The following is a 288,358-nucleotide window of genomic DNA, read 5'->3' as shown; positions in this document are numbered from 1 at the left end:
AATTCTGTTGCATAGTAAGTCGAACCAGTCCCTTCCTCCACAAGGGCCTTGGAAATCATCAACATCTTGTTACTTACATGTTCCACACATAAAGAAATGAATGCTTTAACTTTTACACACACTTTTGCACACTTTTTCATTCCTCTCTCTATTACAGACCTTTTTGCTATTCTTTTCTTTTCTTTCTCAAAGTTCTAAGAAAAGCATGATGAAAAAACTCCCACACTGAGGCAACCCCAAATTTTATGCTATTTTTGGCAAAGAAAAAAACTGTGTGGCAGCAGAGCCATATTTCTGATATACAACCCTTTTTCTGATGGCTATTATTAGTACATATTATTAGGACCCATAGGGATCCTGCCACAATTATATATAATTTATCCATATATCAGATTATATAATGTATAAAAAATTCTTTCTTTCTTTTTTTTCTTCTGCCTGAAATGACAACAGTACACTTGCTCACACGCACTCACACACCTAATCTGTGCTTCGCAGAACACTGAAAGAGGAACTTCATAAACAAGTAATGGCATCAGCCTCTACACAGCCAGTTTGCATCACAAATTTTCTCAAGACAAGCAACAAGCACTTAATTCTGTACCATTTAACCTACTCTCTCGGTGTCAATACAAATAAGCCTATGTGAAACCTATCAACCATGACAATCTCTTACACACATACAGAGAACTCGAGCAAGCAAGCAAGGAGGACGGGGTACACACACACACACACACACACACACACACACACACACACACACACACACACACACGCACACACACACAGCTCAACTCAAACAACACAGGTAGGGCGAAAAAATGGGGGGAGGGAGATTCCCTCCAAAATCAGAGAGCTAGAGAAAAAAATCAATAATTCAGAAACCATTTACTCATAAACCAAGCACTCCTAGACATTAACGAGGACTCACCCCCCCTTTTATTCCCCCTCTTTGCAGTTTTCGGGCTGGACTTTAATTTATTTCTCTAAGCTTAGTCTCAATACCTTGGTGGGAAAACAAAACGTTTGTTCTGATCCACCAATCTTGTTCTAGGACTTTCTCTATTTGTTCATGAACTTTTCTCTGTTCTCTTGCACTGTAGAACTCCATATTTTCAGCTACTCAATTCTGTGTCTTGCTTCAAAGTCACATATTCCAGGCCTCTATATTTTCAGTTTCTCTACTTCTGATGTTGATTGTAACTTGTACTGAAAAAGTCTGTTTTACACACTAAAAATACACACTTTGCAGTTACTCAACTTTTTGATGTCTACAGTACCTTGTGCTGAAAATGTTATCAGGCCTCTACATGCGCTTCTAAGCTTAGAACAACACAAACAAGAAAAGCTTCAACCACAATCAATGTGTGCTTTAAAACTACACCCTACCACTTTTGGAATTTGAAAAGAGAAACCAAATGCAATTTACACTCTATTAAAACAGCCAAAAAACATTATTTTACCCTCTAATCATATTACAACTCAAAGATCACTTGCTGCTGTCAGACTTCTTAAAGCCAAGCACAGGACTTCTCTGAGCTTTCAATTGCGTTTTCTCAGCTGTCTGGGACTGCTTGATCAGAGACGATTGTTTTCCAGAGGTCAGCAATCAGGTTCGCAAGACCTCAATGGGACCTCCAAATTATGTGGCGGAAATTGCTATAAAACACTCAGCACTCCGGAAAAAACACACAGAACATTGATGGGTTGAAGAATAACATACAATAAATGTAGGACACAATACCTTACGCCGGTCAGATGTCAAAAAGATATGCCTCTCCAAAGGTCAACAGATTTCAGTATTTATAGTAATCCAGCAAAGACAAAATTACATTGGCTCTCTGTTGCTTATATAACATAGTTACACGATGGCAACCTGCCAGACCTTAGAAAGAGTTGAGGATGACATCAACAACGCCCTTTATGGCATCCTCAAAAGACCATAAGCATTAGGTCACTAGGACAAGATATTTCTGTGAGCCCCTTTCCAAGAATGGGCTAAGAATGTTTGCACAGCCAACATTTTGCTGTTTTAACACAGTTACAGAGGCATACAGAGGGGCAAAAACACACACAAAATGAATAAATGATAAACCTTCATACTTATCACCTGTCAAACTTCTTTTTAGAGATGTTGCCATGTTGCCAGAACCCAGTAGTTATCTTGGTGAAGACAATGATATTATGAGCAACAGGAAGGATGGTCAAAATAATAAGATTAGGACCCACGTTGAATAAAGCGAGAATTTTCTTTGAACAGATATAGGTAGGGAGATGCTTCTGAATTAGTATTCATTTTATGGCCAGGAAGGCAACCATTAGGAAGAGGAAATACAATATGGTGACTGTTTTTTTTTCTTCTTTTTTTACATATGCCCACTCCACTATATAGTGTCTTTTATTCAAAGATTGGAATATTTTTTCTCCTTTTCTGCAGATTACAAATTTCAGTATTGCTGCAGATCATGTTTGTCATTTTACACCAGGTGTTTATTTGTAACTCCTTGTTGGTATTATTCTTATTGTTGACTCACAAGAAACTAATTTACTAGTGCAAGTCAAGAGGTTCCTGCAAAATACCTGCTTGAGCTTTGACATCATTCTCGCAGTCGTCTTTGCAGTGCGACCTCTATTTGGAGAGGAGAGGCACTGCCAAATTTCATCCCTCTGTTCCATTTATCTGGCAGACTGTTGACTGATTGAGGTCTCTGTCTTTAGAAAACACTCTGCAGCCTTTTCCACTCTTTTCTATACTTTGATATTTATCATTTCAACTTCTACAAGAAGACATTGACATAATCAGACAATGAGGATTTTATTTAATAGGAGAGAATGTCAGTTATCTCAATAAATGTGATGACGCTCCAATTGTATTGGTATATTATACGATCACATTTGTTGACATAACTGTTTCCTACCAGAGTATCCCATTTCACTGAAGTCATCTTCGAGTTCACACTTTCTCTGGCCTTGAATGTGAACATATTTTCAATAAAACATTACAATGTACAACTGCAAGTGTTATTTGGTCAGACCAAGTTGATTTATTGTTATAACTGACTAAAGATCAGAAGTTCACAGTTACAACTACCAATTACTGGCTAGTACGGCCATGCTAGATATAAGATATATAAGGAGTATTGGTTACCTTATGGACAGCGTGTTTACAATAAAACACAACAAAGTGGAATTTAGCCTTAATAGCAAAGGCTCATCTTTTGAACTGACACAGTCATAACCGAAACAAAACTAAGTCAAAACTAGTATATGGCTGGACCACCCTTTATCTGTTATCTCTCCTACTGTCTGTGCTGACATATACAGTAATTTAATACAGCCAACTTACCAATAAAGCTTTTCTTATTACATGTTTTTCTGTTTCTGTTGTCAGACAATGGAACAAGTATGAAATAGTGACTGAAACGCAGCTCATTAAGACTACATGTTAACCAAAAGTCACCTCCAAGCCATTTCCAAGCTGCTGCTCTGCACTGCTAAAATTCTGATTTTTATAACCGCGACATCATCTGACAAAATCACCATACACATAAGATAAAGACAACAGCTGTGCTGTGATTTCAGCTATATTTACTTGTAAAATGATGACTCTCAGAGAAGGTTAGAGAATAATTCACGTCTGTGTCAGCTGCTGTGCGGTCAGTTGAGAGCATAGAGAGGTGTGCTGCGGAAGGAAAGCCAGACCTTGTGCTTGTGGGGCAATGCTGATGACTCTTTTATGGAATGTTGCTAAGGTTTGTCCTAAAAGTTGCTAGAATTGTCGCTAGGTTTCTTGTGAGAATAGTCACTAAAGGGGTGTGAAAAGTCTGAAAAGAGCAACGGCCAATGGGTAAACTCCAACCCTCGGCCAGCCAACCAACCAGTGACGTCATGTCAGTTACTTGGTATTTGGCTGACCAATTGTGTAACTTTATCACCAGTCAGTCAATCAGTCAGTCACGGACATTCCCGTTTATAAGGCTGGCCCCGCTGTTGTGGTCCAGCCAAACAAAAGGCAGCATCAGTTGTTTGTTCAAAAACTTAAAATTACATGTGTTGCAGTCATGGAAATAATGTCTGTCCTCTCTCAAATGCAAAGGTGAAAGCAGGGTGATGTTATAATTAGAGATGCAGTGAATATTCGATTAATTGATAAGCTGATCAACAGAAATTAATCACCAACTATTAAAATCAATTTATTGTTTTAGTGATTTTCTAAACAAAAATGGTCTCCATAGTGTCCATGACAAAAGAACACATTTGCTGACAGTATTAGTAGTTTGTCATCAAGTACGTTGACAGATCACATCTGTACATTTACTCTATATGGAGTACCTGTGGTGTAAATATGAAGTTTCCACCATGTATTGTTGAGGTATCATGTTCACAAGTAAAATCTACTTCCTCCTAATTAAGCCAGTTAGCTCATTAATTAGCAAAGATTTTGGATACCAACATATTTTTCTTTGCTTACTACATACCTGGTATCAATTTGATCTCATTAGCTTAAAATGTTAAGGAGTACCATTGGATTCGGGGAAATCAGTGATCCCTCATTAATGGTCAAATTTATGCGGCAAAGTGCTCCGAAATTTAATCAGACTATCTAATCCATATGATGTAAAAAAAGAATTTCTGCTCTGTATTGTTCTTAAGTTATTGTGTTCACAAGAATGTGTGTACAGAGTATCAGAGTCACAGATGCCAGCATAATGTTCCCTATACTATGGTGGCAGAACAAAAAAATTCTCGGCGGAATAATCAAAATAGAAGATAGTCTTCAATTGCAGCTGTGGTTACAATGCAGACCCTTTTAAGATCTCACATGTGAAATCGTCTGTGTATGCAGAAAGTCATCGTAGTACAAACAGAGGAATGTGTAGTCCACCTCCTCTGCTTTTTTTAAGTACTAAGTACTTAAGCCTTGATCATACTCCAGCATGGACAGCTGAGGGCTTGCACACGAGCAGCAAATGCACATGTGCATCTATACATACTACAGTCAAGGATCGTTCCATACATGCCCACTAGAAAACGTGAGGCTGACCTCCTGACAATTTACTGTAGTTGGCTGAACAACATGAAAATGTTAAAAAAAAGAATATGACATGCGTGAATGCTTGACAAAGAAAGGACCAAGAATGATGAATACACTGCATACATACAGTACATGACACAAGCTTCCACTTTACTTTTGTAGCACATGCACAGTCAGTGTGCTTGCACTGTGGACAATCCACAAATTTTTGAATGCACTTGTACAAATGACGAAACTTAAAACATGTGGACCCTCGCGGCCTAAAGGAAACCAAATCAGCGTTAGTTTCTTTTAACCATGACTACACTCTTCCTTAACATTACCAAGGTGTTTTAGTTGCTTAAGCTTAAGGCCCCTGAAATAAAACATCCATAGTTATAATTTGTTAAGTGTTTAACATTCAAAAATCTGCTTCAACAGGACTATGTGGGTGTGGTTTGATTAGATTTAATTGACAGCAACATAAGCACACAGCCCAACAACTTGTTGAATAGCAGGTGCTACTAACCACTGTATAAATATACATCATTCAGCCACAACTTGAAAACCAACTGGTTTAAATGCTGTTCATGGCTGTATTCTATACACAGGAAGCTCATTGCACGACACAGTAAACGAAAAGGCCTTGGCCTACTTTAGTGTGATGGGAAGGATCTTTTTCACAAATAGTAGCACCTCAGCATTTTGTCACATCTTGCTTTCACTGGACAGACACATTAGCACACAGAATGCAGGCTGCAAGTTTAGAATCGTCTTGAGTGACCTCGAAGACTGGCCGTGTATTTGTCCTCCATCCCAAGATGACTTTGCCAAAGTGCACGTTATTAAAATGTATCGGGACAGCTTCATTTTCAGACTTGAGCGGAGCTACTCGGGAGCTGGAGCAGTGCCAAACCCCGGATTTTGCAGAACCTCGAATTAACCTCCTTCAGCCGTACCTTTGGCTACCTGCAAAATTAAACACACAAGACTGAGGTGAAAGCACCTGGTTGTTTGGCCTCTGAGGGGACGATTTTCCTCTTTGCCTTGACAATGCCTCCCTGTGAGTTCAGCCGCTTCGACTCAGTGACACAACAGCACAGAAGCAGGCAGAGGTGGGGGCTGCAGCTAGAAACTGGCTCTTACCCCCATGGTTAGACTACATTTAACTACTGTAATAACCACACAGGAACTATAATGGATGTGATATGGAGGGCAAAATAAGTGGTCAGGGCATATAAACTAGTTCTTTATTACAGTAATTTTAACAGGCAAGGGAAAGGCAGTGAAAATATATGGTATGAGTCTCTTTATAAAGCACTGAAATGTGGCTAATGTATGTACCGTAATGCTAGGGTGTTGCCTGGGAATGAGATGAAAGGTCATCCCAAGTGACAGTAATCAGCTCAGCAATAACTAATGATGTTTGTTACATAGCTAAGCACGGCAGCTAAAATAAAAATCGCCTCGTGCCTTACTATCACCCTCCCTGAGGATGATGAAAGATCTCTGCTACAAAGCAAACTAGCCAGTACTTATCACCTAATGAATCCAGAGTGTATGAAGCCACAGCGTGTGTTTTTTCCAACCAGTTAATAATTCATTGCTCGAAAGCCTGGAGAAATAGTCTTCACTAGTGTATCTGCTTTTTTCCTCTCCTAGAAGTCTTATCTTCAAAGGCTCGTGGGAAATGTATGTTTGTCGATTAATATTAAGCAAAAGGCACTATCCAAATAAACAGGGTTAATCCCCGAGCTCAGTGTTGTGCATGGGTAAATGTGCTGACTGGACACCGACATCATTTTGCTGATTACATCATGCAGCCGTCTGGGTATGTCTAATGGCAGGGAGAAGGAGGACAAGGACACGATCTAATTTGGGTCAGTCAAGGCATATAGGAACATCCAACTTCCCTTTGAAGAAATATCAACAATCGAGGAAACGAGAGTATGTTTACTCCTTGCGGTTTTCTTGTCCTCATACTTTCCCCTTCACCAAAGCGATGAAAAACTGCAGAGGTTTATGTTTATGTGATACAAAAACACACTGAAGAGATTCAAACCAATTTCTGTGTGAAATTCATGTGTGCGTGTGTGTGTATGTCTGTGAGAGAGAGAGAGAGAGAGAGAGAGAGAGAGACCCACCCCTCGCCCGCTCGCTAACAAGATATGTTCGGCAATGACATACCTACATGTAGCTACTTTGACTTGGACAAAATCCCCACACGGTCATGTTCTAAGGGGCTGTATTTGACTTAGAAAAACATGAGGTAATATTGATGTTTCTCTCAACAATGTTACACTTAATTCTTGAAGAAGTAAAAATCGAATCCAATCAAATCTGAGCCGCATCAGCATTGAATCACAGGTAAATCAAACCAGAGAGAAATTGTATTGTAACAAATGTATCTGTGTCTCTTTTGTCTCAGATTTTTGACCATGTTCTATATCTAGTTACATATTGAAACTCCTGAGAAGGGTATATGCACATCCCATAATAATTAGATTAAATACTATCTCATTATCTTGATTTACTTATTTAGTTTCCTTTATTTGCTTTTTTATTAATTGTTTACATTATATTATTAATAATTTTATCACTGTTATTTTTTCATTAGTTCATTTTCTTAATGAAGTGGGCTTCCACACCCAACAGCATCATTCCAGTCTTTCACTCCCTGTGTGGCTTATTTCATACGATGTCAGTCCATTGCCACATGGCTGTCTGAAGGGCACTTTGTTCCCTCACCTACTTCAACTAGAACAGGAGGACACTGTTCTAGCCGGAGATATTAGATGTCCTCCCCCCAGAACGAGGTAATAAAACTGAGTGAACCAGTGGGTTTGTGTGTGGACATACAGTACGCACCAAATCTGTTTGCATGCATGACAAATGTGTTAAAGGGACTGAATGTGAAAAAAAAAAAACACACTGTGCTCCAATTTGCCTGTCATTCACCTCTAATATGACGGCTTTGGTGGAGTACTGATGATTTGGTGTAATGCACTTTTTCTTTGAGAAAGAATACATTACTCTGGTTGTCTATTGAAATATTTCAAGCTGCAATGTTTTAATATGAGTGAAGGGTTAAATGACATGTGTAATGTGATCTTGTAGTGACGACCCTACAGAGTGTTATCTGACGACTCTGCAGAGCATTGTAGCATCCTGTGGCTCGTTGTTTTGGTTCTGTAGCTTGCAAATGAGTTGTTGTGGTTCACTCCAAACCACCACTCTCATCGACAGCAGCTAGCTGTTTTGGGCTCACTGCACGCTACCTGCCCGGCAGCAAACAAAGTTAGCGACAAGCTGGTAAGCACAATGGAGCATGCAGCAGCTAAATACCCAGTCATGTTTCTCAGGAGTTGTGAGGACAAAAACGGAGTTAGCGCTGAGACAGACTTAATATTGGACTTACGTTTGTCAGGTCCCCAGACACACAACTCCACAAAAATCCCAATGCTTGCTCTGTCTGCTGAATGTGTAAATAGGAAACTGTTTTCTCACATTAACGCGTTAGCCATGACAACTTTAGAGTGTGCGTGATGTTCAGGTTGCTGTAGGGTTCTTATCCTGATTGACCAAAAAAACCTGATTAATATTTATATTTAAAGGATAAATCAGGTTTATTACAACCTAGGTTTTATTTTCATAAGCCATCAATAATAGTAACATTGTACTCATCAAGTTAATTGCTGAGATCTGGCAACATTGCTTAAGAGAATCCCAAAAGAGCCAAAACAACAGCATTCGGACGATCATACGTTTTAAAGAACCCTCCAGATTAGCAACACTTTGACCTACTGTACAATATTGGCCATAATTTTGCGCAGAGCTTACCTGTGCAGTTAGGAGATCACCGGCTCGCGTATAACCTGACCAGTCGTCTGACTGCTTGTTTCTTGCTCCATTGGATGTTGTTGTAGTGATGTTGCCACGCTTCCAGATCTCTGCAATTACTTGGTGAGCACAGTGTTGTTATAACTGATAGCAATGATGTCCAAAACTATGAAAATAATGCCAAGAGTTTTTTTTCCAAGATTTTTCTACTAAGACTTTTCACACCTTAACTGACTTTAATATCATAAAGAATAAAGCAGCTTCCGGCATTAATGTGTGAAACAGTAAAATATGAGCGAGACGATGTTGAAAAGAAGCACTGCTGACTGGTTCGTGGTTTAAAAGGATTTCACACCCTCCCATCATTTTTAAGATGAAGAAGAATGATGCTTGAAGTCTGAAAATGTAAGTATTGCCATTGGTCTCAAATCTCCCATATCAGATAACCCATTAAAGCATGCAATGCTTGTTTTTGTCACCTACTACAAGGAGATAATGTTTGAGATGGAGCTGGCTGTGGGTTCCTCTTCCTGAAGGATCTGTATAATCAGTGTAAGAGCCCAACTCTTCTATAGATAAGTTTGGAGGACAGACACCCCTCCAGAATGACAATGAGGTAGCAACAGACAGCCACAGCTGGATGTGACAGAGAGTGATGAATGAGGCCAGAGAGGGAGAGATCAAACCCCGCCAGCACACCTGCTCACACCTGTTCACCACTTTCACTGATCCTCCTCCAGAAGCCGAGCACAAAGAGGGAGACAGGCGAGCAGCGGACGTGCAAGTGTGGAATTGTCTTTATAGACACATATTAGGAGTGTATCTATACCAGGGCTATAATTGATTAAAGCAGCTTACAAAAAGTCTATGCTCCTGTTCCAGTTTAATCAATCATGCCAATCAATTTTGTTTAGCAACATCACTCGATTCTATTAAATATTCCTGTAACCTGGGATTTAAATCGCTGTCAAATTTGTGGTTGCACTTGCATAATTTCTGGTTTTAGCGCGCATCCGTCTCTTGCTTATTCATTTTTGATGTTGTTTGTTCTTAGCTTGGTAGGTGGTGCCCATAAATGATGAAACAAAGAAAAAAATAGAAGGAGCTGTGGCTTCCTAGGAGAACCATCTTTAAAAACACTCTGACCAGCTGCACATGATCTCTTTTTAAGGCTGTCAATTAGCTCTCTTCTGGAAAAAACCTTAGTCTTGGTTTATCACTCACTATATTATCATTTCATTCCTATTAAGTATTTACTGCTTTTTGGTTTGTAACCCTGTAAAATCAAGTAATGTTTACTTCATTCAGCCAACTGATGTTTGAACTGCATTGATGGGCATCTAGGCTCTGACCTTATCACTCCCCACAAGGAAACACCTCAGAACAGCAGGAAGGGAGTGGGGAGTGACAACAAAGGTTGGATTTCTCAAATGCTCTATAAACAGCAGCAGGAGTAGTAGCAGGTGACAATTTAGCTTTCGCATGAGCCGTATCCCATGTGAGTGTAGTGGCGGACTGGAGTATAGGAGTCTAACTTGAACTAGCTTGCAGGCTTCATTTATAACACAGGTTTTGTTATCCCTGCTGCCATGGGTTGTGAGCACTTCAACCAAAGAGTTATTTTGCCCTCTTAGAGGCGAAAGTGCCCAGTATTTTTGCAAGAAAAATAAACAAAATAAATATAATTTTCATTACATAATAATTTGTTTCTTCCTTTCCTCTTTAATCATCTTGTGACCCCCTCAGATTTGGGACTGCTCAGAGGGAGCCAACCTCCAGGCGGGGAACAACCGCCCAACACATGTATAATCTTTGCTCTTTGCAAGTTTTGCAACGCTTTCCAAATGACTTTGCTGAAACAACTTTTTTTAAAATTCAAATCAAAACTCTCTATGCATGACCATTAGCCATGCAAGTACGCAATGGGAAAATGAGGGCTGCCAGTCTCTCCCAATTATCAGAACTCCACATACAGACAGTCAGAAAAAAACTTGTAAGAAAAGAAATGTAGTCGGCTTCTTTGGACCACTGTTGCCAAGTGCTACAGCATGGACATCCCGTATGTCTGCCAAAGAAACAAAGTCCTCACACCTAAATTATAAAACAGGTCATTTGTCAGTGTCTTCCAAAAAGACCTATATGAGCTGTATGCAAATGACTTTCTAATCTGATATCTCCATGATTACAGTTTCTTTAAATTTATGCAACTAAAACTACATGGTTATGGTTAGAAAAATACTTCCAGAAGATACGTGAACTGTGGTCACTGATGTCAAAGTCCATGCACTTGGCAACAGTGGCTCCACTTTTTCATTTGTTACACAACTCTTTGTATAAACACTTTCCAATGCGGTTGGACAACGTGTGGCACGAGCTAACTCTTAACTGAGCATAATTTGAATCTTAAAGAGGTCATGACTACAACAGGTCACTTGTCAGAAGGCCTAACATACAGTAGGTTGTTTTAAATGTTTGAACAAATGCTGTTGTTCTTCAGGGGAGCACAGCCTTGCCAGATGATGTATACTGTTGCATGTCTTCCCCTGTCTCCTTGTTTCACCTCCATAACTTCCTGCCTCTTCCCCTCCGTCTAGTCAAACACACAACAGTACACTCAAATAAAACTCGTTTTCTTTATTGTTCTCTGTCTGGCATTGAATGGGATTAACTGAATTGATTGTGGCAAGCTCATAGGAAGGGAGCTAATACGAAGAAAAGAGTGGCTCTAGGGGGCAGAAGCAATCATCTTGACCTACTTCCAGCTCACATAAATACTTGTTGCTTGTTTTTCAGCTTGTATGGTTGATCAAAAACAAAAAGAGCGAGAATGAAGGGATGCGCAAAATACTGAAGTGATCCATTTCAGATACCCTGGAGTAACAGGGGTATTGACAGCAATACTAAAAAACACCAAATATAACCTGCATCCAAGAAATTACACATTTTTAAAGTAGGTATATAAAGGCAAATCAATTCTTTTGTTTGGCAGAGCTATAGTTAAATGCACATAACACAACAGAGAGTTTTTCCCATGACAACTTTGCCTTCCTTCTCATAGCTTTTAATCTTTGGACTTTTCCCCACTCCTTTGCTTCTTTTTTTCCATCCCTCAGCCCATTCTCTATTCTGATTAATTTCAACAGTATCAGTCTGCAGTTAAAACCGCATTTCTAATTAAGGCATTGTGCCTGTGGAATCTTCGTTTCAGTAATTGCCCCAGTGCTCCCAAGCTTAAGTAGTGTATCTAGCTCAGAGCAGCAGTTAACACTGGGGTACAGTCTGCTGTATGGTTTCAGAGTTTATGAGTGTGTTTCTGATCTCTCTATCTCTGCTTTTCTATACCATGGTTGATAGGAGCATGTTCTGGTGTGCTCTGGTGTTAAATACCATGCAGGGCAATCAGTTGAAAAGCACCGTGCTGGGCAGGAGATGTGTAAAACAAAACTTGTGGCTCACTCCACTCCTCTGGGACATGCGGCAGGCTCCACATAATATGTGTTTGCTAATATCTTAAGAGCTGTAATGAGCTTTATTACATGTACAGTATATAAGCCATTAAAGCTGTATGCAATCCCCCGTTACACAGCTTCATATGGGTATTATGAGTTTCTGCTTATCTCCCCTTTCCCCCATGGGACCAGGTGTGAAGAGTGGTAAATTGAAAGGTCCCAGGCAATCATCCAGGGGCCCTACTCAGCTCACTCAACTGGGGAATTCAGTGTGGGCTAGGATGAAGGACCAGCCAGCATAACTAATATAGCCAAGTCTGCCAAGCCTATACTGTAGCCATAATACCCCCTGCTGCTCCCATACATAGCAAAATGTGATTGACTGCACTCGCCGCAGCACCAGCCAAGCTGCTGCCTACCCTGTGCTGCGCTGTATGTGTCCGCGATACCATCATGTCTGAGAGGCGAACAATGGAGGCTGATGCTGTGTGGAATGGGACTTTGATCAACCTTGTTTCCCTCTGCTTTGTTTTTCACATCCAAAATGGGAGAAATTTGAGTTAAAAGTAGTGTCATCTAGCAACAAGTCAGTAATTAAAATTTCTCCACAAACTATGCTTAATCCTCCGCTGCAATGGATGAGGTCCAGACTGAGCAGCATCACTACCTGAAACTGAGCTACGCATCTTTGATATAAGATTAAAGCATAATAAGGAGACAATAGGTACAGTATTATCAGATGAAGGCCTCCCAGTTACTGTTGCTTCACTTTTAAGTTTTTCATTCACATGGCTAATAGGCAGTTTACACCAATAATGGGGGCAGATGTACTCCTCAGAATTCTCCTTTATTATAAACAAGGGGTCCTTGATTTCAGACGGAGGTAGACAGAAGATGGTTTCTCACTTCGATTTTTATTAGCTGTGGCTATCCAGCTAATTAAGATAACGCTAGCTCCAAGGGTTGGTTGACAAAAGCTGTTTCAACTGACTTTTTACGTTTATGCGATCGGGTCTTAAATCTAGCCCTTGATGACTACTTACTGTATATGCTATTGTGCTAAAAGATTGAGTCTAAAGCGAAAAATCCGACAAAAAGTTAGCATCCTGACCAGTTGATGGAAATAAACAGTGTTGTTCTTGTATTGCAGCTGAGAGCCAGTTAATTCTAGTATAAGTATGACATGAGAACAAATGTAAGATCAGACTTTTGTGTTGTTCTAACATAACTCCTTTTAGCTGATTAGCTTACATACTTCAAGCAGTACTTCTCACTTAAAAGAAGAGAAAAGGCTTTTAGGGTGACTAACTAGCGTTAGCACCAGTGGTTGTGGTATTCGTGAATAGGGCTTTTTTTAATGTAAGCTGTAATCCATTCCTTATGCTTTTTCTCTTTTGTCTTTGGTTTTGTATCAGCTAAAAAAAGACACCACCCTGCAAACTCTTTAAATGTTGAGTATGCCTCAAAATGTAATGAAATCCAAAGCTTGGTTATGGTTGCTAAGCTTTGATTGGACACTCACTGCTCAGGGGAGGGGTCAGTTCCCAGTTTAATATATTATGAGGCTGTGGTCTCAGTTTACAGAGGTAAATGACTCAGGGATTGACATGGGACCCTTATCCTACAGGATCAGCATGCCCACTGTGTCCACACACCATTCTTGTCCCAACACAGTGACTGAGCTCTCACCTTGCTGTCAACAGAGCCTGATTGCTCTCTTGCCGTTGTCTAGACCAGATGATCTTAGCTCAGCCGTCCCCTGCCCCTCCCACCAGGCTGAGGGAAAATCTGGCCATGCAGGGTTCTTTACTTTTACATTTGACATATGTTTATCATTTTCTTTTCATTTTGTGAAGCTGAAGTTTACCATAGTTTTTGAATTGTAGTGGCACAAGCAGAAGGAAAGACTACAACTGGTTTATCATTGTCACCTTATGTACCATAAATATTACTAAATCTGATCTTTTTCAAGCAGATGGATGAGGATTTTATGTAGTACAGCTTTCTTACCGTAGAATATTGCAAATGTTTGGAAGTAAAACAAAGTTAGCAGCGAAAATCACTGCTCATTGTAGTTGTTATAGGCTGATCTCTCAGGAACTGAATATGGTATTAAAAAAAGTCTCAAGGCAGAAATTTTGGACAAAATGCTTAAAGGAAGATTACAGATTATCACAATTTGGGCCTTATTTTTCTAGTTTTGCCCATCATTCCTATTGATATTAATTACATTATTATCAAAATGCTGGAATTTTTCAATCTGGGTCTTATTCTCTTAATTTGCGGCTATTCTAACTGTGGGTCATGCTAACTTTGCAATTGCCACCTCACTGTAGAAAGCCATCCAGGAGGCTGGTTGTACCAAACATTCAGCTCTCTAAATGGCAAGCAACCCCTACAAAGCAATGAAAGCCTTTCAGGACATTTTTAAAATATATTTTTACCTCTCTTGAAATTCAGTCCTGGTTGAAATTATTGGCACCCCTGGATTTTAAGTACAGAATTTAGAATATCTTCAGAAATGAATGCAGATTAACCAATTTTGTATGATCAGAATATTTTAATAAAATGTCCAAGGTTACTGAACAAAAGAAAATTTAAAAAAAACAAAACTTGCATAATAGCAAAAATAATGCAAACACAAAATGTACCCGTGACACAATTATTGGCACCCTCACTAATATTTGGCTGCAGGACCTTTGGCAATAATGGCAGCTTCTAAACGTTTCTTGTAGCCATCTAGAATCTTCTTGCACCTGTCTGCTGGTAGTTTCTGCTACTCTTCCATTGCTGTGTGTTAAAGCTCTTTTAAGTTTGCAGGAGTACTTCTTGCAATGGCAGATTTCAGCTCTCTCCAAAGGTTTTCAATGGGATTTAGGTCTGGCCAGTTTAAAACAGTCCATCTTTTCCTTTTCAACCATTCTTTTGTGCTGCTGGATGTTTGCTTTGAGTCCTTGTCCTGATGAAAGACTCAAGACCTTTGTCTCAAACTTAGTTTTCTGACACTGGGCAACACATTTCTGATTTCCTCATTCCTATGATACATGCAATGTTTCAAGTACCAGAGGCAACAAAGCAGCTCAACAGCATGATAGAACCTCCACCATGTTTTACTATAGGTAGGGTTTTCTTTTCCTTATGGGCTTCATTTAATCACCTGTAAACAAACTGATGCTCTGCGTGCCCAAAGAGCTCTACTTTGGTTTCATCTGTCCATAGAACATTATCCCAGAAAGACTGTAGCTTATCTATGAGAGTTTTTGCAAACATTAGTCTTGTCTTTTTGTGCCTCTCTTTCAACAGTGGTGTCCTCTTTGGCCTTCGCCCATCGAGCCCTACTTGGTTTAGTGTGCGGTGTATGGTACAGTCTGAAACCACCACTCCAGATTGCTCCAGGTCAGCCTGAAGCGCTTTAGATGTCTTGCATGTTTTCTTTTCCACAATCCACATCAACCTTTGCAGACTTCTCTCACAGTTTCTTCTTAGCAGCACGTCGGCACAACAGTGAAACTTCATGATAACATTATGAACTGTTGAACGGGGATTTCAAGATCTTTGTTGATTGCCTTGTAGCCTTTCGAATTGTTAAGTTTTTTGATAATACCATTTCTGATGCTCTCAGACAGCTCTCTTGTCTTGGCCATTGTGAAAAAAAAGCTGGAAACAATCAGCCCCTTCTTATGCAGTAAAACCATCATTCATTGGTAAATTCAGGTCAAGTGAACACTGAAAATTAAGCACAGGTGAGTTTTATTTGTTTTATTATTATTTTTTATTTTTTTTGAGGAACTAATTGAAATTCAACAAAAGGGTGCCAATAATTGTGTCGACATTTTATGTCTGTATTTTTTTATTTCACTAAAGGAAAGCATTTTTTTAGTCTTGTTAAGGAACTTTGGACATTTTACTAAATATTCTGATAATACAAAATTGGTCAATTTGCATTTATGTCTGAAGATATTCTAAATTCTGTACTTAAAACTCAGGGGTGCCAATAATTCCAACCAAGACTGTAGAATCATGCTGTCTATGACACAATAAGTAATAAGTAATGTTTGTTATTTTATATAATGGTTTATATAAAATCAAAGTTTATTTTTGAAAGCTTTAGCAGGCTTATGTTGCTTGCCCTGACACCCTATATGTATTTTTGCTTGATCTTTACATTGGAGGTGTCTGACTGTCTGACTGCATAGTTCCTGCGATGTTGCTGTGTTCCCAGAAATTACTTTGTTGACTACAGTTTTATCATAACTGATGGAAACAATTCTCAAAAACTATGATCAAGAACCCAAAATTGTTATAAACCAGAGTTATCCTTTTAAGGTCGAAAAATTTACCTACTCATAGCCATTTTGTTTCCTTGTAAAATGTAGACCAATTCATCTGATTTAAGGCAACACTTTTTAAGGCAATTCTATATTACTGTATTGGATTTTATAAAATATAACTTTACTTGTACAAATACTTATAATACAACACCAATTTTTGGTTTTATAGCCCTCTACATTCATATTTTGTGTGTTTTACATGAATCAGCTCTGTCCTGTTGAGATGTTAAGACTTGAATGTAAGTTGAAGGATGAGAAGAGTGTAGCTGCACCTAGCTTTGACCCGCTTCATCACTCGTCATGTCCGGACAGAGGAAGTCATCTGTCAGTGACCCTTGCCTTCTTACATAACTGCTGCCAATCACAGCTGTGTGTCCCAGACTGACACATGAACTTGATCTGCTTCTCTCTTTTAACTGAAACATTCTTATCAGGAACCTGTCCTGCCGGGATGGATCCCAGGCCATTTCTGCACCACGACACACGTCTGATATGCAGTAGCACTTCATTAACCAAAGAGATCTCAGACCTGATATTAACTTTTAGCCCCTCTGACAGATGAGACACAGAGCCAGGGCTGGACACAATGTCAGGCTATTTATGTAGAGTCAAAATTAAGATCGACTGATGTGGGTTTTTTGAGGTCAGAGAAGACTCTTCACATTTCATCATTTTCAGGCTGAGAAGTCTTCAGAGTTTCCACAGGCGTGTTTTATTCTTGTTAGGACTGAAAATAGCTTCACAAACCAGATGGATTTGTGAGATTGTCGCACTGTGAGAAACATTCCACTCAGCATTATTAACTGCTCAAAATGATCACAACATATACATTATTGCTTCTTTTGCTGTTAAACAATATTACATAGCTTAGAACAAGTAAGCAGTTATTTGTTATATGATTAACATCTAAGTCCTTAAAAAGCCGGGGGTGGGGAGTGGAATACTGAGGATTGCAACACCTCTTTGGCTGGTAAACAGTCAAATTGCAATTGTCCTTATATCAGGCCACACCGAGGCTTTTTCGCAGGTAAAAAGGAGTAAAAACAGCACCAGAGAGTTGTACATTTTGATCAACCAACACAAGCAATGAAGACAGTTCTTCTGTCTGTCCTTTCTATTCTGTACGTCATCTGTAGCCATTTCAGAGATGCATTTTCATGATATTATGGTAACAGAGCAAGTGTTGTATTTGTGTAAAAATATATAGCAATGTAGTGATATTTGTGTTTTTTGTAGTCAGTATTCTTGGTCAGGTTTCTGCAGACTGTTCCTGGAACAGATTCAATCAAGAAAAAACAAGACAAGAAGAGTCTACAGCCTTGCTAGCTGCTCTATAAGGCTACACCTGGACACAGCAGTGCTGTTAGCTAAATGCTAATGTCAGCATGCTAATATGCTCACAATGACAATGTGAATATGCCTATGTTTAGCAGGTATAATGTTTTAATGTTTATCATATTCGCTGTCTTAGTTTAGCCTGTTTGCATGCTAACATTTGCTAATTAGCATATATATATATATATATATATATATATATATGTATATGTATATAATTTTTCTTTTTTTTTTGTTTAGCTGAATGCAACAGGGACATCGTCTTCTTTATTTATATTTTAGGCTATCTTTACCTCTCTTGGATATAGTTTTAAAATCTGTGATCTGGCTACACAAATAATTAACAACATATTAAAATCACTTTAAGAAAGGATTTAAAATAACAGCAGAAAAAGAAATATTGGAGTTATTTGCCGCATCCCCTTTAATAAAGTGGACCACATAAGGATGTCTGCTTGCCTGGCTGACAGAGCTGTCTTATTCCATAGTGAGGTCCCTTTAGTTAGCGTGGCTACCAGACCTTGCATCTTGCCTAAAGGTACAGTGTCTTATCAGTGTCAGAAACAAATTTTCATACCGTCAGAATTCACTTCATATTTCTCCTGAGCCCTAGTTAAAATCTTTCACCCTTTGTGCATGTTTCTGATTGCGCCACATTCATATCAGCCTGTCCTCTGAGACAAATCAGTGCCATCTTCATTATGGTGATATTTTTCAAAGCTTAAAAGGAGATTAGCTGCTGATGAGTTGCCCTGTCACATTTCAAAAAGGTGTCCTCTTTTGTCACAGCCTGCTGTTACTCTTCACTTATCTTTTCCAGCAGTCTTGAGATCTATCACTTCATCACTCAAGTGTCTCTTTCAGTCCCCATCAGTTCTCCTACTTAAATGTCTAGACTACCAACCAGTCCTTTACTTACAGTCCACGTCTTTGCATCTGTTTACACAGCTCTGTCTTGTTTTCTCCTCCTAGTCCAGTCATTTCCTTTTTCTCTACCTTACAATATCAGACCATCCTATCAAGTCACTCCTCCTTTGTCCTCTGCGACACAATATCTCACCCACGTTTGTAACTCAGGGTGACTTACGACACAGTGTATTCTCTGTCCTGAAAGCTGTCGGCAGCCACTTTGTTTATTTCCAGGTGAGACACAGCGTCTTTGTGAGAGATGTCACGGAGGACTGAGACACATTTCTTCAGTGTCCTTGTTTTACACGGTGCAGACAGTGTCCGGAAATCGGGGGAAGAGACAATGAAAGATACATTCAGACACACGCAAGTATGCAGGAGAGTTATGGAGCGTTAGTCTGGAGGTGAAGAGAGACAGCCAACAACAAATACCGCCTTCATGAAATATGTGTCTGATGGATGTAATTAAATACTATCAAAAGATGTGAAAGAATGGGATGAAGTCTTTGTGAAGCATTCATGTGTTCAATGCATTACAACACTCTCATTTAAAAGGTAATTACACCCTCAAATCATCCCTCCCAGCATATTTTAAAAATGCAACAGAGGAGTAGGAGATCACACTTCTAGCAGGCGTGGCCTCATGGATACATAGTGTGTGACGAGGAGGGTCAGGGGGGCGACAGTTTGTTCCACTATTTGGAGAAACAACTGACTGATCAAGCCTTGTAGCAGGATTCACAGCAAGCTTGCTACTCAGAAATAGCAAGGGGGTATCCTGGTGGCCAAGAGGTGACCACAGGTCCCTGTTTCACATCCACCAGGAGACCATTGTTGCATGCCATTTCCCATATCTATCTCATGTAATTTCCTGTTTTCTCTCAACTATAGGTTAACATATAAAGGTATGAAACAGCAAAAGAAAAAGTAATAGAAAAAGTAATTAAAGAAAAAACAAGGTAAAAGCCCAGAGATAGTGACAGAATATGTGCTGAAAAATGGTGACAAACATGGATGAGATGAATTACGTACAATTTTTTAAATTGACTTACATGAATGACAACTCTTCATTGGAGTATATCGTTGATCAACATGAAAAATTGTTAAGCTAGCTGCTCCTAGCAGCCACCACCGAATCATCCTTGTTGACAAAAAATGCCATCAGTGGGTTAGATATTTCACTCGCAACTGATTGGTTAGGGCAAAAAACCAAAAGTACCCCCCACACGCCCAACGACAAAATAAATACAATGGTCAGGCTAAATGAATGAAGTGAAAGGGATTAGTTATCATGGCACCAGTTCCCCAAATTAAAAACACATATTTTCTCATACTCATACCCGGCAATTTTGGTTTTAGTTGCCTTGGGAGCCGCTTCAACAAATTTGCAGCATGCAAGCTACGACTTGCAACATGACATCATTTCCTTTTGCATCAATTCTGACATGTTTAACTGATCAAAAGAAACACTCCATTTTAGGGCCATGCTTTGTAAATTAATCTGAGATTTACTAGTGACAGTTATTTGTGAAATGCACAAGGCTCACAAATTGTTTTTGTGAAATGGGCCCCACTTGACGAGTTGTAGTTGCCCAAATGTCTAGGTACAGAAGATTCTCGATGCCAACCCAATTCAATGGAGATGAAAGAAATTTCATTTAAGGTGTTCACGGCACTGAAAATTTATATTTAAAGTAAATGATCCTTGACTGACCTCAGTTCCTGAAATGAAAACAGCTCACAGTATGGTCCGTGGATATGAAATTCCATTTGCCTCCATTTTAATCATTTTGGCAGTGGAAATGTCAGAAAGGAATATATAACAACCTCAGCAGATTAAACCAAAACTGCATGATCAAAAACCATTAAAGGGAAGTGAGAAAACTTTTTTATCTAGCTGGGATTAACTGACCAGGAGCACACATCATTCAGTTTTATGAGTCAGACTCATAATCTTTGACTGATATAGGGGAAGTCACTCCATGTTGACACGTTGTGACCTTGACCTGAACAGGATCTCATCTCCTGTTTCAAAATGTACTTTAAACACACTCCAACGCGGCATGTCTCTAATCTGCACACAGTAAGTTTTCTATATTTGTTGTGGTGCTGGCAACACACAAACAGACAGTAATGACCGAAATGATGTGAGTTTAAAGGATTTAATTTAAATGCTTTCAACATTTTAGGGCAGTTAAGCATCCAAAGTGCGCTCAACCTTAACTGTCCTTGGTGGCACAGTAAAATACGGGAACAGTTGACTACACCGCGAGAGTAGACATGCTGAAACGACCACCTCGGCAGCATTTATGCGGATTTGCTGCCATAGGAGCTGCAGTATTAAAGTGGGAGCTCCTAATACTATAGGGCCTCCGTGACAGAATGTGCTGACGGCTTCTTTTTACTGCCGGGAGAACAGCAAAGTGTTGACTGCCATGCAGCTACTGCTGTTTCTAGCATGGAGAGATAGTGATATGTCTGTCACATGAATAGTTAAAACACCTAAACATGAAAGCAGTCTTTTCCCACCCACTCCTGTGGGATATAGCAACATAAAAAGCAGAGGAGGATGCCAAAGCAGAAAACTGATGACCTGTGTTATAAAATACCAGCTCTTTGTAAAGACAGAGTAGAGGCGCAGACAGCAGTCTGGTTATCTCTGCCAAACAGTGAACTGATGGCCAGATAGGCATGAACTTTTCTCTGCGCATTTACGTTCCCAAAGGAGGAAACCTATTGATCTTAACCCTGTGGCCTTTACGTTAGTGCCATCATTTCAGTTTCATAGCACACTCTTCGTTCCCAGATGAGCAAGGTTTTCTTTTATTTATCTCTAATTGTTAAAGAAATAACATTTTACACATCGCATAAACACCCCAAATACTCGGCAAAACGTTAGTTGATGCCCTCACTGTATAGAGACAGATATTCATCAGCCCTGCTCTAATGTCCTTTGGGGCTGATTGAATCTCACTGAATTTCCACCCAAAACAATCACCTAATGAAGCCAAGTGCTCTGCTTTCAAACAGAAATACCACTATTTGCAATTCCAAGTGAGCTAAAGCATTCATTATTTTCATCAACTTATTGTTACTCCCCAAAGGGAAATGCAGCAGGCTTGGTTTAATTGAATTAGCCAAGCACCAACCAGGAATAAGATTGATACAGCAGTTCCCATGTTACTGGGTCATACATCTCAGGCCGGTGCCAGAGTCTAAGTGAACCATAACTAAAAGCTTATTGACCCTCCACAGCTGACATATTGGCTAATACGGTATCTCATCTGCCGCATGGAGGTTACTAAATGGAGCTTGTGGACAATGCAGCCGGGAAGTATGGTGCAAGAATCACGTGATCCATACATGAAGGGAGCTGTATAATACAGAGAAATACTACCGAAAATATACAGTACTATTAGCTCTGTGTGTGTGTGTGTGTGTGTGTGTATCTCAGCTGCTTTTACATTCCCTCTTCACAGTCCTATAAAGGATTCTTGAGTTCAAATAAAACAGTTCCTTGTTTAGTGTGTTTTAATACACTGCGTTTATAATTTGCAATAATATCAGCTCACAACAAATAAAGGGTTAGTTCACTCATATTACAAAAAGACATATTTCCTCACTTACCAGTAGTAGTATCAATCCAATAGGGTTGGCATTTTATTGAATCTGAATGCAGCATCAAAGCCGCTTATTGAATTTAATCCTCTGAATCCCTTATCAAATTTAATGATATCTAAGCGACTACATTTATTAATAACTAAAACTAAATTATCGGATTTAAATCTTTTATCACCTTCAATCACTACATATTTGAGTGGCAGCCTAATTCATTAATTAATTTTATAACTAAAAGATGGCATGAGCAGCATACAAAATGTTGACTGATCATATCTGACACGTTGAAATAATGGCTGCCTAACTTACCTCTATACTATAGGCTCTGATTTTGAACTATCAAAATTATGACCATGTGTAATGTGAAAGGGATTACTGGTAGTCATGAACCTATATACATATATATATATATATCTCAAAAGGCATCTGTCTCAACAGGCATACATTGCTCACAAATACATTAAAATATGTGCACGTGATTTTGAACCCTGAAACTGTCACTGATTATTTAATTTATGTATTTGTCGGTTTTGTTGGACAGCAAAAAAAAACAAAAAAAGCCCATTTGCAGCTATACAGTGATGTGAAAGAGTGAGGATTCTTTTCCCTCCCAAACATTCTTCACTCATACAGAGAGGACCCCTACAACAAAACAGCCAAAGGTTTTATTAGTTAATTAGCTAATTAATTAGCTACAGTTGATATCATCTGCCGCTGGTGATGTTTGTCATGCTCCTGTGGAAAGCGAGGGTAGACGCTGCCTAAAAATGAGAAGCCTGCAAACATTAACTGAAAAAGAGAATTTAGAGACTAAAATTGTTTGTAAAGACATTTGTTAGTGACAGAGCTTAGTGAAACTGGGTATTTTGCCAGCATGGAGTCAGATCCATGGAACTGGCTATAAGAACCCAAGCCATGCAAACAGTTTTGTTTTTATCTGGCTGCGTTTTGAGTTTTCCCTCTCTGGCATTTAGATACCACTAGAGAAAAGATACCTGATGCCCTTGACCTATATATTTTTTTCATCTATTAGCCTGTCATGTCAAAATGTTAGAGGACCCTTGCTTTAAATGAACGACCATAGCTCGGCTGCTCTAATAGCCTTTGACACAATCATTTTTTACATTGTCTGACATTTGACTTTAATACTTCGGCTGCCATTTTCATTAAGCAGCCAGCCAGGTGTTCTAATCTCATAAGAAATCCGTCTGCTGAGACTGCGGCTCACCATTTACATCCCGTCTTTATCCTCTGCAGTTGCAACCTCACCCTCTGCGGCTATTTTGCAGATGTACATTGCTGGTAAATATAACGGGGTCTCAGAGGCATAATCCCACTCTGTTCCATCTGGCTTTGGCCACGCCACCTTGTAAAAGCCTGGCTTTGATTTTTCCTCCCAGTCCTATAAGTGTCTTTGCTTTCCTGTTACACTCCTATCTGCTGTGTAATTGGCGAGTGTGCCCTACCACCTGAGACTCCCTTTCTTTAGCCTCCCAAAAAAACAAAACAAAAGAGGAGTTGAAAGGGGGGGGGTGAAATTCTTTCTCCACAAAATCCGCTTGTTGAAAAGCCACTGGGCCTGTGATGGTGGCTGGAATCCAATAGAACATTGTCATACATTACCTTTTGTGTATTGCACTTTTTCAATGAAGAGAATTTATAATAGAAAAAAACAAATAGACTTGTGTTTTCTTGTCATGTACAGTCTTGGTGGACTAATATTTTGGGCTAGTAATGGAAAAATTCAAACATGTAGAATTCAAATATGTTGAATATAATTTCTTATTTTATTGCATATTCATTGTCAATGCTACACCAGAAGATCTGAACCCAGCACTGTCTTATAATTATGTTGTACACTTCTAATTTACCGAAGTAAATCTGTTTGAAGAGAAACATAATGCCACCCATTATCAACATAATGACAAAATGTCTTTGATGAACAACCAAGTCACAAAATGTTCATACCTAAAGTATCTGCTGCATGTTTACTGACAGTTTATTTGATTTGTTATCCTACAGTGTCCACTTGTAGCAAATAAAGCATGGTTAACAATTTCATGATTGTGTTTAGGCGCTCAGCACTTGGTCAAGGTTAGGGAAAGATCCTGGTCTTGGTTAAATATTGAAAAACATAACTGACTTAAAGCACAAGACATGACATTTTTACAATATCAGCATTTAATTAAAACCACAATCTTTCGCTGACCTTAACCAAAATGCTTCTGTTGCCTAAATCTCAAGTTCAAACTAAGTGTTGTCAGTGCATTGGTTTCCAAACTTTTCTGCTTTGTGACCCAAAGCAAAACCAACTTGGACACAGTGGCTCTCTGTGAATTTGGGGGTTTTAATGACCACAGGAGAGGTTTATATTGTACAATTACACCCAAATTGCTTTTACATATTACAGGCTCTAAGATTTATTGCGCCTAATGTCTTATGTATGTGTGCATATGTGTGCATGTGTGTGCGTGTGTGTGTGTGTGTGTGTGTGTGTGTGTGTGTGTGTGTGTGTGTGTGTGTGTGTGTGTGTGTGTGTGTGTGTGTGTGTGTGTGTAATTCAAAATGTAATTTTCTTAGGTGACAGAGGGGGAGGAGAGACATCAGTCATGACATCAGTATTTAGAAAATGGCTATGGCAAAGAGTGATTTTCTCTTCTCAGGCTGTTTGATCTGAATCATTTTTAAAGGTATGAAAAGGAAAAACTATACAGTACAGAGAGAAGTCAAAAAGTACTGATAATTTTCTTTAGTAGGATTGCATGTAGTTCTTATTACTTGTCCTGGTGATCGTTTCACCACTATTTAGATTAATTGATACAAAAGGTTCAATTCAATCACTCAATGTTCTTTTAGTTGTTGCAGCCTGTGGCTTTAGTATAAATATGTTGTTTTTAATATTGTGAATTTGATGCCTGATGTGCGAGAAGTTAACTTTTCTCTTTACGTTGCCTAAATCTAACCACATGTAGGACTTTCTGTCCGCATCCCCGTCTCCCCTGTCAGAGTCCTGTACATCCTTCTGTGCTGTAGCGCCTCCTTTAGCTCCAAAAAATGTTGCCACCGAACTTTTTTGAAACAATGGGTCCTTGATCTCAGAGTTAGGTGAACAAAAGCAGTTTCTCATTTCTAGCCAGCGACTGTTGATCTTGTGGGCTGAAATAACAACTGTCGCTGGCAGATTTTATCACATGTAGCTATCTAGCTAATGAAGCTAATGTTCTCCAGCTGACTTTTCATTGTTTCCACCAGAAACTTGTAAAAGCATCTTAAATACCAACTTGATGGCTACATACATGATACTGTGCTAGAACACTGAGGCTAAAGCTGCATGTCCCAGGCATGCTTGTTTTGCAGCGTAGAGCTAGTTAGTCCTGGTATGACAAGGAAAATGTAATGTAACATAACCTTATATGGTGGCTTAGCTTACATTCCCGTTTGTATTTTCAAACAATATCACACAAAGGTTTTGAAGATGAGGAATAAGCCAGTGTTTGACAAACATAACACATTCTCAGGTAATGCTGGCTACGGCTACTGGAGTGTAAACCTCCCCAAATACAACCCCAATACACACAAACTACTGTAGTTAGTTCATGTGCTGCTTGGTCTTGGAAGTAAAGCTCAGCTGCTACGTTGGGTTGTCGACTCATTAGCCGTACTTGCTAACGATCTTAGCTTGCATTAAAGCAGGTAAACAAGCTATTTAATCCATTCCTTACACTTCTATCGTTGTGTTTTTCGAAAATACCTCTCCAATCTTTTTAAATGCAGAGTATCTCTCTTACTGCACCCCCGTATACACCCATTCAACATGTGGAGAAACCCAAAACCTGACAGGCTGGATGACCCTAGTTATGGTTACTAAGCAATATTTGGATAATCACTGTTAAGGGGTGAGTTTGGTCTGTCTCTTTTTCCCATTATTCCTGTATATGTGTATAAATTGTGTATAAGATCTCTATAGCCAATAAACTCATCAAATGAGTGCTGATTTCTTCACCCATTCTCCGGTTCTGTGACAGCCCGCAGGAGCAGTGAATACAGTATGTTTAGGATTGATTAATGATATTTGCTGAACCAGAGCTCTAAAAGCCTGAGCTGGGGCAAAAGGAGTAATGACTCCCCACAAAATGGCTCAGAGGAAGACAGCAGCAAGCGTCTCTATTAGTCGGGGAGGTAACATGTCAGAGATGCACTGTGGACATTATTGTCAGCCGTAAATCACATTTAAGGGAGGATGAGTTTCTACCTGAGGTGGGATTAGTTTATTAGGAAGAGAAGTTGTGACATTCAGCGGTGACAGAGTGACAGACTGACACGCAGCCAGGGATGTTACAAACCCTGTTACTACTTGTGCACTTGTGTTGACATTTATGGAGCTTAGACGTGCACACACACACACACACACACACACACACACACACACACACACACACACACACACACACACACACACACACACTCACTCACTCACACCCCAGACACTTACAAACAAGCCTTCTCTGGAAATGCACTTTCTCAACCTTGAAAATGATTATCCATTTCTCCTAATGAGACGCATTAGGGCTGTGAGTCATTACAGGTGCTCATAATCAGCCAAAGTGGGAAGACATCATCAGCGGTGGGAAACATGGAGGAGATGAGATACCGAGGGTCTGTAAGGAAGCGATGATAAGAGGACGACCTCAGAGGCAACCAACGTGTCGCATGGCACGGAGCTGAAGGTGGAGTGGATGATGAGCTGTGTCCACTTCGGTGAGCTAGATAGTGGATACAGAGTCCTCTGTGTGTGTTTGTGTGTGTGTGAAGGGAAGGGAGCAGTATGTGCATGGTATGTCCACAAACCAGATAATTGAGGAAGCGGGTTGATGGAACATGCAGGTCAAAGTGGGAAGCAGAGAAAAGCCAAAAATCAAATGGGCGCTGGTTTCTCCACCCTTCCCCACTCCTCTGACAGCCTGCAGGTGGGAGGCACAGGAAAGTGAGCCCCCTCCACAGAGAGAGACATCATCACATGCCAATAAATATATGTTTTATGGGACCAAATGCAAAATTTGCATGACATACACAGGGCCAGCAAATGTAACATTTTGCATTACAGATGCATTTCTGTTTCCACAAAAATGAATTCACAAATGCCCCAAAATTAAGACCATTGAATAATGGAATAAATTAAATAGAATATAAATATCACTGGCAGATTTTTGTAGCAGGTAGGACAAAATGCAAATTCGTGACACTTCATTAACCATTATATGCACTTTAGTTACTCTTAACTAGCAGGCCTTGGCATATACAGTGGGGTCCGAAAATCTGAGACCACTTCAAGCAAAGCATGCGGTTCACTATTGAAAATGGATTTCATGGAGCAAATGCCATTTCGAGGCCCATACTTTCACAGTGAAAGATCATCTGGAACAAAGGAAGGTATTGAATCGTATGTGTACAATTTCTCTGTGACCAGAGCATCTTTCGAGCTAATCTGACTACATATGTCTTTGTTTTTAGCAAAATGAACCTTTCCCAGCGAAAGCTGCTGCAGTCCATGTGTTGCTTTCAGCCTGTTCATTCTCATTCGCTGTGTCTACACGGAGGCGTCGCGTGAGCACGTTAGCAGAGCAGCAGCTGCAGCAGCAGCAGCTTCGGAGCTCCGTCTGTGTCTAGACAGGATACGTTTGGGCAGTACTGAGTGTAGGTCATCGGCATTTCGGCAGCGCTCAGAGACCATAGCGCAGTCACTGTAGTTACACACATGAAAAGGAAGAAAAGAAACTTGAAGTGTAAAAATATGCTTTGGGTTATGATTATGAGTGCAGATTGCAAGTAAAACGCGAGCCATTACGCGAGTCCCCTGCTCAGCACAAAGAAGAGATATTGATGCTCAAGAGTGGTGTAGAAGAGCAATTTTTCACTGAGACAATGAATGATAAGCGTCGTCCCTGAAGTCTTTTTGTTACTGACCTTCCGTCTATTTTTTAACCTAAATAAACTCAACCCGAAGGTGAGCCCAGTGCACAGTTGTCAACACTAGAGCAGGACCAGAGCGGACGTGAGCGAGTTGGCCCAGCCATGAAGCTGAGCGAGCAACATCGCTGTGAACGAGTGAAGTGACGGCAGCAAATTGAGTCGAGTTCACTGTGCTGGCAATAAATGCGTTCAGGATATGCTGTGGCCTGTCGGTGGCTGGTAGAGTCATAAGGCTTAGCGGTAATAAAATCCACTAGACCTAAAAACCAATCATTTTGCCTTTACTACCGGTGCCGTGACACTATCAAGCAGGAGAGTTTGGTTTGTATCCCATCACAGACCTGCAATCAATGTTGTTATTCAGACAGATATGTTTAACCCTTTTTGACCTTGACCAAGTGTTCCTTTGCCCAACCATAACCATACTTCAACCATATTGAATTTGTCATAATCACAATTTTTCCCTAATCTTAAACATGCCATAGTGGCCTTATGCCATGTGCCACACCATTGCCAATGTCCACTGGCAATGGTGTGGCAAAAAAATCGGTTGTCATTGAGCGTAATTAACCATAAGGCTTTGCAAAATTATCCCAAATCAGCGTTCTTGTCGGGCACAGGGTTAGATCTGCCAGGCACAGAGAACAAGGTGAGAGAAGAGGGATTGCCCAGGAGACATAAATCAGGGCAGCCACCTGGTTCAACAGGTAAGTACTTAAGTGTGTGCCACCCACTGAAACTCCAACCTTATCACCTGGAAACCCATCACACACTGTCTGACATGTGTTCCGTCAGAAATCTAAAACCACCACAGCTACAATGGGCACTCTCAAGCGTGACGACGTCTGTGACTGTGCAGCTTTAATACAAACCATTTGAAAGCACCGCCATTCTTTCTTTTACATGGTGTGTGTGTTTGTGTGTAAACTGTGTATAAGCGAGGTGTGGCCGCGTGCGTGTATGTACTTTACATGCGTGTATATGGCCGCTGTCCGTGACGAGGGAGTAGTTATGTAAATGAATGCATTTTAGGAGTGAACGGGTCGGCTGCCAGCATCTGTCGCAGTCATGCCGGTTAGTTACAGCTCAGACAAATTCAAAGACTTGTATCAACAAAGAAAGAGAGGGACCAGCTGAAGGGAATGGGAAAGGAGAAGGAGAAGGAGAGAGGATGCGAGGAAGGAAAAGGAAGGGACTAACCTGCCTCGACCGTTAAATTTCTCCACTTGAGTACACACTCCGATGCATATTTCCCTGCCTGTGAGGCCTGTCACGCAATTTTAATCAAACAGAAACAACACAACGGACTTCTTTATGTTTAAAATGGAAACCTATTTTGCAAATGCCACCCCAGCAGATGAGTAACGAAAGTAAAATTCAATCAGCTAAATGAACCTAAAGGTGTTTCACAGCCACATAAACGGTGCGTCTTTATTCCAATGAGCCTGTTAGGTAGTTGAAGAAAAATGTGTCCAGAATAGCGCAATACCCCAAACTATAAAACATGATTACTTTCACTGTCATCATCTTCATTACTTAAATCTGTCTGCCTCAATTATGACGTGTTGGAATTAACCAGCCAGACAGTGCAATAAAAGCAGTCTGTAATTAATCATCAATAAAATGTTATTGTTTTCATCGTATAATTATCTCCATTATTTCCCTTACTCTTTGATTCCCCTACATCAACAAGTGGGAACCTCCTGGAGGTTAGACCGCAACGGTTGCTGGTTTCAATCCCAGGGCCAGCTCTAAAACGTGGGTTGAGAAAGCAGTTGTGGTAGCAGTAGCCGCTGTTGCCGGATCCCATTTCAGGCGCACGAGCCCTCAAGCGACACAGGTGGGTCCTTGAGAGGATTTTCTGGTAAAATAGTCAAACATATTTATATAACTTGTATTTATCTGATATGATCTCCAGGCTGCAGCAGTTTATACCTGGCTTGCATTATTTCCAGGGTGTACTTTCATTACTTTCACCTGGTCTACGCTGTAGTTCAAGCCTATAGTAATGTAGTATATGCACCAGTGCCTGATATGCTCATGCTATTTTCTTATGTGAGTGCTATAAAGGATAAACTGGTTGTGTTCTCCAAATTCAGGGCAAAAACGATGTATTTCTCCTTCATGGATGACCTTTTGAAATAAAACAGAGCTCAGAGCTTGTCATCTATAATTTATTCAGTCTAGAAATGTGGACTTCAGAGGATCCTGACCTTGAATTTGGACACGGCGCATGACCGCACTGTGCAGCTTCGTGTGTAAATGTGTTCAGTGTAAAGCAGGGTGCTGCTGGGAAATAGCGCAGTGCTTTGTCAACGTCCCATTGGTAAACAAAAATGTAAACGTAAACGAGCAGATCACGTATGAAAATGATGACTTTCTCATTGCCCATCTCTCCATTTGAACTCACTCAGGAGCGGCGCCCTCACTCTGACAGTCCATCACCTGAACTGACTATGCAAACCAACCCTCCTGCGAGGATGAGACATCTCCAGTATTTATCTCTCTGCTGCTCACCCTCACATTTTCATAAACACATGAGACACCTGAGGTTTTTTTGGTCGGGGACACGGCAAGGTCATCACACGTGACCAGTATCTATCGCACTGCTCGTCCTTGGAATTTTTCTCCATCGGCTCGGGCAGGGACTGAGTCAAGCGGCAGAGCTGGCCATCACTCCCTCCTCCCCCCACAGTAGCACTATAGATCAAGCTGAAGGTGACAGGGTGCCTCGGATCAGGAGAACAGGCCTGAGGATGCAGGATCAAACAGTGCTTGTGTCACATCCATGCACTGTGGACAATGCAACCCACTATTGATTATATGTGGTGCCCCGTGGGAGTGACACACACACACACACACACACACACACACACACACACACACACACACACACACACACACACACACACACACACACACACACACAGTGAAGATATATTGGATGGAATGGGAAGCAGAGGCAGTGTATACATGATGTTAATTATGATGATTATAGTTTGACGAATGTGAAGGGGGCTGAAATCGAACAACCACATTGTATCACTTCTTTGGGTACAGGAGCGCGAAACTGCTGCACTGATGCAGTGTCTGTGTGTGTGTGTGTGTGTGTGTGTGTGTGTGTGTGTGCGCGCGTGTGTGTTTGTCTGTGTGTGTGTCAGAAGAAGGGGGAGGGCGAGGAGGAAAGAATGATGACTTTTAATCTCACAGGACAAACATTTGCAGTTCGACAGCTTCCTTGTAACACTCCATCCATGTCAGTCCATCACACACGCCCACACACGTAAACACCATTTCTCACAGTATCACTCCTACCTACAGCATGTAGTTAGAGGAAATTACTGATGGACATCACAGTGTGCTTATTGTCCTCAGACAAGCGTGTCCACGCACTCATATAAGCAGAATTTTGTCAAAAATATAAAGCCAGACCGAAATATGAGTGACTTGGGATAGTCTGGATATTTTCACACCTCCAACAGTTTAACCGCCCTCACGGATTCCTCTGTGTCCCTGTCCCTGATTGAAAGCTGTCCTGCCCACCCTGACCCGACACCAGCAGAGTAATTCCCCTGGTAGCAGCTGCTATCTGCTATCTGTCTGTTTTTTGGAGTGATAAACTTTGCTGTCAACTAAGCTGTCAGCAGTTATTTTTCTCTCCTTTCATGGGGGATCTTCTCTAGAGGTCCCAGATGCTGTGGCCCAAAAAATAAATCATGTATTTTTGCATGATTTTTTAAAAATTTTGGAACGGCTCCAATGTTTGGGTTTTGGGGTTTCATTTTAAAGTAAAAAAAAAAAACTTTGGGGAGGGAGCGTTTTTTAAAAACATACAGGATAGAGCCTCTTTTCATGGTTTTCACTATACATTGAGTTCTTTGGAATTACTCCAGGTTCCCGAAATCTGTGACATTATGGACTCCCAGTGGAGCTTCATTCAAGCTGACTCGGTCCTATCTCAGATGGTTTTTATTGTATGATTCACAGCAAAAATGATAAGGTAAGAAATTCACGTTAGAGCAGCCCAAGAGACCGGCTAAGAGGTAAGCATTCGCTTTCAATTTATAATGTTAACGTCCACTTTTATAGACAACATACATTTTGGAGAGGGAAATCTTCAATTTAATTTAATTTTTTTCAATCAAATTCACAGATTCAACAAGCACGTGGAGGCAAGGTGCTTGATCAGTTTCATGTGCTGTCCAGTTAGTCCAGGGAGTCTCACAGGTGCTCTCAGAATCAAAAAACTGGTCACAGAAAAGGAACGAGTTCTTCAGGCTCTCAGACAGAGCAAGAAGAAAAGCTATATTCAAAACCTCTCTTTCCGCAATCATAAACAATGTTTTGCTATCACACCAGAAGTATTAAATGACACAATTAAATTACCAACAAATACAATGAAAAGGATGATAAGGATGCCGTTTATAAAAGAGAGTTCATAATGTGCTTCTTTATTGAGACCCGGATTTACAGCACTAAGGCCTCAAATTTGAAATTCCAATAGGTTTCCGGCTGCAGCAGCTTTTTCAAAGGGTTTTCACAGATTCACTCAGACTCGACAAGACAGCATCCCTTCTTCATCTTCCCACTGGTCAAATTTTCAGTAACATGTAGGGATCCTGACTTCCTCTCTTTCTTTTTCCGATTTAGCTAGCATGTATCTCCCTCAACGTACAGAATCTGTTAAAAGGGATTTTTTTTCTATGTTGTATAATTCTGTTTGTTTTTTATGTCATAACTTATGTATATTCTTCACGTTGTGAATAATGTTATTTGAGCTAATGAATTACCCCAGTGACCTTTTTACTTTCCATTACTTTCCATTGATTTTATTTATATTTAAATGACTGCAAATAAGGAAATTCTAAATATACAGTGCCTGTAAACATAATGCAATATATTTGTAGAGATCTGTTGTTTTTTTCTAATGATCTGTGAAGAATAGCTCAATAAATCAGCTGTGATTCTAAATTGCAAAATAATAAGACTTTAAAAGGACACTGCTGACTCTGATTTTACATTCAGGTTGATTTGACAGTGAAGAGGAACACTCACTGGTTTCCTGTGGAGGATGTTTGTCAAGTCTAAGAAGGCAACCCCGATGACGTCACAGTGATGTCATCGGGGTGTCAGCTTGGGCTAATGCTAATTTTTGACAGAAAGTCTTTGTTGCAAGCTGTGGGCACAGAGTTTGAAAAGGCGGGGCAGCGAGAGTCTGTAATAAAAGCTGCAACTGGTTGCATTCTAGGAAGTGTAGTAGGACCCAGTGTCTTTGGAGCTTGAACCATTTCATACCGTCTCCTGTGAGTGGAGTCCTCCAACTTTATGGGAGTGCAAGACTAAATGGAAGGAATGGCCCTTTAAAAAGTCCATAGGTGTTGAGTACTTTTTATGGGCACTTGTACATTTAATATCCACTGGGACAAATCATTTGTATTGACTGTTGCACGTATCTGTCTGATTAAAATTCTTCCAGTGGGAAGCCATCCGTCCTCAGTGCAGCCTGGTTCTGTTTTTTTTGGTTTGTTTGGGTCTTCGTTTTGTTTTGGTTTTTTCAAAATAAGAGTCATTACTAGCCTCGGCGTCACCACGCTTTGTTTCAAGTTCTGGGGCAAAAACAATCCTGAAATAAGTGGAAGCAACTGCACTGGAAACAACGGGAATTACCCAGCAGTCCCACTGGCAAAAGTCGACCAAAGAGAAGCAACATCTCCTCCTGAGGTGACCGGTTTCTCTTGAGAGAGAAATGCCATCAAGGACCCGCGGAGGAGCGCACGAGCTCCGCCGCTCATCTCCTCAGCGACACGAGGCCGAGAAGAGGGGCGTGTGTGTGTGAGGGGGTGTATCAGGTGGGTATGAGTGAGTGTGTGTGTGTGTGTGTGTGTGGGGGGCAGCCTACAAAATGAAAGAGTCAGCTGCACTGGAGGAGCAGATGTGAGAGAAGTAGGGGCCAGACTCGCCGCGATAATTAGCCGCGGATATATTAACGGACATAACCGGATTATGAGGATTTGAGGGGGAGACCTCGCCAGAATCCGGTGTCATACAAGGCGGAGGATTAAGTTAGGCGTCTTCACTCCTCCGCTCGCCGTTATGGGGATAGACCGGCGGCGGAGAGCGTCGCTGGCTCTCACCTTGAACTTCGTCGCCTTGTTCCTGGCCGTGTCCGCCCTCACCACCAGCTACTGGTGCGAGGGGACGCGGAAAGTGGTGAAGCCGTTCTGCACCGGCCCGGTCACCGCCAAGCAGCCCTTCTGCATCAGGTTCAACAGCTCCAACCTCAACGACACGCGGCTGGTGCAGTACATCTGGGAGACCGGCGAGGACAAGTACGTGATGAGGAAGTTTCACACGGGCATCTGGTTCTCCTGCGAGCAGAACATCAACATGACCGGTAAGTTGTGGAAGAGAGGCGCCGGGCCGCGCGTCCACGGAGGCACGTCGATCCGGTGACCCAACAAAAATAAGGCAAAGTCCGTCAAAAACCTTTTGAATCCTGCTTTTAACGCAGACTGGGTCCGGTGAAGAGTCTCAGAAATGGATGTGAAAGTTACATTTATTACGTGAACGTAAGAATCATCTCCAATCTCAACACCTGCTCCTCGGTATTGAAAAGAAACAGGTTGTTGGGCTCGTTTAGAGGATTTCAGGTGAGGATGTTTGGTCCATAACAGAGACTAATAACACAATGTCCACGCTGACGTGCTCAGATCGCTTGTTTTGTCTCACCGAAACCCAAAGATATTTAGTTTGATATCCTTCAAGACTAGAAAAAGCAGAAAATGTTCACACTTGAGAAGCTGAAACCAGAGATTGTTTGGCACGATAGAGTGTTTTTCGTTTGATAAATGTCTCAAATGATTAATAATGATAATAATAATGAATTATAATTAACTTTCTGTCTCCGGATAAATCAGCTGGTCATTGCGGCTTAATTTTAAGGTCTCAGAAAAAAAAAAAAAAAACAGGAAAAAGCAAGATTAGATGTGTATCATATCCACTTCAGAGCTGCTGTTTCATTCTCTTAGCCACAGCATTTACAACTGTGTGTGAAAGCTGTTCATCTGATTTATTGGTCACTTCCAGATGAACCGGCTAAGAGGTGCACGTCCCCCAGCTGCGGATCCGGGAACACGTAGCTCCAGAATCCGTGTCTGTCTCCGGAGCGCTGCAGAAAGCGTTTGTTTTGTTGACAGCAGAATTTCTGGCCAACACGCCGCTACAAGCTTATTTGAGGCAGGAGGTTTTGACATGCAGGGGGGGAGGTGGCAGAGCTTGTTATTGCACAAACACAGAAAAGAAATCCCTCCACAGATTGGATCAAATGGGGATTTTTTTCCTCCTTTTTTTCCTTCTATATATCACAGCTTTATCTTTGTCGGACAAAGTGAAATGGGCTACCTGTGACTCTCTGTTCCAATCTGGAAAAAGGGTGGATGACAGATAGCCCACTGATCAGCGTGTTGGAGGGGTGGCCATCCTGTCACGAAAGTGTCAGTGAAATGTCTCATGTATATTCTTTTACAGGTGAAACATGCAGAAATTTCCTTTATGTTGCACCTTCAAATGAAAGAGGTAAGCATATATTTATAAAATATTGTTGCATATACACATGTTGTCGGTGACATGGAAACATTCATACTGCCAGCTAGTTACTTATTTATGAGCATGTGGCAATGCATTGCAAGCTGACTGCTGCAAAAGGAACATAAAATCGTGGATCGTTTTTTGCAGCGATTCAGTGTAAAAAAAAAATCTAAAAAGCAAGAAAAAAAAGCAACAAGGCGTCATCCAGCTGTGTTTTATAAAATTAAGAAGTTGATTGTGCTGATCACATGGGTTTAAGTGTCATGAGAGGCTGACAAGTTGTCCATAAAAGGAAATTAGAAAAAGACATTTTTTTTTTCAGGTTTTCAGGTTTTCATCTTGAGGCCTCAAATCTTTAGCTCTTTGGTTATAAAGGCTGTTTTCTGATTGCTCTAAGTAAGCTGCTTAGCACTGTGGTGACCATTTTGACTGAAGTGGACATTTTGGAAAAGGCATTTAAGACCCTTTGTCACTGTGATTAAATCCTGGCCAACACTTTCTGCCAACGGGTTTCCCTGTATCAATCAAACAGCTGTTACAACATTTATGGGCCTGCAAAAGCTGCACCCATTCCTCCTTTAATCTTTAAGCCTTCACTGATTTCAAAGTCACATCAGTAGGCTTACTGCAATGAAAATATGTCCATCATGCTGGGGTGAGTCAATAGAAGGCTTCCAGTGGGCCTATCCCTCCCTCAAACAAAGGCGTCTTCCCCCTTCTTCGTCTAAAGTAATAAGGTTAACGAGCGAGGGCTAAATCTTCCCCATTACAGTGTTGTTGGCAAAATCAATAGTTCTTGGTTGAGTGACACAACAGTGCTGGGGAGTAACTGATCACTTGCACTGTTAGGTAATAAGTCAAGTGTTGTCTCAAAAATTCAATCACTTCCACACAGTCTCGTGCCTCCTAATCAGTTCCCTCGGCCCTCCTCCCGTGCACAAACTGGCTCGTCAGTGCATTACTCAATGTTTAGCCTGTTACTCGTCATTTTTCTTTCCACCTCACTAGTCAGTCTCACGTCTTGCTCGTGATGGCTGTTTTTCGTTTGGGAGCGGTTGTTAGTTCGTCATGTCCATCAGAGTAGCGAAATGATCCAAGGGAATAGTTTGGAAACATTTCTTGGAAATATGATTGTTTGCTTGCTTTGACAAGAGTGACACGAGAAGAACGATACCACTTTCGCGTGCCGGGAGGCCGTCGGTATAAAGAGTGGAAGCAGGCGGAAGCGGCTAGCCTGGCTCTGTCCAAAGGTGACAAAATCAACACATTATCTCACGTTATGTAAAAACCAATGTGTAAAAACAACAAGATGTGTTTCTGCGGGGGTCTAATTCTCTTCAAGAAAGCAAATAAGATTATTTCCTAAAATGTCGAGCTATTCTTTTGTGAATTTTTATCTCTCACCGTCAAGTCACAGCAACCTGTATGTCTACTTTCACCCACGGTCGACGCTATTTTTCCAGCAATGTTTCTGTCGATATTTTTGTAGTCAAGCACAGGAAGATGATGTCCCCATCCATAGAACGTATCAGATTTTGAATCCAATGGGCTTGGGGCCAAGAGCCACAGACAGGGTAGGGAAGTCAGACAGTATTGAGAGACAGACTAACACTTTGTTGGTTTTGGACTTTTCATGGGATTTGTGGACAAAAACTGAAGGTACAGAAAAACAAAATCTTTATCCTTTAATCCTGCCGACAAACCTCTGATTGGCTTGGTTCTTTTTCCAACTATGGAAACAATCGTCACTCTGCACAACACCAGACCTATGTGGCTCGCCGAGAAAAATACAAAAAGTGGGCAGCAATTTAGAGGTCTGGAACCGGACAACTCCATGTTTTGGAGGTTTTACTCAAATACAACCATACACCGACCCTGAAATCACAGAGCTCCTCGGACACTGAAATCACAGCGTGGATGCCAGCGCTCTCAGACGGGAGGGTTTTCTGGCATCAAGCGACGCCACCTGCTTTACATCCAGTTGAGACCTTCACTCTCTTTTGCAGCAATTTCAACTGCATGCTGCTCTACCACATGCTGATATTATATGATTAACATATTAGGTATCACAGCAAAATAAGGGCAAAACTCCAGTTTCAACACCTGATATGTCCTTGAACGTTTTTCCTAATCCTTTCCACCCTCTCACTCTAAATTTAATTGAAGACATATTTAACTGAAGTGTGGAATTCAATTAAGAGAAGGTAAAAAAGACTTTTTTAGCTGAAGGAAGTAACTCTATCCATAATTCATACAGGGATATTTTAGGTAACAGGCATATTACTTTAGTCCGCCTTGTGATTAATTAACCACACAATAACTACCTGCCATTGGGTGATGTATGCAATTACACAGCTTACATGCACAGGCTTTTAAATCCACTGATATTTCGTCCTACCACGCACACCGCCGTGAGCCCAGGATGTTGTGCGCCTCTTGGTAGATCATATATCCTTTCTCTGACTGTGAAGGTTAATGATATGGGTAACGGGGTCACTGGTCCACCTTTCCCGACTCATAGTCCTCCCCTACCTCCTCCTCTTGCTTTGCCTTTCCTTACCTATATTTTTTCTCAATTCCCCACCCCCGTCACTCTTCTCTCTCACTTCCTGTCGCTACACCCCCCCCATCATTCGCTCAACCGTGTTCATCCCCACTCCCACAACATGAGTATGTCTTTTTTTTGTTTTCCTGTCTTTTTCTTTCTCTTCCTCTTTGCTCTTCCTTTGCCATAATTAATTCTCCCCCCAGGAGTGCTGTGGCTCTGCATTGTTGCGGAGTGCCTGTACATCCTCCTGCTGGCCACCGGAGGCATCCTCATGTCGATAGAGGTGTGTCACTTTGGCAATGTCATCGACGGCCTCAAGCTCAACGCCTTCGCCGCCATATTCACTGTGCTCTCAGGTGAGTAGCGTCGTGATATTTGCATCAAGATATCACATGGAGTATATTTAAATGAATCAAACCAAAATGTTGTGCCTGGATGGTTGCACACAGCAATACCTGCCCTGTGTTGTTTTTCTTAAAGTTGAACTGGAATTTGAATTTTCCTCACTTTTTGCGTAAGGAAACATAAACTTTGATGATACTGCAGATATTGTGTGCATTTTTACGCTTTTTAAAAGAAGATAAAATGTTGTTTGGACATATTTGTGGAAATAGTGTTTTAATTTTGGGTGGCCATTTTCTTTGGCCCCGGTTGACTAACGTTTGAGACCTGGAGAATGTCATGGCCTTTGAATGTTGATAATATGCATTTTCTCACCTTTCTCAACAAGCCCACATAAGGCTGGCTAGTGATTTAAGCTGTCTGCGCCTTTACAATGTTCACCATTTGGGAGGACCCATTGCACTGCGGTAGCTAGTTAACCAAGCTTGACAACGTTAGTGCTGATTAATGTTATTTCAACTCCTGCTGAGTCAATGGCAGCTCCTGTACACTCAGTGGAGTGTTTGTCCCACATTATAGAAAGGAGGGGTTGTAGCTGGCACCAGCCATCTCTCTTTCATAGGTCCAGGTGTGTTGACAAGAAGACAGTAGTATTATCTAGTCCTGTAATCTCAGCACTTGGTATCCTGTCATTCAAATTGTGACAGGGAGTAATGTACAGAGTCACGGGCTGTTTCCATCACTTACTTATTTCAGTCCGAGAGACTTATGTCAAGGAAATGGCCATTTGTAGCAGATGCTTACACGGTTAGATTTGGCAGAAAAGGCTCTGATCTTTGAGAAAGCTGTTAAAGTGGAGGAGGTGGTGGTGGTGGAAGGAGCTGCGGCAGCAAGCGTTGGCATGAGCCTAATCAGCAGAGTTAGGTGTTGAGTGGCAGGTTATAATGTCCGCACTGTACACCTGCATGGATATTATTGGACGCTCCTAGCGAATGACTTTGGAGCAAACTGGAAATGGCTGATGCCCATCAGTCAATACGAGCGCGACTTCAGTGTCCGGCCTGAACTAACGTTACACTTCATATAGTGTATTATATGTACTGGAATTATATGTACCATGTACAAGGGCGGCAAGGTGGTGCAGTGTTTAGCACTGTCGCCTTACAGCAGGAAGGTTCTGGGTTCGAACCCCGGTTTCTGTGTGCATGTTCTTCTGTGGGCCTGTTCTCTTTGCATATTCTCCCTGTGCCTGTGGGGGTGACCTCCGACAGGCCGATAAATTGGCGACTCTAAATTGCCCGTGGGTGTGAATGTGAGCGTGACTGGTTGTTTGTCTCTAAGAGTGTCGGCCCCTCTGATAGACTGGTGACCTACCCAGGGTGTACCCTGCCTCTCGCCCAATGTCAGCTAGGACTGGCTTCACCCCCCCCGCAACCCTCAAAGGATAAGCGGTATAGCTAATGGATGAACGGATGGATGTGTGCATTTTCCAACATATGGTGCCCTGAAAAATGACACAATGGAACTACAACACTACTGTCCATGGCATAACAAGTACCATATGCTGATTAGTAAACACCGCTGCGCTGGGTTGCGGAAAGAATGCAGTATCCTCCGACCCTGCTCCAGCCTCATAAAATCCTAGCTCCTGTCCTCTTTTTCTGCCACAAAGTGTCGCAAAGTCGTTCCCTCATCACTGCTCTAGGTGCATTCAGAGAGGAGCCCCAAAGCAGCTTGTGAATTGACTCACTGTATTTCATATCATACAGAGCCTGCGCCAGATACATAGCCGTAATCTGTTAGAGAGGCTTTCAGACATTTAGTCAAACATCTATTAAACATGATTAACACAGTACCACAAGACACAGAAATATTAAACACAATGTGTGCTAGAGCGAGGAAGTCAACTTCTCTGAGAAGACTCATTTTCAGTGTGATATATCATACAGCTGCTGCCATAAATCTGCCTTTGTGTTAAATTTCTCAGACCATGTCACGGTCATAAAATGGCCTATAAATTTCATCAGCAACAACAATAGGATGCTGAGACAAAATTTTAATTTCTATCCATTTCTATCTGCGACACTTATTAGAATATCGGGCAGTCTCTCTGCCTTCTCCAGACTTTTTTTTGGAAGAATCGGCAGGGAGTTACTGGGTTCACGGGGGCTCATTAATACCGTGCGTCATGACCTCCTCTCCAACAGTCTTTGCAGTTTTTTTAGCGTTTAATGTTTTATTCTTGAAATGCACTATCCTGGAAACACTGCTGTATGACATTTTGCAATGAGATGCAATGAGATTTTTACAACATGAGATACAGTAGCATTAAGACTTAAAAGCGTTGGACTGATGGGATCGTATAAACAGCTTCACCAAACTATCTTTCCTTATTTATTCCCATTACCATTGTACTAATTCAATGTGAAAATAACAACACGTCTGCTCCTTTGTGTTCGCATCGTGCTGCTCTGCAACATCCAGACAACAAGATGGTTTTCTGGAGAAGCCGATTCTTCATTTGTGGAGCCACTGCTGTCAGTCCTGACTGTGATGGGCACAGCTGCTCAACCACACCCGGGCTGTAGAGGCGGCAATAGCTGGAGTCTCTCTCTTTCCCTCAATTCAGTTCAATTCAGTTCGCTTTATTGGCATGAATGTCAGGTGAACAATATTGCCAAAGTGTCGAGGATAATACAGTTCAATAATAAGAAGAGGAAAAAAAAAATACAGTTCATTAAGTGAAAAAAAATTAAATAAATAAATAAAAAGTGCAAGAAAATGGCGAACAACAATGAACACGTGTATATGTACTACAGGCTGTGTCAAGTTAATTATTTGTCACATTCCCTCGGTTTGTGACATGCAGTCACCTACTGTGCAGCTAAGATGCTGCCTGTCCCTCTCCGAAAGGAACCTGTTGCGTTTCACTGTCAACAGCTCTGCTAAGTTTGGGATTAACAATTCAGATTTCTTCAAGTATTCCACTCTGATGATATCATATTGGTCACATTTTAAGAGGAAGTGCATCTCTGTCTCCACCTCACCTGTCAGTGACAACAGACTCTTTTCTCTGTTGCTATCCAGGACGTATTGTATCATCCTCCCTCTGTGGTTAGACTGTGGTCACTAGGTCTGTATTTGGTCTGGATCTGCCTCTGACTGTAAAGAGGTACTCTGCTAGTTTATATTCATGGTTTAGGGCCAGATAGCAATTAAGTTTGTTCTGAGTTGTGGTTTGATTCGTCCAGCGTTCCAGATAGGCATCTTCTGCGAATTTAATAATTGGGTTTGCTCTGATTCGTGGTTTGAGAGCAGTGCTGGTCCGAGTTTGACCGGTACTGGGTGTTATTTGATCAGCGCTGCCTCAGGACTGGCTGACAGAAGGGACTCTTTTGCGTTTTAGGGGCTCTATTTGAGATGTAAGCAAAATTTAAATGTTCTTTTTTTAATGTTAATAATCAGTGGGCAATGGCCTAATTCTGTCTCACATGCATCCTTTGGTGTTTTTCTTTGGATGTTTATCACGGTCCTCATGACTGAGTGGATCCCACACTTCACTACAATAAAGGGCAATTGGTTGGATTACACTGTAAAATATTTTAGTCCAGATTCTTACTGGCGTGTCTATTTTGTAAAATTTAATTCAAAATGTATAAAATTCTCTACATTCTTTTTGTTGAAAAGAATTCACATCCAGATCATAGTTACCTGAGGCACGGATTGTGAACCCCAGGTGATCATAATATAGGGTGTGATCTGTTTCCTAATTTGAATTTGAAACGATATTTGGTTTCTTTTGGAAGATGGTGATTTCAGATTTGATAAAGTTGACTGTCAGGGCGCGGGTTTGACAGTACTGCTTCAGGAGGTCCAGGTTCTGTCGTAGTCTTTCTTGTGTGGGTGACAGCAGTCACTAGGTCGTCAGCACAGAGCAGGAATTTAACTTCCGTATTGGTAAGGGGTTAAGCCAGGGGTTCTGGATTGGTCCAGCAGTACAACTAGGTCACTAATGTAGATGTTAAATAGAGTTGGAGATAAACTGTTGAAGAGACCTGTAGTTTTGTTGCCAATTTTGACTCCAAATTTATTACTGATGTTCTTTGACTTAATTATGTCCTACAGTTTATCCCCTACACCAATTTGGAGTGTTTTATAATTAAATCCCTCTTGCCAAATAGAATCAAAAGCCTTTTTAAAATCATTAAAAACCTGAAATTGTTACCCTTGTTTTTTTGGTGCTCGTGATGATTAATTAGAGTGTGTAGTGTTAGTGTGGTCAGTGGTGCAGTGATTGGGTAAAAAGCCAGTTTGCCCTTTACTCGGGGCAGATCCTCCTCTGCATGTTTTAAAAAAACCTTTCCAATAGATAAATCTCATAAATAAAACAAGACCAGCTGCAAAAAAAAGCAGTTCTCATTCAGTCATTCAACAGTCGTCTATCTGTGATCAGTGATTTTAAATGTCAACATAGCCAATCGCACAGCTCTTGCCATAAATGCTTTACGCCGATTTTTGCAGAAAACCTCACATATAGGAACCGGCAGCACTTGGTTGAGGTTGAACTCCTGCACTTTGTGCGCACATCAACCACCCCAGACAGTCTGCTGCCGTAATCGTCACTCAGCCCCCGACGTTTGTCATCACAACGCAACTGGTAAAACAATTCAGTACTGTATGAATCTGAATATGGTCTGTTATTCAGGGAGTAGTGAATGAGTAAGCAAGGGCGTGATCTCGAACAGAGCCACGGAGTAAACAAAGGGCATTGTCAAACAGATGGGACTAAATGGGTAACAACAGTGGCTCCCAGCAGGTTAACTGGCTGTGTGGCGCTAGGAATTGAAGTGATATGATTAACTACTTTTAGTGCCCACCCACACAAATATTGCACAAGTCAAATTGCCTGTACCAACATTTTCTATGCCCCTTGGAGAACGCTAATGTAGAAGGGTTTTGTCGCTGCTGGAAAATACACCAATCAGGTACGTTAAAACCAGTTATGGGTTTTAATGTTGTGGCTGATCAGTGTATATCAGTTTTATGTCGGTTTTTAAGCTTACAAGTCAAAGAACCAAACCTGAGGATACAAATTTCCTGGGAAAAAAAGAATTTTGAGATTAGTTCAGCTTTAAAACAATTGGCCAATCACATATTCAGGCCAGTTGCAGCCTCTCAGCCACTGAGAGATTTCCAGCCAGTTTGCAGTCCGCCTCCCTCTCTTGGCGAAGGAATTAACAATGACTTTCTTTCTAATCCACTCTGTGAAAATAATCTCGACCACCACACTCTGGGCAGCGAATCAGCAGCAAAAGATACTCTGCTCAACAGCAATGACTCGCAGCATTTTAAGGACTTGACAGGTCAGAGTCAGAGTCCGAAAATGTCTCAAAGAGCTGCGACCTGGGTCCACACTTTGAACATATTCTTTGATGTTTAAAATGTGTAACATATGCACTGGGTCCTTTTTTACTAGCAACAGCCAGGCAGTGCCAGTAAGGCTGCCTTTTGACTCTAGAATAGCCTGAATTCTGGAGTACATGGAGTCAGTATCACGCTTTTCGCATTTGTCAGTCTTGCACCTTAAAATTGATGCTTCGACAGACACAACCAGAGTGAGTAGAGCAACCATGTGTGGAGCCAGTAACATTTTATCAGGTGCACAAACAAAGGCTTTATTAGGCAGAGTGTTTCCTTAAGATGACAGCACCCTTCAAGTTTAAATGTTAACAAACCTTCATCATGTGCTCCGCGACTCATCTATTCATCCGAGTTCGCTGCTGATCTCATCCTTACTAGCTTTTTCTCTGAGAGTTAGATGAGAAGATCGATACCGATCTCATGTCTGTACATTCACTACAGAGCTGGAGCCCAGAGGCAATTAGCCTAACTTAGCATAAAGACTGGAAGATGGAGGAAATTACCAGACTAGCTATCTCCAGATGTCAAAAATACACTTACCAACACCTGTAGAGCTCTCTAATTAACATGCTCTTAACATGTACCTCATTTGTCTAATCTATTCACAAGTAGAAATGTATGTCTTTAGGAGTAGCCAGATACGCTCCGTTCTGGTATAGGTTTTTGTACAGGCATGATTGTACCAATCCCGTCAACCTCACTGTGACTTCCCCGTGCTGGTAGCTGTATTGTTGAACTTTAGACGGAACCACACTAGCTGTTTCCCCCCGCTTCCATTCTTTATGCTAAGCTAGGCGATTAGCTGAGCTTAACCCACAGACAGGCGAGTGACATCAATCACCTCATCTCACTCTCAGAAAAAACAAGAATAACTGTATTTAACTATTCTTTTTAAGTGGGAATTTGTCCATTATTAATAAGGGTCAAGATACCATTTTACTTACCAGCTCTGTTGTAGTGATTTGGGAAACACGACTCTGGCAAGTACCGCTTTGATTGGGGCAAGGAGCACAAGCCTCTTACAGCTTTCCAAAAAACTCCAATTTACCATAAAGCATCTCAAACACTTGTTTTTAAGCATGCACATAAGCTAAATCGAAAGTAAGCTGCAAACTCAAACTGATGAATACCCCCAGTAAATTAGCTGGCTACTCGACCAAGGAGTTGATCTGCTGTGCTATGCACAGGGGTCTACTTTGAGTGTTTGCATTTGGTCAGGCTCGAAGACAAGTGTTTGAGGTCATTTCTGTTGAACTGAAGTTGAAAAACAACAGATTTCCCCTTTATGTCTCTATTGGGTTTAGATAAGGAGTGAAGTCCAAATTTTAAAGACTTAAGTCACTGTCATATTCCAGGACCTATCTTGAGATCTGCAAGTATTATCTTCTATAAAGCATTCAGCACGACGTCTATAAAGGAATGTCCCTAATGAGCAAAGTTTAGATAATCTTGTGTGCTACGCTTTTTACTCCACTGACGGAGGTCTGGAGAAACTCTTTTCAGAAACATGGCATACTTAGACTTTGCTGAGCCTGAGAATGCATATTGATCAGTTTAGAGTTTTTCTTACTATGACGAATGATTTGAATTTGAAGTACAGAGTCAGCTAAATCCCCCTTGATCTTGTTGGCATGTGAAGCAATGAACACGCTGTGCGCTTACTGGTTAGATATCCTCCAGGCTATGCATGACTTGTTTGGTGTCTCATGATTGTCATGGGACATTTATCTGTCACTGTTGTACAGTAAACTGGTAATGATATTTCTATTTCTTTAATATCAGGAAACTCCATGGTAACACTTTGCAATAAGGTACATAAAATCCAGATTACTTACCAAGAAACCATTAAGCAACAAATCAGGGATTGTAAATCAATCCCAGAAACACTATCTTGCTGTAGTTAATACTCACACATGTACTAAATGTGTATTCATCCACAGCAGAAAATAGTCGCCAACAAATGCACCACTCGTGCCTTTTTTGGTAATGTTTGCTAAATACTGCCATGCCTGGCTGTTTTAGGAAATTACTACTCAACTTTTTTTTTCTGATGAAATAATATACAGTGGGGAGACCACTGGGAGACCACTTTCCAAGACCCCAGACTTTCGGACCCCACTGTATTTGTGATTACTTTTTAATGACTTACATCACCAAAAGGAAACCTTGGGCTGAGGGCTGAGAGCCTCAGATTGGTTTTGGTCTTTCACAGAATTTATCCTTTAAGGCTCTTCAAGAAAATGGTGCAGCATCATGTGCTTAAACTTAACGTTTACCTTACAATGAATTACCCTTCTTCTCTCATCCCACCATACACTTACGTATAGAGAAGAATTTAAAAAAACAAAAACATTTTAATCATGAAATTCAGAGAACATACACATTGATATTTACATCCATATACTCCATTATTAACCCCTAACCCTAACAGCCACACTAAACGCTACCCAGCTAATTATTAAACATACAGTATGTTAAGTTATTGTAATACATGCATCTTATTCTTTATTATCAGTTCAGAACAAGTTTATTTTCTATCAATAACAACACATTCATTTGTTGTCTGATGTCAACATGTCCTTTGCCAAGGACAGATGTGCAGGCTAAAGCCTTCTCTGGCATCTCAACCATCATACCATGCTGTATGTGTGTGTTTGTGGATGAGTGTGTGGCACTATAAAGTATTCTGCACAAATGCGCTAAATAGAAGTGCAGTCCTTTTACTAAATGTCATTTAACAGCTGATTCAGAGCTAATCAGGAACAAGTCGTCCGGAAATTGTTCAGTATGCATATTCCAAGATAGCTGCATATAATCATTAGACTAAAGCTCATTAACCATCTGTTTTCAAGTAAGTTATCATCATTTATAGTCCTTTATTTAGAGTTATTCTGCACACTTGTTACTTGTCCATCATTTGTCCTATGATGTTTTGGCTTCTTGGGGGCAGCAGAACAAGCTGTAAATACAAAATACATATTATCACCTTATTTAGTGGATATGGGAAACATGTTAGCAAACAGTTGCCTATTTGCACATCCAGCACACCAGAGCAACATTAGCGTAAATTAGGAGTTTTTCTTCTGGTCACCTGGTGTAATTAAGTCGAATATTCAATATTGTTTTAGCTCTGTTTTGGTCTCAAACAACCCCAGAGGGAAATATCTGGATCTATAGCTAATAAAAAGACCACTGTGTTCACCAGTAGCAGGTATCAGTCTGCTTTTTTGGCGCTGGGCAGGTAGTGTATAGTGGGGTTTATCGGAGCTGTCCAGCAGAAAAAAACAGTCTGCCGTCTGCGGAAAATGAGGTTGATGAGAGTGGTGGGAGTCAACAAGAACAGTAAAGTTATGTGTCAGAAATAAGAAACAATTGGCTGAAAGACATTAAAACGCTCCATAGATTTAATGCCATCTGACCATTTCACATTGCATGTATTAATTTGATCTATTATGAATATAAAAATTTGATTAGTGCATCTTTAATTTTAAGGTTTTCAAGAAGGCTAATGCAGCTCCACGTTAGAATGAGAGCCCAACCAGGCTTCTGTACTGAAGCCCAAATATTTCTGGCACCCAAACAGGAACAGACAACAAGGTGAACTGTATCTTAACTAGATCCTACATGCCTTTTCTGCCCTGGCAAACACTGTCTGGGAATCTTAGAAGGTCCCTAATAACCATGTACAAATTCCCTCAACAAAACAACAGCTATACCTCGTCATCCCGACAGGATAGGATATGAAAAAAGAAAATATTTGGGTTTAGGTGCCTTTTACATCTGGCAGGGGCAGTCCATAGGTTCAAAGAATGGACACAGTCTTCGGTATCAGTGTATCACAACAGAGAGGAATTGTTGTCCAATATTTCAGTCCTCCAGTTGTGGTACCCTCAACTTTTCATTTCTAGCTGACAGGGGTCAAACCCAGCATGTTCTCCTGCTGCCGAAGCCTCTAAAGCTCAGGCTCCAGTGAGTTATGTTTTCATGGCCGTGCCCTGGCATTCTGCCTGTCCTAACTTTCAGTCGAACAGTAACTGAACCTCTCAGCCCCCCTCTGCATTGTCTTATGTTTAATTTATATGTGACTTGCTCTCTGGAGAAGTAAGCTGTTTGCATAAATGTGGAGGTGAAGCCTGACGTTCATACTGAATGTAGTTCTTATCCTTGAAAAAAAGAAAAGTTCATTTTGACATTTTTTGGGGTATTTGTCCCAGCCTGTTGGCTTTTTAACGGCTTCCCAGGCTTATCTTAGGGTTTAGTTTCCTTGTAAAATGTCTGAATGAAGGAAGGCTTTTAGACGTTTTTTTCTGCTTTTAATGGGGTGAATAGATTGAGAGTGGTTATGGTAATGAGGTCCACAGTAACAACAGAAGGGACCAGATTAACCTTTATTACACATGTCAGTCATCTGGGGAATGATGAGAGTGTATGAAGAGGTAGAGTGAGAGAATGATGGAAAAAAAAAAAGTGTGCGGAAGAAAGACAGAGACACAACTTTTTTTTTTTTTGTTGAGGATAATTTTTGATGTGGGTGTTTAATTTTACAGTTCCTGTAAAAACAGCACTTTCCTCAGTTTTTAAGTGATTGTGCTGCAAGTCCACAAAAAACACTCAGTGCTGCTTTTATAGCCAACCAAAACATGTGACCTGATGAAGCAGTGGGGTTTTTTTTTTTTCAAACTTAGCTTTAATTGTTGCTTATTTCGTCATGAATATTTAATGTTAGAAAGAAATATTTATGATTTCCAACCAAAGTTTTTAGGGGCTCTAATAGGTCCATGTCTGCGGCCAAACCTTGTTTTTTTTGTTTTTGTTTTGTTTTGTCGCATTTTCAACAGAGAAACACAGATGGTGGGTGTGAAATGCCGACTTGCTTCAACTTGCATTTTTGTTACTGTTGTTTACCTTGTAGCACTATAATTCACCAGCCAGTTTTTTGAAATGCCTAAACACTTCCGCCCACGTGGAATCAAGATTTTGTTGGACCCATCTCGCGCAGTGTGGTAATCAATGAGCCTGCTGGTTCACCATTATACAACAGTGTATAGGCGTCTTTAAAATGAAGCAGTGTCTACATGCAACCCCTCATCACAGCCATTTTTTTTCCTTGTTTTTTTCTTCCCTGTTCTGTTAATCATCTTGTGACTTCTTGCTGGTTGGGAGGCAATGGACAATAGGATCGACTGCCTCTTGTAACCGAGAACAAAATGAAATAGAATCACAGGGTTTTCCAGACATCCCTATAATGAGGAGAGGCGTCACTGAGGCCTGTGCGTGACATACCTTGCTCAAACAGAGAAAAGAAAAACAGAACAAGATAAGGAGGGAATATTGTGTGGTGTGTATAATTTGATAGATCAAAATTCCATTAAAAACCTTTTATTCATTGATGAATTCATTTTTTCATCTGTGGTCAACCTCGCTGCCCCTTCTGACCGTGGAGGTCATGACAACGTGTACAGATGGCACTAAACCACTTTCTCTCTCTAATTCGGCTGAACTGTGTAAGGAGCGTCGTGTGTCCTTGTTGAGTGCTTTTGCACTAAAAATAAACAACCTTCATCGACATTTTTTGTCTTCATATAGGGTGAACTGACCTTGCGTGAGCCGAAGACGCTCATTTTCCACATGACAGAAGGTGGCAAGATCTCAGATTTCTTTCAGTCGTCCCGACACAAAGCTGCCTCTGATCTGGGATAACTGGCACTGGGATATCTTGAGGAATAAACATGAGCATTGATAGGGATGAGATGAGAATTTAGGTGTTTGGTGCTGAATCTGGTGCGCTCTTGTTCAGTCCAGGGATTTGGGAGGCTTATGTGGTAATCGGATTGGTAGGCTACGCAAGCTGGTTTTTATTCCTGCTCTATTTTATGGGTGACGGTGGAGTCCAGTGTGATGAGAGCCAGAGCCCGTGCTTTAGCTAACAAAATCTGGAGCATAACTGGGGGAAAAAAAAAAAAAAAAAGCAGACACAAATGGAAAAATAAATGAATGGGAGTACAGAAAACGAGACAAGCGCTGGAAGACAAGGAGAGACGGGAAGACGTGTTCTTGAGAAAAGGACACGTGGCACTGATTAAAGGAGTGGAAGATGAAAAAGTACAGACAGAACTAGATGTAGGTCTCTTAAATTAGCTCGTCTGTACCATCACTTCTGTACCCGTTGCTGACGGCAGGTCTGTCACACTTTGGATTTCTCCACATGCAAAAACAGTGTGTATGTGTGTGGGGCCACAGTAAGAGAGATAGTCAGCATATAAAGCCTTTCGGAGACCAAAAAACGCAAATGCAAAACTGTAAGGAGTGGATTAGACAGTGTGTTTGTCCGCTCGATCGTACAGCGGAGCCCGTAAGTCTGAGACCACTTTGGTGTCAGACTTTTGGACCCCACTGTGGGACGGGACTTAGCAAACAGTCACTTGTCTCTGTTCCTTCTTTGACTCCTTTTCTCTTTATCTCACAAACGAAAACACTCGGATGTGATTACCATAGTTATCTCTCAAAATCTGCCGTTGCATCAGTTAATCCTATTTCTAAATCCCAGGCAGAGGCCTATGATTCATGCATAAGTAATTAACGTATCTACATTGTTGAGGACTGACTGAAATTTACTAAGATTTACTCATCCCAATTTTAAAAGAACGTCTTAACCAGAGAAACACAAATCTCTGTGGCTGGTCGCACACTGTTAGACTGTGCCAGTGATATCCTTTCTGCAGTCGTAGCTCCGGGCTGGAGACCCACTGGCCTGCCTCTCCCCCTCATAAAGCAGGACCGGCTCTCTTGTCTGTGCAGCCGTTGATAAGGACGTGCGATCATGGTCGGCCGCTGAATCACACCCAAACAGGAAACCATAAAATACCTGTGACGCACTTACAAACCTCAGAACCACCTGCATAATAAACATGACTCACCATAACAAAGTTCTACGACACAGAATTCTTTTTTTTTTCTTTTTCATGAGATATTGGACCATTTACTTGAACAATCATTTGGATTAAACCACGTGGGAAGTTTAGAGGGGAAATGTCTCTTTGGTGGAACCGCTAACCACTTGTAGACGCATGAAACTTGACAAGGGGCCCCAACAGAATACTACTTTGTGTGAGGGGTCACGAGGCAAAAAGGTTAGAAACTTCTGGTGTAATCTTTAACAATATGTTGCGTTTCATAAGGTTATCACATGTTTTTTATGTAAAATATGAATCTGTGAAGTAACCATAGCTGTGAAATAAATGTAGCCGAGTAATAGTGCAACTGAAATATAGTGAGGTCGAAGCATAAAAAAGAATTAAGTGGAAATACTCAAGTAAAGTACAAGAACCTCAAACTTGCTTAAGTACTGTATACACAGATCAGCTGATCTGTGTGTACTTGAGTAAATGTTCTCGGTTACGTTCTAGCACTGGTGGTGAGTGAGCTCAGATTTGGTGCTCTAGGTTGGAACTTGGGTCTGATGTGTGCTATGTGACAGACTTCATTTGGTTGATTAGTTTGCTGATTTGGGTGAGCTGGGAGATCTTCCACGCCATGTCCCAGAAAGTGGGCTCACGTCGTGTTCCGGTGGCTCCTCGGGCTCGCGTTATGTAACACTGCCACCGAGTGGTGGCTGCGGGGAAGTGAGTCGTCTCTCCGAGGGAGGGTGCCAGGGTGAGTGTGGGCTCAATCCTTCCTCCTTCCAGTGTCACGACGCAGCGTCCCCTCTCTGTGTGTGGCAGGTCTGTTGGGTATGGTGGCCCACATGATGTTCACCACGGCTTTCCAGCTGACTGTCAGCCTGGGCCCGGAGGACTGGAAACCGCAGACATGGGACTACAGCTGGTCATACATGTGAGTTGACATATAGTATTTGACAGTCTGCAGATAGGTACAGGAGGGAGGATAGATTCTTTCTTTTTTCTTTTCAACTAAAAACATTGCTTTGAAACAAAATTACTTTCATTTCCTTAGTTCATTTAGTCTTGGAGGAGATTATTAGGAATATTGAGATTTTTTTTTTTTAAGAGTGAGTCAGGACTATCTGGAGATTTTCTTTTAATCTGCAAAGCCTAGTACGTGGGGTGTATAGCTGTATATTTTGTTTTTACCACTGTAACTCACAATCATTTCCATTATAAGTTCATCTTTCCTAAGCCAAAAGTGACATCTTCAAATAGCTTGTTTCGCCCGACCACCACTCCAAACCCCAAAGATGTCTAGTCTAATCTCATATAACCAAGAAAAAACAGCATATATTCACATTTTAGAAGATCTAACCAGTGAATTTTTCTTTTCTATTTTTGATTACTTGTTTTAAGTCATGTTTTTTAATCAGAGTTGTTGATTAATTTTTACTGATCAGCTTATAACTAAATAGAGTAATCACTTCAGGTCTAATCGAATTAGATAAGGTCTTAGTTTATTTAAGAGAAGTTTGTTATGCATGCAAACCATAATGTATAATGATGCATAGTAGTGTATTGTAAGGCACTGAGATAAGAATGTATTTATTCATCAATACCCTGTTAAACACCGTACACAGAGCACATCTTTTTTGCATCACTTCAAGTACTATAAATCTAGTATTAATACCCTGTCACAAAATATAATGTATTCAATACTAACCTACACTTACACTGCATATCCAAAAGTATGTGGACAACTCAAAAACATTATTACCACATGTCATCGTTGAATCTCATTCCAAAACCATGGGCTGCAACGTGCCATGTTGAAACAGGAAGGGGCCCAACACAAACTGTTGCCAAAAGCTGAAAGCACACTACTGTCTATAATGTCACTGAATACTGGAGCATTAAGATTTAATTGGAACTTAGTAACCCCACCCACACTGTGAAAAACAGCCTTAGAACAAAAGTGCATCTTACATGGTGAATTTAATTTTACAGCTTTAATAGGTTTAGTATGAATAGACTTCAAAACAGGCCTGGCATTGTTTCTTTACGTTTTGTTTCTCTGGGGATGGCTTATCATACCGACCTTGTTTTCCTGTCACGTAATAATTACTTGATCGTGACAAAAATGGTCTTGATAGCTTGGGGCAATTGTTATGACAAGGTGATGAAATAATAGGACAACCTAGTGACAGAAATAATTATCTGGAAATTTCAAGAAAACAAGCTTTTTATGTCAAGATGATGAAACAACTTTAGTGACAATTTAAAGTAAAAAAACCATAACTTTTTTCCTGTTTCTCTCCCTCTCTGGCCTCTCGTTCAGAAGGCAGTTTTCAATATTATCTAGGCTATATTTTCAGCCCATTTCAGCAAATAAATGCAATATCCAGGACATTATCAGCTGATAAATCTGAATGAATAATGTACTAGTTTGAATAAAGAGGTTGAAACTGTGCGCGTCTCTCTCCTTTAGTCTGGCATGGAGTTCTTTCACTGCCTGCATGGCGTCCTCGGTCACCACCATCAACCGCTACACCAAAACCATCCTGGAGTTCAAGCACAAGCGCAGAAACATTGAGAAGAACCTGAAGATCAAGCAGAAGCTGTTGGAGCTGGACTCTCCGGAGCAGGTGTGGGACATGTACATCAGCTCGGTGCCCAGCACTGCTGAGGAGCTGCTGGACCTGTCGTCCAACGGCCGCAAACTCTCCAATACCTCCATCTTCCTGGACCTCAACGACCTGCCCGACCCACAGGGAGAGGAGTACTGCTAGAGGAGCAGCGTGTAGCATTTTCAGACAACAGTGTGTCATTGTCACGTTCAGTCTGATACAATGACACATAATTACTGTAGACAAATTGAGACCACAGTTGAGAGCTCTTGTAATTTTCAAAGTGGCATTAATCCGGTTTCTGGCCTTTTGGTGACAGTACTCCAGAACAAGCGGAATATCACACAGACATTTAACATATTATGGTGTTATAAAGTGGACATAGCCAACATGTTAGCTTTTCAAAACAGCTGCCTATTTTTACATGAAACTGTTGAGCCCATCTTTACAGACATAAAAATTTGTTTTAAAGCTGTATTAAATAGATTTTTAGGTCACTGGAAAGCACATTTCTTTAAACATCCAGCAGACATGGAGCAACATTAGCATTCATTTGGAGCCACCTTACAAAAGTAAGTCCAATATTTATCCTCCTTTAAGCTTCTGTTTTGTTTCGGTCCGCACTAACCTGTGAGAAAAAATGTCTCTTACAAAAAATTGTAGGCTGCAAAACCAAAACAGTGAGCTGAAAGACACTAAAAAGCTCGGCAGAGTTGAGGGGAACCGCGTTTGGGCGATAAATCTCTCTGGGTTCATCGCTACGAGTCTCCCCTTTGACATTGCACATAGTCATTTGATATTTTGTTAATATAGAATATTGATTCGTGCATTTTGGCTTTCTATTTCTAAAAGAGTGTCTCTTCTTTGATCAATGTCAGTGCTGTAGCTACCACTGCGGACACTGAAGTAGTGTCCTCTGTATCTGGGGGGAAGTGGGCTTTTTAGCAACCTGCTGCAATGTGTAACTTTAAGTTTTGGTGAAAATAAGGTGTTGAAATAGTCTTCGGTGAAATAATCAGTGACTAGATTGAGTTACATTTTGAAATTCAGGCCTTGACTCCCTAAATCCACAGAAGAGGACAACAGAAACTTTTTTCTTCTTAATGGAGTTGAAAAAAGTGATCACAAAGAGTATGTTCGATAAATGAAATAACAATCAGTAGGTTTTTTTTAATTTTTTTTTTACTATAGTTACCTAGCTAGGTTACAACAGCAGTTGGTTGGCAACTGGCAGCATTCTAGCCAGCACAACCCACACAGATGCTAAGTAGTTGATAACACACTGAATATCTTATTATGGGCTAATAAGGAGTGATGAGGAAAAACGCAGTGAAGTTATTACCCCAGAAAATACCCAACGAAGTATAAAAATATATTTATTATTATTTTTTGTAACATTTGTCTTAAATCAGACCTTTTTATAATCACTCGTAGGTTTAACTGAAACCAAACCAGGCAAAATTAAAAGTTGGTACGCAAAAAGAACAATCTTGACCTCAGCATTTCTGAAATCCTGTTTATAACCCTGGTGAAAGTATAACTTTACAAAGAAGACATATGTAACGGACATTAGTTTCCCCATCAGCCTTTGACTTGTTCCATTATTTGCACTTAGCATCGACACTTCTGCTGTTGCACAGCAGTCCAACAAATTTCCCGCCAAATTCATTCGTTCAGTGCAAACTGCGAGACAAAGGTGTGCAGCCATTTCAGCGGTGGTCTCAAGCTGTTTACCGTAAATAGACTTAACGCCTCGGAGCTGATGTGGTGACAGTGTATCAGCGCTCAAGTGCTGCACGTAGCACCTTGGAGAACCAGTGCTGAACCACGTGTCGTTGAGCCCACCGCACCGGCTCTACGGCGGTGTCAGCAGGCATCGACTCACATTATACCTCTGCCCGAGCGATACCGCGGCGGATGGGTCATGGCTGAAATCCTGTGAGTTAAAAGGAGAGACTGAGCTGAGGATTGGGCTACCGAACCGAACAGAGCCGGCTCATGCAGGAAGATAAAACTCTGTGTAGAGGACACTGGCCCGATCAACGGTCCCCCTTCGGCCAACACTCTACCATCCACGACCAGAACAATCTGATGACTCTGAGTCTCTTGGCTCGCTGCCTGATGGATTTTATTTGATGGAGGGGGAAATGTACAAACTTGTTAAAACCGTGTGTCCATGACTTCCAGCTGTAGATACATATTACTGGGCAGCTCATGCTAATTATAATACGATACTCATACTATATATTGGAGGAAGTGTGATGACACACTTCCTCCCACGCGTGAACCAAGTAGCATTAGGTAGCTGAAAACACACGTCGTCAGGTGTTATTCCCTCTACTACATCAGAATTCAGTGTTTTTTTGTGTCTCGCTGTGGAGGACGTGCTGCGACCGAACCGAGATAAGGGATTGCAGCGGCGCAAAGGGGGGTGGGCCTGAGGGCTGCTACCTCGCCCACAGAGGAACAGAAGATGTCGTCACGGCGTAAAGGCTGGTGGTTACATGGGTGGAGGAGGCCTGCAGGCCACGCTGAGTGCCTTTACTCACAGCGGCATGCCTGGGATCGAACAGCGAGCTCTGCGCTCACGACATTTTAACGGCGGCGATGCCGTCTCGCCATCTAATAACTGCTTCAGAGGAAACATGTAGCTGCCTGTGCAAACTGCCAAAACTTGTCAATGAGAGGAGCATGCCTCTTTTGTAGCTCTCATTGTTAATATTTACTTGATAATGGATACTTTTCTTATGTACTCGCAGAATTATATTGATGGAGAGACTCAGAATAAGATCGTTGTTATATATATTACTTTTAAGTACATTGGAAATGTGTATCATATTTGTGTACCTTATTTATTTGGTCACTTCCAAATGAAATGTATTGCAGACAACTTATTAATTCCGGCTCAGTTTAAATACCATGTCATCCCCCTGGGTTGCAGTGAATACCGAAGCATGGATTGTTGTCCTTATGTGTGTGTCAGACTTCTTTACAGTGGCACTTTTTTGTGTGGTGTTCTCGAGTTACATTTTTGTGGACAATGATTTGCAACCTAATATAAAAATATGAATAAAACTTTCTATGAGAAAATTTAATTTAAAGAGAAGTGAGGAGGGTATATGATAATAAAGCAACATGTTTTTACTTTTGTCTTCTGCTGAACTTTTCTCCAAAAGTTTCATCCATTGTCCACAAGAGGGCACTGTTTCCTTACTGTTACCCACATGAGCAGAGATGATTTTTCTCCCTCAACCCAGCACCGACGCACATACAGGACTGGAAATAATACATTGTGGTCTGCTACAGATTTTATTCTTTTATATTAATTTATCTTTTTAAAAATTAAAAATTGCCTGAATAAACGGTATAACCAAACTCAGATACTGTGCGTCATTAAATTCATTTCATCATTCACATTATTAAGGGAGCCCCAGACACCTTATGAATTTATTTGCAAAGCAATTGCACTAATGTTCTGAGCTCATATTCAACATAAATCCAAACCTCACTCATTAAGGCTAATTAAGACCTTAAAATACCAGCATTTTGTAGGAAACAATGAGCAAAAAGGAAGTGTGAGATAGAAAGGTCTATGCTTAAAAATACCTTTATTTTTTTATGCTTTCAAACTAGTGCAAATACATGCAAATTGAAAACAAACCACCCTGTAAGCAGGCCCTCACAGTAACACAGTAAAGCCTGAAAGCCTCAAACATCACATCCAGAGAAATGGCCGTTGACAGGTCGACCCTCTCCTATGGATTTGACCTGCTCTCGTTTTGGTTCTCCTACAGTGGTCCCTTCACTCGAGGTACAGTGTGGCGGTTTTGCACTCGGAATGCGAACCTAAGCCTGGGCACATACTGTAAACGTGCCAGCAGACAAAGAGGCGAGTGATCCACACCAGTTCCCCGACATCCACTTATCCACATTCATTATTCAAGAATACAAAACCACTCAGTCAAATCTGAGCTCATATAAAGATTCTCGTGCTCAGCCCCCTCTGCTGCTCGCCACATAAAAGATTCATCCCCCCTTTTTCGGGGAACAATGCTTGGGGAACGACATTCAATATGTATGCATTGATTGCCCTTAAATTCTTAACCAGTGAGACTGAAGAACAAACAGGTAGAAATAGAAAGTTATGGAAATTCAGGAATGTGAAACTACATGGTCTGTTCTGGGTTCGTTGTGCCACTACAGCCTACCGACTAGAGGATTAAATTGCAGACCAGAGACACTCAAAGCTACAACTGTGTATTTCACCAATCAACTTTGAAGCCGTAACCTAAAGCAACCACAGTCTTATGACCAACGTGCACATGGATGCTTTATTTGACCCCCTGGGGCAGGAATAGGTGTCCTACCAAACCAGGAAGCTGAGAGATGACACCCGCGTTACATACCACAAACTGGTAAAACCTCTTTTACTGAACATCTATGATATACTGTATAAAATGACGCACAAACACTTGAACAAGATAAGTGACTGGTAGAGGTGAATGTATGGACACAGGGTTTTTTATTATCAAGTCTCTGAGATGCAGCCCTGCTGGTCAGAAGCCGATAATTGGCCCTGTTTTCTGGAGCTTTTGTACTCTGAGTCTTTGCATCTTTGTCAGTCAGATGGAAAATGCACAGGCTTCCACCAAGAGCAGTGTAATTCTAACAAAAAGCCTCCGGCTCCTCATAATCAAAGGGTCACTGCCATCCAAAGTCCTGTCCCGCCATCTGATAGAAGCGCTGGTTATGTGGTTTGTAGAAATCCCTCAGTGTCTGCATCACCTCCGGGTCGATGGACGCGTGCGTCCTCCCTTTTGTCTTCCCCAGGCAGTGAGGTTTACTGCTGCCCTCCGGCTTCTTCAGGCAGGGGAAGCCTTTCGTTTTGTTGAAGTAGAAGTGCTTGTCCGTGACGATCCTCTGGAGGCCAAGAAAGTCCTGGACTTTGCCCAGTTCTCCGGCCGGGTCGGAGATGAGCCTCTCCCCGCTGACCAGGTGGATCTGAGTCCTGGGGAACCAGGCCAGCCAACGCTCCAGGTGCTGGGCGTACAGGCCAATCCACAGTGGGCTCCAGAGAGAATCGATCTGACCTAGAGACAAGAAGACATATTCCAAGGCTCTTTAGTCAAAACCATCATTGCTATTGTCACTGTTGTCTCAGATCCTCATAGAACTTTTACATTTAAGCTATAATCCTTTGGCCATTGGCCTAATCCAGAGGCCTCAAAGCCTGAACACTTTTGCAAATCTATTAAAAAGGAAACACTATTCTTCTGGAAAAAATGAATTTAAATGATTTCAGCATAAAGCTGCAACATAACGAAATATGAAAAAAGTGCAGGGGTCTGAATACTTTCTGAATGCACTGCATTCTTTGTCTCCCTTTGATTTGTGGGACAATCATGTTTAAGTTTTGGAAGTACGCTTCCGACAATGTTGGGGCTGACCATGGAGTCAGTGAGTCATCTGTGGGCTACATGTAGGATTTCTATAGCCTACATTTGTTTTTTCCTGTCTGCAGTGCACCCGTGGATGTACAGACAGCTCTCGCTGGATTACTTTGATACTGAAGAAGACGCACAAGGAGAGTCATGAGCTGTGCGCCACATCCACTGCTGCCGCTGCAACTGCTGACCACGTTGTCAAGCAGGACAAATCAGTCAACTACAGCAACTGGCTTCCTGTTGCTTGCACCTGTCCCTTTCACCGTACGCAGCGTCTTTGCATCACATCGATCCCTCTGCTTCCCCGCTTCAACTCTCCCGAGCTCCCCCGGGGAGGCGCCCCACGGTTTGAAAACTAACCCAGCCCAGTCCAACCACGGCAGGGACAAAACAGGTACCAGAAAATGAAAAGAACACTGAGAGACCAGAACCTGTGATATTGACCTTTATTTATCAAACTGATAAAAGTGAAATACTGAATTTAAGAGGCAGATAAATGCAAAAATCTATCACTTTTAGTGCTTAAGAATAAAAGGTGTTCATCATTCATCTCATGTCTTAAGAATGCTCTTATGAGGTTTTTGAAGTTTAGACCAAACCCTGGTTGACTGCAATACAAAAAGAGAGGTGATTACACACCGCCTGAGACGTGTTTTGGAGTGACTGTAGAATATGTCATTGGTTATTCCCCTTAAATACATCCGTTTGATTAATCATGTGATCACTTGAGAGTTGCTCCTAAATGTACCTCTTACATGTCACTGTAAGTAGCAGTCAGCTCCTTGATAAATGTGTCCGATCGCTCCCACTCAGCAAATAATACATTTGTTAACTCCTAAACTGGCTCTTTGGAGCGTTCCTAAGCGTACTTCTTAAAAATGTGATAAATACAGGCCCAGGTAGAATATCTATAACCCTTCTAACCTCATGGTTATGATTTGTTTCATGCTGCTCGTTTGCAAATTTGCACTTGAGACTTACTGTTTGCTGTATGCTGATCTGTGTTATGTCTTTTTCTGTTTTTGCCTTTGTTTGCTTGTGCTCAGTGAAGAAAAAAAGAGACCGCCGCGTAGAAAAAAGCCCCAGGATCAGGCCAACGTTATGTATGAGCAGCCAGGAGTGCAGGTTTGTCTATTTTATGTAATGCTGTGTTGAGTACTACATCAAAAACCTTGAAGTCAAACATCAGAACCATTCCGTACCTGTGGTGCGGTTCTTGAAGGCCAGGCTCTCAAATGGAGGGATGTCGGGCGTCTTGGAGATGATCTGTGTGTAGTCAGAGATGGCTCGGGTCACGGGGTCACGGACAACCACGATCAACTTCACATCCTGCGACATAGCGTGGACGCGTTCTGGCGTTTCCACGGTAACAAAGTAGCGAGGCGTCTTCTCCATAACAATCTGGCCGTCCAGGGCTTTGGGCATCATACTTCTGGAAGTGTAGGAAAAAATATGCTCACTGCAATAAACAAATTACTGGCAAAATATCAATGGAAGAGCAGAGTCAAATATTGTCTCTCTGTCATGAGCGATATATACAGCATTTCAGTTTTTTATCAGGTTCATTTAGTGTCCGGAGCTACGTAAGAGGGTTACTGTAGGCTGCTACAGACTCACCTCAAAATTAATGAAGGTGTCAACCACTTCAGCTCGAAAAGCCTGGTTAGTTTAGCTTAGCATAAATTCAAAAACAAAGAAGTGCTTTTTCCAAAATGTTGAACTATTAGCTATTAGCTCTGCTTTAAAACTTTACAGCCGATTATGGGAGAATTGAGAGGGAAATTAATCCCGGAAATCAATGATTCAGCTATTTGCCTGAAAAGGTGGGTAAACTGTGTTTAACTGAGGTTACGCTCTGTGATGCACACAATGATCAGAAACGCACAGACACACACTCTGTCATACAACCCCCATAAGTCCCTCTGACACACTTCATACTCTGACAGGCTGATCAGTGAGTGTCCATACAGTAGATCTCCAGTGATCCTGACAAACAGGTGATCGCCATGCTACACAAACACAGGGGTCTTTGCTTGAATGTGTCTTGCTCTGTTCACCTCTAGCTCCACACCAGAAGCCCAGCAGATGGGACTCATTTAGAGATAAATGACTTCAGAGGCCCCACAGGACCAGCTGGGGACTCAGGGACATCTGCCGACACACCTGCCACACACCTGACTGACTGACTGAACACACACAGCCTCAGCAGCATGGTCATACACTGAATCAGCTTCTCGGCTTGTTTGAATAGAGCTTAATGAGCCATACCAGTGCGTTTACACATTTTATCTCTTAAACTACATACCATGTACTCTTTATTTTGCTTACCGTTTTTGATTTCATGAGGTACAGTTTTAGATTGTTAAATGTATTTTCCTCCCCATTTCAGGCATCTATTGGTTTCCATTCATTTCTATATAGTATAAATATTGCTTACACTTTAAAAAAAATTTTGACAGTGATCATGTCTGCTTCATTTTTGTCGACGTTACATTATAAAGTAGCTTTGAAATAATGCAGTTTAAGTGCAGATTCTCAAAACGTTTATGTGATGAGCAAACTCAGTTCAAATTTGGTGTTTACGATGATGGATTACACAATTTAGGCAAGTTTTAGGAGTTTCCTGATAGACAGATAGCTACTCTTCAGCCTTTGGTTTCCATTCATTTTCTTAGGGTATGAGTAGCAATCAATGGTTATCTGGTTGTCTGTAAGACACAGAAGTATGGTTTGCAAAATTGTTGCTGTAATGTAACATGTACATACAGTCCTGGTTGAAATGATTGGTACCCCTGAATGTTGAGTACAGAATTTAGAATATCATTGGAAATAAATGCAAATGAACCAAATGACTATGAAACTTCTTGATAACATTCTGAACTGGTGAACGGGGATTTCTAGATCTTTGTCGATTGCCTTGTAGCCTTTGGAATTGTTAAGTTTTTTGATAATAGCATTTTTGATACTCTCAGACAGCTGTCTTCTCCTTCGCATTGTGAAGAAGACACTGGGAACAATCAGCTCCTTATTATCCAGTAAATCCACCATTCATTGGTTAATTCAGGTCAGGTGAACACTGGAAATTGAGCACAGGTAAGTCTTATTTGTTTTTAATATTTTTGAGGAAATAATTGAAATACATCAAATGTCGTGCATATATTTTATGTCTGTATTTTCATTTTTCTATATAAAAGGATTTTGTTGCATGTTATTGTTGTTCAGTAACTTTGGACATTTTCGTTAAATATTTTGGTATACAAAATTGGTTAATCTGCATTTATTTCTAAAAACATTCTAAATCCTGTATTCAAAATTCATGGGTGCCAATAATTTCAGCCAGGACTGTAATTTGTTGTAAATGGGAAAAAACTACTGGTTTGGTCCTTTAGGGTTTAAATATCAGATTTTAACCCCCAAAATCTCTAAACAATCACAAAGATTTTTTCCAGAATTTGACTCTTTGGTCAATCAAATCATCTAAAAATTTACAGATAAAAAAATAAAACTTTATAACAGACTTTATACCGACTAGTAGTGCATTCATTTAGGCATTAAATAGACTTAATTGATATTTGTTTTTTGCTTTTTGTTTTTTTGCTTTTTGTTTTTTGGCGTGGTAGGTTTTTGTTATTGTTCTTGTTTTTTTGTGTGTGTTTGTTTGCCTTTTGCGCCACTTTCGGGCATTGGAACAAGCTGTCAACACAGCACTGACATCTTAAAGTGGCTAACATGAGCAAGCGGTTGTGTTCACATAATGAGTGTATGTCCAATATTCACTCTCCTTTTAACTCTCTTCCTTTCCCATTACCTTTCACATTAAAAAAAATTCATTTAGTCATTTTTTTAATTTTAAATTTTTCACTAACGCAGCTTTATGTTGTTCATATGGTGTTTTTATCACCATATAACATGGGGCTGTAAAAGAAGTGTAAAATTTAGTTTTGTTGTTTTATTTTTTGTTGTTGTTCTTCTCTCATAATAAGAAAACTTATGAGTGAGTGCTAAGGTGCCCTTGTTTTTTTATGTAGTCTCCTATTTTAGGGATGTATTTGAAAAGACAGTCAATGTTCTCAAGGAATTATAAATGAGAGGGTAATAAAAGGAGGACAAACAGAAAGAGACCAGAAGGGACACAGAGCTGATACAGTGAGGACAGGATGCTCCGACTGTCCTCTGGTATTGGCTCAGGTTTCAGATGCGCCTGCAACATGACCTTCTGTCAATACATCCACCTCCCAAACTGGCCCCACTTTTATGAATCTGACAAATACACACACATACACACACACACACAGTGATTTTATTTGATCTGATCGGTTTCAGGCAGCGCTTACCACCACTTAGCCTGAAGACTTCCCTTTTAACTCCAATACCCTGAGCAGGAGGAGCCGCACAGTCTGTTACACACACATGCACACACACACATGGAGGCACATGGGCACATACACACACACTGCAATACAAAAACATACTGTCATTATTCACTCATTAGTCCTGCAATTGCTATCATGCTTCTAGTCTCCCAATGGGCAATCTTTCACAGTCTAACACACACACACACACACACACACGTATAAAAAGACACATAAAACAAAAACAAAAAAAACAAATTACACATGCACACACATACACACAAACACTCTGAAGACATAAAGGGTGGGTGTGGTTGATTTTTACCAGACCCTTTAAAGACTGCGTGTGTGTTCATCCAGAGCATTTGCTAGAGTGTTTTAAATGAAAGGGGTGGGTGGCTGATGAAGGAATGATGGGAGTGGATACAAACGTGCCTCCATTAGCAATCTGTCTGTGAATAGCCTCAGAGCCAAGAGCCCCATACCATTACCTAAGCACAAAGAGCTAATTACTGCTCCTAAGAGCACCATCAAAAGAAAAGATGTTTTATAATATGAGTCCACTATGAGCTTTGCACAGATTCACTAATTGACAGACAAAATAGCCGTTAGTTTTTCTAATAACTAAATATGCCCTTATCCTACTTTTGGAATAGAACACTCTGGTATCCCAGGGATATGCCTGTTACCTCACTTCAATCTTTATCCCTGAATAAATGCAGACTGTTTTAATTATGCAACATTTTCTCAGAGTCAGAATGAATGTGATTGGTTGAGTTGAACATCATCGGGCGGAGCCAAAGAACAGGAATTTTGCTCAATAAATTTGTGGAATAATGTTGGTAGAAATCGTGCATGAAAAGTTAGACAAAATAGTATGAAAGGGTTAGATGTAGATTTTTGTTTTCTGACTCAGACTTGTGCTTGGGATTCTTCGCCGGCAGTGTAATATTTTGGTATTCATTGACTGGATGTTGAGGAGCAATTCAACATTACACTTCAACCATGTGCATCCTCAGCGTTGTGTAAAGCAGGTAAATATGAATTTCCTTTTTCATCTATACTTTATACTGTGAGGGATTGTCAGTCAGTTCAACTTTATGTATACCTTTGTTTTGACAAATATGTAATAGTTGCCTTAGTTAATTTTAGCACCACACTTTGTCAAGTGTTGAGAGTAAGTCATCGGCTTCCAATATTTTCCTTTATGATTTGGTGCATGTAGTTATTATTATGTTAGCTTCATTACCCCCAGTTTTCATGCGTGGAAAAAAACAGAGTGAATGAATACATAATTCTTTAAGGCTTGAATGTGTGATTGCTTTGTGTGAGTTTAGTTTAGCCTGCTTGGCTTTATTGCCAAGGTCATGAATGAAATGATGCATAAAGAAAAATATAAAAAGGAATACAGTTTTTATTTTTTATTTTTTTTTTTTTTTTGCTTAACAAATCAATGTAATTTTTTTAAACTTGTTTAATTCATTTTGTAACTCTAGATTTATGGATTGGAAGAGGAAAAATGAATAATTGACCTGAGCACCTGAGTAGTTTTCATTTCTGTCCAAACTCTGAGTTTACAGAGTCTGAGGAACTTACTGTACACCAGTGGTTCAACTGGCATCTGATTGGCCATTGCTGCATCACCACCAGCCTCCTGGCAATAACGGCCACTGACTTACTGTTGTCAGTAAGTTACATACGTTTTCTGCTAAATTTATCCAAACTGGGGCACGTTACACTGCACTGTACTGTAGACTTACAATATGACCGTGCAACCTTGGTTACTATACACTTGATGGGTAGAATTCTCCAAAATACGTCGAATGGTTAAAAGACAACAGTGTTGACTGTTGGTAGAAGAAAGACATGAACCACCAATGCAGAAGACCAATGTTGATGTGTTTTCTGGTGAGAACAGCCACAGGGGGGTTAAAGTTCTTGCCCACTTCTACCAGGTTGATTCCCAGCTTAGGTAATTGTTGGTCATGTTTGTTGGTGGGGAAGCCAGTGAGGGATCTTTTCCTTGTTATTACGCTAGTGACTCCCAGTGGTAGACCTGTAGTGTCGCGGGGCGGGGGTGAATATTAACATCCCAAGTGTTAGAGCTTCGTACTAGCAGGTGAATAGAACCGGCTGGCAGCACCATGTGTTAAAGAGCCAATCCCTCCAAAAAAAGATAGCTAAATTAATTGGCAGTTTAAAAACCCTGTTTTAGCAACATCCTTACACTGCTCATTTACTACTGAGTGTGAGATCAAACATCCAGTGTGATGAACACAGGGATTATCCAGAAGCTTATAATAAGCCTCTGTTTGCCTTTGAGGGACCTCTCTTTTGTCGTCCATTTCCCAATATTTCAGCAGGCCTCCCTGGTGAATTACCTCAGGCCAGCCAAGGCCACTGGCTATTGATCCTATGGGGGCTTAGGCTAAACACGCGTAGGCGGGTGTGGATGGTGTAAAACCGGGAACAGCGAGATTGTGCATAGTGGGATGAGTGCAGTATGATGGTGTGTGAAGCAAGAAGGTGTTTGTGTAAATGTAAGGGGACAGACAGAGAATGGTAATGCAGCACTGGGCCTCAGCTGGGACCAAGAGTGGCAGGTGGAGACTGGGGGAGCCAGGACTCTCTGGAGCCCCATCAGTAGCATGTTGTATCATGTGATCTGTGTGTGTGTGTGTGTGTGTGTGTGTGTGTGTGTGTGTGTGTGTGTGTGTAATTGTACTTCTATCTTTGGGAGACCAGAGAGAAGTACAAGTTATATTGAGTTAATTATCTTATGGAGTGAGGACATTTTAGGAAAGTGAGGACACTTTGGATGGTCTTCACTTTCTAACACACCTTCAAAGGGCTGTTTGAGGGTTAAGACTTGGTTTTGGGGTTCAGGTTAGAATGAGGTTTAGGTTAGGGTTAGGGTAAGGGTTGGGGTTAGGCATTTAGATGTGATGGTTAAAGGGGTTATATGTAAGTTTTTTTCTATTGCTACATAGCCAACATTAGCATTAACAGCCATTTACTTAACAGGCCTAGCAGAAACATTGCATCTGCATTAGACTTCATTCCTTTACTCCCAAAGGGCTTTCTCCAGAAGTGGAAAGAAACACCAAATCTTGTTTTGCTTCTATTTCTATCACTTCTTTTCTTCTACCGAAGTTAGCATGCTAACCAGCTAACACCCAGGTTGGCCTGAAGAAATAGCACTGCTCAGAGGGCACACACACAATGATGTCTGTAGCTCTTGGTAAGCACCATCACCACTAACCGCTTCCAGCAAGAAACAACGTTCGGTAGCAGAGAAAACTTACAAATAGAACCTTTAAGGTTAGGGAAAGGGGCTAGGGAATGCATTATGTCAATGAGTGTCCTCACAAAGATAGAAGTACAAGTCTGTGTGTGTGCTCATCACATGTACAGCAGGAAATATGCAAAGGGGTGGGGCATTTAAGGGTGTGTTGGATCAAAGATGCAAAATCTGGTCTGTTTATCTTTGATGTTTGATCCAAGGGGGAAACAACAGCCAATCAAAGAGCACAGGATTGACTGTGTTCATAATATACACCTGACTGTTTATTTATGAGTCAAATATGAGATTTGAGTGTGTCTTTGTGTGTCTATATACATGCATGAGTATGTTATTGGGGGACCGCTCATCCATTTCCTCTGTATAGGACCATTAAGAAGTCAGTCCATTGTGGCTGTGCCCTGTCCACTTCCAGGAGACATCCATCATAGAGCCCCCCCACACACACACATGCACACCCACCACCACAACACTCCCCACCACCCCCTCCACTTTCCAAACCTCAGGGGAGGGCCTTAATGAGGGCCAGATTGCCCCACCCGTCTGGGCCTTATGGTGATCACCTCCACCTCCAGTACTGTACAGGGACAGGACAGACCACACCTGAACCCCAGTTAAGCAAACAAAAACCTAGCGTGGCAGCCAAAAATCTGTTCTTAAAGCTTTAATTACGTCATAATTTAGCATGGTGTTTCACAATGCCAAAACATGCCAAAACACTAAGATTATAAAATATTTGATACCACTTACTTTCCCTCTTGCAGATCAGCAAATCTGATTCATCAGAAAATCCGCATTTCATGTTTGTTGCTAATACCCGCCCACTGAATCCTGCAGAACATCAAATGTTTTGGCAACCATTCTTCTGTGATTTGCATGGCAATTATATTCCATTGTACAATCACAAAAACACAAGTAGCACCATGTGCTGTGTCACGGCAGGACAAAGCCGCCAATGTATGGGTATGAATTTAAAAGCCTCCCTTAACGAGTTCAATATGAATTGCAAATGAATCAGTGCCATCAGAGCAGCTGACTCTGAAAAGATGGAGTCATTTCGTCCCTCCCTTCTGCCAATTGTATATCCTGAGAGGCATGCTGTCTCAAAATTAATTCAAATTCATTGAGGGCCTCAGAGATAGACTTTAATGTAGAACACTTTTTTAATTCCTTTGAAAAATCACCCAAACATATAAGCTAAGGAACTTCTGCCTACGCATCTATGAATATGGCAGCTTGGGAAAATTCCCTCCATGCAAATAGGTTAAACGACTCTCTAAACTAATAAGGCTAAATAGAAAGTGGTGCTCAGAGGAATAGAAAGAGTTTGTCCATAACAGAACACAAGCATAACAAACTCAAAACCAAAATAAACACAGAAAACTTGACTGAAACTCTTTGCGTTGGCCACAACGATTCCCAGGCTAACAACTGCCCCTTGGCTAATGCTTTTTGCCTATTTCTTTGCTAGTCAGCATAGAAAGAGACAGGAAACATGGGAAGAGAGAGGGGTATTGGAATTCAAAGGACAACAAAAAAGAACTCCAAGAAATTTCAGAAGATTTGAGTCAGCCACAGATGTGAGTCTCACATGCACGAGCAAAAACGATTTAGTTAGCATATTGGCTGTGGTAAAATGGCGCATGTGTGACTCACGTCTAGGGTTGGCTCAGTTCGTGTAGTGACCAGCCTCAGTCTTTTACCATGATGTCATGTATGCAGTCCTCGTGTATATTTAAGACCATTTTACAGTTTTCTCTTCGTAAAATGAATCATGTCCAAACAATTCGCCTGGAGACAAAATTTTCATCAAACACAGAATTTTAACGTTAACATAAGGCTACAGCTAGCTACAGCTGATGTCCATGATAAATGTCATTGAGGGCTTGATAAAATGTACAACTGTCCCCCAGCATGAGCCACCAAACATAAAGCTCTTAGCTGCTTTTTCTTAAGTGCTATGCTCTCTGATGTTTTTGAGAAATGTGACTAGCTAACGGGAACAGCAAACACTGACAATGGAGCGTCTGAGGTTAAAGCTGTGCTGGAAACTCAGAGTCAATTATGTATCGATAAATCTCGCTGTACCTCAAGAACAAAATACAACCAGCCCCGCTGTCTGGAGGACGGGGCAGTCTCCAGACTGTGACAGAACCTGAAGAAGTCAGCATTTACACATAAATACACACACACGCACACACACACACACACACAAGCCCAGCTCTGGTGAGCGTCCCCCAGGTTGAAGCAAAGGTCAGCGGAGATGTGTGAGGTTGTGGTAACACTGAGGTCACCCTTTAACCCCTAGCTCACCCGAGTCTTATCTCTTCAGCCTCTATTCCTCCCTCCCTTTCATTTTGTACCGTCCACCTGTCATGCCATCTTTCACCAAGAAACCATCAGGAGTGAGATGTGAATTTCCAGCTGAGTAATTTTAATGGATTCCTCCAGAGATACAGAGAGAGAAAAAGCTGTGTGCAACATGACCCCTGTGTGCCTATGCGGGGGGAATATGCCAATGTAGGATAAAGCTTCCTGCTAATTGTAACAGAAGCCGAGCTGACCAACACTAACCGCTCTAATGCCGGAGTCAATCCAAGGTCAGAGCGAGGAGATAGAGCTATCGATCCCAGACAACACAGTAAGGAGGAAACTTCCAGCCCATCTCTTCCAGATCCAATCTCCGCTCCAAACGCCATTAGTGGATCTTTGTCAGAGGCTCTGATCTCAGTTGCCCTGGTGAAGCTAAATGGTATTTTACTCTCAGAGAGACGAGGAGCGATTCTGAGGAAGATGCACTATATCTCATTCTGTTTGATTGTCTCTGATAGGGTTTGAAAGAAAAAAGCAGCTACACAGAAATGTATTGTCGACTCAGAGAGCGCCACAGCTGACCCCCTCCATTTGCTTTGTGATATGAAAGCAGACTATTGCCTCAAGAATAATTCTGCTTTATTACAACCTGGGCCTTATTTTGTTCCATTTGGTCATAATTCATATCCATAATATTGACATTGTACTTACTAAGCAAAACGCTGAAGTAAGTAGAATGTGCAACATCCCTAAAAAGAAAACCACAGGCAGTCAGACAGTCACACCAGGTTTAAACACCCAGGTTAGCAAAACTGTGGAAGATAAATCAAAAATGAACAATATATTTAAACTGTCAGTCGTAAACATCCATCGCAGTTTGGAAGACTCTTTTCGCACCACTACGACACAAGGCGAGGGTCGAGTGCCAGATGGTGACAGCCAAAAAGTAGTAAGCTACTTTTTGTTAGCCTTCCCAGGTTGCACTGTAAGAACAAAGTTTGTTAATCAACCAGCTGTTTCTTTGTTCTTTTACTGCTGTTTGGTTTTGAAAAAGCAGAGCCCACTCTTCATTAGCATTCAATGCCAAAATTCCCAAATGTACAGACAATGGCTCTGAGAGAAATAAACTAAAGTTAGATTTGGTTCAAGCTAAAATCCTTTACAAATATGACATTATACCCTTTATGACTTTGTAAAGTCATAACCAAATGCAAATTATTTAGATTTTAAAACACATTCTAGGATCCATTCAATTGGTATACTTTACTTCCCAATTTTTGTATCACAGAATTTTCTCTCAGACGTTCACTGGCTCTGTTCAGAATGTCTGTCCGGAGAATATCTGACAATGACGATTGCACAGCTCGATGCCACTGTAGTACAAAACACAGCAGACTTAATTTTCAATACTCAATTCCTACTGAAATGTATGCAATGTAATGTTTTTTTAAATAGAAGCTTTTACAGCTTGCACAGAAAATAGCGGTCAGTCAGCAGCAAACATGCTAGCCGATTAGCATATCACTAGCATTAGGGCTACTTCAGCGAGCAGGTTGTAGCAGTTCGTCAAGAGCCTCCCATGTCAGTTTAAAGACCAATTTCTGGTTCAACTTTGACCTTTAATTTGGTAAGTGTATGCACAGAGTTTTCCCGTGCAATGAGAGATTATTATCAATATTTCAGTAGTGCTTGCTTTTAATTTTCCCTCCATATGAAGTGGTTTAGTAATCTGGCTAAACTGTCTGACTGCTCATGTTTCTTTTGCCCCATCAAACTATGTTGTAGGCATGTCACTGTTTTCCCAGATCTCAGCTGGTACTGTGGTGAATGCTTTCATAACAAATAGAAATGATGGTCAACAAAAGAAACTAAGAGCTAAGTTGCAATAAACCAGAATTATCCTCTAAGGTAGAAGAAAATATTCTGAGAATTGACTAACGGGTACACATTTTAATTTTAAAGTCATTTTGCAACTTCTAAGTATTTTTCTGTTGAGCAACCAAAACAAAGACACATTTCCTTTGTCGGTCTGTGTAGTCTGGGTGTGTTCTGTTTGTTATGAAGTGGTGAGAACACATCATTAACTCCCAGTGTAAAGTGACCTGGAGTCAGAGGTCAATTGACAGAGCTGACAGCGATGTCAAGTGGCTCGACATGCAGCGAGCCCCATCTGGCCCGAGGGGAAGACGTGACAATCTGGTGTCACATTTGCATCACCTGGTGTAACACACAGAGAGCCGAAATGCTGCATGCGCTGGCAGACAGGACGGGCTACAGAGGCTTTCCCAGTACTTCCAGATTTTATGAATTTTCTGGCTCTCTTTTACATCCCACAGCTCTGACATGATGGTGTGTTCTTCTGTCTGTGTGTGTGTGTGTGTGTGCGTGTGTGTGCGTGTGTGTGCGTATGGTTGCGTCAACATATCGAGACCATCCAGGGAGCAGAAATTCATCCTGTCACTTTATCTCTGTCATAGGTTAAATTGTTGCTGACATGCCAAACAGGCTCCCAGAGCTGAGCCAATGCCACTATTGAGCCCCAGTAATATACTGTAAGCTGGTTAACTGCATGCCACACAGGCCAGATTTGGAGGCATTTTTAATCTGTCATATTTGGAACAGTATGTATGTCTATAGGGGCACCCACTTGCAGTATAAAAAAGCAGAATGAAGCCCAGAAATCTGGAAATCCGGCTGTGCTTAAAACGTTACCATTCCTTTATGTTCCCCCAAATTACTTTCAACTAGTTGAGTGACTTGAATCATTCAAAACTGGTTCCCCTGAATCCCATTCATGTGTGAGTGCTCTGAGCATTTCCAAGTTTTCATGGAACAGGCTGACAACAGAGCTACATGACAACAGTAACATCTGGCTCTGGCTCCAGAGATGATTACTCGGCTGCTCTGTGAGAACTCATCCTGCTAGGCCTGACTCTCTCTCCTTACTGTACACACACACACAGCGAGCACTGCAGGCACACACATGCACAGATTGGCGTAGCCAGATGGCAGAGTCTCTTTGACTGTCACCTAAACCTCTGTGGAATAGCTGTGGATATGTTTGGGTATGCAAACAACACAAAGAGATTCATTTCTTCTGGTGGAAGCGGGAGGTTCCTAATTGGCTCTCCGCTTAGTTTGCAGTGATATAAACACTTCCTATTCCACAACCATACAGAAGGCAGGACTCAAGTGAAAGTCCATTATTTAATTGACAAGGAGTGTCCATCTCCGAGTTTTTTTCTTCAAGCTCTAAATAACATTTTGTAAAACTGAAAAGACCTGCAAATGAAGTGAGAAAACGTGGCTCTCTGCCAGGAGGGAGAGATGTACATTTCAGCCAGAGTAAGACAGGTTTTCTCTTGAATAGAGATGGTGAAGATTATAAAAAGAAAGAAAAATACGGAGTAACTTTTGAACACTCAGTGGTATATTCAGTGACTTTACTGAGTTGGATTCCCTGCGTAATGTGTGCGTACCTGTACCAGTCCAGTCCCCGTGCGTAATGCCGGTCGAAGAAGTGGCATTCTTCTGTCTGTGTGTGTGTGTGTGTGTGTGTGTGTGTGTGTGTGTGTGTGTGTGTGTGTGTGTGTGTGTGTGTGTGTGTGTGTGTGTGTGTGTGTGTGTGTGTGTGTGTGTGTGTGTGTGTGTGTGTGTGTGTGTGTGTGTGTGTGTGTGTGTGTGTGTGTGTGTGTGTGTGTGTGTGTGTGTGTGTGTGTGTGTGTGTGTGTGTGTGTGTGTGTGTGTGTGTGTGTGTGTGTGTGTGTGTGTGTGTGTGTGTGTGTGTGTGTGTGTGTGTGTGTGTGTGTGTGTGTGTGTGTGTGTGTGTGTGTGTGTGTGTGTGTGTGTGTGTGTGTGTGTGTGTGTGTGTGTGTGTGTGTGTGTGTGTGTGTGTGTGTGTGTGTGTGTGTGTGTGTGTGTGTGTGTGTGTGTGTGTGTGTGTGTGTGTGTGTGTGTGTGTGTGTGTGTGTGTGTGTGTGTGTGTGTGTGTGTGTGTGTGTGTGTGTGTGTGTGTGTGTGTGTGTGTGTGTGTGTGTGTGTGTGTGTGTGTGTGTGTGTGTGTGTGTGTGTGTGTGTGTGTGTGTGTGTGTGTGTGTGTGTGTGTGTGTGTGTGTGTGTGTGTGTGTGTGTGTGTGTGTGTGTGTGTGTGTGTGTGTGTGTGTGTGTGTGTGTGTGTGTGTGTGTGTGTGTGTGTGTGTGTGTGTGTGTGTGTGTGTGTGTGTGTGTGTGTGTGTGTGTGTGTGTGTGTGTGTGTGTGTGTGTGTGTGTGTGTGTGTGTGTGTGTGTGTGTGTGTGTGTGTGTGTGTGTGTGTGTGTGTGTGTGTGTGTGTGTGTGTGTGTGTGTGTGTGTGTGTGTGTGTGTGTGTGTGTGTGTGTGTGTGTGTGTGTGTGTGTGTGTGTGTGTGTGTGTGTGTGTGTGTGTGTGTGTGTGTGTGTGTGTGTGTGTGTGTGTGTGTGTGTGTGTGTGTGTGTGTGTGTGTGTGTGTGTGTGTGTGTGTGTGTGTGTGTGTGTGTGTGTGTGTGTGTGTGTGTGTGTGTGTGTGTGTGTGTGTGTGTGTGTGTGTGTGTGTGTGTGTGTGTGTGTGTGTGTGTGTGTGTGTGTGTGTGTGTGTGTGTGTGTGTGTGTGTGTGTGTGTGTGTGTGTGTGTGTGTGTGTGTGTGTGTGTGTGTGTGTGTGTGTGTGTGTGTGTGTGTGTGTGTGTGTGTGTGTGTGTGTGTGTGTGTGTGTGTGTGTGTGTGTGTGTGTGTGTGTGTGTGTGTGTGTGTGTGTGTGTGTGTGTGTGTGTGTGTGTGTGTGTGTGTGTGTGTGTGTGTGTGTGTGTGTGTGTGTGTGTGTGTGTGTGTGTGTGTGTGTGTGTGTGTGTGTGTGTGTGTGTGTGTGTGTGTGTGTGTGTGTGTGTGTGTGTGTGTGTGTGTGTGTGTGTGTGTGTGTGTGTGTGTGTGTGTGTGTGTGTGTGTGTGTGTGTGTGTGTGTGTGTGTGTGTGTGTGTGTGTGTGTGTGTGTGTGTGTGTGTGTGTGTGTGTGTGTGTGTGTGTGTGTGTGTGTGTGTGTGTGTGTGTGTGTGTGTGTGTGTGTGTGTGTGTGTGTGTGTGTGTGTGTGTGTGTGTGTGTGTGTGTGTGTGTGTGTGTGTGTGTGTGTGTGTGTGTGTGTGTGTGTGTGTGTGTGTGTGTGTGTGTGTGTGTGTGTGTGTGTGTGTGTGTGTGTGTGTGTGTGTGTGTGTGTGTGTGTGTGTGTGTGTGTGTGTGTGTGTGTGTGTGTGTGTGTGTGTGTGTGTGTGTGTGTGTGTGTGTGTGTGTGTGTGTGTGTGTGTGTGTGTGTGTGTGTGTGTGTGTGTGTGTGTGTGTGTGTGTGTGTGTGTGTGTGTGTGTGTGTGTGTGTGTGTGTGTGTGTGTGTGTGTGTGTGTGTGTGTGTGTGTGTGTGTGTGTGTGTGTGTGTGTGTGTGTGTGTGTGTGTGTGTGTGTGTGTGTGTGTGTGTGTGTGTGTGTGTGTGTGTGTGTGTGTGTGTGTGTGTGTGTGTGTGTGTGTGTGTGTGTGTGTGTGTGTGTGTGTGTGTGTGTGTGTGTGTGTGTGTGTGTGTGTGTGTGTGTGTGTGTGTGTGTGTGTGTGTGTGTGTGTGTGTGTGTGTGTGTGTGTGTGTGTGTGTGTGTGTGTGTGTGTGTGTGTGTGTGTGTGTGTGTGTGTGTGTGTGTGTGTGTGTGTGTGTGTGTGTGTGTGTGTGTGTGTGTGTGTGTGTGTGTGTGTGTGTGTGTGTGTGTGTGTGTGTGTGTGTGTGTGTGTGTGTGTGTGTGTGTGTGTGTGTGTGTGTGTGTGTGTGTGTGTGTGTGTGTGTGTGTGTGTGTGTGTGTGTGTGTGTGTGTGTGTGTGTGTGTGTGTGTGTGTGTGTGTGTGTGTGTGTGTGTGTGTGTGTGTGTGTGTGTGTGTGTGTGTGTGTGTGTGTGTGTGTGTGTGTGTGTGTGTGTGTGTGTGTGTGTGTGTGTGGGTGTGTCTTGATCTCAGAGTTTTCTGTCAGTTCCGACTCGCAGCATCCAGTGAGGAGATAGACCAGGGAGAAGCAGAGGATGCTCAGAGAGGAAGCGATGGTGACCCGGTGGAAGAGCCGCCGCAAGTCCGCGCTGGTAAGGTGGTGATGGTGGTGGTGGTGGTGAAAAGTTGCCATCCCTCAGAGATCCATGCGGGATAAGGTGCCATTCTACCACAAGTTCAGCTCACATCCCGTCATACTTTAACGCCGTTAACACACCGTCAACCCTTGGAGAGTCTCTGTCAGTGCGCTCTGCTGCTCTCCTCCTCCTTCATGCTGTGCGCTCTGAGCGCATTGACCCCCCCACCCAAAAACCAGCCAACCAGCCAGCCTCAAATAAAACAGTGGAACTAGTTTTTGCGTGACATCCAGGGTGTGCGCCCACTTACTCACCCACCCAGGCAACGTGGGGAGAAAGAATAGCGCTCTAATACCCGAGCCGGCACGCTGCGGGGATCTTTCTCTCTTCCCTCTCCACAGGATTACTCTGCGTCTCTCCACAACGGCTCATCTCACGGGGCTTCGCATCCAGGGATCTCTCTCTCTCTCTCTCTCTCTCTCTCTCTCTCTCTCTCTATCCATCCATCTATCTGTGTATCGCGCTCCCTCTCCCTCTCCGTAGATAACTTTGATTGGAGGGTCATGGCCTGAGGCGCTTTTAATTCCAGCAGGCTATTATTTTTATTAGGGAAACTGGGGTGGGATGGATCCAGTGCGCATATCTCATATGTTAGATTATCTCACATCTGCTTTGTTGATTGATTTATATGGTGCCATATATTGTGTTGCATTTAATAATATTACTTCTATGATAAATATGTCCATAGAAATCAGAAGCATCAATCATCAAATCAGTGGATCCAGTGAGTGCTGGCTGGAATTGAACCACCAGTACATAAACAAGTAAGGGACATGGTGCGATTTGGAACTGGGTTTATCCCATACAGCTGACACTCTGCACTCAAAGACCCGATCACATAATTGGCTTAGTCGTCAGACAGTATTAGACCATATGGTGCAGTTGCCAATAGATAGCTGATCCTGACTCCAAAGGGCAGTCTGAGTAAAGCCACGTTCAGGCATCATTCAGAAATGTCTTGACATCTTAGAATCACACCACAGTGTGAGATACAGTGATTCCACTTGATTCCTCAATCAGATATTTCAGAGAAAACAGTTCAAATGGACGCAATTCTTGAACAAATGACAAATTATATTAAAGGAACAACCTGCCAGTTTTCTGTTTTTGATCCAAAGAGAAGTTTGCACATCATGAGTGGAGGCTTTATCACTTGCATTATCAGAGGAGTGTGTTGTGTTGCACTCTCCGGTTAGGGAGCTCTGCAATGTTGGCTTTTATTGTTGCAGAGTGCAGAGCTAAGGTACGGATAATAGCTCATAGGAGACTCATTAGTTCCCCCTTCCAACCACATGTGCACGGGCTGCTCACACACTCTCACACATTCACTCACACACACAAATACGCACATATTTCATGTTCCATTTGGCTTACCCCTGTCATTATCCCTTAGCAGATGTGACCCCTGCCATAAAACCACTGCATTGTCCTGCAATGAGAGACTAAAAAGACCCGCTATCCATTTTCTACAAGATAAAACTTTGTTTTATTTCACTGTCCCGTCTTCTACTTCATCCGCACACCAAATGACCAGTCACCAGATATAACTGGATTTATATGATGATATACTCTATTTACTGACAAATTGAGATTTGTTTGCCTGCCATGACCTTTTAGTTTTCATCTCAAAACTAAGTGAAAAGGGAGATGATCTCATCTAAAAATTGAGTACGATTAGACCCTCTATCAATAAGCTACAGTGTTTCCTATCTCATTAACACTTTATTGACTAGTTGCCCCAGTTGCCATCAGACTGGACAAATTAATTTGAACCAAGAGAGTTCAAATCCTGTGAATATCAAGAAGAACAAGTGCATTAGAAGAATAGTTTTGTCTTCCTTCAAGACCATCATAATGAAATATCATTTCAATTGCAATCAACCATCTCAGACATTCAATAGAGTAATGAAATCGTATTTAAAAATGAATTATTCTTAGGTCAACCTGGTTAAGCCATCTCTAGCTCTTGATTGAGGTATGTTAGGCACAAATAATCCCCAGGGGCACTGCAGGTTTAATGCAGTGAATATGGGGATAACAGGGAAACCTCTCATCATTCCAAGTTGGTTGCCGCCACTGCTAGCCTTGTAGTCACATATTTAAATAGTCTAAATTACCTATGTATTTGGAGCTGTTTAATAACAAATGAAAGCTGATACAAACAAACTGTGTATAGCGCCTTTTAAATTGGCTGATTTAATTCTATTAGTGTAAATAATGGATTTTATTTAGTTGTAACTGACAGAGATTGAGGCTTTGCAGCCATGCTGCCAACAGTTTTGTCGTTGAGTTTCTTTTGTAATTGCAAGATATGTGTCAAAAATTCCAACTTGACCTGAATGCGGCATCGGAACCAGACCTCTTCAGGTGTCCTCCTTCCGGGAAATATTTGGGGCAGAAAAAAATCGCTTTTGGCATGTGGCCTCTGTATGGTGGAGTTTTCATAAGCAATCCTACTTTTTTGCATAGTTTTATTAGAGTGATGTCAAGTCTCATAACTTCAGAGTATCTTTTCAAACTTCTCCATTAATAGATCTCCATTACACTCCCCATTAATGGTAATAGTAGTATTGGGTACATTTTTTTTTTTTTTTAACCAAAACAGAATGTTGCCATGGAATACAAAGTTTTATATAGTGTTGTCAAAACCATAAATCTAATGTCATTCTATTGTAAATATGTTGAAATTATTACAATGGTTATTTGTTATAACAGTTAGTTTTAGATATTTCTGATGAAAATACAGTCACTAATCGGGTGAATTGTGCATGACACTGCTAATACTGGTAATAATGAGTCAGAAAGGTCAAATATAAGCACTATGACGGTTGTGTACTTTGGCCAATTTTTGCCAAATTTGTTCATAAGTGCCTAAGAATTTTTTTTTTTTTTAAATAAATAAAAAGTTTTAAAAATTCAGCTGTTGCTGTTTTTCTGGGTGAGACCATCAAAAATATTCCCACACTGGTAAATGCCCAAAACCAACCAAGTCCAGTAGAAAGCTCTATGTAGTGCTCAACTGACCCTGAAATAAGAAAATCATTACGTGCCCTAATTACTCAATAACAACAGACACCCTAAAGCTTCCCTTTACTCCACCTCGACATGACAGCCTTCTATGAAGTGGGATAGAACCAAATTTATACACACACATTATAAAGTGATGAACAGCCATAAGTTGATATCTCTCTCTTCCTAATATTTCCTGTTTATTTTATTCTCCAGCCTCGCTCCATGGATCACGAGGCAAGGTCATTAGATGAGGCTGTGTGTCTTTTGTCTGCAGCCACCCAGCTGATTGTTCTGTGATGAAGTGGTCATCTATAAAAGCGTGACCCCAGGGTCAGGGCCGGAGCCCAGGCAGTGATTCATTATCCGACACAGGGCAGGAGCAAGCTGATTAATACACTCCTGCTTCACAATGTAGAAAATTAAGAGGTTTTTTCGACATGTTTATTTTTTTTAAATATGAACATGGGTCACTGTGTAATTCACTTCCATTCATTTCGGATAATGTTTTGGATGTTTGTGGCTTTAAATTTCCGCTCTATGTCATCAATTTTTGGAGGCTTTGCTGCCTTAATGCACTGGGATCTTCTCTCAAAACCAACATATTTTTCATCAGCCTTACAGCCAGTTTGTCTGCATCCCCTCATCCCTCCCCTGAGTGACAGTCTAATTAGAGTTAAAGTAATGGTGTATGTAATCAAGGCTAAATTACAGCCATAAGTCACTCAGCACAGAGCCGTATACCTACAAGCCAATCATAGTCACAAACTAATGAACCACACTCACTGACCGCTGACCTCACCATCCATTTCAAACATAAGGACCTAGTGGTAACTTCTCTCTGCACCACAGGCCATGCTGAAGGGGTTTTTGTGGAGCCCTTACAGGGTCAGTTCACCCCAATTACAAAAAAAACATACCCCCCCCATTCATCCCTAGTAGCATTGAGCCATGTAGATAGACTGAGAGAAAATGTCTTTTTTTTTTTTTTCTTTTTTGTGATTTGGATGAACTGACCCTTTAAAGCTGATCTGCCACTAACGCCACATGTCATGGTATTTTACTTTATATTAGTCCAGTTTGATATGACCTACTTTAGAATGCTCACAGTCTTTCTGGAAAACTATGAGGGCAGAAATTGTGAACATATCACCGGGGTTCCGAGCCGCATCGTCAGTGGGATGCACAGGCACATGCGTGTGGGGTTAAAAACACACTAGAATGACTGAGAGTTAATGAGGAGATCAATATTAGGACTTTTTTTTTTTCCATAAATCGCAAAAAATCATAAGTAGTGAGTGGCAAATATTCAATAAGCTAAGAAGGAAACCGCCCTGTTGGCTAAAAGGGTTTGGAATTAGCTATTTGCATCTACAGCCCTTGATTATAATAACATTGTTTTTGTACAGAGGATGGTGAGGAAGGAATGCCTGTTTTAAGACACCTCACACTGCTATTCTCTATTTATGGCTTTTTAATCAATATAACAAATGTTTGTCAGTCTCTGTGATCAAAGTTTTAGTTCAGTTTGACAGAGTTTCAGTATGTGACTTGCAGTTTTAGAAATGGAAATGCACCACAGTGTGATGCTTACATTTTTTTTCATATGAAAGAATCTCAAACAGAGCCTTTTTTCATGATTCTGTGAGGCTTATATATAATGCATATTATCTAATCAAACCCTGTGTGACAGTTTTGTATGAGCAAAGTTTTCCTTGTATCTTGTACACTGCAGTCATCAGTCAGGTGTGTTACTAATAATACACACTTGTCATATATGTAGTTTGTTTTATATTTTTATAGTAAACCACAGGATTTCTCACACTAAATGATGTTATCAACCTTCCTGCTCCTTGCATGTCCTTGGTTTTTTCGTAAAGGGAAAAGCAAATCCTCTATATAGCAGACAATTTCACTGTGTTTCATTTACCCTGGAGCTAAGACAATATGATTTCCTAGCTAAATCATAGCAGCACATTCTGAATGTGTAGTTCAGTATCATTTGAAAATATGGGTTTTTATTGGGGCGTTCTGTTTTTTTTTTATATGTAACTTCACTTAAGTTTCAGTTCAACTGGATCAGGAAGTGATATGTAATGTAGTAGTGGCCTAATTACTGTCCACAGTCCCCTCGATGTCCTGTTTGTGTCCCTGGTTTGGAGGCCTGCAGGGTCACTGACTCCTGCCAGAGCCACACCCAGATCAGAGGGATGCAACTCCTGCTCCCCCAGCACCTTCTCCACCTGTCATTGATCCACACACTGGCCAAGAAACCACATAGTGCCCTCACGAAGAGTGAGTTTGTGTGTGTGTGTGTGTGTGTGTGTGTGTGTGTGTGTGTGTGTGTGTGTGTGTGTGTGTGTGTGTGTGTGTGTGTGTGTGTGTGCGCAAGTTTGCGTTTGACCCATGGGGTGAACAGGGATGAGAGGTAGGTGCCAGATCAGATCAGAGCACTCCAAGAAGGGATAAGCCCTACTTATGCTGCTTTGGGGAGAGCTTTTTCTGTGTGTGTGTGTGTGTGTGTGTGTGTGTGTGTGTGTGTGTGTGTGTGTGTGTGTGTGTGTGTGTGTGTGTGTGTGTGTGTGTGTGTGTGTGTGTGTGTGTGTGTGTGTGTGTGTGTGTGTGTGTGTGTGTGTGAATTCGTTTGGGGTGAGCACTCAGGCCTTTTTAATGTGTATATGGTTTTGGTTTGAACGAGTAAGGTGTTTGACCCCCTCCATGTCGTAGCTGCAATGAGGTTATTGTGTAGCTGTAAAATACAGGTCATGGTCCACTGATCTATTGAGCTGTTTCAATTCATTAGCGTTGTAGGCTGTGGCCGCGTTTTATACGTGAGCTTTGCAGACCTACAGTGAATTATTATTTTAATTTCTCACCGAGAATATGGGATGCAAAGGCTTCAAGCAAAAAAGTTAGTCAAATTTCACCCTTCAGTTAAATATCAGGCATCATGTAGTTGTTGTTCTCCATCAAAGCTAAAAGCTCAAAATCAAATCAGAAAAAATGGGCTTGAAGACATCCATACTTGTAATTCATTTTTTAAGGTGTGGTCAGACTGAACACAAAGCAGATTTTTGACTCATATTATTCGCCCAAACTTGACCACTGGACAGATTTCAAAAGTTTGTGTTTAATAACTACAAACAGCCAATTTGCCAGTTGTACAGACATTAGCTGTAAGATAGCTAGCAACATACACTCCAGCCATGCCCTTATTGTGTGGTGACTGTGGAGTCTCCTAATGATCTCACAACTCGACAGAAACTTCAAGTCTTTATTTATCTAAACAATCGTGCATTGGAGTCATAAAACCTCAGGATAACTACAAATTTTCTGCTCAAGCTGAAAGATTTTCTTCTCTTCACCTCAATCCACATCACTGAGGGAGACCTCACATCGACTGCATCTTTACACTAACATTATATGCAATTGGGAAACTTGTAAAATCCCCTTTAAGCTTATTCTGACCACATCTTTAGATGAATTCAGAACAAAGATTTTTTTTGTCCAAATTCATGAATATAATACATCTTTGATTTGTGCCTCTTATTGCATTTGCTGGCTGAAGCTTAAGGTTGATGTAGTATTTAAAGCCTTTCAGCACAACTGACTGACAGAACAACAAATTTGAAACTGTTAGTCATAACATAATCCTACACCAGCATGAAATGATTCCGGGAGACCTGTGTTTCTATGGCTGAGGAGCATTAAAGGTATGGCTGGGAGAAAACGGTCAAAGGGGAATTTAGAGTGGTAAAAATACTTCCAGAACCAAGTCACAACTTCATACTGAGAGTAGGTCCAGTCAACATCCAACCTGGAAACCCTCTTCCAAAGACAGAATCGAAGAAGTTATGTCCAACAATTTTTGTGACTGTCCGAGAAAAGACAATGTGACACTTGGGCAATCACAGCATGAAGTGAGTGTGAACCTCATATTGTCGGTTAAGGAGAGTTACTGAAATTGCTGGACACGGCCCCCCACCCAATTCCGACCTTCCGAAAAGGTGTGGGGGGTGGGGGTTTCTGAATCTATTTGACCATCTGACCAGCACTTCTAAAAAAGCATTCTGGAAGCCTTAGGCAAGATTTTAACTTCTTTCTCAAGGGTTCAACCCACATCATGGGTACAATCGAGTTCAACGCCATGAACGTTTTCAAGAAGAGACTGTCTGAAAGTGTGCACTGTTATCCCAATAGGTACAGTTCATTCACACAGAGTTGTTTACAAAACAAAGCCAGCCACTCATCTTGTTCTCAAGTGTGGATATGTGGAACAGGTATTAACCCTTTTGTCCTTAGATGTGGCTGGCCAACACACTGTATGACCTAGTTTGTTTGAGGCATAGTAAGGCCTTTAAACTGACCAGTTTACCTCAGTATGTCTTGATTTTCCAGTGCCTTGCTCAGAGGTTGTGGCTTGTCGTGTCTCCTGCTAAGCTCAAGAACAGTTAGGGCGGTTAAAAAGGGCTTGCTAGGCTGACCCTAATCTGCCCTAATGCCCTTCTGCTAGTGCCAACGCCACTATAAGCATGGCTATATCTCCACAATGCAGCAGAGTCGGGCTAATCAGCTGAGCCACACCCTCTAACCCCTTTAAGTTACAAGATTAATGCAGTTTAAGGGATGAAGGCTTTTCGCATGGAAGGATGTACAACATTTACAGTTTGTTCAGAAGCAGGGATGACCCTGCAGGTGATGCATGACTCTTTATTGACAGAGTGTTTCTCCATGGATCCCTAATGGAATAATAATGAATTGCAATTCAGAGTCTCTCCTTGGGTCTTGATGCATTTTGGTATTGACCCATCTGTAGTCAGATGAAGCATGAACACCTTACATTCCATATTGATTCAGCTTTTACAAGGAGAACCAGCGGAATGATGTTTTTTTCTGCACAGTTTTCTGCCATTAAAATGTATTATTACACTCAGGCAAGAGGAATTGTACACACATGCATGAATGCTCACAAACACATACACACATAGCTGATAGCATCCAACCTCACTGAGCCTCACCACAGGACTCTAACCGCTACAGGCAACAGGTTAATGTCCTGGCACTCAGAGGCAGAGAGTGCAGAGAAAGATAAATTGTGTGAGTGCATAGGACAGAGAGGAGGGTAGATCAGGGAAAAACAGAGATTAAGACTACCTGCTGGAAAGCCTGTCCTCATTTCCACAGGCTTCCAGACACATCTGCTAGCATTGTTTAACATCCCCATTGTAAAAAGAGACGGATTATTGCTCTCCTTGCCCTCTGAGAGGAGGGGAGACCATGTAACGAGATCGACGTTATCCCAGATAAATCTGTTACCCACGGTTTGTACAGGGATATCTCTGCAAGGGGATTAAAGACAGAGAGAGAGTACAGCAATATGGGAGTAATCCCATCCAGTTTCCTGTTTCACCTTTTATAAAACCTGCTTTCATGGAAAGATTGACCTCGCCTCATGATAATATGTCTACAAGGGTGTGTTTGTGAAATTTACCAGCTCATTTTAAGGTTCGGAGACATTTTCCACACCTATTGGATGTATCAATGGAGCAATCACTGTCTAGTTTTCTCTTTCCACAGCTTACATAGAGAAAAATTAATGCTAAACAGCGCTCATATGGATTTGTTGGAAGAATTATGCGCTCTGTCTCCTGGCTTTCATTTGATTACTATAAAAAAGGACTTTGTTCTGGATATAAAGCGATTTAACATGTTGGACTGTTTGGATTTCTCATATTCGAACAATAGGACTTTTGTTGACACTCATTATCATTCATTTATTTGCTTCAAGTGACCCATTATCTTTCCATCTGACAGTGTTTTTCTGGCTAAAGCATAGAGCGCAAAGCAAAACATGCTGAATATTAGCCTATATTTATGTGTCAGATCATGTAAATGGGGTATGTTTAATCAAAATTTATCATGCATGGCTAAACTACAGTAGGGATTAAGTATTCCCTCTGCAACATCACCTAAAACTATTTTTGTTTACCTACCTTTCATCAAATTTAGAAACCAGGAGTCCTCCTAAAAGTGCTGATTAGGGAAATAGTTGGAGTGATTCCCCTCACAGTAACTTTGGAATCCTCTCATGCGACGATATTAGATGATTAAATTCTTTTCAGGGCTAAGCAGGGTTTTTTTGAATGTTCCCAAATATTTCCCTCAAAGCTGGATCATTTTCTCTCCACTAGTTCTCATCAGTATTCTTAAATCAGCTTCTTGAGCTTATTGTTCTGACACTCTGTTATACATCTGTTATTACAGATCCAGGCATTATTCAGTGGTCAATAGTACCCATTCAATGTCATCCCCATGCCCAGATTTCAACCCAAATATTGTCCACAACCCATATATCACCATCCAGCCTCTCTCTCTTTCCTCTCCTCTTTTTCCCCTGTCTCTGGTCCTGACAGTAGCAAGTAGCTAGAGACTGATGACCCTCGTCATTCTTTGTTCCTGGGGCCTTCAGCTCATTGGTCCTCAATAAGACAAACACATGTGGAGACATTGAAGTACATACAAGGGAACACACACAGGGAACCCTGTATGGGTACTAACTTACTGTATGGGTACTCATTAATTAACTTAATCTATCTAATAACTAGTAGATAGCGTTCAAAGCATAATATGGCCATCTTTTCACTGTTCTGTAACTTTATCTAACTCTGCTCATGTGTTTGAGTACTTTCCTTTGTCTTAAATACTGTTTTAAGGCCTAGTCTCACAAGAAAGTGGCACAGCATCCATACATCTTGATAAAATATTTTGCCCTAGAAACTTGGTGACATAGTGCCTACTCACAGGGCTAGTTGGTGAACTACTGGTGAGCAAACTACAAACACCCTAGCCAGCTAGGACATGTTAGCGCTATGACGAGTTACAACTGCTCCATGAGCTTCTTTCTGTTTTCTCTGCACTTAGGTGGCGTTTTATTCTCGGCATTGTACATGAATGCTGCACATCAACTCATTCAATAGAGTTTAATTGACAAGAGAAGAAGGCTCTCTAAACTAACAAATTTGCTAATTGTTTGGTAGCAACCTCGCTAGCTTGGTTGGTAATGGTAAACATCTAATTCAGTTAATTCAGCCAAAATTGGATCACTGACTCCTGTTTCATCCCTTTAATTGTGGAGCAATTTATACTTCAACAGAGGAGGCTAAATAAAAATTAATGTTAACACAGCTAATAAGCTAAGATAAGCTTATTCCATTTGGGCACTCTTACACCCCATTCCCTCAAAGGTCAACACTGTCATGGCAGCTTCCTATTGGTCAGTGGCGAAAAATTTGATCTCAACACAAAAATCATGTGGATTTACTTTGTCCACACAAGTAAATCCACCAATTGAAGTGATCCCTTTGAAATTATCGTTTTTATTTTGTCTGCAAAGTATATTGAGTAGAATTAGTGTAACAAATGTACTACATATTTGATGTGACTGACGTGACCAAGATTTTTAGCCTCTCTTTCAATTCCTTTATTGGATGGCTATATGAAGCCAAAAAGAGAACAATTTATGACTATTATTCATTCAAGTGTTTTCTGCTTTGTGTTTGAGTTGTCAGTACTGTATCTGAGCAGCAGGGGACAACAAACGAATGCCCCTTTAACTATTTTTGTTGTTGCTAAATGGCCCCAAGTCCACAGACTACGTCTCCTAATTATGCAGTGAAAATAATCCTATCTTGTAAAGAGGTTAAGCATGACGGACAGATTTAAACATCTTTTCCTTGTGATTTCTCTCTGTGTGTGTGTGTGTGTGTGTGTGTGTGTGTGTGTGTGTGTGTGTGTGTGTGTGTGTGTGTGTGTGTGTGTGTGTGTGTGTGTGTGTGTGTGTGTGTGTGTGTGTGTGTGTGTTTGTTCCCATGTGAATGCCAGTTGTAGGGAGTGTATTCCCACTGCGACAGAAGCTGACTGAGCTGTGACATATGCTGCTTCTATCTAATGGACACACACGGAGGGCACTGTTCACTTGTCTGTACACAATAAACAGAATCAAAAACACACACAGCCTAATCAGTTGTGGGACTACTTGCACACTCTGTTGTCTTTATGAAGAACCATTTACAGTCAGTGACAGAAGGTTATTTAGGACACCACTGTGAGTATGTTCATCATTGAGGAATTGTGTGACAGTTAACTGCAGAACTACAAACAAGTTAAAATGGGAGAGATGATCTGTACCTAATATCATGAAACTCAACTTGTATTATTATCCAAATTTGAAAGACAGCTAAAAAATCATCGTCTTGCTACCCACAAATTGGTCTCAAGTCTTGGCAGTCACGTGCCAAAGCAAGTCCCATGTCCTACAAATTGGTGTTTTGATTCCTGAACGAAAGTAATGAGTTCTTGAGCAAATTTTCTGGAGTCAGACTTAAAGCTGCATTGATTGATTATTATTACCAAAGATAAAAATGTATACATGTACATGATTAGCCTTGGCAGAGACAACATACTTTTCTTAGAACAACATGTAGACTTGTCATGGCAGGAAGAGAACAGGTGTAGTGAATAATGTTGACAATGTCTTGCCATGTCAGTGAATCAGCATGCCAAATAGCAGGACCCTGGATGGTCCAGGATGGCAAACCTGAATGAACTCCAGCCATAATTAATGTTATTATGTCCATCTGTGTTTCACATTTAAAAATAGAGGGACAGGATGTGGGGGGAGGGGCGCTTTCCCCAAGAACAGCTTCTGGCCATTTTTTCCAGCAGTATTGAGTGGCCTGAATCAGAACCCCCTCTCCATCAACACTGGACATGTGGTTTCTTCTTTGAACTGAAGCTAAACTGAAAGGACTCTTATTTAGAGTGCAGAACTTTTATCTTGTTTTTTAAGGTTTAAAATGACCTTTTTTGGGGGTGGGACCCAAACATTGCTGTTGCGGATTAGAGTTCTTATGAGTTGGTCTACAGGCCCCAAAGCTCCTGGATGGCATCAACAAAAGCCTCATAGCATCACTGCTGAATTTGGCTGTATTCTGGGCACTTTGTAGTCACGTCCTTTGGATTTTATAAGAAACTGTGGAAAAAGAAAACTATATCTGAACACACAACTCAACCCAACCAAAAATATTCCTGTCTCCAAAGCAGCTTTGCCTCTGAGAAATGTTATGTAATGGAGCTAAAATCCCAATCTGCCAACATTTGCTTTCATCCCCGTTGAGTAAAAAAGTAAATAACATCATGGGAGTCTAATTAAAAAATTTTTATACACATAAAAGATGCATATAATTTAATTTTAAACTAAATTAAATAAATTGATGTAGTCATATGAGCTATCCATTTCAGATTTTGTAGAAAAAATTGTGTTATACATTTTTTTGTATGATTTTCTATAAGAAATAGTCTCCATGTTCTTATTTTCTCTGTTTGAGGCATATCTGGGACACTCAAAGCCTGGCTTGCCATTATCTACATACGTTAATACTCCCACAGAGACCCAAGCGGTTTGCCATTATTTCAGCTGTGCAGCGGACATCATAGCCAGCAGTTCCTCCATCGATCCCCAAGTCTCCTGAGTCAAGCTAAGCTTGTACCAATATCCCTGTGGTGACTGCTATAGCCAGGTCTCCATTAGGATTGATAACAATTCCAAATTCATCAAATGGTAATAGGCTGATACATCAGATTTTAAACACATTTATGATGCCTTACACAAACAAAAGACAGTAACTTACTTATTAGGTCAAAACTGACTTGAAAATGCCAAAGACATGTATGATTCTTGTGAAAACGGCATGTAAAGTTAGCAGTAACTACAAAACACAGTTTAAAAAACCAACCCGAATGACCACTGCACCCTGGCTTGGTAATCTGTGAACTACAGAAGCTGTTGTCGCACTTATTGCACTTGAAACAGCAAGCTACACAGCTAAAGGTTAATGGTGAAACAGGCAACTAAAGCTAAAACTAAATTTACTTACTGATTTTTCCATAGGTGTACTGGTAATTGAAAAATACCCATCTTGATAAACTATCATCTTGGTAATAAAGTTTGTTATTCAATATAATAACATGAAGCAGTAGCTACATTCAGTCATGATCGAGAATAAAAATCTCCTAACTAGCTGCAAACATTGGCATCAGCTAACGTAACTAGCATCTCAGCTTGAGACTCAAGTGGAATCCATGCAATTTCGTGGGTTAAGCCACCTTTCAATTACTTATTTAAATTTATTAAATTGTAACAAATTCTTTATATTGATTTCGATATGAATATTTATAGTAGACGCACAGACACCTAGCACAATATTTAATTCGTATGAACTATGGTGTGTAAATAATTAAAATGAAGTTTATTTTTCTTAAGCTAGTTAAAATAAGTTGAAAGAACAAATTTTGATGCATTTTCTGTGAATATTATCGAAAGGTTTAAGATGCAGCATCTAGATGTTTTAGGCAGGGGTGGGACTCCACCAATTTTACACATTAAAGTCTGTTAACAGGACCTGAGAAGGTCTACTGCTTATGTGAAAAAAAGATGTATAAAGTCTTTTGCGGCTCCCAACGGAGGCTCTGTGAAATCTGATAAATTGTTTCAAGTGATGTCCCTTGAGTCGGTGTTTGCTGGGGCTGAAGGCGGTACATATGAAAATGAAAAAAATCTAGGGGTAGCGAGTTTAAAAGAAGTGATCTTACCAGACCTCTGCAGCCTTCTCCCCATCTCTGCTTGAGGTCAAATTAGCCACCACTACCATAACCCACCCGAATCTCCATCCAAACTGTTGGCAGTCACGTTGCTTTGTGGGTAATGGAGGCTTCAGGTTTTGCCCACGAAGAAGAATGTGAGGGAAATAATAGGCAATTTCTCTGCTTCTCCTGCTCCTCCTGATTTTGATGCTTTTTTAAAAACTGTCCATTGTGAGTCCATCAATGTTATAGGAGTACAATAGTAAATTGGTGTACTCTTTTATGTAGGATTACTGTTAATGATGTTTTGGGTAAAATAATCAGCCTGAAAACACACCAAATGAAAGCATTAGATAATTTGTATCTGTCACGCAGTTTTCCAGCCAGCCTGAAAATTTGAACGATCACTAACCGATGAATGTTGTGGGAAAGTGTGGGAAACATGTTGAAATCTCCCTTTAAAATGCTTTAAACATCTTCTCATACTACGAGGAAACCTGCTGAATACCAGCTTGGTGAATGGGAGCACATGCACACAACAGAGGCCATGTTCTTTGCTCCATTTTACAGTCAGGTCCCAGTAACTCGTTACAAAGATTACCCAACAGCCCACATGGCCTCCATTCACAAATCCAAAATAACCCGTCCTGCCTGCAGCACAACCCCAGCCAGCCAATCAAAGGGCAGAGTCCCACCAGCATAAACACAACGGTTACCAGCCGCTCTTTTGTGATCCAGTGATCCGAGACCTGTTAGTGGCTGTTTAAAAGACACACACACAGACCAATACACACACACACACTGGACCTTTTAGCAAGTACATAAAGAAACATGCTGTTGGCCCTGTGCAACAGAACAAAAGTATTCTTAACAGGCAATTAGGATTCCTGCTTTTGTCCTTGTCGATATCCATGCATGCCTTCCCTCTTTCTCCCATATTCCTCCCATTCCCACTCTGATCCCCCTCTTCCATCCATGTCCCCCTCTGCACCCCCTGGAACCTCCTTCAAGCCTTTTTACACTGTCACCTCCTGCTAGGACCAAAGAGAAAGAGTCCAAAAGAGACAGGACACCAGAACAACTTAAACAAGGACCAGTGGAGGAATGTGAAGTGGTGTGACCAAGGGAAACGCTTAAGGCTTTGCAAAGGCTAAAAGTCTGTAGGTTACATGTAAACTAGAGTGTGTAAATTCTGTATGAAAGGCAGTCTGGTTGCCACAAAGCCCATTTCACCTTGTGTTTTGATGAGGTGTACCGGTGAAGACTTGTTTTTACAGATGCAGTTTTGCCTTAATGGTTCCCCCAGTGACACTAAGCTTATGTGTTTCACTCCACAAAGCACAAAGAGGCCTATTGAGGCTCTTGCAATTATGTGTATTTTGTACTTGGCAACAGTCTTTTAGTTCATTTTGTGGTGTGGGTATACAATATATTGAAGTCAAACTAAAGTTTGAATTGTCCTCACTTTTTGTGGAAGAGAATATGAACTATAGTATAGTGTTACTACAGCTATTGTGCATATGTTTCCGTCCTTGGATAGCAGTGTTGGTCTGTCAGGGCGGGCGGGCCACCACATTGATGCAGACTGAAATATCTCAACAATGAATGGATAGAGTGGCAAAATATTTGGTTTCATGGGGTCACAAAGGATGAATCATAATGACTTTGGGGATCCACAGCACCACCATGAGGTTGACAGTGGTGGTTTTGAGTGAAATATCTCAGTAACTATTAATGGATTCCCATGAAATATGATACAGATATTCATATCCCCCTCAGGATGAATTATACTGATCCTTAATCCCTCATTTTTAATCCAGCCATCATCAGGGTAAAATTTTCATTTGTCCAGTACTGTGGTTTACAACCTGATACCTGCACAACTAGTGGCATTCCCATCAGACTAAACGTTAGCATGCTAAAAAGTTAAACTAAAGTTCTGAAAATGGTAAACACCAGCATGTTAGCATTGTCATAGTGAGCATGTTAGCATGCTGACCATAGCATTTAGGTCAAAGTACCACTGTACCAAAATTCAGAGCCACTGACATGGCTGTAGAGTATTGATTCTGTTCATTAACAAGGGACATTGTGAAAGTGTCACATTTGGTGACACCTTTGACCAATAATGGCATAGTTATTTGAAAGTCAGCCCTTTTTCATTAACTGTTAATTCATTTTGTCTGTGCCCAGCCCATAATCATTGCGGTAGATGCACGATACGTGCTATTCTGGTTGATATTAAGCGCTATTGTAAAAAATAGAATGTAACATGTTGAAAAAATGAACTCATGAAAAAGACTACATTTTGAAATGATATATGTTGTCCCAAGCTGTCCCAAGTTGAGAATACACTCATGGAAGCCAAAAGACTAAAACTTGAAATAAAAAAGTGACAATGAAAAGTTTAAAATAAGTGTTAAAGAACACGGACAATCTGTAACAGACAGATTGCTAGCTAAAATTAAACACAAATAACACAAGAAAACACACTAAGACATTGATACTTTCAAATTCAATCAATACTCAAAACTAGCCAGACTATGTTTAAATTTGAATATAAGACTATCACAGTAAGTAGCAGTAGTAGTATCAGTAGTGGTAGTGGTAGTAGTAGTAGGACAGGCAGTCTAGTAGTAACACCCCATAAAAGCCTATTTCAGCTTTGGTTTTCATGAGGTGTACTGTTGAACCTATTTTGTATGAAATTTTGCCTTAATGTTTCACCTGGTGACAGTGATTTAATGTTTTACTCCACACGGCTCTAGGAGGCCTCTTTGTAATGACAGGCTTTATTATCGTTTTGTGCTCGGAGGCAAACCTCTTGGTTCATTGTTATTGTTGTATACAGCACATTTAAAAATCAACATTTAAAAAAAAAAAAAAAACTTTCAGAAACCTTTGCTGAAATTTTACCCTTGTTGGTGTTAAGTATTGTAATCAGAATTGAGAATTCAATATAATCAAGTCTGGTTATCAACAAAAAAGAGTTTTTTTTTATAATGTTGTCATGGAAACATTTTACATGTATAAAAACAGGGACTTGGGATTAAATCAGATCTACAATGTGTGACTGAATACCATATATATAAATTTAAGTGAGCATGTGTGTGCACAAGTGTGTTTTCTCTTTGAACACAGCTTATGTAAGGTTATTCCAGGCTATCCAGAGGTCACTCAGATACGACCCTCTGGAAGTTGATGACCATGCTGAAGCACACACGCTAGCTACTTCCTCATTGTCAAGCAAAGGACTGAGAGGCATGGTTCCCCATGTTGATGTTTTTTTTCTCTTTCACATGAAAATCAGATCAAGTCCTTTGAAAAGGTTCTGCTTCTCCTCAAATCCTTGCTGGGTCAGGATATGGTGGCCCAGGGGGGCCAAGAAGGTGAGGAGCTGAACCGGGGTCAAGGAAATCCCTGCTCGTCTGGTGCCCCTTCTGTTTCATTAGAAACCCCCTCCTCCTGTTATCACCCCCCTCTAATTTAGATGAGGAGCAGGGAGAGGGTCTGAGTGTGTGTGTGTGTGTGTGTGTGTGTGTGTGTGTGTGTGTGTGTGTGTGTGTGTGTGTGTGTGTGTGTGTGTGAGGGTGGGGGGTGGGTAGCTGAACACGTGTGTGTGTGTGTGTGTGTGCAAGTTTATTTGCTTGTGTGTGCTCTCCATCTCCCAGCCAGGCAGGATTCCAGTGATGCAACTCCTGCTTTTCTTCCTCTAAAATAGCAGCAGACCTAATGACCCTACTCTAATTGCACAGTGTCAATATTGTTGCATTTAGATTCCCATAGCTCTCATATAAGATGCACAGAGAGAGATGGCTCATCAGAACCCAATACGCTAGAGCTTAGCAACTTGGCCAGGGTGCATAAACACTGATATCATGTTGCAGGCTGCCACCATTTGTGTTTCATCTCTGCAATTTTGTTGAAATCTGTTCACATGCAATGTGTCAAATTTAATTCGTTCCTTGCAGCCTCTCTGCTTTTGAATTTGCTGCTCTGGAGTTTTGTCCATTACTTCTATTAGTATGCAATCATTTCAGCAACAAATGCAGCAATAAAGAATGTGAGATAAACAGCAGTTTTTTTTAAACTAAATTAAAAGATGTATATCATTCTATTTAACTGTCATTCCGTGGTGATCACAGCAAGACATTAAAGTTTAGTAAGAAAAAATAAAACAGAAAAATTGGTTATAGAGACCACACACTCAACACATAAAATGATAAAGGATCTGTTATTTAAAAGGAGCACTATGCAGACTCTTACATAACCTGTGAAAACAGTTATATAACATCTTCTCTCAATCCTGCCTCCCCGATATTTTTTTAAAGAAATGCATTTGCAATTTTTCTAGTCCACAAATTCTGTGTTCTTGTACCACATAGAAGTCATTAGCAGACAGACTGGGAGGATGGTGGGAGCACAAAGTGTAGGACCTTGAGACAAGAGACTATCTGACCAGCTGTGTGCATCCTTTGCCCCCCATGTGGTTAGGGTTGGGCTACTAAAACACTGTTGTTAAGAAAAGACCATTTTTGATTAAGCATAGACTAAGACCTGTCTTGTGTCACTCTAAAATAAAGGATGCTAGTGGTTGCAGAATGGGAAATGTAGGATCCAGAATCCTTAGAGGGAGCTTGACCAATACTAGGGACAAAAAGTCAAGGTCCCTCAACCTCTGCTGCTTCAAAATTTGACATTTCTTTTGTTAATCTGTCTCTCGTGAGTCCCCGATGTGGCAGCACATTAGCACGTAATGGTAGCACCCCTTTAACAATGACGTGAGCAACACTTTTTTCTCAGTACTTCCTCAGCGCATCAGACCATTCACTAATCAGAAATGGTGTGTAAAAGGAGCAGCAACTCCATATATATATATATATATATATATATATATATACATATATATATATATATATATATATGCATACATGATGATCTACGTGATATATATGACTTAAACATCCACTGAAACTTCCAGTGAAGACACGAAAACTTCAGACCTATGTGGAAAGTGAGGAGACTGTAACCCTCCGAAAAAGAAAACAAGAAACATACATTTCATATTTGCATCACATTTTCTGCATTGTTTTTCGACATTTGAGGTTCGACTGGCACACTTTGAAATTACATCATTTCATCGTCCCTCTTCTGTAGTTGTTTGATGACACCCGACTGGAGAATTAGCGCCACCAACTGTCCATCTCGATTAACCAAATACTTATATTTGCATAACGATAGTGGATGGAAAACTACAATAATTTGCATTTTCTTTTACTGATTTTCTCAAAATTACATTCGGATGCAAACTTAGTGCATGAAAATGTGGAAAAACCTCCAGAAAAAGTAAACCTTGATTCGAGACTTTTTGTCAAATAAAAAAAAACATTACACTAGATATTGTTATTTTTTCTAATATCAATCTACATGTAAGATTCACATGCACAAATGAACACAATTTTGGTTCCTTAATGAAAGAACATAGTAACAGGCCCAGATTACAGACTTCATTGTCAACAGATTTTTTAGAAAAAAACAAAAAAAAAGTCATTTGTGTGCATAATCGAAAATAAGACTTGGTTATTTACAGAGACAGCAATAAAAGCCAACACATCAGGCCAGCGCCTGACATTGAACATTGAGTTACCACCCAATAAACTGACTGATAATAACAGACAATCAATAAAGAGACTCAAACTTTATTAACGTCTGCAGTTATACCCAGTCTGATCAATAAGGGCTCTGACACACTGACATTCTAACAAAGAGCTGTTACTAATGGTCAAAATCAAACTCCCAAAAAGAAATTATGAAATTAATCCAAATCTATTTTCAGCACAAAAACTAGGGGATTCGTGCTTCAATTTGGTTTTTTTGTTGCATTTGCACATAAAGGATTTTGCCAGGCCAACTGTAATGCTTATTCCCTGTAGTTTGCACTGATTGAAATCTCTCTCCGACAGCCGCTGGTAACATAATTATATCTGTGGTCCCTCTTGATTTGAGGGTCATGAGAAACATTATAATGCTTTTCTGTCCAAAAGAAAGAAAATTGAAGGATTAAACATTAAAAGTCTCTAATCTGTAACTCGCAGTGCAGTCTTATTCTTGTGGAGACTGTTGTGTGTCTGTGAGAAAGAGTTTCTGGAGCGAAGGCATATGAGGAGCAGTACTCGCTGGGATTTATAAGAGATTAAGGCAAACTTTCCCTTTAAGATTAAATATGTGTAATCTTTGAACCAAACAAGACTGAGGGATTAGGAAGACTTCTATGACTAAAGAAAAAAAAAATCCCTTCTCAAGATGACGTGGTGCTAAGATTATGCCTTAAAAGAATAGTTCAATCCTGTATAGTGTGCTCGGTCTGACAGGTTGGGTCAGTGTGCAGTGCAGTTCCAAATGGCTTTTTCAGGCTGCAATATTTGAGAATAATTTAGGGGGGAAACTCAGTTTGTCTCTTTCACTCTAAAAGTACATTTGAGCTTTTGAAAGAGCAGAAATTGTCGAATTACTGCATAAACTGATAATAGATTGAACTTCAAGAGTTCACAGGAAAGCATAAACTAATCTATTTTCATCATGCGAAATATAGAATATTGCATATTTTTGAACACAAATGAAGCCAAATGCCATTAGAGATTTGAAGGCTGATGTTGGCACTGAAATTATATTATTTCCGGGATTGCAGCTCCTAAAGGCAGGGTGTCCCATCCTGCGATGCAGTATTCACACAATAGCCAAATTCACTAAGTAACAAAGGGATGCTAAATTGCTGTCATACACTTTTCATAACATGAATGAAAATCATGTAATGTTTTGAAAGAACAACAATCACTTAAAATCACTCACAGAATGGAAATAAATGACATATAATTAAGTGCAAATTTGAAAACAATGTTATTCTAATAGATAATAGTAATGAACAATGATAAAAAAAATTTACACGACAAAAAGAAAATACTTTTATATTCACTACATTTTTAATTAGCACAAGGGGTGAAATGAGTCATTAAAGAAATGTATTACACTGAAATGAAATATAAATGGAGAAATATACCTAGACACGCAACAGCAATTCCCTTTTTGGTTTTCATGCTTTTTGGGGTGACCCCTGACACTGTGAGGGCTAGCCATCACCTAGCCATTAATTTAACTTACGCCTCAGGCCAGCACTGTTTACAAGACCCAATTTATTTGCTGAAAAACACTGAATAAATTGATTAAATATAAAATGTTGAAAGAAAATAGAATTCCATCTGTTTTTCAAGATTTTTTTGGTGAAGCTGATCAGGGAGAAAACCTTCCATGGTGGTCACCATTTGATATTTGATCAACTTAATTAAAGACAAGTATGGGCCAATCATATGCTGGTTCATATATGAACACTGAGCACGCTCACTGATTCAGAGTCGTTTTTGGACACTTATTTTCACATGTCTTTCTTTACAGTTACACCACAGGGCGGAATACAAACATCCGGAGAAACAACAGATGGACAAAAAGAAACAGCCCCGTGCAGACATTACTGTTATACTCATTGGAGCAATAACGTCTGCTATCAACCAATATTTTAAAGTAGCAGTCAGCCCCTCTGGTGTTGTATGTGAAAGCTTAGGGAATCATTACCATGGCCTCCGCATAACCTCCATAAGTCAGGTTAGTGTCAATAACCCGGGCTTTAAAAATTGATAAGGGTGATCACTTCGCTCATGGAAAGACCATTTCTGAGCAGCAGACGTCCCTGTGAGGTGATTCTCATATATAAGTCATGCCGCGCATTCAGGATGCATCACTCTGAATATCGCTTCAGGACAATTATCTTCGCCGTGTTTGGGCCTATCAAAATATTGCTCACCAGAGAGCCCAGACAGATGATTGAGAGAAACTATTAGGCTTAGATCATTCAAAGATATTACTGCACACCTCAATGCGTTTCTGTTTGATTTACTTTTAAGCAGAAATAAATCTGACATTTCATGAATGATATAATACAACATGCTGATCTGGAAATCCCTGGAAAAACTTGTTAAACCATTATTCATACATTGGCTGACCTCCATCTCATGCAATGAAACATACATGATCTGGCAGTTCTGCGTGACATATGTAAATGTGTCCGATCAAAATGCCAATTTGGAGAGTCCAGCTGAGTGCTCTAAAGAAATCCTTCCTGTTTGACATGTGGAAATGTCATAGACCTGCATTTATTCATGTGGACATTAGAGGCACATTCCTGTCCGGAGGCCCTGGAGACAAAAGATGTTGAACTCCCCAGAGGAGAGTGACCTGGAGGACAGACTCACGCATACCAGCTGGACTTGACGCCAGTAGTCTCTCCCTCTCTCTCTCTCTCTCTCTCTCACACACACACAGACACACACACACACACACACACACACACTCTCACACACACACACACACACACACACACACACACACACACACACACAAATGCACGCACACTGCTTGGAGCAGCCACTCTGAATATATTTCTCATTTACATCACAGTTGTCACAAAAAGGGCTTTTGTCACAGAGCTGGACATTCTAGATGACATTTTATTTTTGATAGAATGTGACTAAATGTGTTATTTCATACACGGAGCAATCACCAAATATAATATACATCATGTTCAGAGCATTGATCCCACCGGTGTAATCCTCACAAGATAAAACCAGGCAGACGCTCCCGCCCTGCAGCCCTGAAGTAATGAGTGCAATAAATCTATGAGTGACGTGTGACTGGATGTATTGCATCTGTGTAAACGTCACAGCTGCCTGAAGAAGTTCTTTGGCAGACAGTGAATGTACAGCATTTCTTGTGGTGAAACGATTGATTTCAAGATCAAATTCCCAAGTTTTAGTTTCTTTATTGATTTATTTTTTATATTATATTGCAGTGCAGTCATGAAAATGGGTCAGAGTTCATCATTCGACATCTCTTCATCACACATTTCATAATTGACAAACTTGGAGAGTTAATTAATATTTCAACAGAGCAAATACTGGGACACTTTGCCCCACATAAACGATTCATTGTGAAAGGAGGTCTGCAAAGGTTAAACTCATCAGCATCACAAGCCATACAGTCATTAATAACTATATGTTGCTGCCACCTAGAGGATATTCAGAGAAAGACATTCACAACCGAAATCATTCATGTGCATTAAAATACAGTCCGACTCTCTCACGGTGGTGGCCCCTCTGATGATATGGAAAATAAAAATCTACCTTTATTTTCTTGTTCACATCCCCAAATGTGGAAGAAGCGATGAGATTCCTTACTTAAGTAAAAGTACTAATACCACAAAGGAAAAATACCCCATTACAAAATAGAAGCTCTGCATTCAGAATTGAACATAAGAGTACAAAATGTACTCAGTTTTTTATTACTCCTGTATTGACATGTAAACAGCATTTTAATATTGTAGCTGGCTGAGGTGGAGCTAATATAACATACATAATGAGGGGTACTTTAATTTATAACAATATATCTTATTTAATAGGCTGATTGCATGTTTTGGCGTCAGAATTTCACAAGGTCAGTCCAATTTAATAAACTTTTTTATTACCAACAGTTGAATATTGGATACTTCTATTTTGCGAGCCCTAAAAAGATAATAAAAGTTTCTGAAAACTAGAAATTACCTGCTGGAAATTTCACATAATAATAATCAACGATTTTTCATTTTCAATATTAGAAATTCAGGAGTTATTAAACTTCATAGTTAGGTATTCAGCTGCTTACAACTTCCCTTTGGTTTCTCTTTGTTTCCATAAAGTAGCATAAAATAGAATTATTTAAGTAAAGTACATCAAAACTGTAAATGAATACAGTACTTAAGTAGATGTACTTAGTTACATTCCACCACTGTGCATCCTTGCAAATAGCTTCTCACTGGGTTTGAGCTGGTTCTACTGGATCTGGATCTACTTCTGCTGAATTAGACAGTTCACATGAACACTCTATTTTTATGTCATACAGTGGTCAGGTGAAAAACTTACAATGCATACCTAACCATGCAAAATACTCATTTCATTTATTTGGTTTATTGTTTTCTTTGTAATTATTGTTTACTTTGCAGTTGCCCACTTTATAATCAGATCCTGTTCTCCTCAATCCATTTAATCACAGGCATCGTTACAGTTTCCTCTAATCTAATCAATTACAATACACAAAACTTATCATCTACGCTAAATGCAATAAAGAGTCAGAGAACAAAAGATTTGATTTTCCCTTTTACATTAAACAGTAAAGATGAGTCTTCCTATTTTATTTTATTTTTTGCTGTTTGAACAAATACTCAGTGGCCACTGAATTAAGTACACATTTGTAATCTAATACAACCCAATGCAACAGATCTGCCGTACATTCTACCTTTGTAGAAGTTTATTATGTTGAGTTTTTGATGACATTGTTGTAAATGTGTAAATTCCCTTATATGTTTTTTTTTAGTACAATACCACCTTTAACTATTAAAGGTGGTGTTGTACTGACTATACACAAGACATTACATTGAGAAGTGTTTTTCAAATTTGCCTCATTTTTGTCTTATCGGTTAAATACATGAGGGGAGCAGAATTTTAGAACCACATCTCAGTGTAATGCACTCCAGTACAACTCCATTACTGCTAAAACATATAATTTGATGAACACATCTATGAGATTCTCAATAATAATCAATATATAATTAATATTTTACTAATATCAGTATTAATAAAGGGTCACATGACTACTTGGAATTCAAAGTGGTTGCTCATAGTGACACACCCAGAGAGTTATAGTGTCTTTCAGCTCATTCTTCTGTTTTCAAGTCCACAACTTTATTATTTTGTCCTAGTGGACACATCAGCATAGTTTTTGGGCGCAGCAGGCAGCTGTCTTCAATTAAAAAAAAAAAAAAACTCTTAAAAACCTAACTGTACACAATCTGCCCAGCACCATACAGCAAACACACAAAGTTAGAGGTTAGGTGGGGAGCATCCATAGTTGGGACATTTAGCAGCTAAAGAGAGGTATTTTTGTCATGATGTGGGGGAGACCAAAATCGAGCAAAAAGGAGAGTGAATATTTGACTGTAATAATCAAGTGGACAGAAACATGACTCCAAACAAATGCTAATGTTGCACTGTGTCTACTGGACTTGTAAATAGGCAGCTGTTTGCTAACACATTACCCATGGAAACTTTAGAAGGTATGCCACTGTTGTATGTACAGCGTGTTTCTGCTGACCCCAACTTGCTACATAAGCCTTTTTATTCAAGTTTAAGGCCCTCATCATTCGGCTTACAATGCTTTAGTGGTTATTATTAACAAGTATAAACGAATAAATATTCAATTATTAATTAACTGCCTTAAACAAATTGCCTAGAGCCTTCAGGCTCCCTGAGGATCTAGGAACTTGGGGCAGCTGCCCACTTTGCTCTGTTGGTCATCTAGCTCTGTGTCAAGCACACACTATTATAGATCTACCATTTCAGTTCATCAGTTCATGCTATATTTCACGTCTCTCCGATTCTGTTTAGCCTTTCAGCCTTTCTCCTAAATATGCTCAGCCAACACTGAGTCCTTCACTCCAGCAGCCAGCACAGCGAAGAGGAAGTAGGGGAAGAGGGAGCGGAGGTAGAGGGCCACCCTGGGGATGGGGTGGGCCAGCATAACCTCTCTCCTCTTTCTGTTCACCGTTTGCATAATCTCATTGGCCAGGACTGACGGGCGCACGCCATGGGTCAACTGGCAAGTAACAACTGTGGAGGAACAGATAAATTTAGATTTGTCTAAGTAACACAAAACAGGAACATTCCAAACATTTGAAAATAGTCTGTGCTACTTTTTCCTCTACACCAGAAGCAAACAACTCATCGTCAACTAAGAAACTTTCAGACCTCCTATCTATATTCCATCACCAAAAACACAGTTGGAATTATTTTTCATATATCATTACCTGTACAGTAACTTCCATACCAGTTGTTCTACTCACATGCAGCCAGGGCGTTTGGTTTAGGGGCGGACTTCTCAACAGGTGGCGGGTCGGAGGCGTTGATGAAGGTATGACTTATGGTGCTGACAACTATCCCATACTCCTCTACTTCAGCCCGCAGGCAGTCAAAGAAGGCCTGAGCCGCATGCTTAGATGCCGCATCTGAGAGGTGCGGAAACAAACACACACACACACACAAACATTCATTCAGTTGCACAAACACAAAAGAGGTGTGACTTGTTTGTAAAGAAGTCTCATTCCATACATTGCAGAGAACATACTTTTGTCTAATTTTTTTCAGTTGTGTCACTGGAACCCTGTCTGTCTGTTCACCATACTGTGAGAAGAGAACTTCATGTCTGAAACCTCAGTAGGTTGTTAGTACTTAAATCTATGAATATATAAATGCTTAAGTGAACAGTGAGCATCATTTTCACAGAGAACAAATCTTCTGAAAATATAGTATATATCTTTTCATTTATCTATCTTAAAGGTATCCATCAGTGACATTGCTGCCTCCACCCCAGTCAAATGGAGGTGAAATTTTGTTGTTTTGAAAAGTTACATTAAAAAAATCAACAGCAATATCTCTGGACAGCCCCTAGAATATGCTTCTATAAACATAGGGGCTATTTTATGGTAGAAAGCAGTTCTAGTTTAAGATTTGATTCGTTAGGTGTACTATTTTGTTAGTAGGATTAACTGAAAAACACCCTAACACTCTTTATATTTGCTTATTTGACATAGCAGTGACATGGCCCATACTTAATTGATTTGATCAATAGTATATGAGAAGTATAACATAAAAAATATGCTTTCTTAAGGTGTGTTTAGACAGAAAGTGAAGCAAATATTCGCCACACATTATTCCCACAAATTGGACCACTGGACCATTTGTTCTTATTCTCCCCAAACAGCCAACTGTAGAGATGTTAGCTGTGAGCTAGCTAGCAACGGACGCACCAATATTTCGCCCAACTCAATTTGGACCACCCCATTCAAATTTGCGCTAATTGCATCTTCACATGTACTTTGTATGTAATCACTCTGCCACTAAAATTCACTTCACATTTTGTCTGAGCACAGTGTTGCTGTTTTGCAATAATATTGACGTAATGTTTTAATGGGTATTTTGTGATCACACATCAAATATAGCCCTTCCATACACTCAGTTGCCAGTTTATTAGGTAAACTGAGTTAAAACTAACGCAGCCTAATACAACAGTCCTTCAATAAATCCTCCCTTCATGAAGGTTTTAATGTTCAGCTCAGAGAGTTGTTTGGTATTTAGCCTAACCACATTAATATAAATGGGGTGGTCAAAATAATAGAAACGCCTGTCAGTATAACACAATACAATTCAACAGCCCCACAACTTGTGTCCTCCAAGATTATCATACAGTTGAATCAACATCCCTCAGTTTCAACAAAAACTGAACATTATAACCTGCATGAATGCGTTAGTTTTAGCTTGTGTGCCTAAGAAACCAGCAACTGAGTGTATATTTATCTAATTATGTAATATGGTGATCATGATGTGACATTCCATCACAGAGGATGTCAATGTGAGCCCTGTCCAGATAAAACAAAACCAAAAAAAAAATACATTACTCATGAAGTTTCTCAATACTCAAGTTTTTTTTTCAGTTGATGTTTTCATACTCTTACTCATGTTATCATTCTGATCACTACTTTTAATTCTGCCTTACTACTTATAAGTACTATATGGATATAAATACTAGTAACAGTACTTCTACTTGAGTACAGTTTGTAGCAACTCTACCCACCTTTAAGGGTTAAATGCCATAAGAGGAGAGTTCAAAAATATGATTTTCATGATTTGGTGAATCAACCTTTTGGTTGAGACAAGCTCCTAGAGACTTTTGGTGACAACTTACATGAACTTCTGAATGGGACAGCCAGTCTGCCCTGGATGCTGTTCACCAGCACAATGTGCCCCGATCTTCTTGAGATCATTGTTGGAAGAACACCTGCCACATTATTTGATCATGTTAGCATTTAGATTGGAAAGATCAATCATAACAGTGGAAATAGTATTGGTAGTCTGTTTGGTTTGGTGATTTTCTCAAGAATGTGCATCCCACCTTTGGCCAGACTGCTGGGGCCAAAGTAGTTGATGTCCATGATGTTTCTATCCAGTTCCAGGGAGATGCTCTGTACGGGGGCCTTCAGCTTCATACTGCTGTTACAAATCAGCACGTCCACACAGCCATAACACTCCAACACCTCAGCCACCACATCCTCCATGCTGTCCATATCACTAAAGTCCAAGATCACCAATTTTGGGGCGAATGTCTTGAAAGACACAAGACTGTATTACTTTACTATGTGTGGACAATATGTGCTGTTGATGAAGCATTGATCTGACTGGTACGGAAGTGTATTGCTGCCGATATTTGCTTAGTTTCTCAGTTTCTTGTTATAATGAGAAAATTAAAGCTTTAATTTTATATAAAGATATTTTAACATTATAATGATGTATTTTAGTTGAGAAGACTGATACCACTCTCGTGTTTGTACGCTAAATTTTAGGCTAGAGCCAGCAGGTGATTAGCTTAGTTTAGCACAAAGACTGGAAGCAGGGGGAAACAGCTATAATTTGAAAATTCCGCCTACGAGCAACGCAAAAACCTACTAAGTAACATGCTATATCTTGTTTGTTTAATCTGTACTCAAACAGGAATGTAAAAAAAAAAATTGTGGTTTTATGTGTCATGACATGAACTTATTACTTCTTGCTGCAGGAAGTCACTGGACCATGAGATAGTAACATCACCAATAGTTGTTTTTACATTTTTCTTTGTGCCAAGAAGTAGTCTAGAACATAACCACACCTTATGCGATGTAATGTTGGTAGGTAAATTTTTCTTTTTAAACTTTGGACAGATCTTGGGTAGCTGTTACCCTCTGCTTTCAAACTCTATGCTAAACTACGCCAATCCCAGGTGAAACTAGTTTCATATTTAGCGTAAAGACGTGGCAGTGGTATCAATCTCCTCATGTAACTGTAGTTTGTAACTGTGTTAAAATAAATCAGTTTGGGTTTCTTAGATCACAGTTTTGCCACACCCAATTCTACTGAATGTAACAAGTCCCCCAACCTAAATGACTATATAAGTTGTTTGTCCCTACCCTCAGATATGAGTCATAGAAGCATACCAACAGCAGGCCTACGGGACCTTCATCGTCATGGTAGCAATAATAAACACGCGGCTTTGAGGTTGTGACGTTGTGGAACAGTCACAGTTTGGTCAGGTTTCGGCACAAAAACTACTTGGTTAAGTTTAGGAAAAGATTGTGGCTTGGGTTTAAGCAAGTGCTTCATTAGGGTTAGAGCCCCTTCATCTAATCATGGTTACAATAATAAAAAAATGGTTAAGGTTGTGGAACAGTCATGGAAAAAAAAAAAAATGCTGCCTATTTTTTTCACATAGGAATCTCCTGTGTGAAAGTCCTGTATTTTGTTGACCAAGGGTCTCGTTCTGGGTGCCTTGATGACCTAAATGTTTAAGACGCCGATCATGAACCGCAATGCCTCTGGTTCATGTCTGGCCGGGGACCTTTGTTCCATTTCATTCCCCTATCTCTATCTTCTCATTTCCTGTCATCTCTCTAATAAAGGCTTTCTATTAAAAGCATAAAATGCCTGCTAAAAATATACAAAAAGAAATTTCTTGTATTAACAACAATTGTTGGTATTGTGTAATCATGTCAAAGTTTCTTGATTAAGAAGATAAAATGATATGTTGTTATAACAGGAAAGATTTGTTAGTACTGAATCATTTAGTGTGTAGTAATAACAAGAAAAATATGTCATTATAATATGATCATATATTTTAACATAAAACATATAGCCCAGAACTAAAAACACACAAGTACATGTTTTTTGTATTAATGCTTTATAATGTCTGTTTTTCAAAGTTTAAGGTTTTAATTCATTACAACTGACAGTTATCTTTAACTTCTCCAATCTGCACATGACTGGTGGCCCCTGTGCAGGCACGACAGATTAAAATTAGCTTTTAGCTATATCTGGTACAATAGATGTATTGAGCATTGTCCCTATGAAATAAACACACAAATAAACGTACTACAGATGCTACCCTGGGAACAACAAAGGTGAGCGAGCTATGACCTCCAGTCAATGATAATCCCAATTAAAACAATTTAAATGGAAAACAGAAACTAATTTAATTTGTGTCATTGTCAGCTAAACCTCAATAACCATGAGTTCATTTCTTTGCAAACTGGATGATATTGTTATCTACTGTATTTATATGTGTTTTTCACATATAGACACATTTGTTCTGGCCTGTGTGCAGAAGATTCATGGAGGACAGTGTGTTGTCAGAGAGGATATCCTACTATTGTGCTCATAAAAGGAAGTGGTGATCTGGGAGGTGGCAACAGAGGAGAGGATTATGATAAATATAAGAAAAGAACGTGCTATTCTCTTGCTTAATAAAGTGTCATCTGTTAATTCCTAACAGCTTTTTGAAGGATTTTTGTGGTATGACTTTGCTCGCTAATAAGAATTGTCACTGTACTGCTTAGTTTCCAGTATATATTAATAGACATGACATAATGTTTACTGGAGAGGCCATAGTGAAAGATCTGTTTCTCACTTGCGTGGTTTGCCAAAAAGAACACTCACCACCACTAATGGTATTAGTTTGGAAGGGTTTTCTCAGCGTCTGGCATGTTTATGATGAAAGTAATGCCTGCATGGACCATTTTAATTGATTTCATTTCCTCACCTCTCTGGGGTCAGCACCATTAGTCAGAGAGTCATACAGAGACTCCAGTTTATCCCAGCTGGTCCCACATAGGATCAGTCTGGCACCGCCCTTATGGAAGAGATGGGCAGACTCTGAACAGACAAACAGAAAGGAAAAATATTATTTGCAAAATTTTGTGACTTCATTAAAAGGGATGGTTGGAGATTTGGGGAAATGCACTTATTCTAGTTAAATGAAAAGATTAATAACACTCTCCTGTGTGTACATTAAATACAAAGCTACAGCCATTAGATGATTATTACCTTAACATAGAGACATATATTCTTCAAAGCAACATGCTCTTAGAATTTTGAATCTTCTCTCTCTCCTTTCATTTCAGTCACGGCTATCATACATTAACTATAAAATGGCACACATCTGAGATCTGAATCACCACCTACAGTAAATCAATTATTCCTTAGCCTCAAAGGCTTATAAGTCTGGTGAAATGACATGGAATCTGCTTTCAAACAACCTGCTGACAAACAGATAGAGACACTAACAAAGGCGAGTGAAAACAAAGCCGCCATGACAATAAAAGTCAGGTTAAATATTAAAGACACATGTAGGATTATTTACCAGTCCCCACCCCGGATACAGCATCCGTGATCACCACCACTTTGTTTCGCACTAAGGACTTGGACATGAACTGCATGACCTCATTGTAGATGTAGTACAACCCAGCAGCCACAACTATCAGCAACGGCAACACCATCACCGAGGGCAGGGCCATGTTCTGTAGAGGAGAGAGCACAGAATCAGTATGGGGAACAGCTACAGACCTACTGACCTGCATTAGAGGAGCCAGCAGTCTGTGCTGACAGGACTGCTCGGATCAGGTTTTGGGTCTCCCAAGGTGTGGCTCATTTATGGTGTAAACTAATACAGTGACAATAACAAAAATACATGGACTTAAAAGTAAATACAGAATTCATCTCAGTTATCTGAATGCGGAAAATCCATTCTCTATATTTGTTTCTTTATCTATAACTCCTCTTTGTGTTTGGTGCTGATTTCATCATGGAAACCAATGAGGGGGATTGGATTTTATCAGGATTCAACTTATCAGTGTATTTCAAGAAAACAGTAAAGAGTCTCTAATGTTGTGTAAATTCAATGGATATCCGCATTATCTGTTGGAGGCAATCATGTGTGTAAGATAGTACCTTCCTGAGAGGAAACCTCAGGCTATGAAACAACACAGTTCTCTGTATCATGTGTCTCTTCCTGTCTACATGAGGAGGAGTGGAATCTGAGTAACATATAGGTCAACTTTCAACCTCTGGAACTACTCATTTTGAATTTTAAAGTAATAGTTTGACATTTTGTGCAATACGCTTATTCGGTTTCTCGCCAAGAGTTAGATGAGAAGATTGATACCACTCTCACATTCGCACAGTAAATATGAAGCTAGAGCCAGCAGCCAATTAGCACAGCTTAGCACAAAGACTGGAAACAGCTAGCCCGTTATTAGTGTAATTTTTACAGTTAATTTTGTTTTTGTTTTTGTTTTGGTTATTTATTTATTTATTTTCAGTATTAAACAAACGGGTTAGGACCTTCGTTTATTCGTGAGCTTTAGAGGCCCTAGTAGGTGGATTTCGTTACCTTCGGACAGTGACAAGCTAGCTGTTTCCCCCTGCTCTCAGTTTTTGTGCTAAGCTAACTAGCTAATACTTCCTTCTTCATATTTTCTGTACAGATACAAACGCTGTACTGTTTTCCTCATCTACATCTTAGCAAGACAGTCAATAAGCATGTTTCCAAAAATTTCACACTATTGTTTTAAAGTGGGCAGCATATAACAAGGCTAATGCCAGTGAGAGTAAACTAATTTAAGATGCTGGCAGAACAACATATCAGATTTATAGATGTATTTGCGTTGACTGTGACGAATTATGGTTTTCTGCTCTAAATGTGTTAAGCTCCCTGAGGTAAGAATTCTTATTTGGTTGCCTTGCTAACACGCTTACCATGTAAAGTGAGTTTGAGGAGAACAGCTAAATATATTCTGGCCATGCTGCTGCCACAGAATGCCTTGCACTATGTCACCTCCAGAATATTGTCATAGGATACCCCACAGGGTGCATATAGGGAGCCTCACATTTATGAGCAATTGATGGCCTTACTGTTCCTGCTTTGTTTGGGAAAACACATTGAGATAACCCTTAATCCACATTAAAACCAGTATTTATAATGACACATGAGACCCACCTCCCAGCTCAGCCCCATGTTCGGGCTGACACAGGATAGGATCCCAGTGAGTTAGTCAACTTATTAGAGCAGATCTATAAAAACCACACAACAGACACACACACGCCTGTAATCTGTGATATTCTTGGTTCACTTACAGCACAGACAAGGAGCTAATCCTTCAGAAGACCTGGCTGTTGTTCTTTCCGGGTTTAGTTAGGTAACAGGGGCTCTTCTCCTCCCTCGGTGTCCTTCGTCCATTCATACAGCTCTCTTACTCTGTCTGTCTGTGTGTCTGACCCGCATTCTGTCCACTGGAGCCTGCTGCTTATAATAGCCTCTGCTTGAGTCAGCCATTAATAAACACATATGTGGTGGATAATATTATAGGCATGTTCCCTTGTTGCCAGTATGAAGGGATGGACGACAAGTGAGAGCCTCACTTCCACTTTGTGTTGGGGGAAAGGGGGGAAGTATTTAGACTTTTCTGTGGCTGATTCAGTAATTTTATTTTTATTGATTAGGTCACGCAAAAAGTAAGTCAATACGGTGCTTACGTACAATTTTGAGGCATTTGTACTTTACTTGAGTATTTCAGTGTTATGCTACTTTTTAATTATACTCCAGCACATTTTAGGGGAAAATATTGCAGTTTTTACTCTTTTATTTGACAGATGACAAGTTAGTGTGCATATATTTTTACATACAAAATATATTATCATCTTACAAAATATGATAGGTGAATAGATGAGTGTTATAGATATATAAAGTTTTCAAAATTAGTTTCACCTAAGCCGACTACAACAGCAAAAACCTGCTCACATGTTAATACATCAATAATAGTAATCCAGTTATATAATGCATAATAGCCTTTTTTTTCTATGTAATGAGTACTTTTACTTTGATACGTTAAATACATTATGCTGGCAATACTTTCCATGTGGTGGAAGGTAAATAAGTACATTTACTGATGTACCGTTGATCTGAGGCGGTTCTGAGGTATGTTCTGAGCTACTTCTACTTTGCCTTAGTAATTCCATTTTCTGCTGCTTTATACTTCTTCTCCACTAAATTTTAAAGGAACATGTTGTACTTTTTACTCCACTTTATTTGTGTGACAGCTATATTTACTTTGCTGATTAAGAATTTACATACAAAACACAAAAGATCTTATAAAATATAATACATTGTCATAGATTAAAACAGCCCTCTCTATATGAAATACTTCGACTTTACTCCTACTTGACCAGCTACAATATTAAAAGGGCATCAGCAATAATAAACAATGACACAATCTATATAACAATGTAACAGTATTGAATTCAGGCAGTTTTTCATAATGATGCTTTTAGATCTCAAGCTCATTTAGACGCTAATACTTCTATTCAATTAAAATTTTTACTGCAACGCTTTTTCTTGTATTTAATATATTGGACATTGTAGTGTTTTTACTTTAACCTCTGTGCTTTTAATGAAGGAAATGTAGGACTTTTAGTTGTAACTGATTATTTTTAGCTACATTATAGTATTGCTCATTTTACTTAAGTATAGAAATGTGAAAATTGATTTAATTTTGTTCTGATACTTTCACCATTTATTTATTGATTTTCTGAAAATTTACGGGAATCTGATATAGTGGTTTAAACTGAATTGAAATATGCGGTGAGTAATTATTAATAGGTTATCTACTTTCATAGGTGTCAAAAGTGATAATGTATTAAAACAGCTCAGTGTTCTCTCTGCGGGTGGCGGCAGTGAGCGGTTATCGCGAGATCCCATAGAATTCCAGGAGCCTGTGTGTATGTGTATGTGTATGTGTATGTGTATCTGTATGTGTGTGCGTGCGTGCGTGTGTGTGTGTATGTGTGCGCGCGCTCCGTCCGCCCCCCTCGCTCCGTTGGGAGAGAAGAAAATAAACCTATTGCTGCTAACCAGGCTAGTTATGGAACCAAACCCTAAATACTCATTTTGCCGACTGTGACTGGTCAAGAGGGGCTTTCCTTGCACGCAGCGTCTCTACCTGGGAGAAAGGCACGGGAACCGTTTGGATTTTCGGACCGTCTTACTTTTAAAAGTCAAGTTGAAGACGCCAGCCAGGAGAGGCTTTCATTAGCTAGTCTATCTGCGAGCTAGCTAACTGAGCTAACCGTAGCCTAGCAGAGAAGCACTGGATGAAATTCGCATGGACTGACTGCTGCGAATGGGAGAGTACCCTGCTGCCTGACTGCAAGCTTTCTTCTGGGTTGGGTCCTTCACATGGGAGTCTGATGTTGCTTAATGGACACTATCGCCTCAGAGCTTGAAGGCGAGAACTGTGTGCAAATGTTGTTTTTGTGGCTTGCGCCATCACGTTATTGATCTGGAAATCCACTGGCAAGCTAACAGGATATTAGCCATCTTTCTCACCACTCCGCTTTGTGGTTGCAGGCCATGGACTGAAAAGCATTCATCACTGACTGAGTGATGAGAAGGCTGGCTTGATGGCAGCTAATTATTTATTGGGAAGCAGCAATTGGATACAGCTAAACGGACAAAAGAAGGGTTTGATTTGAACGTTCTCCCCGAACAGTTCAACCCCTGCTTGGTCTTTTTTACTTGAAACTTGAAATGCATCGGAGTGCTGGAGCTTTTTCGAAGTTGGGATAGAAGAGACGCACAAGAGAAGGGCAGGATTACAACTCCACTGTCGATACCAGTCCTTCAGAGAAATCACTGCACAGAGTTTTTAAAAAGAGCTGAAATATCATGTCTACCGCGAAAGAAAACTCCTGTAGGAAATTCCAGGCGAACTTCTTCAACAAAAGTAAATGTCAGAATTGCTTCAAACCACGGGAGCTGCATCTATTGACGGACCAGGATTTGACCCAGGTAAGCAAAATGTGACGAATAGTAAAAATATTACTAAAACCAAGATCCTACGTATCTTTTGTCGCTTCGAGTCCCTTAGCCGAATGCCAACTAAGATGGTCCTTTTCATGATTTGTTGTTGCTGCCAAACATTGGAAAGTGAAAATGATTATTGGTTGGTGGCTGTGTAAGTTGCTTGTGAAGCCTATGAGAATGTGGGCTGACAGTCATATCCTTATAGAGCCTTGCCGGGTTTTTTTTTTAATCTATTCTGTCTCGCTTTTCTGTTAGTTACAGCCTCCATAATGGGATAGATACCAAAATTGATTTGAAATGATCAGTAGGATGTCCATTAGAGGGAGAGACATAGCCGTATGTGGCACAGGCGATCGTAAAGTACTGTTTCAAGAACGGCGCAATTACATCTGTGAAGGAGCAAAGTTTGGGTGTTTGTTGTTGCTGAAATACAAGACATCCATGGGTTTTTCATTTCTTCTTCTTAGTGCTTCTCTCAGTCCATGTGACTGAATGATACTGGTGAAAGTGAATTCCTGTGGATTTCTTCTAACTATAATGGTTACATTTGCTTGCCAATTTGGTCGCTGTGATAGATTGTGTAACATTCAGTTGTTGTTTATCTGCAATTGTTTGTTTTTTCCTGTGTACTCCAAGCAGAATATCAACCACTATGTGAAGGTTAATGGGAACCTGATTGAAAAACAACAAAGATGAGTGAAGCAAAGATGAAGGGAAGCCCCCTTTAGCTGTGGATATCATAATATAAGCACATTTTCTGAGTCACTCGATTTCTCTCTCAGATCATTAGTTTAGTCTTTGTTGTATCCTGTAATTGATCCCAGACGACGAGACCCAGATGGGCCCTTCAGCATGGCTTAAGAGCTAAACAGCAACGTCAGCATCCTCTTCTCCTCTAAGAGTGTGTGGGGGCACATGCTTGCTTTCTTTTTCAATAGTTTGTATTGCTTGTTGCACTGAGTTTATTGCAGGTTAACCCTTCAGATGCAAGATTCTTAAGTCTGGATAGAGGGCTTATGGTTACATCACTTCCTCTAATCTCCCCGTGACCCAGCAAAAAAACTCTACCACAGCCCGTATGACAACACCGAGAGGGGTGTATTGCCCTGCCCTCCAAGAATGATATGCCATCAGTCTTCGCTCATCACTGTTGTCCCATTTGCCCACGGGCTTTCGAAAATGACTGCAGCCTGTCAGCTATCCAAACCGTTAAAAGGAAGTTCAGTTGCACGAGCAGATTTTGTAAGGATTCTATCTGGACAGCCTTCAAACTAGTAAGCGCTACGCAACAGTCCATTACTGATCTGAAGCTGCATTATGTAACACCACATACCCAGTTTTAAACTTCCTAGCCTTGTTCAACAGTCCCAAGGTGAGGGTAAAGCATTGTAAAAGGTTCCCAGTGTTCAGAAACTGATGCAGACTGACATAGAGGAGATAAACTCCATAACCTGGTAAAAAGAAAGCTCCAGTAGAGCTGTGTAATGCTGTTAAATCACCATGAATAGGGGATTTAACTAAGTGAATTTGAGCCCTAAATTAAATGAAAGTTATTCAGAACTTTAAGGGAACTCGAGCTTGAGATTGCAACTTTGAAACAGATAGCCCACATGGAAAAGTTATGCAAAGGAAACAGAGCTGAATGTTGGAAGGACAGTATCCAATATAAACAATCTCTTTGTTCAACACTGCTAGTATAAAAGGTGGGCTGGGGGAGGGGCTGCTGCTGGAGCCTGAGTGAAATCTTTTATTTCAATCAATGTGCTCCAAAAGGAGCCTTTTTTACTTCTCGACGAGTTTCAGCCCTGTCGTCACGGTTTTCACTTGGTCACATGAGTTGTTTGTCCCCAGAGAGTTGAGATGTTCGTCAGACTTGGCGGTCCCTCCTTGCTGGAGAAAAGTGATCACACTGTCTGTTAGAGGGGGTGGGAGGCAGGACAGTGATGGAGGATGCAGGCAGGACAAGGTTTACATATACGTGGGAGGGACCGAGAAAGACAGGCAGGGATGTGATGGGACTTAAGGAGTGGGAGCAGCAGTCAGAGGAAGAGAAAGGAAGTGTGGGGTTGGGAAATTGGAGTAGAGGTTCCCAGAGGCTGCTGCTCAACATCCCACTATGGGAGGTTATGACTAACGGATGCAGAGTGGAGTCAAGCGTTACACAGCCTATAGCTTTAACATGTACCAAATGTTCCCATGCAGTTACTGACTGCAGGCTGTTCTCTAAGTTGTTCTCATCACTTTGTGCCAAATAGACTATAGCTCTGTGCCAGCCGATAGTGTTTGTGGGAGGGCCTTTTGTATTTAGGATTTGGATTTGTGATATCAGGATGATTTTCACATGGGTTCCTTGGTCTAACACCCTGGTGCATTTGTTTTTGTCACCCACAAGCCTGGTCAGTGAAAACAGCACCCCAGCTAGAATGAACCTGCTCGTCTGAGTTGCTATTAGAACAATGGCCATGTCTGCGCTAATGCAGACAAACTTCAAAATACATCTTTTTTTTTTTTTTTCAGTTTTGGCCCTGTAACGTTCAGTGGACAGAAACCCTTAATTTCTTAACAGGGGTTTTATTGTTAAACATTTGCAGGCATACCATATTCCACAACAGCTGGATGAGATTAAAGGGCGACAAAGCAAAGTGGATCATAATCAATCAATCAAACGCCAGCATTGTGTCAGTTTGAACCTTGTAATACATACCAGGTACATTTATTAGAAATATTCTCTTAAAACAACGTATATGTCAGTAGATTATAGTATTGCAAGGCCCCCTTATTATCCACCATTATCCACCCCTGCTTTTCCCCAGCCTATATTTGGGGGCCGACCTTTATTTGTTCGTGTTGACCACGCCCCCGGCCATTATTGGAGATCTGGCTTTTAATTGACTATATATTGAAAAAATTCCATTACTTGAGATTGTCTTTCTTAGCACATAAATAAAAATGCCAATTAATTAAGATGTCTAACACCATGTATACACAGAAGGTGTAGCGTAAGGAGCACATTGGCAGAGCAGCAGCAGGAGTTCCAGTGCTCCGTGTGTGTCTAACCAGGCAGCGTTCAGGCACACTATTGAGTGTAGGTGACCAGCATTTTGCGGTCACTGTAGTTAATGCGCATAAAATTCACGAAACTAGACTTAATGTGTAAAAATATGCCTTGGATCATGTGTACGGGCGTATAGTGAGAGTAAAATGTGAGCAGTTATGTGGCCTGTGTAGACAGCTGGGTGGATTTAAAATAAGAGCGTATCTGTTTAGGCTGATGTCGTGTCAGGAAGAATAAGTGGGTGCAGATAGATTAGCTAGCAGACGTTCAGTTTCTGTTCTATTTGTGTTGAAACTGGTTATTAAAGTGGATATCTGTGGACTTCTTTCCTTGACTGCATCTAGTGCTAAGTCAGGTTGTGGGTTTTTTCATTTGTGCATAAAAAATTGTAAATGGATTCAAATTGTAAATGGTTGGGTCCTCTGGTGGCCTAATGGTTAAGGCGCATACCACATAACCTTAACGTCCAGGCTTCTTTGTTGCGTGTCATACCCCTCTCTCTCCCACATTCCCATCCCCTACTACCACTATCAAATAAAGGCAAAAATGCTCACAAAAAAATAAAACAAATGTAAAATGAGAAATTTTAAATGGCTTGGGAAATTTTAAATGGCTTGAGAAATTTTAAATGGCTTGTGCCACATTGCCCTTCCCCTGGTTTATCTGCTGCGCAGTGCAACATCAGATACAGACTAATGGTACAATACCTTGTACTATCCAGTGCACATTGTGGTAATTGCACTGGCAGTGGTTCCCACAGGGGTTGAGAATTTACTTGTGGTAGGGGGAGTGCGGGGGACCGATTGTGCATTCAGATACCCATGCAGTTCAGAGGGGGAGAGTGTAACCCATTTTCTGTAGCTACAATTTACCAATGTCCCCTAAAACCTCATATGCATCGGTAAATACTAGCTAGGCAGCAGCGCACAGAGAAGCCACTGGTCCCCACTCAGTTGCTGCAGCACACACAACTCAGACAGGTGTGTGGCCAAAAATGAGTTAGTTTGAAAAGAGTGAAATAAGGCATTCTAATGTAAGATTTACCTGATCTGGGTGGTATTATCTACCTGGTCGGGTCTTAACCTACCAGGGAAGGCCATCCAAGTAAAGCCTATGTTTGCGAAACGCTGACCGGTTACATTGCAGTTGTAAAGACAGAGGATATTAGTCTCTTTCACAGCAGATGTGGTTTCAGTAAGTCATGACAGCATGACAGTGAGCCAGCATGCACAGTTCCAGAAACCTGAAACTAAAGCGGCTGAATGGAATTTGGGCATCTGCAACTTTCTTATTTACACCTCTGATTTTCCTACAGTGACGTGGCCTGAGATGACAGGCTCTCTAGGAAAAGCAGTATAGCTCCAGGTTGCAAGGGTAGTGGTGGGCTGTTCACAGCAGGATCAGTGGAGAGGAAGCTAGCTCCATTGTGAGTTATTTTAAATGCTTGAGCAAGGATGTGTTCTTGCTCCTTCTAAAAGTTTGTGAAAGAGCTTCTCCTTGTTTTCTCCCTCTCCCGTAGTGGTTGTTTCTCTGGAGTCTGTACCTTTTTCAGGCTGTCACTCATTGTCAAATTACCAGAAGGATTTGATTTATCTCGGTCAAAACATGCTGTCCCTCCAAAATAACCTTTTTAATGGTTTCAGCTCATCAAAACCAGCTTCATAAGTACATCCATGCAAGTTCTAACATGGCACGTATAGATTTATGGCAGGCATGCAGTGACATGGAGCAGTAACAGGCCCAGTATTAGAATAGCAGACTAATAATCAGATCCTTCTTCCTTCAAGCAGAGACATTTTAGGTTAGGTTTGTGGAAAAGGTGGGGGAGTGAGTGCTGGTATGAGAGCTGCTCGCTAATGGTTAACACTTAAAGCAGAGAGACTGTCAGGGTTAATGGAGAGCAAAGAGCAGCAGGTTTAAAGAGCCTACCTACTGCCCAGTGGGGGCAGAATGTCTTTATATGTTTCCATGTCTTTTGAACTGTTCTGCCTCTGTTGAAGTAGTTTGTGGTTAAACATATCCAGAAGGTGAATTGGGAGCATGTGTGTAGATATATTTTGTGTGTTTTGAGAATGTCACCAGTCAGTCAACGTTTGTCATAATAGTCTCATCTGCTGAGGGAGACCGGAAATAGAGGCACTTTAGCTTGTCATCAAACAGAGCCGATTCCACCAAAAGGCTCACTAACTGGTTTTGTGTGGCTACAAACTGCACTGTGAAAACAGAGGCAACATCTGGGCCCCAAAAGGCTTCTCCCCCCTCATATTTACACCATCTCTCTGCTCCCCATCCCCCTCAGCTCACTCTCTCCTAGTTTTAATGATTACCTAAATTGCTCTCTTTTTTCACCCCCCTCTCTCTTTTACAGGCTAAACCTATTTATGGCGGATGGCTATGCTTGGCCCCTGAGGGAACTGACTTTGACAATCCTATGCAGAGATCCCGGGTAAGACCATGTATATAGACCTGCTTGTGTGTGCAGTTAAGGGGGATCTACACTGTATTACAAGTACAGTGCATGTATATGCTTTCACTTCCCCTCAATTAATGTAAATTTACTGTACTGGAATACTTCAAAAGCTTCAGTCACTGCCCCTACAGCCTCTTCTGAAATGATGAAAAGTCAAGCTAAACTTTCAACCTTAGTGTTTCAGGGAAAACAAGTCAATAGTCTTTGACTATTTTTAGATAAAAAAAATCATTTCATTGGTTGTATGTAAAGAGCAATATGTCAGTCATGTTGTGATAAAACTGCAGTTTAGAATCAGGCTTTTCTGATTGCAAGTATTTCTTCTGACAGAAATGGCAAAGGAGATTCTTTGTGCTGTATGAACATGGCTGTCTACGCTTTGCCCTGGACGAATCGGTAAGTTGTGCATCTTGTCCACTGCTCACAGACTTCCTCCTCTTGTTCCATGGCAAAAAGGCTGTGAACTGAACTGAACCTAAAGGCTAAAGAAATGCTACATGACAAAAAGTCTTCAAAAGCACTGGAATCCGTTTCCTCAAAAAAGGTCTTAGAAGTTATTAAAAAGGCTTAAACTTAATTTACAAAAGTCTAAATAACATTTTAATATTTTCACTTGGCTGTTGTAGGCAGTAATGTCAGTTATTTTTGTATCAGTCAGTGCCATCAGATCTGTAGCAAACACTGTCACTATTGGTAGCTACAGTAGCTAGAAAGCTCATGGTCTCATAATGAACTTAAATGGATTATTCAATTTCAGTTAATCCATTCATTTTATGTCATTTATCCAGGTCCAGGTCACACTGAATTAATTAATTCTGTCAGTAGAATTTTTTTTTTTTGCTTTGGAAGTACTGAATAAAATGATAAATAATTCTAGGCCATATTGTCCCTACTGGTTTTCTATCATACTTTCATACTTTGATGGTATGACTGTGAAACAGATATCAAATAGCATTCTGTGTGATATTACAAGGTATTTAGAAGGTCTTTAGTTTAAGGTGGTGTATCTTGTAGATAAACACTTTGTTTAGATGCAGTATTTCTTGTTAAAAAGCATCATGTATGTTCTAGATGCCTAACAAGTGCATTGAATGCATTTCCTTCCTCATAAATCATTTGCAAAGCTGACTTATAAAGTATTTTGAATCCTACGTTGTTAAGATAGAATGATATGTGGTGCTGGTACTCAAACCGTAGTGGATGGTTAATGAAATACTTATGTCCTCCACAATCTGGAGCATCTCTCATATTGTTTCCAGCTTTAACCATTTTGTCGGGATTGATATGTAAACAAAATCTGATGAGTCTGTTTGCTTCTGCAGTGCAGGATGACGTTCATCAAGAGGCTCATCTGTTGTTAGAGTTTATAAAGTATTCCCAGCTCTGCCTGGGAATGTGAGGAGGATGCTGCAGGCTTATCTGGTGGAGGGTAGATGGAAAAACATAAGGCTGTGAAGTCAGCAGTGTTGAAAATGTGCTACCTCACTGAAAACTTGTTCATTAGCTCAGGGGGGTAAATGGAGCAATTGAGATAAGCATGGCTTTTCTTAAAAACTGGTCTTGTACAATTAGCTTTCCTGTAGCACCATCATTTCTCAAACATTTATTAAAATATGTTGGTAAAACACATTTTGAAACTGATAGCTAAAGCATAGCCATATTTTTTTAGAGAGAGTCCGCTATAAGCATTTTGACGTGCAGTGAAAAGAATCTGAGAACCAAAGAGTAAAAGGCTGGGAAGTCACCTCTTGGTGCCCACTGTAATCCTATGTTTGTGGTTGTAGTGTGTCGCCAGGGGAATGTGTCACGGGTGACCAAACCCTTACTGGCTGATCAGGCTGGAGATTTGACTGCTTGTGTGTAAACACAGGGGGCCACACACCACAAGCCAGCCTGCCGCAAATACACAGACACTGACTTTTACATGTTTTGAGAGGACGAAACGCAGGTTATGCTCTAGGATAGCAACAGTTTTTAACCAGTAGTTTAACTTGACCTTACAGCTTTACTTTTAAGTAAGAGACTTTTTCAGCAGGTGGGTCCCTGTAAGTTTGTAGGACAGTGAGGGGAAAGTAGAGGAGCTGACTGTCTCATAGCTGGACTATGCCTCTATGGATAAGCCAGGCGTTTGAAGTCACCTTTGGTGAATCTCTCTGTTGCCAGTGATGACAATGGGAGGAAACTTGGTTGTGTTTGCGTGAGCGCGTGGGCATGTTTCCACTGTGTAATGTGTTTCCAGTGACACCCAGGCTGGTGTGCATTTGTGTTTTCCTCTCATTGTAACAGTGATTCCAAAACTGTCTGCCTTATTGTCCTGTGGTCTTTTCATCTTCTCCACGAGGCAAGAAAAGTGGGTCAGGGAAATGGCTGCTTTGTGCTCTGGACCCTGAGGATAGGACCTCTCTCAAACATTGGAGCTGATAACAACACATTAATGGTCTTGATCTCATCAGCCTCATCATTGTTTACCCAGTGGCTCGAGCCACCACTGGAGGACAGATATGATTTGTTTGAGGTCAGGGTTGAGGCTTACATTCATATATCCCATTCCTCTCGTGGCTTTTATATAGTGGAGAGATTTACACAAGCCACACCCACCCAGTCTTTGTCTTATTGCTCTTTTGATCACATTATCTCCACCCTTATTGCTGTTCATCAACAGACCCGCTCTGCTAAGCTTCTGATAACAAGGAGATCCATGCCTTACAGTACATGCATAAAAAAGTATTTTCGGCTTTAGATTTAATAGTGGCCATATTAAGACACTTCAAGGTCATGGGAGCTTGAAGTAAAGTCTCCTCCTTCATGTTCATGTTTAGAGCTGACCAAAAGTAAAACAATTCAATTGAATTTGATTGTGTTCCACAACCGTCTAAAAATTTCAAGATGTAACAAGAAAAATGCCAGAAGTGGAGTGAAATGGCTTTTTTTCCGTCGACACTAAAAGTTAGATTGTATGCTCTTAATAATTAATGGAAATGTCATCACTTCAGCTTAATTTAATCATTGTTGTCATGGCTAGTTGTAGCAAAGGGCTCTTGACATTATCAAAGAAGCACTCCTGCAAATAAGTGTTAAGCTTTGATAAAGCTAGGAGACAAAAGACAAAAAAGAGTGGTCAAAATCGAAACAGCAGAGGCTGAGAGATGTTGACGTCCCTTGATTGGATACTCCAAAAATGCTGGCTCCCACACCATCAGAGGCTATTTTCTTAAAGAGTAATTTAACATTAAATCCCACTTTTTCTGAGTTAGTAAATTACATTTACAGTCACTTTATTACACTATTGATCCTGGTCCCATTTTGTAATGTTGGTTACAACAAAATTGATTTTCCAGAGAAAATCCAGTAACTCTGTCCAATTCACCCCCAAAACATCACTGACTTACCAAGGGATACACCGCCTCCAAATTTCAAGGCAACATCACATTCTGTTGCCATGTTAAGTTGCTCTTTAAGGTGTGTTCACACCCTGTGCAAAGCAAATTTTCACCTTGTGTTGGTTTGCACTACCATGACCACTGGTTTGTTTCTGCACTCCTTGTTTATTGGCCCAAAAAGCCGAAGTATCACCTGTATAGAAAATAGCTGTAAGTGTATTTTTGTTTGTAGCTCGGCTGTAGCTCAGCCACGGTCAGAATCTGACTGGTGTTAACTTACCAAGACTCCAGTTCTTTCTAGTGTTTTCCTTCAACCTCCTCTGCTCTTCTTGTTGTCTCCATACAGTCATGAAGTGGAAACATAAAGCTTTGGGATATGGGAAGCATTTATACTGAAGTTGAACTATCTTCATCTCTCAGTGATCCATCTTTGTCTCAAGTTGTACCAACAATTGTAGATTTTGTTTTCACTTACATCTATGCAATTACACCTTTAAATTCTCTTTTGCAAAGTCTGATGTGTGAAATCAGTGGAGTGCCCCTTTAAAGGACATCTTGAACTTCATCTTTATTATTAAGCAGTCGTATAGATTTTATTTATGAATAGATCTGTCTTTTGTGTTTTGTTAAGGTCTGCACTTTTAAATTTCACTTAGGTTGAACCATGATCGTCGACAATGTCATCTGGACTCATGGCTATTATCAGCTTGTAACTTATATGGATAAGAGATCAACCAACTTGAGTAATAAGGTTTTTATTTTTAGTTATATTTTTACTTTGGAAAGATGATACTGATGATACTTTCTTTCCCTTTCTGCGAGTTTAGCCAGTCTAGGTTCAGGGTGCGTATGTTTATACATATATGACTATGATAATGATACTGTTACAAACATCAGAGGAAAGATAAGAGCCCAGTCACTATGTTACTAAATTATAAAGCAAAAAAGTGGTTGAATGTAACAGTTTTTCCCCATATTGATGCTGCAAACGTCTGATTCCTCTTCAAGAACTAGATCCAGGCAGCAATGACATCGTCTTCTATTTTCTGCTCAGTAGACAGCAGGGTGCTATCTGAAGCAGTGGCCTCTTAAAGCTGAACTATTTTCACCACGAGCAGAGGGAAAGATGCTCTCCCGTCTAAAGCAGCATTCCTCCTCCAATGCCCTTATTTGGTGAACTGCAGTGAGCTTGCAGCCCCAGGACCACAGAGAGCAAGAGAAAGGGAGCTCTAGCCCCTAAAAACCACAGAGGAAACGTCAGATATGCCCCAGACCCAGACATTCCACACATGGCCAGCCACAGCAAGCACCCGGCCCGATAGTTGAACAGTTAGAGGAATAGTTTAGCAAGTACATCACTGTTACAGACGTGACTTTTCAAATTTAGATGAAGACTGGAAACAGTGAGACAGGCAGTCAGGAAGAAACAGATTCTAGAAAAGCAGTAATACCTCGAGACCACCCTGAAAGCTTTAGGGTCAAAAGGTCAATGACCATGAGAACATGCTGAAGGAGGCACAGGAGGGGACCACTTTACAGCAGATCTGCCTCTGTCCTACATCATCTTTTAGAAAATTAAAAACAGTTCTGTCACTCGTGTTAAGTCGGAATAACCCACTGTACAACATCTCTCTTTTGATTCCTCTGTTGTTGATATTCCAAGTTTTTTTTCATCATGGTAGACCTAGCATCAACAGTGTTTGGAGAGGCTAGACTGGCAGCTCCTGTCTGTTCAGGGTTTTGATGGTGGGTACTGTGTTGAGGAACATGTACCATATAAAACAGCGGTCTCCTCTCCATAGCCTGCTGTGGCAGACTTGCCTTTGGCTCAGCCTGTAAAAGCCTCCTGGTGGATTTATCATTTATGGAGTGGGTGTACTCCACTTAATTCTAGAGCTGGCTCTGTTGTTTTTTCATGGCGTTTTTACAGTTTTTTTTTGGAAAGTTTACTGTTGGGCCTGAGTTGCAATGAAAAGTAAAAATTTTAGCATGGGGTAGTTACCTTACATACACATCCATTTTTTAGTGTATAGCATTTCACTTGTCGGTCTCCTGTGGGTTGTATTGTCTCTTTTTGGTTCTCTCTCTCTTAGTGTGTTTTATAGCCTCTCGTGTCAGTCAGAGTGGCTGAAATCTCAAGAGTCGTCTGAGAAAGTTGTTGCTTTTAATAATATCCCATAGCAAAGCTAAAAATAGTCAGCCTCCTGGAAGACAGACACAATTGGAGGATATGGAATTGGTGCAGTTGTGTAGAAATCAAACCCGCAACAATTTGTTCGTGTTTGAATGGTAGCCTTGGCAGATACATCTCCTTTGTTTTGCTGCCAGTAGCAGTTTCTCAGCAACAAGTTGCTATTATACTCTCAGCACCAGGATCAGCTGGACTCTAGAAATCCAGGCTCCACCTAAGAGCAACAAATAACACAGAAAACTCACCCTCAGGCACTGTGAGTGTCTCCTTTACCTCTGCTTGATGTCATTCACTTACTATGTGGATGGACAGTGGGAGGCTTCCAGTGTTAAGCAGTTGTTGGATCAACCTGGACTCCATTTATTATAGCAAATAGAGCTTCAATATGTTTTCATTTCCTGAAGATCAGACACAATTGGAGGATATGGAATTGTTGCAGTTGCTGCAGATAATAAAAAGATTTATACTGTTGAGGTTTTTAGATGTTATCTGTGTTCTAATGTTAAAGTCCCTTTCCAAAGCAGGAACTTTTCCATGGGGCCAGGAACTATTTTAGGAACCTTACCTGTGTTTCAACTGGAGGAACCAACCCTGACACTAAATTTAGTTCCTTTGCCGTAGTTCCAAGTGCCAAAAGAGTTTGGAATGAGGAACTTTCATCATGATGGAAGCACTGCATTCCATAGTATTAATAATAGGACGAGGGACAAACTCTTCTCGGTTGGACTTTAAAACAAAGTTAGGGGCAGTGACTGCACAGCGGCTTCAGCTAATTATCAGTTTCATTATCAATTATCAGATTATTTTTGTTGATTTATCAATTAATTGTTTGGTGTATAAAGCATCAGAAAATAGTGACAAATGCTTGTTATAATTTTCGACTGACCACAAAGATGTATTCAAATGACTCCTTTTTTTTCAACCAACAGTTTGGAACCTAAAAATATTCAGTTTGCTTTCACATATGAAAATGGAAAGCATCAAGCACTACATCTGAGAAAGTGGAACCATCAACTGTTTGGCATTTTTGGTGAAAAAAACGACTTCAACAACTAGTCAATTATCAAAATAGCCAAAAAATTTCTGTTGATCAGCCAATTGATTAATCGACTAATCATAGCAGCATTATTTGCGGTTATGTACTAAATCAGGAATAAATAACACTCATCTAGAGAGAGACCTCTTTTCTAACTCTGCATGCCCCACATTATATACAAAGTAAAGCATGGTGAATCTGTGTTGTTGTTTCCCAGTGTGTGAAAATCGCAAAAACTATTGTCATTTTAAAATCCATTAGCAAATGGATTTCGTTTAGTTTTTCCTTGAAAAATGACTCAGACAGTTAATCGATTATCAAAATAGCTGCCTATTTGTTTTCTGCAAGTCCACCACTCTGACTACTTGTTGCGGCTCTAAATAGAACTAATCTTCATAATTGTGGTGGAAATGTAAAAAGAGTAAGTTTCTGGCTTAGTTTCTTAGTTTAGATCCTGTGGCTCCATAATTCCTGGAACTGTTTGGTCGGAAAGGGCTATCAATGGTAATAAATTACTAGGGGGCATAATGTGTTATGTAGTCTCAGTTTTTCCCCACACTTCTTAAAATACTGCATGTGTGTTGGTATTCTTATCTCAGCGGTTATCACTAAAATATCGATGTGACATAAGTTTCGACATACTACAGGGCTCCACACTTCCACACTTTTTTTTTTTCTAGTGAAAGAAAATTCTTCCACAGTGTCTAAAGTGCGACACAGTGTAATTGCCATATTTGGCAGTCCCTGGGGGTTTAGAGGCAGATCTTAATAAAGCTGGATCTGTGTTCAGTGGCCTTAAAAGGAGCTGGAAAGAGACCCAGCACCTGTTTTACATCTCTAGTAGGAATAGCCCAGCAAAGCCTGATAACAGAGCTGCAGGACATCAGAGCAGACACAGAACAGGTTGGAGAGGACGTTTATGGGATTTCTTCGCTCTGGTGTTAATGAGACAATCAGGTTCAAATGACAGTCTAGTCACACAAAACATACAGGAAACTTAGTTCGGTTTATTGTCTGTGGCCTGTTGAATATCGTTCTGGTTTTACTACCAAGATATTGAGATTTTTTTTCAGTGTTGTAAATGTTTCTGTATCGTAGCTGGTTTACAAAGCAGACAAAGCTCTACGTTCTTCACTGATCACACACACAAAGCCGCTTTAGTCTGGCATCCCATTGCTGTCATCTCGCCTTTTCACTCACTGTGTGCTACAACTGAAAGGATTTGCCTAGTTACCATGGAGAGCTGGTGATAACAGCAGAGTGTCCATACAGTACCGGGCTGATGGGCCCTGAAACCTGCCTCTAAAAAAAAAAGAGTGGCAGATGAGGAATGAGGGATTGGAAGAGACTTACTGTGAAACCTGCTGAGCCAAGTCTGTGAAACACTGTACAGCACTGAGGCATGTTTCCCCTTTAATCTTCTCTGTTTGAGTTTTGAACTATTTTAAATGTGATGCTAATGATATCAGTGTTTAGTCGGGCCGTCAGCCATCCAATATGGAAAAAAACCAGTGGATGGAAGTGAATGGAAACCATTGACTCAAGCACCCCATTTCCATTTTTTCCACATTTGTCCTTTTTATGTTTCACTCCTGCATTTGCTTGCTAGTGTTGTAATACTTAATTGATTTACGTGTAAGTTACTCTTTAGCTTTGCTATTATCACCTTTGCTGTATTCAATTATTTAATCCAAGGGTGAAATAATACAGGCCAGTATACAGGATATACAATAAGCAGGTGTTTTGTCATGTTTCTCCTCTAGCCAAGCACGTTGCCTCAGGGCACCGTAAACATGAACCTCTGTACAGACGTCATTGACGCCGAGCCTAAGACGGGCCAGAAGAACTCCCTGTGCATCATCACGCCAGACCAGGAGTACTTCATCAGAGGAGAGAATAAGGAGATCATCAATGGGTAAGTTGTCTTGCTGTGTCTGTCGACGGTATGGGTAAGGTAGGATGCTCATGCAAAAATGTCAGAAACACCCTCTGCTGTGTGTTTTCAGGTGGAGCGAGCAGCTGGTAGTTTACCCCCGAACCAACAAACAGAACCTGAAGAAGAAACGCAAGGTGGAGCCTACAACCTCCCAGGTAATCCCCCTTACGTCGTACGAAAAGAGTACATGTTATAGCTTCATAATGTATTCCGTTTTTTCCTATTCTGTTGTTTTTGACTTCTTCATGTGCTCACGTCCAGGAGCCAGGCCCAGCCAAGGTAGCAGTCACTGGCTCTGGTATCCCTGAGGCAGAGAAGGTGCCAGACTCCAGCTCCATAATCTGGCAGGAGGAGTTGAACCAGAGGGAAGCTGAGGGGGCTGCAGTTTGGGCCGCTGCTGACCTGCCCCCAGGATCACCACTGCCCTCTGCAGGTAAGGAGGAATTACAGCTTTGTGTAGGAGAACTCCATATAGTGTTTATAAAGTGCTTTGAAAATTAAATTAAAAGAAATGATGTGAATTTTTTAGAAATAATAGTTGTAAAAATTGGTTCAGGCAAAGTTAATAACAGACGTAACAGAAAGTAAAGTTTATCGTTTTTGGTTATAAGTGTTAAGACGCTTTCTGGCACCCTCTGTTCCTCTGGTCAAGGTGAATGTGCGTCTTTGGGACATGGCTCAGATGCAGGCTCAGTGAATGGTGACGAGGTGGACCGGGGGAGCCTGGCGCTGCACAGCTCTGCGCCACAGCCACCCAGCGACCTGCTCTCTCCCACAGGCTCCTGCTCGAGCCTGGGAGGAGTCCCACGCTGCCTCTCCCCAGCCCCCAGCGACCCCTTTCCCTCCGGCAGCTCCCTGCTCTCCAACGGGTCCCACATCAGCGGCTCGGTCAGCTCTCTGGACTCAGACGCCAGCGGCAGCACAGTGACCAGCACCGACAGTCACCCAACCACCCAGAGGGGCAGCCACTCCTACAGCCACCACGACACGACGCGATCCAGACGGATGGAGGCCGAAGCCAGAAAGGCAGAGAAGAGGAGCCGGTTTAGGAGCCCTGACAGGCAGGAGAGGGAGGCCGTCCTCAGCCCCGAGAGGAGGTCAGCGTCTGTTTCTTAGTCATCCATAACTGTGTCCCCAAAAGTCCCTTTTACAGTCTTACCTCGCCTGTCTTTAACTCAGTGGTTCTCAGCTCTTTGGGTTAAAAGAATTTGAAAAAAGTTTGACATTTTGGAGAAAGACATGCTGCAACCAGCAAACATAATTTTTTGAAGTCAGAAACTAGTATTTTCCGGCTGAATACTGACAGCTGACATTGAGTCATGATTTCTGTTTTCTAAATTTTACTGTTTTAACCCAGAATACTAAAGTACAGGTTTTAGCCCATCATGTGCTGTGTAGACGCATCAGTGACTGGCTGGGGGGCCAGTTCATGGAGCTGTAGTGACTTTTGTACTTGACCATGTGGTCCTTTTTTTTTTTTTTTTAAACTGCATTGCTTCTGTAAAGTACAGCATTTTGATTGGTGTGTCCATCTACTCATGTGCGTAAATGTCTTGTTTATTGTGTACCCCACATAATGGGGTACTCCAGCAATTTAGTTTGCACTTCCAAAAAATTGATTAAAAACACACTGCTCAAAATCAATGCTGCAGAGGCCAAGATATCATGACTTTTAGTCAAAGACAGCTTATCTGATATTTCTTGACCTAAGTTCCATAAAAGCTGAATCCTACAATTTCCACAATGCAACATCTTTCAAACTACACATCAATCATCCACAACATTAGAACCAGTTATCAGTTTTGGATAATCGGTGTTTGCTTCCAGTTTGTAAGACAGACTTTTTTGTCATAGGTTTGTAGTCTCGTATTTCTGACAGAAGACTTTATACAACTGTTTTCGAAGGCTGAGTAAACTGATCTCAATGTGTAACATTAGTAGAGTGTCCTTTTAAAACCAGTTCATGAATATTGACATGTTGCTTTGCTGTTGTATTCCAGCTGATGCCTGGCTCACCGAAAGTAAAGTAAATAACTGAAAACACTTGAGATGAAGCACTGCTTCAAGTGCTGGTGTTAAAGGACTTGTGGGATGGACCTACCCATGCCTGACCCTTTGCCACATTCACAGATGAAGATGTTTAGACAAAGTCCTTATGTGTAAATGTTGAACAGACCTTTGTCCAGGCACTTTGGCATCGGAATATATAAGACTAAATATGAGAACCGCCTGACTTTCACTGAACTAGAATGTAGTTTCTTTTGCTGAAAGGGGCCCGAATGAAACAAAAACACACATTCACGCGTAGGTCAGACTATAAAAGAAGCAATATTCTTAGCCTGATAACACTTCACTGTCCTCACTGTCCTCGCTGAGTCTGGGACTTAACCTGATGAACTGGCTTAGTGGACTGTTTTCTGGGAATCTCTGCTCCGTGCTACAGACACCGTGGTCTGGATATACTTGAGCCTCTGGCTTATCCTTTTAAAGGCACGTACACACATATAAAAAGACACACACACAGTCTAGTGACGCACAAAGCTTTTGATGTGCACACTTAAGCTCACACAACTGTGGTTTTAATGGAAGGGGGGTGTATTTGGTGAAATTAAGACATACTGGGATTTGTGATGCACTTTGAATATCCCGCTTGTGTGTGTCTCTTTTTTAATTATCACCCCTCCCTGTCAGTTTTCTTTTTTTATCAGCAGTCTTACTAACTGTAAGCATAGACTGTATAAACAAACAGCCTCTGTACTTTCCATTCAGTAATCTGCCTCCCGGCCCCTGTGCTGTTCATGGAGAGGTCACAGGTCTTACACACTCATACACACACCAGAGACGGCAACATTTCAAGCAAGCCAAGTGAGTGAGGTGGGGGGCATCTTTTTCCTCCCAGAACCAGCTTCCTGCTCCATTCAGTGCCTCCATCCATACCAGGAATGAAAGGAAAAGGAGGAGTGCCCACATACTGCCTCATAAACAAGTTACTTTACCGGTCCATTGGAGCCATTTTCTGGTTTGAGTAGACTCTCCCTCTTTGCAGATATGCCCACACAGCAGCCAGGGAGGCAGCCTTGGACTCTCTGACTTCAGCCCCCTTCAGACATGTACCTCGTTACATAAATGCGACAGTAAATGGGTCAGTTGTGTCTAAGTGCCTCTGTTACCTTTACGTAAAAGTCATGACAGCAGGCAATTTCACATTTTTTGGGAGATTCGACACGTCAGATCAGCTTATAAAAATTAGGGTTATAATGGTTGATTATAATCAAGGTAGTGTGTTCGTAAAAGACCGAAAGCCCAAAGCAGTGTATAGAAATAAAAACCAAATAATCTGAAATGAAATTATAGACATTTAGCAATATTCAATACTTAAAAAAAATTGCTCATAAATGACACTTTGCATGCCCCCCCTTCACAAATTAAAAAAAATGACTTCAAACTAAGTGTGTTTGGGATGGAGATGGGGGCTGAATGTGACGTTGCCTCGTAGTTTGGAGGCATGTTACCCCAGGAAATGTCATTGATTGTCTTGGGGTCTAGAAGACAGAATTAAAGGATTTTCCTTGGACAAAGGCAAATAACATCTGCTGTAATAAACAGTGCAAGTACCAGGAACAATAAATTGTGTAATAAAGTGACTGCAAATGTCATTCACTAATTCATAAAAAGTGGATTTAGTGTTAGTTACTCTTTAAGGCTTCAACAACAAAATAGGTATTGAAATCTATGACTGATGCAGCCCATGAGAGAACAGAAAACATTTCTTTATCTTCATGTCTGAGCTTGTAAACTCCCCACTGTTCTCCATTGGCGACACCGCTCCTTCTTGCATAATGCCCAAAACCGTGAAAACATTGTGGCTCTTTTCGTAAATTTCCTTTCATGTCTGAATCAAGCCATAAGGAAGATTTACATAATGGTCAGCTTTGTCTGAATCACAAAAAGCCATCACTTTGCTGGTATTATCGATCCGTATATGTTCCATGTGCCATGCCTGAAAAGGGCTTAAACGAACTGTTAGGACAAACCCTCGTCCTAAGATTTTCATCTGAGGCCATGCCCTATTTGCCAAACTTAATTTATATCTTCAACCCTAAACTGTACATACCATGGAAGACGATTCAGTGAGAAGATGCTGTTTGTTTGCACATACAGATGCATCATGTTCAGAAATCACATATGATTCCTACCTGATCTTTTTTTAAAAGCCTTTTATATACAGTAAATGCTTTCTAGATAGAAAGCTTATTTAAAAACAGTGAGAGATTGAAAGAGAAAAACTAAACAGAAACTCAAACTTAACTTTATTTGATCCTTGATAAACTAGCAGCAGTAGATAAAACTTGGCAGCACTCTGCTAGCGCGCACATATGTACTGGAGACACATTGCCGGAAGGTCATTAGCCAGGGTAACATGATTAGGAAACATCATTAATACAAACAAGACATGTGTTGCTCAGGACAGTTGAACCCGACCTTCTCACAACAGGTTGTGAGTCCCTGTCAAGTGTATACTGCAATTTTACATAAGTCGGCCTGGGGCAAGGCCTCAAACAGAAAAAGATCCTATAGTGGGCGTTTGGCCTCACATCGTCCTTGTCTTTCTCCCCTCTCTTTCATTCCCTTTTAAGGACAGCAGCTTTGGCTGAAAAGTCCCCAAATAAGGGCAGCATTTGGACAAAAGAGTAATATAATATTTCCCACTACCTCTCACCCTCTTCCTCCCTCTAATGCAGATTCCTCTGTCATTTAAGAAAGAGCCTGTGTGGGAACGTGTCAGGAGTTGGCAGCATACTGTGTCACAGTTTGAAAAAGGTTACATGCAGATGGACACCAGTGAGCATAGGCTGTTACGTTTTTCCCCTCTGTTCTTAAAATAGATCTTCCAGAAGCAGTTTTTCATAAATAACCTAATTTAGCATAGCTCTGATGCCCGTGATTTTACTGTTAACAGCTATATGAGCAGGTGGCTTCACTCTTTTGCCTTCTTAAGTCTTGTGGATCTTACCCCAATGTGTTAGGCAATTATCTTGCTCAGCTGATGAAGTCGCCAAAAAGAAACAGCATGAATTCACTAGTAGAACGATTCCGTGAGGGTTGTCCTGCCTGATATTAATTCCTGCAATACAACTGTAATTGTATTCTGTATACTATTTATACAGTAGAATTGACAAAGTCTTTTAGATTGGGTAAATTCAGGTTGTTTTCCAATGGCATGTGGGTTCTTGCACTAAGCTGGGCTGTGAGCAACCACAACCACAGCACAGCTAGAAGCTGTTTTCCTGATGACATGTTAAAGGTGTGCTAGTTTGGAGAAAACCCTGTTGTCTGGAGCTCTTCATCTAACAACTCACTGTGGCTGTTCCAGCTTCTACTGTTCCTCCTCGCAACATGTAAAACGGATCCACTGATAAAATAGCGCAGAATATGTGCTATCTGGTAGTGCAGACCTGTTTTTATTGAAGAATAGCATGTCTAATGAAGCTCTGCTAAGTCAGTGATAAACACATCGAATTTCCTATACCTGCTGAAAATAAAGTGTCCCGTTTGTTTGCCATTTGAAAGCTTTTAATGTAAAGTAAAAGCAGAAAATATTGTCTTTGCATCAGCAGTAACTTTACAAAGCTCTGTTATGGTTGAAAGCAAACATTAACCAATAAATAAGGTGGATCTGAAATTATGAATAGGCTACCAATGCAGGGCCAACTGAGTTCACAGCGCGCTGCCATTAAAGCAGACCAAGCTAGGCCTGGGGAGACACAGTGTTAGAGAAGGCAGAGTTAGAAAGACAAAAAGATTATGAAAATGCCAGGAAGTGTGTAGCTCAACCAAATGACGTGGTGGTACCAGCAGTAGCATATTTACTAGGAAAGAAAATAGCAGATTGAGGAGATTCCGACATGTCTACCATTACGTGGGAATAACCGCTTCTGAATTCGCACAAAGTGTTGAACTTTATCAAACCAGCCTAAACATGTCTTAAGGCCAAACAACCATTACAATATGCTTTGTCTGAAGCCATATCTCAGTTGCAGATCATATTGGGACCACAGAATCAGTCCAGTTAAGGACCTCAGTGGGATCCCAGAACCACCATGCAGTGACATGGTTTTATTAAGGAATGCTGAATGGATTGTTATTTTTTTAACTTAACTGTGTGTGTGTGTGTGTGTGTGTGTGTGTGTGTTTGTGTGTGTGTGTGTGTGTGTGTGTATTTGTTTTGTGTGTGTGTGTGTGTATTTGTTTGTGTGTGTGTATTTGTTTGTGTGCGCGCGTGTGTTTGCAGTCGCTCCGGTGTTATTGAGAAGTTGGAGGCCTTGGAGCTGGAGAACCCAGAAATGGGAGGAAGAGGAGGGAGGAGGAGCCAGACAGGGTCAGAGTCGTGAGCACAGAGCTTCACAGAACTGCTGCGCGTGTGTGTGTGCGTGTGCGCGTGTGCACGTGCTTGCACATTGAAGCCAACAGTGCCAACATTGTGCAGCTGTTTACAATAGATACGGTGAGCCTCATAAACAGTGTTTTTAAACAGCATCACATGGCAGAGCAGATGTGAGCTCAGTATTGGACCTACCAGTGTGGGTTCTACTTTTTTATTCCTCTGTCGAAGCACCTCCCCCCACTCCTCCTCTATCTTTTCCCTTCACCCTCGCCCTCTTCCCTCCATCTCTCCCTCTCTCTGTCCTGTCTTTGTTTTGGTTGCAGGTCAGAGGTCAGCAGCTTGAGCTATATTCATTTCCAGTTTCCATTCTGTGGTGGGATTCCCCTGGTGATTATGCTTCCTTTTCCCACCCTGGCCCTCTGCTCGGGTAGAACAGCCCAAAATCTGACTTAAGGAACAGAGAGGCCCAATACACTGACAATTTCTCTGTCACAGTCAGACACTGTTAAACACGTATGTTTTTTTGTCTTGGCCCTTGATCTTGCACAGATGAAAATATCATGTAAATATACAGATAAAGATGCCAAGACCTCTTTTGTGCCTCGTGCTCCACGCACACATAAGCTGTCTGTTATTTTTACTGTTGTTTCAAACAACACACACACACATTTTGAGCTGGCAAGTTTAGCCTCACACTATCAGTGTGTTTTTTTTTGTTTTTTTTTTCTCTTTCTCTTTCTCTTTGGTTCAGTGCAGTGCCCTGCAGAGTTTATCATCAAAAACAAAGTGTTTGACTAAAAGGGAGTGGTTGTCATGACATTTCTCCACAGCACATTAATATCAGCCCAAACAGACCAAATCAGATGATGTACTATAATTGGTCAGTGATTTTTGTGGTTCAAATGTTGATTCTTGCATTTTTAAAAAGTGTTAGTGTTTCATGCTTATCTTCCTTTTTATATATATATTATATATTATATATTATATATTATATATTATATATTATATATAAAATTTTGTGTTGACTATGAGAGTCAGTTTATCCATAATAACGGGTGTAAAAACAATGTAGAAAGACTTAAGTGTGTTTTTGTGTGTGTGTTCTGCAGGAGCAGAGGCATGGTGTTGTTCAGGGTCTGGATTTCCCCTCCACCCTGCCCCCTCTGAGGAGAGCCAAGTCCTTGGACCGAAGGACCACCGAGTCAGTCATGACAGTGAGTGTTTAATCTACTGTCATTTTGTCACACAGCCTCGTGCAATCGGCTTTAAACAGGTTATACTTGTAACACAATATGCTTTATAATGTAAAGAAAACCCAGAATCAGCTAATGTTGTTTACCCAAGCGTGTGTGTGTGTGTGTGTGTGTGTGTGTGTGTGTGTGTGTGTGTGTGTGTGTGTGTGTGTGTGTGTGTGTGTGTGTGTGTGTGGGTGTGTGTGTGGGTGGGTGGGTGGGTGGGTGGGAGAGGGATCAGGCTCTCCTACCTCACATGTAAAAACTGAATTAGGCAGTTTTTTTGACTGAACAGGTCCAGAAAATCATCAAAACAAGCTAAAATATATGCAGCCATCCTCATATCACTGGCTTAGACATTTGCTGTAGCTTAAGTGTTTGTAAACACTTAGTTGTGTCGTTATCAAATTTTGTTTCGTTGCTGCCGACAAACTGAGTTTATCACTATTATTTTCATTTAAGTCAAACACAGGACAATGATTAATTATTTGGTCAATGAAATGTCAGAATAAATTGCCTGTTAGCCTGACCAAAAGTCAAAAATCCCAAAGCATTCAGTTTACTTCTATTTAAGATGAAGAAAAACTGAAAATAATCACAATTGAGAAGCTAGCTGGAATTAGGTAACATTTAAAAAGAATTTTGCTTGAAAAATGAATTAAAATTTGTTGACAATAACAATTAACTGACTGATCGTTTCAGCTCTGGACCTGAAACCAGGGCACAATGAAAATCTATATTTAGAGTCTTAATCAGCACAGCAGGCTGCTTGTTTTATCCAAGAATGCTGCTGGAAAGCCTCCATATGAGCTACAAACAACGTACCGCACTTGTAGAGGCAGGTTGAGCTCAGGTATGGGGAATTCAATCTAGCTGATGACCAGGTTTAAGTTCAGATTTGTTCTGACTGTTTTTGACATTAACTAACAGACAAATATCGAAATTTCCTCTGAAGGCCAGTGTGTTTCAGTGTGTCTGTGGTCTAACAGACAAAGCGTCTCCTGTTCCTGCTAAGCTGTAGGATCCAGGGTCAGTATCAGTGCCAGGTCTTCAGCTGAGTGGAGAGAGGTCATCGGGTTGCTGTTGGGACTGAGAGGCTAGATTCAGTTAAATAACAGAGTTAGGAGAGTTAAACATTGAGAAAGTTCTCTGTGGATGTCCCTCAGCAGCATGCCACTAGTGTACATGGCAGCTTTTGAAAACAGTTTTTTCCCAGGGTTTGATGGGGGAAAGTGCTAAATGAAGGTGGAAGTGGAGCACTATGACACATACATAATATAGCAATATTTTGAGATAAGTTAAACAAGCCAAATGTCCTGTTTAATCAATTCCATCCCTTTCTTTCTAGCGATTTAAACCTCCATCCCTGACCTCTGACATCTCCATTGAATTGAGTAAAAGAAGAGCATTTCTCCACACTCTTAGATGGCAGGACTGTCAGTTATCCTATTTCAAATTGTCTGACAAGACCTGATGTCCATGTGTGATTTCCATTGTAGTTAAAATTGCCTTTTTCCTAACCTTTCTTTGGCCTTGGTGTGATGGTGCGAGGTGTGGATGTTGTAGGCCAAACCTCCATGCTGCAGGGGGCAGTGCAGCCCCCTCTTCCCCCTCTCTTCTGCAGGTTATACTCCTCATTCTGCTCCCTATGTGTGCAGATTTTGCCCGCTGTGTGTATTTATTGCACCCATTCTGTGCCTTGTGTGCCATTATATTTCCGTTGGAAAAGAGAGACAGGAGTGAGTGAGTGAGTGAGTGAGTGAGCGAGCGAGCGAGCGAGCATATATCACAACTTACCACTGCTTCCTGAGGTCACTGTTCACGTGTATGTGTGTTAGTGTTTCTCCCACTGTTTGGAATCACAGCAGACTACAACAGTGTTGAGCACTGGGTCCTGCATCTTCAGCTGGAGTAGCACAGAATAGCAGCAAACCTGGCAGAAGTTGCCCCTGGCCAGTGGTCCACATTTAGACAGTCTCACATCCACAGCTTTTAATTTGTCTGGTCCATTGGTAGGGTCAACTTCTACCCTCAGCTGACTGAGTGAGCATGTGTTTTTGCTTCTCTCAATTTCTGAACAATTACAATATGATTTTGTACTTATTTCGACACATTGCCACTGTCATTTAGGAATTGTTTCTGGCTACTTTTTTGGTGAATTTTTAGTCTGCTCTATTTTGTTATAATGTAAGATAAATGCTGGTAATAAAAGGTGACATGGTTTGTATGTGTATTTGACTGCTTCTGAGGTCAGTTTGCATGTTGAAGATTTTGAAACTCAGAATTTTTTCCACACATTTTCAGAAAGATGTATTCTCAGTATCTTTTCTTTTCCAGCCGGATTTGCTGAACTTCAAGAAAGGTTGGATGGTGAAACTGGATGAGCAAGGCCAGGTACTATTAACTAATATTCTATTAACTGATCACCTGCATTTGTCTGTGTGAATCAGTCAGAAAAAGTGTAAAAGAAAGTTTGATTGATAACTAATTGTTTATTTTAATGTATTTATCTGGTTAAGTCAGAACATTTCTAGTTTTAGTGAAAAATGTCATTCTAAAGGATGTATCAAACTTTGAACCATCCAGACAGACACAGAGCGGTAAATAACCACATGATGTTGGCATTTATAAAATGTCTATGAAAAGGAGTGTTGGAGTCTTCAAAAAGGGAGTCAAAAGCCAGTTCAAACAGCATCTGAACTGTCCACCTAGAGCACTTGTGAATGTCTGTAGCATTCTATGGCCTTTACAGAGGTGTGGTCAGACTTTGATGTTGTATCTTCAATGGATTTAAAAGACGAGGGTGGAGCCTGATGGCTTTAAAATACATCTTTATATGATATGATGGACATGCAAACTCCGCTGCCATGAAGAGCAGGTTTTATTGACCGACTGGATGTTCAGTATATGACTACTTCTTCATTTCTTTTACATGCTGTGTAGATGTAAGATGCTGCCATACAGAACTCTGTCCTCGAACTTTGTTTCGCTCAACTTTCTAATTTTTAATCTCCATTTTGTAGTGGAAGAAATACTGGTTTGTGTTGACAGATCACAGCCTGCGATACTATAAGGATTCAATTGCAGAGGAGGTGAGCTTATTGGTTTTATTTCAATATTATTGCTTTTTTTTTCTTTTTTTTTTCAACAGCTCTTTGTGATACAGTAGTTCATGTTTGCCATGTATCTCATGTTTGTGTTACTTCAGGCCTCTGACCTGGATGGTGAGATTGACCTGTCTACTTGCTACAGTGTAACTGAGTACCAGGCTCAACGCAACTATGGTTTTCAGATACATGTAAGAGGCTTTCCCTTCTCATGGAGGACACTTTTTTTTTTTACTGTGAATGTTTGTTTATTCAGGCATTTATATTAGCATAGGATGTAATGTTTAGTATCCACATAGCCCTGACCTTGCTTATAAAGTAAAAGCTGTAAAAAGTTAATATTTGTAATGGTTTTGACACTGTATCGTCTGTATGGTAATTTTTATGGGGCTGTAGTTTTTGTTCTTCTATCGGACTCCGGGGGGGGGGCGTGCGTACGTGCGTGCGTGCGTGTATTTATTTATTTATTTATTTATTAATTACATGACTGTTACATCACATTTGCTCATAGAGGTATTTCTCTCTGGTCGGTCAGTGTATATTTTATGGTGGTTTGAAATGTTTAGACCCAGGAGGGAGTGCACACTCTGTCCGCCATGACAGCAGGTATACGCAGGAACTGGATCCAGGCAGTCATGAAGAACGTCAGACCCTCCACTGCCCCTGATGTGGCGAGGTCAGTACAATCACGTAAACAGTATTACACACATTTATCAACCTTAATGATAAAATAAAATTCAGCCTCTGATTTAAACTGGAAACATGACATGACATTCCAGTTGCACCACAACACTGTTTTGTCATATCTTTAGGCCGTCCTTCAGGATCCACATTTCCACATTATTTACAGTTGTTTTACATTTTTTCTGTCTTACAATCATAGTGAAAAAAACATTTACGGCTCATTTATGATCAGTATGGTAACAGATGCTTTGTGTCTGTAGTTAACTTATTGTAATTTGTTTGCACAGCCTGCAGCCTTTATTTTGAATCTGTCTTTCCTGAATGTTGTATATTAGTAGAAGGAGAATAGCATCATTCCTTTGCTTGCTTCACAGACTTTGAAAAAGTAACAAAAACAATTAAAACTAGTTTGCTGTATGTATTTAAAATAAATAATTAACAAAGGCATCATTAAATATTAGATTCATGTCCATTGTGAATAAATTTAGGTGTTTATATACATTAAAAAGTGAATTTTACTCCTCAGAGTCACAAGGTGCCCAAGGTCAAAATATACACATCTCTGCTAGTTGTTATGCAGCTGTCTCCAGTGGACATTGGGGATAGGATTCTGTGATTCTTTGAAGCTCAAACTTACTTGCCTTCTCTCTGCCTTACAGCTCAACTGAGGATCATGGCTCCTTCACTCCTTTGGAAGGTCTGGTCAGGCCAGACATCACCCAAGACTCACCCTCCTCTGAGGCCTCCTCGGTAGAGAGAGAATCTGCTCCGGGCATCATAAAGAGCCGGGCACGTGAGCGTAGACGAGAAGGCCGCTCTAAGACCTTCGACTGGGCGGAGTTCAGACCCATCGCTCAGGCTTTGGCTCAGCAGCGGGCACAGGAAGCCGAGAACCTCCAGGCAGAGTTGGGAGAGCTCGAGCGGAGCCGGAGAAGGGAGGAGAGGCGGAAGAGGTATGAGTCTGTGACCAGCTCATCGGCGGAGCAAGCACCTGTAAAAGAAGGCGGGAGGACAGATTATGAGAGTGGAGAGGGAGTCGGACAATTAGATTCATTGGGTTCCACGTCTTTGGAGAGGCAGCAAAGGGTGGAGGAGGTGATTGAACAACACTGGCGACAGGTGGAGAAGACGCCTATACGGGAGGAGAGAAGGGTGCCTCTGCCCACCACAGTGCAATCCAGAGATACTGCAGAGCTGGAGCAGCTGTTGGAGAATTATAAGCAAGGGGTACGTTTACCTATTACTTGTAGTGGAAAATTTTTGAAAAATTTCTTATCTATTCTTTTCCGTCAGTTTCAAATTTAGTGAGTGCATAAAGTGGAGAACAGGCCCCGTGTTTAAACTTCAGAGTAAAAGCTAGTTTTCATTGATTGATTAATTTCTTAATCAACTAATGTTTCAGTTCTGCCCACATTTTTTGCAACATTTCCTTCGTTATGTGGTACATGCAGTTGGTCTCTTTAAATTAATTTGGGTAATTAGTCGTGATTTCCCGCCATAAAAAATTTAATCAAAAGAACTAAATTATACACAGCACATCCTTTTAAGAAATTATTAACTAATCAAATGTTGTCCCTGCTGCTCCTGCAGATAGAGGATCTGAAGGCACAGTTGGAGAACTGTCACCAGCAGCTCCTAGACTCCAACAAGCACAAGCAGGAGCTGGAGCTCCAGCTGAGAACAGCTCTGGAGAGAGAGCAGGACGTCCGGACAGGTTACATTTCTCCGGTGAGTTATTAGTCTCTGTGTATTTTTCTGGGCAACTGCATTGCACTTTTTGTTACTCTGCTATGATGGGAAGTCCTGTAGTAGATTTCATGCATATATTTTGAATTGAGCAATATCTTTTTCCCATTCATTTTGTAACATTCTTTGCATGTTGTATTTTATTGTAAGAAAACATCCAACTGACATTGAAGCAACAACGTGGCTACATATATGTACCTTTGCATGAGTTCATTGCATGTGAAAAAAACATTGAGATCTTATTACTAAATTGGCTTCTACTAGTTAATCTCTTCTCTCTTTGTCATAGGTCTGTATGATATCTGAACTCATGCGAGCAGTTACTTGAATATTACTTTGATTATGGACCAAAGAACACCAGTTTAAATGTTGCTGATGTGACTTTCAGAGGATTATTTCACTCTAAATGAAAAAGAGAAAAATTTGTAATTGAAATATTTTTTTATTTCAGTTGCTAGAAATATTAGGGGTTACAACAGAATGTTAAAAGGAAAAAGAAATTAAAATGAAAAACTGATATTATCAAATGGCCATATGAAAATGGAAAGTGAACCTGAACAATCTGAATCTGATTGTGAATCAGTTTTCAATTTCACTTTCCATTTTTGCCTTTCATGAGATGTCATGAGAGAGAGACACAATATTTGTATTTGGTATTAAAGTCCATTTGCCATTTACAAGTTAATTTTTCATTGTCTATTGAAATTTCTAGTTTAAGATATTTCATTTTCTATTTTATGTTTTTAGGTTTTGGTTTCATTTTCAAATTGTTATTTAATAATTTCCATTTTAGACATCAAATATTCTGTTTGCTAATATTTGATTATAGCCTGAATTGTCTTAGTAATACACTAAAATAGGTATTTACTATTAAATTTAATTTTTTTCATTTAGAGTGATATTATCCTTCGTAATTACTGCATAATAGCTTTACTTGTTGAAATGTGTGGCTCAACACCTATGAATAATAACCTCTCAGCCTGTTTTCTAATTATTTGCATGGACATCAGATTCTTATCTTCTATTAACTGCTATGAAGACCATCCATTTGTTATTCTGTTAACAAATATTGTACATAGGTATGTAATGGTATAAATGTTTGATGGATGAATTTCTGTGCCTGTGTGTGGATGTCAGGATGGTTTTGCCGGAGCGACGCCAAATGAATATTTTGTAGATGATTTAGTTTTTTTGATGTTGATGAGTTAAAATTAGGCATTGCTGTGATTATTAGGATACAGTGTGTTAATTTTTTGTGTTGCTTTTTGTTTTAGACATATAACATTTCGGTGACTGGCAGTGAATTGTAGAGAAAATATATTTGTACGTTAGACGTGAGTTGAATGATACGATTCGCTATCTCCACTCAGAAAATAATTGCTTTGGTGCAAGACATGAGCTTGGACCAGAAAACTTCAGAAATGTGTGTGTGTAGGACCTGGTATGCCTTCCATCCTTGAGTAAACCATCCAGCTGAAACTAATATTGCATTACTTACCACATGAAGTAACTTTTAACCATTTAATGTGCATGCTCTGATGTGATTAACTAACCCTAGCCATTAAATCTCTTTCCTTTTGCTTTTAATTTACAAAAGTAAACCTAAGGGAAATTTGAATTTGTTTTTAATCACTGTTCATTTACATAATTTGGGATTATCATGTGGGAATGCTAATTGTAATGTAACTGTTTATATAAATTAGAGGGAAATGATTGGTAGATAACTCTGAGAATTATTAGCAAGCTTTGTGTCTCCCCTGCTGTGTGTTAACCAACTGTCTGGTCCCCTTTTCCAAGCTGGAGCACCCTTTGGGTCTGGAGGCTGATGTGACGCCCCAGACGAAGAGGCCTGAACTGGTTAGTTCTCAAGCACAGAGTTTAACAAAGAAGTACCAGGAGACCAAAGAGCTCCTGAAACTGCAAGAGCTGAAAAAGCGCAATATGCAGGCACAGCTTGGCCTCTCACTTTCTCAGCTCCCCATCAAGGAACCTTACTTTTCTGAACCCCAAAAAATTCTGGATGGCCCTCCCCCTGAGCCTGTTCAAAAAACAGTTAGTTTTTTGCTACGGGACAGCTCAGAGGCAATTCAAGAGCTAGAAGACTTGATAAGTGGTAAACCCCTCACACTAATGGAGCTGGGGAAAGTGTTTAAATCCCATAGTTGTAATCAAGAAGCAACAGAGAAGTATCAACTTCACAAGCTCTTGGAGACTTGGAAGTACCGGCAGGAGATAGAAAATGAAACAATAAAAAAGTGTTTAGCCAGGGCAGGAGAAAGCATCCGCGAATACGAAGCCCGTCTTCTAACCATTGAGGATTTAGTGGGGAAGGTTCAGAAGCAAAGTTTTGAAAGTCTAACAAGCCCCTATGGTCCCTTCTCAAAAATTGAAAACCATTCAGAGACAAATGAGATGACAATTGGAATGCTCTCTCAGAGGATTGAACTTTTAACAAACGAAAATGGGGCACTGAAACAACGATGTCAGGAAATAGTGAACCAGCTTACTGAGGCTGACAGAGAAATAGACAGACTGAAAGCCGAGCTGATCAGCCAGCAGGGCGGCAAACAGCATCATCTGGTCATGGAAGAGTTGAAAAGACTGAAGGCTGAACTGGCTGAAAACCAAGCTAACGCCATAGACAGGGAGTATTATGAGAGGGAGCTGAATGAGAAATCCTTGAGGCTCCATGAAGCTCTGGTTATGTTGGAAGAACTTGGTAACACCCTTAAAGACACTGAGAAGAAGCTGCAGTTGAAAGAGGCCACACTGAAAGGTCTGGGCTTCCACGCAGATTGTGAGGACGAGGAGTTATACCCAGAGAAAGAGCAACTCAAAGGGCTACTGGAAGCCTCACAAGCAAAGTTATTTGAGATGGAGGCAAACCTTCAGTGTACCGAGCAGCGCTGTAAGGAACTGGAAGCTAGGAACAGTGATCTAATAGCACTAAACGAGGAATCTGAGAAAGTCAGTAGAAGGAAGCTAGAAGACGCAGAAAACGAAACAAGAATGCTACGAGAGAAGTTAGAAAGGAAGACAGGTAGAGCTGAAATGACAGTTAGTGAGTGTGTTGAAGCGGGAAAAAAGGAGGTTGATGACAAAGGACTTTTAAAGCAGGTAGTAGAAGAGGTTGAGATGAAGACGGAGGCGATTAATCAGGTAATAGAGATGTTAGCAAAGGTAGATGTTAATGTAGAGAGAATGCTCAGTGATTTAAAAAGCACTTTATTTGGTTCTTCGAAAGAAGAGCCACTCTGTGTGAGTCCAAAAGACATGAGGTTGGTCGTTGAGGGAGAGTTCTGGAGCCAGCTGTTGGGCACCTCCGAAATAAAACCAGAAGAAACCGTACACAGCATTGGGAGGGGGTTGGCAGAACAGATGATGGCACAGAAGCGCTTGATGATGTTGATTACTGGAATTAGTCCACAAGCAAAAGTTGAGAGTAAGGTAGTGAGAGAGCCAGATTTTGCATCTATGTACAGCTGGCTTGACAATGAAGCAAATGCTCTGATTCTTAAAGAGTTAAGAGAGACTTTGGAGGCAGTGTCAAATGGTCTGAAGCAGATTGCATCCAGGGTAGCGCTGGAAAAAGAGAATGAGCTGCTGTCTTTGGCTCTAGCAAGCTTTGAGTTTGGTAGTGAGCAGAAACAGTCCTCTGAATATCTGCTTGAAGCTCTCAAAGAAGCATACATCTCTTATGTGATCATTAGGCTGAAGGTCCAGTATGAGAAAGAGATGAAGCAAAAGCAGAGGGAAATTCAGATTGGTAGCTCAGATTGTCCAAATTGTCCTAAATTAAGAGAGGTTGCCAGTGATCTCCAGGCTAAACTAGCAGATCTCCAGTGTCCACAATCTAAAGCTTCTTTGAAAACAGGGCCACAAACTTTGATCCACATCGAAGGAGAACCCATTGACTCTTTGGATAAAACCATTGAGCTTCATGACATGATAGCAAGGCATAGGAAGGAGCTTCGAGAGGTGAAAGACCACTACGAGCAGGAAGCTGAAAAGATGAGGCAGGAAATAGCTAAGGCCAGTGAAACAGTGCGTCTCCGTTCAGAAGAAAACGTTAAAGAGATCGACTCATTGACAAACTGCATGGAGAACCTCAAGAAGAAGCATGAGATTGAAAGGACAAACCTCATGGAGAGGTTTGACCGGGAAATGGAAGAGCTGAGAAGCATGATGATTCCAGTGAACCCAGACAGGACCTTGACAAATGAGGATACACCATCACATCACGCTTTGGCCCAAACTTCAACCCTGAAGGAGCGCATTCAAGAGCTGGTGACCCAAGTCTCAGTCATGACCGAAGAGATGAGACGGCGCGAAGAGCAGGGCGACATTACAACTCAACGGCTGAAATACGAGAAAGACGTGGAAAACTTGAAGGTGGAAGCGCTCCTTGTCCTTGCCGTTCTCAATCTGTGATGCCTTGTGTTCCTTTGTGGCATTCCCAGATCCCTCTTCCTTCCCCAACCCCTACTCCTCTTCCTAACCTCGCTCACCTTACTCTTGCTCTTTGTTCTGTAAACCACTTTTCTTCTGTTTTGCATGAAAACTAACCTACCTTAGGCGTATGTGATCATTGAAGCTGCAGTAGTTGTGTATTGAGGAACCCATTTTGTTGAAGCTCTATCACCATCACTTGATGAATTTTGAGTAACTAATACATTATATTATTCATGAGAACAATTCAAAGGAAGCTGATAGATTATTTCAGGCTATCAAATCATATCAGCCTCCTCTGCTGTGAAATGAGTTCCTCTGTTTGTAGTTTAGTGTGCTTATTGATCTAACTCTTTGACTCAGCTATACCTCATTTTAGTGTTAACGGGCAAAGATTTGACCCTCTGTAGCATTTTCAAGTTTTTAAATATTCAGAATCAAAATCACCACTTATCATTTGAGAGAAATTTTGGCTGTGAGATTAATTTGTATGGGTCTATCTCTTTTCCTTTGGCTGTGTCTACTAACAATTTAAATCCATACTTTAATCCATACTGTCTCTGAATTACAGTTGATGACATAACATTTCAATTCTTTAACAAAACAATAATAACTCAAGGTCAACTTACTAGCTTTTTCTGGACCTCTCAACAGTCATCAGCAGCAAATGAAGTTTTTGGCTCAGGTGTGATGATGTGACCGAAGTATGGAACTTTGGTCACATGATAAGAAGTGGTCATACAGTATATAGGATAAGTCCTTGACATCTGAGCCAATAATGTCATTAGCTGATGAAAGCAGTAGATTGCGGTTGAGAGCTCTGGAAAAAGCTAGAAAGCAGAACTTGACTCTGATTATTTTATCAAACCACTATTCAAAGGGTCAGGAATAAACTTTCAAGTTTACACTTTTCTATTTCTTGTCATGGTAAAGGGTCAGTTCACCCAACTGCCAAAAATACATATTTTCTCACTTATCCTTAATGGTCGTTGGCTAGGTTTTTGGCCATTTTTGGTTTTATTTGCATACGTTTCCCCAATACAATGGAGATAATAGGAATTCTGCCATTGTTATCTGCTGAGACAACATTAACATTTAATAAAAACTCCACAGAAACATCGCTTCTACCCCTATTTTATTATGATAATCCAAGTATTAATGCTGTAAACTGTGGACAGTTTATAAAACATAGTTCCCAATAAAAATTGCTGGCAGCGATGTTTTCTGTGGAACAGCGTGTTGTTCTTGAAAGTTTAAACAGAAATTTTTCAGTGCTTTGTGTACCACAAATGAAATTCCATTCACCTCCATTTTATTGGGATAGTTGTAAAATGTTCAGCCGTGGTTTTTTGTTATTTGAGAGAACTGATCCTTGAAGATGTGGTGAGATTAAACCTTTAATTTAATAGTCTATTTTACTAGCGCCCTTTGTGTATTTAAAAGATGAGGCTGGTGTTATTCTATATTTTCCATCTCAACAAATCTCATGAATAGACCAAAATTAACAGTGTGTTAGCCTGTCTCTCAATACTTTCTGACTTCCCAAATCTGTCTGTTGCACTCAGCCCCAAGCCCACTGGTTCTTACTGAATACAGAAATCTTTAAATATTGGTCATAAGTATACTTTTTTTTTTTTTTTTAAGGCTAAACAATTTCTTAAAACAGCTGGGCAATGTAGTTTTTGGCAAACGTTACTCAAACAGTAGTGAGTAGTGCGTTTGTTGGGGACTGTTTTTAAGTGGCGGATTAGTACACATTTGGTGCTCTTGTGAATACTTACAGTACTAGGATGGTGTCTGTAGAATTGGGTCAGAATGAAATACAGTGTATGTGGTGATGGTAATGAAGGAACATGTCACTCAGTGCAACAGTGTGGCTCATCAATACGTTTTTAACAGTTTTTGGATAACAGTGGAGCTCTTTGGCACAGAGCAGTAGGCTATATCAGGCTTTGACACACACACAATACTTGTTAGGAGGATACATACATACGTTGGTTTGGGTCTTTTCACGGGATTTGACGGTAAGAAAAATATAGATTATTCTCATTTATATAGCCTATTTAAAGTCTTGCAGTTTGATGTCTTAAATCCAGGTTGGAAGGTATCCAGGAATTGCTGAAGCTTTGATCGCCCAAACTTTTCTAAGCCCTGCGCTGGAGTAGTCGTAGTGAATATTCACATAGAGATTCAGATGAGAATCAGACACACAGCTTGTCTTAAATTGCACAATTATAAAAGTCTTAAAAATTACAACAAATGAAAATGTAGATAGAATAATTGTTGATGGAAGTAGAGGGTAACTGTCAGCTTTCAGTTTGGTCTGATGAACCAACCTTTGTGATTTACTTTTGAAAAGGGAGATTTACTTGTGGTGGAGTGTTAATCAGTTTGTTGGATGTTGAGGTAGTCAGCGTATGCCTTAGCTAACTAACCTAGTGAGCCCATGTCCCCGCCGTGACCTGGGATATACTGTATTTAACACATAAGATACAGAGCCTGACATGCTTCTAAATAAAGCTGCTGCCTGGTCTGATGTCAGAGCAGGAAGTTTACATTTGCTCTGTGGGGGAGATCACCCTCTCACGGTGGTTTCCCTGGTCAGAGCTCTCAGGGGGTTTTATCCGTGTGAAAATACACTGGACCTCCATTTCCCCTGTTTAGCTGAGGCAGAGAGAGGGGACGGGGCACAGCCATTGACTGAGTCCTCAGATTAGTGGCAGTGAATAGAGGACGGAAGCAGGGCTAAGTTTTGGGCCGGGCTTGTGGAAAGGCCATTGAAATTCCTTCTTGTGGAAACTTGCACTGTAGTTATAATAGCAGTGTAATGGCTCTTTCCAAAATTTTGTTGAAGAGGATTTATTCTGCTCTCTCCCTTTCTCCAAATAACCCAAAGGTGATAATTCGACAAGCTGACCTCAAAAATGCCTTATCTTGAAGATAGGTTTCACTCTAGTATCTCAGAAGCCTAGCTATTCATGATTGTGTTATTCTGACAGCTTAACCCAACATTCCACCAAAGATTTGACCCATAGGCAGATTAGGATTTGCACATTAGCTGCAGACTGCAAGTGCTATTCAACAGCATGAGCTCAGTTTGGATTAAGCGTAATATTCATGTCATTACAAGTTTGGATGTTGTGCTGTGGATAAGAAATGGCAGCATATACTTTCTTAAAGCCTCCTTTCTCATTGTCTCTGCATTCCTTCAGTGTATTGTGTATCCTGTCTCTCCTCTTAACCCTTTTTGAACTCGCACAGGCTCAACTTGCTCATGGCTAACAGGCTGTAGCTTGCAAGTAATTTGCTGGAAATAAATGGATGATCTGCACTGGCTTATACTGTAGGGCCCAGGGGTGTTTCCTGTTCATTTTATATGGTCAGGAGAACCTTTTAATCTGTGTCCAGACGATCCATAAACTTACGGTTGCATCATGTTCTCCTGTGTCACAGGCCACCTGTGAGAGGGGCTTTGCCGCCATGGAGGAGTCCCATCAGAAGGTTATAGATGAACTGCAGAGGAAACACCAGAGAGAGCTGGAGAACTTGCAGGAGGAGAAAGAGAGGCTGCTGGCTGAGGAGACAGCAGCCACTATCGCTGGTATATACCATTGTAGAGGAAAAACTAGACTAAAAAGAATAGTCTTTTTTTGTTGTTGTCATACATTGTTTTGATTCTTATTCCCTAATGTAATTTATTCTCACAAAAATGCACGATCATGCTGATTTAAAAAAAAATGTTCAACTCAAAACTATAGATGTTGTGCTCTAATTATTAAAGCTTCTTGTGCCATTTATTGTAGCAATTGAAGCGATGAAAAATGCCCACCGGACAGAGCTGGAGAAAGAGCTGGACAAGGCTCGCAAGGCCAACAGCAACGCAGAGAACGCAGACATGGAGGAGATCCACAGACAGCATGAGTAAGTTTTCTTCACTGCTACAATACCGTGTTGTGGCTTTTAGGACCACTTACAATTATAAATCCTGTTGAAATATCAAGACACTGCCTTATTTTCTTGAAGTTACATTATCAGTAAGTTTCCAAGCAGGACCAGGACTCCTCAATGAGCAGTAGTGCTGACAGTTCTTCAAAAATAGCTAAAAATGTAATTTGTTTGAAGAAACCTAAATGCAACCACCATGGCCTAATACAGTGCAGATCTGAGGTTTTTCCGCTCATCTGTTGTACCTCTGCTAACTCAGTTGGGTGAAAAACTAGGAAGTGACTTATTAGATTTGTTGTCGTGGTTCTGTAAGACAGTTGCATGTTACAAAGGCAGCTAAAAGTCTTACCTTATTTTACAATAAACTAAATATAAACAATTTGTTTTTACTATGATTAAAAGAAAATGCTGATAATTGGTAAGAAGATTTAGTTATCGTTAGTCAGGAAACAACAGTAACAACAATGTGTTTGTAATCATACATAATGGCAAAAAAGAAAGAAAGAAGGACTTTACATAAAATTGGAAAGTTTGAGGATTCTGAATAGTAAAATAATAGTTGTAATGAAGCTTGTATATTGATTTTGGGAGGATAATTTATACATGCTCTTTTTCCTTGATTATTTCATTTTGTGAATATTAAATTTGCCTACTATTATCAAACAGCCTCACTGTAGAAAGCAAAAAAATATTTTCACACGTTCTCAGATACTTTGGTGTCAAGATTATCAATTCAGCAAGGCTGGCTAGGCTGTTCTCTTCGATATCATAAAATGGAGCGAACTAGTTAACTGATACTGTTGATGGCATGGAAGAGGTTATGTGAGGAGGGGGGCAGGAGGTTCCCCTCCTTGAGAACAACAACAGCTCATTTAAACAGTCCATTGGACGACACACTGAAAATTTAGAATTTGTACAGATCATCACAGATCGAATATTCAATTTTTTTAACATTTGGGCAATAGTTTTTAGTTTTTAATGTGAAGTGGCAGCCTTTATTGGCTGCCATCATTGGTAAAAGGACAGTTTCAGTGCTATACAAGTGGCAAAAACCAGGCTGAGACTTTAAATTACTAAAATTACTATGTTCAACAACAAAGATGCTATAAAACCACTTTACCAAAATGTTGAGATAAAAGGTGATTTGATATTGGTTGGGACATTTCTATGGCTATTACATGTATTGCAAAAGAGATGAGTTGTGATACAGCTGTTCTGTCAAATGAGAATTAGATTAGATTGGTATGTATTGGCTTAATGTAGATACTGTACATCTGTATCAGCGCATGTGTCGGCCCATTAGTAACAAGAAATTTGCAGAACAGAAATGCTTAAAATACATTTGAAGTCATTCAGAAACAGTGTCTCATTTACATGCTGTTGTCCACCACAAACACAGACAAGTTTATTTTTCAGATGTGAAATTCTGAGTAACTATCTCGATGACGATACTCAAAATTAAACAAAATGATATATCATTTTGCTGATATATCAGCGTCAAAAATCAAGTGTCTGTCTGGCTATACTGTCAAATTGCTCTTCTTTAAATGCTTTTTAAGACTGTTGTGACTGCTTGATTGAAGAAGATTTAATTTGATCTGAGTACTGACAAAGTGCTGAAGTAACAGATTGCGCAGATGTCACTCAGGACTTGCCGGGACATGTGCGAAGGTACTGTGTGTTCAGTGCTCACCTCCCTGTCCTCAGCGTGATGTAACACTTCACTTGTTGATGTTTGGAAGTGCAGGTGTTAACTGTCAAATACAAATCACATACAATTTCATTAAGCTGAAAATGTTCTTGTCTTCTCTTTTCAGTGACTTTGCTCTCTGATTAAAATGGAAGATATTTTCTAAATTGCAAATGTAAAGAATTAAGTGTCACTCTGAGTAAGGGAGGGCAAAGAACTCCTGCCCCACAGCTTGTCAGCCTTAACAACAGTTGTGGAAGTCTGAAGTAGCAAAGGAGACATTGTGAGACATGGAATTGCAGACACAGCTCGAGTCCTGTGTTTTTATGTCTGACACAGGATGTCTGATCCTCATTGCACCATGACAAACTTTATTCTGGCTGTAGATCTGAATGGACGGTTAAGTGTTTCACTGAATCAACTGAACATGAAGCTGTATTCGCACCCTTTTTTTATTTATTTTATTTTATTTTTTATTTTTTTGTCCTGAGCCCACACAGGTGGCATTAGGTTTTCTCTCAGTGTGGTATTGTGTTGTGCTTCAGGGAGGAGCTGTGTTCGTTCCAGCGGGAGATCGAGGTGTTGTCAGAGCAGTATTCCCAGAAGTGCCTGGAAAACGCCCACCTGGCCCAGGCGCTGGAAGCCGAGAGGCAGGCCCTCAGGCAGTGTCAGCGAGAGAACCAGGAGCTCAACGCACACAACCAGGTGCAGACGCACACTCTAGCACACAATTGTGTCACTCGCTGGTACACACAACACACCTGTGTACCAATATTTACTCAGGGACATGGTTTTGACTGTTGCGTGACCAAGCGTGCAGGAAAGCTTACTTGCCCTTCTGCTAAACTGTTCTAAGCTTCTTGTTCTTTGCGGCATTTGTAGGAGCTGAACAACCGTCTGGCAGCAGAGATCACAAAGATGCGTTCCATGACATCTGAGGATGGAGTAGGAGACACAAACAGCACAATACAGGGGAAAGAGCTCTACGAGTTAGAAGTAAGGCTCAAGCAAAAAATCAATGAAAGCAAAGCAATAAAATATAAAAAATGTGCATAAAGATTCTCTGTATAAAATGTATCATAAAAACAGGTCTGTATTAGTGATTTTTTTTTAAAAAGCAGCTGATGCTCTTCGGGCAGGTTCTTACAAAATCTTAAAGTCCAGGAAATAAAGGTCTACTTCCCCTTCAATGTCATTTTTTCATTTTCTTCTGTCAATTTCTTCATTTTTCTTAGGTGATGCTGAGGGTGAAGGAGTCTGAGGTCCAGTACCTGAAACAGGAAATCAATTCCCTGAAAGATGAACTCCAAGCTGCCCAAAGAGTACGTTTTTTTTTTTTTGTTGTTGTTTTTTTTTTTTTTAATTCTTTTCCCACTTCTCCTCGAGGCCCTATTTAGATGGGGACACCCATGAATTCCTAGCTGAGTGACAACATGAGTGCCTTTTATCTGAACTGCCAAACAATGTGTTGTCAGGACAAGAAATATGCAACAGACAAGTACAAGGACATCTACACAGAGCTGAGCATCGTCAAGGCCAAAGCAGAGCGTGATCTGGGTCGGCTCAGAGACCAGCTGCAGCTGGCACACGAGGCACTCGGTGAGCCGTCGCTGGAGGAGGTGGAGCGAGGGGGATACGGTATGGAAATATACTTAAGAACACACCGGGCTTCATGCAAGAACATTTTCGTGCTCTTGTACTAAACTTCTCTCATATTTTTTGTGTTAGTCATGTTCATAAGAGAGTTCAAAGTCAGACTCAGCCAAAACTCTGAACTGTTTCAAGATATGTTTGTGAGGAGGTGCGCGTTCATCAGAATTGATTATTAGCATTATCGAAAGCCCCCAAATTGCTATAAAAGTCTCCCTGTTCTGCTCCAATTGTTGGGGAAGTTTCAGTCACAAAAATGTCAAAGTAAAAAGAAAAACTTCACTTCACAAAGCTTCAAGTAGACTGTAATTGGCAGATGTTGACATATTTAATTTAGCAGTGTCAGTGGTGGTTTCATGGGATTCAAAGCAAAAAATGAGAGCAGCAGTTTACTGTGACAGAAATCATGAAGAAATGGTCCGACATGAAGTTAGACGCTAAAAACTCGGGGGTGTAAATCAGCAGGTGATAAGGCCGTGCTCCAGGACTGGGACCTTCATAAAGACGCTGAGGTAGCTGTTGCCATGAGAAAACTTTACCAGCAACCACTGAACTGTAAAAGTTGGCTTGCCAAAATTACTCTTGCCAGTAAAATTGAGGGGAAAAAAAGGAAAGAAAAAAATTAGTAGCCATCAGAATATTAACTTTGCATCAAGTTTATTTTAGTTATTAATGTTTATTTTATTTGATCTTGGTCTGCAACTATTTAAACTGGAAATGTATTCATATTAAGGCATTATTATGCTTTTTTACTTTTAGGCTATTTTCTGGCTTTATTATGTAATGATAGTAGAGAAATGACAGGAAATGAGGGAGAAAGCAGGCAAACAAATGTTCCCACGCAGATTCAAACTGGGAATGTTGCAGTTCATGGTTGGCGTCGACTTTAGTAAGACAAGTGTTTTTCTGCCTGTGGTGAAAGGCAGACATTCTCTACATGACTGGTATGACAGGTGCGGACCACTCGTGGATTTCATAAAGAGAATATTGGTGAACACTCACCAGCATCACTCACTAGTTAGGAATGAATCAGTTCATACCTACTGTTGTTGTACAATGCCCATCGAGTGTCAACTAAATTGGCATTCACGAACGCTGGGGACTAGACCTTTTCTCTAGCTTTTCCCTTTATTTTAATTCTGATACGTTTTCCCCCTCTAGATATCATGAAGTCCAAAAGCAACCCTGACATCCTCAAGATGGCGGCTGCCGCAGCCAAACGCTCAGAGCGCACCATGAGGTCAAAGGTGGGTTTTCCGGTTAAGTGTAAAATCAATCCTTCATCCCACTGTGGTTTTAATTCAGGACTCCCCATGCAATTGCATCACACATTGTGTCATTTTTCTTAAGCAGCAACAGATTCACAAGTGACAGAGCAGCCCTGTGTTGACATAAGAGGTTTCCCTCCAAACCAAGGCTGAGAAGCCGTTTGAAGTGACTTGCTGTCATCTACAGGTCACCTGCAAAGTTGCATGTCATGCCCACCTTTGCATCATCATTGGCAGTGTTCCTGCAGGGCTGCATTTAATTTATCCATTTTGTGCCTCCATCAAAACTGCAGTCTTGGGTTTGTGATGCAAAATTGACACCACAGTTTTCTAACACACACTTGCTGGTGTGTTTTCCCCCTTCTGTTCTCAGTCTGTGAGTCGTGACATTCCCTGGGACAGTTAGGGCTGCTGAGGACGTGTAGGCCTCCTTCCCCTTCTCCTTTAGGTAAACCAAACCACCCATGGGTGGTTTAAGCACACCCTCTTGCCCTCTGCCTCTAAAGCACTCAATAGATCTGAGTCACCACTTCACATTAGTGTGCACAAATATCCCACTCTACAGACGCATGGGGGTGAAGAAGAAATGGTGTCAGCTCTGGCACAGTGAGAGTGTGTCTGACATATCACTGGGTTTTTGATAATTACTAATCTGAGTCGTATATTCTACACACTATGGAGCCCCAAAACCATTAAAAGGCAACACAAGATCATCAGACATAGTACTATTAGTTATATAATTAAAATGGAGTGAAAATGTAAAGCTTAGACTTTTCCTTCATCTCCAATCACTTGGTAAATAAAATCTAATTAAACTCAGCCAAACTAACTTTGACTCTTTTATCTGTCTTTAACCTGGTAGTTTTAGTTTTTCAGTCCTCTTGTCAATGTTGTCATCTTAGCATAAGATAAAAAATGATGAGATGGGTGTGTTCATGTATGTCCATGGTGGCAGTGTCTTTATTAACATATGTGGTGAATACAGACTGTAGCAATGTGACTAACTTGCTTAGGAACACTGGTAGCTAACACGTAGAGCAATAGCCGTTTTAGCAAGCTACCTAGTTACAGCTAACTTTGCCATAAAACTACACCAGTGCAGGTGTTGGTTACCATTCATAGTCTGTGTACTGTTGTAGCTTCACTGTAGAACCTAGAAACTAATAGCAGCTAGAGCTGTTTAACCAATAAACTAGCACCAACAAAGCTAGCTGGCTAATGCTAGTTAGTTTTAGTTTAGTTTGACATTATGAGAAAGGAGACATTAAAGATACAGATACACTCAGCAAAGTGCCCGGGATGGGGGACCAGTCAGCTTTTCCACACACTGTTTCTTGCTTGTTGGCTAACTGAAAATGAGACAGTCCGTTAGCAGAAATGTACTCGCTTCAGTTAAGCATTGCAGAAGCTAATGATGCTTATGATGATGAAGACAGCTATCTTTGTTAGTGTTAGCTTGTTCAGTACATGTACAAATAGATATTCAACACTGAATCTTCAAAGTGAACTGACTACACTGAATCATAATTACCAATGACTGAATCAGTAGCTTAGCAGCGGTGCTCCCTAAGTACTGAGGTACATTTGAATGATGATGCGTTCACTTACCATTGCCCATACTGAAGTACATTTGAGCTGAGAACTGCAACTGCTTATCTTGTGAACAAACTAAAATCTAAATCTAAAATCTTTGAACCGAACAGAGTCAAATGTTTCAAAGCAACACAGTGAATCCTAATTTATAAACCTGCTCTTTACTGATTTTTAAACACGCACTCCTGCTGCCACCCTGGACCAAACACTGCCCTGGACATACATGGACACAGCAATGTCATTATCATATAAGCAGAGGGAAAATAGGAAATGGGGTGAAGAAAACCGTACTTGCAGGGAAAAATGGAAATAGTTAATAGATAAGACCAAAAAAAATTGGGAAAACTATGGACTTAAAAAAATAAAATGAGATAGTACAAGATATATGGAAGCATAAAATGAACTAAGATTTTATTTTTTTTATCAACTTGATTGGAGGTAAAGAAAAGCACAAAGCTTTAAATTTCTTTTTACACTCAATTTTAATGATTTAACTGAAAGGATTGGTGTGTTTATAGTTATTTGTAGTTATATTTTTGACTCATTTAATAAACTTTCCTGCCCTTAGTCAGTTTCGGGGCTCTATACTACACAGGGTGTTGGTGCTTGCAGTGAAATGTAATGCAGTATGTGGGGTCATGATTCCATTTTAGAGATTTAATCAACGGGTGACAACAGATTTACACTGACAAGGTAAACACTGCCTGCTCAGGAACAGTACATCTGTCCAGAAGAAGTTCTGTTTGTCGTGCTCAACATTAACATCTGCTTTTTCTCTCTTCATTCCTCCAGAGTCTAAAGGAAGGGCTGACGGCAGAGCAAAGACTTCACCTGTTTGAAAATAAAGACACCAAGGAGTTCTGACAGTGACACATCCTGTCTACCAACCTTGCTGCATGTTTAGAAGCCCACTATATTTTAGTTCTTTAATTACTTATCTAGAAACACTACACACTGGTCACAAACACAGATCATATATTATTAAAAAACATGGTATGAAGTTTGAATTTCATGTCTAGAGTTTGCATTCCATGCACTTCAGTTAACTGTGACATTTTTTGTATTGTTTATTTTTTGCTGCCATGTCTTACTGTAAATACTGTTTTTAATTGAGCATCTGTCTTGCATACACTAAAACTATGACTGTGTAAGCTACTGTTTTAACTCCTTAGACTGTTGCTAGCCAAAGGCATAAATGTGATGTTTAATGGCTAAACACAACTACATAATGATGAGTGAGTAATACTTGCATAACAAAAGCTTAGGAATGAAGTCTGGCGTTCAGGTCTGCGCGTTAATGCTCCATCACTCCGTTATCACTCCACAGATGGAAGTGTTGCTCAGTAAACAAGCTATGAAACAAAAGTGCTCGTCTGCATTAGAAAACAAGTACTTACCATTTTGCTTCATCGCCTGACTTTAAATTAACATCAAAGATGTTCTCTGTAATCCTCGGATCAATTTGAGATGCCCATTTAAAGGGGACAGCTGAATGCATATGGATGGGATTCACTGACTATAATTTAAATATATATATATGAAAATTTATATAGAGTTTTTTTTTTTTTTTTTTTTTTTTTTCTCTCCTCTCCTTACTGCAATCATTGGTCCAGCTGTATAGGAGTTGTTGGAGTTGGTTTATGTTTGTAGTCTTGTTCAGTGGCAGTCCCTTTGTATTTATTTAAATGGTTGGGATTTTTCTTTCACATTCCCATTCCTCTGTACTCTATTCTTGTAAATATAAAGCAAATATACACCAACTGACTACAGGTTTATTAGCAATAAATATTTTTGCACCCTTTGCAGTGTGTGACTGTTTTGAAGTTTTAATTCTGCTTGCAGATCTTTCATGTTGAAACCTTTGAAATCTTTGACAAAAAAAAAAAAAAAAAATCTCAACTCATTTCTGTGGACTTTTTTAAAGAGCTTTCAGCTGCATCGCACCGTCTTTCTCAGCAGATAGAGTTTGGAGGGGTCATGTATTTCACCTGTTGTGTGGGGGAAAAAAATGAACATTATCAATCAGAGACAGGTTGGCCTAATCAAAAAGGGGCAGGCTATTATTTTAAGAGAAAACACTTGACAGCAGCTGGGGGCAGTGCTGCCAGTAATTTAGCACAGTGGTTCCCAACCTTTTTGACCTGCGACCCCTTAAGATAAAACTGCACTGGCTTCAGGAAGTTTTCCCTTAATTTTTCCACTTAATTGTGTTGTAGAATTAATTGTAAATGGATAAAATTGCCATTTTGCCCATCAATCTACACTCATGAATCCATATTGACAAAGTGAAAACATGTTTTTTACACATTTTTCCAAATGTATTAAAAAAACTAAAATCTCTCATTTACAAAAATATTTGGACCCTTAATCAGGTACTTTGTAGAAGCCCCTTTTGCAGCAATTACAGCTCTTTTTTTTCATCCTCTGATTAACCACGTGGTTTTTTAACACTAAGTGCAGCAGTGTAGCCAGCATAGAAATTTCCAAATACAGCAATAGCTGCTGAAGAAGGTACACACAAGTTGAGAATAAATCATCATCTGGTACATAACCATTACTCACACCTGATGTGAAAGGAAAGATGATGTATTTGGTTTTGCTCTCTGTGTATCAAAGGGATTTAAAACTGTTGTTGGGAGCGTCTGTAAGATTTAAATGAATGAGGTGACATACTGTACATGAACATGTCATCTGTTTCAGAATAGGATTTCATTCTGAGTTTTAGATTGTTTAAATACATTTTTCCAGATCTGGTGCTGACTCCATTTTTCTCCTTGGAAATAGAGAGTTGAGAAAACAATCCCAACTCAAGGTCCACTTACTAGCATTTTTCTGAACCTTTAAAAATATTACGTGCTCTCCAGTCACTTAACCTGCCAGTCAACAGATCTTCTGTAAAACAACTGAGCAAACTCAATCAAGACCAAACTATTAAGTGACCCTTGAATCGGGGTTGTTATGTCAAACTACTATTTCCAAGGAGACGTGATATTGTCTTAATATTTAAATTACTCTTATTTCTATAGTATGAGAATAAAGTTACATTTGTGAAGTATATTTAGTTAGTAGTTGTCAAAAGTGAACTTACTTCATCTTACGTCATTTACACACTACATGACTTTTCAAGGTCGTCAGATTGCTGCACTGTTCACACTACACAGCTTGTTGTCTTGTAATCAGGAATTGTTTGGACACTACATGACTGATCAGCGACAGGGGGTCACAAATTACAAGATCTTTCACCAGGAGGAATCCCCAACAAGTCTGTCTGGTCACCAAGCCACATTCTGTCACGAAAACACGCAAGAGTATTAATAATTCCTTTATTGTATACACAAAGTCTGGCCAACACATTATCAAGTTGGCAACAAAGTACAAACAGCACAAATTACAGACTGAGCACAGATCAATAAAAATAAGGGGAAACAAAAAGAATAAAAGGTCTAAGCAGAAATCAATAGGTGCTCTCGAAAGTTTTCAGAAAAAGTAACCCTGGTGACGTCATCAGGGTTATCTCGGCTATGAGACAAAATGTGCCTAACAAGCAGGGAGTGTCCAACTGAATATCTTATTGAGTTGCATATCTTTTGGAGTTTGGCCCGTAAAAGAGTTTGGCCCGTAAAAGAGGGAATATCTCAGGCTCTTCTGCTTTGATTTTGACGTGGAATACTAAATGGCTAAAATATCTGGAATTGTGTTTTGTTTTTTGGTTATTTATTTATTTTATCAATCACCAACTCCTGGAAGGACCAAGACAGTAAGTGTGAAAAATAAAGGAAACTACTTGGCTTCAGAGGATTGTGCAAAATGTTAGCTAAAACCAATCCTTTTATCGCTGTTCTATAAACGCCATAAGAAAATGACATTAAATATCCTTTGAGGGTCAATCATTTGGATTGGAGCAGAGCCTGCCAATCTGCTCCCATAATGCCTTTCTGTTCCACAGCTGAGAGACAACTGTTCCACCGCTGCTTAGTTTACTTGTCAAGCCACCCGGAGTTAGACCGCACGCAGCTGAAAGCAATCCCAAATAACTGGGTAACTCCAGGACAGAGAGAGAGAGAGAGCATGTCGACGCAGGTTGGCTGCCTGGCTTCATCTCAACGTTTGACCTGTCTGGAGCGTGGCAGCTTACGTGCAACAGCTGGATAACGGGCAAACGATTCACGACTGGACTGAACAACGGGCCGCGTTTAGTAAATCCCACCTTTTTAATGTATTGATAATTCTACTTTTTATTCTCCAATAAAAGGAAAACAAAAAAAAAAAAACCCGCGTCAGTAATTGTTTTATTGTGAAGGGGCTATCCGGACGTCGGAGATTCTACACTAAACAGTTTGACACTGCTGCTATCAGAGTAGTGTGTTCCTGGAAAGTCTGTGGATTTTTATTTAATTTTAGGTGTTCTCTCCGTGTAGTGTTCCCGGGATTTGTTAGAGTAGATGGGTTGTTGAAAGAGATGCAGGCTGGGACGAATTCTTAACGGGACGTTTAAAAACGCTACGAGCTCTCTCGTCCGGGTAAGTTTTCATCCGCAGCGCAGCACCTCCGCTCGGTCTTTGTTTCATCTAGCCGGGCCTTGCCCTGATACGTAACCGTTCTCTTAAATTGAGAGAACGTGTAGCCAAACTCGATGAAAAGTAATCTGCAATTTAATAATATTTTGCTTATCGTCGATTTTTTTTTTTTTTTTTTTTTGTATCTAGTAGATAACAATGCGTGCTACTTTGGCCCGTTAAGATCCAATCTTCAATTCGGAATTCATGTAACACAGTTTAAAAAAAAACACACACAAAAAACAAACAAACAAACAAAAAAAAAAAACTACCACTGAAACAAGATTTAACATTTTAAAATTGGTTCGGCTGTTCTTGCAACAAAGTTACTAAGATCCGTAGTGGGCAGTAATCAACAGTGAAGACCACTAAGCTATAAAAGTTAGCATTTTATCGAAATAATGCGCTTCTTGGGGGTGTAGACCTTGCCGAACCAAAGTGTGGTTACTGTTGAACCGTGGAAGTTGTAAAGTCGTGTTAAGTGGTGTATGACTTTCGACCATTAAGAAGAAAAACTTAAAGTTGCCCGATATTTGATGTAGTTCGTCGCAAGGGAACGTTACCAGAGCTAAGCCGGGCCTAGCTAGCTAACGTTAGCTGTGGCTAAGCTAAGCTAACTGACGTTAGCAAACCTGACCTGTCAACTTTGGTGGTAAAGAGACAGCCGGTTGTCTGGAAAGACATCCACTGAAATTAACCACTTCATATCATTACCATTCATTAATATTTAGTTGGAAGTAAGACATAACGTAAAGTATCAGTTAATCCTCGCTCTGCTCTCCAATGTTAATGAAATTCAAGCACATGTCAGTTTCCTAGCTAGTCAACCTTATGACTTAAACTGTATGGCTTGTGTTTTACTTTTTTTTTGATGTCTTAAAAAAATAAATAAAACAGGTTGAATAACATAGCAACAAAGTGTATGAGTTATGTAGCTTAGTGGTAAAACTGTGACCTCGAGTTCCTGAAAGAACATTTGTGCTCAGTGAATCTACTTTTGTGACAAAGAGTTGGTGACTGGTGGAAAAAAGAATGACTCACTACAATTCTTTCCCTCTGCATCCATTGCAGTTGTTATGGAGCAGCCACCTGGGAGCTTAGCTGATCTACAGCCTCAAGACCTCTCCACCTCCGGTATCCCCAGTGTGATAGATCTGACCAGGAAAGGTGAGGAATGTGTCCTCAACGCCACATCTCTCGATGCCCTGCGGATGGTAAAGAGCCCGAGCTGGTACCCAAACTCCGGGACCAGCAACTCAGGATTACCCTTCTCAGAGACTGGCTCCTCGGACATGACACCGCAGTCAGGGGATCATATTCAACCAGACAATGCCTTCTCCCACACTACAGTCACCCTCTCCTACGTGAGCAGGTCTCACGTCTTCTCCACTCAAGACTCCCTGTCTCGACACTCCCCTCTGCATGGTATGCTGCCCATTAGCAAGTTCTCCCTCCACCCTTCATGTGACTCAGATAAAGGGCTTGGGGAGACTGGCTATTCACTGAACCAGCATTACTTGGAGCAGGTTGAGGGGCCAGTGGACCTCGTCACTCAGACAGAACTTTTGCAGTCATTGTCTCAGGCTCAGGTGGAACCAGAGAACTATGGGGGAGTATGTCTAACACAGGAGCCTCATGAGTTTAATGGTGAGGTGGTTTCCAGTGATGGGGACGTGGACAAGCATGTACAAGGTGAAGAGAAAGTGGAACGCAGTCTTTCTTGGGATAACAGTACTGGTTTGGAGAATGGCCGAGGTGATAGCCGGTCCAGTTCAGGAGTATGTGCTGAATCCTCACCAGAGACTCACACCCCTACCACAGTAGAGGATGAGGAGGGGGGGGGCTCTGAGGTGCTCTTTCTCATGTCAAAAAAACAGGACCCAGTGGTAGTCCTGGACAGCGTGGGTGCTAGAGACCTGTGTTCACTGAGCAGGGAGTACATCAGTCCTCTGGAGGACCCCGTCTCCCCCTCCGCTACCTCACTGGACTATGTGGAGGATGTGTTCATTCTGCCTCAGGCCTCCAGCTCGCCGAGCGGCGACAACTCTTATCTAGAGAGAGCTGAGGAGGTTGCGTGTGACGGCCTGAGTACAGAAGGGCCCATTCAGCCCGGCTCTGCCATCAGCGATAGTACCACAAGGTTGGATTCGAGCGATGAAAATAAGCAGCCTGTCCATACGCAGAAGACAGTGATAGAGCCTTTGATTGACTTCACAGATGATGTTTGTGTGTCCAATGTTGCGGAGGAAAAACCCAGGACTGTCATTCCCCACATGAATGGGAATGCAAAGGCACTACAGAGAACTTTAAAAGAAAAAAAGCTACCATTGCGTTCCAGCAGAGGGACGCGGTTAGAAGCTATAGTTATGAACATAAATTCAAGCAGGTATAAAGTATCAGGATGCATACGTACCAATAAGAAAGCCAGTGCTTCCCAGTCAGCAGCTAGTGATTCTAACAGTCACAAGATGAGCGACACCCTGTCAGTAGGAAAAAGGAAAACCAGAGCAAGAACCTCTTTCTCAGTGAAAACAATAAAACACAAAGTAATCCCAGTGAAAAGGGGTAAAACTAATAACAGTAACAATGACCTTTGCAAAGACTCTACCTCTGATTCTGAAACCCTCAGTAATTCTAAAAAGTCACATAGCAGCACACCTCCAAAAAGTCCTCAGTTTGCCGTGCACAAGAGGTCAACGAAAGAGCCAGAGGTTGCTTCACACTCTGTACCCTCACCACAGACTAACCCTGCAAAGTCCAAGAGGAAACCCTCACCACAGTCAAGTCCTCATTCTGCTGTGCACAGGAACTCAAAGAAGGAGCCAGAGCTTCTGTCACAGCCTGACCCCTCAGTGGAAATTCACGTGGCAAGACTTTCCTCACCAACGCCAGCGAGATCTCCAAAGAAAAATCAAGGAAAAGCCAAAGGCAAGGCTACAGGTAGCAAAACATCTCCCACAGCCAAGACAAAGGCAGCTCGCACTCCCAAGAGGAGGCGAAAGAAACACAAAGGCAGCCACTCTTCCTCCATGTTCTCCCCCAAGGAGCCGGAGATCAAGTTGAAGTACGTCAACTACAAGGAGGAGAAAAGGGACCTGAGGTTAGACAGTTTCTCTCCATTCATTCGCGTGGAGCGGCGGCAATCATCGCCAACACTGTGTACTGTAATCAACTACGCTGAGGAGGTGAGGACGCAACTCAAGAAGGGCCAGCAGCAGCAGGCTCACCCCAGTGGCTTTATTTCTGGAGTTGTACCCAGCACTTCTTGCCTCCAGCTGGGCCGGGCGTCCACGCACAGCCAGCACCAGCGCTCTCTTGTCTGCTGCCTGTGTGGGCAGTCAGCCAACGCTATGGACTTGGGGGACCTCCACGGCCCTTACTACCCCGAGGGGTACCAGCCAAGTACCAAAACAACAGCCAGCACATCGGGCCTCAAAGAAGACGAGGACGACTACAGCGATTCGGACTCCTCGTCCTGCAGTAATAGAGGCAGGAGGAGGAAGTGTGCCATACCGCCCACACCGTGGACCTTCAGGCAAGGAGCTCAGCTCAAGCAGAAGGGCCTCCTGGAGAGCCACCGGTGGACGGGTGACGGTACCGGCAGCCCTGCGGCAAAGCGGGCTCGCTCAGATGCCAGCTCTGCAAATGTGGAGGACTGGTACAGCCCCCCTGTGCTGCCACTGGAGCCCTGTGAGTACTGGCTCCATGAAGACTGCGGCATCTGGTCCGCAGGCGTGTTCCTTGTGAAGGGCAAAGTCTACGGACTGGAGGAAGCTGTCAAGGTGGCCCAAGAGACGGTAAAACTGCACTTTAAGCCTGTAATGTGAATATATTGTTACACAATACCACATGGAAATGAGGTCTATCATAAAGGAGCAAAAGAAGAAAACAGTAAGGGATGATAATGCATTAAAAATCTCCCTGTTTACTTCCTTGTTTTCGTTGCCTCTAGGATACTAATTGATTTCGGATGTTATCATATGAAAGCATGAGTAAGAATGAATAAATGAGAATTATGTCAGTTATAAAAAAAATGGAAATGATTGGTGCAGGAAAGCAACATTTAGATGTTGTGATTTAACAGATTTATACAATATGACACATTTTGTATTGCTCGAGGGTTTGGCTTGTTGTGTATTTCAAAGAGAGCTCTTTAAAAGCTGCGGCCTTTGCAATGATACTACCTTACGGCTGGTTTAATTTCTGCAAATATTTTCAGATCTGTGTGTACACATACACACACACACACACGCATATTAATATAATATAATAACATATGAAAATACTTGTTATCGCATGATCAAAGTTCCGTTCTTAGCCCATGCGATGCCAAGACTGAGATGCTGTTGAAAGCTCTGCTGGGGAAAAATCTAGTTAGTGGACCACGAGTTAAGACTCTTTTCTTTTTTTTCTTTTTTTTAATAGAGATTGTTCTGCTGCCACATGGTTGCATGAAGCCAAAACCAAAGAAATTAAGTTTACAATCATGGAAGACTGAGAAAACCAGTAAATGTTCAAATCTGAGATGCTGAAATCGGTCCGTTATTGGCAAAAACTGACGTACATGATTAATTGCTGATTAAAACAGTTGCAGATTAACTCTGTCGATCAGCTAATCATTTATTCGACTGTTTCACCTTTAACCCCACAAGTGTACGCAAAGGTAGGCAACACCCTTGAACTAAAATGTCAGCTTTCCGTACAAAATATCTTATGAGATAATGCCTGTGTGTGAGTAATAATGAATGCTTCAGCCTCTAGAGGCTGCTAGCAGGGCCGCGGTACACTTAGTCATGTTTTCCCTTACTTTGGTCACCACTGAGCATGCCAGAGTTTTCCCCTCAGTTTGCCGCCAGATATATGACCCAAGTTCAACTCTAGTATCTAGAGTTTCCCTATTTGATATCACAGACTCCTTCACTGATGATAATCAGATATGAGGGATATTTTCTGCAGCATCCAAAGCAGGGACGTCCCTCTGTCTTCTAGGAACTCTTGAAGACTCAACTCTTCCGAGAACACCTCCTCTGCTCACATCTCTAACACCCTATGGTGCCTAACTAATACTTACTGTGCACTCCTTTACCTGATTTTTCTGCACTCCAAGGTCTCCTACTGTACTGACGCTTGAGTGTTGTCCCTCACTCGTAAGTCACTTTGGGTAAAAGCGTTTGGTTAGTGAGGAGCGTTTCCTCGTGGAACTCACTGCATAGACGAGAGGATTTATAGACCGTGAACTGGGAGACTTGGTTAGAACAAAGGCATCGTTAATGGTATTAGCAACACATGCTTTTCCTAAAGTCAAACTGTCTGCTGTCAAATAGACATATTGCGGCAGAATACTTAAAGACAATTGTGTGCACTGTTGATAAAATACTAACATGTTTGTACCCTTCTCTACTCTTTTGTAAGGAATAACTGAGGCAATGTCTATGCAATGTTGATAAATGTGAACCTTGAAGAACTAACAAGACATGAATTCAATTTCTGTAGGGCTACAGACTCTCAAAACAGCAGGAATTTTATCATCTACCTTGAAGGCAATAGAAGTGCCTGATTGCTGCTAAATATAGCCTTTAGGTTTGAAATTTACCTACAAAGGTCTTTGAGGAGCTGGTATGCTGCTTTGATTATGAATCAGGGGTTCTACATTAGAAACCTTTTGAATGCCAACAGAATTTGTATTAAAGAGTAAATAGTAAAAACCCTAATACTATCTGATTTTTGTAGATTTTACGATATAAAATATTTCTCTCCTTCATTTGACCGTGTATGTGCTGTGTTTTCAGATGTGTTCAGCGTGCCGTGAACCCGGTGCTGCGCTAGGCTGCTTCTTCAAAGGCTGTCCCAACAAGTACCACTACAAGTGTGCTCTGGAGTCAGGTAAGCCTCGCTCTGCGCCCTTCACCTCCACACGGCCCTCAGGAAAAAAGTACAGTTACTTGTCTTGTCCAGCATGCATGGCTTTTTCCATGTTTCGAGATGTCTGTCTCCGAAATTCCACTGTGTACCACGAGAGGTATGTAAGAAAATAGTTGCTGTTGGTGAACTGACCCTTTAAACCTGATAGATTTGCATTGATATGAATAAGGCTTTTTCATTTTGGTATGCTGGAGGACCTTTATTTTTTCTTAAAGAACTCTGATGGCTGAAGTTAACATTGTATCTGTTAAAATATTAAGTTGAATGCACCCACAGCTGGTGCTTTGCGTGCGCGTATTATATGAGTTCATGTGTGTTTTTTTTGCATCGGTCTGGAAATAACTCTTTTGTGGAGAAGTGTTGGCTCTTATCACTTCTGCTAAGCCTGAACTTGCACGTGTGGGCGGTTGAACCTTTCGAAAGAGTCACCGGGGCATCTTCAACTCCTGTTCTGTTCTTGTTCCAGCAGACTGTGTACTCATTGAAGAAAATTTCTCCATGAAGTGTAAAAAGCACAAGGTGAGCAGAAATAACTGCACTAAGTTTAGAAAATGTAGAGAATTTGGAGTGTTTCTGCCGGTCTTATAGAAGACCTAGCTGCCTGTTGTTTGAAGGATATCATGGGACAATGTGTGACTGTATTATTAACTAAATATTAACCTTTTGATTCCTCCTCATTCCTCAGAACAAGACATTCAAAGCCCCTCCAGGGAACAGATGGGATGACAGGTGACAAAGTTAGCAGAAACCTCATGAGGTTAGTAAATACCTGCTCTACTTTAACGTCCTCTGTGGCTCAGGAAGAAGTTGTGTCAAGTTTGAGAAAATGATCCATCGGTCTCCAAAGTGGTCTCAAAGTAGTCTTCAAACCCAAACTGAGAGGAGACTACTTTGCAACAAATTTATGACTTGGGAAGTGTACGAGGTATTTCTCTGTCTCTCTGCTGTCCCTGGAAAGTTCCCTGACTTTGTGCTATTACGTGCTGGTCAATCCACATTTTAAAAAAAATGAATATATTTAGGTTTTGGACTGTTAATCCAGTAAAAAACCAATTTGAAGATGTTTCCATGGGCACAGGAATTTAAGATTGTCTTAATTTGCTGCTTTTTAAACAAATGCTTCTTTTTTTATTCAAAAATCAATCAATGGATTCATTCATAATGAAAATATTAGTTGCAGCCTATATAAATTATTTTACAGGCCCACAGGTCCGGGAAACTTTCCTCATAATATCCTGAAAAATAGCTGGTATTCGGCTGTAAATTACAAGGATATTTCCAAGAAAAGGCTACGCAGTTTGGTTCTAATTATAAGGGAAATGGAGAAAGTGTTACTTGATGTTACTTGGACAGTTTGAATTTGAAATTTAAAAAAAAATTGGTTAATACATTAAAGTACAAAGTCTCAGTTTTAATTTGAGTAGGCTTTACATCAATATTGACATAACTGCGTGGGAGATACAGCCCTTTAAACACAGTGCCAAAATTGTGTATGTGTATAATTATATTCAAAAAAAGAAAGCATGTCGGCAAAGGAAAACTAGAAAATGACAAACGGCCTTGTAGACCGAGGAGTACAAGGAAAATAATTAAAACCCTTTATGACTGCGCAGCAAGTCAAGAATGTTCTCCAGGATGTAGTCGTACATGGTTCCTTGTCAACAATCAAGAGAAGACTTCATGACCATAACTGCAGAGGATTCAAGATGCAAACCTCTGGTAAACCTAATAAACAGAGAGGCCTGGCTGCAGTTCACAAAAACACACAAAGAGAAACCCGTGGAGTTCCGGAACAAAGTTCTATGGACTGATGAAACAAAAATCCACCTCTGGGGGCGACGGAACAGCTCATGACCCAAAGCCACCACCTCATCTGTCAAACATGGTGGTGGTTCTGTTGCAGCTTGGGCACGAAAGGCCGGCAGTGGAACTGGCACACTGGCATTTATTGATGATTTCACTGCTGACGGAAGCAACGGGGTGAATGTAGAGGTGCGCAGGAGTGAACCTGTGCTCCGATTCAGTCAAATGCCGACGTTTCATCATTCAGCAAGACAACGAGCCAAAGCAACCGAAGAGCTTTTCAGGGTGAAGAGACGGAATATCCTCGACTGGGTGGTCAGTCACCTGATCTCAGCTTGACTGAGATTCCACCTGCTGAAGACCAGACTAAAGGCAGAGACCCCACAACAAGCTGCAGAGCTGAAGGAGGCTGCGGTGACGCTCTGGGAGAGAATCACCAGGGAAGATGCAAAGAGTCCGCTGATGTCTGAGAGTCCAAGACTTCAGGCAGTCATGACTGCAAAGGATTTTCCACTGAATATTAAACACGATGTTTTTCTTTGACTTCATAAAATTTCAACCCCTAAAATTTTGGCACGGTGTGTTTAAAGGGCTGTATTTCCCACACAGTTCTTTCTATATGGATATAAACCTACTCAAATTAAAGCTGAGACTTTAATGTAGTATCAGTCTGCAAACAAATGTGTCAGTAAGATAGTATTTTAGCCAAGGAAATGTGTTCAGATGAATCCTCACTTTGAATTACGTTTTTCTCTCCATTCACCTGCAACATCTTGCAGGGGCTCTTCTTCCCCCTTCTGCTGGTAACCGTGGCGACAGTGGACCAGGGTTCTTCTGACTGACAGCTAGCACCCGTAAACCTTAACTTCACCTTCTACTCTTCAGCTGCACTGTTAACCCCCGACACGGTGACTTGAGGAGCCCTGTCCCCGAAACCTCCCTCAGTCCAGCATGACGGTACTCATCAGCCAATAACACCTGCGGACTGAGGAAGAAACCTCCCCTCACTTCACTTAAAGTAACATGCTGAATTTATCATTTGTGTAGTTATTTATATGAATTTATTTCCTGGATTAGATATGAATAATATTTAATTTTTTAAAGATTTTCTAAGTATTTGATTATATTTGGTTTATTTATTCCTGGAGTTTCTTATTGGCTTCTTAAGCAGTTGTCAAAGAGGTTTGATTGTGTGTTTTTTTTTTTTTTTTTTTTTTTAAGTTATTGGTAAAGCAGTTCAATGTTGAAATATCAAGTCAGTCATGGAGAAGCTGGTTTTTGTTTTTTTTGTTGTTTGTTTGGGGTTTTTTTTTTTTGTTTTTTTTTTTAAAGAGATGGGACAGAAAAAGGGCTGGATGGCTGATAAACGATCCTCACAGAAGAAGGTACCTGATTGGACGCTGTCAACTCAACAGGGTTCCATGGTAAACATCACACCGTTTTGGATCTCGCATAGCATTATGTTTTGTTTCACAGAGACTGGTGCAAAAGGCAAGTCAAATTCACTCAAATGACACTTGCACCAAACAATGGGCCCGGGTGATGACCGAACGGTGTGTGTTTGAATGTGTTCTCCCCATGTGAGGGGTTTTTGCAGGAAGCACTTTGGGGCGGCACTGACCTTGTCTGTTCCTCTGCTCTGGCTGCAGTATTACCTTCTTCACCCCCCATTCGGCTTCACAATGCTGGCATTGAGGATCTTTGGTTTACATCAAAGTTATTTTCAGTGGCAATACCGATGCTAGTATTAAGATTTCTGAGTTGATCTGGTGCGATTTTGTTTCTTGACTTGGGCGTAAATGGTGCGTTTCCACCAGAACCTTTCTGAAAAAGCCTTATCTGATGTTCAAGAGGTATATACAGTTTTTCCTATTCTCACTAGCTTCTGGTGCAAAGACAAATCAGTGGATGTACATCACTTTCCTTTGGACATCCTGATGACTGAAGGCAGCTTGCATTGACTTTTTCTGCTGCAAACTTTGCTGTTATACCAGGGGCACAGTAGGCCAATTCGTAATGAACCCTCCGACCACGCAGGTACACACTGACTCCCTGGGACTTGTGTAAACCATGAACTGAAATGAGTTCCAGGTGAATTAGTACCTGTTCAATCAGATGTGGAGGTCAGGGCTTTGGCTGGTCAGCCCGCCTGTTTGTTCTAGAGAAACGTCTGTGTGATCAGTGTCGGTGTAACGTCTCTATGTACTTTTCAATACCGCCATTAGGGGCAGCCTTGTGCTGTCTGAGACCATCGTGTGAGGTCTGTTAAGCCATGGTTGGACGCTAACGGATATCCACACAGAGGCAGCTGAAGGCTTCGTCTGCTTCATATCTCACCAGCAGCAGCAGGACACAACACGCACTCCCACACAGCCAGGTCTCCTTATCCTGGAACACCACTTCTCTTTCATTTGTGCCATCATTAATGTTTTGTTCATTTTACATTTTGTTGCAGTAAAATTAACTTTTTTTAATTTTTATTTTTTTTTTAACGAGCAGGTGTGTCAGAGACCCTGAAATTTTCTCTGCGGTTTCTTTTAGTTACAAGCAGTTGTTTGTTTTGTACCAAATACAGCTTTTGGAATATGTTTTATTCTTAAAAAATGTTTTGTTTTGTTTGTTTTTTTTTTAATATTTTGTCCGTGTGTTAATCTCAGGGCTGAATCTCAGATATTCTAATGATTTTTATTTTATGAATTTTTTTTTCTTCTTCTTCTTCTTCTCTGGTTTCTCTGTTAACCCCACATTGACTGGAGCAATGATACATGTAGCAAAGTGTGGTTATCTCCTCAGATGCAAACCTTTCTGTCTTGGTACACGCCACCCATCACATTCCAATGCCTACTCCTTGTGTCTGTCAGTGCTGTGGTGTTTTTAGTTTTAACATGGGACTAGGACTGCCAACTCATGTCACTTTTTTTTTCTTTTCCTTTTTTAATTTTATGGATTTTTTTTTGTACTGTCTTGCTCACCTCTTGGAGTATAAGGGGTCATGTAATTGTCAAAAATAAATATTTTGTTCAACGTTCTCTGTAAGAGATTTGTTCGGTGACTGAAAAATTCATTTACAGAAAATATTTAGAATTTATATTGTCCTATATTATACAGTAGAACACACTCAGTAAGCCAGGACCCTGACACTGAACCAGCTAAATGGAATTCGGCCATCATTATTTTTCTTTCTTATACCTGTGCTTTTCCCACTGCGACATGTCAAATTGTCTTCCGTTAAGGCTTATCCCCAACCAACTGTGCAATCTCCCTCCGTTCTACAGATCAACGTAGCACCTTTCACCTCACGTTGGTTTTACAGCACACAACTTTACTGTCTTGATTCACTCTCACTGCTCTCGTCGGCCTCAATTCCAGCTGCAGCAAAAAAGCATTAATAAACTCAGTTTCCTACTTGCCCAGCAGCAAACGGCAAAGTCAGCCACTAGCTGATGTACATAATGGAGCATTTAACAGCTGAAGAGCCAAATCTTTGCCTCAGGAGCTGGATGGAACTAAATAGTTCAGTTTAATATTGGACTTACATTCATCGGGTGGTCAGAACCACGACTCCAAATAAATGATAATGTCGTGGGTCCATGTTGTCCATGTTGTCGTAGCAACTCCATAGATGATAATTTTGACTGTTAATAATTTTTTCCACTGCCCCCAAGTGTTAAAAAAATATGCAGCTTTAATTATAGCTTTTATTTAAAAAAGCCCTTGCTGTAACATCACTTTTTCCTTCTGGCATTTTCATTTTCCGTACTTTGTAATGACTGAGTTTGTTGTCTTCTCACAGGCTCACTAATGGCCAGTTAGCCTGCTAGCTCGGAGCCGCCACGAGGAAGACTTCCTGTCTTCCGTTACTTGAGCGATTTGTGTGTTCTCCACTGAGGAACATGAGGAAAGATTGAATTAACCAGCTATAACCACTGCCATTAACACTGGCCTTTCACTTGGCTGCTAAGTAATAATCCAAGTTCATGAACCAACTTGGCCAATTAGCCGGCTAGCATCAGTGGCCTTGGAAAGCAAAGTAAAATAATTTAGTTATGGTGTCCTCCTTGAGAGCAGCAGCTAAATTCAGTTGATTCACAATAACTGTAGCATTTCCTGATGATAACTTGAGCTATAATAACTTATTAAATATCTCACAATCAATGGGGTCATTTATAGAATTTTCTCAGTCTTATTTCAAAATATATCTTATTTCACATTCCCCATTTTAGAGTTCAATAGATTAAAATCTCGTTTTCTTTTACTTTTTTGCTGAAATAAAATTTACTGTCCAAATTCTATAAAGCTCTGATGCAAACATGCCACTACAAATTCATTATAAGCTCTATCACGTGGGATGAAACAAGTTTTCAGACTGTATTATATATTAAAAATATATTGTTAATCAACTCCACCTGCATCTCCTGCTTTTTCAAAATCCATCACAGACAACTCCTCGGAAAATATAACACAAAAAAAAGTCACAATACCAAAAATCCAACAAGAGTTCTCATTTTATTGACTAAATCTCAGTTTACAGGAAGACAGTTGTATTGCAAAGACAGAACCGGATACGAGTTCTAGTGCTGTAGTCATCTACTCACTATAACTCCACGAAAGTGATGATGCTTTGAAATATTTCACTGGACAGAGAGAGAGGGAGAGAGACACTGAAACTCCATTACAAGACGTTACGTTATGGATGAGCTGAAGAGGCAGCCGTGACTGACTCAGGCATTGGGAGGAAGAAAGGGGGAGGTGGCTTGCGGCAAAAATACTAATCTCTTAATTTGTGGATCGGTGTGACTCATCCTTCCTCCTAGCTAAGGTGTCCTCGGCTGCAGCAGATACCGGACCTGATCCTAAGGGGTACGTTGTGTTTCATCCTAATACACCAGTATAGAATCCATTCTAATCTTTTAATGACTAAAAACTGTATTATTGTTGCATTACAATTTAAAAAAAAATATGAAATTATGCCAAGATTATAGTGATTAGCAAGTTGTTTTAGTTTCAAGTATCACTTTCTTGCTTTTACTCGAACCTTTTCAGTCTTGCTAAAGGAATATTTACTGTGCTGTTATAGGCAATTTCTTGGAGATAGGAGGATGTCTGCTTATGACTAAATTTTTTTTTAATGAGCTAATAACAGCCTTGTAGGGTGAAATAATGATAAATCTTCTGTTACAAAGAAATGAGCCAGGAAATTCAATTATAAAAGAGGGAATTTCAGTACACACTAAAATACACCATGCTGATACGTGCAAAAATCTCATTTCTCCAGTTAAACTCTGAAAGACAGTTCTCAGCTAAGTTAAAGGTACTCTGTTGTACGCATGAGGACGCGCACGCAACTAGTGCAACTCACATCCCGCCGTCGGTTTTATGCCATTCGGCTGAAAACTGGTGGCTCTATCATGCCAAGAAATGTAGCAATGCACCAAGATAACCATCGTCTTTGTTTACATAAAAACTCCATGAGGGGAACTTTAAAATAACTCCTGCACAATTTGTGAAAAAGTTGGCTAGCTAACTTAGCCATTGTTAGGAAAGGTGTGCAGATGGGGTGGCCAGGCTTTAGTCTCGGTTCTGACCAATAGGGATGTCACTTTTTATTTGAAAATCAGACTACTGTTTGAACATGGTATAAAAAAAAATTTTAAAAAAATGAAATATTCAATCTGTAATGATTTGACTGAATTTCAAAATGACCCACGTAAGGCACAAAAAGCAGCGCCTTGTACCCCAGTACGGGGTGTTCATAAAATACACTGTCACCCTGATGAGTCGAATCACGTGAGGAGTATTTTGGATTTGAAACCATGGATAGAAAAACGGTAAATGAATAAAAGCTGTTTACTACCTTTGCAAAACGCCTACGTTAGCATTACCGCCATAAATGTTCAGGCAAATTTTAGCTTGATGCTCACTAGGGCAGTGGAGACAGCGAAGGAACAGAACGGCAATTCCGCCATATATTTTATAGTTAGGCTATGTGGGTTTCGTTCCAATGAATTTGAAAAAAAAAATTACATTTTACTTTTTTAATTTACGTCCTTGTGTCCACCTCTTGGCTCTGCCACTGCCAGATTTACACAATTTCTCACTTGACTATAAAAAGAGGCTAAATGGTTTGTTAGGGTGGACTGCTGAGACACTGTAGATACATCTGGGGAGTGCTGAGAAACGCAGAGAAAGAATGACATGATGAGGTAATGTACAGGCCGGTGTAATCTCTTCTTCATACGGTCATGTGAAAGGGCCCACCCGGCTGAATCTAATGAGCTGGAGCTCTCACAGTAAACGCCGCGGAGCCGGCGCTGCTCGCAGCTGGCCGATGGAAACAGCATGACTACAGTGTCCGTATCAGGACTGTCCATTGTTCTGAGTCAGAAGGCTGCTGATGAGGTCAGAGATTGTCACAAGATGTAGTAATTTGCAAACTCGCTGGCTGATGCGGGCGCAGCTTCCTAGAACGCGATCCAAACGGCTTATGGAGGAGCCGAACTGATCCTCAGTCAGGCAGATCCTCGCCGAGGCTACTGAACCTCACAAGATGAGGAGACATGGTGTTTGAAGCTATACTCCATCTACAGAGTACTACAGCCTGTGACAGGTGAAACACAGAGCAGGATTTCACAGCGGCGCTTTAGCGCATACAAATTCATGCAGATTTATGTCTGGAAAACAACACGCAAAACGTCCATTCCTATACATGTCCCAGTGCTTTTTTTCTCCAAAGGATTTAGGTTATATTACTGATGAGTCAAAGAAAGGAATTGATTACTTTTTTGCTGTTAATTTTAAGTTGGTTTAAAAAAAAAAAAAAAAATCCACGCCACACTACCTCACAAAAGGTGGCAATTTAGAAGCAAAAATCTCTTCTAAAAATACATCATTTAACCTGTGATTTTAAACTCAAGCTTCTCACTCTGTCCTCATGCTTTGCTTTTTTTATTTTTTTCTGTTCCTGAAGGTGGTGAGATGAGAGCACGACATTAATAGCAATACAAATACAACACACTGAATAGAAACTAATCATTGTTCAGATTTTTTAGCCCTAGGAGGTCTCAAGATATCATAACGGCGATATTCACCCTCGCACATAATGCAAGAAATTGTGCTACGGCAAAAGTTCCACATCACAACATTTTACAATTCTTTTTATCTTTTTTTTTTTCATCTTTTTTTTTTTTTGTAAAGCCAGTTCGTAAAGGTAAGTTTGAGCTACTTGTCATGCAGTTTATAAAAGGTGACTCTTTCACATCTTCTGTGATTTTTTTTTTTTTCTGCAGATTGAATTGAAAATGCCAAGTGATCATTTTTCTTTTCTTCTCAAACAATACTTTGCGCTAAATGTTTCAAAGAAAACAGAAGCTATACAAACAGAATTTCGAGGGTGAGTACAAAATAGTCTTTCGACAGTGAAGTAGATATGTTTGCCACGAAGAACAGAGACATCATAAACCTTCTCTCACTCCAGTCTAACACTCATGGACATATTGGTTCACGGCCAGCGGGGGGGGGGGGTATTCCGTCTGAAAACCACTGGTCAAAACTCATATATAATGTTCATCTACTGTCTGATACCAGTATGTACAGCAGCCAACCACATGTGTTGCACAGGGAAGTGGATTTGGCCAGATTACAATGTGAAGTCGAACAGAAAACAAAAAAAAAGCTACTTTACAAAAAAAAAAAAAACAATAGAAAAAATAGAGTGTGTAGTCTTCTTAGTTTCAAATAAATATTAAAATTCTCAAAGCAAAATAAACACACTTCTTTTGGATTCATACTTACAGAACGCACAGTAATACAGACACACTCACACTTTCACATTTTTGTTACACATGAAACATTTAAAACCACCGCTCACTCGTTTTAGTGTCTTTTTGTTTTGTTTAAATCTTACAAGGTATTTCCTTGTACTCTTCTCCAAAAATACAAATCCTTTGTCCCTTGGCTTCGTCAAAAACGACGTGTCGAGGAGATCACACAGCATCCTGCCACTTTCTGTCTCGGTTTTGCTTTTTTTGCTGGAAGTATTGCTTTAAGAACTACATTTTGGTGTTCTTTTCAGATGGTTTCAGTGACAGTATCTCTGATGGAAGCAAATTTTTTCCTCCGGGTTTCACGAAAACTGCATTTGCACACATCAGTGAAATCAAAGTGTAAATGGGGCTCCTCGCGAAGTCTTTTGAGGAAATTCGACCAAAACCCCTACGTCATGAGGAATGTATGCATTCTGCAAATACTTTGTGTGAAGTCTTCCATGTGTGTGCTCTTCCATTCCCAAGATTTTGAAACAGGATACGTGTTGGTGATCAGTGTCTGTTTGTTTCTATTTCCATGCATCTATGTGGTTGGATGAGAGGTATAAAAGTGTGTACTGGTGAGTGTGTGACATGATCGTTCTAACACGCTCAGACGCAGATCTCTATGGGCGTAGCCACCAGCATGCGGCCACCCGGTGAACTGTTTTCTCGCGGCATTCGATCGTAACTGTTGGTGGACGACACGGAGCTGTTGGTAGACACGGACACGAAATGGTGGCCACCACTGGGTTCCATCATCCCGCCCTTGGCCCCTCCGCCACTCCCCCTCTCCACCGCCCCCGGAGACATGGGAGAGAGGGGTGACAGTGGGGAGAGAGGAGATAGAGTCTGCTGCTTCATCCTCTCCACAAGGAGCTCCTCATCTTCCTCCCCAGACGAAGATGATGAGATAGTGCCATCCACCTCTCCTCGCACACCTCCTCCTGCTCCTCCTCCACCGCCAACCCTCTCTCCACCGCCTCCTCCTCCTGTGTTGCCGTTGCCATTGTTGTTGTTCTCTGCATCCAGCATCCAGGAGTGGCTGAAGTACCCGAACACCTCTTTGACAGAGCAGCGACGGTCCTGCTCCACGGAGAGCAGCCGGCGGAACATGCGGAGGGCCTGCTCGGTGAAGCGCCTCCACTGCGACGGCACCGTATTCGTCCTCCTCCTCTGCCAGCGGATGAATTCCTGGTAGAAAGAGTCAGACGGCAGCGCCTTCTCCCAGGGGAAGTTGCCGGTCAGCATGCAGAAGAGCAGCACGCCGAAGGCCCAGACGTCAGTGCTGTAGTCCACACAGAAACCCTCGTGGCGGGACACATCGCAGAGTTCTGGGGCCGTGTAGGGGATGGTGCCACTCACCTAGAGGGGGAAACTCAATAGGTTACCACCATAGCATCAACAAGATATTCGACGGTAAGAGGTCACAAACTACTACTTCTACTCACTCTTTTCACAGGTGAGCCAGCCCGGCGGGTCATGCCAAAGTCAGACAGTTTGACCTTGCGGCACTCTCTGTCGAAAATGAGGATGTTTTCGGGCTTGATGTCCCTGTGGACCAGCTTCTTACAGTGCAGGTAGTCCAGAGCAATAGCTACTTGGTGCACACAGCGCTTTGCCACTGCCTCGGGAAGACCAACCTTAGAGACAGGGGCCAGAGGAAGATCAGAGTGGAACACAAGTACGATCTTGCTGTCTTTTTTGGTACCACCCACCATAGTGGGAAACTCTCAATATCTAAAGTAGTGGCTATAAATGAGGTTAAACATTCCATCATTGAAGTGACATAATTCCTTTTGTTTCGAATCCAATAATGTCCAGTCAATCTTTCTCGATGGGAGGCAGATCACTCCTGGAGTGCCAACACAGTGTCAACTGATTCAAGGGAATTCATGAAACACGCTTTATTTCGGAGCGAAAACAACTCCACCGACTGACTTCCTCCCCTATCTAACTTACACTTGACTGTGTCTTAACTTTTTTAGGAACGTGTCAAGATGGGTATTTTTGCTTTATCCCAAAAGCAAGGACACAATGAAGCACCAATCAGAATAATGGGTGTGATGGAGTACCTGTGGAGGAATGATATCGAAGAGGTCTCCTGCCAGAGCGTACTCCTGTGCGAACACGTAGTATTCATCTGTTTCAAAGGCAATGCCAAACATGTTGATGATGAAGGGGCAGGGAGACAGGTAGAGGGAGATGCTGTACTCGCGCAGGAACGACTTCAGCTTCGTTGTCTTCTTCTTCAGGAACTTCAGTGCCATTTTTGTACCTTCGGGGGAAAACAAAACAGATACCTTTTTGTTCTGTTGACTGGGGGATCTTTCTTATAACAACAGCATGTTCTTACAGTTTTTAATCAAGCCATTACGTCCCCTCACCTCTGATCTTGTGGATGACCAGGTCCACCTTGCCATAGGTGCCTTTGCCCAACTCCCTGATCACCTCGTAGTACTTGTTGACTTCCAGTCTCTCCAGGTTCTGGGCTGCGATCAGCTGCAGCTCGTCCAGGATGTCCATGTTGGCTCGGGACACCAGCGGAGAGGAGCTCATGCTGGGGGCTCTTTTAGAGGACGTACCAGGGGAGAAAACTGGGGAATGGACGCTCAGGCAGAATAAGAGCAGCAACAGCTAACAGCTGGCGTCACTGTATAGAAAGAGGAGGGGAGACATATTTTTTTAAATGGTGTATTATAATTTCTGGCCTTATAATTATTTTCATTCTAAAATTTGATAGCATCCCCTGCAGATGAAATTCTATCGTAATAATGTAAATTTAAATTACTATAATATTGTTTTAATGTTGTTGTTTTTTTATTTCTATCCTGGTATAACCCTGTGACATACGCTCCTTAAACATAATTAAAAAACATATGTGGATTTATTACATGTGAAACACATTTGACATGTTTATCATGTGGAAACCCATTTCGCAAGACAAAATTTCTCATATGGTTTTCCAACATTTCACATTCAAAATGTAAGACAGTCACAGTGAAAACCATTTCCCATGTAATACCACCCAGGGGACACATTTTTATGATGAACTCAGACCGTAGTTTTCTGACATTTCACATGTAAAACATAAAAGTAAATTATAAACAAAAAAGTACAATTAAAAATAAATGATGAAAAAAAAAGAATTAAAACAAGATACGAGATTACAGGTTTGTGGGACAAGATGACAATGCCATGTTTGTTCCTGTCGGTGTCCAGAGTGTGAATGGCATGCAGGAGTATCCTCCTTTTCATCCCATGATGAAACAACTCCTGCGGGGGACCTTTGTTGTTTCCACACCTACTCTCCAATAAAGGCCAAAAAAAACTCTTCACAAAAAGTGATTTGAGAAATTATGGAAACGCGGGATGTAAGAAAGACGTGTGTTCTGTGATATTTCTGTTGATTTCAAGCTCAGTGATGGGCTGATGATGTTGAAGCTCACAGTCTACTGCTCTGATCTGCAATGAGATAGGCACTGAAAATGCTAATTATCTGCAGTGGAAGCTTAAGTAATTCTAAATGCTATTCGCCGAGGGGGGGGGTGACAGAGCTGAGCTGTGAGCTGAGTCACAAACACGCACACACACACACACAAAACCAATACCAGTCCTTTCTAGCAAATCCATTCCCCGCTGCAGTGTGATTATTCTTAGTGATTGCCGTTCCTGAGCAGCAGGACCTGCCAAGTCCTCACCCTCACACTATAGATCTAGGCACATTGGGAAGAAATATAGGACTTTGCACGTGTACACACACGCACACACACACACACACACACAAAGGCTCACACTCATTACATAACCTGAAGTACTGGAGAGCCGCCCCTCTCTATCCCTGAGCAGACGCTTACGAATCTGCCTTCCTGTCATTGCTCAGTGAAACCAGCAACACTTGGACTGCAGCCATATTTACACCAACACATAGCCCCGACTGTCTATACACAAGTGATGTTTATGTTATTCCTTCAAAGAGTTAAATGTCTTTCTCCCATCTAGTTTAGCAGCAACAAGCTAGTTTAAGTACACTGTCATCCCCTCTGTGTTCCTCTGTGGGAGTGTAATCTTTTTTAGCGGACAGGAAGAGCAGTTGACTCTGGCAAGCGAGGAGGGATGAGTCAGTTTGGGTGATGAATGGCATTGCAGAGGGGATGTACTGTAGCTCTCTCTGGCCCTTAAATAAAAGGACACGTGCAATAAACACACACACACACACATACAAAGGAGGGAAGGCAGGGAGTTGTAAACAGAGAAGGCCATTTGTTTCTGTCCGGGATCAGAAGGGCTTACTGTAGCACTGCAGGATACATGCAGCACCATGTGTGTCGCTCTGTGTGTGTGTGTGTGTGTGTGTGTGTGTGTGTGTGTGTGTGTGTGTGCTGGGACTACAGGGGAGTACGGTTAGAAGAATAATCCTGAATAACTTGTTAAACATCATGATCATGTTTGTAAGCCATTGCTATTACTTAAAGATGCCGTTTTTTTTTAGGCAGGCTAGCCTTTTGGAGTAAAATATCTTGAAATTTCCATGAAATTTGGTACAGACATTCCCTTTAGCTAAACATCGCGTGTTGACATTGTCATTTATGAGCATGTTAGCATGCTGACATTAGCATTTAGGCTCTCTAAATGCCAGCAGGAAGTCGGCCATCTTGGAACATGATATCCAGTTCTCTGAATACATCTGTGTGTTTTCCTTGTCATTTGTCCTTCCACTTGCCACTGTTGCCAGAAATTCCAATAACGTTTGCTCTGATCTTAGTGGTCGAATGTTTTTATTTGTGCGACCATCAGCTGAAATTAAAATATTAACGTATAAATCTGTTTCTAATTCTAACTGCCACATTGTCCATCTAATGAGAATTTGGTCGGACAAGAGCATATCGACCAACCAATCGATCAGTGGCCCGGGAAACTACAGCCCTAACCGCAACCAGTGCCGACAGAGCCTGCCACATAGCCATCGTAGCTGGACCACAGCCGATACGCTTCCTCTCAAAAGGAACTACACATCAGGACTACGTGTTTACAACACGGGGACCCAAGCACAATGACCCGTCAGCTTTGGCCGCTTGTGTTTTCCTCTACAATTTCACCGCTGGAAATAGCTGACAACGTTAAATCAATATCAGCCAAGAAAGACACAGTAATCTTCTCCTTTTTAAGTGAGTTAGCTTAAGGATCTAGGAGAGCCATTACTGCAGTCCCTCTCTTTGCAGCGATCATCACTTTCAATGGCAAAATGGATGAAATGCAGAAAGTACAGTTACTTTTAATGATTGCACAGCAGTAGTCTCCTACTCAGTGCTTAGATGAGAGAAACCTTCCCATTATATATATCAAAAAGTGAATTAGAGATCGCAAAAACAATAACTGTGGACTATATGATTAAAGCACAATACAATTTAATAATGAAAGACACATTCGTTTATGCTACCGTTACAAATACTCAAATATAAATCACTTTCTAATTTCTAATTTGGTGTGTTTTTATCGTCTTATTGTTTATTTTTAATACAGTATATGTAAAAAGGGACTTCCTGGGAAGCACTACTGACACTGAGTGAATTATCCTGATGAATGAAGTGAACAGAATTGAATTCCGCCTTAAGTCTGATGATCTTAACTACATTAAGATCAGAATCTGTGTAAGAATAATCAGATTAACACATCCGCACTCTGCTCAACCATTTCATTCGAGGGGGTAAACACACAGCCTGGTTTCATTTGGTGCTTTAAATGTCTTCTGCGTTCAGCTGCACTAACGCTACACTACGAAACAGGACTTGCACTGAGGTGCTCGCCGGTGTCATCGAAGAGCAACATATTTTATGATAAATGCAGGTGGGATGTTTGTGTGATTAGACACACGTGTCTTTGTCCCACGTTACATCTGCATCGGTCTAAATAAAGGACCCAGACTTTTAAATTCTGAGAAACAAACAGAGAGTTCAAGAATGAAGTCAAACAGGTTCAGGTACCAACACCTAGACTGGATTTTAGATTGGTTTGACGAATCTAATCAGATTCTGACCTGTACAGTAGTTTGTCTGGTTAATCACAGTAACCAGTGTGCAGAGTAATATTCTCATTCTCTATTATTTTCATGTCACAAGTTATTGTGAATATAATGGTAAAATGTTACAAACACCAGCTACAGCTCTTATACTTAGACCTGACGCTCTGATGGCACGTTTGCAGCTTTTCTAAACATCTCGACTCGTTTCAACTAGAGTGGGCGTTTGAAATGAAGAGGGATTTCTGATTAGTTCTGTAAACTACAATCACAATATTTAGGAGATTCTACATCATTAACTGTTGAGCACTCAGTCGTCGTGCTGTGTGTGTGTGTGTGTATGTGTGCGTGTGTGTGCGTCCTAGCAGACGCCACACACCCTCTCCCCTTACCTTAGCCTCTCTTTAACAAACACACTCTGTTCTCTGCTCTGTGTTGGCAGCTCCGATGGACATCCGTGTGTGTGTGTGAGCCTCTCTGCCTGTGTTTGTGTGTGTTTGTGTTTACCTCAAAGAGAACTGCATCTGTATTTATACAGAAGCAGCATTAGACTCATAGCTGATCGAGTCATCGGGTCAGGACAAATGTCGGCTCTTCATGCACAGAGGAAGTCTGCTATTCCACTGTGTGTGTGTGTGTGTGTGTGTGTGTGTGTGTGTGTGTGTGTGTGTGTGTGTGTGTGTGCGCACGCTGCGTCAAAAAGGCTCAGTGTTAACAACAGAAGTAGGTAGCTCCAATTCACGAGCATTTTACATCCTTGATTGAAACAATTGCGGAGCCAGTTATTGGACAGAATCATGTCAGGGCTAAAATCTGATTGGCTAGAAACAATGGAATGTCCCCAGTGTCCGAAAACTAACTATTTACCCTACTGCTCATCCTCCTTAAAGGTGCAATGTGTATTTTTTTTAAACATCAAAAAATGTGATGACTGTAAAAAAAAAAAAAATGAGAGCAAGGTGGAGAAGACTGGTAGCTTCTTGCAGGATTTAAGAGTAAAAATCACAAAAATTATATTGCACTTTTCATACAAATTAATGGAATGTAGTATGCTTTACAAGAAATGAAAAGCAAATATAAAAAGACATTTAAACAAATAAAAATAAAGGTGAATAAACAACTGTAAATATTGTACTTGAGGTGAGGAAATATACAGTAAAACATTCTAAGTAGAAGCGAGTTGGAAAAGTGTTTTAAGTTTTAAATAAAAGCCCTGGTTCACTCCTCTGAAGCAACTCCCCAGTGGCCATAGTTGGAACAACAAGTCATGTGACTCCCTGAGACCCCGAAAGATTTTCTGCCATACATGTATATTCAAAAAGTTGACAGAACTATGAAGAAATCATTGAGTTTGATATATAATTAAAATCATTGAAGGTCTGTACAAAGATAATATCCGGAGAAAGATACTAATGTTCATTTGACAGCCAGCAACAGAAGCAGGATAACCCTTGGTAAGGTGAAAGGTCTGCCATGTTAGGTTGCCTCATCCGTTGTTTAAAGCTGCGCTAATCAATATTTTTATATTAAAAATGGATAAGATGATGGCAAACTCACAAAAAAATTATCACCTGACTCTGTATTTCCCTTAAGCGCTTAAGGAACATTTTAGCATCTTTCAGCTCATTGTTCTGGTATGACTTCACTGTTTTGGTTCAGTCTCCCCTGCTCTCATCAACCCTGTTTCCAGCCAAAACATCTGTTTCAAATGCAAAAGCTCTGATAAACCCACTGTACACTATCTGGCCAGCACAGAACAGCAGGCAGAAAAAGTTAGTGACTAGTTGATGAACTCAGCGGACCATTTAGGAGCTAAGGAGCCACATATTTTTCTCGGCAGTTGATGGAGACCAAAGTAGAGCTAAAAGACAGTGAATATGAAGTTACATTCATCGGGTGGCCAGAAAACACACCTCTAAATGAATGATAATGTTGTTCTGTGTCTGCTGGATGTTTAAATAGGTTTTTGTTTTTCAATTGTTAACATGTTAGTTGTATATTATATATGTCAGTGTTGTGTCAGTCTTTATCATGTAACTTTGTAATGGTTCATTAACAAGTGAAGCTCCATACAAACACTGTATAGTTCAATGTAAACAAGTTGACTCAATTGTTTTTAATTGATAATGAATTTTACTGCTAAATAATAAAAACAAAGCTCTTCTTGGTTTTATATGTTATATGTAAATTGAGTATCTTGAGATTTTGGACTGTTGATCGGACGAAACAAGCAATCTGAAGAAATTATCTAGAACTCTGAAGACGAGCCATGGGAATTTTTTCCTCTTTTTGGACATTTTATAGTCCCACTAATTAATTTAACAATCAACTGATTCATTGATGAAAATAGTTTTATACCCTAGTAACTATACTGCCTCAAATTTAATGTAGCAGTGGATGTTAAAATGCGGCCAACTTTACACCTTTGCGTAATAATCTTAGTTTCAACTCCAACGCTTTAAACTGGACACAAAATTCACCATGTTCCTTTCAGCTGAGCTCAAACCCAACCCAAGTCCTCCTGCCTCCCCTCTCAACACTGACACTCTGTGCCACCAGGTTCGACACTCTGTGGACACAGAGCAGCGACCAGGGGCTGCAGCTGACTAAATCCCAGACTGCTTATGCAACCAGCAGGCAGAGCTGACCAGCCGAGCACATTCAGCGAGCCAAGGCGATGATCACAGCCATGTCCGCCCCCGCTGATGCAGCCATACTGCCCTCAAACAAATTGAGCCACGCCATCTTCATCCTTTTTCCATTTCAATGACCTTTCGGTTTTCCTGAAACACGAGCCACAAACACACACGTTCCTGTTTTATGTGAGAAACAACAGCGATAAAAACATTTAGCCATTACATTTTGCCAACATAGGGTTTGTCTTTCATTTACATAAAGCTTTGATGATCAGAAGTGACCGACTGCTGCACACGCACATAATCAAAGAGTCTGGAGCGTGTTGGTGTGCGTATGCGTTGACAGGGAGTGGTGTATGGGAGCGAAGATTATGAGAGAGAAAAGAGAGGGAGAGCGGTACACAATGACAGTTGCGGGACCCAGGAGACTTTTTAAAAAAAATGAACGACCATAAAGGAAGCAGCAGATATTGAGATATGCTGACAGTTTGTCTCTGGTATGGGGTAAGTTCAAAATACAATGGATCCTACCCTTGCCTTAATGCAACTCGAGTGTCTTTTCTTGGACTTTCCCTGCCTGGTAAACACCCACAGCCTTTAAACTCCACACCTCCAGTTTGTACTTTCTAAGTCCGTACCGACGTAACCATGGTGACATGGTCACATCACCTTTTTTTCGGACATACCTGACAAAGCTCCTCCGCAGACACAAAAGCTATTAAGCTATTATATGAATTTCAGAAGAATTTCTAATCATTACTGATATGTGTGGGCGAAAGCAGAGAGCTCGTGTTACAGCCTACCTGTATCTAGTAAGAACACAATGTCTCCACAGCCACTTATAAACTGTCACCAGAGTGCCAATAAACACCTTAAAAGCATAGTTCGACATTTTATTAAAAAAGCCCACTGTATTTCCTCTCTAGCGGAGGGAAGATCAATACCACCCTCGTGTCTCTGCCCTAACCATAAAGCTAGAAATAGCAGTTGGCTTAACTTAGTATAAAGACCGGAAACAGGAGGAAACCCTTAAAACCTACACTTGCGCCCACCAGCACAGTTAAATTTTGCTTTCGTGAGACTGCCAGGTAGCTAGCAGAGACTTCAGGATGTCACCGCGCCTCGCTAAGAAATAGTCTCGTCACATAAGTCCCCCGCAAAACCACAAATTCTCTTCTGGACATTTTGGTTCAAGCACGAATTGAACAATCAAGATTCATCATGGTAACTATTAAAATTCAGAGGTGCTAATATGTGATTTTTCTTTTTTTTTTTAATTTTGGAGAGAAGCAGGCTAGCTGTTTCCCCCTGCTTCCAGTCTTTACGCTAAGCTAAGCTAATCGCCTCCTGGCTCTAGCTTCATATCTGACAAACAGACACGAGAGAGCGCAAATAAAGGTATCTCCCAAAATGTCAGACTCTTTAACACTAGGCTTTGTTGAATATTACCTTTTTTTTTAAACTTAGTATCATCATAATAGAACCATATCATGTTAGCATTCTAAAAATTTGTGTCGTCCAACTTAATGACCCAGAGAAAGCTGTAATTAAAAACTGACATAATGAAGGAGTTATCGAAGGTTTTCTTTTACACAAATGGAGAGTTTGGTGTCACACACAGAACAAAAGTGGAGCAGAGTGGTCTACTTTAAACATCAGTTTGATTATCTTAACGTCATTTTGCCTACATTTGCCATTTTGTCATACACTGTATGTTTGAAAATATCGTTAATATTCTCCTAATGGCGAGAGCGGACAGTGGACTCTGAGGGGCAGCACTGAGACTGCACCTACATAAAACGTCATTGTTTGTCTGTGTACAAGTGCACAAGCAACATCAGGACATCTCCAATTTTCCTACGAAAGCTGTACTATGATGTGAGGGGGACAAGTCCAGCCAAACTCTCCGCTGCTGCCAGCGAGACACCCGTTGGTGAGGATTTGTTGAGCACCGGACCGTCTGTGTGACCTACATTGTGATCTGTGACTCATCATGCTGGAGTGTATCGTGTGTGTGTGTGTGTGTGTGTGTGTGTGTGTGTGTGTGTGTGTGTGTGTGTGAGACGTGCGTGTCTGTGTGTGTGATGTGTGATGTGTCTGCTCTTGATGTGCCATCAAGGAGCTTAAACTCACTTTGATCAGCTGTGTCTCGGGCTTTACACATACAAACACACACACACACACACACACACACACACACACACACACACACACACACACACACACACACAGACATGCCTGCAACAAGAAACCTCCCACAGTGCCTCCAAATACATAAGGCAACAGAAGATTACACTAAAAGAGGAATCAGTTACAAGGTGATTCACTCCTACCTGACTTCCGCTAAACAATGGAGAATTTCATTACTAGTAATGAAATTTCTGGACAAAAACCATACGACATCACGGGGAGAAACAGTTTGTTACAACACTTAATTCTTTTAAGGAGGCACAAAAATGGCTGCCAGCATAGAGACCCGCATGTGGACTTAGCCAGTCAGGATGTAAATATTATGTTTTTATTCATTCTGAAGACATCCTCTGCTCGGTGTCCTGTGGGGCTACGTCATGTTGGATCCCACCTGCAGTGTGTCCTCAGACTGCACTGACTCTGAGGAAATTCACTGTCACTTAGTGTAACAGAGCTCTGACAGGGAAACACACGCGCACACACACACACACACACGCACGCACACACACACACACACACACACACACACACACACACACAGTAGCTGCTGCTGCAGATACCTGGCTGCCCCCAAAATACAGGATGCATGGTTAGGGTGAGGGAGGGAAGGGGGGCGCAAGGGGCTGGGTTGGGATCGATAACACAAATTCCACTACACCCAATAGGATAACACAACAGCGGACACACCGTGAAGGCGCAATCACAGCATTGTTTTCAGTGTGTGTGCTGCTGCACAGAATGGGCCCAATCGATTCTGCACCGAATACAAGCAAACGCAGTGTACAGCATCCCAGGTATTAGACTAACTGCTGGATTCTTCGGTGAGTCAGATGCAGTCTGGTCAGGATGCAGGTGAGGACAGATGAAGCGTCACTCACCCTTCAATTGGTTCCCATACGGAGGCTGTGGAGTCCGCCCTGTCAGCCCAGGCTGTCGGTGCACAAACGGGATGCTACGAGCCCCGGTGAGCCGGGAGAAGCGCCTGACCTCGGTGTCCTGTGCGAAGCCTCGGAGCAGCCGTGTGTCAGCGGATGTGGCGCCGAGCATCCTGCAGCCTCCTCCGGCTCTGCGTCCTATTGTCTCCGCATCGCTCCGTCCTCTAGGATGGGAGGAGAGGAGAGGGGAGGCAGCGGAGGAGCGGGGCGCCAGTAGCGAGGCGCGGAAGGGGGAGAAAAGCCCTCCCCCTCCTCACCGCTCTGGCCAATCGCAGCGCCGCTCCGCCGGGGGCCGCCGCGGCCCGCTGTCTCTGTACAGACTATGCTACCTTCACGGGCTGTCGGAAATGTGTAAACGGAGGGGCGCGAGAGTGCCCGCACGTTAAAAGCAAACTGATGTAGGGCTTCCAACCACAAGTGCGTAACATCCCCTGGCTGTGGCCACATTTCTGGGGACAAAGTAAAAAAAAACAAAAACGATTGAAGTTCACCAGATAATTTAAAAGCAAGGGTTCACTTTGATATGATTTCCAAATTCATTATTTTTCTTCATTGTGACAACTGCCACTTTTTGCACCATCACCCCCCTAGAGCAAACATGATTTTTTATTATTATTATTATTATTATTATTATTAAATGACATCCTCTTTGCGGCATTTTTTTTTCAAAACAGTTCCACAACCTGTTAAATTGCCATGCCTCAAGAGTCAGTGCTTGGCCCACTTTTATTCTGTCTTCAAAAAATTTAGGTTTTAATGTACATGGAACTAAAAGTCAGTGTTATGCAGATAATACGGTTTTGTACAGCCGCAGATCTTCTCTAACCGATGCCCTTCATAATACAGTCTAGCTGTAATCTTTTAGGATGTCAGCTCATTCAACTCATCTCAACCCTGCGCTGACTGCAGAAAAGTTGATGTTGCTTTCTAAGGTTAGGAGGACGCCTGTAGATATTGTGGACATTGTCACAGCTCAGCACAGGACAATAGAAGTTGCTGCCTGTTGTAAATATCTGGCTCGAGCAACATGTTTCAAATCGTGTAAATAAACCTAGAGTGAAGTGAAGTTTTATATTTTGGAGTCCCGTTTTTCTGTTGATGCTGGAAGAAGGCTGGTTGCCGCCACCTTTTTACCAGATATTGATTATGGCAATTTGTTGTATGTGACTGCATCAGTGCAATGTCCCCACATGTTGGACACTGTTTATCATAGCACGCTGAGGTTTAGGACCAAACTAGAATTCACTCTAGCATATTGTGTTTCATGTTTCAGAGTTGTTGGGCCTTCCCTGTCCATGCGTCGACTGAGTCATTGGTATATTTTTATTTATAAGGTCAGAATACCGTCACGTCTCGGCCTACTCGTCTCACAACTATCTCAGATCACAAGACATACAATGTCCGCTGTCTGTTATAATGTCTATGATAAATGACTCCACGCTTAAATGTGTCAGCCTGATTTTAGAATCAGTATCTGTTTTTGTCTGTTCTCTGTTTTGGAATTGTTTTGTCTGCAACTTTTTATTCTGCCGTCTTGGCCCGATCTCCCTTGTAAGAGAGGCTTCTAACCTCAACGGGGCTTGAAATAAGGTTTAGATAAAGATAAATACAATTTTGTTGATAATTCAACTAAATTGCCAACGAACCCGTGTCACGTTTCATTTTGTTTCAATCCAAAATCACTTCTTTACACGTTTTATTTGTGACTTGAAAATTCGGAAGGTGAGATTTACGAGCCGGACCTGAATGCGTCCAACACAGAGGGGGCATCTATGTGGTGCAAGAGGAGTCCCACTTCATACAAATGAGGTGTTTGTGAAAAAAAAAAAACAAATATCACCAGGTAGTCGTCTCCGTGTCATGGCTACGGCTGAATATCACTATCTGTATCTCTAACAAAACATCAGTACCATATTCAGTCTGTAGTCCACAACACTGCGGTGACTTTATCTTACTGGATGATGTTTATTCACGTTCTCTATGGGGACATTATATTTCACTAGTCCTGTGAAATGTGCTGTAAGATACTGCACTGGATTTCATGAAACCGCCTGAAGCTGTTTTCCCCGAGCCCTTTGCAGAACTACGCTAAACAGCTTAAGACTGAATAGCCTCTGCTCCGATCAGAAACATGCTGCTACTGGTTCATTTAGTATACGCTGTGTCTGAGGGTTCCCCATGACCGATCCTTTGTAGAAAACAGCCCTCCGGTTACCAAGAACTTGCATCATAGGATGAAACTAGGGAGGTGCCGTCCCCAGAGGCTGTTTCGGAAATCTCTGCCAACACTCATCATATGGGTATAAAGTTGCCTGATTTGCTGTGATTACAGTCTTATGGCAACTACACAGACTTCGATTCAAGTCCAAGGACCTCCAGGGTCTCAGAAAAATAAGAATGGGACATTTCTTTTTTTTCCCCACAGAATGAAAGATGGTTTTTATTATGCTTGGTCGCTTTCTCTGTATTGCTCTTTATTGTTTGCCTCCCAAGGAATATGCATTGATTTATCTTAAAGGGTAAAAAATGTGGAGCTGGTAGGTTGCCACTGCAGGTTTCTGTGGGTCAGGCTTGAACTTGACAGTATGTCAGACTGCCTTCTCCTTGAAGAGTTTAAATTGTATTAAAAGTAGCCCTGTAAGTGGTTAAAGATGAGTGGATGAGCTGTGAGAGCACCATATAGAGGTTCTGTGTGCCTACACTAGCAAAGAACAGCCTGTTCACTGTGACAGTGAACAATTCCTAGGAATGATGGGAGCCTGTGAGGGACCTTTCCAGTCATCTCCACTTCTACTTCATTTAACTGAACCCGCAGCTGTAATCACTTCATCTGTCAGTGAGGTTAAGGTGACAGAATCCCTCATTACTACAGATGTTGTAGAACCATTTGTAAACTTATTCAAGGAATAAAAACAGGCTTTGTGTGTCTTCTATGAGTCAAACTCATTCAGAGTCATTCAGTCGACAAAAACAGATTTTATTTCAAAGGAATGCTAGAGTAAAGTTGAGGTAGGGGGAATAAAAAAGGGTTAAAAACATCCAGTTGTTCCACTGACCACTTTAAAATAGCACATAGACTAGAAAACGCACATCTGTGTGTAGTTTGTTGGCAATAAAAATAATATTTTCTACAGACAAATGAGAAAGGAATGTGCAACATTTGTCTTTTGCTCACAAGCAGGCAAAGTAAGGAGCATACAGTAGGTAGCTTCATGGGTATGTTTAAAAGAACTAAAATCAGTGCAGTTAGGATAAACTTTAAAAAGGCATATGAAACACGTAAAATACAAGTTAGAGCCTGTCATTATGGTGTGTGTAACAGTGCAAATACCTCCACAAACTTAAACTTATACAAACAGATAAAGTGCCAGGTCTTTGGTGTGAAGATGCTGCGCAAGGTTCTGAATGCGACACAGACGAACATTTTGGGCATCTCCTGCACTATATACCCTAAATATGTGGTAGTTCTCTTTCTCTTTCAGTGCCATGTCCAGCTCATTGGCAGACAGATGGATGAATGACTTCTCTTTCTTAATAGTCGACTTCACTTCCACGTACACCACCCCCGGCCCTCCTGCAGGTCCGAAAGTAAGTTTGAAGTCGTAGGGCTGGCCGCTCTCTCCGCCCTGATTGCACCACAGGACGTGTGCGGGGCGTCCAGGGTCACTGCTGTCCCTCCAGTGGCACAGGAAGGAGTTGACCAGCTGCTCTCCCCACTCACCGATTGCTGCGACGTCCATCGGGTCGTCGGATAACACCACCTGGAAAAGAAGAGCAGAGTTTAGAAAAGCTTGCTAAGACTCAACCCCTGGGAAACCATCACATGTAGTGAGTGTACTGACAGTGGTGGGTCTCTGGCAGGTGAGCTCCATGTCCTCCAGAGTGGCCTGTGGAGGCTGGACTTTGTTCCAGTGGGGGAAGTCCAGGTTCAGAGGAGGACGCTGAGTGTCCACAGTGACTGCAGCCCCCTGAAACGTGCTGGAAAGCACCACGGCTTCAGGGACGATGCTGATAGAGAAAAGGGAAGGACCGGTGTAGAGAGGAAAGGGAGAAAAAGCAGGTGGGGGGAATTGGTATTATATGTTGAGTAAAAATCAACATTAGTTTTCTACATGAATATTTCAGACAGTGTGGGATCAGGAGAAGAAGCCTACAGGCTGTTTGGAGTGGGCTGCTTGCTGACTGTCTCAGCAGGCTGTGCAGATGGAGGATTCTGTGCTGGTCTGGGAGTTGTGAGGTTCTCCTCTCCATTCTCAGCTCTGTCAGACTCAGTGATCTCACTCTGTTGACTGCACTCTGCTAGTGACAGACAAGACCAGATTAAAGAATTACGCATTTTTATGATGTGTTGTACATGTGGAATTTGTGGATAACGTCACTAACCTATAATTTGTGTGATTATAGGACCTTAAAATCATTCTGATGTGAGAAGGTTTTGCCTTTTCTAAACACTCGGAGAGGGAGAAAAGTCAGAAATGTTCAAAGTCTAATGCGTGGTAGCCTTAAATAAGCCAAAAAAAATTCTGAATACGACTTGCTCAGAAATCTAAACTCTACTATTTTTACTAAGAGCGACCTGGTTTTGGTCGGATGGATTTGCATTGTTTTCATTGTAAATGTAAGCTGTGCCTAGCTTTGAAAGCTGCCACACCAAAGATTAAATAAAACCAGTAATATCCACCAAATATTATCACTGTCAGTATTAATTTTATAGCCAGTGAAGGTTCAAAAGGGTCGCTTATTCTATTACAAACCACCAAAGCTTAACAAGCATTTGCTAGTAGTTCTGTATTATCTGCAGGGTGACAGTAATTTCCAGTTACTTCTGGGGAGCAGAAGAAGCTGAAAACACAACATGGACATAATTTCACCTAATACTATTGTTATGTCTAACATGTCCAGCAGTCACGGAGCAACGTTAGCATTCATTTGGAGCCACGTCTCTGGCAACCTGATGAATGTAAGTTTAGCCCTGGTTTGGTCTTCAACAACTCCTAAAGGAAATAACTGGCACTTCAGCTGCTAGCAGTTCATCCTTCTTCACCAGCTAGTGCCTTACTTTGTCTATCTCTGATTTGGTGCTGGGGAGGTAGTGTACAGTACATATACTACATCAGAGCTTTTTCAATGAAAACAGTTGGAAATGGGGTTGATTTGTTCACGGTCTGCAAAAACCAAACAATGAGTTTAAAGAGGCTAAAACACTCTGCAGAGCTATTTAGAATTTTGCAATTTAGTACTTAATGTTCTTTTTAGGGTTTTTGACTATGAGCTACCCCCTTCACACAAAGACATTTGATCTATAATAAATATAAAAATATTGATTGGTGCAGCTTTAAGTTCAATTTTCTGCTTGCAACAATTACATTTACAGGATCTTTCCTCGTAACCCTAAACCAGTACAAACACAATCAATGGCAGTAGGAGACAGAAGTTTCTTGAATGTGTAACCTGGAGGTCGTTGTGTGGTGCTGACGTTGGTGGACAGAGCAGCAGGGTTAGGTTGGCCTGGATGGCTGAGGACTCTCTGAAGAATGGGCTGGTCTGTAGGTATGCTGCTGCTGCTCCTGTGCAGCTGGCTTCCCTCATAGCTGCTGGGACTCTGGGGGACAACATGGCTGCCTTCTCTGTGCGCGACTTCTTTCTCTGGGTCTCTGTCTTTAGGCCCGGCAGGAGGCGGCCACATCTTCATGATGGCTTCTACTACACCTCCATCAGCCTGACCTGTTGGCATACAGAAACCGTGAGAAATGGGAAATGTGGATGACATTACGATGCTAAAACAACCATTTTTTCCTTTATACTGAACAGCTGTGTGACGTACCCGCGCGACTGCCTCCTGTATTCAGTATAGATGCTCGAGGAGGCCAGCAAACTAGCGTCTGTTCCCCATCCTCTTTTGCAGGGTGGGATGGCTCCTCTGGGGAGCTGATGGAGGAGTAACTCCTAGATAGCACTGAAGTACAACATTTTCAAGAGTTAAAACAAAAACGAGGAAAAAGAAAGGATAGGATAAAGCTGTAAAACAGCAATCACATGCAAGCCTGATTTGATGCTGTTATGCCATAAAAACAGATTTTGTGATCAAAAAGTCTGTTGATCATATTAATCCTTTTAGATGTATGAGAGACAGAGAGAGAAAGAGAGAGAGAGAGTGTGTGTGTGTATGTGTGTGTGCGCACTCTTTGCTGCAGTGAGGGATCTGCTCCTCTCGCTCTTTGAGCCCTGGCAACAGCTGCTCTTTTATGTTGCCACACACAACAGTTAACAAACCCAAATTAGCATATGTGAGAAACACACCAGTTATCTTTCTATGCGTATGTGTGTGTGTGTGTGTGTGTGTGTGTGTGTGTGTGTGTGTGTGTGTGTGTGTGTGTGTGTGTGTGTGTGTGTGTGTGTGTGTGTAGAAGGAGTGTGCTAGGCAGGGCTGAGACTGAGAAGAAAAACACTTTGAATATTATGAAATGATAATGGAAATCGGGACAAGTGTCACAGAGAGAATTGGAGAAACTGCAGATGTAAGATGTCATTTTCACAGAGACTCAGAGAAAAAGCTGCACTGTCTTGTTAGAAGTCATCTCATGCTCCAGTTATAGCACCGAGTTACATGCTGATGTTCTGCATCCAACTCTGAATCTTTCACACGTTAACACTGAGCTGCAGATTTGGATTTTTCAGGGTATTTTCCCAACATTCTGTACACTTTAACAGCGGTGTGGACATGGCCTTAGTCCATCTCTCAACAATTTCTGACTTCCCCACCTTGTCTGTGGCTCTCGGTCCCGAGCCCAATGGTTCCTACTGAAGTTTTCTTCACTGTAGTTTTCAGCAAATTTTGGGATGATTTGGTGGGGACTATTTTCAGTCGTGGATTTGGTGTGCTACTGAGTATTGAAAGTAGCAGGATGGTGTATGTGGGATCATATAGGTCATATAATAGCAGCAACCTTGTCCTTTAGAGGGAAAGTCTGTTTCCATACTACACAAAAACCAACAATAAATTGTTCTTTTAACAAATATTGTCTGTGTGCTGTAGAGCTCCATCCAGCTGTTTCAGGAAATTACAGAGCCCTTTTAAAAATGAAACAGGATTTTAGACCGGCTTTTTAAAGACCGTATCCTTAGGAGGAACAAATGTAAAGGGTAGGGTAGTCAGAAAGTATTGATAGACAGACTAACACATTATTGTTTGGGTCTTTTTATGCAATTTGTTGATCATAAGAAAAATATAGAACAACAGCAGCATTATCCTTTAGCTGGTCTTGTGGAAGGGGGCTACAAGCAAGACTATGCTGCTGTGGCCAAGTGGCAATTACAGGACAATCAGTTACACGCACGTCAGGTTTTCCATCATTTTCTTTGATTCTCTTGAGTCCGTTAATTTAAAGGGTCATCATTTGACAATCTGAGAAGGAGTGGAATTGGAGCACAATCAGAAAACAACACACCCGCCTCCTGGTAAGGTACGCTGTGTCAGCTTCTTGTTTTACATTTGTGATAAAACCAGTGAAATGTTTACCCATGACAAGCTAACATGTCAATTACACAGCAATATCTACCTCAAGTTTTCTAACACTGGTCACCATAAGCTACTGGTCAAACCAGACCATGTAAGGCTGGAGTGGCAAAACCCCTGAATGTACTGAACTGAGCGGAGATATCGTCTTTTTATTCCATGCATTTTGCCTCGTTGTCAAAACCTGGCACCTACATTACCCATAATGTAACTTGACTGCTTGGTTGGAGATTCTGGTGTGTTATGCTGGAAGTGGCTAATGTGGCGGCAAGCCTCTAGCCTGCAGCAGAGATGTGGAGCAGGCTACAGAGGTCTGATAAGCTCACTTCTTTCTAACTCTACACCTCCAGATTTTTTTCATTTTTAAACTTGTGACTCAAGTGACATCAGTTGAGGCAATTTATCAGATTTCACATAGCTCCCCCTGGAGCACTAAAAGGCTTTATACAGCGTTTTCAGTTACGCAATAGTGCTCCCAACACCTATAAAAACACGTCTGTACCTCTCTCCAGGTAAAGGTCTGGTTTGGGTGGCTCTGGGACCTCCCACTGCTCCTCTTTACTGGGAAGCTCTCTGATGTCCTCTTTATGCAACCATCTCCTCAGAGCCCCCGGGTCCTGCAGACACAAACAGAGTTAATCACTGTGGTGACAATATGTAGACCTAATCTTGCTGCAGGATATTACACTTGTTTTATATTAAAGATTTTATGAATGCTTTCCAAGAATATTTGAAGTTCATGATTCATTTTATTCTCACTGGAAGAATTATGAGATTAGTTTTTGTCCTACACTCACACCTCCCCTCTTCCACTGAATGGAAGCATTGCGGGCTTTCCCACATTTAACTACATTACAGACACTGAGGATTAACATACAGAACTGATCCATTCAAGATTTTGACTGAGGTGTTTATTTAAAAAAAGAACTAGATAATAAGACTAGAGTTGAGTAGATTTTGGGTTTCTCCTCTCAGACTCTCTGGCTAACAGCGGCACTGGCAGATGTTCTTGTTAAAATGTTGATGACCTAATTAACATGTACTGCCAGTGACTGTCTGATCAATTTTCTGGAATCATTTAAAAGTTAAAGTAATAAGCGGATATAATAAGTCAAGAGGCAGATCTGTGCGCAGTTTCCACTAAGCCTCTCATATCTGCATCTGTCTGACTTCAGTTTATTAAATGGGTGTTACGCTGCAGAATCACATCATTAAAAACGTTTAATCAAACAGTCAAATATTCCATTTTATTGACTTAAGCAAAGCCAGATACAGAACTTAAATTGAACAGTCAGCTGCATCTAATACAGATTTCAGTGTCAATTATATAATGCAGCCCAAATCTGCTGCATGTCTCGAAGCAGCTGTTGCACAAAAAAAAAAAAAACACACAAGATAGGATATTCAATAGAGAGAGATCAAGGTTGAAGCCTCTGAGTTCAGAGTCTATGGTGCCGCGCTGGTCTACAGAGATGAGAGCTAGTTGCCCTGTAATGTAAACGTGACTCCCTCCAGGGAAATGGCCTATTAATTCTAGCTATGGTCAGCTCCGTGGTGGTGGTAGTTTGTGTGTTTGAGTGTGTGATAGATAAGATAGAGAAGGACAGCATGAAAGACCATGAGCAAGCAATGACCCTTTTCACTGGATATGGATTAGTGATCAGTGCTTGAAGGGATCATATATCACTTACATCCAGTGAGGTTATCAGGCCAGTCAGGAAATGCATCAGATCTTTCCTGTGGCTGATCTCTGTGCAGAACAGTTTCACCAGCTCCCTGAAACACACAAACGTAACAGGATTACAAGGTATTGCAAGACAAACACATTCACCAAAATACATACAGGTATGGGCACCCAATGGATCTTATCACAATGATTCTTTTGATGAGGCTTTGTAATGTTTGATTTCTTGTTGATAGAGCTATAGCACTGAGTATTATTTAAAATTTGGAGTGTATGGATAAAATATTTTCTCTCCCAACAACTAATCTGCTACCTTAACTCAGGCTATCTGCCAATACCCAGTTATTATCATATTGTAGGGTAAATGTATAGACACATTTCTGTCTCTGTCTCCCAAATACCCAGCCCTAACCAGCCTTGTTATTAGTTCATTAGCTGTTATAATTCCTGCTCTGCATGATTCTCATTAATTATATATCAATATAATTATATATAAAACTATTTTAATTCTAGTCCTAAAAAGTTAACCTCACCCAACAACCCTTTATAAGAATTTAAGACTTGGTTAAAATCATGAACCTTTAAGTGGTTTCAGAGCTTGCTGTTCTGTAGTTATAATCATATTATTCATTACAAAACCCTCATATTGGCCACTTTATGTTGAAAATTCCTGTATACATCATACTTCATGTCACAAGTGTGAATGCTTAGAATACTGAGATCCCGGTTAGTTTCAAGGACACTAAAGAAAGGCTATTTTTCCACTCCGTCACAGCTTATTGATTTCATTTCTACTTTATAAGTAAACATATTCAATTGCCGTTTTTCTAATTAATCACATTTTTACATACACTTGAAACAGGAGGAGAGAATAAATTGAAGCTTGAAGAAGGTCACTGTGACTCAAGACCATGTGTTCTCAATCAACCTATTAATATGAAAATGATAACTTTGTTTTGTTGGACACATTTAGACAAACAGTAATCCGTTTCAGAGCAGAGGTTAGTGTTGCTACTCTTTCCATCACACACAAACCTGCAGATTTCCAGCTTGGCTGAGAGGTGATCTTTCTGGATGTAGAGCTCCTTCTCATCCTTCAGCAGACAGATGACATCCTGCACCTCCACCACAGCTTCATCCATGTCACCAACATCCAGCTGGTAGCGAATGTACAGCTTACCCACCTGTAAACAAACAGACAACAACATAAATCATACATACAGTTGGTTCCAGGTGACATAATGTATCAAGAGTCCAGATGTGTATACTTTATGATAATTATTGCTGTATTCTGCTGGCATTAAGGTGTGTGTTCCATAGAAAAAAAAAAAGAATATTTATCTTTAAGAGCGGTATTTATTTGTATTGGAGATTGTTGAGAGTTTGAATGAACCACAGTCAAACAAACCAATCCCCACTGCTCAGGGACAGACAGTTACAGTACAGATAAGAACACTGAGGGGATATCAGGACTATTTCATTATCATTTCTTTTTTTGATGATCTCAGAAATATCCATCAGCAATTGGACCTACTGATCTTTTCTACCCTTGCAGACTGCATGTGGACAGTAGTCCCAAGCACTTACTGGATAATAAGCTCCTGCCGAAGTAAATCAGCCTCTAATTATACACAAAGTGCACAAGGAATGACAGGCTGACTGCAAATTTGCTCTGAGCTTTCATGTTAGTAAATCTGACTTGACAGATCGACAGGGAAAGAGAGTGAAAAGGTAAGCAGCTAAGAGAAAGCTCCTGCTGCTGAAAAGGGCTAAATGATAAATATTTCCTTTGGGTGGGTGCGATCATGGTCAGAGATTCTCAACAAGGCCTTTAGTGAAACACCCAAATAGGGAACTACCTCCAGGTTCCAAACAACTGCTTTAAACCAACGAGTTGTGATCTTCTGACCTGTGCAAAGTAAAGGCGCTTGATTTTCTCTCCTATGTTGTTTTCAATCAGGTCTGAGTAGACGTCAGCCAGTTCGTCATGATGGTAGAGGAACCTCTGGATGTAGGGGATGACAGAGCGCACCATGGCCTGCATGGACGGACAGGGCCTCAGGTTCTCAGTCTGAGGCTCAGTCTTGACACACTCGGACAGTGGACGGATACCGCAGATCTTCAGAAACATTGCTCGATCCCTCTCGTTGAAGGTAGGTACGGTGTTTGCTCGTTCTCCTGGCACTGTATGACCTGGCAGGCAATTATACACCAACAGCCAGAATCAGGGTTTAACCAGGGTTATATCTGTCAAGGTTTGGCAATAATTCCCATTGGGTATAATCAAAAGTAATCAACTGTTAATCATCTAACACATACAACTAAATATATAAAAAAAACAAAGCAGCAGTATACCAAAGTTCCCAGTCTTGCTCCTGGGAGCAGCCTTCTTCTCTGCTGGTGGCATGTTGAGCAGGCAGACCTGTTTGTGAGGTTTAACGATCTTCTCCAGCTCTTTGTTGTCAGCAATCATGGGTTTGCGTGCCAAACTAACCCAGGTGTTATCCTTGGTGGGGAAGACCCTCTTATCAGACACCATACCTGAACACAAGGCAAAACGGGAAAGTAAGAATCAGTTGTAGGAATTTAGTTTCTGTCTTTATTCCTAGCTGCACCATTGTACCTGCTCCTTGATTATTACAAGTCATCATTCAGAGATGAAAGATGAAAAATGCAGTACATACATCAAACATATGTTAATTTAGATTTAGGTGAATGCAATGTCTCTCAATGTCCATCACCATCACTGGGTTACTTTGATACTGGAAAAAAAAACTTAAAAACATGATGATTCTCAGGCAAGTTCTGGAGTTTTTTGGTTCACTAAATATAAAAATAAGTGTTTCATGTCCATCTGACTGAGATATGATGCAAATTTCAGCAATCGGGCACTATGGGTTTTAAAGTACCTTAACAGTCACCATGAACCCTGTGTCACAGCCACTGCTACTGTTGCAACTGTTGCCCATGTGGAGTAACGGAGCAGATCAGCAAGCTAAACAACAATAACAAATGTCCTGTAGTTTTTAGAATATCAATATGCACCTGTCCCTTTCACCCAACGCAGTATCCTTGCCTCATGTGTCACCCTCTGCACCTCCCCTTCTGTTCATCCATTTCACTAAAAAATAGAAACTTTGCTTCTTGGGGGCAGACCTCTTGAGAACTACTAACAGTGAGAACACACACATTCAGATTGTGTTTCCTAAGGTCCCTGGTTACATTACAACTGTAGTTAACTGACTGCCTTCAGTTTCCAATGTAAGTAATTCCAGACTGTAGCAACAAATTTTCCCAAGATGCTTTCAAAACATGTGCTGCACTGAGAGGTAGTGGATGATGCCTGTTTGTGACAAATACTTTGCCGTAAATAGCCAGGCCAACAGAAAGCCTGACAGACACACAGATTGAAGAGGTAATGAAGGGTGTATTGTGTTTGTAAAATGAACGTGTACATTTTACTCACCTTTCAAAGTGGAGCAGTAACCAGTATTAAGGTTGTACTGAGGGGTGTTTTCCTGTTCTCCAGACACTTGAGTTTTACACTTTTGAGCTGTTGAAGATATAAAGATATATTATATTATATCTAAAGTCAGGGACAGAGGAATAATGTACTATAATGTTTAAATCTAGTCAGGAGGGAAATGTAACAGTTGTTGAGCTGAGAGATAATGAGCTGCAGGCAGTTGGACATGAAAAGTAAGGAAATGTGAGAGTCACGGAATGTGAGATACTCTATGAAACAAAAGACTGGCAATCTGAATGTCCTTACCAAGTCTGGCATAGAGCACCGACACATCCTGTAGCACTTCAGCAGTTGGTATGGGAGATGAGGAACAGATCAGTTCCAACAAACCCACATACTGCCTCATATTGGGGCTGGCATCCACATTCAGCAGCTATACATGAGGTGCATAATCACAGATGCATGCATAGCTTACATTAGCAATGGTGTAGTTTTGTCTAAAAATGTGCTACAAACAGTCAGGTATAAGTCTATTAAAACAGAAGACACAGTCTGTCAAGCTGGTATCCCCACATGTTGGAGCAATGTTTATGAGAGAGAGATACTCAGTATTTAAAGAGTTTGGAGGGTGTTTCTGTAGCCTTTCCAAAAACAAAAATAAAAGAAGAAAAGTAAACAGAATGAATTAAACTGTGTGTTTATCTGCCCTTACATAAGCTGCAAACATTAAAATGACCTGCTTACTAGCTTACTACCTATAGTATTAACCAAGCATTATATCCAAGGTCAAGGAAGCACATTGTTACTGCTTGTGATATAGGTTATGTTAGAAAAAAACTCCTGTTCATGCCTAGCACATCCACAGTGTGGAAACCAGTCCTGCCTGAAATCAGAGTTTAGGCTAACATTAGCAAGTCTATTCTGCTCTTTCTTGGATTTGTGGAAGTTTACACTCCAGCAACCCCAGCAAAATTTGTCATCCGAGACAGCGTTACATTTGCCAGAGACATCAGTTAGTCCTAATCCCGAAAGCCTTTTTTCTTGTAATTTTAAAAGAGAAAACAGGATGAAAACTGGGACAAGTAAAAGCTAAGCAGCCATGCAGGGTTATGTACACCAATCAGCCACAACACTGAAACCAGTTACCACTTTTAATTTTGTGGCTGTATACGTGTGTGTGTGTGTGTGTGTGTGTGAGTATGTGTTCGTGTATACACACACAGACAAACAGATACTTACACACACATATATGTAAGACCCCTTGGCCAGGGTTCCCTTTTTAAAGCGAGTCAGCTGGAAATCAATTCATAGAGCTAACCTTAGCTTAACTGGATAGCCACCTACACATGATAAAGTTGTCATTTTTGTTAGCACAATTGACGGTTGCCGGCTTGAAATTAGGTGCCTGCTTTTATCTATCTCTATCTGAACTCAAAAGATCTTTGTTTCAAAAATAACTAAGAAATTGTTTCGTAAATCTGCCATCGTAATCAGGGACAGGGCTGAGTGAAAAGTCAATTCAACGGCATAATTAGTCTAAGAATCGTGAGTCGACAAACATTTTATACATGTAGGGAAATTACTTGAGCTAACAGTAACAGAGACAAAGATTGTTTTGGGAAAAAAGCAAAAGAATAGCTTACTCTGATGAAGAAGTCTCTCATGCCTTCAAGAGGGCTGTAGAAGGGAGCCAGGACTTTCGGCTCCTGAACAGAGCTGTCTGGTCCATGAGTCAGCTGTTTGTAGCGCTGGAACATCATTGTTGTGTCACTCCAGCACACCTCCTTCAGGTGGTAGAAGCATCCTGAACACCAGTCGTCAGTACGCCTGGGGAAGCAAAGTTTTACCTATGGCTTCAAGTGTTGGAATTTAACATGAACCTGAGAAGTTATGCGCATACAGCTGACCATGTACCTGTTGTACTCTATGAATACAGCAGGGGTATGCTGGAACAGCTCCTTCAGGCTGCTCTGGGGACAGTTTGTATGAAGATAGGTGTAGACATTGTGAATGTGATGAACCGTGGAGGTGAAATTGGCCCCCTCTGACTCAACCTCAGGTAGTCTCTGCTCCTTGTTATCTGCCTCTGGTTTGACACACCACTCCTTCAGGTAGTTAATCAGAGCTTCCACTGAAATACTCTGTCTCATTCCTAAAAGATTGAACAAGACAGTGACAGGCTGCCTATTATGTAAATGACTCAAAATAACCTGCAGTAAATATGGGATCACCTATAACTAAAGCTAACAGAGATAGTAGACACATCTTTACCTAGAGCTCTGCTGAACTCGCTGGGGTCTATGTCCACATAATAGACATGAGTCCCCAACAGGCTGGTGACCTCAGGTGAGGTCAGGTAGACTGAGTTGGGACAAAGGTACTTTGTCTCGCGCTGTTCTCCTTCCCGCGGGCGATAGGCTGGCACCCATTCAAGATGACACAAGGAGTGATAGAAGGAAGACCTGGCGCCTTGATTTGCCTTGATTGTTCGTCCGTCACTGTCAACCACCTGGGCTGTGAGGTACTGAGAGTAGTGGTGTCTGAAAGAATGAGAGAGGTTGTGGTCAATAATGTTGGGAGAGTTTTTCAAACCCTCTCTACAGTGGGAGGTAACAAAGTAACAGAACAGCTGCTACCACACAATGACCACCTTTTTGACAAGATGCATTTAATACACTATCATGTAACTTTAGAGATCCTATGATTACTATTCATCTTCAGCTGTAGCTCAGTGATCTTGAAGTCACTAATGACGACTCAACAAAGTGGCAGGACGGTGTGACCTACTTTCCTTTGCAGAATATAGAGCACTCAGCAGCACTGCACATGCTTAATGATCACAGATAAATGCACTGAGAAGCTCTGATCTATGCTCAAACTGACCAGTGCACACTCCACGTGTGCCCACACAACTGTAGTTAAAGAAAACAGAAGTCATTGTAGTTTCCATTTGCCCTGTGATAGACACGCAACTCAATTTAGTGTTTTTACTGCCTTTAATCGAATGTATCGCCCCGAAAATAAGAGTAGGTATAAAAATTATGGATGTATAGATTGTGTTTGTTGTATGCAGATTATTTCTCCCCTTGAGCCCTATGAATGTCACTTTAGTTGCATGAATACCCGGAGGATCAGATATCTTCCAACTAGGTTTACGTCTCATTAGGTTAATCTACTGAGATGTTGGGGATTATTTCTGAATGATTTCCAGCCCTTTTTTTAGGCACTAAACTGTGTTCGTCCTAAAGGGACGGACTGATGTTTTGTGTCTGAAATTTAACCTCCGGGGAAAAAAGGGTGTAAAATCTGCACCACTGACTCACACTCTTTTATCTGACACACCAGAGAGGGAGACTACCTGGCACAAAACAGTGAGGGTGAGAGCAGAAGAGTGACAAAAAAGGTGATAATGTCTTAATGAGTGAGACAGGAAAATAATGACAGGAGTGAAGAATATTGCAGCAACTTAAAGGATGCTTTATAAAGTCACTATACAGAGGCTCTCTGTTCAGCACAACACCACAAGACAATTGAGAAGTTACACAATTTTACCCTTCTGTTTCCCTCAGTGGTTCCCTGCTAGAATTTGTATTGTTTTAATGTCTCACAGCATTTCCAGTCTAGTGCAATATGATTGAAACAGCCAATGATCTTTATTAAGTAGTTATTATTATTATTATTATTATACTTAGTATTATTATAGTTACAGCTATGTTATATTATTTTTATGTTTACTGAAATAATCGAATCAAAGGGGTTTTCTCTAAAATATCACACATCACCTGGTCATTTTATTCAGCTGATGACGTCATGCTATTCAACTAATATTTCATCAATTATAACCTTTCTCTTCCAGGATGAATACATTCTTTCAGTTCCAAAAAGTATATTCACGTCAATAATATTGAAATAATGTTCAATAATTATTTATATCATGTTATTATTAAGATAACATAAGTAAGACAGCCAAAACTGTTAGTTAATTTGAATTTCAGTATGATGTGTTTGAGGGCTTGTTCAGAGCCACACCCTTCAACACTTAAAAGTCTGGTGCTGATCAGCACTGTTTTTCATATACTATGTTGCTGAATATTCAGACAAAGACACATAAAAAGTAAAGGTGGACATTGTGAAAAGCATAATGTGTACAGCTTGAGTCTAAAACCTAATGTTATTCATTGGGAAATTGTTGGCAGTCATGTAAAGTATAAAATTATGAATGATCTAAAACATGCAAAGACAATGGTGTGATCCTTTAATTATTCATCCAACTGCGATATACAGAAGTGGCTGATAGGGCAGGTCACACAGGAGACAATCCAACCTTTACCCCCATACTGCACTTGCACTGGCAGTGTGCACTGTTCACCAGTGTGAGTCTGTGAGCTTGGGTGACCTCCTTACCTGAGCTGCTGTCCTCTACATGCACAAATCTATAACAGTAACTCAAGGGTTGGCGCAGCACTGAGAACAACTAAATCCAGATTATTAATCCCCAGACTCATCTCTCTGGCGATGTCAAACTCAAACAAAAGGCTAGCGTGTCACAGCTTTTCTCCCAGGGAAAAAAATAACATTTAACTGTCAAACAATGTCTCCACTTTACCCCCAGTAATCACTTAATGGCCACAGTAGAAATTATGGGAATTATTAACTGACCCTGACTAACCCCAATTCCATTAACATAGCCATTATCTCTAACAATTAAGTTTCCTAAACATAACAGACATCCAGTAAATGCACCTGTTCCTCAAATGGGAGAATATTCACTGGACAGAACACGGCACAGGAGGAGAAATACGTAAGTGAGTTTGTGACAATGAATGTGTGTGTTACCCAGTGTCCCAGTTGGTTGCCAGCAGCTCCAGCAAGGCCTCTCTCTGCTGCAGGAGGAGGGAGCCAGGCAGCTGGGCTGTGGCCAGGGCATGAAACTCCTCGCAAGTGTAGTCATCGATCACACAGCCCTCCCCATGATTTTGGTGCCACATTGCACTTTCAACTGACCAGGGGCTGGAGGCCTTGAGGAGGAGGAGGAGGGGGGGAAAGAGTAAGGATTAAACAAAACCCATACTGCTGCTGAATTGGAGTCATATCATATGGAGATAACTTGAATTACTTGACAGTTAATAGTGACAACTTGGAAATATACAGGCGCATAAATTGTCTTCCAGACTTTTCCCAAATGTGTTACAATTATATTCTGTAAGACATATATGTAAGTTTTCTATCAAAATCCTCCAATTTGTTCAAAATACTGCTGCTACAATAACCAGAACCAAAAGATGTGATCACATTACACTGTCCCTGATCTCTGTCAACTGGCTGCCCATATAAACCAGAGCCGATTTCAAAGTACACACCCTGACCTCCAAAACGCTACATATGCTAGCACCTGTCACCTTCTGTCTTAACTTATCCATCCCCTGAATTCTCACACACACACACACACACACACACACACACACACACACACACACACATACACACACATACACACAAAGACACACACACACACACACACACACACACACACACACACACACACACACACACACACACACACACACACACACACAGACACACAAAAACATCACTAAAAAAGCCCATTTCAAAATTCACTTGTTCTCTCTGTCCTACAATGTCTAACTTACTGCAAACCCCTGATTGGTTCAACACCTGTTTTGTTTAATCAGTTCTCCACACATTAATGGTTTTAATTACAGTGCTTTCATTGTTTTACCATTTAATCATTAACTTATCTAATTAATAGCTTAGTACAGAGGCCAATTTTTGTAAAAACAAACAAACAAATAAACATTAGTAAAGCCAATTTTTGAATCATTTCAAATCAAGTATTGTTTACAACCATGTTTACTAGCTTGCAGTCTCCTTCCCTGCCTTTACTGGTGCAAAGCAGCGTATCTTGGTGTGTTACCTCCACCTGTTGATCAGTGGAACAGTGTGACACCATTGGTAGGACTGTATCGGATCACTTGCATGTGCATCCATGTGGACGTGCGTGAGATAAACAAAACGAAGACCCACTCAACCTGCTCCATAGCGCTACTAGAGTCCTATAGCTCCACAGGCAACCTTTAAGCATTATAACAATAAAAATACTCATTGTGAGTTGAACGTTAGACTAAGTCGTGTTATGTAATTGTATAAAAAATGAGATTAAATTATGAAATACAAAATCTTATTTTGTATAACAAATAGAAATTTATACATATAAGAAAGCCAGCTGGAAACTAAGTCCTGCCATTGCATTAAAAGATTTGATGAAGTGATTAATGTGATAAAAATCAGTTCTGTTTGGTTATGTTCATTTGAAATAAATATGAAATTTTACAGTAATTTCCCAAGTATTTCCACCTGACATGTATTGTATTTTTAAGTAGGTAATATGAAACTACCATCTTTCCAATATTACGTGAAGGCAGCATAAGTCCCACAGTGACTCATGGTATCATGACAAATCCACATACTATCCCTTGTAGCTGTAGCCCAGGCTAAAACAGGCATCAGGAATGTCTGACCTGCGCAGCCTCAGCTCCGTCTGTGACATGTCCCATCAGCCACCTGCTTATTCCGCTCATCTTCAAAGCAGCTATTGATCTCTAGTCTTTGAGTGACTCATAATCGTTAGTATCTTCATCCTTTAATCAGTCACAGTTAGTTTTGAATGCAGAGGAAGATTCTGTTCGGCCTCGGGTTACCACGCAACCAGTAAATATTGTGTCCTTACACAACACATTCATAGCCTTGTATCATCTGTGCTCACAAGTGGGGCTGTCATTACCTCGATCTAGTCTTTTTGTGCCAATATAACTGCATAATTACAGCATGAGCTGACTGTGATTTCTAAAATGCTGAGGTAGCAGTACAGCAATGTCCTCCTCACCAGTTCTTTAGCAGTAAGCATTTGTCTCTCTTTGCGGATGATGAGACCGTCTCTGACTCCCAATCTGCTGAACAGCTCTCTCCATCCTGCTATATCGCCATCTGTCTTCACATAGCAGGGACTCAGCAAGATCCAATCACAGCCTGGTGGAGAAAAAGTAATAGTAAAAATATCAAGAAAAATACTGTCTAAGATCAAAGTCAAAAAGCAAAATAAGTAAGCAGATGGAATCAAAGACAGGACGGAATGAAGTGCAATGCAAACCTTCTGATATCAAAGGAGCATCAAACCAGGTGACGCATTAGTGTAACCAATTGAATCTCACATGGAATGTCCTGCACTGTTTTCTGGCCAAAAGGTAAACTGCTACACTGTTTATCAAATACGAGCAGAACCAAAGCTTTCAGAGTTTCTGGCAATGGTGGATGGTGAAAAGAGCCAAGGCCTGACTTGCAACATATCCTCCTCAGAAAAGCCGAATAGAAAACAAAATGGGGCAAAATAATTTGAGGTTATCTAGGCATATTTTACAGTAACTCAATAAGAGATGAAACAATTACCTGATTAATTGGTAAGCTGAGCAACTATTTTGACAAGCATAAAAGATAACTGTTAAGTAGAATTTTAAGCAAAAAATCTTGGGTTACCAGCTTCTCAAATATGAATAGTTTCCCTTTTTTGTCTTTTATGATAATAAACTGAAATTAAGTGATTAATCGAGAAGATAATTAGTAGATTATTCAATAAAAAAGAGAACTGGTAGCAGCTATATTACCCTTGGTCTGTCATACACTGAATGTCATAAACAAGATCATCGACAAGTGCCTAAAATGTTGCCAATGCCATTAGTTTACACATTAAATTGTTTTTAAGATGGAAAACAAAAGAAGACCATGTCTACAATGCCAGAGTTTTGCTGAAGGTACTTTGAACACATTAGCATGATAAAGGTTCCAATTCCTTGTGTCATAAATTGGAACATAAAGTGTGTAGGATGTTTATAGTTTTTTATTTTGTTAAAAAGAAAACTAAAAAAAACCCATTACCATAAATCTGTGAAGCTGGCTGTTTTTGTAATGCAGGGTTGTCATCAAGAACAACGCTTAAAAATGTGACGGGTCACACTTTCCTGTCTTTAATGCACTCTAACTGTGCAATTGTAACATGGCACGATTGAAAAATATAAGTACTGGATGGGAATAGTTATCGGGAGATACTCAACATTAAATGCCTCAGATCGTGATCATGGGCACAAAAACATTACGAGGATGTCCCTAGTTAACAAGCATAATTCTATTAGAGCTCAATAGCAGGGTACCCTCAATAACGTAAAAACACTTTGGCTTCAAAATGCTCTAAGTGATGTTTTTAAATGGGCAGAAGAGCAGAAACACAGTAAAGAGAACATTAGTTTGTGAATTTAGCCCCTCTGTCTCTTTCAAGTGTAGGCCAAGTGTTCTGATCCATTTTCCATAAAACGTTGTCCACTCCACTACCATTTACATAACACACACACGCGCTCCTCTGTTCAATTCTTCCTGGCATTTCATGCTTTCTTTAACCATAACAATGGAGGCAAACCCTAACGTAATGACAATTCACTGTCCTCACAGAATAAAATGCACACGCACACACACACGCACACACATACAACCATACACCTACACAAACAAACTCGCAGCTGATGTTCAACATGTCCATAGCAGAAAAGGGAAATAGCAGCTGGGGACAGAAGGAAACAAGCCTTCATCATAATTTTGGGTCTTTTTACTGGTTTTCTAGAGCCAATACAGACAATGAACAACAGCTGGAGAAGCAGAAGGTTCACTTGCATCAACTTTTTTTTTTCTTTTTTAAATTACAGACACAGTGTGTGTGTGTGTGTGTGTGTGTGTGTGTGTGTGTGTGTGTGTGTGTGTGTGTGTTAGCATCAAGAACCGTGGGTTTCTCCGTACCAGGCAGTTTCTTTGGCAGGTTGATGTTGTCGTACTCCTCAGAGAAGTGCACCCTGTCCAGTCCTGGGCACAGCAGACCCCTGCTGGTAAGGACGGGTACTGCAATGTCGGCGTACTCCTGGTTTGAGAAGGAATGCTGCTTGATGAAAACCAAGTAGCTCACCACCACTGCCTCGGGCTTCGACTGATGGTTACGATGATGATGAATCAGTGGGGAATGAAAGGGTCACAGAATGGAAAAGAAAGAAATAAAGAGGGAAAGAAAGAAAGAAAGAAAGACTTTTAAGCCAAATACAATCGGAAATACTTTTTTTTAAGCACAAGACTTGCTATGTAAAATTAGCATTAAATGATTTTTGTGACACTTTACAATTTACACTGATAGAAACCCAGTTGATCCAGTATATTCAGCACACTACCTTCCATTTGTTGTTCCGTATTGATGGGTAGATGTGCTGCTCCAACACCTCTTGAGGCTCCAGTTCATGAACTCCGAGTCTTTTAAGCAGCTCTTGAACCTGCTGACTTTCTAGGGGCTCCACACAGCTCAGCAGAGAGGGATGAACTACGTTTACATCCTTGTATAGTGCAGACAGTGGTCCTGTGAAAAGACAATGAATTAGAAGAAAGCTGATTTAGCCACTGACCTCTTATAGAAAGTTAATGAAAGTAACATACTAGTTTATTTGCCTGATCTGATCAGTCCCTAGACCTGATTTTTCTGACTTAAAGACAGTGGTGCTCATGTGAAGCACTGAAGCGAGATGATAAGCAGTGTGGAGGTAGAACAAGGTAAGAAGGTACAGCCGAACCAAATGTAAGTCCTACATAAGAAGTCTGAGTCGCTTATAAAGACACCAAACCACTTAGACTACACAATTATTAAAGCCAGCAAACTGCAGTGCCAGGAAGCTTACATCAGAGCGTGAAAATCAATTATTCATGCCTTCCATTCCAAACCTCTGCTTTAGGTACTGTTTTTGAATGTGATGAAGCACAACACGGGTGGCGTTCCTCCACTTTTGTGTGTGCATGTTCTGATGTGAGTGGCTGTATGTCTGCTTATTCTTAGAGAGAGATCAAGTTTGTCATACACTTACTTTGCCGCCCTCAGTGTCTGTGAATGTACAGACTTCTAGCAGAGCAGACAAAGCTGTTGAAGCAGGTCCTTTCACAGGGTTCAGAGACTTTGACATATACTGGTTCTATTACTACTCAGACATCAGAAAAGATAGATAGTTTGAATCTGTTCTACAGCTGGAATTAATGCATCTGCTTATTCGGAGTGTCTTGATCCAAATGTATCATGTAATTCAAAGTGCTATTTTTTATTTAACTCATGAAGTACCACAATCTTTTGCAAGTGTTTCATGGCTGAGCTTTCTGAGCACACATGGAGAGTGTTACATCTACACCTTGCACAATCACCAAGGTGATACATATTTATCTGTTTTATCTGATGTATTTTTTTACATCAGTATATCACATTTTTAGAAACTGGAAACCTGTGAAACTGTACTGCCCTAAATTCTGTCTGCTTTTCCTTCTCTATCTGCCATATTGGTTTTTTTGTTGTTGTCATTGTTGATTTAGAGGCAGGAGGCACATGCACGTGCAATTCTTTGCAAGTGCTGTGTAAAAATAATCTGCACTGAAAGACAGAAAATCTCAGCAATTTATTTGGTGAGAGAACCAATCTCCCAAGCTACAAAAATAAAACCTCAGTTGTAGTACATCATTGTTTTACTTTAAATGTGTCCACACTTACACACAAAGAAAACGTTGCACTGGCACCCTCACCTTTACGTGAGATAGATCATATGGTGAAAATGTTGTCATGTAGAATAATAAGAAGCATGTGTTTTTTTTACATCGGTTTGATTTAGCATTATTTTAATTTCAAATCATACAGTAACTAAATGAAATACTTGCAAAAAAACAGAAAATACTTGTGAGTTGTTGTGAGGCAAAATTATTCTATCCTTTCTGATGGAGACACCCAAAAAAATCATTTTGCAATCAAATCACCAAGAACATGTCACAGATCCACACTTGTCATAGGAAGGGTGGATACCAAATTAGCATCTGAAGTGTATGATATCCAAGATATCACCGCTAACTATTTCTATAATAACTATAATAATATGTTCTGGAATTTAATAAATTGAATAAATAATTGTAGTATGATATGATTGTGTTAGTGTATATGCTCAAAATAAATTACCTGTCTGAGGTTGACCTTTCTTTTTCTTGGTCTCGGTTTCTTTCATTGGAAAGAACACCCCCTCCCCACTTAGTGCCACCACACGTCCATCAGCCAGGGGAATTATGGGTAGATCCTTGAGGGTCTGCAAAATGGAGTCTGCCTCTCCGTAGCCATGCTCCAGAGCTCGAAAGTTGCAAACCAGCAGCCTGGCCAGCTGTCGCAGACTACCATCTAAAAAAAAAGACACAGGGATGGTGTCGAAAACTTAATGAAAAACACATTCTGAAGAAATTAAGTCGTGTTTTCAATATTGCTAATAACTGTGAGTGGCTGTGTCAGGGTTTATCCAAAGAACTCACACATCTGACATGGATGGTTTTTCTAAATATCAGATTTTTGCAGCTTGATAAGCCAAAATCTGACTGGATCTGAGAGTATGAATGACAATGTCTTTTCTTTTGAATATGATATTACCTCTCACTACATAATATACCCACTGAATACCCACATATTATACCCACTAATGCATCTGAACTTTTGGTAAATTATTGTAACTTTTTGTAGCTGTGTAAGTATCAGCATAAATGTAATGATAGTACATTACATATTGCACATGTTGCATTCTGTCGGCAGTTATAATCATTTGAGCTCTGTCATCATTTGTAGTGGCATGGACTGACTATCCATCAGACTTCTTCTCTTTCTCTCTTCAAACACAGTCTAAGTGCACATACCTGAATGGATGCCTTCCACCCTCATCAGCTCCTTGGCCATGGCTGTGGTTACCGTGGTAACATCTGAACCCCGCACGTATCTGACTCCCAGGTGAGTGAGCAAGGAGGTGGGTGGGGCAGGGCTCAAACCCGGATGGAGATAGGACAGAGACAGATGTCTTTCAAGCTCATCTCCTCCAATCACCTCACGGATCACCGCGTCCTGACAGACGGCCACCTGGGACGGCAGCTTGTACACAACCTTGCCATCTGGGAGAGAAAGCATTTACAGGCTTAGATACAGTTTTATCAATTTCTAGTATACCAATGCTGAGCTCGCAGTGATGGTATACTTGCACTATACTTTTAAATTTGTGAGTAATACCTGAGCTGAGTGTAGGCAGGAAGGCCTTGCCCTTAAGCAGTTGAATAATCTGCCCAGCAACAGGCCTGAAGAAGTCCAACACCTCGTCAGGCAAGGGGATAAACTGAAGGAATTGGCAGAGGCCCTTCAGCCCCCTGAACTCTGGGTGATCCTAGAAAGAGGAGCAAGCAGGACACTAATTAAAAGACAAACAATACCAAAGGACTAATGACTAACAAGTGCTATTAGTTAACATCACTGCATCATGTTTTGGACATTTAGTAAAACGTCACATTTTTCTGATCTGCTCCCTTTTTAATTTGCTTTAAATTTGATGCAAACTCCACACTACCTCCATGTTTACCTCTTGTCTTGATAAATTCAGCACAATGTACAATTTCACAGCACTAAATCCAGCAATACAACAACAGACATGTCCCACTCACAATCTGATGCTCTGACTATGAGCTGACAGAAAAACTATTTGCATTCACTAATTATTTACCGTTGCTTTGATTTTATCAAGTTTATCGCTGTTAAGCTACCGTTAATTAAACTCAACACTCCCTGCTCAGATGTTTCACATTAAAAGCCCTGAAAACATATTTTCTTAACCATCTTATTACTTTGAACAATGGGGTCTGACGTGAACATGAAATAATCTACCAAAGAACTGTTTTGGTTATTTCAAAAGACAGATTTCTGTTTGTTTTTTTTAAGTCCTTCTAACTGTTTTGGACCAATCAGTATCTACCAATAATTTATTTAAAATCTAAAGACAGTTGTGGGGTTGTTTGCTTATGTTGCTAGCCTGCTGTCAATCACATCTGATGAGTCCTGATGAAGCAGTTCATTTTTGAATGTTAAACTCTTGATAAATAATATCTAAAGGGTTTTTTCTCCACATTTTATCACTGATTGTTGCTTATTTTTATTATAAAGAAAAAAAAATTCAAACCAAGTTTTCAGGGGCTTTAAAAGCATTTCGGTGGTTCAAAAGGCATAATCCCTCCTGTTCGTGGTAAGCTTTTTAGTTTGAAACATTAGCAGGAAGTTTCATTAATGGTAATAGTAACGGTAATAGTAATAGCCACTGGAATATTTGGTGGATAAAAACAGTTTGTTAAAATAGGAATTATTGCTGAGGAAATGTGCATTATTCTGAATTTACCGTGTAACCTATTAAAGAACAGGCAATTTCACCGCTCTTCAAGGTTTTTTTTACTTTTAGGTCATATACTATACTTTGATTAATATAGTCAATTTCAGAATTTAACCCTGTCCTAGTCAGTGGTATGTTTTATACCACCTATTTTCTTCTCTTTAACTTTGGTGTAATCTATTTGTGAAATGTATTACAGTGAAGACGTCCATGGCCTGGAGGAAAAGTTGAGGTATCTCAGATCGAAGCCACTGGTTCCAGGAGCTGTCTCTGTCAACATCTTCACGAGAGGAAGGTATGTCAAAGTCACCTGGAGAACAGTCTCAAGTGAGTGTCAGATTTCTTTATCTTCTTCAAAACAAACAAAAAAACAAACTGTGTCCATGAATGGCTTGCTTTATAATTTTTAAGTCCTTTCTCACCTTGGACAATGAAACGGAAGCCGAAACTGCGAAGGGGCAGGTAGGCGAACACAGGCTGTTTCTGAGGCTGGCATATGATGTCCCTTCCTGCGTTGTCGTTGCAAAGCTGGAAAGCCAGGGCAAGCTCAGTCGACTCAACATCTTCTTTGATCTGAGGGTAAAACAGATCAGTGTCAACATTGATGCAACAGCTCACAAACAGGCTGACTTCTTACAGAATTGGATCTTGGTGCCTGTTATATAAACAGTGTGGCTGTTGGAAAACTGGAATATACAATGTCTCAACATATTTTCTCTTAGTGACCTTCATATCTTCTCTTACATAAACTAACTGCAGGTAACAGGTTAACTGCCTTTGGCAAGCTGAGGAAGAAAAATATCTGAAGAAGAGAGTAGCAGGGATTATAGCATCGTTTCAGGCAGACGGATCATTAAAATCTGCTAGGTGGCGTTTATGTTCTATTGTGTGTGTGTGTGTGTGTGTGTGTGTGTGTGTGTGTGTGTGTGTGTGTGTGTGTGTGTGTGTGTGTGTGTGTGTGTGTGTGTGTGTGCATGCCTGGATCTTTTTTGTCGTATATTCCTGCTTCACAAAGTCTGGCAAGAAGCAGAGAGGGAAAGACTTGTGGAGCAGAACATGGAACATTTATGAAGCACAAACGCAAGAGCACGTCAACAAAATAAAAAGCTACGGTGAATTTTATTTATTTGCCAGGGGGGATCAAATGTAGAAAGACATGTCAACTTGTCCTGAAATCTACATGATACCTGTGCATGAAAATGAAGCAACAGAATGAGATGTGGAGCATAGTGTGTTTACTACCTTCTTGGGCTGCAGTGTAGTTTTGACCACCAGCCAGCGCTCTATGCCATCTGTGTGCTCCACCTCTAACACATCGTGACTCAGATCTTTTCGAGTCATGGTCACAAGACGCTTCTCACTCTGCAGGAAGACGGAAGCAGCAAGTGATAGGAATGCAAAAAACAGGTGATTCCTCAAGACTTCTTTTAAGTTTGAAAGAATGACTGCAACTATGTGTGTTTGCATGTGTGAATGTGAGCAAATGTGCAAGTACAAGAGCTACCCTATTGTAGATGGTAACAGAGCGCAGGCGGTGTAGAAAGAGCAGCAGGGAGGGGTGCACATCATGAAACAGGTTCCTGGTCTGAAGGCTCTCAGAACGCAATGGAAGGCAGATCTTAGTGGTCCACCTGATGAGAGAACAAATGCAATTAGGTAATTAGAAAACTGGTGATTCAAATATCAACCATGCAGCTTTAAAAATGAATAAATTCCCCCAATTAAATTACCCACAAAATCTTCAGAAGCTGTTCAAGATCTAATAGGCCACCAACAAAGTTAATAATCTACATATTGGCGGCAAAGCACCTAAGACTGAAAAAAAAGCTGCACTTACCAATATTTTTATATTAACAATGAATCAAAAAGGTCAAATCAAATCAGCCATGTTGAACTTGATTATGTGAAAGCTTCTAGTAACAAGCCTCAGCCTTATGACGTGTTTTAGCATCTTTCAGCTCATCGTTTCGGTTTTAAGGCAACTTTACAGTTTTGGTTCACTGTCACCACTCTCAACCACAACCGGTTGCCAGCCACAGCAACAACTGCTGCCGGCCAAATAGCTCTAATATACCCTACGTTTAATATCTACCAAGCAACAAATGACAACATTAGCAACTAGCTGGGGATTGAGGCCAAAACCAGAACTGAAAGGAGAGTGAATATTGATATGTATATTCATTAGGGGCCAGAAAAATGACTCAAAATAAATCCTAATGTTTATCTTTGTATGCAGGATGTTTAAATAGATATGCTAACACATTTGCCATGGCAAATATATGGCCATAATATGTTGTGTTCAGAGATTGTTCTGCTGCCCTTAAGTGGCCAAAAAATCAATTATACTCCAGATGCTTTAATTATTCATTCCTTCAGACAGTAAGTAAATTTACAAATGTTGTTAGCCAATCAATATCTCTCTTGTCACGTACTGTACATTTTAGGTATATTTAGTAACATAATTAAAAATCTGAGTTACAGATTACATATAGAGTTGGATTATGGATTGCATTTGTAAGTATATGAATTCACTTGAATGTTAAAATATGATATTTGTGTTTACAAATTGGCCTTTTTCACTGAGGACATTTTGACATGTCACAGTAGGAAAAGCAAAGGTGTAAATAATAAAGTAAATGATGCCTGAATCCTATTTAGCTGCTTCAGTTTCAGGGTCCTGGTATTGTGCATGCTGGTTTACTGTCACAGTCATGGTTTACTGAGAAACATGAATAGAACACAGACTTTATTAATGTTATTTGTAATATCTGTGCTTTTCCTATGACAAGTCAAAATAACTGCAGTGAAAAAGGTTATTTTTTCTCAGTCATCTGACCTGATCTGATTTATGATCCTCTGCTGTGTGTCCAGAGGTCTCTCATCTTCAGTCCAGTGGGGGAGGATGTATCCCATGGAACCACAAGTCTTGTCGAAGCGCAAGTGGAAACCATTGGAGTGAATCTCAGGACAGTCAGTGACCTTAAACACTGACTTGAAGCCAATGCCCTTTTGGCCTGTGGAGAGCAGTGCAATTAGGGTCATTAAGATACTTCTTGGTATTTGTTTTTTTCAGTGCTGATTCCTATTAAGTTGCTGAAGCTAATAACAGTAGTAAGACCAATACCAATTTTTAAAATAGTTTCCAAAGTAACGGAAAAATCAAGCAAATATAAGCACTATTCCAGACATCATGTGAATACATACCAATGTATCCATATTTGTGTTTGCCCTTGGTGCTGCGACCCACATCACAGATGGCCCTGATGTTCCTCTCCTGGAAGCCAATCTCATTGTTGAGAACAGTGATGCAATTTCTCTCCACCACAAAGGCCAGCGATGGAACAACACAAGCATCTGATGGATAACTGTTGTCATCAGCATTCTGAAAAAAGGAAATAAAGATGTCAGCATAAGTCATAAATTAAATTAAACAACAATTCATGAAACTGAGGAGCCATCACCACAGTAAAATAAAATCTCAAGTGGCTTTTAGCTTTTACATAATATTAAACATGTCTGATCATAATATAAAGAACCAGAACATTTAAAATAGTTTATTCTTTAGTCAGTAGTAAGTATAATACAGTTCTTTAGCTCTCCACACTCCATAAGTACTGAGCATTCACATAATAATATCGTAATAACTACTGAGTATTCATGAGTCACAATGTCAACATGTTGATGGGCATCGCAACGGTTGTAATCCCATTGCAATATCATCTGCAGTTCCATTTTAGCTATGTTTCATAATAACAGAGTATTTGTCAGGGTGTAATTGTATTACAAACCACCTGAATGAGTTCCAGGACAAAGTGTGTGTCTTTGCTGTAGAGTTCAGTGGAGAGGCGTTCCAAGCTGCGTCCCAGCCTGTCCTGGTGAACCTGCATCAGGTTCTGGCATTCAGCGGTCAATTCCACACCAATACCAAACTCATTTTTCCTGTCAGAAAATGAGAAGAGACAGAAGAAGAAAGTATAGCTCAGCTGTAAGAGCTTAAATACATTTGGCAAAAACACCCATGATACTTAAATGGACATAGTGAATATAAATAAAGGTGGTGAATAAGAACAAACCTAATGTCCTCAATTATGACTCTTTGGAGAGCTAGTGTGGTCTCTGATTGGCAGCTGGCAGCATCCTTTTCATTAGAATCAGACATTTCTGACTGTTCCTCATCCTGGCCTCCTTCAGCTTCAATGCTGACATCTGATGTCTCCCCGTTAGGCAGTGAGGCCAACTCAAACAGCTCCTCTTCATCCTCTTCCTCCTCAACCTCTATGTCTTGCTCCCCATTCACTGGAAGAAAACATTTAGCAATTAAAATCTCAAAAAGGGAGAGTGGTACAGTCCTTTATTCACCAGAGTATCACTTGAAAATCTGCACGACTTTCAGCCACCTTGTTGTAGGCTATGGTTGAGCTGGGAGGAGGCAACGCTGTTGTCCATGATGTTATCCTCAAGATACTCATCTTCACTCATATTCAGAGCTGACAGACTACTGCTCTCAGAATCTATCAAATTAGACTGAAGTCAAGAAGGAGAAAGACAAATGAAAAAGAAAATTAAAAGGCAAGAATAGGGACACGACAGAGGAACATTACAGCTATTTAGAGCAATATAACATGGCTCCCCATATATGTACTGTATGTTATATCAGAGCTCAACACATACATTTATTTTTATTTTAAGTTAAAGTAGGCACAGCCAAAAACTAAGAGGCACAGTATTTTTTAAAATAACAGTAATATATCTATTTTACCATTAAAAACACAGTGTGCACAAGATGCAGGGGCAAGATGATTTAACTACTAAATCACAGATTACTAAAGAGTTCTGAAAAATAGGATGTACATGGGACCCAGCAAAGGACAGGAATGCTTAGCCCTGCATTAATGCAACCCTTTTCACACTATGTAGAGGCTGCTAATTCTTGTGAGGCGTTGCAGTCAAGGTTGCGGGTTTGATAGCATTTTATCCAAACTGTATCCAGAATCAAATCCTCTTACTCAGCCTGATTTCGGTATTGAGCGTGCTTCTCAGATCTGTATCCATTCAAAACCCCTACAGAATCCACTTGGGTTTGGTATTCAACTTTGGAAGAAAGTAATGTTATAAATAACTGCAACTCATAAGATTCAGCTGAAATCTGTATGGTGAGAAGACAGGAACAGTTTCAAGTGGCAGCCTAATTTATTTTCACAACCAGTAACTACAGCTTGGAAGTGAGATAAGATAGTCCAATTCATCGCAAAAGACATTTTTCTGCAAAAGATGCGCGTCATGTATAGCAAAATAAATGTTCACAGTAGCAGAAGATATGAAATGTTGATTAAATTTGTATCTGGCATATTGAAATAGCTGATATTAAACTGAGAAGACGTGTCACTCTGTTTGTGTTTTGGGAACTACAAAACACTCATTCCACTGGTAACTGTAAAGTGGTGTTAAAGAGCGGTTCTTCCCTCACAAATGATCGTAGGCTGAGTAGACAATGGCTACAAAGACCACACAAACCCAACCTCAGCCAAGTTTCCTTTTCGCCTGTCATCAAGTTGCAAACAGAAGAAACACTAATTAGTGACAAGTGAAAGCAATGGTCAGCTCTGCCTAAAAATGACAAGCTGCCACTTGAATGTTTTGTACACTGCTCTTTGCTAAAACGAGAGATGAGAGATAAAAGATAAAAGATTCAATAACAAATCTGTAACCACGGAAGCTCAATGAATCTCTGTATTTTCGCCAGTCCAGGTGTCTAAACTCAGAGCCACTTGTACCAGAATGCCCAATAGTTCATGTTCATACACTCGCCATTTTCATTTGCATATGCAGGTGAAATGCTCGTCCTGCAGAGCATAGTATATGAGTATTTTTCCCCTATATTTCCAACGTGTTTTGTACTTTACAAACATTTTCAAGTTTCACTGTGCTGTACTCCTGAGAAATAAACCTGATCCATATGACCTAATAGCTTTTGGTGGATCTAGGTATTGTATGGTCATAGCTGTAGTGTTTTGGTATTACCCTAACGAGAGACCACTTACCAGTTACACCAAGACAAATGATGTTATATGTCTTGATTCTTCTGTCGCAGTTCAACTTTTCACAGGTGGTGCTATATCATTATTGCTCTTTTTTTAGCTACAGTGGTCGGTGTTGCTCATGCATATCACAAATGTAAGTTTTCTTTGTTTATTCCACTGATGCTGTAAAAACATTTTTCCTGAGAAAGATATAGTCAACAGTGTGTGTCTGGAGCAGTATATGAGCAAGGTTCGTAGACTTCAGTACTGAGAATGCGCTGGTGTTGATATTTGTCGGTTTGAAATATGACTCATCTAATCTCCAATCTGAGTACTGTTCTTCTATTTTTATGACTTGTATTCTGACCTTGGCCTGTTCCACAGGTGCTGTGTGTGTGTTGTAGTTTTGGCTCTGTGGTGGGTCCAGTTTTCTCTGGTAGTCTTTGACCCAGTCTGTGATGCCAAGGAGGATGCCCATCCGATGCAGACAGTTCGTGTGCCTCGGGTCAGACTGAGCCACAGTGATCAGGGCCTGTTTAGACTTGGCCTGGCCCAAGACACGGGAGAAAGGCTCCAAAAACACCTGGAAGTCACATTTATGCAAGAACATACACACCACTTATTTTGTTGCTACAGAAATGCACTGTTTAACCTTTAAGCATTATGTTATGCCACCTATGTTATAATTATTGCTGAGAGTTTAAACACAAACCGTAGTAAGTCTAAAGTGACCAACAAACCCCGAGGCTGCTGGAAAAGTATGTGGTTGGCATGACAACTGTAAGACTGACAAGAACAACCTCCTCAGCAATTTAGGGGAGCAGATTAAATTCACAGGCTAAAGCTGCCCACTCTTTTGGTCAAGGAGACACTGAAATTGTTACAGTTTTTTGTTTGTTAAAAGCTGTGTTTCATCTGTCTGCTGTAGACAAATACTTCCTAATTACACACATTTAAAAAAACTCTAAAATAAATGAAAACCCAACATCAATATCAGTACTTTCAATACTTATATGTTTGTTTTTTTATTTTCTTAGCATGACAGCTAATGATGCTATACACCTACTGGTCGTGTGTTATGCCTAAATGCACAGACTATAAAATGCCATTAGATTTCAAGTACTGTATAAGAGGGTGGTTCAGGGATATCAACATGTGAATTTCTATTTCCTGCCGAGCATTCTTAAGGAGCCATGGGATGAATTTAACGGCCTCCATCTGAAATACCTGCTCTCACCATCTCCACTCTAAAATCAAAACAAAGCTTCAACATAACTTCTCTCCAGAAATAACAGAAAGTATATGACTTGATCGTGTAATCTACGTGGGCAATGCAGTGTGACTGACCTGCTGCAAAAGAGCCTCGCAGGTTCTGGTGGGGATTCGTATCAAACAAGCCAAGAGGAAGTTTGCCACTCTGCTGTAACATGACACGTCTTCTTCGGCTTGGGACAAATCTAACAAACACAAACTTTATTTTAGTGATGATGAAACATTACCAACAAGTACAATGCATTATTCAATCTGTGAATATTCCCTTGCTGTGAAGCAATTTGAAAAGGTAATGAATAAAAAGCTAACTAAAATCTCCCAGCCCTGTTGCATCACTACCTTCTTTAGCCACAGCTGCTGCCAGGGAGTTCTGCATGTGATTGGCCAGGAGGGCAGTGGGAGCATTGACGATCCCATCAGCCACCACCATGGACACCAGATGGCCAGCTGTGCCGATGGGGTCAAGGTTCATGGCAGCACTAGAAAAATGCTTGTCTCCTGTGTATGTGGTGATCCTGAGCAGCAAACCTGGTGTAACCTCCAACGCTGCAAGGCCTGTATTGGCTGTGTATAAATAAATTAAAAGAGTTTATAACTCACATATTAGTTGTACATACTATTATTGGGCAATATTACGTGCATATCCCATAGCTCTGCCCTATTATTTGTTTCTGAAACAACCATATTTCCCCAAAAAATGTGCATGTTTGAGAAACACTGAACGGAATTAAAATTTCACAGCTATCTAATAAATGATCTAGCCATATATAAATTAATTGTGGCTGACTTATACCTGCATTTATTTCGATGAAATCTTTGAGGGAGCCATGAAGGGGTTTAAAGATCAGCTCCCATTGGCTCCACTCACTTAAATCCTCCAGCAGAGGGCAGGAGAGCAAGCTGGCCAGGGCCTGGGCCTTGGACATGTCCCCTAGGCGCCCCACTGCCTCACACCCACCTTCAGCACTGTTCATGGGAGGGATGAGGGAGACAGATGGATATAGATAAAGACCGGAATGATATAGGAACAGAAAAAATGATGGAGTTAGTTTTAGCTCATTCTTGTTTCCCCCATATGAATGTAAGCTTTGCATGTTCAGTTATATGCTAGAAAATTTCACCTCTCTTCAAAAAATTGTGACACACGACGGCCAAAATTATATCACATTTGAGGTTATCTTTCTGGCAGATCTGATGTGGTAATTGGCTCTGTTCAAGGAGCATTCAAGGAGATTTCAAACACGAAGTTCTGTTTACCCATCATGACCAGTGCTGTGTAACATGTGAAAACAGTTGTAGTGTCTTCTGTAGCTCTGGAGGGAGATTTCCAAAGTTTTAAAAACCTATTGATGAGATCACTATGATACCATCAGGGTTATCTCGCCTTGAGATTAAAATTTGTAACAGAAAGCACATGTTACACACTGAAGGTATAAAAGCCATTCTTTTTTTAATATGCCTTTTTGAGTCTTTCAAGTTTACTAAATAGTTTGAGTAATGAGTCTGTCTGCTAAAACACTGCTAACCTTGATTTGCCATGTTTAGCAAACAGGGCAGACTCATAGTAGACCTGGCTCAGTCCTCCTCCAGCCAGCCCTCTCTGGCGTTGGACAAGACCAGCCAGCATTTGCAGAGCGCCATAGCCGAGGTCACGACTGTCCCGGACCCTGTAGTGGGACCTCAGTGCTGACTCAATGTGCGAAAGCTGGAAAAAAGAGCTAGGATGTTGAGATTGTTCCTGTCAACGTCCAGAACACTTATTTTATTAACCAGAAAAAGAATCTATATAGAGAGAAGAGGAGCTTTGTGAGTACTATTAGCCAGGGTGTTTATGCAACAAAATTGCATGTGCCTGTAAATAACTAACTTCATCTGGATCAGTAGAGGTAATGTCCCCACACTGTTTGATGAACTCAAACACATCTTGTCTGGTGGGTCGGAAACCACTGCCCACAAGTTCCACGCTGCCGCCGCCCAGAATCAAAGTAGACCCCAGTGTGTCCTGCAGCAGCTGCACACAACCAGAGTGAAACAGGTTGAAAACAGCGCAAATTTTCACTGTGGCAAAATCAGGAGGTCTTCGCAAGGGCTGTAATACCCTCAGAAATATATTTCACCTCCATACATATTATAACTATAAAGAGTCTGGTCTAGACCCGCTCTACATGAAAAAAGCCCTGAGATAACCTCAGTAATGATTTGGCGTTATACAAATAAAATTGAATTGAATTGAATACACACACACACACAACATAGTTAGTAGTACAATAAAACAAGCTGAAAATCAACTTGTACCTGATTGTGTTTAACCAGGAACTCCAAGAAGTTGCCTTGCTCTAAAGAGAGGAAATCTTTGATCTGGAAGTGTTTGCTCAACTTCCTCTCCAGAGAGGCAATGTGGGCTAGAGTGATGGCTGAGTTCTGAGAGGACAGGCTGTCTTTAAGATACTGCTTCACTGTGGCTGAGAGACACAGAGTAGAAATTTCTGTCAATCATAGACGACCATGGGCGAGATACATAGTAGAAACTATCAGACTAGCTACTATATGTGGCAAAAACACTGTACGTCCAGCACTGATACCTTCACTGGGGAGGGATGTGGTGGGTTTGTCCTCTCTTTTAGTTTGTTCAGTGGTTTTGGGTGCCTTGTCTTTGGGCACCAGGTCGTGTGGGACAGCCAGGGAGCCACCACAGATGGCAAGCTGAAACAGAGCCTTTGCCAGCCGGTCACCTGACACCTGCAGCAGAAAGTTCTGGACGTGCTGGATTGGAAATTAAACAAAGCTGTGTATCAGAGACGAGATCATTTGACATTGACATGACACAAATGACCATACTGAAGATAACTGACTTGGCTGTCAATAACTTAAGAAATTGACAAATTTTAATATCTGGCACATCACCTCTAGATTCACACAAGCTGTCACCAAATGTAATTGTCATTAATGAGAATTAATAAAACTGCATAATAATAATAATACTTGAAAAGAAAGACTAACAAACCAAAACAGTGCAAGCAGCAGACCTCCCCTCATTTGTTCCAACCCCTAATACCGCTAAAATGTCAAAGCCATCCCATATACCACCAGAAACACAAAAAGCTTCAAACATTCAGTTACAGGTGAGACTATAAATATAAGCAGCCAAATCACCTGTAAAACAACATATGTGATATATATTATCAGCTGTCCATTCAATCAATCAGATATTGGCGAAGCAGAGTGCTCACTAAAAGACAGGATCACTAAACACAGGAGCTGCATCAAAAGGTGAGAAATAAAACACCCAGTAGCCAGACATCTTTCTGAGCCCAAAAAAGCACTGATAGATTTTTGTTTTATTTTTACTGATGAGGTCAATATGGGACCCAGTGGGGCTGACATTAGCTTCCTTAGAAAACAAAAAAAGGCTTTACAATCTTAGCAGCTTATACTCAAGAGAAATGAATTAGGGTTTAGACTAAGATTTATTTAGAGAATAGTGTGCTAGTAGCTTTCTGTCTCAGGATATGTTTGAAAATGGCTTGAGTGATAAATGAATGGAGGCGTTCATGATATAATGTCAACCTGAATGTTTCAGAATGAATATTACTTTAATGATGATGAAAAAAGCCTGTAATATCACGGACAGCAGATAAGTAGGATAAATTCTCCAGAGTGAAGATAATCTAAGAACATGTACAAGTAGGCGGCTGTCAAGATGAGTTTAGCCTCAACTTTAATATCTAGCCAGTATTTATCAGTTGAAACTACAGTTTTTCTCTAGCGCCTTCGTTATGGATTAGGAAATTATGAAGGGCAATTTTGTTAATGAGTTCAGAACTGGAGAGAAGCTCTGTAACTCCTTGTTATTCCCTTGATGGCTCATAGTGGGAGGCTTAGTGAAATTAACACCCAACAGTCTAAAGCAGCAAATTAAGGACAAAGGCCAGGGTGTCATAACCACTAAGCTTCTAAAAAAGTGGGAACAAAATAACCATACTGCCACTGAGCAAACACCTTTTGAGACATCCGAGGAAGCAAAAGATTAATTAACAAAATGTGTTTGTCAGTGTCTTGCACCCACCTTGGTCATCTTGGGACTGAACACCCCCTCTGCGTTTGTGAATACCGCCAGCACTACGTCAGCTGCTGGCATGGACGCATACTTTTTCCTGAGTTCCGAGCTGCCTGTGGAGGAGAAGGAACCTGCTCCTTGCACCAGATCCAACACACTCCTCTTGATCTTTCTCAGCTGCTCTTGGGTCTCTTCCTCCAGCTCTCTCTGGATGACCTCCCTGGCTTGCTCCATGAGGATGTGCTCACAACGACTCACCTTTTGCAAGGTCTGGAGGAGACAGACAGGGAGTGTTAAAAAAGTGGAAAATTAAGTAAAATTAAATAAAATTAACACAAGTGAACTCATTTTCCATCTCAACTGCACTGCCACTATGTTCATGAGGTTTCAATACCTCTTTCATCAGCCCACTGCAATGGAGATTTGATTCGCATTGTGGTTGATGTAATACATTATACATCAAAAATTTCCTATCAAAGTACATCCTCCACAGAGCCAAATGTGCATACATTAGCTAATGATACTAGAACTAGAAAGAGTAGAATTGTTACTTCTGCCCAGTTGCCATTCCCTAGGTGTTTAAAATACAAATGGGTAAGTGTGAGAAGATCCTTTATGGGTACTGATACAAGCCAATTTTCTTATGTACACAACGGTGGCAGGGTGAGTAAATGTAGCTTTTGAAGTCGAATGGCTATTTTGAAGGTTGGGAGAATGCAGTGCAATAAAACCGAACTCAAGCCCTAGAGCTAACCATGATGCAGTGTTGCACGATGAATATTTCAAAATTTGTGATGGATTGAAGGTCACCAATTGCAAAACTTAAGATTTCATAAACTTCCGATTTTCTAACGGAAGTTTCTAAGTCTAACTAATGATAAGGCTTTGTGAATAGCTAAATTTTCAGTATTTTGTTCATTCCACAAAACTCATATGTGGTTTAATAAAGACTAAAGCCTTGAGGAGCTGTAAACAGGATTTTAGACTTTTGTCTCTGAAAGCAGTTTCTACTAATTGACACACAAGGTCAGCCAACATGAAATTGAAACTGTGAATTTAAATAGTGAAACAAAGTTGTGCATAAATCTTGATGTAAAATTGCATAATGACCTTTTAATCAACCTGTTTTTGCCACTTTGGACCAAAAGCAGAGATGGAGATGTTAAAATGTGAAGGCTGATGTCAATATTTTCAGCAATGGTCTCATTTCCAAAATTTGGCACTACTGTCTAGTGATACAGGAAAACAGATTCAGACCACTGTCATAGTACTGTCATAGCCCCTGTTGGCAAGTACAACCAAAACAAGAATTTTCTGTATCCATTACTAATAAGAGTACTGTCCCTGCAGGGATTTACTCAAGCAGGAATAATGAAAATAAAGAATTAATCAATACAGAATTAAAAATAAACACATGTCCTCTGCTAATAATCACTCATTAAACTTGAAGTATTGCTGTAGGTCATGTCTCTTACCGATATGGGCAACCCAACACTGTGTATCCTGATACCCAGCGCATAGGGAGAATCACAGTTGTAGTGGTCAGCAAGATACTTCATAAACTCAGCCAGGTCTACTTTTGGCTTGCTCTGCTTCCTCCGAAAAACACGAAGTTGCTAAAGAAATGAAGCAGACCAGACACATTGAGGCAAAAGTTAATCAAAAGTTAAAAAGTTAGACAGAACCCACATGCATAACGCTACAGGAAACTCAATCATAAATTTTCATTAAAATAGGCGATAAATGTCTTGATAGTCTTGTCATCAGTTAACAGAAATGTCATCAGTAACTATTAATGACAGAAGGCAAACTCCAAATTTGGGACAATTGACTGAACTGATTTGGTGCACTTGACACATATTTCTCAAAAGTTAATGTTGCTCATAATGTGGCTGTGGAATTCTTCTGTTATCTTTAAGCTAAACGCCATAGTTCACATTTTACCATAGCAACCTCAGTCACATGACGTTATTATTGTGGGCCGCCTTGAGGTCATTTGCATTATTTTACATGGCCTTCCTGATTTCATTTGCATAGAAACATTGCTATTGCCCTGGTATCCAGACTTTCTCCAGAAACTCAGAAAAAATTTGTATTTTTTAACAGCTAGTTGATGTTTTGTGTAACTTCAGATAGTTTGTACTGCACATTACATGGAAAAATATGTTCTACATATTTAGCCTCAATGAAATGTATAAAAGAAAAGTGTAATGAAAATAAGGATTTTTGGTTCACCAGATAATTATCCAAACACAACTATGTAATATAAAACTTTAAAACTTAAATGCAAAGCTCAATCAACAGTCTGCAAAAAAATGATAAAAACATCATTTACAATATGATTTTTATGCTTGGAAACAATTTATCAACTAAATCTCTGTCATTTGCCATGTGAGTCATACCCTCAGGATGTCTGTTGTCTCAATCTGGTGAATATCATCATCCTTAGTGTTACTATCAATCTTGAACATGCGGTGGATGAGTGGGAGTTTGCAGAGAGGCCCCAGCTTCAGCTCTTCAAAGTGCTTCTTGTCTTTCAGGCCAGCTAGCGACTGGCCCAGCTCATAGAGGGTACAAATGGATGTCACTGCTTCAGTGGACTGACAGAAAGAAAAAAAAAAGACCTCAATAGTAACCAAACACCCAGATAAACACAGGTCATAAGCAAATGCACATGTTTGCCAACCTCTATGAACATGTTGATCTCTCTCATGATGTACTGAAGATCTTTTAGAGCTGGAATCTTCCAGGGTTTGATCCTTGCAGCTTCCAAAGATGAAATCTGCATCAGCCCACACGCCCTGGATATCACCTGGATAGAAGTGTAGAAGGCATTGAGAGGACAATGAGGAAATGAAATACAGTTCATTGGTCAGTTGTACAGAATTCACAAATACTTTATAACAGATTGAGGAAACATCTACTATTGGATGCCCCTGGGCTATTAGAAACCATAAATTTGTGAAAGTGTTGTTCACCACTGCCTGGTGCCTCTGTGCACCACAACAATGAATTTGAAACTAAGCCATCAAGATGTGATTGAAGTGTAGACTTTCATCTATAATTCAAGAATTACAGCCATTTTTATATTTGTCCCACATTTTCGGCGGCTAAAAATTAATTGGACAATTGACTGACAATTAGTTTCATGGCCAGGTTTAACCAATTCTCTCATTATTTTATGACACATTAAGCAGATAAAAGCTCTGGAGTTGATTCCAAGTGTTGAATTTGCATTTGCTAGCTGTTCTTGGGAACTGTCAATATGCGGTCTAAAGAGGTGTAGATGCAAATGAAAGAGGCCACCACTAGGCTGAAAAAACAAAACAGACCTATTACAGAGATGGCAGAAACTTTACGAGTGGCCAAATCAACAATTTGGTACATTCTTAAAAACAATGAATGCACTGCTGATATAAGCAACACCAAAAGGCCTGGAAGACCACGGAAGAAAAATAAAGTAGAAAATCACAGAATTCTTTCCTTCGGAAGAAAAATCCCTTCACAACATCCAGCCAGATCTGCTCAGAGAGGATACTCAGTATTTGGTGATGTCCATGGGTCCCAGACTTCAGACAGTTATTAACTGCAAATGATTTTCATCCAAGTATTAAAAAGAATCCTTGTATTTATAATTATATTGATCTGTCCACTTACTTTTGAGCCTCTGAAAATGAGGGACTATGTATAAAAATTCCTTAACTGAATTAAAGCTGAAAGTCTACACTTCAATCACGTCTTGATGGCTCCATTTTAAATCCACTTAAGTGGTGTACAGAGGCAAAGTTATGAAAATTGTGTCACTGGCCAAATACTTATGGACCTAACTGTATACATATGCCTATGCCATGGGAAAGGTAGCCTTTATGACAGTTGACTGGTGGTGACGAATGGGGGTTGTACAAGTGTTTTAGGAGGATTCTTTTTTGCTTAAGCAACTTCAGCACCAAATAGTTAAATAGGATGCCCTAGTAAAAGACATTTCAGAAGCTAAAAAGGCCCACACTATGGAGCAAAGCTTTTATGAGTGGGTCCCTGTAGTGTTCGTTTCACATGCACGCACACAAGGACCCGTGTATGCGCATGACCACAAGGGTGATGTACATTCGTGTTTTTCATGCTATTCCACTAACTGACAGTTGGTGGCAATAATATGCCAAGAAATATAGCAATGGAATAGCAACGCTACGAGAGAAGAAGACTTAGCAAACAAATATACACATTTAAAAATATTCTAAAATTCGTCTTTGCAAATGTTTTGTAATGGAGGAAATAGTTTTTGTATTTTTTTTTTTTGTAAATTATATCAACATGCTTGTTAGGTTGCAAAGATTCACACAGCGCATTTCAGTGGGAGACACTGGCTATAAACACGCGGCTGTTCGTAACAACATACCACGGCAACATTAACATCATGTCTACACAGGAAGCGTGGTGTGAACAGCATGTTAGCAGAGCAGTGGAGCAGCTCATTCGCTCCATCTATGTCTACACAGGAGGCGTTCAGGTACAGTATTAAGATGTAGGTCACCCGCTCTTGGAAGCGCTTACAACGTAACACACAATCACTGCGGTTACACGTACACGAAAATAGACCTGAGATGTAAAATAGGCTTCTGGTCACGTTTGCAGCAAATAGTGTATGTAAAAGACGGCCTGTGTAGACAGCTGATAAAATAGGAGCATATGTGTTCCGTCAGACGTGCATGAGACAGACTGATGTACAGTAAATTTGGACTAGCCTTGGCATGCTCGTGTTTTCACGCCCCTTATAGGATTTAAAAACCCTGCACACCCACACATGTGATTTCACTTATTTTTGATGAACAAAGTGCAGACTGTGTTTGATTGACACCTTTGTCACTCTCCCAATATAGCTGTGCCCATCCTCAACCTGTGAGATATTTCAGCCAGAACAAGTGAAATCACCTGTGCGTTTAAGCAGGGCCTTTATGCTGAATGCATCAATGGTACAGTTGAAGTTCACCCTACTGTAGTAATCTGTTATTCCAAATGTTTTCAGAATCAATTTTTTTCACAATTCAATGCACTGACTCAAATATTTACTGTGCAGGCATGAAAGTGATATCAATAACAAAGCGAAAATGTGTATTTTTCAAAAAGTTAAACTATTCTTGTAAGATTCAAACAGTGTACTCCTCACCTTCTCTTTGGTGACCAGCTCTCCCTCTGCAGCGATTTCTCGTATCACGTCCTCCATCAGACTGTTGACCTTATCCTGATCCATGGCCCTGTTCCTCCTCCTCCCTGTGAGCTCCTCCTCATCCTCCTCCATGGCCTCTACTGCCCGAACATTAGCTCCATGGACCTCTCTCAACTGGGCATGATAAGCTTCTCTAAAGTCAGGGAACCTGCCCCCTCTCTGCGTTGCATCTTTCACTTTGCTCTTCTGCTCTTTGGTTAAGCTCATATTTGCCCCCAGCTCTGGAAATTCAGAGCCAGAGAGGAAGTCCAATGTAGTGGCTGGTTGCTGCCGCTGTTTTTCAGGCTCTCTTGTAAGATTATTTGCTGCTGTGGGAAGATATGGTGACATATATTTGTTTCATAAGTATAGACAAGTAACAATCTGTTTTTTATGAGAAAAAAGGAGTGTTTGGCATGTTTGGCTACCTGCAGTTGTCTTCAATACAACAGTGTTGGGATCTGCTGTTGGTTCAGCTTGACTCTTAATGCAAGATGCTTCCCAGCGGTCGTACAGAGACATGTACTGTGCGAAAGGAAGCTGTTCACCAAACTGCTGAAAATAGAAGGTTTGGAGCTGCTCCATTGATGGAGCGCTCAACTGGTACTTCTTCATCACCTGTAACACATCAATAAATTTTTACTGAGGTGGTTTACAAACAGTACAAAGGTCAACAGTGGTATTTACTTTGTGTACTGTAAAGGTCAAAGATCAGTTTTTCACTTAAATTAGTAATTTAAGGCACGATCTAATATCCAAATGCAAACAATATCCAAGTTATTAGCTTCATATTATTTTATAGTTTTGAAGGTTTTTTTTATATCAGTAATGACTAAAAACTTTTTGAATTATGACCAGTTGATTATTTCACATTATGCCCCATAGCTTGATTTTCTGTCTTTGATTCAAACTCTTCAATTATGATAGTGACTCAAAATTACATGGCCAAAGGTCTGACAAAATGTTTTACTAATGTAAAAAACTGACCAGGCCTTTGTAAGTATCAACACCATGCCTACAGTTTCAATAATCTGTCTGTGTCTGACATGGTTGACAACTCTGAAACACTGAAATGTTTTGATTTGAGACATTTAAAGCTGTCATTTCAAATGGTTTCCCAATATCTCAAAGCAATGTGCAGGACACCAAGACTACTTATCTTTGCATCAATAAACCAGTGGATGTTTGATTCTCAGGTACAGCTGACTGAACTATTCACAAGTGACTAACCTGCTTACATTACACTACAGCCAAATTAACTTAGGATACGGCTGGTGCTATTTTGAATTTTTCTTAATGTCAACAAAGCCCATGAATTTATTGTGATTCAGTCCCACATATGCCATCCTGCTGCCAAAAATACTCAATAGAGCACCAAATGTGTATTAGTCCACAACTGAAAAATAGTCCCTAACAAATACAAAATGTACTCTAGTTTGAGTAACACTTTGTTAAAAACACCAGTGCCCACCTAATATATGACATCAATGAGCATTTTTAACAAATCAAACTATAAGATTGTGACCAGTCTTCATACATTTCCATTTTTAGGACCCGAAACGCTTTTGGCTGAGCCCCGTATATGCAGCTGGCTAGAAAAGTGAAAAGTATTGAGTGAACACTTGTGGCATTATATAATACTCAGTGCTTCATATATTTGTCTTCTTAACTGACCTCTAAGACCCTCTGGTACAGCTGCTGTTGGTTCAATTGCTCAGCTGACTTGGACGCAGCAAAGAGTGGGCCAACAGGAAGACAGTGGGTGGAGAATAAAGATGCAGTGGAATTCAAAGGAGAACCTAGAAGGCCGATTCCTGTCTGAGTGAGAGGCACATAGTCAGGGCTGCCATCTACCTGTGGCACAGTAGGGGTAGTGCTCCTATCTCCTATAAGTGATTCAGTTCTCTGTGGAGTTGCAGGCCTGCTGTCCTTTGTAGCTTTTGTGGACGTCCCGCCTACAGGTTGATTTTGAGGTTGGTGAATCTTATGGAACAGCATTTTCTCCTTCACAACTAGATCTCCTTTCAAAGATGCTACCAGGCAGGGAACAGTTTTGAAGCCCAAAGAAGCTAAGGCTAGGTTGTGGCGATATTTCTGGCTGTACGCTATAGCCACCTTTTTCAGAGGAATCCCATGTGGATGTTCTTTCATCATGGCCACAATATTTTCCAGAACCATCTTAACATTCTCGCTGTCTTCTATAGCTTTTGCTGATGTCCCAGCTCCAGCTCCCACTCCTGCCCGACTTCCACATCGATGATCCTTGTGAAACACCGATTCCCCCTCCACAAGCAGATCCCCATCCAGAGAGGCTACTAGGCTAGCCATGGAGTCGAAGCCCAGGAAGGATAAAGTCAGGTTCTTGTGGTATGTCTGGCTGTAGAATACAGCCAGCTTTTTCAGGGGGATCCCATCCTGGTGCTGCTTCACCATGGCCACTATATTCTCCAAAACCGTCTCCATCTTGAGAAATGCTGTCAAGGGAAGAAGACACCATCATCAATGGGTACACATTGTGAAGTGTTTTACCAGTAGTCTGTGTTCTCAACAATAAGCTACCTACAGTGTTTTTGGTTTAAGTAATGTGCTTTAAAATACACAGAGATATCCAACAAAGATTTATCCTTTATGTTAGAGAGAGAAGGAAAAACACCAAATTGTCAATATTGAAGCAAAAATCTGCTTCCGCAAAAAAAAAAATCAGAGGCAAAAGCAAAAAATCAACTGCTGCAATTGATTTTGCAACAAGCAAACAAACACACTGTTATTTTTTATTTCATGAACATAAGAAACAAAAAATTAAACGTTAAATTGTGGCGTTTTCAAAAGTTTTGGCATTCCTCTAACTTTAAAACACTCTTAATTAACTCGTTAGGTATTAATTGACTGGTTAGGACTTGTAAGGAAGGTCATGAATTGCCAGTAGGAATTATGAGCTTATGACATTTTCAGAGCTGATAGGTTATCTGACTCTTCAAACCTCGTGATAATACTCAACAACCATGGGCTCTTCTAAGCAGCTGACTGAGAATCTGAAAATGAAGCTAACTGATAAATGAAGAAATGGCAGTTGAGGAGAACAGTAAGGGAAGAGCTGGGAGACCAAGAAACCTGTCAGATAAAACTGCACATCTGCTAGGCAGAAAAGGTTTACATGGAATTGTCATCACAAAGAAACCCTACCTGTGGCCTCATCACAAAACTTAAAGTCCCAAGTTTGCAAAGCGATATCTGGAAGAGAACACCTTGCTGATTGTTAAGCATGGGGGTGGAAATGAATTCCACTAAATATCAGCAAATTCTGGATGCAAATGTCCTGCTGCTAGTCTAGAAAGTGAAAATGAAAAGAGGCTGGCTTATACAACAGGACAATGATCCAATGCAGATCTCACAATCTACCATGAACTACATCAAGAAACACAAGCTGAAGCTTTTAGGACAGCCCTCACAATCCACTGACCTGAACATCATTTGAAAATCTGTGGGTACAACTTAAACATGTTGTCCATGCAAGGCAGCCTAAAAATATCTCAGAAGTTTATCTGCAGGGAAAGTGGGTGAAAATCCCTAAATCAAGAATAGAAAGACTCTTAGCTGCTACAAAGTGTTTGCTGTGATATCTGCCAATTTACTTTTTAATTTTTTTAAGTTCATGAAATATAAAGTAAATTGCATTAACATTCAAAGAAAGGGTCATTATTAATATCTGTTTGCTGCAGAGGCTGTATTTAACTATTTTCACTTCATCAATCAACAAAAGATGGAATTTGCTGAGAAGAGACCAAGCTTTTGCATACAACTCTACATACAAAGCTGACAGCACAACAGACAATGTTTACATTGATATGGTCGATGATCACCTAATACTACCCTATCTTCTCAAAAACAATCCATATACTGTATTTTTATTTTGTTAAACCATGGCATGTACATTACAGAAATAATCATCAATATAGTTGTTTTGTCAAAACATCAGTGCTGTCAATTAACCTTCTCATAACATTTCCAACATATATATATATACGCACATGGATAAAGTATAGTCAACAGTACAAATTCGTATGAAAAATAAGCAGAGAGCAGAGCTTGGGTCTATCTTACCTATTCTTTCAAATGAAAAGTTCTGTGGTTCATCTCCCTCAGAAGTCAAACTGCTGTATATAAACTAGCAACAACCTTCCTTATTTACCTTATAACCCCCCCCCCTTCCTACTGTGTTTCATTCCAAGCAAAGTTCCAGAGAAATGAAACTGAAAGTAACAGGCAGGCTCATTCAAGTCTATGGCTTATAGTGACCAACAGCCACACTCTCATTTTCCAGGAAATTTGTATGCCACACCACATAATCAAAGGAATAAAAAGAGGGAACCATAAAGCAGACAAACACAGCTGGGTGCAGTAGAGCAGCATTCTGCCTGTCTTTCATAACCTACAGTACAGTAAACCTACTTGACTGAAGCACTAATTCATCTAAAAGACTTTTTCTATTTGAACAATATCTGCTGAGAATTGATACAGTATTTACCAAGTGACATGGTAATCAAAGTAAGCAAAACTGGAATGTAGGGGGACATCAATGACAAAACAGAAGGGAAAACAAAACAGGAGGAGATGAGGGATGATATGACTGGGCAGGGAAGACGAAATAAAACTTGGCTTTGAGTTTCACATTCCTGGCCTGGCTCAGCTGATTAACCTCAGCTGCTGTGTAATAAACCATGTGACCAGTGTGTCACTGGTACAATCGAAACTGAACCTAAGGAAACAAAACAGAGGATAGAAAAGTAACTAGGGTTCTGTGGATTCCTTGTTACTATGTGGATATTTACGTCAAAAAAGTCACATATTAGCAAATCTACCGCCCCACCTCTTTTGGTAATTGTCTTGTTCCTGCTTCCCAACTAACCAGAATGGCTGGCTGCCTTTTAGAAACACTCATCTTAGCACATTTTGTTCTGTTTCATTTCCTTTCATTTCTTTCTTACTTTACTTTGCTAATGGTGATTATAGAACCTGAAAAAAGGAACAGAGCATCACCCATGATGTTGCTGTACAGATCTGTGAATGACAATGACATGATTGCAGCCAGAAAAGATACTGGTAGAGTGACCATTAGATTAATACTCTTGATACTAGTGATTGCATTGTTTAGCTACTGTGTAATAAATGACATGTGGAAATTTTAATTAAATAAAAGACACAGTACTTTCTTGCACTATATGTAAGTCCTTTTAGGTTTATGACAAGCCTTAAAGGACTACAAACCAAAACAACATACCTTGCATTGGTCAACTTGCAACTATGTGGTCAGTGCATCATATCTTCTCTTTCCTCACAGTAAGGGCTGTAGCTTACAGCATGAGGCAAACACTGCAGATGATGATGAGGAACGAAAGAGGGGACATAGCTGACAGCAGGAGGGTGCCAGGTCACATAGGAAATTTATCGGAACAGTTAAAACATTACAGTAGGTAACAGGATTCTGTAACCTGTTGAGCAAAGTGAGTCTGGCTCATGACACATGACATGTATTGACCAACTGACCAGTACTTATGACGTACAAGAAAGGTTTCCCACCTACAGTGAAGGTTATACATGTGTACGTATTTATGTAATGTGTATATATATACATATATATATATAAGATTATGTTTACTCAAATATAAATGTGGAATATATAGCTCAATTTCACAAAAAATCTTATTACAATGGGCCATTTGTTACACTGGTACAGTTTAAAAACAACAAACAGCTGCAGACTCCTGTCAGACGGTAATGTAATGTAACTTATCTGGCAGGCAAGCGCAGCAACGCTGTCCCGTACAGTAGACCTACCATCGTTGCGTGCTAGCAATGCTTCACAAACACAGTCGCAACACTAACTTAAAAGCTGGTGAAGTATGGCTGACTGGCTCTCCAGCTACCTGTTATTGTGCCAGACATTTTCCATTTGTTGAAGTTGTTGGGTGTGTGTCTTTGCCTTGATTCAACATTCTCGGACTCTGTGCTGAAGGAATTACATTATGGAACCAATGGAGCCGCTTACTTTAGCTAGCGGACCTGCAATGCATGCTAGCTAACGTTAGCAAATAATACCAGAAGTATCACTATATAACCTTACATTAATCCTATAAAACAGTCAATAACGAGCCTTAAAATGGCACGTTTCACAGTATTTGTATTGCGGAATTTTAAAAACTGTTGCAATTAAGCGCCATATGATGCGAAAAAAGCGAAACTCAGTAACCTAACGATGTTTATATTGTTTGCCACTGCTAGCCGGCTACCTAGCCAACCTTGTGCTGCATTCAAGTTATACGACAAAGATAGTAAACACGAAACCTCCACTCAAAAAATGCGCCGGTCCAAAAATGAGTATCATTATTTCAGCCACAAAGGATAGTTCACCCCAGATTCGTGTTGGTACATGCTTCTTGAGAATTGGAGTTTTGTCTTGTCCCCAATTTTTGTGTGTGAATGTTTATCATCAATAGTAAGAAAGCTGTCATCTATCTAACAGAGACATTATATAGATGTCAAGTTTACAGGTTTCAGAGATATTCTAACCGAACGTTGATGGCAGATGGGTTTTTCTCACAGGTGGCATAAATGCGGCATTGTGTTAAAAAGTGACATCAATATTTCCCAGTATTGTAACTGTCTTTCGCGTGAATAACTGTTACACTCTTGAACTAACACAGAATCCTAATTGAACAGTCTTACTGTGGGTTTCTATAGGAGAAAAACGGTGCGTTTTTGGGCTTCATAAACAAACAAACCAACCGTAAATCATATGGCTCAGTTTTCAGCTGAGATCCTCTCATGAACCTGGTGGCCAGTTCAACTCAAGGTTCAACTATAAACCTAAGTAAGTTTCAAAATGATCAGATGAACACAACGGCCCTTTATGGTGCATCACAAAGTGTCAGTCGTCTCAAAAGGAGAGAATGGTAGGTGAAATGCAGTTTGGAAATAAATAAAAAACTCGGTCTTAGGACAAAGATTTATTTATTTATTCATCAATATGCATGCATATGGTAATGTGGATGTGATAATACAGTGACGTCTGGATAAAACTTGGTAACATGTCAAACGATCAATATGGCCATCACACAAACCAGTGAGAGTAGCCTTAACAGCCCTTCAACAAAAAGGCCAATACATCTTTCTCAGAGACTAAAAATCCATGCAAAGAGGCTCTTCTAAAACACTAATAATGGTCTGTCAATGAGAAAGACCAAAGTTAAGATATTTGAAAGAAAGCTGCCAGTAAAGTGGCAGAGTAACTTTCCATTTCTCCAGCACATCTGCTTCCATGAACATCATAAATAAAAAAGTATTCTAAATTTATACGATAGGTTCCATTTTGTATTTGCAAACTGCATCAAAGTACTCCGCTTCTGCCACATTTAGTTGGTCTTTTCAGTTTCCAGCTATTGCTTTAATACAACATTGCTCATTAAAAAAAATATGTGTTTACGGTATGTAAAGCTGTAGTGTCGAAGTAATCATATCCAGTTAATTTCATTTCCTAGTTTGTGTCTTTTGCTGGAATGTAAAATTTGATGTAGCTCACATTCGATAATAATGGAAGATAAGAAATGTATATATACTGTATATGTATTATTTATTGAAAACAATTTTCCTGATAAATTCAGACTTTGTCTGGTCCATGAATTCACGAGGAACAGCAGAGTAGTTTGACATGTTGTTCTGCTTCATGTTCTTGAACAAACATCACCCAATCTTCTCTATAACCTCAGAGTCCACAGATTTCTTCATATTACTTATACATAACTTATTATTCATTTAGAACCTGAAGCTACTTTTGCTAACACCGATTACCAGTTACCAGATTTATTGTTGTGGCCTGGCTGAATGGTCTATCTATCTAATCTATCTATCTATATTCCTCAGCGGATGAATACCACTTACTTTGGTGATCTCCTGAACCTTCCTCTAGCACAACCACAAGGTGGCCTTTTTTTCTTTTTTTTTTTAGTTTTTATCTGAACAACTATTGAACTGACTGCATTGAAATGCGGTACAGATATCCATCGTGCCCAGACAAAGAATCCTACTTTTTGTTGACCCTCTGACTTTTCATCCAGCGCCACCAAAAGGTCAAAGATTTCACTTATCCTTTGAAATCTCTCAAAAACTAATAAATGAATTATCCTGAAATTTTGTACAGACGTTCACAATCCCCAAAATAAGGAGTCCTACAGACCTGGAAGATCCCCTGACTATTCTTTTGGCGCCACCATAAGGTTGAGCGCACGCGTGGACAACATACGGTGGACGTTCCGCAGCTTCCAGTTGGAAAAGAAGTCCGTTTAACACTTGGCACATGCGGAGCACACAGAGGAAAATGAAAGACTTTAGGCTAGCCTATGCTTTCTGCAGCTGTGAATGACACTGAGGGCATTTATACAGAAAATGCACAAAGGTTATAAAGGTTGTGTTATGATTCGCATTTAAATCTGAGCTAGATGTATCCAAGTAAATTATTATTATTATTAAAAAAATACCAAATATAAAACATGTTGAGAAGCATGGAAGAAAACTATGGGGAACAGGTAAGTACTAAGAGGCTAAAGTGGAATTGTGAGGAGAGCCCTGAGGAGTCGAGGAGTCAGGCCTCAGCTCCTTCAAAAGCTGGAGATACTGCCTGAGTCAAATCTGTCCAGGGGGGTCTGACGTCAGGAACTCCAATTAGCCCCGTATGCTGTAGGAAACAACAGGATTGAAAAATATGAAAATCCTTTGCGTCTGGTAGGGCTTGCTTTGCATAGCCTTCATACCTGGTGGTGTCTACCATGCCATTGGTAGGTTTTTGCACCACAGCCCGTGTACATCTGGAGGCTGGATTGTCCCTTTGTGATCTTAAGACTAGCCTTTGCGTCTGGCAGGGCTTGCTTTGCCCAAGCTAACCTTATGTCTGACAGGGTTTATAAAGCCCTAGGTAATGTCTTTCACCAGGGCCCTTTTCTATCTCATGGATGAATTTCTGCTTTTAATGATAATTCCCAATAGTAATCATAATTCTAATCATAGTATCACTGAAGGGGGTCCCCTGTATCCAGCTAGATATAGTTTACATAGGACTTCCCTCCCTGGCTTGGGTGCAGGAGTGGACATTGTTTTACCTGAGCCAGGTGAGACCACACTTAAATGCGTCTCACTTGCCCTGAATAGAGCCAGTTCAGGTATTTCGGTCATCAGATACCCAGATTACCTCTGCCTCCCTGCAAAGGTATTCTAAACACCTATAATCAGGACAAAATCCTGGGATGGATCCAGAATACACTACAGGGATTACATATCCCATCTGGTCTGGGGTTTCGTGGGGTTCATGAGAACAGGTGGAGTCATGGATTTTAAAAAAAACACGGAGAAACGACTCATACAGGAGCTTCTGTCATTCACCATGTGGAGAAAAAGATAAGTATGACCATCTGACTTGTCAAGAAAGTGATCTACTATAGGCTATTATTTAAAGGGCAACTACACTCTCAATTTCTGCAACCCTCCCTCCCAGCATATTTTTAAAATGCCACAGAAGAGTAGGGCAACAATGACTGTAGGAGGTGTGGTGATGTGGTAGTGTGTGACGCAGAGGATCAGGGAACACGGAGGGTCAATGCAGCATGAACAGTGATGTAGAGCTGGTAGTCAGAAGTAACCGGCCATGAGAAGCTTCCTGCAGACTCTCCTTTTCTCTGCTGGTGGAGTCTGTTGGAGCTTTGACAGTCACTAGAAGTACATTTATGGCCCGTTGAGAGAGTCACCGTGTGGGTACCTGTGTTGTAAATGAGCTAGCCGCTGAGAGTATGAGAGTTCTCCGGTATGTGTATCTTTGGCAAGTGTTAACACCTAGCCATAGCCCTGCTGTTTGTGCCGGCTAACTGAGTTACTCTTCATCACCCCTAAATATCGCGTTAGGCTCTGAATACAACACAGTTATCAGTGGGCCCATGTGTTGTGTTTACTGCCATTGAAACAGAATAAATCTTGTTTATAAATGATTTCCATCTGTGTTTTTCAGGCCTGCTAATGCTAATGCAGCAAGCAGCTATGTGTGAGAGGAATAAAGTAGGGGCTATAGTTAGCTGCTGTTGTGCTTTTTATACTGCGACCACACCCCAAGCAGGTCAACGTATGAAATAGCCCTCGGAGTCCCACCTATTTTTTCATAGTTAAGGAGGGGCAAGAGAATTCGACTGAAACAAGCATTGAGATCCAAGCGGACACACAGAAGCTAATTTTGAGCATTATGTATTTACATCATATGCTTATGTGACTATGCATATAGTGCAAAAACAATAATTTAGACATAGAAAGTAATGCATACAATTGTCTCAACTAGTTTACAGGTGATTTACCTGTACATTTAATATTTAATGTTACTTAGTACATAATTAAAAGATTATTTATCTTACTTACTCTGTTGTTCGTTGATTTTTTTTTTTTTTTAAAGTAAGGTGTACCTGCCTATACCAGAGGTAAGTAATTTAATGACAACATTAACAAATGTCTTCTTTAAGTTTTAATTTCAGTTATTTACTAGTTCAAAGAAGATTAATTGTACTCACTCCATTTAAATTTCATGTTTTTTTGCACACGTGTACATGGCTGTAACACAAAAAGATAAGTTAATAATTAACATCAACAAAAGTCTCCTCTTTGTAAGTCTTAATATTACCTACCCAAAAGTCAAAGATGATTTATCTAACTTATTATGTTGTGTTTTATATAAGGAACAGATGGCTTTGTCAGACAGAAGAAAGGTAATAATCTATAACAACATTTAGAAAAGTCTAATTTATTTAATCATTCAATGATTATTTGTCTTGCTTATTAGCTTACTTATGTAGCTTTTTCATGTTTTTTAACAGATGTGAAGATGGATGGAAATATGTCGCTATCAAGTGCAAACTTCATCACAAGCCACAGGAATACTTGTATGTTGAAATAAAATATTCCACTGAGGTCAAGATGTTCATGTGCACAAAAATTTGTTGTTCCAACTGGTGCAAACAGTAATTCCTATCTTACATGGATACAGCAGAAGGTAACTTTCATGTATCCTCTGTTCAACAGGAGCAGAACTCTGGAACTGCTGGTCTATCTCTCAGTCAAATTCTGCAGAAGATTAATCCCACTGGACAACTATGATCCTGCAAACCCCTGCATCGCACTCAACTATTGTAAGAGTGACATGTGACAGGTTCTTTGTACCCCGTTCTTTCTCTTCATATTGCTTGTCTTAGTTGTAGGATTGCCCCTCTGACAGAATAGATGTCTTTCTATCAAGCTGTTGTATCGAAGTGTTCACCAGTGATGATTATATGCACTATGTCATGTTCCACACAAGAGGCCACAACATGGAAGACTGAGACTCAACATCCAGGGTTTCCTTGACAACAGATATGTTTACTCCCGACCAGATGAGAAGGATGGAGGACCACAGGACAACTTGGAGAGCACTGGTCTCTTTGTTTCAGTCAAATAAGTAAGTAAAGTAATACAAAAGTAGTGATAAAGACATAATCTGAAGTTCACATTAAATAGGTTTATATTTCTTATAGCTTACTTCTTTGATTATTTTACACGATCCACTTGATATGCTTTCCCTGCAACACTAAAGATTAATGTTAGTTTATTTAAAAGATAAGATTCATGGCTTGTTTGTGTTTGATAAGGCAGTACTCTTCCTGTCTCTGTGGGCTACCTGAGAGTGGGTGTCAACCACCAGTTCATCCAGACCCCAAACACTATCTGAAGAGCCGCTGGGTCAACAGTTAGCAGAGGAGGAAAGCATGACAGTGATCAGTTCAACCCTAAGCCCAAATACGAAAGAGGATGAGGAGTGTCCTTATCTGGCTTATCTGAACAGAATGAGCTGTCACCCTCTGCTTCCTCTATACTGGTGGGTTTTAAAAGCTCCTCACACACAGGAAGCTGTCACCATCTGCTCATTACTCTGCAACTTGACTAGTTTAGTGTTGAATTCAATAAAAACACATCGGACAACTGAAATGATACTCTGTTCTGTGAGTTCTTTTACCAACAGTGCTATTACATGAACATAAATCCTCTTAAATACAGATGCCTGCATTACAGGTTTCCTGAATCATTAAAAACTGTTTGTACGCAAAGATTTTTTTTAGAGGCTAAAACTCTACTAATCAGTATTTTTCATATTAACAAGGACATGCCACACTATCTATCGCTGAGGCTGAGCCGACATTCTACTTTATACGTAACACCCTTGTCTTTTGTTTCGACCAGTTCTAGAACATTCCAACCACATCACTTTCAGCATATTATCTAAAGTAGCTTTTCTAACATCCTGGTGTAAAACTGAAAATGAATCCATACTGCTTCTTCCAATTCTAAAACTATTTTGATAATTCACGAAAAAATCATTAACTTCAGTGAAATATACTAATCTATTTGTAAGCATTCTTTCCATTACCTTCCACATAACAGATGTCAACACTATAGGTCGATAAGATGATGGACAGAATAGGCCTTTTCCTGGTTTCAAAATTGGAATCACTACTGCACTTTCCATTTTGTTGGTAACTTATCAGCCTCCCGTATATAGTTAAAAGGAGCAAGAATTTCTTCTAACATTACTTCATCTAAATGTTTTAGCAGTTCAAAACTTCCTGTTACTCTCACAATCTTGGCCTGGAGTAGAATTTTCCCCAGCCCAGAATCTATTCTCAAGCTCCTTCAAAGAGAAAAACACACTTTATGAGCTGTTTCCTTCACATACATAGTTTAATTTCCATTTTTCTACTTTCAAGACTTCCTCCCATCCTAAAGCCCTTCTCTCCTAGTGACTTTGAATTATGAACACCCTGAAAAATCTTTACGAACATATCTGCTTTTTTTTTTCTATTTATCGCCTCGTTACAGCAGTCATTCAGAACTGGCATTGACGTCAACTTATCCAGTCATTTTATGGATTTTGGATCATATATGCCTGAGTAGGGTATCTGGACCTAGTGTCCCACAAAATGACCTACAACATTTCCTTTTTGCATCCTTAATAGTCTTTCTTGCTAATGCTCTGCCTCATTTTTTTCAGGGCTAAATAAAATGTTTTTAATTTGTCCCCAGAATCCATTTATAGGGACCTTCCAAACTGGCTCAGAACAGGAAAAAGTGATCCCTTGCCAGTCAAGTTGGTCTGTTGTCCTTCATAATTACTAGATTGCAACTGTTTCTTAAGTACAGCACCATTTGCATCTCTTTCCGGACTTCCCAACAAGGGTTTCACCTACCCAGTTGACATGAGAGCTAACATTATTTTCTATATCCTCAAGCTTGGATACAATTAGAGGCTTACATGGATTATAGAAGTTTGTTAAATGTATTTTGCCCTGAGAACTCCACACTTCAGCTATTAAGAATTCAAAAGGTAGCTCACACTCACACGAATTTTATACTTAATCTCTGATTTGATAAATGTAGCACACCCACATGCCCTGTCCATTCGCAATAGCATTCCTTGCATTCCATTGAAGGATGCAGATCATCAGAAAATTTTTAAATATCATCGGAATCCTCATAGAATTCAACTTCATCTATAGCCATTCTTTCCTCAGATTCATCCCCTTTCTCAATGTGGCGTGTCGTTGCTTGACTTGTTCTCATAAACTCATGCAGTGTTAGGTAGCTGAAAGAACCTGACTGCTGATTCACACAAACTTAATTATATCAGTTGTTTGCTTTGTTTCTCATACGAACCCAATTGGCCTGTGACAGAAAATGAGAAATGTAAGTGGGTTAATCTTTTAAATATCATTTTTAAAGAAGTATTCAATTTTAACCCAGATTCAGCTCAAACGGATGTGTCTTACGTAACATGTAAACGGAAGAGCAAGGCTTCAGTCTCTTCATGAACAAAGATGGTAATATTGTACTAGACTAGTCTTGATTAATGAAGTTAAGTTGTTGAGCTCTTGGCTTCGTCCTTCCTATACATATGCATGTGAATGTATGTTTGGCAAATTGATGATTACATATATGTTGATATGTACTGACAACCCTAAATGAGTTTCTTTGTTCTCTATAAAAGATTAGGTTTGTTCTCTGTTCGGAGAGACAGGAGTGTTTTGCCGACTTGTTGCTGTCTCCTATTATTGATCAATAATAATCCCATTAATGTTCAAATCCATCAGTGTCTGTGCTTTATTTGAGTTTGTGTCCAGAGTGTTTACAGAATTTCCAAGCTAATTCAATTCAAATTTCAACTCTTATTTAGGAAACTTTTTTTTAGTTAACTATTTAGGAAATGAACCAACATACGTACACCGACATACTAAATCTATTGGTTATTGGTATTAAGCAGCATGGCCATAACAAAAACTAACTTGAAAATGCGCTCAGTAGAGTGCAGAACTCCACCAAGGCAAATGTCAAACAACATACACCAGACTTCAGAGGAAAAAAATCAAATTCATAGTAAGTGATCCAGATCTGCCCAAAAATTTAATGGGTTCATCCCTGGCCCCTGCCCAATCCCCCCACCTAGTCCGGTGCAAATCGGTTCAGTAGTTTTTGCATAATCCCGCTGACAAATAAGACAAACAAACCACAAACAGACACTGGTGATTACATGACCTCCTTTGCGGAGGTACTATTATAGTTTTTAGTTAAGTTTTAAATCTAAGAAACACCTGTTTTCTTAAAGGCTGAAAACTCCTTTTTTCAGTAAAAGTATCAACTGTTAATTGCCAAATAAGAAAATTAATTCAAGATTATAGTATATAAAACCTACATCATATAGACTGACTAAGATTTTCTAATGTTAGAGTAATGGTCTGTCTGTGAGAAAGATACACAGGTTCTGCATGGTGGCATGGTGGAATGATTAAGCACGTTCATCAAGTTTATGTTGATCCCATACAAATTTATATTTGACATCTTTCATTTTTTCTTTGTAAACTGCATCAAAATACTCCACTTCTGCCACTGTTAGTTGGTTTTTCCAGTCCCCAGCAATTCCTGAAACACAACACACAACAAGAGAAATGATCATTTTCTACTGTTTGTACAGCAGTATTGTATAGTCTTGTAGTCATTCCTTGTTAATTTCATTTATTTACTATGATTGGCCCTATAGATCAAATCTAATAACAGTGGAATTGAAAGTGTACTACATGTATTATTTATGGAAACGTACCTTTCCTGAGAAATTCGGACTTTGTCTGGTCCATGTATTCATGGGGAACAGCAGAGTAGTTTGACATGTTGTTCTGCTTCATGTTCTTGAACAAACATCGGTCTGCTATCTTCTCTATCACCTCAGTGTCCAGAGGTTTCTCTACGAATTGAGCAATTCTGGCCACAGAGTCCTTCAGGTCCTGCATCAAAGAGAAACACAGCTCATATTCCTACAGTGACTCTGAAATTATCGCTGCGTGTTCTTGTGAGGCCAGAATTGTTCGCAGAATGTTTCAAAAAGATTTTACTAGGAGGCTTTTCAGAAGTATTGCAAAATCTCACCATGATCAACTCTTCATAGGAGATGGGCATTACGCGCTCTTTATCCGCAGCGCTCAGCCAGCCCTTTACATGATCAAACCATGAGCCAAACATAACTAGAAGGGAAAGAAGATTACAAGTATGTCACTATCATGACTAAATTATTACTTTTTATAATCAAATGTAATCAGTTCATGGTTTGTGTCACTTAATATGTTGCTTATTGTATTATGAATAAATACTGAACATTCCATAGGTGTAACAATGAGCCCAACCTTTTCCATCAAGGAACTTGTGGAGGAACTCGTTCTGTGGGCCTGGGTTCACCAGGAACGAAGTCATCGCATAATAATGAAAGGAAGACGTAAACACATCTTTGGGGTTCCTCATGACATAGATGACCTGCAGTCATGATATGACATCCATTAATCAGTTATGGAGCTTTGGTCACTCATCCATTTCAGTCTTCCAACATACTGTGTGTGTGGTATATCACATAACATTTCAAAATGCTGTACCCTTAATTTACCACACATCATTTTACTGTAGTTGTGTCATGGATGACTAAGGCCTTCAAAGTGGCAGCCAATAAGTTGTGATTCCCGTGACTTGGCAGAATACGACACCTTGGGGGTTTGAGTTGAGAGGACTCAACGTGTCAAGACAGATAGAATCCAGTCATACAAAGTTGGGAGCTTGGAATGTTTAGAAGTGGTTGGTATCATGTTTCAGGGGATTGCTAAACCAGTACCATGGTGTTTGGGCTGGTTGCCAGTGTGTTTTTAGGTGGTTGGTATGATGAGTGCGGAGTGCTCACTGCTGAGTGAGTGCTATAGTGGTTTTCATGTTTACTATGGTATTTCTATAAGGTGGTTGCTATGGTGAATTAAGATGGTTTCTAAGGAGTATGGAGCACTTGCTGGTGTGCAAGATTCTTTTGCAGTAGGAGAGCAGGACTGTCCCCAATGGGGGAAGCTATCATCCATCCACTATCCAGTTTTATCTAACTGTCCTCTTTGTAAGTGTAAACTGCTCTGCTAAAGAGGAATGGTTTACAGACAGATATTAGACAGGAGTTGATGGTACAAATACATCTATTCAATTAGCTGTGTGAACCTACTGTCCTGTTAGCAACTGAGCTAGCGAGCTTGCTATCTCTGTCAGCTTTTTGCCCCCTCAATAACTCCTCCTTGAATGAAATGGTGCACAATCCAGAGAATGAAACCTCGGAGAGCGAATGTGACTGATAGCGTGACTGCTAGGGGCTTCATATACAGCATGTGAAAGAATGAAGGGTGCCAGAAAGAAGAGAGGCAGCAATAAAAGTGAGGAATAATATAAAGGCTAGAGTGAGTATCGTGCCTTTTTCATAGTGGCCTAATGATATGCCATAACGTAAAAAGCACATACAGATCTAATTATTCATTAGAACTAGGTCATTGTTAATCTTATCTGTTTCACCTGTGGTTGGCATGCTCTGAGAAGACAAAGTGACTGCCATAAAAACGGACCTTGTCTTGCTTTGACATGTGGTGTAGTCAGCCACAGCGATGTCGGTGAGTACCAGCACATGCGTATATGACAGATTTACCTTTGGCTTTGCTTCAAAGAACGCCGGAGGCATCATGTTGTAATGGAAGTGGGTAGAAAACATTCGGGGAGATGGCCTTTTGTCTAGATCAAGGATGTAGGCCCGGTGCTCCTCCAACCAGGGTACACGGTCCCAGTTAGGAAGAGTCTCAACGGAGGCCGGATCTCCTCCACTCATGATCAGAGGGACAATCTCCTGCATCCAAGTCGTACCTAAATAAAGAAAACGAGGTTTCCTGAAATGTGTCACTACACTAGTCACTCGCGCGCATTTTTTCTATTTATCTTTTGATTGCCCTCTCATTTTGAGCATTATTTTTGCAATAAACCCTGTGGAATGGAGGGCCACTTACAAATTGCACACTTCATGAAAAAAATACAGCGTAAAAAAACAAACCACACAAAAAAAAAAAAAAAACAGGGACAGCTGCTTGAGGGCTTTTTTTTTTTCTTTTTTTTTTTTTTTTCATTACGTTAAGGTTGCATGCACTTGCATTTACTGCCCTGCTCTGCCTTCTTTTCCTCAAAGTGGTCATAACCTTTAGTGCTACATGTGGTGAAAAATGTGGAAAAAAAAAAGCCCCCCAGTCTGTCCGATATATATCATTTATCTCTGTCTTTATTGACTTTTTTGATAAGGTACGAAGAAAACGAACGAAAACAAAGTCACATCACATTGAACTGAACTGCAGAACTGACTTCATGAACTGAACTGTCTAATATCTCATCTAATATCAATTTGAGTGGCTATTTCTTAGGATATTTTGTATGAACGCAATGATGCCACGCCTGAACTAGTTGTCACTTATCACACTGCTGCACCTACGCCTCACTGCAGTAACAGTGTCAAGCAGCAGTCAGCCTCGTGGAAGTGATGAAGTGGTGAAGTCTTTAGTTTTATTAGTAAAAGTAAGTGCTTAAAGTATAATATAATATTGCATATTTTTAATATATTTATATAATATAGCTAAATATATGGGTGCATGATGAGTATCTTAACCTTTGACACTTAAGTACAGTTTGACAATACCTTTCACTGAAATCGTTCCGTGTTTGCGCTTGATTTATATTTGTTCCCGGTACTGGAGCTTGTGTGCCTGCTGTAGGTAAAGCTGCATTTGCAGCCGGCTGAAAGAATTGGATCCCCCATTGCGGATTAACTCGGCGCGGAGGTACGGAGACCTCGCTGGAGGTTTTTGCACCGAGCTGACTCTCCGCTCCCTACGACGGTGTTACCGGTGGCCCCCCTTACGCGATGCCCGGGGCGGGGGCCGGTATCGCCGGGCGCCTCTCTCTCGTATGCCCCGAGAATGTAAGTCGCCGGAGCGTGAAGGGCGTGCCCGGGGGTTTGTGCAAAAAGTAGTAGTTCGAGTTCACAGTGAGAGACAAGACTTTAAGCAAAAATGTGACGCCGGAAATAAAACAACAAAGACAACAACAACAACAACAACAACAACAACAACAACCCAGTTCATAGACCGGCTCCAGAGCAAAGCACTGCCTGTTTATTGGGAAAGGGCGGCTACATTTAGAAGTAGACTGTATGTGTATATATTTATTTATTTATTTATTTATTTATTTACTTATTTATTTATTTATTTATTTATTATTTATTTTTTTTCATGTGTCGTATTTTGTTTAATACTTGTGGCATTACGAGCAGGTGCACGTCTGAAATACACTGACCCTACCGATTCATCCGACAAGCGGAACTCACCTGACTTGGGATACGTTACTATGAGAATATCATCTGGGCGAAAGGCAAACTCCTCGTAGAATTTCAGGCTCTCCGGAGGGTGCAGGCATTTCGGCACGTAAACCCCTTTGTACAGCGTGTATAACTCGGCCTCAGTCATAGTTGAAAGCAAAAAGTGGGCAGGATGTCAAAGACTCCACTACCTCAGAAACACATGCAGAGAAACTGCCGAACACTGGACTCCTACTTGATCGCCTGCTGTATGCCCTTGCCTCTTCCGGTCTCTCTCTCTCTCTCTCTCTTTCCCTGAGGCAACAGATTTTGTAAAGCAAAGCAATGTAGTAAGGATCCGGCATGTGGACCATCAGCAGGCTAATTCCACCTGCTGAATACCCTCCATCAGTGAGAGTAAAATCATCGTGGTCTTTGGTTTGAATATAACAGTAAGCTAATAGAGAATCTTTACAATCGTGTCAGCATGGAAGAGTTTGGTTTAAACAAACATGAAGCTACTTGCTTTCACTGTTACAGATCTCAGGTCATGAGTAACAGGCATTTTCCCTATAGACACTCTCCCATGGGGATGTCACTCCGTCTCTGTTCGGTTCAGTGCTTCAAATATGATCAATAAGCAGTAAGTCGAATAGTCAGATGAAACCAAACGACAATTCAATGGACTGGGCTGTTTTCTGAAACAGTAGAGACCGGGCCCTGGTCTATGTGTACCGGTGAACTTGGTTTTTTCTTACTTTCAAATGACCCGATTTCCTCTATGACATGAGTGTTTTTGGCATGAGTGTTTGAGAACTGATGTACCACATCGCCATCTGTTCAATCCATGGACACAACAGGCCACAAAATCTGTGGACGGTCGTCTGGGTTATACGCTGAGCCTTAAAACCTGATTTACCTCAACATGTACGGTAGGAGACCAATTGAAAACGAACAGTTTTGTATAAGATAGTTGACAATATTCTACTAGTACTGCATAATTTGTAGTTAGTAGGCCAAAACGTGTAAAACCACTTATGTAACCGTAAATACAGAGATGTTTAGGGCTAAAAACATTATTATATCAATTAAAATCTGAAAAAAAATGTATTCGTTTTTTTATTAAAATATTTACAATTTTAAGTCATCTGCATGGTCGCGTGTTGTTAAAGCGAAAGTCTGACATTTTGGAAGTTACTCTCGTCTGCTTTCTCGTGGCAAGTGAGCTGAGAGGATCGATATCACTCCTCTATCTGTCTGGTCCACATGAAGCCGGAGCAGGCAGCCAGTTAGCTTGTCTTAGCAACAGAGACTGGAATAGGGGGAAACAGCTGGCCCGGCTCGGTCCGAAGGCAACGAAATCTGCCTACAAGCATGTTTAGCTCATAAATGAACACATTACATACTGCCTGTTTAACCCATACACAAACCCAAGTCTATATGTATGTATATACACCATTTAAAAGATTGTCTGACAGGGATCTACCGATGAATGCGTTTTCTGAAGCTGACCCTAATTGACACATTTCTGACAGTAGTGTCTTAAATGCTAGTTTTACTGAACAAGGAATTAAGGAGAAACCAGGAAAAGCAGCAGGAATAGACCGAGCCTCAAAGGAGTATATTAAAAAGCACTACATCCAATTTTATGCCCCCATATGTCTCTTTGTTTAACGAGATTCTGGACTCTGGGGTCATCTCTGAAGACTGGCTGCTTGGTTAAATTGTGCTTAATTGTTAAGTGGAACGGGGACACCAGGGATTGTAACAATTGTAGAGGCATCACGCTTCTGAGTTGTCTGGGTAAACTGTTCACAAATGTACGGAACGCAAGGTAACGCAATTTCTGTGAGGATAATTCGATCCTGAGGGAAACTCCACCATTACTCCACCATTAATCATACCTTTTACTGGAACACATTGTTGAATTGTGTTGTTTTAAAATGAAAACGCTCTTTTGTTCTTCCATTGAGGACAGTAAGGCCTTTGATACAGTTTGGAGGGATGCACTCTGGAGAACTGTTAAAAGCAGGTATTAATGGTAAATTCTTATGGACAAAAACATCAAATCATGCGTATTTGTTAATCATATTAGATCTGAGTATTTTGCAAGCCTGGCTGGACTTAGACAGGGTGACAATTTATCGCCATTTTCATTTGCACTATTTATCAATGAGCTAGAAGAATGTCTACTGCAGAATGGCTGTCAGCCTATTAATTTTGATGACAGCGTAATAGATAGTTATATCCAATTTATGGTACTAATGTACACGGATGATACAATTATCATGTCTACAACAAAAGAAGGGTTGCAGAAAGCAACAGACCGCATGTGTGATTTCTGTGAGAAATGGAAATTAAAGGTTAATAGTGGCAACTATTAACTAGAGTCACACTTTTTGGTGGCAGGAAAGCCAAGTCAAGTTTGTATGCAATGGAGAGAATCTGGAGATTGTTCATTGTTTTAAATATCTCAGTGTCATTATGAATCTTAATGGTTCATGTAAGATTGCTGTTGAGGAGCTGCATAAGAAAGCCTCCCATGCGATGTTTGCCAATTTTCTGTAAATGTAGGACATTTGATTTACCTGTAGATACCACACTAGATCTTTCTGACAAGTTAGTTCCACCAGTTATATGTTGTATGCATGCTACAGTGTGGGGGTTTGAAAAATGAGATACAGTACATTGGAAAAACTACACCTCAAATCCCTTAAGTCAACCCTAAAGGTTCAAATGACGACCCGCGATAATATGGTCTCCCTTTGTTTCCCCTTCCTCAGTCTAGCTCGCTTGTGTGTGTGTGTGTGTGTGTGTGTGTGTGTGTGTGTGTGTGTGTGTGTGTATATATGCTGGGCATGGCCTCCTGGTTTCCCTCTCCTGCTGTTCAACCTGAGCACCTGCAGCTGATCAACTAATCAACTCTACAAGCCACTGCTGTATAAAACCTCAGCTCTTCCATCCAGACTCCACAAGACTGTTCAGTCAACTATTCGGTAGAGACGTCACTGCTAAGTTCTCTGCTTTTGGCTAGTTTTTTGTTTTTTTGGTGCTCCCCTAAACTCCATTAATGCTGTATCTCAGGTTCACTGTGTCGGCCTACCAGACTACCTGCAATGTCCAGCCTCGTCCTCGTCTGCTGTTGATCCACCGTCTGCTCTGCTCTGCCCTGCCTTCAGACCCTCTGCCTGCTTTGTTCCTTTTCCCTGCTCTGCTGCCTGCTCCGCTCCACCAGCCCCGTTCCTCTGCCATATCCACTTCCAAAACCCCTCCAGCTAAGCCATCACGGCCATCTACAATTCAAGTTATGATAAATGCCTTTAAACCGTTCTTTGTGTCCTGGTCTGTTTACACACAGGTCCAAAAAACTAAACTGTTAAGAGCACTTGTAGGTCAAGCAGATACTGGATGATTCTGGTTTGTCTTATCTCTGGCTCACACAAAAGCATAACATCAACTGGTTGAAACGGAACAATGGCTGAAAGATCAGTTTATGCAAGGGTGGCAAAGTGAGCTCAGAAGTATGACATCATGTAATATTTATGTTGAATTTAAATGAACTTAAACTGGAAAAGTATCTGTTGTACGAACAGTATAGGCAGGCTATTTGTAATTTTTGAGTGATCAACACGAGAATTCCTAAGGTCATCTGAAGATAGATATAAAGGGCTGGAATGAAACCAGAAGATAGCGAAAATGTCATGTCAGCAGGAAACCAGGCACCGCTCATCACCTGCCCAATACCATCCCAACGGTTTTTCAGCAGCAGGGACAGGGATACTGGTCAGGGTTGAGGGAAAGCTGAATAGAGTAAATTAGAGAGATGATCTTATGAAAACCTGGTCCAGAGTGTTCAGGACCTCAGACTGGGCTGAAGGTTCACCTTCCACCAGGACAATGACCCTAAGCATTCAGCCAATACAATGCAGGATTGGCTTTAGGACAGCTGTGAATGTCCTTGAGTGGCCCAGCCAGGGCCCTGACATGAGCCCAATCAAACATATCAGTCAGCGTACAGCTCAGTGACCTGAAACGCACCTTTTGGTCCAGTTACCCTTTAAATTAAATATTATCTAGTAATCAGCAAGTTCATGACCTGAAATCTTTGTCCGACATCTAAATTAAGTTCAAGTTTGGTTTGAAATTAAAGTTGAAACGAAGTCTTTTCCTGATGTCAGACAAGCTTAAAGGGATTCATTTTTTGCCTCTTTAAAAGCCTATGTTATAGAGATTAAATATTATTTTGATGCTTTCACAAGTCCATTTTTTGCTAATTGCTCTTGCACTGTCCTCACTATTCATGTCATCACAGTGGTTTGAATACTCAGTGTGCATTTTGTAGTCTCAACATAACTATAGGCTATACCTGTCCAAAAGGAACCTTGCCTCTATACTATATCTCTTTGTCTCCAATGTGACTCAACTGTGCAATCCAAGTATTGCATGATTTCCCCCCCACTTGACCTCAAGTCGGAGGACTGGGCGTCTAATCAGCTGGAGCAATTAAAAACACCTCTTTGGGTGTGCGGGGCCTTTAAAACTAATGGTACGGTAACTGGGAAGTCAGTTTGGACTGCAGGAGGGGAGAGGACAAGTCAATTATCTATCAAGACTGAAAAGGACCTCAGATACAACTCATCTGACCGTACCAGTAGCAGGCGTACCGGACCTTCATCGCCATGGTAACAATAACACAACCCATAGGAGTGTACCGAATCTTCATTGTAATGGTAATAATAATAAACATGTTAAGGTTGTGTGGTCACGGTTTCGTTTAGGCAAAAAAACTACTTGGTTAGGTTTCAGAAAAGTTCGTGATTTGGGTTAAAGTAAGTACTTCCTTAAGGTTAGAAGGGGCCTTCGTCATCATGGTTACAATAATAAACATGGACTTTGTTGCTCTATATACTGTATCACCTGACCTCCTTTGCTCCCATCATAATCACTGCTATAGGTCACTCATTAATAAAACATAACTATGGATCTTGATAAGCCGCTTGCACAGATGACCCATGGGCCAGTTTTTTTACGGGAGGACAGTCTCCTTAACTGTGTACGGACACCACCATAAAAGTGCTAATATACAAAACATTCAGTGCTATTTTGTTTAATATCTGTGGGGAGCCAAATGTCACTGTTGATCTGCTGCAGCCAGAACATTTGGACAGAATGTACATAATCAGAATCAAAATTTTGACATTCAACTGCAGTCTTCAGATGGTAAACCTGCCATGACTATACCAGTAATGTATATTAATAGATTGTTATAGCTTATCAAAAATTACCCTTTACTTTTCATTATTTTATTACTTACTTTAACTTTACTCTTCACTACTGAATGATGAGAAGTTACATAAGAATGACTGCATTCAGATTGGGCCAGAGAAATTTCGTTACCACAGCGCCAAAGATTTTTCTTCACCATGCTCGGCATCAATTATAACATCTTATGCAAGTTGCAGTTGTAGATGTGCATGCAGCATTGAACAAGGCATGAACACAAGAAGAGAATAAACCCAAACAGGTTTAGAGGACTTAACATGCAAGCGTCGCAATAAGCAGAAGAACCCAAATCCAGGACACACAAGTCGGAGTTCAGAAACAACAAGAGTGAGTTTATTGCTAAGTCAGTGGAGAGATTAGAGGAATGGGCGGGGGTTTGGGGCATGGCAGGAATTGTTGGGAGGGGCAGAGGGAAGCAGGTTGCAGATGAAGACGGAGCCGTGTGGAGAGCGGGGAATTCAACGGTCTTTGGAAGCTGGAGAAGGAGTAGATGAGCGGGCAGGCGGGTGGGGTTTTGTGAGCTTGTGGCCGGCGAGGCAAGTAGAGGTTCTGGAGTGTAGTACTCTGATAAGCTGGCAGGCAGGCAGGCAGGCAGGTGAGTAATGATCCTGAGCACAAAGATACGAATGTTAACATGAGGAAAACAAAGCAATAGAGCTAATATTTAAATGTGTTTTCTAAACTGCCTGTGCGGAACAGATAGAAAGCAGACTGGCTGACAGAAGGAAAGAGTTAAGAAGAGGAGTTGTCTGGTTTTTGGAAGGACCTATTTGGTGGTTGGAATGGTTTTAATTGCATTTGAATAGGGTGCTTGGTGTTGTTATGGTGTTACAGGTGGTTACTAAGTTGGTACCATGTGTTGCTATGGAGTTTTAGGTGGCTGCTAGTATATTGCTATTGTATTATAGGTGGTTGCTAGGGCGGTGCCAGGTGATTGCTAAGCTACTGCTATGGTGTCTTACACGGTTTTTACAGTGCTATGGTGGTTCAGGGTGGTTGCTAGGTAGCATCAAGTGGTTGCTAGGGTACGAAATGTGTTTGCAGTAGTCACAGGCTGTGTGCCCCATCCAAAAATTACAATCATGCAAGTCTACAACTGTTAGTGATGACACAAAATCATGATGATTCGTAAGTTTCTGAAATCTCAATGTACTGCTCACTATTGTGTAAACTACTGAGTATCTATTATATAGGGAGTAGTGAATGAGTGAAGAATGGAGTGATTTTAGACACAGTGACAGGGGTAGCACTATTAGTGCTACAGTAATAGTACCAGCAACAGTACTGTTACTGATAGCAGCAGTAGTCACAAAGTAGCACTGACAGTTAAGGCCTGGTCACAGCAGCATTTAAAACAGCAGAATTTTGTGGCGAAATCAATTCTTGGACCAATTTTCTATTAGCTGCGTTGCACCAAATGCTTTTATTTAATCAGCCTCTTTCTGAGGTCGAGCTGCTCCACAAAAGAAAAATGGTTTGCAGACAGTTATCAGACAGGAGCTGATGGTACAAATATATTATTGTCCTGTTAGCGATTGAGCAGGCAAGCTTGCTAATTAGCTCTGTCAGCTTTTTGGCCCTTCAGTAATTCCTGGTGTACGAGCAAACTCTTGGAGAGCTAGTGTGACTGCTAGCGTGCTTGCAGTTAGATTACCAGCTATGGTACCTCATTATTGTATCACCAAAAACCTGCTTTTTTTTTCTTTTCTTAATTAAATTTTGTGTGCCACTGTCTGGTGTTACCAGGTCTTTATAACTGTAGTAGTAACAACTGACTGTGAATACAATGGAGTTATAGAGGTCCTTAATATTTTAAAATCCGTTAACATTAACAGCAAGGGACATTAAGTGTAAACCGTAGGTTTGTATGGAGCATTGTTCTGTACTAAATATATAATGTACAAAAAAAAAAACTTAGAGCCACCACTCACCCACAGTCCACTCACACAGGTGTTTTCATGTGCCCTGGTTAGACCTCTTCTCAGGACTATGTGGGTGTGGACAAATTGGAAAAAAAAAAACTTAGAGCCACCACTCACCCACAGTCCACTCACACAGGTGTTTTCATGTGCCCTGGTAAGACCTCTTCTCAGGACTATGTGGGTGTGGACAAATTGGGTTTGACTGACAGCTCCCTCACTCTCCTGTTAGTTTTGGGCGGGATGACTTGTTGACCTGTTATCCTTCTTACTGGTACTTAGAGTTTTGTGACATCACATAAATTCCCACCACATTTCCAACCAATTCCAACCTGACTGGGCGTCTAATCAGCTGGAGCAATTAAAAACACCTCTTTGGGTGTGCGGGGCCTTTAAAACTAATGGTACGGTAACTGGGAAGTCAGTTTGGACTGCAGGAGGGGAGAGGACAAGTCAGTTATCAATCAAGACTGAAAAGGGATGAGTGATGAAAGCTCCTTAACTGATTAATGGATGTCATATCATGACTGCAGGTCATCTATGTCATGAGGAACCCCAAAGATGTGTTTACGTCTTCCTTTCATTATTATGCGATGACTTCGTTCCTGGTGAACCCAGGCCCACAGAACGAGTTCTTCCACAAGTTCCTTGATGGAAAAGGTTGGGCTCATTGTTACACCTATGGAATGTTCAGTATTTATTCATAATACAATAAACAACATATTAAGTGACACAAACCATTAACTGATTACATTTGATTATAAAAAGTAATAATTTAGTCATGATAGTGACATACTTGTAATCTTCTTTCCCTTCTAGTTATGTTTGGCTCATGGTTTGATCATGTAAAGGGCTGGCTGAGCGCTGCGGATAAAGAGCGCGTAATGCCCATCTCCTATGAAGAGTTGATCATGGTGAGATTTTGCAATACTTCTGAAAAGCCTCCTAGTAAAATCTTTTTGAAACATTCTGCGAACAATTCTGGCCTCACAAGAACACGCAGCGATAATTTAAGAGTCACTGTAGGAATATGAGCTGTGTTTCTCTTTGATGCAGGACCTGAAGGACTCTGTGGCCAGAATTGCTCAATTCGTAGAGAAACCTCTGGACACTGAGGTGATAGAGAAGATAGCAGACCGATGTTTGTTCAAGAACATGAAGCAGAACAACATGTCAAACTACTCTGCTGTTCCCCATGAATACATGGACCAGACAAAGTCCGAATTTCTCAGGAAAGGTACGTTTCCATAAATAATACATATGTAGTACACTTTCAATTCCACTGTTATTAGATTTGATCTATAGGGCCAATCATAGTAAATAAATGAAATTAACAAGGAATGACTACAAGACTATACAATACTGCTGTACAAACAGTAGAAAATGATCATTTCTCTTGTTGTGTGTTGTGTTTCAGGAATTGCTGGGGACTGGAAAAACCAACTAACAGTGGCAGAAGTGGAGTATTTTGATGCAGTTTATGATGTCAAATATAAATTTGTATGGGATCGACATAAACTTGATGAAAGGGCTTAATGAAAGTCATTCCACCATGCCACCATGCACAAAAACCTGTATGTTCACTAAAATGTTCCCTTTGGTTCATCAGGTTTGTGGAAATAGAGGTGCAGATGAGAGCAATATACTGAATGCTGCCCTTTAATTTACAATAAGATATAACAACTTCAACTCAAGTTTTCTTATTAGCTTTGATTGTTTTATCTTTCTCATAGACACAGCATTAGAGTCTAACCCTAGAAAGCCGCCTTAATTAATGTGTTTATGTTGTGACAGAAATTGCAACTTTCGGGATTGTTGTAGGTTTTATGAAAAGCAAAAAGGTCATAATGGTCATTATATTGGGCGTTTACTGCGTTTTTATTGATGAATATGCATTAGTATGGTCATTGAAAGACTCTATGGCCAGTCCAAAACATGCAGTCTGACAAAAGTCAGAGTGGCTGTTTAGAGGTTTAAAAAATGTATTTATTCTTGAAACACAACAGAGAAAAACATTAAAATAATAATAATAATAAAATCCAGACCCTAGCCTACAGGAAAGATAAATTGGTGGACTCACTTTCGAGCTGAGACAGTATGTCTTTATGACCATCACTTACCAACAGCATGTTAAAAAAAAATCAATTCATCAATTGTCAATCATTTTATCCAGATGAAGAATGGCAGTGACAATATGCTGGTTTATGTTAACAGACAAATGACAAATGGTAGAGTTGCAGTGATGTCATTTCAACCGAATTGTTTTTTTAGTAATGTGAGACTTCCTTCATCTCCCATGCGGAGGGGTTTGAATAGTGGTGTTTCGAAAAACGTATTTTAGCAGTGATATCTGATGTTTTGAGCCAAAACCCATTCAACCATACAAAACAAATTTAGAGTGCTTGAGGCAAACTCTTCTGAGGCTGAGATCAAAATGCCCTATTCACTGTAACGCTGCATCATAATTACTATTATGCTATTACAATGTATAAAACTATATAGCTGTTAAACTACATTTAGCCACTAAAACCTGGTACTCAATTCAACCAGGACGAGGCTCATTTCATAGTGCATTTTTGCCTTCTCAACAACCACGTCCTAAAATGAAGGTCCATACTCTGAGCTTGATCATTCAACGAGCTCTCCTAGTCACCTGAAGTGCGCTTGTGGTGCTTCAACAGTCTCTTGGTTAAAAAAAAGCAGTGAAAAATCCAGTCAGCATTCTGTCTGAATAGCCTTATTCATCCAGTCACACCTGGCCACCAGTAACCTCAGTCTGTCTCCAGATGACTGGATCAGCTCCTTTCCACTGACAGAGACAAAACAGAGACAAAGAAGTGGAACACATTTAAAATATATATATATATATATATATATGAATTTTATTTTTAATTGTAAATTTGACTTAAATCATCCTTACCCGTGGTAGTCCAGTCCAAGCAGACTGACTCCATTAACAGCCAGGATCCTGTCTCCTGGTACCAGCTTCCCACACCGGGCTGCAGGAGAGTCTGGGACGACTGCACGGATGAGGAGGCCTTTCACCCTTAGGGAAGTGTCCTGGAAGATGAGGTCAAAATGTCGGTAAGATTTTGCAGTCGGCTGCCACACTGCTACAACAGTTTCAATCCCCTTTGAGCTGAATGCTGACATCAGCACACTAACATGCTCACGGTGAGACTGGTGCTGATGATGCACATGCTGATGATTAGCAGATATCATGTTTAACTTGTTCACCATTTTAGTGACGTGTGTTTGCATGCTAACATTTGCTAATTATTAGCAAACACAGAGAACAAGTCATGTCTGATGATAGTTATTCAGTCTGCATAAGTTAGGAATGTTTGCCAGCTACTTAAAGTTATCCACCAACAGTCACTAAACAAGACGATGCAGTCCTGCTGAATCTGGAGCCTTTTAACAGAAAACCTTTAAATTAGCTGCACTGGGCACGTGGATACAAAAATAATATTCATTAGCTACAGTGTAGCCAACATGAAACATTCACAACCATGAATCTGATTGCTCTGCCGTCCTTGTTGTAGTTTCTAACAGAGTAAAGAGTAACTTAATATAAGACTGAAAAGCACTGTCCTCTCTGGTTGAAAGTTTCACGTCTGTTGCACCTCTGGCAAGACCTAGAACTACTGACAGGTGGTTGGCGTAGTGTAATACACTGAGTGTTATTAAAAGTATGGTATGCAGTTTGCCCACTAGCACGTATATAGGACCACTGAAGGAGTAGATGGTGAATACCTCCAGGTGATGTGTTCAGCTGAGTGTATTGCAGAGTGGCTAATAAATGTGCTGCAAAGTTGCGTTAGCTGTCGAATTCAAAGTGATTTACAGATAGATCCCAGAACTGGTTGTTTCATTTCACCTGTGACCACACTGAACGGTACACCATTACTGCAGCATGGAGAAGTTACATTACTGAAGGTCAGCGAAAACAAGATTCACAGCTGTGTGAAGTTGCCCTTTAAACCTGCAATAACTGATTTTTTTTTTTTTTTTTTGGCCACTTGGAGGAAGCTGAAACAAGTTGTGACAATAGCATTGGTATTCATCACTTTTTAAGCTGATATGGCAAAGAGTTGCTTATTTACACATTTAACAGTTAGAGAAAAACATTGTCATTCATTGGGGGTCATATTTCTGGCCATATGGTGAATGTAAGTCCAATATTTACTCTCATTTACTTCTGTTTTTAGTCTCCACCAACTCTCGGGGGAAATATCTGGCTCTTTAGCGGCTGAATGCTGCACTATGGTCACCAGCTCCTCTATAACTGTGTCTTTTTCACTGAAAGCATCTGCCTTCTGTGGCTGAAAACAACGCTATGAGAGCTAAGAGAGTGAACCAAAACAGCAACATTGCAGTCAGACAGCTAAACAATGAGCTGAAACTCACTATAAACCCCTTTAAAGTCAAGAGGAGCTGCAGACTGGAGTGATAATTCTCTGTAAGTTCATCAGTACGAGCAACGCCTTTCACCTTAAACATTTGATACATTGTTATACAAATACTGATTATAGTGACTTTAATGTTTAAGTTTATCTCTGAGTTATCTCTTTTATCTGAGTTATCTCTTTTACTCACCCTTGTGTCAACCAGAGCAAGACCGAGTCCTCTTTCGCCTCGCTCCAGTTCCAAGCTAAAAACCTCATCATTATTGTCATCATAATGGTCGTCGTCCTCTTCATTCTCTTCCCGCTCCTCCTCTCCCTCTTTTAGTTCCACAATTTTTTTCATACCGGTGTAGTCTGATTTCAAATGGTCTACTTTCAATGCAGCCAGACATTCAAACACTAATCCGCCTAAGAGAGAAAAACAGAGGAGAGGTGTTCAGTTCATTGTCAAGCAGAAGAAAACCTCAAATGATGATGTCTTTCTATACCTTCATCATGTGCATCTACAGCGGAGGACCAGGGAGCTGTCTCACTGTCAGCCTTTATCCATGCGTCCTGGCCTGCCTTTACCAAATCGACAGGATCTATGATGTGGGGGGTGTTGGGAGGGGTAAGGAGACAGGAGGGATCCAGAGCTGACCTCCTCATCTCAGTGCTCTTTGTCTCTCTGATTTGCAGCTCCAGATTTCTTAGCTTCTGAGACAAAAGGAAGGCGCCACAGGAACTGAACTCATCCAGGTAGTGGGTGGAGCGAGGAGAGGGTGGTGATGGGGGTGATGGAGGAAAGGCAGCAGAGGTAGTAGAAGGGGATGGCTGGTTCTGGACAGTAGCCTGAAGAAAGGTACCACTCTGGATGATAAATAGCATCAGAACAAGAAGGTTAAATTAGAAAAACACATTTGAAAATTGGCCTACTTTAAAGGAATAGTTTGACATTTTGGGAAAAATGTTTTTTAGCTGTCTTGCAGAGAGTTAGATGAGAAGATTAATACCACTCTTATATCTGTAGACTAAATGTGAATCTAGAGCCAACAGTCGGTTAACTTAGCTCAGCATACAGAGCTATAACTAATCTATTTTTTAAGCTATAGAGGTGCTGGTAGGCAGTTTTTTTTTTTTTTTTTACCTTTGGACAGAGCCAGGCTAGCTGTTTCTCCCTGCTTCCTGTCTTTGTGCTATGCTAAGCTAAATGGCTGTAGCTTCATATTAAATGGACAGATATGAAAGCAACAACAACTCTCAGGAAGTTAGACAATTAAAAATGGAAAAGAATTACCTATGGATGATTGGATATTTAGGAGTGTACTGTTATGAAATACTAATGTATGAACAGGCCGTATGTTCTGGAAAAACTATTTGTGTTAGGTACATTCCAGACTTCATATTTAGTAGCTATGAAGTCTGGAATGTGCCAAAAGAATATTTTTTTCACAGATTAATGATACATCCATTGATTATTCACTACTTTGGTGCATTTTATCAAGATTTAAACACAACAATGACTTATAATCACATTAGCAAACAACTGCCAGATATTTACATATCTGGCAGACACGAAGCAACATTAGCATCTATCTGGAGTCGTGTCACTAGCCAACTGGCGAATGTAAGTCCAATATTCACTCTACTTTTAGCTCTGATTTGGTTTCCACCCGCTGCTGAGGGGAATATCTGGCTCTTTAGCTGCTAAATGCGTCACTGTGTTCATTAGCTACTCTGTAACTTTGTCTGTCTTCTGTTTGGTGCAGTTTCTGTAGAGTGGGTTCATGAGAGTTTATTTTTTATGCTTAAAACAGCAGCCTGCTGCAATTGGAAATGAGGATGATGAGAAAAATATTTCAACTTTATTTCAACTTTCTTAAAACCGTAGAGTCAAGAAAATTTTTTATTTATGGAACTTAAATGAATGTCTCCTCTGCTGGAAAATACTGTGTGGTGTTGTAGTTAGCCGTGCTAGCCACATGGCTCTAGGGATGGATATGTTGGTCTGTTTGTCCACCACTTTTGTCCAGACTGAAATATCCCAACAACTTTGAGATGCGTTGCCATGAAATCTTGTACAGACATTCGTTGTCGACAGAGAATAAATCCTTTGAATGATCCGCTGACTTTTCCTCAAAGTCACCATGACGTTCCAATGACTTTGGTGATGCCTTAACTTTTTAAATAGCCCCATCATTAAGTATAGATTTGAATTTGTCCAGTACTTTAGTTTGTGATTAAATACCTTTAAAAGTTCTGAAATTCCCATTAGCCTCAACTTTTTTTTGTAATGTTAGAGTAGATCATAGCACAGAAACATTACTGGTGAAAGTAACACCCTCTTTTCATTGCCTCAGACAATGGACCAGTAACTACACTGGTCATGCTAGATCTCAGTACTGCATTGGACACCATCGATCACATGATTTTATTACAAACTGGAACATGATATTGGGATTTAAAAAACACAGTAGGCTGGTTTAAGTGTTACTTGACAGATAGATTCCAGTTTCTCCATGTTAACAATGACTCTGTCATTCACACAAAAGTCAGTCATAGAGTTCCACAGGGTTCTGTGCCACACTGTCTAAACCCTATATACACTTCCTTTAGGCAATATTATCAGGAACCACCCTTAGTTATGCTGCTATAGGCCAACGCTGCTGTTGGAACTCCCATGATGCAATGAGTGCTTCTTCTCTCTTCTCTCGCTCTCTCTCCCTCCCCATGGATTTCTATCACTCTACTGCATGTCATTAACTCTGTGTCTTGTCTCTCCTGTAGTTTGTGCTTTTCCTCTCCGTCCTTCTCTCCCTTTCTTCTGCAGGTATCTCGGACTCTGGAGCTCCAGAATCCGGATCTGCAACTACTACTCAACACTCAATTTCATAATAATAATAATAAATAATAATAATGATGATAATTGGTGCTGCTATCATTGTTGCTGTTTTTATTAATAACACTACTGAACCTGTTAATATCCTTATGATTATTACCATTATAACAACCAGTCTGACAGTGCTTGAATACAACAGTATATATAGCTGTTTCTGGTCTCTCTTTCTCCTTTTTCCCCCATTTCTCCCCTCTCAACCCAATCGGTCGAGGCAGACGGTGGCCCACCCTGAGTCCGGTTCTGTTGGCGGTTTCTTCCTGTTAGAAGGGGATGTTTTTTCTTCTCCACTGTCACCAAGTGCTTGCTCGTGGTGGGAACTGTTGGGTTTCTCTCTATAATATTGTAAGGTCTGGACACTACTATGTAAAGGGCCTTGAAATGAACGGAACTGAATGTTTGCACAGCCTCACAGAGCTGCTGCACAGCTGTGGAGTCAGAGTCGGGTTTGTATTTGAAGCTCTCTGGTGAAGTGATGAATGGCAGAAATACACCTATGTTATGTCCTTTAAAGAGGAAGCAGAACCGGGACCTGGGGTGTAATTCGTATTCAGAAAAAGTTTCCATCATCCTCTATGGCCCCCACGCTTCCCTTTGCCACCTTAGCCAAGCATTAAAGCTTGCGTTACTCATATATTTCCCAACCTTTTTCAACATTATTTATATTGCTTACTATGCCTATTTCGAGTATCATGTTAAAATCACAAGGCATAAATGGCATCTTTTGCACCTGCTGCTCCCCAGTAGCTCTGACCTCAGTAGACTGTGGCTCAGGGAGTGAGGGAATAAACTCTTTGAGCTTGTCCAGCTGTTCCCTTAGGGCTGAATCTGTTACTGCCCTTCTCAGTTGGAACTGGTAACCCCCGTCAGGCAGCACCAGAGGATGGTGCGTGTCAAAACTCTCCAGGATATCAGCTGAGGAGGGAAAGGGAATATTGCATTCAAATAAAATGACGAGAAATGAAAGATAAAAATTGTATATGAGAATGTTGGAGATTATCATATTTATAATTGGTATTGTAAATTGAGGCAGGAATAACAGGCCAGCAGTATGATGATCTCTCACCGGTTTTATGTACTGCTGCTTCGTCCTGTACTGATGGAGTCCACGTGTGTCTACCGGGAGACCCTGGGCTGTATAGACTCAGCAGGTGGTTCAGCTGGGCCGGACTCAGGGCAGGGTAGTCAGACCGCAAGGATATCCAAGTTGTCTGCGCACACACAAACAACAAAAAAGGAATGTACAAGAAGAATGTAAGAATAATTTCATTAATTTATATTTGAATTTATTTCTTTCGTAGCACAATTAAATCTTAACTGTCCTCTTAGAGGCCTTCCTCGATGAGGGCGGCTTTGGTTTTGTCACCGAACACCCCAACACTGAGACTAACAGGGCAGTGGCTATCAAAGTCAACAAAAACCACCCCAAAATCGTTCACCAGGCCAAAGAGGAAACTGGCATCCTGAAGTGCCTGAGGTGTCTGGATCCAGACACGTGGGACATTATAAGGTGGAATGGCTTCTTCTTTGACTGGGACCATATCTGTCTAAACGTTGAACTCCTGGATCAAAGTCTGCATGCTTTCATGAAAGACAGACATTCCCGGGATCTTCCCACCAGCAAGGTGTGGTTATCCGTCCGGTGGCCACAGCCCTGTTCCACCTGAAGGGCGATGGTCAGTGTTATGGTCATGGACAGCCAGCAGCAGCCAATGACAGTGAAACTTATTGACCCTGGCCTGGCTTGTCACATGTCTGCTGTTGAGAGTGGCGTCTGTGTGCAGACCACACGGTACAGGGCACCAGAAGTCATGCTGCACATTCCTCTCAATGAGACCATTGAGAGAGGGCTCCTGACTGCCCAGTCTGTCATGGGGGAGATGCACTAGGACACTAGGACTGAGAATCATCACAGAGACTCAGGGTCAGCCAGCTGACTATTTGCGAGATTGTGGAAGGGGAACTTAGTCTTCAGTGTTCGTAAGAATAAACTGTTGCACTAAAAAAAAAAACAAAGAAAAAATGTTGAATGAGTAATGTATGTAAAGCCTTTTTACCACATGAAGGTAAAGAAAAAAAGAAAAAGATGATTCTGTCTTCAGGTTTATTCATTTCGTGACTGTTTTTTTTATTTAAGAACTGTGCAGCACAATTTTTTGTTGATAAATTTATTATTTTCTTTTTGTATCTTTTTTTGTATATAAATAATTTTTCTACAATTTTGTTAAAACAATTTTTTTTTTCCATTTTAATTTTAATTTTAATTTTATTTTATATATATTTAAAATATTTTTGTCTACTATTATTCACTTACTAATTTATTACCAAAGTACCTTGGACTGCTTCATGCTGCATTTGAAAATATTAAATAATACCGTCATATGACTACATTTAACCAGTGGGGTCAAGACAGCTGATATTGTCTTAATATATTGTCAGGTATCTCAATTAAATCAGAACAGTTCCAATTTGTGAACATAGCACACATGAAGAGTGTGTTTTTTCCCCCACATTTTTTAGCACCTGTTTCCTCACCGTTGGTCTAGAGAAGGAGTAGACAGATTTGTCTATGCTCATGGTTTACAAGGTTTACAGGGAGGATTTAGCCCTTGCATCAAACGAGTTTACAGTTTCTGAATGTGTTTTTTTTAGTTCAGGTCTGAACAGGGATGAACACCATAACATGAGCCGGTGTATACTGTGCTGTAGTGCAAAACAGTTGCACTGTAAATACGCATACACATATACGTCTTCTGTTAAACTTTTTTTCCCTGAGACTCTGTCAGAAAGCTGTTGATTTAACTCCAAGTAAATTTCAAGGTTGCTATTCTTAGGCATAGAAAGTATATCAAAATAAAAGTCAATCTGTGATGGACAAGAAATAACATGGCAGATAAGCATAATGCATTTAGGATATCATTTTTTTGTCCATCCAGCAGAAAAAATCGTGTCTCTCGTGATTATTAAGTGGTTGGATAAATCTAACTCTGCTGAATGTGCATAGTGAGAGACAGAAAGAGAGAGAGAGAGAGAGTGTGTGTGTGTCTGGGCTTGGGTAAAACAAGCCCACACACAGGAGCCCACTATACTTATGGGGTCAGACAGAGCTTTGTGGGGACCAAAATGCTGGACCCCACAAGTTGAAATGTTAGGGTTGGGGTGAGGGTTAGGGGTAAGAGTTGGGGTTAGGCATTAAGTTGTGGTGGTTAAGGTTAGGGTGAGGGGCTAGGGATTCTACTATGTCAATGACAGGTCTCCATGTATATAGTAAAACAAGGATGTATGTGTGTGTGTGTGTGTGTGTCTGTGTGTGTTTACCTGCAGTAAATTCTTTCTAGGCGTGGCCAGCAGATTGATAGCTGACGAGAGTGTGTGTGTGTGCTCCAAGGCCAGCTCTCCCTGTCCAGCTGCATGGGCCCAGTCCAAGAGCAAGTCAAGATTGGCCCGCATTCGCACCCCTCTGGACCACTGGTAGAAGCCTGGTTCTGAGCCTGTGTACACATCAGGAGAAAGTCATCTTCCAAACGAATTCCTCAATCATTCATTTGGGTTTCTCATCATTACGGTCTACAGCAAAATGTTTGTTTTTGTCTTTGCACATGAATGTTGAGGCCTACTATTCCAGACAACCTGTGCACATTGAAATCTATCATCCGTTTTTTTATCAAAAAAAACCAAACTGATTTTACCATGAGACGTGTCTAGAATCCAGAATCTGTAGAACTACCACAGCAAAAAAATTATCCAAGAACAAATTCAGAGGATAATAATAAAAAAATTATATAAAATAAATAAAAATTCTACATTTTTCTTATAGTCAACAAACCCAATGAAATGATCAAAACCAACAATGAATGTATCTAACTAACAAGTACTATATTTGTATCCAAAGTCTGATTTGTCTTATTCCTCTGAGCCACAGAGCTCCATTGTTTTCCCAAAACTATTACATATTATTGAGCCACACTGTATATTTTAAGTCCGCCCCATATAAACAGTTCTGTTGCTGTAAATACTCACTAGGGCACCAAATGTGGATTCATCCGCAGCTGAAAGTAGTCCCCATATTTGCACTGGAGAGTGTGTACAAAATAATACTGTTATATTTTGCTTTGCAGTTACAGAAACTATATATTTGTGGCCATTAAACAAAAGCCTAAAAACCTATGCAACAGCCAGTGGGCCTGGGGCTGAGTGGGTCTGTCCACCATATTTGTTGACGGTAAGAAAAAGATACAGTGGAACAGCACCTGCCAGATCCTTTTTTATGCTATTTTATTGTCGGGTCTACAGCAGAAACATTTGCGTTTTAGTATGTACTCCTCACGATTCAGACGTGTTACATAGGGGAGGGGTTAATAGGTCTTTCAGGCACTGCCATGGCTCTTGGCGGCCACTAGGGGGCAGGGCAGGCACAACTAAACATGACTGTCACATTTTCTCTCTCGCTCTCTCCCTCGATTCCTGTCGTAGCTCCGCGGGTGCAGTCAAATAAAGGCATAAAAATGACATGAGTAGAAAAAAGGCAAATCATATTCACTCTACTGCTGAGCAAATGTTACGAGTACCAAATGTTTTTAATGCCTTTATTTGACTGCACCCGCGGAGCTACGACAGGAATCGACAGAGAGAGCGAGAGAGAAAATGTGACAGTCATGTTTAGTTGTGCCTGCCCTGCCCCCTAGTGGCCGCCAAGAGCCATGGCAGTGCCTGAAAAACCTATTAACCCCTCCCCTATGTAACACGTCTGTATCGTGAGGAGTACATACTAAAACGCAAATGTTTCTGCTGTAGACCCGACAATAAAATAGCATACAATTAACAGCTTAAAGGATCTGGCCGGTGCTGTTCTACCGTATCTTTTTCTTACCGTCAACAAATCTGGTGGACAGACCCACTCAGCCCCAGGCCCACAAGGCTGTTGCATGGGTTTTTTGGTTTTTGTTTAATGGCCACAAATATATAGTTTCTTTAGGTGTAAAGAAAAATATAACAGTAGTATTTTGTACACACTCTCCAGTGCAAATATGGGGACTATTTTCAGCTGCGGACGAATCCACATTTGGTGCCCTAGTGAGTATTTTTCAGACATAAAGACCTGGATGACCAGCAACTTTCTGCTGTTAAACTCAGACAACACAGAAGTTATTGTACTTGACCCCCAACACCTCAGAAACACCTTATCTAATGATAAAGTTACTCTGGATGGCTTTGCCCTGGCCTCCAGCACCACCGTAAGGAATCTCGGAGTTATCTTTGATCAGGATATGTCCTTTAACCCCACATAAAACAAACTTCAAGGACTGCCTTTTTTCACCTACATAACATTGTAAAAATCAGGCACATTCTGTCTCAAAAAGACGCTGAAAAACCAGTCCATGTTATTGTTACCTCTAGGCTGGATTATTGCAACTCCTTATCAGGCTGTCCCAACAAATCTTTAAATACTCTCCAGCTGATCCAGAATGCTGCTGCGCAAGTACTGACAGGAACTAGGAAAAGAGATCACATTTCTCCTGTGTTAGCTTCCCTGCGCTGGCTCACTGTAAAATCCAGGATAGGATTTAAAATCCTTTTCCTCACCTACAAAGCCTTTAATGGTCAGGCACCATCACATCTCAAAGAGCTCATAGAACCCTATTACCCCACTAGAACACTATGCTCCCAGAACTCAGGCTTGCTTTGGGTTCCTACAGTCTCAAATAGTAGAATGGGAGGCAGAGCCTTCAGTTATCAGGCTCCTCTACTGTGGAACCTTCTTCCTGTTTGGGTCTGGGAAGCAGACACCCTCTCCACATTTAAGAGGAGGCTTAAAACCTTCCTTTTGATAAAGCTTATAGTTAGGACTGACTCAGGCTTGTCTTGAACCATCCCCTTGTTATGCTGCTATAGGTCCAGACTGCCGGGGGATTTCCCATGATGCAACAAGCTCCTTTCACCTCCTCTTCCTCTCCATCTGTACGCGTTCATATCCCATAAATGCTCACTACTAACTTGACGTCTTCTCGCTCCCGTAGTTTTGTGCTGTCTCGTCTGGATCTTTGACTGCAAACCACCTACTGCCCCCATGATCCTGCTCAGCACCCACTGCTTCAATTATTATTATTATTATCATTACTATTGTTATATTTAGTTTTATTAGTATTACTATTCACCCTATTATTATAATTATTAATATTATTATTAGTCTCATTATTGTTATACATCTTTATGTTGTGCCTGTACTGTACTATGCCCCCCCCCCACAGGCTGGTCGGGGCAGATGGCCGCCCACCATGAACCGGATTCTGTTCAGGGTTTCTATATATTCTATATATAACTATAAAGAGTTCGGTCTAGACCTGCTCTATATGAAAAGTGCCCTGAGATAACCTCTGTTATGATTTGGCACTATTTAAAAAAAAGGAATTGAAAATTGTGTTGGATGTTTAGTGGTTATAACTGGCAGCAAACTCAAAGTGCAGCTGAGGCTGATGGGAATGTGGTTAGTTTTTCAAGTATTTGGTCAAAAACCACACTTATGTATAAACAAAAATTTTGGCTTCCTGATACCGCTAGATGAAAGGTTAGTGGATCAAAGTTTTTACAAATCATCCACTGGACATCAACTGTATTGAATTTCAGGCAGTCCCTTCAACAGTTGTTGAGATATTTCAATAAAAACGAAAAATGCCACCTAATAGTGGCGCTAGAGGAAAAGTCAGGGGATCACCAAAGTCATTGGAATACATCATCTGGGTGTACTGTACATCTGTGTACAGCAATAGTCATCAAGATGTCTCAGTCTGGGCCAAAGCGGTGGACCGACCAACTGTCTGACTGACGGACGGACCAACATTGCCTCCCCTATAACTGCACAGCTGGCTGCCAAAGCAGAGGGAAGAGGAAAAGGAAGGGCTACCTGACCAAAATGTTGCCTTTAGAATTCACTGGGAACTAATTAACAGTTAATGCTGTGTGGACAACCGAGACAACAGAGGGTTTAGTTTTTATTTCCTATCATTATCACAAAGTCGCCTCATGTTTCTGAGCTGCAGTGATGGAATAAGAAAGTGCAAAAGCATCGACACTGTCAGGAATCCTGTCGGGGATGAAAAAAGATCTACCGCCGAGATGCAGCTATAATCGTCATTAATTGTTTATTTACCGTCTAACCTTTGTGTTAGAAGCTCTGTTTAAAACTCAAATTGGACACATGGACATGTACACGAACAGCAAAGCGATTGTATTGATCCCAGAAAAATTGCAGTCGCTCGTTATTAGTTGTGACTTTATTGTTAAGTCTTTTGTCCTTGTCAGGATCCTGTAGGACTGATGACTATTGTTCCAGTGATCTGACTGATCAATGGTTAGGCTTTTGACACATTTTTTGCCCCACAGGCCCAGATAGATTTAGATACTATGTGTGTGTATAGGTGGCGTGACTGAGTGTTTTCCTCCTTGTAGGCAAAAGTACTGTATGCACCAGTACCTCTCTCCATGAGTGAGTTGACGAGCGATGCATTGACGAAGTAGAAGAGGTAGCCAATGAGCTGAGAGGAAATCTCTGGATGGAGCTGACAGTCGGAGAATAGTATCCAGGCCTCGTTCAGGACCTCCACAACCTGCTGGATCTCACCGGGGACCTGCAGTCCACTGCTACCCAGGACCCGAGCACTCTCGCCAGGACTCTCCCTGAATGGGTTGCAGTCCAGGAGTCCAGGTAGGATGGGGTACAGGACCTGATAAGACAAAATTGTTGTCATAAAGGGAGCTACGCAGCTCAGAGTGACTCACTTATCCATGTGGAACTGCAGATTGTTGACAATTCCTGTGGGTCAATTTGAGGTTGGAAAAGTTAATGTTGTGGGGTGGATGTTCTAATTACTGGAATAAACTAAAACATGTAACCCTCTAACCCAGATTTCAGACCACCCATTTTGCCTCTACATGTCTGTCTCTCTCTGTGTCTCACACCACAACATAAGCTAATATAAGATTAGTGCGACTCAACTAGCAATCGTAGAAATAAATGGAGATAGTCTGTAACATTTCCTCTCTCTCAGCCAAAGGTCCTCGCTGCTCTTCACAGTGAGCCCAGACAACGATGGCTTTGTTCGGGTTAATTGTACACAGACATCCCCTCCGATCTTGCTTTTACACCCACCAAGCTTCCGAGGCCAGGGGCAGCCGTAGAGCCACATTCCTGAAAAGCTGAATACGGCTCATGTGGGCTTGGCATGGCTGCTGCAACAGGACTGCTGAGTGAGGAGTTCTGAAGGAATCCACCCTGAGCAGATCAGTTTACATTTACTGTAAGGCCCCGTAACCAGGGCAGGCTGAACATGAACGGTACAACATAAAAGCCAGGGCTCCCATCACACATGAGACAATGGAAAGGGGTGAACGGTAAACCAAATAAGAGTGTTGCAGTGTTTCTGGTTGGAAAATGTCGCTAAGCGGAGCCAAGCCAGAGAGGATTCATTCATTAATAACGCTGGCTTCTAGGTTACCACATGCATCCATGGCACGTATTATCCCACAGTCAAAAAATAAAGTATGTATTCTGTGTTGTCTGCTTATTTGTGCATTCATTGTGACGGGGGACAAGTAAATGTACACCCTGACCACAGGCCTGTTTGAGTGCATCTGTATTCATCACGACATGTCTTCAGCTGGAATAGCTGCTCACCAGTGGCGCCTTTTGTTTTCCATCTCACTGCAATTACACTCAGATCGAATGGACGAGAAGGAAATAGCCCAAAATAAACAGAGATTTAAGAAAAGGATACCACTTCTGTTTTGATTTAGATCTGAATTTGCACTGAATATGGTAGAATGAATGTCACTGACTGTCTTGTTGGATAGTGGAGCATAAGGTGGACAAAAAAAAAGGCTTTCTCCTGAGTCAAACTGTATCCTGGGTCTGACTACTATACTACAGTAAGCACTGACATAAATCACTGTGTCATGTCTTTGCATTAGTGAAGCCAAAGGATAAATTTGAGAGTAAACTATTAGGCCTTAGCCAGGTTACTCCCTAGCTTAACCCTGGTGAATCGACCACATTCCTCTTAAATTCTGGTCTGCCAGTGAATCAGAGCCTGCTGTGAAGTGACAGGCATGATGGATGAGGCGACACGCCTGGATTAACTGGCAAGACCAAGAACATCTGAAACTATGTCCACACAAGGCTTGCTACATCTGAAAAGGCTGTTTACAAGTTAAAATGTGCATCCAGCTTTTGGAAATAAGAAAAAACTGCGTTAAGACGACAATCAGACTTTTTGACATTTGTTTCAGTTTACAAAAATTATTATGTAGAAACATAATAGAAACAAGAAACATGTAACGTGTAAATAAGACATATATATATCCTACCCCTTTTCCAGGCTTTCGAGAAAAAGTTAACAAACTTATGATCATCTGAACACCAGAATTTCAGGGTTTTGTCGAGCCATTTCATGGAAAACTCAGACTCTTAAATCATTGTGGTACTTACAACACAAAAGATAATGGTCCATCACACAGCTCGCACAGTCTGTCTGTTTTCCTCCTAAATATGTTTGAACCTTCCCACCTTTATAGCCAGAGGAAGAAAAAAACAGCTCTCAAATGTGCAGCCAAAGATCTTTGGCTTCTAGATAAATGAGATGTAACATATGATTCACAGCCACACTTGCATTAAGTATTCATGTGTTCCTTTAATTTGGTTTTGACAAGATATTTTTCTGCAGACATAATTTAAAGCGTGGAGTGAATATTCCAGGACAAATTATTCCTGTACATATTCAGCCCACCAGCTTACTCGAGGACTGAACAAATTCTTTAGCACACAGGGAAATGTGTGATTCAGCCTGCTCCAAATAAACACCATCTTATTCATTCTGTCCTGTGCCGTTTTAATCCAGTTATTCCACAGCTGCATCACTTAACATCTCCAATGTACCGGGCCTGGTACCCAGCCCGTGCCTCCCTGAATTGCCGGGAGGGCAGCAAATCTGTAAGCTCATAAATTGCCAGGACTGGGGAATTCAGACTATAATGCAACATGTCAGTTGAACATCAAATTTAAATCAGATCCTGCAATTTAAAACTTCAGGAACATGCTGTATTAAATTTCTGGATTAGTTATGGATTTACTGACAAGCCACATCTGGAAGTCATTTCATTCAGACTTGTTAAGAAAAATGTATGCTGTCTGAGAGCAGGTAGTTAGATAACCACATCCTCCTGCACTGAGCGAAAAATGTGCTGTCTCAAACTTGCAGGACAGCAACTATTAAGGAATTCCTATAGTTTCCTCTGTTGAGATCTAATGTATCCCTCCCTGCATGGGAAAAGGCACAAAGTCCACCTGAATTCCAACTGGCAGGACATGTGGTTGCGGCTCCTGTCAGACCAGCGCTGTGCTAATGGCATCTCCGATGTAGCTCAATACTCGACAAGGCTTCCTTTTGCCGTGGCCCTGTGCTCATCAAGTGGGCATTGCCGGTGTGGAACATCTTGGTTGGGCTTTGCAGGCGAGAATCTGATTTGACATCCACCCCGGCTAACAGCTATGATTTTTCCAGTTCAGCTCATTGTATGGACTTAAATAGATCAATCTCCTCATTAGTATTTTTTGGTCAGTGTTTTTATCCACTCCCACAAAGCTCCACTGGAAATTTGTCTGAAACTTTCCTAGCACAATTCCATGTCATGGGTGTGGTGCTTCAGTGATACTGCGCACGACTGGATGCTGTGGTTCCACTGAAATACCTTTTTTTTCCCCTCTTTTTCCAAGTATTGCTGTTTGAGAGAACAACATGAATTTGCACAGTCAAATTCTGCATGCAAAGCCATGTTATTCACCTCCACAGATAGGCAGCCTTTACAGGCAAAATCCTGTGGCACCAGTAAACTTGTCTTTAGACCAGAATTTCTTTTTCTTATCAGCACGGGTGATGAGGAAATGCAGAGGAATGTTCACTGCTGTTTATGAGAGTTTTGATCAAATCTTTTTTATTCATTCATTCCTTGCAATTACCCTGAATAATGACTCTAAATGACCATAAGAAATTAATTTCAGCAACTAAAGTTGATCTAGAATGTGTCAATTATCAGAATTAAAGCTGCATTAAAAGATATTTTTGTCATTTGCAGGTGGCAGGACAGCTTGCAAACAATAACACTGACATATTACTCCTGTATAAAGTCATAATGTCTGATGTTATAGAAAAATCATTTGCCTACAGTATGTACACGTCCAGCAGACGCAGAGCTTCATTAGCATTCATCTGGACTCATGTTTCCAGCCAACTGACGGAATCCAATATCTGTAGAGATATCTGGCTCTTTAGCCTCTTTCCGCTAAAAACAATGAGCTGAAAACGTTGAAAAACTCTGTGGAGCTGTAGAATCAGGTAAAAATTCACTGTGGGTTCATGACTAGGAGCAACCATTGCCAAATTTCACACAGTCATTTGATTCATTGTTAATAAGAAAATATCGATTAGTGCAGCTTTAAGATCTTACCCTGTACAGCTATTACTGGTTGGGGACCATCTGCTCCTGATTACCCCATATTTCAGTAGCTTATATGGACAACACATTTCTTTGTGTGCCAGTTTTATAAACGTAAACGTGTCTCATACTTCATTTGTAAACCTAACAGCTTGCTACTGCTGATCAACCGAAATATTAGAGGTTGTAATGTAAAGCTTGATTCCTTCATCCTCCCCCAAAACACACACACACACACACACACACACACACACACACACACACACACACACACACACACACACACACACACACACACACACACACACACACACACAAAGGCCCTTGGTGTCTTGTCTCTCTCCCATGTCATAATGCCCCCAGTGTGGTCTGGCAGTGTGGCTGGTTGGTCCATTAGAAAGCTGTCAGAGCAGCTAACTGGGCTCTTTATTCTCAGCTGCTCTGTAATTATTTTCATTTCTTAAACTACACATCATAATCAGTGAGTGGACTAGACCGAGCCTGGTTACAAGCTTCTCCCTTGGCCAGAAAATGTCGGCAAAGGTAGATGTTTGCCTTCCCATGGGAGAAACTTGTATGCAATGCTTTCCCTCGAAGGTTTAGCATAACAAATTTCTGTGATTAAACAACGCACATACACACACCTACTTAGATGATGTGTATCCTCCACCTGTGTGCTCGGTCGTTCTCTCACCTTGGTGATGTAGTACACACACTGCTGGAAGGCAAGCATGATGACCTCCTCCAGAACGGCCATTGTTTCCTCACTGGCTGAACGGACACAGGACACTCGAAGCTCCAACAGGGCTGAATAGCATACACACACAAATACGCACATATGTATAAATGATTAAGGTGCTGTTTGTGTTTGCACATTTTGGCAGGAAGATAGAAAAATAAATGTTGCTGGGACTGTCTTTATTATTCATAAATATTATAATATCAGTTATCTGTTAACTGTCTTTTATTAGTGTTGCAAGGAGCTGAAGATGGAGAATAGAAGTGTTTCTGGTGAGTAGGAAAAACGTTTGTATTTAGAGCTTAACTTTCAACCCACTTCTATTTGTGCCCAAACGTTTTACATCTGCAACCAACCCTCAAACCACAAATAACTTTGAGCGGGAAAAGCAGATCCTTGTCGTGATGGTCACGATTTAAGCTGATAAAACAGATGGAATTTAACAGAAAAAATATACTAACAGTGCAGCTTAATTGCTCAATTGGTCACGTATTCTTCGTTTCACACACAAAGGTCAACAGGTGACTAACCTAAGTTCTCCAGCTCCTTGCTCTCATCAACTTCCCTCTCTACTTCCTCCTCCGGTCCCTGCTCCTTTCTGGTTCTCCACTCCAGAATAAGAGGCAGCTGGTACTGGATGAACTGCAGCAGCTCCAGACTGTTGGACATCCACACCACCAGTGGGCGCAGTCCTGAGATCACCTCATACAGGCTGAGAGGCTGGAGGTCCTCTGAGTTTGAGCCTTCACTACTGAGACTGCAAGACAGGATAAAAAACCCGTAGTGTTGTCTGTGAAGTGTAACATAAGTGATCGTGGAAGAAAAACAGTAAGGCGCACTTACACTTCAGGTTGAACTGCTGCTAGATCCTTGGTGAGCTCCTGCAAGATGGCAAAAAAGGCTTTGTGCATCAGAACAGAAGACGCGGGATAATACATAGAGATAACAATATTCATTTATAAGAAGAAGGAAAACAATACTAAAAAGCAGGAAATTGAGACAAAAAGTATTAAAAGTTACTATAAAATCAAGAAGGCCAAGAAAGGGAGGTCAAAAAGAGTTAAAAAAGATCACTACTGTGCATTCAGATGTCGATAAAACTGACTTTTCAGGAGGATGTTTAACAATAGATTTGACAACTTAAAACCCCTCAGCCAGTTTGATCCACATCTAGTATCTTTAATGGAAAACAATGGAGCACTTTTTGTTTGTAATCTAGACTTTGGAACAGCCAATAGAAACCAAAGTCCTCAGGCTGCACCAGGCTCGAATGCAGTGAAGAGGGTCTTAAAACCAGACAGTGAAATATAACCACTTACTCTTCAAATTAGTTTCAAATTACATATAATCGCTGGAGCAACTTGTTAGGGGGCGCCAGGGGCAAAATTAAACTGTAGACCCCACTGACTTTTTATGTTTGCTGTTGTTTTTAAGTACCCATCAGGTACAGTGTACACGTCAGAAAACACAGTATGGAAGCATGTAAACATAGTAAAGAAATAATAACGGCCTCACGATTAAGTAAAAATGTTGACATTGAAGCTGCATGATTTTTTTTTTTTTGGCCTGGGGGCATCGCATCAGGCTGTAAACACAACGATAAATCATCACCTCACCAACGAGTTGTTATGGCGAATGTGTTAACAAACAGTTGCCTACTTACACATCCAGCAGACAGTGAGCAACATTAGGATCATTAGCATCAAAATTAGCCACCTGATGAATATAAATGCCACATTCGCTCTCTTTCAGCTCTCTCTTGATATCTATCGACTCCTTTTTAGCTGTTAAATGCTCCTCTAAGTTCACCAGCTGGCCATAACATTTGGTGCTGGGCAGTAAGTGTACAGTGGGTTTATTAGAGATTTTTCAATTTTTCCAGAAAAATCCCTAATGAGACTGAACCAAAACAGTTTTGTTGAGGGCAGTAAAACCAAAAGAATGAGCTCAAAGACACTAAAATGCTTTTGTATATCTGAAAGGAACTGCAGAAATAGGTGATGATTCTTTGTGGGTTGGTCACTATGAATGACTCACTAAGCACAGTCACTTGATCCATTGTTAATATAAAAATACTAATTAGAGCAGCTTTAAAGATTGTGAATAGACCTCCTACCATAGTGGCAGGAATCCTAACATCTGTTTTACCACAACTCACCCACATGGCACTCTGAACGCCACTCGCAATAAGCAGCAGGAGCCTGCGCAGGTCTGAGGTATGAAGACATGCAGACGAATACTGAATGCACATGCACAGCAAAAATGCTGCAGTCAGCGGTGGTCTGTCTTTGACTCTGGCAATTCCCATAGCAACTATCTCCTTGACAATGCGATCCTCATCCTCTGTCTCATAGTTCAGAGTCAGGCTGTGGCCTTCAGGTGATTTTAAAAATGGAGGGCCTCTGCTTAGGGGCTGTTTGCTGCTTAGGCTCTGGAGGTCAGCACAGGTTGAGATGCAGGTATTGCAGAGGATCATTTCTGTGGCATGACTTGTTGTAGTGGCAGAAGTGCTGTGACCCAGCATCCAGGGGACCACAGACAAGCTGGGCTCAGGAGCAGCACAGTCCACTTCCTTCATTTCCAAGAAAGACAAAAGAAACGTGAAGCATGATTTATATGTACAATGTCAATATCCCATTCATAATACAATTTTTAGCCTCTTTAGGACACAAACAAATCTGTCAGATATTTGATATAGCAAATACAGAGGATATATATAATGTATGTGCAATCTGCATTCATCTTTTTGACAGACCAGTTTCTTACCTTGTGCATCAAAGCTAAGGGATCCTTGAAAAGAAACAGGTAGCGTTGTCCCAGCCCGATGACATCGCCAGGACTAAGCTGTACTTCTTTTCTCAGCACTTCACCACTCCTCGTGACCACAGCATCCTGACAAGGGCAGAGTATGGTGGGACCACCAACACTATGGCGATAAAAATAGCAGTGTCTTGGAAGGATGTCGGTGGCAAACAGGAGGATATTGGGATTTGACCCATCTTCATGATCACCTTGCCGTCCAATTACAATTTTTGGCCCCGCAAGTAGGTAGATGACAAAGTCCTGAGTGGAGGGAAAAATGACAAGTAACCATACAATCTGAAAAAAACTGAATCGATATTAGCCATTTAAAAGACTTTGGATTTTCTGTGGATGAGTTCCTGGAGGTTGTTTGCTATCACTGCTCATAAAAACTGACCGGCTAGCTTCTCTTGTGTCTCTCTTCTGTTTCCTATACCTACACTGATTAATTTTTAGGCCACTTGTGGCAAGTGCAACCATAAACACAGCATTCACATTTTATATATTATATTATGTATTATAATGTTAGCATGTTAGCAAACTATAGTTTTTATTTGTATTAGAAAACAGCTGCCTATTTACACATCCAGCAGACACAGAGCAACATTGGTATTCGCTTGGATTTGTGTTTCTGGTCATCTGTTGAATGCTAGTGTCAGGATTTGTCTTTGGGCTCTCTTGTTCCCTCCTCTGGACCTATCATCCCTACTGTCACACTCCTGCCTGCCTGTATGTCTGGGCTTGAGTTCTCGCTGCCTGTGCTCCTACCACGAGCTGTAACAGTAAGATCTGACCAAACATGGACCTAGCAGACAAACTCCTGCGTGGCCTGCCATTTTCCTGAGTGGAATTTGGTGCTACAAAAGACATTTTCCTACACGAAGAGCCAGGTTTCCTGGAGGCACTAGCTACCTTTTGGAAGCCGGACCGGAAATTCCCCAAGAGGTAGCATCCCACAGGTGGAAGTTTATCATCAATATGCTCTGTGTCCTGTTTTGTCTGATCATGCTACCTCAACCACTGTCCATCTTGCCTCATGCCTCCCAGTTGGCTAGCCTCTGGCCAGCTAGCCACCAGTATGCGTCTATGTTGGCTAATCACTGGCTTACACCCCACATGATTAGTCACGGGTTTGTTTGCCTGCTGCCTGCTCTGGAAACCTCAGCCTCAGGCTACCAGCTACCGGCCCAAACCTCAGCATCAGGTTCCCAGCTAACAGCCCAAGCCTCAGCCCCAGGTTCTCGGCTGCCCAGCAACCCAGAGCCTTGGCTGCCCAGCAACCCACATTGGTAACACCCAGCTGGATCCCAAGCCGGCCCCTGAGTTGGCCGTCTCCGCCGACATCTTGTCTGTTCCTGAGTAGGGGGATCCAGTTGATGTCTTGTCTGTTCCTGAGTTGGCTGTCCTAGCCGACGCCAAGTGTGTTACGGAGTCAGCCATCCTAGCCAATCCTGAGGCTGTTGTCTCAGTTCCCAACAACCGGCGCGCTTCTTCCACTGTCGTCTCTGCCAACACTGTCTATACCGACAACCAGCCCGCCCAACCTCCAGAGGGGACCCCTGCCTTTGCTGAAGTCAACTGGAGGGGCCCTGCCTTTGCTGATGCCAGCTGGACCAGTTTTGTCTGTTTATCCTGCCTCCAAGCCATCTGCTGGATTTTCTCTGCCTATCTGTCCATTCTCCAGGCCATCCGCTCAAGATCCTCAGCTCTCCTGCTCTCCAACAAACAGGCCAACCACCCAAGATTCTCAGCACTCCTGCTCTCCAGCTCCTGGGCTGTCCACCTGATGTTCTCAGCTCTCCTGCTTTCCAGCCCCCAGGCCATCTACCTGAGGTCTTCAGCTCTCCGTCTCTCCAGCCCCTGGGCCGCCCGCCCAAGATTTCCTGCTCATCGGCTCTCTAGACCGAGGACGGTCTGTCCGAGGTGTCCTGCTCTTTGTCTCATCTACCAACATTTGTCAAGTGTTATGCTCCACTACCTGAGTGTAGTGACCTGTTATCTGTACCATCCTGCCTGTCAGCCTGTCTGTCTGCCTGCCTACCTGCTTTTCCATCCATTGGTCTGTAAGCCCGGTCCTCATCATTTTATCTATTAATGTTCCTTCACTGCACCTGCCTGCCTGTGTTTTTGCACATGGGTCCTCCCTACCTGTGGTTTTGGATTCCACCAACTCTTAAAAAAAAATATCTCACTCTTTAGCTGCTAAATTCTACATGGTGTTCACCTGCTGGTTGTTAAATTTGTACATCTGTTATTTGGTGGTGGCCAGGTAGTGTATAGTGTTTATTAGAGCTATTAGCACAGTAAAGCTGCTGTTCGTAAAACCAAAACAGTGAGCTGAAAGAAACTGAATTGCTCCAAAGCTACACTTGAACTGCAGAGTTGGGCAATAATTCTCTCTGGGTTTATCACTATGAGCAGGGTCACTTGACCAATTTATCATATAAAGACTTTTATTAGTACTTTAAGTACAGTTTAAGACAACCATACTTTACTTACTATTTCCATTTGATGTTATTTTATACTTATACTCCACTACAATATTGTACTTTTTCCTCCACTACATTCATTTGACTAGTTAGTTTTTATTTAATAGTTACTTTGCAGAATGATGATTTTAAATGCGAAATATATAAAACGTTCATAAAATATGATGCATTGTAATAGATTTAACTAACCAACTGTATATAAATTGGTTAAAATAAGCTATGCTGCGGCCTGCTACAACACTGAAATGTTGCTTACATTTAATTGTATCAGTAATAATTATCAAATAATATAATATATAGTATGTAATAGTACACATTCTAAAAGAGTCAATCCTGTGTAATGCGTACTTTTACTTTTGATACTTAAGTACATTTTGGTAATAATAATTATGTACATTTACTTAAGTAAAAACTTTGAATGTATTTCTTGTAACTGAGTTATTTTTACACTATAGAATTGCTACTTTTACTTAATTAAGGGATTTCAGTACGTTAACCACTGAAAATGAAGTTGTTAATGCGTAACTTAAGGCCTGTGTATTTTGGTCTTGAAACACAAAGGCAATTCTGAACAATAGGAATAGAAAATGTAAAAACCTGAAGTGAGACTGAATCAAATTTTTTTTGTTACATCAATCATTGACAAAGAGCAGAAAATTAGGTATTTAATATGGTGCTGACATTTATTACTTCCACCACCAGCTACATAACAACAGTCCCTCTCAGTGAAAGCTTAACAATCGGATCATGTGGAGGTATTAAAATTACAGTCTTGATCCAAGCCTGATTAGACAAACAATGTTTTATAAAGCACAGTGAGTGGCAAACATAATGTGCAGGGATTATTATGTTTGACATTCCCCTTATGATACCTATCTTTTCCAACTGGACAGATTTAACCGACTGAATTAATTCACAAATAAACTCTCTAAACTTTTTACGTAATAGTATTTCTCGTGGTAGATGATTATATTCTTATGAAGGGTCTTTTGGGAAAACAACTGTGAGACTGAGTCAAAATAACAGCAGTCTATGAGAATTAGTCTCTGTGTGTATATCCCCATGTGTGTGGCAGTTGTCCACCAGTAGAAACCACTAGTAATCGGTCAGGAAGCAGTGCCACAGTTGTCCTTTTCTGTTTCCTGATCAGTGTTTTGACAGTTTTTTCTGCATATAGTTTATGACCTTTTGCATGATGATTCTCCCCTCAGTCTCTCTCTTTACTCTGACAAAACAGGCTGTTAGAACTGCAGCTCTGACATACTGTGTATAATAGTGAGTAAAGGGCATAATGCAATATGTACTCCCCTAATCTGTTTGAATATAAAACAATGAATATGTGAACATTCTGTAAAGAGGGCAAAATCAGCCTGCATGTATGCGGTGGAATTGACCTTTTGCTGAGCCTGCCACCCTTAGTTTCTGTTGCTACACTTGTGAAGCTTTCTGTTCTTGCACAGTGCATGCAGTTTACAATAATAATGGTGACAGATTTACCATCAAAATTCACTGCTCTTTTTTTTAAACAATGGGCCCAGATTTTTAGACAGAGGTAGACAAAAGCAGGCCTCATTTTTAGCCGATGAACATCTATTTTGCCGGCTGAAATGATGACTGTGCCGGCAGAGTTTGTCAGCTGTAGCTAAGCTAAGTTAAACTAACGTTAACTCCATGAACTGTCTAAAAAGTCAATTGCTAGCTGACTTTTTAATGTGTTCCATCAACTGTGAGGTTGCTGACTTTTGCCTAGGACATGCATAAAGCAAAGATTGTTATAAATAAAGGAAAGATTGTTCAAGTATTAGTCCTGTAAGTATGACTAGACAAAATGTATGATCATATCTTGTTCTAACATATCCATATTTGGTTAGCTTAAACTTTTGAATATTTTTTAAAATATTTTTTAAATGTTACGTTCATTTGTGACATTACAAGAGAAAAATCTTTTAGGTTGAGGACTACCTGGGCTGTTTGGCAAAGGTAAAGTTAGCTGGAGTTGCTGGAGTGTGAATTTCCCTAATCCGATAAAGCACAGGACACTGTTGCTAACTAGCCTAAAATCTGATAGTACTCAGCACCAGCTCCCACACAATGAGGACATGCTACACAGTGGAAATGCTAGCTGTGAATGGAGAATTTTTTTTTACATAACCTGTAACCATAAAAACTCAATATGTGATGTGCTCCCTGGCCTTGGAAATAACACCTACTTCTGTGGGGAGTAAGCTAGTTCGCTGAACATCTAACGATTACAGCTTATGTTAGAGCAGATAAAGACAGTATTTGATCTATTCCTTACACCTTTGCTTTTGTGTTTTTGGTTTTGTAAGTGGTTAAAAAAAGTACACCACCCTCCAAATCCTTTAAATAGAGCATCGCTCTTACTAAAGCTGCACATGCACTACTTCAACGTGGAGAAATCCAAAGCTTGATAGGCCCGATGTGCCTTGTTATGTTTGCTAAACTATGACAGTCAGGGTCGGGGGATGGGTTAGCAAACAGTCAATTGTGGAGTGTGTGTCTGAATGAGATACCTGTGCGGGGCTGCAGCCCTGCAGCAGCAGCAGGTATGGACAGTCATGAGGAGGGTGAATGGAGTACTGTGTGGTGTTATCGTCGCTGCTCTCCGTCTCCTCCCTCTCCGACTCCTCTCCTTCCCGCTCGCCTCTTGGCCTCGGCAGACAGAGGGTCTCTGTTTTGGCTTGGGACCCCACGGAGGGAATTGCGAGGCTGTGAATGTGATTCTGTTCTGTGCTTATTTTGGGGCACTCGTAGCTCTGCAGTGAGGTTTGGTTCAGACTCTCGCTTCGTTCCTTGACAAATTTATCATGATCTGTGTCCCGTTTGGTCTCTTTATCAGAATCTAAGAGGTCCATCTCACTTTTGCTCCTCCACAGTTTGTGGCTTCGACCCATAGTCCTATCTATGAGGGTGGAGGTCACTCTGGAGCGGCTCTTCTGCAGCTTACGAGCCTGGGCATTGATACCTAACAGGGAGATGAATAAACAAATAAGAGGGTTGGGAATGCTGTTAAAGCTATGTGCTAATTGAGCTGCTATACAAATACATTAAGCACAGGGGTAATGGAATGTGGTGATAGGGTAACACCCGTTTTTTTCCCTGGAGTAAGGTGAGTGTGTGTGTGAGCCTGTGTGTGCTCGGTCATTTGTACATCATGTGTTTATGCCAGAGTCAACACAGAAGCCCCATACAGGAAACAGACCTCAGTGGAAAGAAAGACAGAGCCCATGGAAATTAAAAAAAAAAAGGTTCATCCACACAGCCTGCATCCACAAGCTGGCACTGATAGAAGGCTATCACAAGCTGCGTCATTCATAAAAGCAAAGCACCAAACAGGACACACTCTTACACCATAACCACAGCTGTATCAACCACAGCCAGGGCCTCCAGTGGAAATCATAGTAGAAATGACAGAAAGTTGTCCACCCTGCACATTTGCAGGTCCATTTAGTGTTTGTGTCAAGCGTCTATGGAAAGTTTGGGGTATATCTCTGTTGCATCCTGCATTGTAAATACCAGTGGATAGGAGATTTTGCCACGCATAGCTTTTAAGGCGTTTTTGTTTAAACAATAAAGTCTTAAAGAAAGGGTTTCTAACTGGAACAACTTTAATTAAGTCAAAGCATGTCTGTAATGTTCATTAAATTTAAACTTCCCTAGACCTTTGTAATGGCAGTAAGAATGAAATATAAGCCCAAATTTATAACAGAATTTGAAAAGACCGAACAAAAAGAAATTGTAGACCTATTAAAATATAGTTTGGTCTGTGTGGCTTGGCTGATTTTCACTGGAAAAAAAGCGTGCCAACAAACCACATTTTTACTGTGAGAACTCTAAAACTGGATTTTATACTGACAATGCTTTATTTAATGGTAAAAACTATTTTCTAGGACATCCAGACACGCTGAATTAGGATGTGGTATGCTGTGAAATGATCCGTCCCCAAAGCACCAAAGTGCTAAAGTCAGACACTGTACCAGCAGTGATGGTGTCTTTGTCTTGGGAAGTCTTCTCCTCTACTGAGCTCCTCCTCTGGATTTCGAACCTTCTAGCAAGGCCTTCTCTAGGTTTCCATAGTGACTGCAGGAGGAGGGGCTTCTCATTGTCGCCGACGACTCTGAACCCTTCAGTCCTCCACTGATGCTCACCAATGGAGCCAATGGTATCACAGAGAACGTAGGACTCTGCCTCCTCCTTGCCCAAGCCATACCTGTATGACACAGTCGAGTAAAATATAATCATCAAAATGGTAAAAACAGCTGGATAAAATGAATTTAGCACTCGAAAAGCATTAGTGTACTTTTGGAAACATATTAGTTCTTGAATGTAAATCACCATTGATAACTATCTACTCTACTTAATGTCCCTATGTGTAGGATTTGAAAATCACAGACTCTTAGTGGTACTATCAGAAAAGACACTCTGGTAGAGAGCAATGCACGTCACTACTCATCTATAAACCCAAAGCTTCGACCCAGGGATACTGAACTGAATCACTTAAAAGCAACATAGATTGCATCAGTTTCTCCAAGACAGTCTAATTCTAACTCAAAAACATATGCCATGATTTTGAATAACTTGAAGGCAGATATAAATACATAACAAGTCAACACATAGGGACAACAAAGGAAGACTATTTGACTTTGAAAGAAAAAGGGATACATCATTCCTCTTACAAGCTGCAAAACGGACCCTTGTTTAATTAAATGCGGGGTTTTTTTGCTACATTCGTAGTTGGTCTGGTATGATCAGTAGCTTATGGTAGCTAATGGTAGCTAATGTTAGCAAACGTCAGATAGATATTTCTGTGTAACTGGCATTTCTGAGTCACAGAGTGCTATCGCTGTAACCAATCAGAGAAGACCAAAGTCAGGGGTGGGAGCTCACAGCTGTGAATCAATGCAGGAACAAGCTTCTGGTCTACTATTATTGAGAACCAAGGATTCACCCTAGAATTAGCTGCTGGAAGATGTCGCTAGGTCTGACTCACAGGCTAGCAAGTTCCAGATTCCTGCATTATCTGAGACAATCAACACGACTGGGATGTAGGTGAAGGTCTGGGCGGAGCAAACGGAGCAGTGAGAGGGAGGGGTAGAAGGAGCACAGTGGTTTACTTTAAGTCTCATGCTAGTGCTAGCTTGATTTCCAGATCTTGCATAATGTAGTGTAAAAGTGTTGGTCTTTAAAACCCAAATAATGAGCTCAAAGATGTTGAAATGTTTCTTAAGGCTAAGGGGAACTGCACAGTCATGCAATAATCTATGGGTTTGTCACTACATGCAACTCCTTTCACATCATACAGTATGTAGTCATTTTATCCATTATGAATCTAACCTTATTTATTAGAGGAGCTTTAATAAAAAACAATTTAATATGCAAACATTTAGAACTGCTGACTCACCAGAGCTAACCCATTACTAACTGTGCGATATGGCTAAATTTCACTGTAAATTTCTCTTTAAGCTGAATACCACTTGTGTTCATCATTCCATTATGTTTTTGGTTGAAACATAAGCAAAGCCTGACAGACATTCATCCTTGCAGAGGCTACCTCAGAGCCGAGGCCGACACTAGCTGTCTTTCACACATATCTGGGGTTTTCTCTCGATCTTTTCAGAACTACTAAATAAACTATTTGGCACACATACACACTGCGTGCACTGTACTGCAATTATAACAAACAGAACAACGGGTCAAGTCGACCCTGAACATGAACATTCTAACCTTTCATCAATGGCCAGACTTATGTGCATCAGAGATCTTTCTGACTGCTTTTATATACAAATGTTGTAACACAAAGGTGTATTGCAGCAAAGGAAGCATGTGGATAGACATATAACTCATCCTGACACACAAGGACACAAATACAAAGAAGACACATATGGTAAGCAGACGCACACACACGTGCACAGATAACACATGGTCTTACCGTTCAAGGGCCTCTTTGACTAGTTCTCTTGCACTGGAGTGTGTGGTGGCCAGGACGCTCTTATAGTGAGCTCCTTCACAGATTTCATTTCCAAAGATCTTCAGGATTCCTGGAGCAGTTATCTGATTGGACAGCTCAGATGGGTCTTCCGCAATTAAAGCACCCGCAGAGATCACTGCATGACATGACATGGCAACATAGGAAAGTTTTACTGCTGGGTTTTAGTTGTGGTTCATGAGCACAAAGACAGACATTTGCCATCAGTCCAGTTGCAAAGACAATCAGTATATACCAGATATACTAATATAATATATCCACTATCCATCAGTCTTCACAGGGCACTGTTGGATGTTTGTATACAATAAAACAGTGGTGCGTACCAACAGGAGTAGTGTCAATCAAAACCACATTTTAAAATCTAGCAATGTAAGTATGTATAGTGGCATTTGTATATATACTTTGTCATGTCAGGTTTCAAGTGTTAAAGTACTATACAGATCATAGGATATATACACCATTCAGCCAGAACATCAAAACCAGTAACTGGTCCTAATGTTGTGGCTGATCGGTGTGTGCCTCCCTTTCATCTCAACACAATGTGAAATGCAGTGTTAAATACTGCCACTTTTCTCAATAATGATTTTGTTTGTTTACCCTAATTAGAGTCCCCTCCCATAGCAAACTCCAAAAATACTGCATCCTACAATTCCCATAATTCAACCCATAAAATCATTTTGTCAGACCCTTCCTGCCTGTCAAATGCCCTCATCTTTCAAACCTCATGGCCCCACTTTGTAATGCAGATTTGTCTGTGGTATATTTGTAGTCTCTAAATCTAAGTTTAAAGAATAACCCCGATGACACTGACAGGATTATTCTCCGAGCCTTTAGACAGCTCCTCCATAGCCACAAAAGACAACTGTTTTCTCAGACTACTCCCTGTGACTAGTAAACCTTTATGTGTAAAATCTATGGCTCACTTAAAGTAATATCTAAAAATGAATAGAGCAATGATTTATTAATGCTACACATAGCACCAGCAATCTTATAACAAAATGACAGTACAAATATGCAAGGAGAAAAGTAAAGTCAATGTGACGTACTGCTGTCTTTCCTAGGTTGGACAGACAGTGATGACCTGAGACCTGCTGTCAGCGCCATGGAGCCTGAGCTGGAGACGGGGCTACGAAGGAAGACACCTGAGAGGCGGTTGGTATGGCGACGGATGCAGCTCTTGCTGGGCTGTCTGATGGCCACGCCCTCGGCTGACCTGCTGGTGGATGAACTGCCAGTGGATGAAGCTGATCTGATCAAAGAAGGAGAGTCCTCCATCAAGACCTATCCTGAAGAAGTGCCCCCGAGCAAGACACTGCATCCCTACCAGCTGATCTGTGCCTTTACCTGTGACTTTGACATACTTATAAGGAGGAAGTGAGAGAGGTGGAAATTTCCAGACTGGGATGAACTGTTTCTCAACCTCAAGTTAAGAGAAGGATGGGGGAAGAGGAGAGATAAATGGTTCAATAAAGGAGAGAAAAGGAAGAAGCTGAGTGATGTAAAAGAGAACAGAATGACAAACTACAATTGATGCAACTGCAAAGGATACAGTAAAGTAAAGAAAATATAATGGTGACAAGGAAAAAAAGTTTAGTAGAAGGAAAAACAGAAGCATGGGTAGCATTTCTACCATAAAATGTAGTGTATTGGGATCAGTCTCGCTAATCACAAAGTTCTATCACCATACTAAAATGCAGTATATACATACATGTCTGTCCCCAACACAGTGCTCCTTCACCTTGGTCCCTCAGCTTCCCTCAGCACATTAATGAAATAATGAAGCCTTGTTTATTCCGACCAACCTTGTAAGCTTCTTATCACTATGGTTCAAAGGTTCTCCGCGACTACGCCACCACTTGGACATAAAAAATCTCAAACTTCTGATTAAGGAAGTTAGTGAAACTGTTGTACCTCTATGATAGAACGATGATGATGATTATGATGGAGTGAAGACACATGAGCAGATTGTCAGTGGTTTAGTAGTTTTAATGCATCATACTGTTGGGGATAGATGTTTATGAGAAGTACCTCATTGTATTCTTTAGTTGAGTAGGGTTGTTTAAAATATATTAGTTTAGTGTTTTTTAACCTTTCCTCTTCACTCCATTAAATCATAAGCTTTATGTAAGTCTCCCCTTAACCAATTAAAACACTTAACTTTTGTCTATTTTCCAGTCAAAATAGTCACCACAACTCTCATGGAGTTCATTTGTACAAAATGTAAAGGCTTGTTGATTGTTGTCCAGTTGTTCATACTCACTGCTGAGAGCCATCACTAATCTTCCTCCCCAGCTTGACAAACCGTCTTTTTGGAGAAGCTGCGGATAAACCCGATGGTCTTGGGGGAAGAGAACGCAACTCCTCGGGGGAAAATTTCATCTGATTCATTCCTGTCTGATCCTCTCGGGTGTTTCTGTTCACGTTAAACCGGCTGCTGATTTCTTTACGTCAATATAGTCCCACCAGCCTGTGATGCACGCAAACCGCTTTGCTTCATTCCAGGGATGTTCCATCCAGGACAGGCAGCAGAAAGCCATTCAGTTGCTGCCTCATTGTACGCGCTGCAGATGTTTCCAGCCCTCATCCAGCTGTTGGGGCTGCTGTAACCGGGCTGTCCAGTCCAACCACGACAGCTCGAGTTACAGCTCACACTGTTTCTGGCACGTGAAACGGTCAGATGGGATAAATATAGTTGAATGACAACAGTTCAAAAAGAGCAATCTGGTTACAGTTTATATCATACAGTAACTGATCTCTTCCGCGTGCCGCAGGAGGAGGCAGTTTGTTTCAAATTCACAACGAACCCGCTCTCCAGATGTGCGTCGAGAGCGCAACTGCTTGGAGGTGCCAAGTGCACACACACACCCGCACACGCACAGGACAACTTTCAAAATAAAACCCTCCCCGAGAAGCACGGTTTCAGTTTTTAAGTCAGTTACTTAGTCGTTCGACGGCGCCATAGTTGAGGAAGACTATTGGATAAAATTTGAAGATAGTCAACTCCAACGCACAACAGCCCGTGGCAGAGAAAATCGTCCTCCTGTGCACCGTGAACCGAATGAACCAAAGGACCAAACATTTCTGCGTTCACGACTCCATCTTCTGGCTGCGTACAGATCACAAGTGGGATTACTAGATTTCTTTAGCCTTGTAAGACCCTCATTGTTTGACATGCAAACGATGGAATTCTGGGATCACATATGACTCACCTCAGCGTGTTTAAATATCAATAGGCTTTTTTATTGCTGGTGATACGGGAATTTTTTTGGTTCCATTCATCTGGTGGTCGCATTCCTTGTTTTTTAATCTAATGCAGAGAACACGTTTCCCATGCAAAATGCATACTAAACTCTAAATAGTAACTACCCTACAGTCAAACCTGGGGCACTTCAATGTTAATCACACCTTGCAGGATTTGACAGGGGTTGCGTTAATGCAACAATCTGAAGCTGGATGTGATTCAGAGGGAGTAACCTCCTGTTACTACTGAAATTTTAGGACATCTTAGCACTTGAGGCAGTGCTCCGGTGATTGAGTGTTACACTTCCATTGAGGTGGGAGACTCACAAGAGGCAGATAAGAAAAAAAAGAGGATGGTCAAAATTGATTGAACGGAGGCAGTGATATCTTGACTTTTTGTCCATAGTGTGGGCCACATTTCCCATAATGCAACCAACAGCTTCATTAAAATCTTCATTCTTTCATTTATTAGACACTTCATCAATGTTTCAAGCCCCATGCCCCCAGTTTGTAATGCAGGCTTCCTTTAAAAATTTGCAGTCTCCAAGGCCAAGTCCAGATAACCCTGATTACATTATCAGGGATTTAATGATGAGAGGCTGAGATATCCTGACTTTTATTACCTATTAACCTTTTATTTTAAGATCCACAAAATGCTGGATCCCAAATTTGTCATTGTGCAAACAATAGCAATGCCCATGTACTTCAAACTCCATGCCCCAAGTTTGTAATTGTAGACTCCAAGCCTCAACAGAGATGATGATGGCGATGACGATAATAAACCCGGATGACGTCATCAGGGGTCATTTGGCTTGGCAAAGCTTCCTCAAGAGCCACAGAAGACATTATACAACTGCTTTCACAGGCTGAGTAGCTCTCCTGACAAGGAAATGGAACTATAAAACTGCTGGATTGCCCCCTCAAGGGGTACAAAGTTTGTACATAAGACTTTTGATTTTAGTGGAGTACTTTTTCATTATGGTATTGCTACTTTGCTTTAACTAAGTAAATGATTTACGCTACCAGTCAAAATTTTTAGAACATCCCTATTTTTCCAGTAGTTATTCAAATTTCAGCAGTTCAAGTCCAACGAAATACCTTAAATGGTACAAAGGTCAGCATTAAACTGCCCAAGGTTAAAAAAAACCTCAGAAGTTTAGGTCAACAAAAACTG

General features: G+C 40.8%; 10 protein-coding genes across 21 annotated transcripts; 4 read left to right on the top strand and 6 right to left on the bottom strand.

Moving 5' to 3' along the window:
• The first annotated feature begins 34,419 nt into the window (after positions 1-34,419).
• On the top strand, positions 34,420-54,300 carry LOC120794501 (germ cell-specific gene 1-like protein). The gene is made up of 5 exons (XM_040135618.1): positions 34,420-34,860; positions 35,994-36,041; positions 38,805-38,957; positions 52,086-52,197; positions 53,737-54,300. The coding sequence occupies exons 1-5, from the start codon at positions 34,560-34,562 to the stop codon at positions 54,035-54,037; spliced, it is 915 nt and encodes a 304-aa protein (XP_039991552.1). The 5' UTR covers positions 34,420-34,559; the 3' UTR covers positions 54,038-54,300.
• A 4,276-nt stretch (positions 54,301-58,576) lies between these two features.
• Positions 58,577-75,445, bottom strand: hs3st3l (heparan sulfate (glucosamine) 3-O-sulfotransferase 3-like). The gene is made up of 4 exons (XM_040135968.1): positions 75,272-75,445; positions 72,765-72,817; positions 60,522-60,751; positions 58,577-58,965 (listed from the first exon to the last, which is right to left on the bottom strand). The coding sequence occupies exons 1-4, from the start codon at positions 75,443-75,445 to the stop codon at positions 58,577-58,579; spliced, it is 846 nt and encodes a 281-aa protein (XP_039991902.1).
• Positions 75,446-97,967: 22,522 nt separating this feature from the next.
• dhrs7cb (dehydrogenase/reductase (SDR family) member 7Cb) lies at positions 97,968-108,444 on the bottom strand. The gene is made up of 7 exons (XM_040134468.1): positions 108,230-108,444; positions 106,458-106,614; positions 105,858-105,970; positions 103,185-103,395; positions 102,978-103,070; positions 101,080-101,241; positions 97,968-100,846 (listed from the first exon to the last, which is right to left on the bottom strand). The coding sequence occupies exons 2-7, from the start codon at positions 106,609-106,611 to the stop codon at positions 100,641-100,643; spliced, it is 939 nt and encodes a 312-aa protein (XP_039990402.1). The 5' UTR covers positions 106,612-106,614; positions 108,230-108,444; the 3' UTR covers positions 97,968-100,640.
• A 1,495-nt stretch (positions 108,445-109,939) lies between these two features.
• LOC120793913 (myosin phosphatase Rho interacting protein) lies at positions 109,940-154,344 on the top strand. The gene is given in 25 exon segments (XM_040134357.1): positions 109,940-110,939; positions 116,378-116,455; positions 116,810-116,875; positions 124,850-125,001; positions 125,093-125,177; positions 125,284-125,455; positions 125,675-126,119; positions 131,315-131,359; positions 131,361-131,429; positions 132,510-132,621; positions 134,977-135,033; positions 135,663-135,731; positions 135,848-135,937; positions 136,313-136,422; positions 137,090-137,657; positions 138,021-138,158; positions 139,974-142,568; positions 146,079-146,226; positions 146,429-146,546; positions 148,806-148,965; positions 149,143-149,256; positions 149,496-149,582; positions 149,736-149,898; positions 151,072-151,157; positions 153,564-154,344. Coding segments are annotated over 25 exon segments (5,922 nt in total). The 5' UTR covers positions 109,940-110,816; the 3' UTR covers positions 153,636-154,344.
• Positions 154,345-156,829: 2,485 nt separating this feature from the next.
• si:dkey-94l16.4 (transcription factor 20) lies at positions 156,830-168,090 on the top strand. Of its 6 annotated transcripts, XR_005708139.1 has the most exons (7): positions 156,830-157,291; positions 158,399-161,124; positions 163,117-163,210; positions 163,716-163,768; positions 163,935-164,006; positions 165,832-166,070; positions 166,385-168,090. XR_005708139.1 is itself a non-coding variant. In XM_040135784.1 (6 exons), the coding sequence occupies exons 2-5, from the start codon at positions 158,404-158,406 to the stop codon at positions 163,980-163,982; spliced, it is 2,916 nt and encodes a 971-aa protein (XP_039991718.1). In that variant the 5' UTR covers positions 156,830-156,967; positions 158,399-158,403; the 3' UTR covers positions 163,983-164,006; positions 165,832-166,241. The 6 variants fall into 6 exon arrangements, 5 of the variants coding, with proteins under 5 accessions (XP_039991718.1, XP_039991716.1, XP_039991720.1 ...); XM_040135784.1 differs by lacking the exon at positions 166,385-168,090 and having other exon boundaries at positions 156,830-156,967; positions 165,832-166,241; XM_040135782.1 differs by lacking the exon at positions 166,385-168,090 and having other exon boundaries at positions 156,830-156,987; positions 165,832-166,241.
• A 5,171-nt stretch (positions 168,091-173,261) lies between these two features.
• Positions 173,262-179,457, bottom strand: bsk146 (brain specific kinase 146). The gene is made up of 5 exons (XM_040135621.1): positions 179,381-179,457; positions 175,242-175,507; positions 174,930-175,132; positions 174,306-174,497; positions 173,262-174,219 (listed from the first exon to the last, which is right to left on the bottom strand). The coding sequence occupies exons 2-5, from the start codon at positions 175,411-175,413 to the stop codon at positions 173,467-173,469; spliced, it is 1,320 nt and encodes a 439-aa protein (XP_039991555.1). The 5' UTR covers positions 175,414-175,507; positions 179,381-179,457; the 3' UTR covers positions 173,262-173,466.
• An 8,167-nt stretch (positions 179,458-187,624) lies between these two features.
• wu:fj29h11 (protein NO VEIN) lies at positions 187,625-233,431 on the bottom strand. 6 transcript variants are annotated; one of them, XM_040135428.1, is made up of 48 exons: positions 232,992-233,431; positions 232,435-232,526; positions 228,831-229,630; positions 227,585-227,774; positions 227,118-227,485; positions 224,640-224,765; positions 224,356-224,553; positions 223,429-223,569; positions 221,963-222,223; positions 220,479-220,659; positions 220,192-220,358; positions 219,764-219,907; positions 219,423-219,601; positions 218,690-218,862; positions 218,236-218,460; positions 217,972-218,081; positions 216,992-217,207; positions 215,002-215,128; positions 214,678-214,900; positions 214,396-214,543; positions 213,809-213,986; positions 213,441-213,618; positions 212,109-212,235; positions 211,847-211,966; positions 211,027-211,177; positions 210,802-210,914; positions 209,464-209,614; positions 209,100-209,348; positions 208,384-208,596; positions 206,579-206,760; positions 206,160-206,343; positions 204,205-204,347; positions 202,137-202,318; positions 199,572-199,840; positions 199,215-199,452; positions 198,944-199,127; positions 197,607-197,733; positions 197,301-197,387; positions 196,190-196,375; positions 195,744-196,027; positions 194,870-195,018; positions 193,842-193,926; positions 192,653-192,767; positions 190,459-190,590; positions 190,086-190,358; positions 188,789-188,933; positions 188,477-188,642; positions 187,625-188,395 (listed from the first exon to the last, which is right to left on the bottom strand). In XM_040135428.1, the coding sequence occupies exons 2-48, from the start codon at positions 232,439-232,441 to the stop codon at positions 187,982-187,984; spliced, it is 9,009 nt and encodes a 3,002-aa protein (XP_039991362.1). In that variant the 5' UTR covers positions 232,442-232,526; positions 232,992-233,431; the 3' UTR covers positions 187,625-187,981. The 6 variants fall into 6 exon arrangements, with proteins under 6 accessions (XP_039991362.1, XP_039991360.1, XP_039991361.1 ...); XM_040135426.1 differs by having other exon boundaries at positions 232,435-232,563; positions 233,081-233,431; XM_040135427.1 differs by having other exon boundaries at positions 233,081-233,431.
• A 7,907-nt stretch (positions 233,432-241,338) lies between these two features.
• LOC120794342 (sulfotransferase 2B1-like) lies at positions 241,339-246,221 on the bottom strand. 2 transcript variants are annotated; one of them, XM_040135328.1, is made up of 6 exons: positions 245,281-245,575; positions 244,252-244,463; positions 242,936-243,062; positions 242,682-242,776; positions 242,359-242,539; positions 241,339-242,180 (listed from the first exon to the last, which is right to left on the bottom strand). In XM_040135328.1, exons 2-6 carry the CDS (start codon positions 244,450-244,452, stop codon positions 242,047-242,049), a joined length of 738 nt encoding a protein of 245 aa, XP_039991262.1. In that variant the 5' UTR covers positions 244,453-244,463; positions 245,281-245,575; the 3' UTR covers positions 241,339-242,046. The 2 variants fall into 2 exon arrangements, with proteins under 2 accessions (XP_039991262.1, XP_039991261.1); XM_040135327.1 differs by lacking the exon at positions 245,281-245,575 and adding an exon at positions 245,968-246,221 and having other exon boundaries at positions 241,340-242,180.
• A 2,701-nt stretch (positions 246,222-248,922) lies between these two features.
• LOC120794475 (sulfotransferase 2B1-like) lies at positions 248,923-254,690 on the top strand. Its single transcript, XM_040135582.1, has 5 exons — positions 248,923-249,241; positions 253,673-253,799; positions 253,959-254,053; positions 254,196-254,376; positions 254,557-254,690. The coding sequence occupies exons 1-5, from the start codon at positions 249,008-249,010 to the stop codon at positions 254,673-254,675; spliced, it is 756 nt and encodes a 251-aa protein (XP_039991516.1). The 5' UTR covers positions 248,923-249,007; the 3' UTR covers positions 254,676-254,690.
• Positions 254,691-255,033: 343 nt separating this feature from the next.
• si:ch211-176g6.2 (ras-associating and dilute domain-containing protein) lies at positions 255,034-286,332 on the bottom strand. The gene is made up of 18 exons (XM_040135462.1): positions 286,208-286,332; positions 284,991-285,193; positions 283,888-284,062; positions 281,936-282,168; positions 280,472-280,923; positions 275,413-275,709; positions 274,805-275,218; positions 273,490-273,527; positions 273,177-273,394; positions 272,602-272,714; positions 267,895-268,144; positions 263,742-263,914; positions 261,490-261,634; positions 261,178-261,338; positions 258,037-258,397; positions 257,739-257,956; positions 256,060-256,199; positions 255,034-255,948 (listed from the first exon to the last, which is right to left on the bottom strand). Exons 1-18 carry the CDS (start codon positions 286,330-286,332, stop codon positions 255,855-255,857), a joined length of 3,810 nt encoding a protein of 1,269 aa, XP_039991396.1. The 3' UTR covers positions 255,034-255,854.
• Between the last annotated feature and the right edge of the window lie 2,026 nt (positions 286,333-288,358).

This window comes from Xiphias gladius, chromosome 9, assembly GCF_016859285.1.
Source record: "Xiphias gladius isolate SHS-SW01 ecotype Sanya breed wild chromosome 9, ASM1685928v1, whole genome shotgun sequence".
NCBI classification, from domain to species: Eukaryota; Metazoa; Chordata; class Actinopteri; order Istiophoriformes; family Xiphiidae; genus Xiphias; species Xiphias gladius.
Note: the sequence above shows the minus strand (reverse complement) of the source record. Positions and strands in the feature narration are given on the sequence as shown.

Bases quoted from the DNA above. Each gene is read 5' to 3' on its own strand.
- LOC120794501 (XM_040135618.1), top strand. From the start codon at position 34,560: ATGGGGATAGACCGGCGGCGGAGAGCGTCGCTGGCTCTCACCTTGAAC. The intron at 34,861-35,993 runs GTAAGTTGTGGA...ATTCTTTTACAG, and splicing joins GCAGAACATCAACATGACCG to GTGAAACATGCAGAAATTTC. The intron at 36,042-38,804 runs GTAAGCATATAT...TTCTCCCCCCAG, and splicing joins TGCACCTTCAAATGAAAGAG to GAGTGCTGTGGCTCTGCATT.
- hs3st3l (XM_040135968.1), bottom strand. From the start codon at position 75,445: ATGGCAACTTTTCACCACCACCACCACCATCACCACCTTACCAGCGCG. The intron at 60,752-72,764 runs GTACGCACACAT...CTACACTTCCAG, and splicing joins CGGGGACTGGACTGGTACAG to AAGTATGATGCCCAAAGCCC. The intron at 58,966-60,521 runs GTACGGAATGGT...TCTTGTCTCTAG, and splicing joins CTTCAAGAACCGCACCACAG to GTCAGATCGATTCTCTCTGG.
- dhrs7cb (XM_040134468.1), bottom strand. From the start codon at position 106,611: ATGGCCCTGCCCTCGGTGATGGTGTTGCCGTTGCTGATAGTTGTGGCT. The intron at 103,071-103,184 runs GTGGGATGCACA...ATAATGTGGCAG, and splicing joins CCCCAGCAGTCTGGCCAAAG to GTGTTCTTCCAACAATGATC. The intron at 101,242-102,977 runs GTAAGTTGTCAC...CGCACCTCTCAG, and splicing joins TGTCCCATTCAGAAGTTCAT to ATGCGGCATCTAAGCATGCG.
- si:dkey-94l16.4 (XM_040135784.1), top strand. From the start codon at position 158,404: ATGGAGCAGCCACCTGGGAGCTTAGCTGATCTACAGCCTCAAGACCTC. The intron at 161,125-163,116 runs GTAAAACTGCAC...CTGTGTTTTCAG, and splicing joins TCAAGGTGGCCCAAGAGACG to ATGTGTTCAGCGTGCCGTGA. The intron at 163,211-163,715 runs GTAAGCCTCGCT...TTCTTGTTCCAG, and splicing joins CAAGTGTGCTCTGGAGTCAG to CAGACTGTGTACTCATTGAA.
- bsk146 (XM_040135621.1), bottom strand. From the start codon at position 175,413: ATGAGCTCCTCTCCGCTGGTGTCCCGAGCCAACATGGACATCCTGGAC. The intron at 174,498-174,929 runs GTACTCCATCAC...CCTGTCTCTAAG, and splicing joins TCGATATCATTCCTCCACAG to GTTGGTCTTCCCGAGGCAGT. The intron at 174,220-174,305 runs GTGAGTAGAAGT...TTCCCCCTCTAG, and splicing joins CTGGCTCACCTGTGAAAAGA to GTGAGTGGCACCATCCCCTA.
- wu:fj29h11 (XM_040135425.1), bottom strand. The intron at 224,766-227,117 runs GTGAGGAGTACA...ACTTCTATCCAG, and splicing joins AGCTGGTCACCAAAGAGAAG to GTGATATCCAGGGCGTGTGG. The intron at 211,178-211,846 runs GTAGTAAACACA...TTTTACCCTCAG, and splicing joins CTACACTGCAGCCCAAGAAG to ATCAAAGAAGATGTTGAGTC.
- LOC120794342 (XM_040135327.1), bottom strand. From the start codon at position 246,106: ATGACTGAGGCCGAGTTATACACGCTGTACAAAGGGGTTTACGTGCCG. The intron at 242,540-242,681 runs GTGAGATTTTGC...TCTTTGATGCAG, and splicing joins CCTATGAAGAGTTGATCATG to GACCTGAAGGACTCTGTGGC. The intron at 242,181-242,358 runs GTACGTTTCCAT...GTTGTGTTTCAG, and splicing joins GTCCGAATTTCTCAGGAAAG to GAATTGCTGGGGACTGGAAA.
- LOC120794475 (XM_040135582.1), top strand. From the start codon at position 249,008: ATGCTGTATCTCAGGTTCACTGTGTCGGCCTACCAGACTACCTGCAAT. The intron at 249,242-253,672 runs GTTATGATAAAT...TCATGACTGCAG, and splicing joins CACGGCCATCTACAATTCAA to GTCATCTATGTCATGAGGAA. The intron at 254,377-254,556 runs GTACGTTTCCAT...GTTGTGTTTCAG, and splicing joins GTCCGAATTTCTCAGGAAAG to GAATTGCTGGGGACTGGAAA.
- si:ch211-176g6.2 (XM_040135462.1), bottom strand. From the start codon at position 286,332: ATGAATCAGATGAAATTTTCCCCCGAGGAGTTGCGTTCTCTTCCCCCA. The intron at 272,715-273,176 runs GTTAGTCACCTG...TATGCTATTCAG, and splicing joins CAAGGAGCTGGAGAACTTAG to CCCTGTTGGAGCTTCGAGTG. The intron at 261,635-263,741 runs GTAAACACACAC...GTGTGTGCGCAG, and splicing joins CTAGAAAGAATTTACTGCAG to ACAACTTGGATATCCTTGCG.